Source organism: Dunckerocampus dactyliophorus, chromosome 8, assembly GCF_027744805.1.
Source record: "Dunckerocampus dactyliophorus isolate RoL2022-P2 chromosome 8, RoL_Ddac_1.1, whole genome shotgun sequence".
Taxonomy (NCBI): Eukaryota; Metazoa; Chordata; class Actinopteri; order Syngnathiformes; family Syngnathidae; genus Dunckerocampus; species Dunckerocampus dactyliophorus.
The window spans coordinates 10557260-10804053 of NC_072826.1; the positions used below are offsets into that span (position 1 = coordinate 10557260).

The window sequence follows — 246794 nt, forward strand, 5'->3', positions numbered from 1 at the left end:
ATGACATCCCCATCAGCAGTGTAGTGTATCAAGAGTGACTTACCTTCCACTTTGTTCCGTGAGCGAAGTTCTGGTCGGATTTCGGTGAGGAGGAATGTAGTTCCAGTTAGCGACTGGGGTCACTTAAGTAAAGAGTTTGGCTTCTCAAAACAATATCCATTAAGTCTCCATCCGCTGTGGAACACATACACAACAACGGCGAGGCGAGAGCGTGCAGTGATACGAACGGAGAGGAAATAACGGCGAGTGACTGAGAGCTCTGACTTTTTGGTTAGCAACGGTTTTGTGACGCAAATGTATTAATCTTTTGAATGCATATTGTTTTGAAAAGCCAAACTCTTTATTTAAGTGACCCCGGCAAGTAACGCCGCTCACGAAACAAAGCGGGGGGGGGTAAGTCGCCGCTGATACACTACACCGCCGATGGGGATGTCATACAACTTCATGTCAAAAACTCTGAACTATCCCTTTAAGCAAGAACAAAAACATTGAGCATATGTCTACATAATACAATACTATACATGCATAAAGACTTCCATGTGTTGCACTTAAAACAATACTCAGCAAAGAACAATCCAAAAGCCCTGGAGGCCGCAAGAACGTCATGTTGTGTGTTATTAAAGCGGATTTTCCATTAAACATTGTGGTGTCCTTGTCTGGCCAAACCGAAGAAATTCTTGGACCATATTTGCAGACTTCACCATAGCCTCTTCCCCAAACAATAAGTTGCAATAGCGACTTCGTCTGTGTGCGTCCACAATGCTCCTGTCTGGAGCATTCTATTTCCCAAATCAATGTGCTGAATCAGAATGTCCTCTTCGGCTAATTGCATGTGAAATTAAATACACTGGCACTTTTTTGGCTGTCTACATACCCTGCTGTCCTCCTGCGCCTCCCACTCAGGGGTGAAGCTGTGGACCTGAGTACCAGGCGTGCAGTTGGCAAACTGGAAAAGGCTGGCAAACATGCGATGGTTGTCTGGCGTGTCTGGGAAGATGGCGTCTTGGAAGTTCACTCCATGGGGGACAATATTGTAGTTTTCATCCATCCTGCGTGGCAGTAAGAAAAACATAATATCCATACTCTCTCTCACTACAACTCCATTTAAATGCAAACACACACACACACGCTGACGTCCAACCAAAACAGATTTACGAGTGTGATTAATGTACAGTGTGATGTGAAATGTGTGAGGGAGAACGTAGGGACATCTGGATTTCATCTCATATCCCTCAAGAGGCATCAAAAGTTTGGTTGTTTATATAAGACACTGAGTGGGTGTACAAGTGTGTCGAAAAGGTCAGAGGTCTGATGTGAATGAAAGGCATGTGTAAGAATAGACTTCACAGTAACGGTCACGCAACACAAATGCAGCACCCGAAATTGTCGCGTCAGCATTTTGTACGAGATAATGTATAGCAGTTCTCATTTGTTTGAGTTGAATGTTTGTATTCGGCTGACATCTTTAAGGGGTGACATATAAGCTAATGTTTTCACAGGGTACATGGGAACCAGACGGAACACTCACTCTGTCTCATTTAAGTTCCCAAGTGAGATTGCTGCTTTCATTTTTCTCCATACGAGGCTCAGATTCGTCCTGTCCTGGAAATATTTCCCCATGATTGATTGGAATGACTATTTTTATGTGTCCGAGATGTTGTTGGACAGGAAATGGTTGTCCACTGGAGACTGTGATAAGAACGAGAACTTCATCACTTGATCTTTGTTGTCTCATGCAAAATAGGAGAAGTACAGTATAGTATCTCACAAAAGTGAGTACACCCCTCATATTTCAGCAAGTATTTTTACAACATATATTCTCATTCTCAATGGACAATACTATAGAAATTGAACTTCAGAGTAGTCGGTGTACAGCTTGTGTAGCAGTACAGGGTTACTATCCGCTGAAACAACAACACACAGACATTATTGACAACGCAGTGAGTACCGTAGCAAGATAATTGCATCTTGCCTGGTGATAGTGGCATAATGGTCTGAGGCTGCATGAGTGCTGCCAGTCATTGAAGGAAACATGCATTCCAGCATGTACTGTGACATTGTGAAGTAGAGCATTTTCCAACATAACAATGAGCCAGAACACACCTCCAAGACAACACATGCCTTGCTGAGGAAGCTGAAGGTGAAGGATTGACCAAGTGTGTCTCCAGATTTGAACCCAATGGAGCACCTGTGGGGCATCCTCATGCGAAACGTGGAGGAGTGTAAGGTGTCTAACACCCACCAGGTCACTGATGTCATCATGGAGGAGTAAGAACATACCAGTACCAACCTGTGCAGCTCTAGCCAATTCCACGCCCAAAAGGATTAAGCCAGTGCTTGATAACAAGGACAAAGAAACTGGTTTCATCCTGGTTTCATTTCTATAGTACACACGACACATGATGAGAAATGCTTTAGATCATGAGCTGTTCCTTTCCTTCTCCGTATTGTTCTCTTCCCATCCTTCTGATCAAAGTTGGCCTTGGTTTCTCCTGTCCATCTGTTTGCAGAAGTTGCCGGGCTTTTTTTTCATGTTTTCTGGCAAAGTGTAGTTGTCCAAATAGAAAAAAAGGTAACACACTTCAAATATCAAAGCCTGAGAAGTTCTACAAAGAAAAATTATATCTTCCCTCCATTACGTACTCCTTCAAAATGGTGACAAAAGCCCGCTGCATGATTTATTGTATTTCTGGATTGTAGATGTAACAGATAAACGCATTGGTGTTTTGAGCAGGACAACAGAGGGAAGCAAAGTCTTGTCGAACGGTATGTTCGCACATGTCTGTCTGTATGCCGCATTACAGTATAAAAATACACTGTTGTTGTTGGATTGTGTTGCAGACCCTCGTGAGCGAACACACAGTACACACCAGGAAAGCTTTTCAGTGCTCCTTCTCAATATCCGACTTCTCATCTGTGTAAGTAAAAGAGCAGAATGCGAAGGAGAAATTGGTAACACCTGTTAGTTAGCGCAAGCTCCCTATCATCAAGCAATGGCTTTCATCAGCGATGGGCTTGCAAGCAGTGGCTGTGTGTGTGAAGTTTAAACATACGTATTGTACTCTTTTTAACGTCCTCATTAACTATACTCTAAATTGATGTGCCTTAGTCATTAGTTCCTCATTAGTTCTTCATCAGTTTTTCAGTAACTACTGTATTTTTGTGTACCTTACTGTCAAGTGAGACCCATGATATTTTGCTTATAGGTTGTGTTACAGAAATATTCATTAAACTATTTCTCTTACTGACACCCACTGGACCGATAGGAGTATTTTTTTGTGTGTTTGGACTGCAAACCACAACATTCTTTAGATATTCTCATCGACAGCGTTCCCTCTAGTTTCAGTATCTGACTGTGGAATTTTGTGAGTGTGTATTTTGTCCGAGAGGTCAGCCGTAGCCAAATTAGGCCAATAATGTTGCCTCGACTGTGCTGCACTGACCACAATTCTCGCCGTTTAAGAGATCATTATTTTATATAATCTAACAGCATAAACATGCAACTATTATTTTATTTGAATGATTTTCATCGATTGAGACAACTTTTCCTCATTGCAAAGTCTTCATCTTTTCCTTGTCTTTCAGAGTTTTCAGATTTCATTACATCCAGTTTGGATAAATAGCATAAGAGCAATAAATAATGTAATTTTATTAAATTATGTAAATTAAGGACCATATTTCTTTGTAGGAAAAAGGGTAAATACAGGCTATGTACACACCACATCAACGTATTTACCCTAATAGATGCCTGCAGTTGAGTTGTCCCTTTCTAAGGAAATATGGTCAATAAGAATAATATTTTCAATACCTCCATTTTTTAATAATTCACATCTTTTTTTATCATTCATGTATTCAGTTGATTAAACAAAGACTAACGTATTTTTAAGCACACCTGCACGACGTGGCGTTCATTCATTCAGTCATTCACAAAAAGTCCACTCATTAATCAGTGAAAGAGAGCAGAAAGGGGGCTCCTCACCTTACAAAGAAGTAGTAGTTGTTGTTGGGGGTCACACTGTAGGAGAAGCATGGGAAGTAGCCCATGCCAGTGACGTTAAACCTGGAGCCTGCTGGGACCTCCAGCATGCTTCCCCACGCCTGGTCGCACAACAGCTCTATTTCAGCGGAGTACAGCAGGTCTGTATTGAGCTGCCACGGCAGGTAATTGTAAGGCTCCTTGTGCAGAGCCAGAACCTTGGCGAACACGATGATCTCGGCCAGCTCAGCACGGCATGCCTCCGTCTGGGGTCTCCAGTCGTGGGGCAGCTGGCATCCCTTGCTCCAATCGGGACCGACCGTCGCCAGGAGAACAACCACGATAATCCACATGATTCCACACGGCGAGTAATGAGCTGCAGATGGATGGATGAATGGATGGAAGTTGAAAAGTTAAGAGCAGTGCTCTCACGCAGTGGACATAATCTCCTTCAGCGCATCATCCAGATGTTTTAAACACGAGATAACACCAGTTAGTTTCGTCTCCAGGCTGCAGAAGTGATACCTGTGATTTTGGAGGAGGAGGAAGATTATCCCCTTCTCTCCAGTAGCATCCCCTCTCACCTTCAAGCAAACTTGGGCGGAGCAAAGAAAACCACTGCATTCAACCAATCATGGAACCTTCCAAAACTCCGAGTATATGTCCTACAAGAAAAGCTAAATTTTAAAATGAGTACCCAAAACAAGGATTTACCTCTACAGTCCGAAGCGAAGATGAGGAAAATACGAACAGCGTCCTCTTGCGACAAAAAATATAATGTCAACTGTATAGGAAAGTGTCGCCATTAGGTGCTGACCAATCACAGGCGAGACGTAACGGCGCTGAGAAGTCCTAATGCTCAAGTAACCTTTACTACACAGCTACAAGGCAATACTGTATGTATATTAGTTCGTATGCTTTTACATTGAAACGACAAGTAAAATGCATTCCTTGGCATTCTGTGAAGTAACTAATTAAAAAATTATTACATATCGCTTTTGGATAGCTGGAGGAAGGGCGATCTTGGAAGAATACAGCTCAGTGATTAAAACTCCTACGCTTCGCTAGATTAAGATGATATAATAATTAGTTTAGTTTAAAGTGATAAAACTGTCATGCACTGTATTAGTCCACAACGGGCCAGTGGCGCAATGGATAACGCGTCTGACTACGGATCAGAAGATTCTAGGTTCGACTCCTGGCTGGCTCGATTTTTTTTTTTAAGTATGCTTACACAAACAATGAATTTGATTTGGGTTAAATTAGCTCTCATTGTGCATATACACAAAATAAATTAAATAAAAAGTAAGATTAAGATGTGCGAAAGGGATTATAATATAATACAATTCATGTAAGTGGGTGTGTGATTAAAAGACTGGGAAATAACAGCGCTTACATTAAATAAAAAAAACAACTATTACATTCAGGTGTTCATCAGAGTAACGGAAACTGTCTCTATGCTTAGTTATTTTGGCGTACAGTGCTCTGTAGCGACTACCTGAGGGAGGTGTTTGAACAGTTTGTGTCCAGGGTGTGAGGGGTCTTCAGTGATGTTACCTGGCGGCTTCCTGGATGGCAGCACTCCATTACAAATGCACGAATTGCATCAAAGTGCATGGTTATTTTCTTAATGTTAAAGGAAAACTGCACAGTTTTTGGAATTTTGCTCATCATCCACAATCTTTATGTGAGACAAGAACACAAGTCTTCCTGTTTTTTGTGCGTTCTAAAGATACACAAAAAACAGCTAAAAAGAGGCCGGTAATTAATGCATGTATTAGCGGACTATTCAGCCAAGAAAGCCCGCTATTAAAACACCTCCAAAAACCTCCCAATAATGTTTTATGGTTTTATATACATGCCGTGACCATGTAGTAACATGTATATTCATAATAACATGTGATTTTCGACATTTTAAGCATTACTTGAACATTTCTACCTTACCGGTGTGGCCTGAGGCATTGTGAGCAACTAGCTTCATCAGTGCGGGAGAGTGACTGGTGAAGCTAGTCGCTAGCCAACTACTAGCTAGCCGGTGTGGTGCGGCGAGGTGTCACTTCGCCAATAACGTAGTTCTTCAGCGTAACAATGTTAATAACAGTTATAACTATGTCGCTGTAGGTTGGTTAATATGCAGGTCACATTATGTAAGTGGAGCGTTGTTGGCGTTTTGTTTTAATTACATACTGTTGAACTCAAAATAATGCGTAAATCATATTTATTTGCAAAATGTACAACCGTATAGACCACTAATATTGCTCGTGTTAAGACATTTACATTGTAAACTTTGAGGTTGAATAGGGTTGAGGTTGAGTGCAGCTGCATATTTTGGTAAATATTCCACATTGGCATTAATCTTAATGTGTTCTATTCTTTTAAACTACTAATGCACAGAACAATCTCTGATAATAAAGGGCTGAAAATACACCTCACTATGCCTGTGTGAAAAATATACTTGTACTTAAGTCTCTGAAGTATTGGAATGTTTCTTGATAAGTTTTTTTTTTAACAAACATATATTTGACATATTTTGTGGGATGAAGTGCAGTGTATAATTTCGTTTTGTTCCACGTCACATGCTGATCACGGGGTTTGCCCACACGCGTCAATTTCACTTCCCCAAAAAAATTAATAAAATGTTTTATTGTGCCATAGTTTAAATTTAGGTAAAAGACCATTGCAATATGACACTTGTGTTATTTAATCTTTGAGTCTTTATTATTTTCTATGTTGCGGAAAGACGTCATCAAGTTTGTGTTGCATTCAGGTACTTTGTGTAAAATGAAAGTCCACGCGAACGCAATACAACGTTTTATGCATTCTGGAAACATACACGCTCATAAAAGAACACACTTGTCGTGTATGTCAAATGCACCAAATTGGTGTCAGCTTTGCTTACAGAAGATACAACGGTTAGCACAGCACAAAAATAAACTAGTTATGTCCATTTCATACATCTCCGACAATTCTGCTAGGAATAAATAGTTTATTTACCTTTTTTAAAATTCTCCACATGATATAGTTGCTGGTTAAATCACTGTATCCAGACTAACTAAGCGGGCTGTAGTTGCTTTTTTGTTAGTTTTTTTATGTCACTATTGGAAAGTTTGAAGCTCTAACTACCCAGTTGAACTGTAATGCAGCGTAACTGTTAAGGGTTGGAACTCTCCATAGACGAAGACACATCCGGTGTACGATAAAGAAACTTTCACTTCACAATGTAAGTTTGGAGTTATGTATGTACACACAGTATTAGTCTCAGTTGGTTTTGTGGGGTGAAACCTTTGTAGAACACCCCACTTGGTAGCTGGATGAAAAACTGAACAAAGCATACGCCCCAAACTTAGCTGTTAGCATGCAACAAGTGTTCGTACGTCAAACCCAGCTAGTTCCTCTAAGTTTGTGGCACGTTAGCTGTGTTGAGCCATTAACTTTATAATTCTCTAACTTATTGTTATTATTATATTATTAACCAACATGACTTCTATTAACTAACGATGTACTTTTCGTTCGTGTTTTAGTTAGCATCCACGAGGAGCTAACCTAGCTGTTAGCTTTCATCAACGTCTCTGATTTAATTTGTTGAGCCTTCATTTATTTATTGCGGTTGAAGTCATTGCTTTAATTGATTTCGAAGTTAGGCACATATAACTCCAAATTTTGCATGCCGGAAATACGGTACAATGGTCAGATGTTTACGCGTCAAAACAGGTCAAAAAGATGTTTACAAGTCGGCTGACATTTCTGTGAGAACTATTATTCCAAACCTCCATGGTGGGTTCAATGCTACATGTATTGTAAATATACAGCTAGTTAGACAGGTTAGCTATTGTATGCAATTGTTTCCCCCGCAGGCCTTCTCTTTTGATTTCCATCAGTTGCCTGAAAATGACCTTGTGTCGGTGTAATCGTACTTACTACAAAATGACTGTTGGAGATTAGGACAGGGTGTCCAAACTTTTTCCACCGAGAGCTGCATACTGAAAAATTAAAGGATGCGGGGGGCCACTTTTACATTTAGAAAATGTAAAAGCCAGGTAGAAATGCAAAGGCGTTTTTCATATTTAAAGAAAACAAAAAAAAGAAAAAAGAGCCTGCATCTCAGTTTTCTGTTATCAGTGTGACCTTTTTCTCCTTATGTTACAGTTTTTTGTTCCTTATTCTTTTTTTAAAACGATATTTAAAAATATTATGCCTTTATTCTCATATTAGTTTGACTTTATTATCATAAGATTATAACTTCTACCAATATAATTTTCCTAAAATTGCAACTTTATTCTTTGTTTTGTTTGTTTGTCATAATATTACAACTTGGAAAAAAAAATTACATAGGTTTACATATTTCAACTTTATGCTATTTTTTTCTCATAACATCATGACTTCACTCTCAATATTTCATCTTTATTCTTGGAAAACTACTGCTTTTTTCCATTTTTGCTTTTTTTCATTTCTTTGTTTAGTCATATTTTCAACAAAAAAAGCAGCTTCTGTAGGTAAATGGGCCCTGGGCCGCACTTTGGACACCCTTGCATTAGCATTATTTGTATTGTCACATGCAGGGTGCTGTCATGGTCTTTAATTTACAATAATGTGTAGTGTTGTTTATGTGCAAAAGGTAAGTTACTAAGCAGTGCGACTGTACTGACGTACACAAACACGTGCATGCACTGACGTGATAGTGGCTGCATCTTGTTACCAGTCGGTGCACATCAGAATGTTCATACAAAACCCTTTTCAAAAAAGTGCCCACGCTTTTCCAAAGCATGTCTGTTGGTTGATTTTGTTTTCTAGTTAGATTTGAAAAAAACAAAACATCACATTGGGTGAAATAATTTGTGCACCCATGCACACGGACATTGTAGCCAAGTCATCAAATGACTGCGTTGTGGCCTATTATTAGGAAAAGAATATTCAAAGACAAGCCATAGGTAGGATTCTACACTGGTCAGTAGGTGTCAGTAATGATGAGACATTACCTTTCATTACATTACCTTAACTTGCACTGCATGGAGTCAGCCATGGATGCAGAGTGAAAAAAAGTTGGGTGTGGAAGCGGTAAGTTTTTTTGCTTTTTGCTTTGTGCTTCCTCGCCTCGTTTCAAACCTTTTTTTATGTTGAGAATAAATAAACTGGAGGCTAACTAGTTAGCTCAGTAGCTTGCTGTGCTTAAAGCAGTGGCTGTCTCTTGCGCTCCTGCAGAGATCCCGTAGACTGCGCGTAATAGTTGCACAGTGTGGTGTAAAAGTGAGTGTGAAGGTGACAATGGGGTGTATTTCACATCAACAGGGCTCTAATAATGGTAAAAAAAAACACCAAACATATTTAGAATTATTATTATATTCAGAAACTTATTAGCTATGCTCGAGCTATGAAAATATTAAATTTATTCATATTGAATCTTACTTTGCAGCAGTTCACATATCACCGTCTGGCTAAATTATTACTTTTGTGATCTGGGAATATATGGAAAATCAAATTGAAAACAATTAAGTTAACTCGACCTTCTTGGTGGGGGCAGGGTGCCCCCCCTATTATTATGGTAGGGCGAACACTGCATATCCATTATAAATTCTCCCATGTGTTTCCAGGTCAGGCATAGTTCCAGAAGGTACTGGTGGAGCGTCTAGCAACAGGCGTTTGCAGCAGACCCAGGCCCAGGTTGATGAGGTACAATAACTCTTGCTTAATGGTCTAGCAGGCGGCAGGTGAAGCTTTTCCTTTCTTTCCTTCCCCTCAGGTATATTTCTAAGAATCTAAAAGCATTACATAATATAATTGTAAAATGCTGACTACATTTGATATACTCTAGCAATGAGTATTCAGAAGTGTTAGAAATTCATGTAATCAGAGCACAAAACAAATTTTTTAGGGTTGAGTGAGTACCATGTTTAATTCTTTGAATTAAAAGGATAGTTTGTTTTTTTTGACATGAAGTTTAAGATTTAAGAAGTTTACTTCCATAGTTATGTTTAAGAAGTATGACATCCCCTTCAGCGGTGTACTACAGCAACAGTGACTTACTTCCCCAACTGGTCCCGTGAGTGCAGTTCTGGTCAGAGATTCGTGACGAGGAACGTAGTTCCGCTTAGTTGCTGGGGCCATTTAAGAAAGAGTTTGGCTTCTCAAAATAAAAATGCGTTCAAAAGAGTAATACTTCGCATCACAAATATGCCTCCTCAAAAAAAATTAGGCCTCACAAAACGCTCGCCGTTATATTTGTCTTCCGCCATATCCCTGCGCACTGTCGTCTGTGCATTCATGTGTATGTGATGAAGACACTCGCGGTAATGCCACTCTTTTTCCGAGACAGAGTGCTAGCCATCTTGTTTATGTACAGTATGTGTTCCACAGCGGAAGAAGATACGAGCATCTTCTGCACATATTTTGAGGAGGTATTTTTGTGATGCAAAAGTATGACTCCTTTGAATGCATATTGTTTTGAGAACCAAACTCTTCACTTAAATGGCCCCGGCAACAAACAGGACTAACAGGATCCAGTCATGAGCTGAAAAAACTCACAACGAGCTTGTCAACCCATTGGAAATCGCAGGAGGTCATTACTCAATGTAACAGTCTGACTTCCGGTGTCATCTTACAAAGTACGCTAAACTCATCACACAGCAGCTTAACACTCAAATGGTAGCTAGGAAATATACAAGTACCAATGCAAGTTTAAAATAAAAAAAAAAAACAACTGTTTTAAAGTTTTTCCATGATGCATTTTGTCTGAGCAAAGCATTTTGTTGGAGGACAAGTGGCATAGAAGGTGGATGGATGGATGGCTGCAGATGTGCTGCAATGTTGCCTCTGTCCACCAGAGGGAGCCAAAAGAGCCCAGAGTCCAGAGGGAGGCTGACATGATTGCAGCGCCTGGCAGGCCCCAATGAAATGGCTGCCGGGCCAACAGAGGTTAGAAGAGGTAGAAGTTAAAATAGCTGTTTGTTATTTTAAACTCAGATTGACACTTTTGTTGTATATTTCCTAGCTACCTTTTGAGTGTTAAAATGCTGTGTGATGAGTTTAGCGTTCTTTGTAAGATGACACTGTGAGTCAGTCTGTTATATTTAGTAATAATGACCTTCTGTGATTTCCAGTGGGTCGACAAGCTCGTCGTGAGTTCACTTGTAGCTCGTGATTGTCTCCTGCCAAAGAAAGAGCTACTGTTTCCTCACTGACTCGCGAGCGCCACAGAATTTAAACAATTAGTAGTAGTTCTGAAGTATAGGAGATGTCACGAGTTTAGAACATGGTCATAAATTAGCACCACCATATAAGCCGCAGGGTTCAAAGTTTAAGAAAAAAGTAGCGGTTTATACACCGGAAATTACGGTATGATTATGTTTGGGGCAAAGGACGTCACTGCAAATCCTGTATTGATCATCTCTCTCTTTCTCGCTCACGCTAACTCTCACGCTCACCTCTCACTCTCACTCACTGTTCTAGCCACAGTATGAGTCATTGTTTCTTGATGTGTGTCTCAAACAGAGAATTGCATAACATTGCTGCTGTGAATCACCACTTTGAGAAAATAGTTGCTCTCAAACAAGCTTCACATGTCAGTACACATGCCTGACAATATTTGGGTGTCAGAATATGCCTGCAAAATGAGAACTTATATACGAAAGTGTGCTCTTTGTTCCATGTTCCACCTTGCATCAACAGAAGAGAGCAAATCTTTAATGTCTCCTTTTCTTGCTGATCTTAGCCCCTCCTACACAGAACCTCAACTCTAGCATGCCCACAGAGACGCCAATTGGTTACTGGAGGTTTATATAATCTCGCTCCCTGGTTATGTAACACTTGCACACCCCTCTGCACCCTCCTGCTCTGTCTGAGGGGAGTGGCTGTAGTACGGTTTGTGGATCAGTAGCACATGTGGGGCGGTTGTGTGTACTTTCTGATGATACTGTCTGGACATACACGGTTCTGTCATACTACAGTGTTATTATGACCAAGTCTGTGCTTGTTGTACATTTAAAAACATCTCATTTCCAAGAGCTTCAAATTAGCTGCAACTATTAATCGATGAGTCAATAATTTTTTGATTATCCAATTAATCGGCAGCTGTTTTGGTATTTAATTAATGATTTTTTTTTTTTAAGAATGTAAATATTCCCTGATTTCAGCCTCTCAAATATGATTTTTTTCTTTTTTTATTTCCTTCGTCCTCCATGAAAGCAAACCTCTACTAACTTTTGTGCTTTAGGCAAAACAAGATATTCACACATATTAGTAAAAATATAATCACCAAATACATGGGCAATTGTATAATAATGTCATGAAGTTATATTCATATTTATATTCATATATATTGCCATTTATAAGTGGCCCTCTGAGGGCAGCCATAATTGTTTGAATCCAAACTATATTTTTTTAACTAACCAAATATTGTGTTTTACGAGCAGGTGGTGGATATAATGCGTGTGAATGTGGACAAAGTGCTGGAGCGTGACCAGAAGTTGTCTGAACTGGACGACCGAGCAGACGCACTCCAGGCTGGTGCTTCCCAGTTTGAGACCAGTGCTGCCAAGCTCAAAAGGAAGTACTGGTGGAAGAACTGCAAGGTACCTGAACACACAATTTAAATGTTACATTGCCATGTCCGCTAGGCATAAGGATAAAATGTGCTTCACAATTGACCCAACTGTTTTTAAATGTATTGGGTAATGTTGCTGTAACTTTCTTTCCCTATCCGCCTTTCAGATGTGGGCCATCCTCATAGCTGTCCTACTCATCATCGTGGTCATCATTATCAGTAAGTAGCACGTGAACTAAAGTTGTTTGTAAGTGATGCGTGTTTGTGAAAGTGATCTTATTTTTCCATGAACCAAAGTGAAGAATGGTTTCTATGCTCTTTTAGTGCTTATAGCGCGGTCAGTCAGCATCTTGTTTTTGGCAGCATATCTTATAACTTCTCTTGTTGTTTGTTTATGTGATGCAGTTTAATAGTTGTGACTTTTTTATGGTAACCTCAAATCAAAGATGGGTTAAAAATTCAATCCCTGACAAATTGTATGGAAATGTCACATAATTTCCATCAAATCTTAGCCGACATAATGTTGTTCCGTAGTGAACCCATACTTAATAGATACAAAGGATAAGCTACCTTGTAGAACCTGTTTTTCATCCGATTTTCTCATTGTACATTTTGCATTGTATTTTATATTTACCTTTGTTTATTTTCAGTTTGGTCAAAATCATAAAACACCACCAAGAACAGGATGAAGGAAGTGGAGATTAGCAGCATGCGTCATTGATGTTTTGGAGGCAGCGGTCACATGATTGCTGTCTTCTTTGTTTCACATTTTCTCCTTGGAAAGGCAGGGGTCGGGGGCTGCTTCATTCCTTGTCATCTGTTTGTTCGCGCCGAAGTGCCTCATTAAAGGATAATGTTTAAGTACTGTTCTTACAGATATTACCGCACTATGTCAGATTTGGTGTGCCACCTACCAAAGACACATCCACAGCTAATTCATTGAATTGAAACTCAAGCAGTGTCAAATGATGGAGAAGAAAAACATAAGGTGCCTCTACTCCAGTTCATGTTGAATTGTAACTTTTACTATTTATAACATCCAACCATTGCCAATCCTAGGATAAGAAATATAACGTATAGTTGTGAACTCTTAGGTTTTGTTTTTATGTGTATTAGCCAACAAAGTGTTAGTGCCAAACGATGTGCCTTTAGAAATACTGAGTTTTCATTGAAACAGTTATGGTGGCTATCACATCTGAATTGTTCCAATTGATAAGGTTACACATACTGTATTTATATCTTTTTCCTAAAGTCAGAAGCACAGCTAAAGAGCTGTTGGATTCGATAATGCGACCTAATGCCTTAACTTATTTATACACGTGCCTGAGTGCTTATATACTAGTATTTTGCAGACATTAGATCAAGTTAGATAGAAATACATACTTTAGGTTTTCCTTTCGGGAAATTTAAGGTGGGCGGAAATTGTATTGTCAATGTGAGAAAGCATCTTTGTCTCAGGAAGATGTAGTGTGCAGGTGAAACAAGCGCCTGAAGTCTCGGGCCAACAGACTCATAGATTGGATTAAGCGAATGATGGTGCCGCAATTTTTGCCTCGATGAAGAATTTTGTCTACAAAAAAAAGTGTAATTTTAGTTAAATGCCACCATAGATGTTTGCACTTCATCGAATAGAAAGTGCCTTTATTCCTTCTGCAATGGGAAAATTTAGGATGCATCTACACAGTGATCTATGGAATACACAGCACCAGATGGGGAGAGTAGTGCTTTCTAAATCCACCCAAACATACTGTGCAGCTCTCTTGCTTACCTTCATTAATAGTGTATGTATCTCATCTCAGTCAAGTGCATTCATTCATATGTGATGCCATTTTATTAAGCCTTTAGCTATTTTTGAAACTAATTATGTAGAACTAATCTTAAAAGGTTTTTTGTGTCCACTTCTGCCTAGCATTGTACTGTAGCTGTTTGAATTTGTATTAAATTGTAGTTGGGAAATGACAGTGTGAGAATTACATAAACTGTGCCAACACTGGATAACTGCATACCCTGCTGTTGCTTCTGTCTAAATAAAATTAAAAAAAAGAAATCAATAAAAAACGGTTTGATTACTTTTATTTACAGTCCTGTTTTTTTTTTTTTTTAATTATTTAAACACACTACAAAGTATTGTGAATGTCATTGTATGCCAGCATTTTATTTGATGAGCTCAGCTGTCACACTTCACGCACTTTTGGAATGTATGCAATCAGCTGAAATGTAATACATTATATCCAGTATTCCTCTGCAAAATAACTTTAAAAATGTAATTTTAGACTACCTTCAAAAGTAAACAATTTCATTGTTTCCTCAGGTCCATTTCATGTAGTACATTGGGAAAAAATAATGTACTTTCTGAGCGTCACAGATGTAAAAACGGTGCCAGATGCTCTATTCCAAGTGCTCATTCCTTCTATGACGAAGAGGTTGATGCAGCCGCCTATGGTGTCTTGCGCACGCGCAGTTTACACTTTGTGCTTTGTGGTCCCTCTGTTGTGTAACATGGGGATCCACGTGAACCATCGCCTTCCCTTGACAGTGCGCATGCTGGACACGCCCACCGTGTAGCAACGGTCCATTCACAGAACATATGCAAATACGATGTGACCAATTACCGTGTAGTGGGTGTCGCCACACGGAACCGGACTCACGTTGCACAAATGTGTCAAGCGCCCCGGAATACTGGGAGACTCAGCTTCGTAACAGGGATTTAATTAAACATTGTTTCTTGACAACCAGACGATACATTCACATGAAAACTAACAGAAGAGGAGACGCGTCTGCTGTGTAAAAGGTAAATATTTCGCTTAAAGGCAATTATTGTACGTTTTTGACAATTGGGTTTAACTAGCTAAGCTAGCTAGCTACGCCGCCCAGTGTACCAACCACACATAACTATGGAAGTAAACAAATTTACCATTTTTATTGTGTTCCCTAGATCCTAATCCAAAGTCATATGTTCGTTATTGTGGAACAATTTCCATACAAGTCGAAGGTGTGCTTGTCACAGTTGGCTTTAGCGTGTAGCTGATAAGTAGCGAACGTTGAATAACATCATGTCTGCCATAACGCAGTGGACTCAAGCGAGTGGCGTTGTGCTACTATTAAACCATTGAAGCCGATAATCTATATTTAGCGTTGGCAACACGCAGAGAAATAATTTTAACTACCAGGCTTGCCAAGAAACTGTCACATAACGTTTCCTAGTGCACACTGTGTTTACATTTTACAACGCCTATGTCCTCTATTGTGCTTTTCTTTGGTGTGCTCTTCTCTGCATTTAAAATGTAATTATGGCGGATGCAGTTGTAAACACATCTATTAGTATTTACAAGTAATTATCTGGTGAATTGGAGCGAACCTGATGTTATGAGGCAGTGGGTTTCTCCAGGTCAGTGGGTTCATGCGGGGAAGGTGCAGTAAACCTTCGTGGGGCTCAAAGTTTGTTTTCAGTCAGCCTACAATTGTAGAGTGTTTTTCATTCTTAGAAACACTACATTTGTAGTATTTACAATCATGTAAACAAATGCCAGTTTTTCTATACTTAAACCTTCTGTTGCTTTTGTTGAGTTCATGCAACATAAAATGCATTATTTAAGTGCGTTTGTTGAGTCCACCCTACCTAGGGTCGTTTACAAACATATTATCCAATACTGGTGCCAAATCCGCTCATTTGAAACGTTGGCTGAACCTGTACTTAAAAAAAAAAAAAAAAACTCCCAAAACAGTGCCTTTTTATTTTTATGGAATTATGTGACATGCAAGTTGAACAGAATAGTAATTTAAATACTTAAATAATATAAATCTAATTCTAAGTTTATTATTATAAGTGATAAATTCACCAATATGAAATAAAATTCACAACAAATTGCAATTGTCGCAGCCAAACCAACTGTAATACAGAAAACCGCGAATGTGTAGAGAAAAACACATGAACAAGTTGGCCGCGGCGCTCCGTCGTGGAAGTAGATGCAAGCGTCACATACACAAGAATGGAGAGGCGACAGTGCGCAGGGATACGGCGAGAGACAAATATGACACAGAGCGATTTGTGAGGTCTGATTTTTTTCGAGTTGACATTTTTGTGAAGCAAATATATTACTCTTTTGAACGCATATTGTTTTGAGGAGTTAAACTCCTTACTTGTGAAACCCCAGCGACTACCTGGAACTACGTTCTTCATCACCTAAATCTGATCAGAACTGGATTTAGGAGACCAAGTGGGGGGTGAGCCGCTGTTGGTGGATTACACTGCTGATGTCATACAACTTCATGTCAAAAAATCCGAACTATCCCTATGAAGGTGCTGTCTGCCTTGGTTAGGTACTGTATGGGGCACTAACCCTTGAAAACTCAAAAAGCCCACTTCCTGCTCCGACACTGCAAGTCACACCCCATGCAACACCCACCATGCACATTGTCATATAACAATAGCAATTTGGCAAAGTTTTGCTACCAAGGTTAGGCTATACATTCAATGGTAGCTATCATAACCACATAATAACTCAAATTTGTCGGTCGCTTCTTTGAGACTGCTTTAGCTATGCACGGCATTCATCTTATTTGAGTAGAATCTACCGATACCTACCTATCGATATCTACTCGGTTTTTCGGTCGGGTTACTACCGTTTACATCTGCACCGGTGCCATTCGTAATCCTACCATCATCAATCAATCAAGGTGTAACGTGCCAGGTGCATAAATCTGTTCATAATGACTCATTAAATTAACACAGGCATTAATCTATTGTCCTCCAGAAATAATCTATTTATAGTGGATAATCCCTATAAAGACTGTCTGTTTTTACTCCATCGATAGTTGTTGACCATCAAATGTGGTCGACATGCTGCATTGCGCAATACCAGTCTTGAGAGACATTATATGTTTTACTTGTATGTTTAAATGTTATACATTGAGGGATTACGCATACATTCTGCTCGTTATTCACAGCACATGTATTTAATATTTGGCTTAGAAGGTTTTTGGTCCTCATCATGTCTGTTTGTGACGTCAAGAGCCGATCAGATTACACTTGCACCACACTTGCATCCATTACCCTTGCACCACAATTATAAAAGTGTGTCTTTATTTATTAAATGGAAGAGTTATATCTCAAGCAAGAGGAAACTAAGATCAGATGTCTTCCACACTTCCAAATTGATCTGATTATGTAATGCTGCGGCGACAGCGCAGGGTATTTTCATACTTTCACTGGCTTCTGTTTGAGCTTCTCAGTGTGTTATTCGTCACGCAGTTGTAAATGCTACAGTGAGTTTATTACACTGACAACCTTGATTAGACATTGTATATTATACGTCAACACTTACAAGCATGTAAGAGAGTGTATAGGTACTGTGTTTACACATCTGTTAAGCATGGCAGTAAGTACTGATCATGATGCAACTAATGTTAGTTTTACTTTGTATTGTTTTACTTACACATTTTACACTTGTTTGTCAGACATAAGGACAAATCCATTGGATTTGATGGCCACATATAGGCTCATTTGTACTGGACAGGAATAAATAAAGCATTATCAGTTCCATGGCCAGAAAGTATCTTGTCGCAATTGGTCATTGTTTATTCACACTCTGAAAGAAAAAACAGTTGCTGAAGTACAAAGTATTTAGCGCATATTTATCAGTTTATTTGCTCATTGCCACAAGAAGACATGCACTTTGTTTGTGTGTTGATGCTGTGACACAATGACTCACATTTCACAGAGCTGATCACTTTGTTTCACCACTTTGTTTCAAATTGAATAATACTTGTAAATAAAAGTTCCTGCCCGACTTTTCCTTGAAATAGAACCGCCAGCGTCAAATACTAATCTTGTTGAGATTGCATTTGCTGCCATCACACAGTGGGCCCATTTTCACATAAAGTGATTGTCCCCTCTATATACTGTAGTCACTTCTTTTACCTAATTGATTATGTCATTCATGCAGTTGGTGCCACAAATATTGCTTGAATATGTGAACTGTAATTTAGACGAATCTATACTTTGTAAAACGTTGGTAGTGCCAGAAGAAGAAGAAGGTGAGAAAGAATGGTTTAACGCATAACAGAGACACATAACAGAAAGTGAGCCTGGCCAGTGTGTGATGCTGCTGAAGTTTACAATAAAGTTCAAGAATACAGCTCTAACAGTCCACTCTTTAAAGTTTGTAACAGACGAGAGTGAAAGAGGCGGCAGCATCTGCGTGGCTCTTCCATCCCCTCCCTTTCAACTTCCACTCATCCCTGTGTTTGCAAGTCTTTCATAAAGGTAAAAGTATTGTAAATTTTCATTTATCCAATTAATTTGTCATGACTGTGTATTTTGATTTGTTTTCTGCATGTAATATTAAAAGTATAATAACTATAAGTATAGTATAACTAAGTATGACTATAAGTTTGATTATGGCTTACAGATAATGAAAATTAGAATACTGTACAGGTTTTGTGAAAACGTTGGCTATTGGAAAGCCTTGGTGTGTCACCTTAATCAGCTAATAACTTAAAACACCTGCAAAGGCTTCCTCAGCCTTAAAACGTTCTCTCAGTCTGGGTCAGTAGACCCCACAATCACAGAAGACTGCTGACTTTGTTGATGTCCAGAAGATATAAGTTGACACCCTCCACAAGGAGGGTAAGTCACAAAAGGTAATTGCTAAAGAATTTGGTTGTTCACAGAGTTCTGTATCCAAGCATATTCGTACAAAGTTGAGTGAAAGGAAAAAGTGTGGAAGGAAAATGTGCACCACAGCCTTGGGAGATTTGTCAAGCAAAATCCATTCAAGAATTTAGGGGAGCTTCACAAGGAGCGGACCCTACCTTTCAACATTTCCATTTATAAATAAGGCTTTTTTTTTCTGAAAATGAGGGAATATTATTACTCCCGACATAAGAAAACATAGCGGGGAGGGGCAGTGTGGAAACACTTGACTGTCTTGCCTACTGGGGTGCAACCGTATTCTTTGGGGCCTGATTTATCCGGCTGCAGGATGTGATATGCCGATGTTGCCACAGTGTTGCAGAGTGGACCGGGAGCTGTGCAGCGCCACCAGTAATGAAGAAGATAGAATATTTTTTTGTTTTTAAGTTAAAATACGAGAAACTATTAAATATAGTAATAATAAAGAAGAGCAAAATACAATAGTTTTATCAATGGACTAAGGGCACAAACGGCACGACGCATAGATAAATCCTAGACATGAGCTACAAATGTCGCATACCTCTTACCTGGAAGGTGGAGAAAAAACTGGGCTTTTGCTCGGTAGTCCAAAGTCCCCTTTTCAGATTAAAGTAAATGTTGCATGTCATTTGGAAATCAAGGTCCCACAGTCTGACGGAACTAGTCCTACTGTGGAAATTGAGAATTTTCACATCCCAACTTTATTTGTGGTTACAAAGGTGTTTTAGGCAATACCAAAAAGAAAAATTACAATTATGAGAGAAAACCTCATTAATGTCGAGAAAAACGCTTGACATGAGTTAGTAAAAACGACATATTGGTACAAGAATAAAATCCGATTTTTTTTTTTTACAAAGAAGTCATAATGTTACGTTATGTCATGTTACAAGAATAACGTTTTATTTGGATTGTATTTAGAAAAAATATATCAAGAGAATGAAGACAAAATTTTACCCTGTGAATGCCAAACTTCCTAAACAAATATAAACCTAACTGTGTTACACCAGTAACCACCTCTCAATAGAAAGCTGCCCCATATTCATCAGATAATATCATGCAAATATCAGGACTTCATTGTCATTAATTAAAATTGAGTTTATTACATGATTTTACGTTGATAATATTTACAATGCTCAACGTTTCAACTTTAATGTAATTGTATTTTGGCTTTATTTTCATATATATTTATTTTATCTAGTAATTATAGAAAGTATTTTTTTTTCCGTGACCCGAATACTGGCAAATAATATGTAAATGAATGGTTGAACTGTCTAATTTAAAATACAAAGAACAAGTTGTCTGGCATCATTGTCAAAAGCTTCAAAGCAAAAGCATGAAATGTAAAGTTGAACGGCAGAAATAAAATGGATGCACTTCTACAAAGGCAAATCAGCCATTTGGGACGTAAAATGTGATGTGATGACTTGAGATTAAAATTAATATTAATAATAATATAAATATTCTCTTAAATCTGCAGCCCTGCCTTTCTAGCATTCCGCACAGACTGAAGCACCTGTGTGAACAACCCCACATGGAACCCATTTTGATTGCTGAACATATGAAGACCTCTGCTGATCAACGTGACTGGATAAATTCCTACTGATGTGTGACCAAAACGAAGAGATGCCCGGTGGCGACAGCGGCCCAGATGGGGAGGAGCCTGCGTTAACAGGAGAAGAGAGGATGTCATCGGGGCTGCAGGACCGCAGCACTCAGTCCGAATGTGTCAGGGGGGAGGACAAGGAGGATGAGGAGATGACTAGTGGATCACATGACCTCTCCTCCTCAGACAATCACAGCCCTGGTAGCGCCACAGGATCCACATCCACCTCCACGAAGAGGTATTTGTCATTACTTTGACTGTGAACTATAGTGTTATTTTTGCTTGTCAGGTCAATTAATATTGTGTCCTCAACAAAGCTTCATCCATTTTGGGTAATTCCTTGATTGATAGTATGTCCATAGTATAAAAAGATATATAGGTAGGTAGCATATAAGGCTGCTAGGGGCTTCTAAATCTGTGTCTCTGACAATGTGTGCAGTAGTGTGAATGCAGACGAGGGCAAAGGTCAGACCCACAAAGAGTTGATGTACACAGTGGCTGAGATGAAGAAGAGGCTTCCATCCGACAAACGCAGCCGCAGCAAAGCCAGCACTGTAGAGGCCTTACATTATGCCCTCAAGTGTGTCAAGCAAGTCCAAGGTAACCTGCTGCTCGACGAATTCTGTAGTTGTGTCTGAAAGGGAAGTCTTAATAACGTATGTACTGTATGTTGTCATCTGCAGCCAATAGCGAGTATTACAAACTGCTGATGCAAAATGGCCAGGATGAGAGGAGAGATGCCACCGTTTGCACTCCTGAAGAGTTGGAGAGGGTCACATCTGAACACAACCTTAAAAACACGGTACACACGCCAACACTTGCCAGTCAACAATTAACGCACCACTGAAGACATGCTCTCTATGATAGATTGATAGATAATTGTTGTGAGCTGTGATATAATTGATCTTAATTTGAGGATTTCATCACAGTTTTAAATCTAGCGCAAACACGTTAGCACACATATGTATGTGTCACTTATTTTTGCCTCATGCCTGGGCGGGTGTGTGAGTGTTTGTGTGTTTACTGCTTTTGCGTGTGTCTGTGACTTGGCTTTCTTGTGTGCGTGTGTCTTTCTACCTGTGTGTGTGTGTGTATGTGTGTGCGTGTGCCTCTCTGTGCCTGTGTATAGGACTCTTTCGTGGTGGTGTTCTCCCTGTCGAGTGGCCGTGTCTTGCATGCATCCGAGCATGCTCCCAGCATCTTGTGCTGCAAGAGGAAGTTCCTTGAGTCTGCCAAGTTTGTGGAGCTGCTCTTCCACCAAGATGTGAATGTTTTCTACTCACACACGGCGCAGCCGCATCTACCGCCCTGGACAAACTCACACACAGGTGGGGTTGTGCAACAAACTACAAAAAAAATGTTTACAAAACGTAGCGGAGAGTTAGTACACACAGCAGTTATTTTACTTTTCCGTGTTTATGAATCACTGTAGGATTTTCCCATGCACCAGAATGAAATGGCTCTCTGTCATGGAACTGTTTTTAGAGGGAAAAATATTTTTACCAAAAACCCACAGTCAGCAACTAAGTGAGGCATTTAGCAGCAGTATCACATTGTAATGTTTTGTATTTACACTAGGAACAATTGGTGCAGACTGGTAAATTGTGAGGTTCACAGGATTGTGCAACTTGCCTCATTGTATGCCATATGAACAAGTTAGGTGTTCCTGTTTTGCACAGATTCCCCACTTTGTACTGTAACTTGGCTGTATTGGACTGCACATATACTGATTGATAACGTGAAAATCTTTGTATCTTTTTTGTCCATTTCCACAGCGGGGGTTCTATTTGACTGTGCCCAGGTCAAATCTTTCTTCTGCAGAATCAGGTCAGCATTTATGTATAAATCTGCAATTAAGCCAAAAATATTTAACATACTGCTGTTGAAAATCATAAAGCTTTAACCATAACGTAATAACAGAAGGCTCAACATACACTCAAAGTGCTTTACGTTCAGTATTTTTATGTGGCATTAAAATTTGTGTATGTTTTAGGGGTGGGAAGGACCGTGAGGGTGAAATGCGCTACAACCCCTTTCGAATCACACCCTACTTGCTGAAAGTGCAGGGAACAGGAAGCAGCGGGGAGGAGGAAGAGCCGTGCTGCTTGGCGCTGGCTGAACGCATCATTTCAGGATATGAGGGTATGGTAATTTCTACCACTTCCAACATGACTCCCATTATGCAGCTTTACCCCAACAAACTACTTCCTTGCACGTATATGACACATTCACCGAACCTGCAGAGATCATTTATAATGATCTTCTGTTTCAGGGATTCTCAACTGGTGAGTCGCGACCCAAAAATAGGTCGTGGAGCTGTTTTTCAGTGGGTCACCATACTTGCCAAAAAAATAAATAAACCCCAATGTCCCTAATGCACCACATGTCTGTGCTGTTTGGTTGCTATGCCACTACGAGTTGCGTGCCATGTTTATGGGCGACTTGGCCTAGCTCGAGCAGGAGGGGAAGGACATTGAGTGTGAACTTAACGTGTCGTCTGTCCGACACAGAGCTAGATCACCTTTATATCTGCTGGAGAAGAGCACGCTATACTGAGACGAGCGTCTCACAACTCCAGATCACGTTGTCTTGCTTGGGGAATTCTGCCCACCGTGCAGTCTTGCATGTACATGTTCATGCCCAGTTTGATATATTCATGCCCAGTTAGATCTATTGACCCAGGCAGAGGAGTGGTCAACAGAAGAAATGGACCTCCTATTATTATTAAACTTACCTGCTGTAAGTTAAAAAGTTAAATTTATGTATTTTGAATTGTACTTTTTGTTTATCTGAGGAGTTGAATCAGAGCAGCTGGACTAGTTTGAGTTGCTTAAAGATGCTAACCTGTCATTCAGGTCCAGGTCCAGGTGCTGTCATTCAACTCCACACCGCGTACTGAAAACCTTTACACACACTTTTTGTTGAAATAATTTTTTTATTTGTGGCTGAAAATGTCTTATTGTTCATGAGCAGGAAGACTGCAGGATATAATGCTTGCAGCAGGTTAGAAAGTAAGCGCCCTATAGGCAGCCGCGTAACTGTTGCAAACAAGCCCTTTTTAAATATAAGATATTTAAGTAGTGTTAGTTGAAAAAAATTCCCCTATTTGGGTCGCCTCTTGTCATTGAAGGGCAGCCATATCAGTTGATAACCACTGTACTATTCTATGTATATTTTGAAATTGTTAGTGGTAGGTGTTGATTGTAATTCTTATTTAGATAATTGTTAGCTATAGAGGTGTAGTGATGATAAAATTAATCTTGGATGACGTTTGTTTTTTTCTTGACTGATGATATAGTCCTGAAAATTGGGAAATAAGGACACAAAACCTGACAGGATTATAATGGTTTTATTGAGCGGCTCTGATATTAACTGTAACTGCATCCTGTAAAATGATTTGCAGTGGAAGTCATTATTGATGTACTGTTGGCAAAATACGTGCCCATCTCTGCTACACGCATAATATTGATGAAGTACAGGAAGTATCACATGAATACTATCATAATCGTTACCTTTCGTGTTTGCTACCGTCACGCTTGTTAATTAGTGTGGGAAGTAACTGGAACGCCTTCTGTTTTGCACACCCACACCAGCTCCAAAAAGTTATAGGACCGAATTACTCCATGTGAATAAAATATTATTTAGTTATGTATTTATGTCAAATAATCATGTGGTGTCTAATCATCATGATTGTTATCACTGACATATATTTGTTGTTTTCATGATGTGGCGGTGACTGAACACTGCAAAATTTTAGCAAATTTTGGCTGCACCTCAACTTTTAAATTTGGACTTGTGTTTGTGTTTAGACAGCAGGTTTGGTGAAGGTGTTTTGCATTCATATAGGCATTGTTTAATTTCATGTTTAAAGCCTTGAGGAAATTAGAATTTCTACTTTACTCAACTGGCATATTATTTTGCTCCCACAGCACCTCGAATCCCCATGGACAAGCGTATCTTCACCACCACCCACTCACCTGGCTGTGTGTTTCTAGAAGTGGACGACAGGTCATTATCCACTCAGATGTGCATGTTCAGCGTTCAGTTGATCTGTGAAATAGCATCAAGTTCATTAAGCTCACATGGTGACTTCCCACAGGGCCGTACCACTGCTAGGATACCTCCCTCAAGATTTGATTGGCACGTCTTTGCTAACCAGCATTCACCCAGAGGACCGTCCGCTCATGCTGTCGATGCACAGAAAGGGTAAGGTTTTACTTGCTTGCTGCTCTCTGACCAGTCGTAGAATACTACAATTTCAGTCTGCTTATTTTTGTTTTTTTGTTGTTGTTATTGATGTATTTTGCAGTTTTAAAGTATGCAGGACAGCCACCGTTTGAACACTCGCCGGTGCGTATGCGCTGCCAAAATGGTGACTACATCACGTTGGACACCAGCTGGTCCAGCTTCATCAACCCTTGGAGCCGCAAGGTGGCCTTCATCATAGGACGGCATAAAGTCCGAACGTAAGGAGCAACAGCAAAAAATGCGCAGTGAGCTCAGGTGGAGCAACAGGTGTTTGATACATCATTGCAATTACTGTGCCTGTCGTCCTTGTGTGTAGGAGCCCGCTAAATGAGGATGTGTTTGCTGCTCACAGTAAAGGGGATGTACCTGTCACCCATGAAGAAATAAAAGATTTACAAGCCAAGATTCATAAGCTCTTCTTGCAGGTAATTTAGATTCCTTGTTATGAAAAAACATGTAGTTCTTTGAATGTGATAATCACTAATATTTTAATGCCTTTCACCTTCACTGATATGTGCATATGTGTTCTGCCCTTTACAGCCTGTCCACAACAACGGTTCCAGCGGTTATGGCAGTTTAGGAAGTAACGGTTCCCATGAGCATTACATCAGCGTGGCTTCTTCAAGCGACAGCAATGGGAACTTGTGGGAGGACACACACCGGGAACCTGTAAGTAATCTGAGTCACTTGCTTGCCATGCACCCAGTGTTCCTCAACACTTAATCACTTTATGTGTTTATGTCCTTGCAGATGACTCTTCAGCAAATCTGTGCTGATGTGAACAGAGTCAAGAATTGGGGGAAGCAGGCATATTTTGATTCCAATCGCAAAATTGCTCTGCTTGGTAAACCAGCTCCAGGTAAGATGCACAAATAAATGCAAACATGCCTTCTATGAAGTTTATAAATTCGTATTTGAATGTTTGTTAAATGACTTTTTGTCCTGCAGCACACTTGCCTCCGGTTTTCTCCAGCCCTGATGTTAGAGAACGTGAGGAAAGCAGAAAGCAAACACACATTCCCTCCTACCAGCAGATCAACTGTGTGGACAACATTATTAGGTGTGTAGCTGGTCTTTGTGTCGTGTTAATTGAATGCCAAAATCCCAGTCACACTATTACCAGTGTGTATTGGTGTGTGATGTTTGGCTTGCTTTTGACAGGTATTTGGAGAGTTGTACAGGCCCAGCTCTTAAGCGGAAAAGTGAATCTCAATCCTTTGCCACCTCTTCTTCTTCATCCTCCACCTCCGAAGATGACAAGCCTGCTGGAGCCAATGATGCAGCTCAAGCTACTTCAGATGGTATAACCGCTTGCTCGCACAACGCTTATTAGTTGAGTCGTGTTAATATTTTTGTTATTTTGCTCTTTCTCTTTGTCCAGTAGTGGTGCTGGACAGTGAGGTGTCAGTTGGCCCAAGCACAGCAGCGGTCGTTGGAGCTCCTCTGACAGACATCACAATGTCCACTAAGGCAATGAGTGTGGTCTCTGTCACTAGTCAGTGTTCATACAGCAGCACCATTGTCCATGTGCCTCAGCCTGAATCAGGTAAAATACATACTCTGTACGCATCTTAAAGTGGCACATCTAGATTTTACATCTACATAGAGCTAATGTAGTTAATTCCAAACATGTTTGATACTTTGTGCACGTTTGTGCCATTATTTTACTAGAATTATTTATTTAAGAGGTGTCTCAAGACGGTGGTCCTTATGCATTAAGCGTACATAGAGTATATGTTGCAAGACAGTTAAATAAAATCCTTGTTGAACCCCCGCAGAGGTTACAGCACTGGAGGATGTACCAATGGGAAGTGATCCTACTGATCCTGCTCCAACACCTGTCCGCCCGGCTCCGAGCCCTGCCACTGAGGAGCGAAGGCTTGTTGGTCTCACCAAGGAGGTGCTGTCAGCTCACACGCAGAAGGAGGAGCAAGAGTATGTGGATCGATTCCGCAATCGCATTCTGCAGAGCCCCTACAGTTTTTATCTGCAGCTGGACAATAGCTCCATGGCTCACTCCCACCACAGAGGTTTGTATTGACAAACGTTGGAAAGTCGCAGACACATTTGGATGTATTTAAATGTTCTGTTAAACCTGCCACAGGTGAATACCCACGTCCAATTAGTGGTGGGTTGAACCGCTCTCGAAGAGGAAAGCCCAGACTTAAGCGCCCCAAACCTCAAGGCTCCTCAGACAGCTACACCTCCCCAGCTGGACCTCCTCGTCGTGTCCCAGAGTCCTCCTGGCCCTCCTCAGAATCCTCCCAGCCCCAGATGACAGCACCCTACAGTCAAGCATCCCCTCTTCAAGCACCATTCATTCCCATGATGGCGACCCAGCCAGCCCCAGAGCAACCACTTAGACCACAACAGCTGCCCGTACCCCCTCCAATTGCGGTGCAGCCCCCTGACCAGAACCAGCTCAGCTACAACTTCAGCTTCATGCAGCAAACCCAGAACATGCCAGGCATGCAACCTATGCAGATGGAATCCATCCAGAATCCGCAGAATATCTCTAATTTTCACTGCATGCAGCCCATGGCTCCAGCCCAGAGTATCAACCCTTTCATGACACCAGTCATGGCTGTCATCCTGCCCAACTACCCAACTTTCACTTCAGGTTACCCATCTATTTACCCACCGTCCACTGTCTCTATGCTGCCCCAGGCACCCATCGCCATGGCAGGATTCGCCCCTACGGCCCCCTTCCCACAACCTCAATTCCAAGCCCAGCCTGTCCCTCAACACCAGACCTCCCCTGTGCCCCTACTGGGTTCACCCAGAGCCTGCTCTTCTGGCGGTGAGGAGGAGGAAGCGGCTGACCCACGCGCTTTATTCTCCAGCTCTCGCTCAAGTTCTCCTCTTCAACTCAACTTGCTGCAGGAGGAGCTGCCCAAACCGAGCGAAGGACAGAGCAGCACTGGGCATAACCATGCTGAAAGCCTTCATGAGCATCGAAACAACAAGGTGATGTATATCACAAAAACATTGTGTATCCTTTTGTTACAAATTACATTTTTGTATTTCAGTCGATCAATTCATACCTTCCCTTTTGTGTATAGCTCTGTTGCAATCACATTGAACATTTTACTCATTAGGGTGACGCCCCGAGTGAGTCTGGGAACCATGATGCTCAGTCGACATCAAGTGAGCTGCTTGACCTGCTGCTGCAAGAAGATGCACGGTCAGGGACTGGCTCTAATGCCTCCGGGTCTGGTTCAGGGGAGTCTGGAGGCTCACTGGGATCAGGCTCTGGGTCTGGCTCCAATGGAACCTCTACCTCACACACTGGTAAGCATTTTTACTCCTAACACCTTCACAATGCTATTCCATCTCATAGAAGTAGCAATCTAACTTTATTTTGGAATTATTAGAGAAAGGAGTTGATTTGATGACCAACTAGGCAGAGACAAATAACAGCTTTACGACCACAAGCAGGTTGTGACTGCTGCTCTTGGGTTACAGGCAGTAGCAACAGCAGCAAGTACTTTGCCAGCAATGATTCATCAGACACATCACGCAAAGCCAGAAAAAGCCAGGAAGCACCAGCTGAGCACCAACGCAGCTTCGACACTCAGGTGGAGAACTCGCTATGGAGCATGATCCAGCACACGTCAGAACGTGTCATGATGACTTACCAGATCCACACAAGGTACACACAAATCTCTGCCATGTCATTCCAGTGCTCTGTTATGTTTTATGACATACATTGTAACTAAATTTTTCCAAAACTATGCTTGCTATTAGTTGGTATCGTATTTTTTTCTTTTATATTGACAATTTAACTGTTGAGACACATTTTTTTGGACATCACTTTAATAGTTGTTATTTTGACTGCTACCTGTAGGTAGTTTGCAGTAGGGGTGTCACAAGATCTCGTGAGATGAAAACAAGATTTCTCATGGGCACTAGGCCTGGAACAATAATAAATAAATCACAGAATAAATGAAAATGAAGTCGGTAATTTTGCCTGCCTTAATATATTGCCATGTGCATGCGTGTGTGATGTCATTGTCTCTCCCAGCCAAACAAACAGGAAGAGTGTTCACTCTGTGCATAGCTTTTAAGCACCTCGGCATGTTAGTTCCATAGAACAATGGCATGAAAGGAGTGAGCCCATTTGTCAAGTCATACAGTCTCTTTGTCTTGGTGGGTGGAGGCGGGGCCCGCTACATACACACAGAGTGCAGAAGAGTGTAACAGTAGAAATTAAATTAGTAGTTTGCAATATATCGTCATATTATTATTATTTTATTTTTTTTTCATAGTACTTTTCTTAAGACACAATCTTGTGTATCATCTCACCTCATAAACTGAGTGTCTCATGACACATGACCAAGTTTGTAGTAAAGGTCATGCGTTGTGCCCATCTGGTTGCACAGCTGTACTAATATGAATGCTGGATAAGTTTTATGCGCATGTAGATGTTCTTTTTGTGTCATCCCACATCTTAAAACTTGTTTCACATGATTCTCCATCTCTTCCAGGGACCAGAATGAGGTGTTGGCTGAGGACAGGGAGAAGCTACAGGTACTTCAGCCTCTCCAGCCTTGGTTCAGCCAGGAGCAGCGAGAGGAGCTTGCTGACGTCCATCCCTGGATCCAGCAGCACACCATCCCACAAGAAATAGACACACAGGTGGGAATTTGCATACACTCCCTGACAAACACATATTTCTCTGGTTACCCAAACGTATGTGTAACTTCCCTTTATGTTCTTCAGGGTTGTATGAGCTGCAACAGTGGCGCAGGGGTGGCCCACTCCCCTTCACCCCCAGACCCTGATAGCTCATCCCCTCTGGAGATCCTCGAGCCAGACTCCCTTGTGGACACTTGAGAGAGCTGCAACCCCCAAACAACCATCAACCTTCGACAGCTCCCTACCATGCATCTTGTCTGATCAGGCCAGAGGATTAGGGCTCTGTGCTTTAGTTTAACTTGATATGTAAAAAATATCCAGGGCTGGATGGACCCTGTGGTGTGTGGAGCAAGAGCGATGAGCACTTAATTTTATTTTACTGGTATTTACTCTCAAAGTCAGCCCTAACTGACATTGGACCATTGGACCGTGACTATTATACCTCTCTTCATGTTTCTCTTTTAAAGTATATCCTGTGGCACCAGTTCATGCATATTGCAAGAGGACCCCATGGCTGCCACCCCAGGAACATGAACACTGGGCACACTGTAGCTCAATTGTGACCAAGTGACAGGACAACACACCACACAGGCCCGGTTTGAAGGATCAGAACACACACTCGACGCTTCAGTAAGAACAGGTTGGACCACTTAATGTTGGAGCCCCCTGAGAACTGCACGCACACAGTCTTGGATGGAGACATTGCTGACCCAGTTTGTGTATCCAAACACAAACGTTTATGGACCTGTAGTACAGCTTGTACAGTATATGTACCACAAGAACTCCCTCGGTGGCACAGATACCATGGTTGACACATGGTAGATTGTTTTTAGAATGTCTGAGACAAAGACGCACATGCTGCTTTCTGTTAATAACGCTCTTAATATTTTTGGTTTGATTGCTACTGCAGTGTCATCTCTGTTCTCCATAGGTTGATTGTCTCCGGTCATGTACCTCTGTCATGTCTTTTGGGTACATAAACAGCAGATACAATATGTGGATTATTTCAAGAAGAATTTACAACAGCTTGCGTTTGCGCTCTCCAGATTCCAGCCTCATCCTGGTTTTACTTACTTACACATGAAATTCCTTTTACTGTCTGGCCCTGTGTGTGTGTGTGTGTGTGTGTGTGTGTGTGTGTGTGTGTGTGAGAGATGAATGGTCTAGTCTGAATATTGTGGATGGTTATCTAAAGCTGTGTGTATGTGTGTGATTGCTGCTTCCTTCCATGCAGATGTGGCCCATCTGTGCAAAACAGACATGGTTTTCTTACTGTTGTAGATGGAGATTATATACTGTATACTGAGTGTGTGTGTGTGTGTGTGTGTGTGCATATATATATATATATATATGTATATATATACACGTGTATGTGTATATATGTGTGTGTGTATATATATGTGTATATGTATGTATGTGTGCGTGTGTATATATATATACTGTATATATATATATATATATACTGTATATATACACATACATACATACATACATTTTTATATATAGAGACACACACACGCACACACAGTATGTTATGTTATTTTGTAGGAAAATATACACAAAACTTCACAAAAGTGTATAAAAGCCATTTGTCTTGAATTCAGGGACTGTTTGTGACACAAAAGAATGAATAAATGAAATATGATGTCTGATTTTATTTCATAATACTTACATAAAATACATAAAATCGAACACGATAACAGCCTAGGTATCTAAATGAGACAAATGCAATTACATTTTGCACTAAAAAAAGCCCTTCGGTGGTGCTTTAGTGCAGTCAGCTAAGATGCAGTCAGAGAGAAGTGTTATGTAGGTTTGACAGATAATTATCATTAGCAGAACATTCCATCACTTACTGACACCTGAGTCAGCATCATGTCAAATACAGTACAGTAGAGCACTTTCATGCAACATGGTCATTCAACCTCTGGGTGGCACTGTGGTGCCGTTTATATGGATTAAGTTGTCTTGGTTTGGTAGCCTGATGCAAAAAAAAAATTACTGTGTATGTACCATTGGAAAACACGAGGGTGTGCGTGCTGTGATGATGTCACAACACATAATTCTGCACACACACCTACACACATCCCTGTGGACTATCGCTTGCTGGAACTCCCAGCAGTCTGGATGTGTGGATCAGTCTCTGGACCAGCCAGTGACCTTATTCTTACTTGTCTCACTTGCAGCATTTCTGCATCTCTGCAAGAGTTAAAAACAATCTGAGGCCGAGTCTTTCAATCAGGGATGCCTTTGTGTTTGCGTTTGTTACCTTTGTCGAGATCAATGACTTTGCATGGAGTGTTGATGTTGACCTCTTTCAGCAGGTTGTTCTTAAAGTCTTAAAAGTCACATGGTTGACAGTTTAAATGTACATTCTGGTTTAAACTTATTGTGTTGGCCTTTGCTTACCAAATCGATCCTCTGGCTCCCTGATGGGCGGCGTTGCCCCAGAAACTTCCATCTCAAACTCATCTGAGCTGCTGCGACTCCTGTTGGACCTGGGCCACAGAGAGTGTGCATGTCTGCGTAAGGATTGTACAGTTATCATATACTGTATGTGTGTGTTGTGTGTCTTAACAGTACTCACCTCATGGATGCCACGGAATATAACTCTACAATCAAAAGAAAATTACTTTCAGGGACATTAGGTACATCTCATCAATCTAATGAGATCTAATACAACAGCTCAGCTTACTCATAGACATGATGTCGCCTGTGACACTCCCTATAGCTAGAAGAGTCCGCCCGGTGTATTGTTTTTTTACACAGGCTTCGCAACACATCTTAAAATAAAGCCTGGAGTTTTGCCAACTATTTTTCTGTCAGCTACAAATATGGGAGGTGTAAGTTTGTCATTTTATTTTTCTATAGCAAATAGGCTAACCTAGCATGATGTTGCCTATAAAATGAGTAATGTTAGCACTGTGGCTCAAGCGCTTATAAACTGCAGTCAAAGTTCCAGCATTAAGGCTACAGAATGAGCAAGGCACTATTGAGTATACACTATTGTGGGACCTCTCAGACTTATTGAAAGGAGTTGAAAAACAATATTACGTGACCTTTTGTATTTATAAATTAGGGCTGTCAAATGGATTAGTCATTTTAATCAAATTAATCACACTTCAAATTAATTGTAATAAAAAGTGACAATGAGGAAGTTCCGATGACAAATGGGCCAAAGACGTGTTTGTGAGTTGGAGATACATATATGGTGTTGGAATTGCACTGTTGTTGATGTGTTCAGCTCAGAAAAACATTATAAGAGTGTCAGACTCTGATTGTGTGAGGACGCTATTGTGCCTCGCCTGCAGTCACAACAAGACATGATGCGCATGCGTTAATTGCGCTAAAAATGTTAACGTAATTCATGAAAAAAAAATTGTTGACAGCCCTAATATAAACATTTCAACACCTCCGCTTCATTTATTAACATTATTATTACCAGCGTATTCAAATACAGACCCATCGTTCTTCTTCTGCGTGTGATAAGGATGATGAGGAGGACAATAAACGCCAGGAGGAGGAAGCTGGTGAGAACAAAGCCCAGTGGCATCAAGAAGTGATGTCTCTGGTCAGGCAGGACGACGTTGATGACTCGAGGTGGCTCCGCTTTGTTCACTTCATCTGAAAGGTGAGGAACAGTCGACCTTTAGCATCAGTCTTTCTACACACATAACAGCCAGTGTCATCACAAGCCTGAAATAACCTTAAACGTGCAAATCTCTGTGTAAGATGAATCTAATATATGCAGCAACTTCTAGTATTTAAATTGATGTATTGTTGGTTTCCAATCTAATATTTAAAAGAAAGAATATGAAGAGATACTTGAACTCTTCTCTGTAGAAGTCATGTATTGTGCAGATGGTCACAGTTAGAGAGTGACACGGAGGTATGAGTAAATTGATTATGGTTGTAGTTTGCGGTGGTGTACAACTGCACCGCGTCATACTGGTTAGTGACCACTTCTCCTTTGCCGAGACAGTCCGTCCACCTCACAGGTGTGGCATATCAAGACAGCATGATTATGATGATGTATCTGTAACTTTAAAAAAAAAAAAAAACAATGACAGAATGCATGCATGCATGCATGCATGTTTTCAACAAAGTTTCTCCCAAAACGAACAGTGTGCGCTCTGCATATTCAGCAGTTTGGGTTGGCATATTAGCTGTGGCAGGCAGACCACAGATGTAATTCTTGGAGACTAAATATGTTGTTACTGGCAGACCTTTTTCATCACTCCTTTTTATGTTAACTATTAACGGGACGATCACTGAAATGCTTGGAGATTCAATCACGTCACGCCTAGAAAGTTATTGAAGTTCAGTGCTGTGCAAAAGTCGTAGATCAGCATGAGATATGATGTTCTAACAACACTTTAATAACCGCATGTAACTAGAATGTCACTTAGTAGAGCACAGACCTCCACCAAGGCTGAATCGTTTGAACACCGGAAAAAAAATTGTGCTGGAGTGCATTTGTGTTTGTTTATCTTTTTGTTAGGTAGGCTACTTCATGATGTCCAGTGGATCAATCTTTTGATGCCACGGTGACTCAAAACTATAATAATAAATTCCTGTACCTGTATTATCTCATTTATCCAGATCCTCACCAAAAGTAAATTGTCAATGTATACAGTGTATAAATAGAAGGACAGATGCATTTAGCAGGATTACACTAAAAATACCAAACCATTTTTTCAAAATTTTGCAGAGAGATAGCACATGGACCTAGGTGAGGATCTGGATTCATACCAAACAGATTTCCTCAATAATATTAGTGTAATCCTGCTAATTGTGTCTGTCATTCTATTTACTGCTTTACTGTGTCAAAATGATTGCAGTGAAAAGGGTCATTAAAATAATAATACTAGTAAGACGTAGGCACAGTACTGTATATCAGTGATGCCCAACCCCCGGGCCACGGGTCATTTGGTACCGGGCCGCACAGAAAGAAAAAATAATTTCCATTATTTCATTTTTTTAAATGTTTTATTTTGAAAAGTGGCCGGATTCTCTCTGTTACATATGTCTCACTTGACGCATGTCCATTGTGCGTGTGCTAACTTTATCTCCTGCCGCACAGATAGACTACTACTGTATTTTTACCATTTTTCTTTCACCTCATATTTGGTGTCAAATGCTGATACTATGTTGGAATGCATAAAGGTAAGTTTTGATGACTTATTGAGTGCTAATGTGCACATTTGTCTCAAGTTAATTCATGCTAGCGCACTGCCTCTTACCACACACGTCAAACAGCGATGTAATAATCTCTCTGGAAAAACTTGGCTGGAACTTGAACTGGTGGATGGTGGGTCGGCATTCATTTTGTGCTTTTAATTTGATGTTATTCATGTCTTAGTTTTACACAATGCATAATAAATAAGATAAATTAGATCGCTATAATGTACGAACCCCACCCCAACCCCCCCAACACAAGCCGGTCCGTGGGTCAAAAAAGGTTGGGGACCACTGCTGTATATTATCAGTTTTTTTTCAGATTAAAAAAAAATGATGTTATCATTATTCGTAAAAATCATTACACTGTGTTTGTAATGTTTTCCCTCGCTGTACGACGGCCAGCAATTACAAAGCATTAACATATTTTGTGTTCATCTTAAGTAATACAGGTGGAAAATATGAAATGGTACAATCTGACTCTCAACAGCTGATTGGCTGGGAGGAGAGCACATGACTCTACTGCCTTATAGGTGGCTAGGTTACATCTTGAACACCCTCTAAGGTTACCAAATAAAGTGCCTGCTAAATAGCTACAAATTGCTTTACTTTACTTGAAACGTGTGTGTTGTAGTGCATGCAGTACATGTGTGCTGCCATGCCTGTCCAAGTCCTAACATAAGGTCTCCCGGCTGCACTAACATGTTGAGCACATTTCCAGGTGGACTCAGAAAGATGAGGTGATGTGTTTTGAGTGTATGACAAAAAGCAGCTGCTGGCCTAACACTCAAAACCAAAGAGTCACGCCATGAGACTTCTTGTTCTGTGAAGCAAGTACCAATGGTAGAAAGTTCTAGCAAAGAACTTCACATTCCATTCAATGATTTGCTGTTGTGTGCATTCCAAATCTGATCCTTTTGCTTATTAACTTGATCCCCGATAGCAACTATGTTTGTGTCTGCTGCTCCTTCCTCTTCCTCTTCTGCGTCTGATGGGAGGATGAACGGAGGGATGACCTACATCTTATGATTTTTCTCCCCAATTCAACTCCCTCTGCCTCTCTTTCTCTCTTTTTCACCAGCTGCTAGACACATGAAACACACTCCACATTTTCTTTTCCAACCAAAAATACTTTCCTCTTTAAAGAAGACAGGAAAATAAACCTGAACATGTGTGAGTCTCAGGGAAAAAGAGTTTAAAAGCAAGCCATCCAGGCTGTCAGATGGGAGCCAAAGTCAACAAGGCAGCAGACAGTTAAAGAAGGATAAAAAGGAAAAAGACATGATAAGATGATCAGCCTTTATATCACTAAACCGTGAGACGTCATGTTGCTGTGTTATCATATAATCAAACCTCAAAAGTTAAACCCCCTAAAGCAGGGGTGTCCAAACTTTTGTCGCCGAGGGATGTATGCTGAAAAATCTAAGATTGTTGGGAGCCACTTTGATATTTTTTATTTTGTAGAAACACTTCAAAAAAGTAATATATATATTTAAAGACAAACCTTTGTGTTAGTATTAGATATTAGTATCAGCATATTAAGCTTTTTATGTTTACATTGTGCCTTTTTGCTCTATTTTGCTGCTTTTAAAAAAAAAAAGATTTCTACACTTCACTTCACTTTGGACACCCCTGCCCTAAAGGTCATAAAGTCTGTTCTTCACTGCCTCTAAGGTTGCACGAAAACATGAAGTGAAACAAATATATAGTGATACTTCATCTTAGTGAACACCTAATGAATTACTGTAATTTCCGGTGTATAAGCTAAAAGCCACACCGGACTATAAGCCGCACATGTCCATGTCATAAAATGGCATATTGTGGCGTGCACCAGTCCGTGAGGACCAGGCAGCTATTTATTTGACAGGAGCCAATCATGAGCTCAGAAAAAAGTCACAATGAGCTTGTCAACCTATTGGAAATTGCAGGAAGTCATTACTCAGTATAACAGTCTCACTCACGGTGTCTTACAAATAACAATAAACTCATCACACAGCAACTTAACATTCAAAAGGTATACCTAAGAAATATACAAACATGTACCAATGTGAGTAAAAAAAAAAAAAACAATTTTAAAGTTTTCTTGTAATGCATTGCATCTGAGCAAAGCATTTAATTGGAGGACAAGCAGCATAGAAAATGGATGGATGGATGGATGGCGCTGCAATGCTGCCTTTGTTCACCAGAGGGAGCCAGAGAATCCCAAAACTCAGAGGGAGGCTGACATCATTGCAGTGCCACGGCAAGCACCAATGAATGCGTTGCTCAGACGCAATGCATTATGGGAAAACTTTAAAATTGTTGTTTTTTTATCTTAAAGTTGTATTGGTACATGTTTGTATATTTGTTAAGTACACCTTTTGAGTGTTAAGTTGCTGTGTGATGAGTTTCGTGTTCTTTGTAAGATGACACCGTGAGTAAGACTGTTGTATTGAGTGGGACGGTATTTAAACAATTAGTAGGAGTTTTGAAATAAAGGAGATGTTACGAAACTAGTACTTAGCCAAAAATTAGCTGCACCACTGTAAAAGCCGCAGGGTTCAAAGTATAAGAAAAAAGTAGGGGCTTTTACACTGGAAATTATGGTAACTCCACAAGGCACAAGGTCTCCCCAAACTCATGGTTTTGTCATGTGCACATGGTTTTATGCTTATTGTTCATCTGTCTTATTCCTGTTTTTTTTTAAATGATTTCTTCTCTTCTTTTATGTCAAATGTTATTGTTATTGTACCTAACATCAACCTGCACGAAAGACGGAAATTAGCCACTGGCTATAATCCTCCATACAGTATTTACATGAAAATGTTGATGAATATGCACTTTTTGTTTGGCTTTTTTTGTGAAATGTGATGAAGACCATAGAACTAGAAAGTCAGTTTTTGTCCTGGCTGCTCAGTACAACATTGCTAATATGTTTTTTTAAATGGCTAGTACTGTACATTCGAAAAATGAGCTGCATTTTGTCTTATCATTTATTGTTATGATTATCTTCTTGGAACTTTTGAGGACACACTCCTAGAAATGACAAAAATAACACACATGCTAACACTGTTGCTACACTGTTGCTACACTAAGCGGTACTGTTGCTTACAATGAACTCATCAGCAGGATTAATGTTAGCTGAGCAGTTTGCTCCTTACTGCGATAGCCTCCATCTTCTTCATTCTCCGGGCATCGTTTCCTGTTCCTGACATCAGCAACCAACGTGCTCTGCATGGACTCGATCACGCGCTGACAGAACATCGGTTCTGTTGTTGCTGTGTTGTGCAATATTGTTAATACATCACCATGTAGTCAAAGAGAGCTATGGTCCTTTCCACTTTCTCATGCACTCCCGATAATTATTAAAGTTACAAAATTAACCATCGCCTGCGTCCAATTAATGCCTCCTTCCTCTCTGTGGCTTCGGCTATAATTAGAGCATTTATTGTGATGCAAAAAATAAGAATGAAACCAACAGTACACCCCAAAGTCAGCTGTCTGTATGTGAGGACACCTCCTTCTGCCTACACATGGGTTAGTGCACATGTATTCTTATTTTTTAAACATTTAACTATTGGCTGTAAGGTTAATAAAGAGTTTACGTTGGTGACGTTTTGACACTGGAGCAGATCATTTCACTTGTAAGTGATTCTTAAAGGAAAATGGTTTTGAAAAGGATGTTAAATAGTCTACTTTAACTCTTGAGGGATGAGGATTCATTGGAAGGGCAGAGCTGGCTTTCAGCTACTGTGGATGAAATTCCACAGGAATTAGATCATATTGGCACACACACACACACACACACACGCATTCAACCACAGGAATTTGTCAGGTCCAAAACCTTCCCAATGATTTTGCCACATTGATATATCCACTATTAACGGCCTTGACTGAAAACAGACTCTTCTTTCCTTCTTATTAGGTGGCTTATAAGAAAGATACAGTATGTGATCCCAACTGAGGGAGCAGAAGATGCGCACATAAACAGAAGAATGTGGTTTACACCCATAAAAACATAAAAACAACCCCTTCCTGTAACACAAATACACAAGCAGACACAGCAAAGAAATTAAAAGTCCATCATGAGCAGGCTGCTGCTTTGGGGTATGCATGTTTCAGTACAAGGCCTACAGGACTGGGTGGTGCGTGTGTGTGGCTGCTGTGGTGGATGTGGCTCAGAAAAGCTGAGAGAGCAAGAAAAACACATTGAAACAAACAGAAAAAAGGGGGATTTCTCACAGTTTGGAGTGTGGGGAGTGCATGAAGCAGGATACAGCAACCATGGCACACACAGAAGAACAGATGTGAAGTGTTTCAGCGTTTTTTTTTCTTTCTTACTTTTTGGCCCTAATCGTTCTCGTGATAGTTTTCGGCCATATCTGCTAAAACACTCATACTGTCCCGACTGGTGTGTGTATGTGTGCGTTTGTGTGTGATTGTGAGGGGGAGTGAGTGGTGAGTAGTCACTCGTCAACAACTTCTCACACGGTCAGTTTGAGGGTAAAGACTTGGAAGAGTGACGTTTCGCTTAAGGCAAGGAACTTAAATGTGGATTTCAAAATGGAATATTGAGCCATGTGATCTGTCCCAGCCAATCCGGAAGGGGAAAAAAATCAATTATGCATAAGATTTATTATACTTGATTCTAAGTCATCACATATGCACTTTGTTGGTTAAACACATACCCACACACACAGAAATATAACGTTAGATACATTTTGGTGTTTATAAAGCAAAACTGGATCGGGTTGCTATAGAAATATTAATTTGTTTTAATAGTGTATCATTATTAGGTCAACTAGTTCCACATAATTGTACAGCATTTTGTAATTATCTATAGTATGTTATTCATCAGGTTATATTTCCCAAATCTAATGATGGCCTGTATGCATTGTACTATATCATTATGGTGAAATATACTTCAAGCAAGGGAACACATTGCAACGCATGCTTCATGTTTCAGATGATGTGTAGCGTGTGAGTTACCTTTGTCTGCACTGGGTAGTGCTTTTTCTGGTGTAGTGTGAATCACTGGTGCTTCTACTGTGACCTGAAACTGTCTCCTCTCGTGCAAACCACAGTAATGATGGTGAAGATGACACGAGTACATCCCCTGGTCTGTGGCCTAAACGTTCAACACAAACATAATGAAATCATTTATCTACTACATGCATTTTTCTTATAAACTCACTACACTCTTTTACTGTTTACCTTTCTGGCCATTCATTTATAAGTGTGGCTGCTGACCCCTTACATGCTGTATACTGTATATACAGTATATTTAACCCACATGCTCGAGCCTATGAGTACAATCTGAAAAGCATTCATTATTCCCTCAAAGTGGGACATTTTTGTCAGCTTGTTTTCCTTAAAAATGATGCAGAAGCACCTTTGGACGGATAACATATTGCTGCTATTGGTACTGCTGTTACACTTCATTAAAATGAAGGCAATACCAGGCTCAGCGGAGCAATAAAATTCAACTTGGCAAGAGCTGCATGAGTAAGAAAAATGTTCTGGAAACACGGTACTGTACGCATGTGCAAGTTCAATCAAGTGTCCTGTGAGTATATATTTTTTTGACACTAGAAATAAGCAAGTATGTTCATAGTTTGCTTGACATACACTACCAGTCAAAAGTTTTAAGAAAGAAATTGTCAAGGAAAGGCTAGAAATGGACCAGAAATTCCCTAGGTTTCCTTCATTTTGCAGAAACTTTTCCTTATTTTCAAATGTTACAGGTATGAAATTGAACCCCGGCTCCCCAGTGCTGGCAGCACTCATGCAGCCCCAGACCATGGTGCTGCTACCACCAAGCTGGGCTGTAGGCAAGATACTCTTACTGTATATTGCTACTCACAGGATTGTTTCTAGAGAAGATGTACTCATCTGGTGCAGTTTTGGAACCAGAACGCTGTCAATAAATTCTGATTTTGAACCAATTTCAATGGAACTCCCAGGGATTACACACAAACACATACCTGTAGATCGGATATGATTAGTGAGAAGTCTCCCTCTGCGAAGGCCTGATGGCTGATGTTCATCTTCCGCCGAAGGAACGAGGGTCCATAGCTTCGCTGCTCCCCTGAGGCGTACAAGTCCACAAGGCGGTCTGCACGATCGTGGTGGATTCCTGGGGACTGCCTGTCCCAGTGGACCACCTTTGGAAGGAAAGATACCTTTTTCGGTCAATCACCTGAACGCTCCTACTGAAATAAAAGTTCCTCATGATGAGATATACTGTAGGACGATGTCAGACCAACCTGCTGATCCTCCTCCTCATTGCTCCAGTCGGTCCACACGTTTCTCCTGTTGACGCAGGGCAGCACCACAGTGCTCCCCAGCAGAACCACATACACCGCTTTGTGGCCATCCCAGTAGCGCTGCTCTTTACGACCTGCAGGAGTGCCCCAAAAGGCCACTTTGACTTTCACTGATTATGCAGTAAACTTGTGGTGGTACCAGTGTGTTACGTACGAGATTTTGTGACATTAAGTTGCACTCGGACTGTCTCATATAGGTGGCAGTAGAGATGGTGGAGGTTGCAAGAGTACAGACCTCTGTCGTTCACTGTCACATCTAATAACAACACATACACACAAACGTTATTACAAACATATAAACATTCATTCAATAAGCAGCTACAAATATACTTGTTACTAAAAATTGCTAAATCTGATGAGATTCAAGAACTGCATCAAAAATTCTGCCTGTAAAAGACGTGCTTGGGAGGAGATGACCATATTGTATTCCACTGGGCATTGTTATAACACCGTACATGTACAGTACAGTATACTGTATTTGTATTTCTGCTTATTATGCTTGGGAATGCTTACAGTAATTCCGACACAAAATGCATGCAATTTGCTTAAATATGCATTTTTTATGCATCCGCCAATAATAGGCTGTAGTCAACTGCAAAAAGTTTGAAAAACTACTGATAAACACTGATACTTTTGCATTATTTATTTGTCACATTTTTGTTACAGCATTTGAATTTGACCAAGGAACCTTTTTTGGTCTTTAAAATCAAGTTGAAAATTGACGCAGTAAGGCAGTAGAACCATGTGATTTCTCCCCCAGCCAATCAGAGCAGAAACGTAACAATAATAATGTTATTCAATTAATTTGACTTGTTATATTTGTCATTATATTTAGTCATATATAGCAGTAGTATAGCAAAAGTATCAGTAAAAGGTAATAACAATGACATACAAATGTATGTCTGTACTAATGTACTCCAATAATCGTCAATGTTTGAATTATTAAGTATAAGTACTTCAAAGAGTGCCCTAAATAATACTTGAAAGCACCAAAATTCACAGATTGTGAGTGTGACCTTTGATGACCAGGGAGAAGTTTCCATCTTTGAAGGCTTTCCGGCTGAGGCCCACCCTATTCAGGTTGTAGGAGTTGTAGATCCTCTGTTCTCCTGCAGAGTACATGTCCAACACTCTCTCCATGCCGTAGTCCATATGAGCCCGGAACACATCCCAGTGTACCACCCTCTGTCTGTCCCTCAGCCTGTCTCTGGTCCACACCATGCGGCCACTGACACACTGCAATGTTACACTGGAGCCAGCGGGGGCGCTCACATTGTAGGCAGCCACCACAACACTGCTGCTGCTGTCTGACTGGCCCCACACTGAGGGCCACATCACACACAAGGACACATGAAGTGAGAAAAGCGTTGATATAAATGAGGATTTTCAAGATGTGTGTGCGCCCTCACAGAACCTAAAACAGTTCTGGCCTCCGTAACTCATTGTAAGTTCTTTATATCATTTAAAGTGCAAGCTTTTTACATAATATCACAATGTTGATACATATATTGAGGTAATAAATGAACAATCCATTGTGCCATTAATATAGCTGAATTTACTGTATCTCTTATTTATTGTTCTCAAGCTGCTTGAGGCGGACACACAATCTAATAGGGTCAAATTAGCACAAAAAAATTATCCAAAATGTCCACAAAAAAGAAAAATGTCCAACTAATAAAAATGAGAAGTCACAAGTTGTGCCACATTAAAGCAGAAACAGCACACAAAAGCACACACACACACACACACACACACTACAACACACCTGCAGTGAAGAAGCAGACGAAGGAGACTGAAAGACAAATACAGTTAAATAGTTAAATCAGTTCAACAGCATGATGGAAAAATGACACTTTCTGAAACAACATCTGACCTGACTTAATATTCATACATTGTAATTTCATGAAGAAACAAATACAGGAACTGTTCCAACTTTGCAGCAGAGCACTGATGTGGTCGACATAGATTGAAACTCAGAAACCAGGAATGTGTGAGTTGGCTGAAAAGGAATGAATGTGGTTTTTAACAGACTATGTTTTTTTAAAAAGCCTTAAGCTCTAAAGCAGCTTACTTCCTTACTTTTGGTTGCTTTGTTTTTCACTTTAATGTGCTATTTACACGACCGTATTTACCCAAATATAAGAAGAACAAGAGTCTACAGCAGGGGTGTCCAAACTTTTTCCACCGAGGGCCACACACTAAAAAATGAAAGGATGCATATTTTGTAAACCAACACATGTAAATATACTACGAAGTTATACAGTGGTGTGAAAAAATGTTTGCCACTTCCTGATTTCTTATTATTTTGCATATTTGTCACACTTAAATGTTTCCAGATCATCAAACAAATGTAAATATTAGTCAATGACAACACAACTGAACACAAAATGCAGTTTTTAAATGAAAGTTTTTATTATTAAGGGAGAAAAACCTACATGGCCCTGTGTGAAAAAGTTAAAACGTAACTTAACTGAGATTAATTGAGATCAATCAATATTATAAAGCCATTTCTAACGCTTTGGGACTCAGTGAGAGCCATTATCCACAAATAGAGAAAACATGGACAGTAGTGAACCTTCCCAGGAGTGGCCAGCCAACCAAAATGACCACAATAGCGCAGATATGACTCATCCAAGAGGTCACAAAAGGCCCCACAACAACATCCAAAGAACTGCAGGCCTCCCTTGCCTCAGTTAAGATCAGTATTCATGACTCCACCATAAGAAAGACACTGGGCACAAACGGCCTGCACGAGTTCCAAGACGAAAACCACTGCTGAACAAAAAGAACATTAAGGCTCGTCTCGATTTTGCCTACCAAAGAATCCCAAAGCAGAACATCCGGCCATCTGTTTGCGACATCAAGCTGAAACCAACATGGGTTCTGCAGCAGGACAATGATCCAAACCACACCAGCAAGTCCACCTCTGAATGGCTGAAGAAACACAAAATGAAGACTTTGCAGTGGCCTAGTCAAAGTCCTGACCTGAATCCTATTGAGATGTTGTGGCATGACCTTAAAAAGGCACTTCATGATCGTAAATCCTCCAATGTGGCTGAATTACAACAATCCTGCGACAAAATTCCTTCACAATGCTGTAAGAGACTCATTGCAAGTTATGGCAAATGCTTGATTGCAGTTGTTGCTGCTAAGGGTGGCCTAACCAGTTATTAGGTTTAATGGGCAATCACTTTTTCACACAGGGCCATGTAGGTTTGGATTTTTTTTCTCCCTTAATCATATAACATTTTGTGTACAGGTCAGCTGTCATTTACTAGTATTTAAATTTGTTTGATGATCTGAAACATTTAAGTGTGACAAGCATGCAAAAAAAAAAGAAATCAGTAAAGGGGCAAACACTACTCACACTACTGTATATATCTCAAGAAAAAACCTGCATTTCAGCTTTGTGATATAGGTGAAAAAGCATATTATTAGTGTGAAATTTTAGTCTTTGCCCTGCTTAGAATCTATTTTAGATCCAACAGTGCAAAATGTAAATTAACTTGTTACAAAACAACTTTTTCTCTTAATATTTTGATTTTATTCTCGTAAAATTCCAGCTGTTTTTTCCCATTTCTGTTGTTGTTGTTTTAATTATTTTCCAACAATTTCATGTTTCATTTTATGCCTTGAAAATGTTTTTCTCGTAATTATGACTTTATTCCCATAATATTTTGACTTTATTCTTGCAACAGTATAACTTTGTCCTCAGTCTATTTTTCCAAAAAATACAACTTTATTCATTGTTTTGTTTTGTTTGTTAAAATAATATCTGTTTTCTTTAATATATCAACTTTATGCTACTAAAATGACATTGTTTTTCCTCCTAATATTACGACATTATTTTCCTAAAATTAAGTTTTCTCCTAAAAAACTTTTTCTTCTCTTAATATTTTGACTTAATTCTTGTAAAATAAATGATGGGCTTTCCATTCCTGGCCAAAAATGGCCCACGGGCTGCACTTTGGACATCCCTGGTCGAACAAGTCCACACATGTACTGTATACAGGTACGTGCAAACCAAACCAACAAGTGGTGCCAAACAACTGCTCCGCAAGTGAGCTTTTCTTCCTGTCACTCACACACACCTGGATAAAAGGTATCGCAAAGGTTGGGCGAGTTAGCAAATGACAGCAGAAGAGTAGATTTTAGATAATGGTCATCAATGAGTCACCAAACAACTATCAAGCAAAAAAACATGATTCCTTTTGTCTTTTTGAGAAGGGATCGGCTTTGTAAATAAAGTACAATGAAATGTTTGCAGTCATACAAATAAACCTTCTCATTTTGTCTTTTCATTTGGTTAAAGTACCTCTAATAGTGATGAATGCCAGACACCCCTATTTTGTGGTTACTTCCTGCTTGACCCATGCCCATAGTGAGCCCACACTTGCTTTGTCACTTTTGCCACTCATAAATGGCAGCAGCGCTTGGTGAGGTTTACTGTAAAATGCTAGATTATTAGATGTTTAAGTCTGGAATGAGGTTACCACAGCACACACTTATTGTTGAAAACACACATGTAAACGTATGTACAGCAAATCATTGCTTATCAATTCGATTTATAAACCCTTTAGAAGAATATGTTAAGTAGAATCCTCATAAGTTACTTGTGCAACAAATCAACTTACTGTGGATGAAGAGCACGGCCTGAAAAATGATCTTCATGATGTTTCTTTGTATGCTTTTCAATTTGTACAACGTCCCTATGAAAGAAGAAACAAAAAATCAATCTTGTTTATCCAGCCGCAACACCAGCATGGCTTGTCCAATCTTTGTGTTTCAGGAGACCCAATTGCAGTGGGAGACGTATGCACAGAACAAAATGAAACCTGACACATACAGACCCCTCCTCTCAGTACCAGTTTTTTGTTGTTTTCCTTTTTTTATTTTAATTTCCAATCATTCCGATACTGTAGCATGGCCAGTGACTCAAGCCACCAAACTCATTAAAAGCTTCTTTTTTTTTTTAGAATTGTGGAATGCGAGCCATGTTCACTGTGGTATTGTTGTTTTGCTGCCATACTTGTAAAGAAGGAGCATTAAGACTATTGTTGGCGAAAAGATGAAAGTTGCCATTAATTAAAGGGGATCAACCTCATCAAAAAAGAAACCATGCTGCAACGTATTATAACCTCACACTGATGCAACTTCAAACACGGCATTTAGTTAGATTCAAGTGGAAATGTTTTGAGGACAAAGGCTTAAAAGTATTTTATTGTATTTGCACTGGTTTAAGTGGAACCAGGGACGCTGTAAACTTGCAGAGTTAAGTTTGAAGGAAATAGTGCCATCATGTGGAAGTGCCCCCACCCAAAATAAATCACATTACTCAAAAAGCAGATGCAATGATATGATAAACAAAAATATAAATTAAAAATAGTAAAATTGTTTACAATTTAAATAATAAAGTAAAGTTATAAAACAACCTTAAATAAATATTTTTTTGAGTGCACCGTTTTCTTTTGTATAACTATAACTACGCTTACAACTATGCTCCACTAATTACCATTTTCATTTTGTGTCATTTGTAAAATGATCTAGCTATTAAATATAAAATTACAAATTTATCTCAGATAAACTGTTATTATACTTGTATACAGTATATTTGAGTGGTGGAACTATACTTTATATTTTCACTTTGTAAACACACGGTACCCTTTCAGTGTTACACCCGCAACCATTCCCCGAAACTAGCAAACTCATTCAAGGGTTTGTACCACAAGGTAAGTAAGTAAACGCATTTGCTGATTTAGATGAATGTTTTGCGTTCGTTATATTGTACGTGTTTTAATAACGTTATACTGTTTTGGATAGTATTTTGTTTGGATTAAACACTGAAGTCATTGTAAGGATTGTTTTTTTGCGCTAGCTAGCATGCTCTGTTAATACCACCGCTGAACTGTAGCTAGCCGGGTGTCACAGCGAACTTCTCTGCCACTACTTAAATGGGATTTTGAAAAAGGTATTGATTGTTTTCTCATTGATTGTTCTGCATTCGTAGGTCCTGTGTTCAAGATTGAACGATGTTCTTGACGAGATCGGAATATGACAGGTTGGTGGAAACAACTCTGCAGCAGAAAGTGCTTTGTCATTTAATTAGTGCTTGTTTTGCTCGTGAATAAACTAAATGCAGCACAGTCATGGTTCTTGTATTAATCATATGTGCTGTCAATCGTGACTTTTAAACAAGTAAAGTCGTAGAATTAAGTCAAATTTTAGCTCCAGATAAGTGTTGCATCTTTTAGCTAACGTTAGCAGCTAACTATTATGTTATGGCACCGGTCCTCTTTCACTTTCGTCGTAGACATATTTGTTTTAGATGTACTGTAGCCGTTTTTGATCATTTAGACTGTTGTGGTCTGTTTGCATGCTTTTGCTAATAAAGACATTAAAATATTGCCCAGCATCTTATGAGAGATATTGCAACTGAACGGTATTTTCAGCACTAGTTGACAATTAAAAGTAATCACCATTCATGATGAATATCTTTCAGAGGTGTCAACACGTTCTCTCCTGAAGGAAGATTATTCCAAGTTGAATATGCTATTGAGGCTATCAAAGTAAGTGGTCTGCCTAATAATATTTCATGTAGTCATGCAAGATTTAAATTTGAAGTACCCACCAATATTGTTGTATGTTATATACTTAACTATTACAATCATTCCCTCTGTTTTCCTAGCTTGGGTCCACAGCCATTGGTATCCAGACATCAGAAGGAGTGTGTCTTGCTGTCGAGAAGAGGATCACATCCCCACTGATGGAGCCTAACAGCATTGAAAAGATTGTGGAGATTGACAGTCACATTGGTGAGTGGCGGCACAACCCTGAATTACTTTTGCTTGGCGAGTTTTTCAGTAAAGTGATTGATCACAATCCACTGTGGGATTCTGGTTAAAAAAAAAAAAAATAGTAGTAAAATGCTTTCATTGAAAATAATGGATGGTCAAATAATTAATTCCAAAACCTTACTCCAATTGACTTTACAGGAATTATTCAAAGCGACATTACACAAGTGCTAAAAGAAGTCAAGTTTTGTACAGTTGTCTCTTGCTACATCGCGGTTCGAACATAATCACTCCCTCACTCTTACAGATTTTCCATAATTAATGAATGATCACTGTTTCGCGGTTGACTATGGCTTATTATGAGTCAAAAATAATGAAAGACAAGTTATATGGAGTATTTTGGTCATCAGGCGTCAGTAATGTTTCACTGATGAGAAATGATATTACATTCGATTACCGTCACACTGCATGGAGTCAGCCATGGCATGTCTGACAGACTGAAAGAAAAGTTCTCACGTATCGTGTGTAAGTGGTAAGTTTTGGGCTTTACTTTGTCCTTCTCCCCACTCTGTCGGAAAAACTTTTTAAAGTTTAGAATAAGTAAATCGGAGAGGCTAACTAGTTAGCTTGGAAGCTTGCTATGCTAGCAGCGGCCGTCTCTTATGTCCCTGCAGTGATCCCGTAGCCTGCACTATGTGTTATAAACAAAGAATAATAGGCGTGTAAAGGTGACTATAGGGGTGTTATTTCATCTCTGCAGGGCTCTAATGTTAAAAACTGTATTTAGAAGGTCATAAGTAGGTTTTCTGTGCTCTAACTACGAAAATATTCTGTTTATTAATATTGAATCCGACTTTGCGGAAGTTCACTTATTGTGGCCTGGTCTGGAACTAATTACCCACAATAAACAAGGGACGACTGTATAATGTGTCGCGTATACTGAAGTGGAGAGAGGGAGGATTGTTGACGAGGAGTCAGGAATGTAGTGTGAAAATAACACAAAAAAAGTGTAAAAAGAAGTTAACCTGTATGATAAAACGTGCTGAGCCTGTACAGAAACAAGTGGTCCTCCCCAGTATTTTTTTGTATGCTTTATTGCTCGATGTCGACATATTGTTGCTTTTGTACTGAGCAGCCAGGACAGAGACGTGTGTACCACTTTCCTATGTCGCAATAAGTTCCATTACCTGTTTTATGGTCATCGTCCCCCTCAAAACTGCCCAAGAAAAGACATAAACATACAAGCTTACTGAGCTGAAGCCTATCCATCTTCTCTCAGAAGATGTTAGTAGAAAACCAAATTCTATCAATTTAATGCATTCCAGTTTAGAGATTCCACTATATGTTAGTAGTAAGGAATTCTGGAATACTGTTAAGCCTTTAAAAAAATGACTGTTTCCTCGATATCGTTCTTATTTTTTACCTTCACGTTAGCCCTGGGAGCAACAGCATGTTTGGGATCAGTATGGTTACTAGACATTTGAGAACTTGCATACCAATCACGATATTAGTCCCTGATAGGATAGTGGTTCACTCGACTGACTTCCACGCAGCCATTGTGGATTCAGTTCCCACTCAGTGATGTGGGGAATCAATGTGAGTGTGAATGGTTGTTGGATGGAAAATGTATGGGTGTTAAGCAATTATAAATGGGTGTCAACCAAGTTATTGTTGTTTTTATGTTAAAAAAAAGCTCATAAATTCACATAACAAATACAGAAAAATTCTTTGCAATACTATCTGTGTGATTTTTGTCTGTTTTCAAAGGTTGTGCAATGAGTGGCTTGATAGCTGATGCCAAGACTCTAATTGACAAAGCCAGAGTGGAAACACAGGTATGGATGTTACTTTGCTTATGAGCTGTGTTTCACCAGCATTGAACCCGCCTTTCTGTGCTTCTCCACAGAACCACTGGTTCACTTACAACGAGACCATGACGGTGGAGAGCGTGACCCAGGCTGTGTCCAACTTGGCGCTGCAGTTTGGAGAGGAGGACGCCGACCCCGGTGCGATGGTCAGTCGCTTTGCTCATCTCGTCATCTGCTCTAAAGGCAGAAACATACTTGTATATCCATCAACTTCTGCTTTCACTTCCACAGAGTCGACCATTCGGAGTCGCACTTCTTTTTGGAGGAGTGGATGAAAAAGGACCCCAGCTGTATGTCACTAGACATATTTGTACGCATTGCAGACTTCATCAGATGTGTCAGTTGCCTGTTTATTAAATGTTTGTTTTGTGGATTCAGGTACCACATGGACCCTTCAGGAACTTTTGTGCAGTGTGATGCCCGGGCAATCGGCTCAGCATCTGAGGGTGCACAGAGCTCCCTCCAAGAGGTCTACCACAAGGTTAGAGGTGTTAATCTGCATATCAGCTGTCTTCTTGCATTTGATCAACCCAATTTTGGGAGATGTTTATTATTCAAAAGTCAGCATTTTGTTTTTGTTTGTCTCTCCCTGGCAACTTGCAGTCCATGACGCTAAAAAATGCCATCAAGTCGTCCCTCACCATTCTGAAGCAGGTGATGGAGGAAAAACTCAACGCCACCAATATAGAGGTGTGTGCCGTGTTTCCAGTCTAATGGATGCTGTGCCCTTATTAATTGCCTGTAGCATCGTAACCTTGGACAAAAACAAAAGAATCCCACCTGCTTTTTACCCACATGAGGAAGGGTGCTCGGTCCATTTCTCGAAGTGGACGTCATCATTACAACACAGAGCAGATATATGCCGTTTGTAAAGCTGAAGTTTACAGTGGAGCTCAAAAAGCAAGTTCTGCTGTATGCATGGTGGAGAAAAATCCTTGAAACATTTCAACATAGTTTATCCATCCATCCATCATCGCGGGTGAGCAGAAGCCTATCCCAGCTGACTTTGAGCGAGAGGCGGAGTACACTCTGGGCTGGTCACCAGTCAATCACAGGGCACATATAGTCAAACAACCATTCACATTCACATTCACGTTCACACCTACAGTACTGTATATGCAATTTAGGGTGCGTTCTAGACTAGAGTCTGTTTGCTCTGCTAGTACGGTTCGTTTGGTGAAGTGTAAACGCAGTGCAGGACTGAGAGGGCTACATTAAATGGTGACTAAGACCGCCTGAGAGACTCTAGTCCCGAGTAAGGCAAGTGTTAACGCAGACCGCACCAACAGACCAAAACACTGAATATGACGTCACCAAATGTGACCGCAACCAGGCGATGCATAGCAACACCCAACAGAAAGCTGAGTGAAAATTCATTCAGTGAAAGGCCGGAAGTGTAAATAGAATTGAATCAAAGATAGTCTAATCGAATCTAATTTAATGGAATCAATTGTTGTCTTGACCTAGCTTTTTTCCAACCAAGGGTTCGTGTTTCTCATTACAGTTCGGTCAAGTCCTCTCCTTGTAGCGCATCTCTGGAAACCTTTTTGACCTCTTTATATCATTTACATATTCTTCATTACATCTCCGCTGATTTAAAAAGTCCTCCGAGTGTATGTGACTTGGAAGGTGTCATGTTATTTATGGTGCATGAGGTCGTCGGACAATGTAGACGTCCATTGTACAATCAAGGTGAGACTTTACTCATATGTTTAACTGAAAGCATTATTGGGTCCACTGAAAAAAATGCAAGTGTGAACGCACTGGACTACAAGTGTGAATGCACCCGTAGAGTCTACAGTTAACCTGCATGATGAAAGTTTTTGAGATGTGGGAGGAAGCCAGAGTACCAGGAGAAATCCCATGCAAGCGCAGGGAGAACATGCAAACTCAACACATATGTTGCAATGGAGATTTGAACCTCGATCTTCTGACTGAGGCAGATGTGCTAATCACTCTGCTGCCCTCAACATTATCTAATATTCTGAAAATTATTTATGCAAATAAAGGCTTCTTCTTACCACATTATGTCTAATAGATGACTGTTACTCCCTGCATTTGAATAAACGAAATCTCTGAGCTACTATTTAAGCGACTTTTCGTCATTAATCTGTTCCAAAAGGCTTTAACGTCAAGTTAACAGCCGGTTAAAGTTAACAAGAGTTTTGAACAACAAGATAACGGTGCCGTTAAAGCTAATGGTTGGTTAAGTCTAATTAACCAGTGGTTAAAAAAAAATAATCGCGTTTTGAACAACCCAGCCCAAGTGGGCCTTATTTAAGTATGAGACCAGCTCAAGTTGTACATGAATTTCTTTCTGAAAACCTGAGAAAAATGGGCTGTTCCTGACATTGTTCTGAAGGAAAGCGTACTTCGATTAAAACTTTTATTTTATTTTTTATTTTTTGCAGCCGTCCTAAATAAATTATAAATATATATAAAAAAAAGATTCCTCTAATACTCAAAACGCCTCATAAGCGTACAGCGCAAGAATGAATGAAAGAGACAGAGTTGTTTGTGTGTGTTCTATGAACAAATAATCACACACACACCCACACAATAAACGTGATTAAAGGATTCCCTAGCTGGAATTTGTCTTATATCCCAACTAAAAGAATCGCTATCCATTCTTCACAGAGACTGAGTCACGAATGCGTGGATGCTTTGTTTGGGCACCCGGCTATTTTATTAGGTGCACTTTTGGCCATACAATAACCGAGACATTTTTGTGGCAATAATTAAAAAAAAAAAAAAATTCAATGAAAACGAAGGTTCCACTGTACCAGGATTGATTCTAACATTTTGACAGTACTATACTGTATAATGAATGAATCCCGTTCTGTCTTTGTTGTGTTCTGTAGCTGGCAACAGTGGAGCCAGGGAAGACCTTCCACATGTACTCCAAAGAAGAGCTGGAGGATGTCATCAAGGATATTTAGATGATTCAGGTGCAGGCTCGAGAGGACAGGAAATACACCTGGCCTCAAGGCTGACAAAACGCAACTTTTCCATCAGCGCATACTGGTCACTGCACTCAGAAGTTTTTCTGTGATGTGCTCGTGGACTTCTTGCCTATTGCCTATCAGCATCTGTGCAGAGCAGCAGGAAGAAACGGGGGTGGGGTATTTTTTTTTGTAACATTCAGTACTTCAATTAAATTGTTGTATTCCATTACTGTGTGACTGGCTTTTTTGGGTTTCAGCCTAAACTTCAAATTCGCAACTCAACTATTTACATGCAAATTCTAGATCATGCAAAATCAGCATTTTATTTTATTTCTGCATGACCTCATTTTAGGTTTTATCTTTTATTATACACCAAAGAGCATTCTTCACTTCTATCTTCTGAAATGGAAAGTTTTTGTCTGTTCTCTGTTCAAGTTCTGCATTTGTGATCATCTATGACTCATGATCGAGTTTGGTGCCTTTGGGAATCCTTCAAGTAACATTCAGGGCCTTCAGTAACAACTGATTCCTTTGAAGTAAAATACACACAAGTAGAAAGGAACTCAATAAAATAAATGCTCCGGTTCTACTTCAGTTCTTTTAAATGCGGAAAAACTTGTCAAAAGCATTCATGTTCGATCCTTGCTCCTTCCACCCAGTGTTGTGTCCCTGAGTACCCACCTTGCCTCAAGTGCTGCCCACACTGGTGTATGAGTTTGAATGAGTGAATGGTGGTGGTCGGAGTTGCGAATTGGCAGCCATGTTTCGGCCAGTCTACCCCAGAACAGCTGTGGATGTAGATTACCACCACCAGTGTGAGTGAGGAGTGAATGAATAATTGGGGGCTCACTTCACTGCGAAGTGCTTTGAGTACTTTCAAAAGTGCTGACAACAAAATCACACAAAAATGATCAGTAGAAATGACATTTTTCATTATTGTGGGTGTCTTGATGTCCACCTATTTAATTTGCACAACAGCATGTGAAATTAATTGTCAATCTGTGTTGCTTCCTAAGTGGACTGTTTGATTTTTTTTTTTCATTTTAAGCATGAGATATATATACACTTTAAGAGCATATGCACAAAATAATGTATGGGTGTTAGACTTTATTTATGCTTTGGATTATTCTTTGTTGATTTTACATGGAATTTACTTTTCCAGAAATTGAAAAATGCCAGCGCTTTTTAAGGTTGCATTTTTCATTCACTACAGGGCATCCAATTTGAGTGCTGTACTCAAGGACAAAAAAGAGCCATGCTGCTTGTGACCACTAGAGGCTGCTATAACCTCAATAAAGTTTTAACAAACTGGCAGTCGAGGAAGAGTCCTCTCGTCCAATGAAAATACAGGTTATTCTCGTCCAGACCAATCACATGTCGCCGTGGATGGGCCGTTAATGAAGATGCGTTGGTGGGGTGGGGGAGATGAGGTGGGTTAAGCCAAGGCAGTGTTGTAGATTAATGAGACACAGAGCGCAAAACTGACCAGCCGCCTTTTAAACATGGTTTCCGTGTCTTACATTTTACCATGGGCTTTATTTACATGCGCCCTGGCGAGGTATTTCCACGCTGGGGAAAAGTCGTTTGTGAGGAGGCCGCCGAGGGAGTTGAGCGGTGATGAGGAGCGACAGAAGTTGGCACTCAATGGACACACATGCCCAACTTTTCCTGGAGTTGAGTCAGCGCTGCTAAACAACACCCACACTGTAAGTGACAATTTTTTAACATCCATAATTATCCGCTATTATATGGACATTATATGGACTAGTCTTGTTAACTATTTCACGTCATCTTGTTTGGATTGTGACCTCTGGGAGAAGGCTACAGTGTGTTCTGTTAAGCAAAGACAAGTGGGAATTGTTAGAGCGAAAGATGACAACCATGCTTCACAAATGTGGCTCATGGAACACCCACAATAAAGACAATTAAAAAATTTTAGACACTTGGAATATTGTGATACATTTCAGGTAGTAATCCTTAAGTGGCGCCATTTCGTGCCAATTTGCTGGAGGACATACATTTTTAAACATTTGAGTCAAATTGTCCAAAATTGTCAAACACTACACACAAACCTACCCATTTATTCTAATTCCGCATTTATCTTAACATGAACTAATGCAATCCTTAATGTTAAGATTTCCATTTGGACCACTGGCCTTCAATTTTTAATTATTATATTCGTCCACCAGTCGGCGCTGCTTTTTCCCATTCAAAGCATGCATCTCAAGTTGTCACCCCTATACTGTTATTACTACTGAATTGACAATAAGTGTGTAAATAGAGCTTCAAAATGCAAAAAGAAGAAATGAAGTGAGACAAAACATTTTTTGACTAAGCAATTCATTGCAAACAACAAAGTGAAATAGGTTGTTCATCAGCTGATCAAAAACTTAAGACCACATCCTTTAAAAGCCAAAATAAATCTTTTCAAAAATGTGTATTCAATGCCATTTTTGCCAGGTAATCACACTGTCATGATTTCTTGATGGCAAACGCAAAAAAAGCATCCTCTCTTTGAACGCGGTCAGATTGTTGAGCTGCATAAGTAAGGCCTCTCGCAGCGCGCCATTGCTGCTGAGGTTGGACGCAGTAAGACAGACATTTTAAACGTATTAAAAGATCCTGACGGTTATGAATCAAAAAAGTCAAGTGGGAGACCCAAACAAATGTCACCCATACGGAGCCGGAGGATCCGATTGGCTGTCCATCAAGACAGGGGACCATCCTTGGTCCAAATTAAAGTTGTTACTGGTGCAGAGTGCAGTCCAATACTAACGGCATCTGCGAGAGAAGGGTTTTAAGAACAAAAAAGCGTCTTCAAAGGCCTCGCCTCCTTCAATGCTGCTAAATTGCCCGCTTGGAATTTGCAGGAGAGCACCAAACATGGGACATTGAAAGGTGGAACAAAGTTGTATTCTCTGATGAGAGCAAATGTAACCTGGACTGGCATCACAAGGAGATCCCACCTGAGATGTTTTCCACACGGCACAGTGGAGGAGGTGCCATCATAATCTGGAACGCTTTCTCCTTCAGTGGAACAAGGGAGCCCCAGGTTGTGCAGGGGCGTCAAACGACAAATTTTGCAGGGGGAATACCTCATGACTGAAGGTCTGTGTGGTAATGACTGGGTTTTTCAATAGAATAATGCTGCAGTTCACATTGCCCGCCAGACTTCTTCTCTAGGATTAATGCCGCTCTTTTGGACTGTCCTGAGTGTTCACCTGATCTAAATCTCATTGAGAACATTTGGGGATGGTTGGCTAGGGAAGTTTAGAAAAAAAGGACACCAGTCCCAGATAGTGCATGTCCTCCATGAAGCCAACTTCACCACCTGGAGCAACATCCCCACGAGCCTCCTGGAAACACTGGCATCAAGCACGCCCAAACCTATTTTTGAGCTGAAGAATGGCACAGCTTCTCATTACTGACTGCTTTTTCGACTGACTGCTTTTTAAAAATGTATATTTTGGGGCGAAGGTGTTAAACTATTGATCAGTAGATAAACACTCAGTTTAATGGTTGTTTGCAATAACTTGCTTAATCACTTTTTTTTTGGTCTCACTCTCATTACTTCTTTTTGCATTTTGAATCTCTCACTAGAACCTCGTTAAGATCCAACAGTGCAAAATGTTAATTCTTAAAATTTTGATCAGGAGTGTAAACATACTGGACTTTATAAATATATCAAAAATATATAATTCATGTTTGACCTATATTTCAGACTGAAGTAATTAAAATGACTGACCCTTTGAAAGTGTGAATAAACATTCATATACATTTGTAGCAGCTTCAAGCGATTTTGGAGTGACTTTTAACGACCACTTAAGGGTTAATACTCATTTGCCATATAATTATGTGTAACCAAAGCAGTTTTATGACTTTTTGTTATGTTATACCACTTTATTAGGCATGCCTGCACAGGCTGATGATGATCTTGTCATTTCATTTTGCCTTTAAAAAGATAATAATGCTCACATTTGATTGACACAGTGAGACAAGTGTGTCTGTAATGAGGTGCCCAGTGTGTGTATGTAGGCCATCAGTCTGGGTTATTTTCATTAGAACCCTATAAGGATGGTGTCGGGAGTTTGAACAACACAAAAGTTCTGCCGGCCTGGTAATTGGAGGCTTTTGGAATGAGTGATTGAGACAACACAGCGGTATTCATTGCACTTCCAAAACCAACTCAAGCCTTCATTATTACGTCCAGTGAGCCAAACACATCATCTGTGTTTCAAAAGAAGGCACAACATGAATGACCTTGAGGTGCAGAGGAATGTTCGGTCCAAAACAACTCGTCTCTGTTGGATTGTCTTCCTGTTTGTGTGTGGTGTTCTGCTCTCAACCACCTGGAGCACATGTTGACCATGAAAAGGATTGGACTCCCTCTTCACATAAGCGCTCCTATATGTCCACTGCTGAATGTTGTACTATCAGAGATGCACGTATTCATCAGAAAAGGTCATGTGAGTGTGTGCTTTGTGGGAGCTTCATTTAAAAGACTTTACTGCTTTACCAACTGGATTTTTTTTAAATTCCTCTCTCCTCTTCTCACAAGCCTGTTGTCTATCCCCTCTGGCTGAAAAATGTTGAGGGGAAAAAAAAACAGTTGAGAGGTGAAGCTGGTCTGTGGCCAGCTGTTGGAGCACCAAAATAAATAGCAGAGTTGAGCAGGAGAGAAGGCAGAAATCACAACTCATTCGTTTTGAAATGAACAATTAAATCATGTTATGAAAAACATGCCAATGCACACAGGACTGCAATCTATTTGTGGCGGGTTGGTGGTTGGGTTGGGGTTTGTCAGAATTTAGGCAGGTGGGCCATCTCAGTTTTTTCCCAAAATATTTTTGTTGAGGCATTCTCTTTTTAGACTCCTGCAGTGATGAAATGCTGGCATGGCCCTTTAAATCAAACGTCAACCGGGGATCCAGACCCAGGTAGATTTCTTGATGCACGTATGGTAGTCCTGTTTTAACCAGCGCAGATTTTTGGTAACCTTTGTAGTTCATTAGGGTAGTAAAAGTATGTACACAGGAAATACATAAATAGACTAATTATAATTCCTCCCACGTGATACACTCAGCCAATCAAAAAATGTACTCAGAGTGAGTTAAAAGAAGCAAGTTGTAAACACATAATGTTGCTTTAAGCCAGGGGTCTCCAAACTATTTTCCACTGAGGGCCACATACAGACAAATCAAAGGATTTGGGGTCCGCTTTAAAACCAACCCAAACAAAATATTTAATATAATGTATATACAGTATATATTTACACATATAGAATATATTTATTCATTTTATCAGTGACAAAGTGTATTATTATTATTATTATTATTATTAACTGTTTTCCTTACATTGCTTTTTGGCTTTTATTTTTATAAATATTTCAACGCTCTTCTTGTACATTTCTTTCTCATGCTAGTATGACTTATCCTCATAATATTTAGATATTATTATCGTAACATTATCGCATTCACCCAACCTAATTTTCCTCAAATTTGAACTTAATTATTTGCTTGTTTTTTTCTTATATTACAACTTTTCTGTTAATATAATGACTTTACTCCCTTAATATTGTGTCTTTATACTGCTTTTTTCCATTTTTGCTGTTGTTTTTTAAATTTTCTTTAATTGTTTAATCGTATTTTTAGAATGTGCTGAAGGCCAAAAAAAAGTAGTCGCGGGCCGGACACTCCTGCTAAAACAAGAAAGCAGCCATGTAAAAGGAGGTTAAAGTTGTTTGCACTGCAAAAAATGAAATCTTGGCAAGCTCAAATACCTGACAGTGAGGTGAAGATATTTTTTCTTAACGGGTACTATGTGATACTAATTTGCTTATCTGAGGTTTACTAATTCTTTCAAGCATTGGGGAAAGTCAATTTTTCTTCTTCTGTTGGCAGATTATTGTTTATTTAAAGTATAGTATTATATTTCAGATTTCAGTACATATTAATGAAGATAAGCCAATCCGGAGTACAAAAAAATACACTGTTGTCAAAAGAAGTGTTTTTTTAAATTTTTATTTATTTTATTTATTTTTTTGTTATTAAAAAAAAATAAAAATAAAAAATAAGAATAAAAAATAAAAATTAAAAAAAAATTTAAAAAGAAGTGTTTTTTTTTTTTTTTAAGCCTTTAGTCTTGCTTTGATTTCAGTTTTTGTGGCGTTATTTGCTAAAGGGATAGTTTGGATTTTTTGACATGAAGTTGTATGACGTCCCCATCAGCAGTGTAGTGCATCAACGGTGACTTACCCCGCACTTGGTCCCATGAGCCGAGTTCTGGTCGGATTTCGGTGATGAGGACTGTAGTTCTGGTTAGTCGGTGGGGCCACTTAAGTAACGAGTTTGGCTTCTGAAAATAATATGCGTTCAAATAAGTAATATATTTGAATCACAAAAATGCCTCCTCGAAAAATCCGACCTCACAATCACTTGGCGTTACTTTCTCTCCTGTAGTATCACTGCGCGTTGTCGCCTGTCCATTGTTGTGTGTTTGTTTTACAGCAGATGAAGACCGCAGCAGTCATAACGTCTTCATCCGTGCATGTCAACACTGTGGAACACAGTGCAGTGATACGACGGGAGAGAAAGTAACGCCGGGAGATTGTGAGATCTGATTTTTTTTTTAGGAGGCATTTCTGTGATGCAAATGTATAACTCTTTTGAACGCATATTGTTTTGAGAAGCCAAACTCTTTACTTAAGTGGCCCCACCAACTAACCGGAACTACGTTCCTCATCAGCGAAATCCGACCAGAACTCGACTCACGGAATGAAGTGGGGGGTAAGTCACGCTTGATGCACTAGACTGCTGATGGGGATGTCATACAACGTCATGTCAAAAAATCCAAACTATCCCTTTAATATGAATTCAGACTGTTTATACCTGAAATATTGAATGTAATAAATACAATACAATATTTAAGAAAGAATGCAGTAACCTAAAGTGCTCAGAACTCAAAACTTTGTATTTAGTGGATGTTATGTATTAATTTTATTTAATTTAATTTTATTTTTAGTTTGTAGGCACTTTGTGATGCCCTGTTTAAAAGCTGTTACCAATGATTTCAACGAAGAAGGCCTTCCAGCTGTGAAAAAAAAAATATACTGGGAATCGAATAGTAGTGTAATTACTAGTCAATATATATTTTTAGTATTTTTATCTGAACTTTAGAAGGACACTATAATGCTGTCCTTTATCATGTTCCAGACTTCTATCATTTAAATGGTGGCTGAATGTAGATTGATCATATGCAATCATGCTTGAGGTTAAAATAAATCAAATAAAAACGGTTTAGTCATGCAGGCAGTCTGTGTGATGTGACACAAGTGCACGCTGGCCTCTCTCCCTGTGATGTGGTCCAGCGTAAGAGGGCCGATGTGTTGGATCTGAGGCTAGCGTTTGACCTCCTCTTCTGATGTTTTATATGTGTAAACATTGGCCGGGTGCAAAGGTCAAAGCTCGGAGCATAGTGAACAAGCAGCTCATTGTGTCCATGTCCGACCTGTGACGGACGTCTTCATTGGACTTCGTCCCAACACTGCCGAGTGGAGTGAGTGTGCATTTTTGTGCATGTGCAGCAGCCCTTATTTTCTTTGCTTACGAGTCAAGCTGGTTGGATTCAAGGCTCAAGACTAGAGACAACCACAACTCTTGTTAATCTCTACCGTGTTGTGGTTTCAGTGAAGTGTAGTTGGTCAAGTCAGCATTTGTCCTGCAAGGCTTTCAGCTGAGCAAACGTCTAAAGGTGACTGCTGGCTTAATTTAAAACAAGTGTAAACGCAGCTGGCAGTAATATTTGTAAAGGACTGACGAGATACAGTGAGAGACCTGTTGTTCTGCACTGACTCTAACTATATACAATCATTGAAAATTGGACTTTAGGATGTCATGGTGTCTGGGAATTGAACTGTGATGTATTCCATTGTAACTTGTATGCATGTTCAAATAAAATTAAACCACTACCATTACCATTATACAATAGTTCTACACATAACCTCATGTCAGTCAAAATAGCTGCATAGCATTCATTAGACACGCATGTATTACATCCAGTTAGCATTTGCTCTCAAACATTACAAATATACAAGAAATGAAAATGATTATGCAAACGACAATGCAGCAGAAGTCCATGCAACATATTCAAAAGGGTTCAGCAATGGGCACATTTTCCAGTTAACACTAGTGATAATGATAATAATAGTATTGTCATCCCTTGTTTATCGCGGTTAATTGGTCCCAGACCCAAACCCGATAAGTACATTTTTGCAAAGTAGGATTCAGTATAATAAATGGAATATATACATAGTTATGGTACCTGTTTACAATCTTCTAAATACGGTTTTTAACATTGTACTCAAGACATGAAATACCCTATAGTCACCTTTACATTTGTCTTACACAATCTAGTAGATGTCGTGTCATATGACATCTACAAAGTGTCATTTATGATGTGGGTGACAGGTGCGATCGACCCACATGACCTTCTTTGACGTAATGTGCACCCCTGCCTCATACTGTATTTGTATGTTAGTTCATTTAAACATTTTTATGATAGAAAATGATTCATTTAGGCAAAAAATGCATAACACTTGCTTAAATATGCATGTTACGACTCATAGTAGGCCCTATTCAACCACGAAACAACATTATTTATTCTTGTATTATTATATATATTTGGAAAAACTGTGATAGATTCAACCTGCGAAATTGTAACCACAAAGTGGCGAGGGACTATTTTATAAACTTTTTAATACTTAAAATATATATATTTATTTGATTTTATTTGTCTGTTATTCTTATTTGTCTTATTTGTAATTGGTGATGACGCTATCTTTTCTTTGGCTTGCCTTTCCTCCTACATACAAATCTGATACTATTTAACCCCTCCAAAAGAACTAAACTGGACACGATAAAATATACAACTAGGCTGTAAAAATATAACTATGTTAATATTAATACAAGAATTGTTAAATGACAAAGAAAACAAGGTGCGTTAGCTAGCACCTTAGTTATCCTTTATCTATATGCTAATTAGCATATAAAGTGTTAGCATGTGGGACACTTTTTTTAAAATAGGCTAATTTTTATTATTTTCAGTTTTATTTATAGTTGGTACATTTCTCCTGTAAATGACAAAGAAAAATTTTGCTATTTTGACACTTTTGGTGCATGGCCCTGCATTAATCTGTGTGTTTGTCATCAGTCTGTTTTGTATCATTTACATTAAAAATGAGTTAAGGTAAAAGTGTAGAAGTATAGACATGTGATGCTCTTTGTAGGCGCTTCCCAGCAGACAGACCTGATCATCTCCTGTAGCTTTACAGCGCCTGTCTACCTTGTAAACCTTGTTGCCTCTCCAGCAAAGGAGAGAAGCGGGAGGTTAACCTCCTAGTGCTGAACGGCAGTCAGGTTTCTTGGCCACGAACATCACTTCGCATGATTAGACTGGAATGTTGTTGGGCACCAGGATCCTCATTTGCCTGAATGTGATGCAACAAGGTAGTTTGAATATACAGCGAGCTATAAATCCTCCTTAACTAAATGTTGGAACTGTAAACGTTTAAATTCAGTCGTAATAGCGTAACGGTAATTGCTGCAGGCTGCTGCTCAGTGCGTTCCTGCTGTGTTCAGGACATAAGCAATTGTCTCGTTGTCTGGCTGCAGCTTTGTCAACGAGGCTGAATTTAGGTCACACACACAAACACACGCAGAGAGCTACATTACACAGCCAGTACAATTCTTTCTGGGTTGTTGTGGCGAATGTGCAGTGGGATACAGGCATAGAAAAATGTCTGAAATTCTTTAGTTTGAAGTGTTGCTGATTTATTTCATCCCTTGTGTTCTCCCCTGCAGTTCAACTTTAAAGTGAGGACCATGGGCTCCCTGTCACTTGCCTGGGTGGGAGATGAATCAGGGGTGAGTCTGCTTATAGGCAATATGTAACTGAATGGACAACAGGTGAGCATATTGTGCATGTTTCAAAGTGGAAGCTCAGAGGTCCAGCACAATCCATTGCAGGATGTTGCTCAAACTTTTCCTTAGGAGACTGTGGAACTAGAAATGAATCTGTTCCAGGGTCAGACCATTGCCCTCATAAAACACTTCACAGTAATATTTTAACATTATTAACAGTCATACACCCTCACACTTGGCTGACAGAAGCTTAGCGTTTAAGGAAGAGTGGTCTGAAGGCAAGTTAACTTGACGCATCACACTTTTTTTACATTCGTCAAATGTGATACAAGTGTGTAAAGGAGTCCTAAAAGTAATAAATTATAATAACTCGCATGATGAACCATCCATGAACATTAGAGAATACCGCCTTCCCCCGGAGGAGAGTCTCTTCACATCATGGCAAAATGGATTTTTGATGTTTAGCCATATTGTACCAAGCAGCCAGGACCGAGTTGCCTGTACCACTTTTGTAAGTGACACTGCCGCTACAGTTCTATTTCCAGTTCCATGGTCATCATCACACTTTTCACTTTGCTAAAGATAAAGCAAAGCACTTGTGGAATTAATCCTTTCGATTTAAGTTTCCGCCGTACATGGATGATGTCATACTCCTTCTTTGCCAGGTGTTGCTGGTGTTGACCACATTCCAGGTGCCTTTGTTCATGATGCGATTCGGACAGTCCAACCTCTACAGGAGGTAAGCAGTGCTGAGCAAGCAAGTTTTTTTTTTTTGTGTTTTTTTTGTGTAACCCAACACTTGCGGTCTAAATGCAACTGTGTGTGTGTGTGTGTCAGTGAAGACTTTGGGAAGACGTTCACTGATGTGACCCACCTGATCAATCACACCTTCATCCAGACAGAGTTTGGCATCGCTGTCAGCCCAGACCACTCTGGCAAGGTGAGTTCCTGAAAGAAAGTGTTGTATTCTGTCTACCATCAGAGATGTGTTCATTTGACAGTAAGTCCATTATTGTGGTTGATGTTTGCAGCGGTGTAGCTGTTGTATCACAACTTATAATATTTTTGCCTCTTTAAATTTTTCTCAATAATGTTATTTTGCTCTTGTAGATTATTTCTCTCACATTGCAGTGCAGGTGTACCTAATATTGTTGAGTTGTAATTGCATGATGCCAACAAGGAACACCTCTAGCTGTAGCCTCTAAATGAAACACTAAATTGGGTTCTTATTGTCAGTAAATTTAATAAGGTAACAACCACTAAAAAACACAATTAAGAATTAAGTCAGTCCTACAGTCTCTTTGTCTCGGTGAGTGGAGGCGGGGCCGGTAGCATACACACAGTTTAACATAGCAGAAATCCAAAAAAATCAAATCAGTAGATTGCAATATATTGTTATATATTTTTACCTCCGCCAAGCGCAGCGCAAACGCAGCGCGGAGGTTATGTTTTGGCTGCCGTTTATCTGTTTGTTTGTTTGTTTGTTTGTGTTCAAAATAACTTGAGTTCTGAATGGATTTGGATGACATTTTCAAGAATTGTTGGAAATGGGATATGGAAGAAGTGATTACATTTCGAGGGTGATCTGGATCACCAGATCCAGATTCGGATCCAGGAATTTTTTTAAGGTTTCTTTAACATTGTGAGATAGGACCTTTTTTTTGGCATTTGTGCGTATAATGCCACAAAAAAATGGTCAGAGTACTTGGAAAAACAATACAGGACAAGTTTCCAACAAAGGATAAGCGGCATAGGAGATGGATGGATGGAAGTTTCCAACAGGTTCTACAAAATATCAAAGACTGATCTAAAAAAATGTAGGATTATTATTGTGGTGTGAATCACAATATGGGGGGAACTCTGTGCTCTTGGCGGAGGTCAGCGCTCTCCGAGTGCTTCTCTAGTTTTATATTTTTTCATTGTACTTTTCTTAAAAGTAATCACGTCTCGTTCCCGTAGACCCAATCTCATTTAACGCTTCATCTCGTGAGCTAATTGTCTTGTGACACCCCTACTCTTAAGTCTTCATTTGCTGCGCTGATATAAATGAAAATACCCAACTCTGCATTTTCATTTTCAGGTGATCCTGACAGGTGATGTGTCAGATATTGGGGGATTTCGACTGTTTCGCTCACAGGACTTTGGCCGGACATTCACATCATCTGAATTGCCGTTTGAGCCCTTAATTCAGATGCTGTACAACCCAGGAGACTCCAACATACTTCTGACGCTCAGCATCACGGTAGAAACAGCCACCAGATTTAGTCAGTAAATTGGTGTTAGCGGTCAACTGGGTCAATACATTTATTTCCAACCTTAATTCTAATTACTAAACTCTTGATCAGATAAAGCTGAGGTGTCAGATGATGACGCTTTTTTAATTGCTTATGGATTAATTTCATTGTCTAGTTGAACTTGTGGCTGTCGGAGGATTTTGGCGCCACCTGGCGAAAGATCCATGACAGTGTTTGCCTCGTCAGATGGTAAGTCTTGTCCTCTTCCTTTGTCATTCTCGCACACAAATAACAACAGTAATGAGAAACAGACATTTTGTCATTTCGGAGCTATGTCAGCATGATGCAGTTAAGTTGACAGTTGCATTGACTAGATGTGTATAAACAAAAAATGTTTCTAGAATAATGTCAATGTATATCAGTGTTATTATGAGAAATGAAACCAGTATATACTGTAAAAAAAACAACTACCCATCTATCCACCCTGAGGTTGGTTTTCTCAACACATTCTTGCATCTTGCGTTTGTGTGTTTCTGGTTGTGTGTTGTTATTTCAGCTGCACACAATTTGGACCACTTGCCCAACTATGGTTTTGTCTGGACACCCAGGTTAATGCGAGGTTTCAGTGTCAACCTGTGGTTGTTTTCACTGCATTGTGGGAGCCCTGCGTGACCATGGATGTCACACCGCCAAAGGAGGGAGCAGAGGTTTCTGTCACTGTGAATCATGAGTCAGCAACAGTTTTTATTATGATCTACTGTATCCCACTCTCCCTGAAAACATTTGTCCCCTTTCCTTGCTTACACTTGGACTGCAGCCTGGAATTGGAACATTTGGCCATGCAGGAAACCACAAATCTTGTCTTTCTGATTTGCATTTTAACTAAGGCGACATTCAATGGTTGCAAAATGTGGCCACAAGACTTTTACTAAAGTTCACTCTGCCACTGCTTCTTTTTCTCATACGTAGGGGTGCGAAGAATAGCATCTACTTTACAACAAACTACAACGGCTCATGCAGTAAGTGATGTAGCAAATAGTAACACGCACAGTGACACATATGCACGCACACACATTCATTAGTAACATTGTAAGCCCACGTCGTCACTTCCAGATCACAAAGGAATGTTGGAGTTAAGGAAAACAACAGACTACGGTAGAAGCTTCCAGACCATCGCAACAAGAGTTTACTCTTTCGTACTTGGGGGGAGATTTGTTTTTGCTTCCATCATGACCGGAGAGGTGAGAATCTTTTTCACTAGTGATTTTAAATGCAGGAATTTCACCTGATAATTAACCGATTTGCATTACTGTTTCAGAAGTATCTGTTTGTATGTGTAGAGTAAATTGCATTTCATACGTTTTAATTCCAGTTATGGATTAGCATTTGACTAAATTTCCTTGAACAACTTTTCCTGTTTCTGTACTGGCGTCATATTGATCATAACAATAATACTGTTTGAAAGAGATGCCATAGCGTGGATGTAGCTCGGCTTCCCAAAGCTGACTTCATGCTGTTCTTCAGCAAACTACTTGAGACTGAATTAACAACGCATCTGGTGGTTGCAGCCAAGTTGCTCACACCATTTTTTTTTTCCATTTCCTTCAACACACCATTAACCACAATAACTTGCCCGTCCGTAGTAGACATACTACTATTAGATTATTATGTATGTGTGGATATGCTAAATGTTTTTCTAAGGGCACAGAGCGTATGATCCACGTGTCAGTAGACGGAGGACAAGTATGGAATATTGCTCAGCTTCCTGCTGTCAACCACGATCAGTTCTATTCTATCCTGGCAACCAATGAAGACATGGTATTCATGCACGTGGACGACCCTGAAGGTCAGAACCAGTGATAATGCTAAGAATGAGGATGAAAGTGGAAGCTGATCCTTTTCACATTGATAATGATAATGATGATTATTTATGAAGAAATAGGGCAAAGAATAATAGTACAGTAATGCAATATAATCTATTATCCAAACGTTGTATATGTATGTGTGTTGTGTGTGTCGCCCAGACTCTGGGATTGGAACAATCTATGTGTCTGATGACAGAGGAGCCGTGTTCTCCAAGTCTCTGGAGCGCCACCTCTTCACCACCACAGGAAGTGACACCGACTTCACCGCCATTACTTCACTTAGGGGCGTTTACATGACCAGCGTACTCACAGAGGGTAAGCCAACACATTTTATTACACTGTGGGAGTACGGGGGAGTGTTTGGGAACAGCCTTGTGCAGGGTCCATAAAACATATGAGCAAACATTCAAAGCACGGTTAGCCAGTTTGTGAGCGCTTTTTGGCCTCACCAAAAAGAACAAATTCAAAAGAAATTCCTATTCAATGAGGATAATGTTTTTAATTCCATCATTTATTATATTGGCTTAATGGTCATGTTTTGGTTTTATGTTTTAAATAGGCTTTGTCACGTTTTGTTTTACAAAACAAAGAGTCATATGCAACTTGTACAGACTTTACAGGAAAGATTGACATTATGTCCAAACTTAAGGGGGCATTTTTTAAATAAATAAAAAAAAATTCCACTTCCTCAAAAAAGGATCCCTGCCCTCACCATTTTTGTTGAAATCTGTTGTGATAAAACACCCTCTTTTCCACAATTACAATACTGAATAAAGTCATTTCCCAGAAAGTCACAAAAACAACAAACAGCACACAGTCCAGAGCAGACCTCAGACCTCACACCACAATCCTATGTCCAGCTGAGTTATTTAACTGAAAAATGATGGCATGTCAGGCTTATACCACACACTTACGAAGAGAGTGCCAGCTGCCACACACAACACCTTTTTTCACGGCAGCCTCATTTGCTGGATCTGTTGTCACTGCCACACTTGGCAACAATAAAAAGTGCCTTCATTGAGCCACAGCTTTATCCTGATCTGCACCAGAATTAACAGATTCTTCCTTGCCTAATGCGTCTCCCACTAGAGAAAATTAAATGGTTTTGTAGTTTTTTGGTGTTTTAATTGTGCAATCCTGCTAACCAAATAACAAACTAACCATCCAACAAACGGCAATTATAACATAAACCAACTTTGTAACCTAAAGTGACTTGAGGTTTCATTGTGTACGTGTGTAGACGGAGCTGTGGAGACAGTGATCACATTCGACCAAGGAGCGCGATGGCAAACACTGCGCCGACCACAAAACAGCCAATGTGACACAGAGACTAACAGGCCAAACAGAGTGAGACACACAGACTGTAACTAAATGATACAAACATAGCCGTTAAACACATAGCCAGTGCCCACTTAGAATTGTGTCTTTACAGTGCAGACTTCACATCCACGCCACGTACAGCACGGCCATGAAGATGAATGTCCCCATGCTGCCGCTCTCACAGCCCAGTGCAGTAGGCCTCGTTCTTGCTCATGGTATCAAACACACACACACACACACACACTAAAACCTGCTGAATAATTTGGCTTAATGTTTTGTCTTGTAAAAACAAAACACGTTTCTCTTTTCAGGCAGCGTCGGGGATGCTGAGTCGGCTGTTATGCCTGACGTATATGTGTCTGACGATGGCGGTTACTCGTGGTTGCTGTCTCTCAGAGGCCCTCATCACTATGCTATATTGGACTCAGGGGCCCTGCTTGTGGCAGTGGAGCACAGCAACATGGCTGTCAATCAAATCAAGTGAGGATAAGTGGATTGCATTGAATTTGTGTCATTTGCAGCATGCGTCACTAATCGTCTGTCCCCATTCAATGCAGGTTTTCCACTGATGAAGGCCGGTGTTGGCACACTTACAACTTCACCAGTGACCGTTTCCACTTCAGCGGTATGGACAGTGAGCCGGGCTCCCGATCCATGAATGTCAGCCTTTGGGGCTACAGGAATGACTTCACCAAATGGGTCGTAATCACCATCGACTTCAGGAAGCTCCTCGCCCGAGATTGTGAGTGATAAGTGAGAAGATGACAAAGAAGGAAGTCATTTTTGAGCAAGTGTGTTTATACAATAGGCAGCGACGAAGACTACGTGCCCTGGTTGGCTCACTCTGCTGACCCTGGCAGATCTGATGACGGCTGCGTGTTGGGCTTCAAGGAGACCCTCTTACGTTTAAGGAAAGATTCGGCCTGCTGGAATGGGAGGGACTATGCTGTCGGCAAGCAGCTGTCACCTTGTCCTTGTACACTGGATGATTATCACTGGTACTGTATGTCGTGTTGATGTTGTTCCCGTTGGATCTTCTAAGTAGATTCAGAGGTTCTAAGTATAGCTTCAAAATTCAAAAGGGAGAAAAGGGAGTGTGTCGTTGACAGCCTATGTCAGTTTAATGGTTGTTGGCAATAAATTACTTTGTCCATTTTTTTGTGTGTCACTCCCACTTCTTCCTTTTGCATTTTGAAGCTCTACTTAGAACCTCCTTGATCTGAATGTAATAATACTTTACGATCGTAAGATCAGCAAATGGCAAGGGTGTACACTTAGCCTTTTATCAGTGTTTTACACATCTTTTACTTTAGAGCTGTGGCGTCCAAAGTCTGGCCCGGGGGCCATTTGTGGCATGTTTTTTATTGGCACATGACATTTTTCAACATGTCTTGAACTACTAATCAACAGAATGGCATTCTTCCATTTTTCTGTCAGCGGCTCTCGATGACAAAAGTTTGGTACTCCTACTTTGTCCCACAGTGACTTTGGATACTACCGACCTGAGAACAGCTCAGAGTGCGTGGAACAGGAGGAGATGAAGGGCCGTCCTCTGGAGTTCTGTCTGAATGGCACCACTGAAGAGCTACAGACCAGTGGGTGAGAATGTGTCTCACTACAGGTCTTTGCAAACTCTTTATTGTTCTCTCACCACAGTCATGTTCTGTGAGCCCACGGCTTGTTTAGTTTGAGATAAATAACCACTTTTTGGCATTACATGCTGTTTTGGTGCCCCCTGAATGTGATAAGCTATGGAATGGTTTTGGTTTTCTGTCTTTCATTTCAGTTACCGGAAGATTCCAGGAGACCAATGTGAATTTGGTTTCCAACCCGTCAGAAAAGAGACAGATCTGAGAAGGAGATGCACCAGCAATGTCCTACATCCGGTTTCTCTGGTTGGTGCCACCCATTTTAATTATTTATGCACATGCACCATATAATGTCTTATCTTTACTTAGCTTTACTGCGACTGGCAACCAGTCCAGGGTGTACCCCGCCTCTCGCCCGAAGTCAGCTGGGATAGGCTCCAGTATACGCCCGTGACCCCAATGAGGATTAAGCGCCATAGAAAATCTTTATTACTTATCTTTAACATGGTCTTGCACTTGTCTTGTGACACTGTTGCATAGTGGCCTCTCAAATGTCGTAGGGTCCCACTTCAATAGATAAACACCTGGTAGCGATGCTAAATCTTCAATGTCCTGTCTTTCTGCCAGACTGAAAGTGCCTCACCAAACGCTGCAATCATAGCCATGGTTGTCATAGCGATGCTGCTGATGAGTGCCGTCATGGGCGTTTGGATGGTTAAGAAATACGTCTGTGGAGGACGGTCAGTTAGCCATATTTTTGCCACATGCAAGTAATCAATATTTATTTTTGTCTCTAATGTCCGATGATATTATTGTCAGGTTCCTTGTGCACCGCTACTCTGTCATGAGGGAACACGTTGAAGCTAACAAAATAGAAGGAGTGGACGACGTGGATGCCCAGTACATGGAAACAGGAGCAGCGCAGTACGAGGATTCAGATCAGGTGTCTCATGCGGTGTGAAATGCCTCATTTTTTATATCACCTATTTTGTTGCTAACATTTGTTTTTTCACAGGACCTCTTGGAATAGGTTGGACATTTTGACCCCCTCTAGCGTTTTCTCAATGCCTGAGCACTCTCCCTTGTCCCACATGCTGAATAACATCTGCTCTCAAGTCTCGATGACCCCCTGGTGGCTGAAGGAGGCAACAGCAGCAGGCTGAGTTATCGCTGGTTGAGGCTCCCACAGAGACAAACTAATGGAACTGGGTGGGGTAGGGGCCCTTAACCCAGTACAGAACACAAGAAAGGACTTTTAGGTCCCTGCAGAGCTTTTATTGTGTCTGTCAAAAAGATTTCTGTAAGGACATCTGGATCTGAAATTGTGCTCTGTGTGATTCCTTTCAAGATGTTCCACAATGCACAGTAGAGGAATTTGTTTTTTATCTTACAGTGTTAGGGGATAACAAAGTAGTAGAATACTAGAATAAATGCTCAGTATTTTAGTCAAAGTCAAAAAATATATTTTTTTTACTCTGTAAGATTGAAACCTCCTAATTATTTGTTGTTGATACGGGCCGTTTAAACATTCATTTTTATAGTTTCACCGATCATCTCAATTGAGCGATGGTGTTCTTTAAAGCACTTTTGATTCTATTAACGTCTGTGAGCAATAGCAGGCTCATTTAAATGTCTCCGCCACTCCCACAGAATCATTTTTCATTTTTGACTGTAGGTAGTTTCACTTTTAAAAAAGTGTGACTTTCATTCGAGGATGCACTTTAGATGTCAGATGTCAAACAGTCAGTGCACACTGTTACTTATTTACACTACATATTGTCTTACAACAAATCACCCTAAAATTAGGAACGGTAGAGTATTAGAGTATGGTAGAGTATTCCAATATATTTTTAGTGTCATTTAACATTGATTTAAATAACATATAGTCAGGATTAGAACAGAAAGACAAGGAATTAAAACAACCTGATGTGCCAAAAAACAGATGTGTTGCAGTGAGGCTTTTCATTTGACCTGAAATTAAAGTACCTTGATAAAAATGCGGATGAAAATAAAACTAGAATGCGCTTTACATTCGCCGGATGCCGTCTTCTAAGTACAGAAGTGATCATAAATTATGTTTGAAAAAGAACCGGGGTTGCGCTCAGGTCAATTAATCAATGAAGGCACCAAAAATAGAAATACTATTCTTAATGTGCAACATCATATAAACGATATTTTTCACTCCCCACTTTGTGAGGTCAAAACAAAAGACTTGAATTATTGCCAAAGCACTTTTACTGTCCCGTTTTCTAACGTTGGAGCTGAATCCACCATAGCCCGGCAATTAACAATTATATAGGTAATGGTAACTCGAAAACTTTACTTGAATTTTCTGATACATCTGCTTAGCAACATTCACCAGTTTATTGTTCTGTATTTTTGTTTGTTTTAAATCATGTTTCCCCACTCCAGGCAACATATACGTGAAGATCATGACATGAATGTCGTTGCAGGTACAACAAATGAGCAACTGTTTGAACTGATTTGTTACTACACACACAGCTGAAATTTTACATACAGGCAGGTAATTACTACCCAGCAAATAAGCTATATACTGTAGAGCTGGCCTACTATAGTGGCATATTCTCAAGGACTGTTGGGTGTTTGAGAGCAGCTTCACATGCTTGACATCTCTTGATATATACAACTGTAAATACCCAACTATTTACTGGCGTTTGTGATTTATTTTTGCACTACGTCCACATCTGTGAAGAAACAATCTGCATTCTTGCCATGTACATGTACCATACTCCTCTTGCTGCCGTATATTTCACTTGAGACTCATGCCTTCATGTTTTGTTGACTTTGCTGTGATAAGACCAGGCAGGAAGTGCATTTGAATGACAATATCTTCTTGCACAGTTTGCTCTGTATTATAGAATGTTATGAAGGTAGTGACGCGTTTTCACAATTCTTCATCGTGCATATTTAATTCCAACAATTATATATGGTCATATTCATTTTCTGCGATAATAAAAGTTTTTTTTTAAATGACTTTGCTCTCAATGTGTAGTTAATTTTTTAATACTTAGTATTAATGGGCTATTTTAACCTACTGTATTTATGCCATTATCTCCATCCATCAATTGTACCTACTGAACAACAGGGGGCGCTACTTCGTCACATTGTAACATCCTTTCCGGAAGTTTCGTTTTGAACGCAGTGTCAGTTAGGCTAACTGATTAGCTTGTATTTAGCTGGTGTAAAACCGCTTCAGTTTAACCTCTGATATGTTCGAAAAATGCCCTCAAAGCAACAATGCGTATGGGCCAAGTTAATGGCTACAAAGTAACGCCAGATTATTCCGGTGAGACCCGTTTTAATGTACCTATTGTTCAGGAATTGGTTCGTAAGCACCATGCTAACTAGCGTTTAGCCTACACTACGTTATTTTTACATATTAGACAGGGTTTAAACACGCCTTAGTCATTCGGTTATGTTACTTTACTCACCAGTAGCTAGCTTTGATTTTTCTTGTATTCCGTGCAGTCTATCGTGTTTTGGTTTATATTTGTGCTTTTCAGAAAAGAGTTGTGCAATGGTTTAGCATAGCGCATCTATCTCTGCAGCTGCGAGGAGCTTCGGATACCATCGTGAATGCATTTTAGCGTCAATAATGCCTTTTGTTATTACGTGGCTTGCTATCTATCGAATTTTACAAGAAAAGTATGAAGTCGAACAATAGGTTTACTACATTTGTAGAGTACATTTGACCTCGTGCTATGACGTCAAGCGGCACGCTCTCCCACTGATGTATATGATGATTATTTTAGCATCTCAGCGTTTACTATGAGCTCCTTATCAGCCGAGACTTCTGCCTCAAGCTCATCATGCAGGGCTGGAGGGCCTGGAGATGGGAATCAGGTATGTGGGAACTTAATAAATAAAAATGGATATTAATTTATCCCCATTCATTATTTTCTTATGGAAGTGTTTATCAATTCATTTCAGGTCCAACCCAAAGCCCCACTCTTACAGCTATTGCGTATTGCTGGAGCCCAGGAGGATGTCTTCACACTCAAAGAGGTTAGTTGTCAAGTGTAATACTCACTGTGTTGGGAGTTAAAACCTTTTTTCTTCCACACCGAACATATCCAAGCGTCAGACGGACAGTTCCAGTTGAATTTTCCAAAATGTCAAAGTAATGTGAGTCTAGCCACTGATTAATCTTTAGGAAGTCCTTAAAGTTCACATGACAAAAAATATCTTATTATAATCAGGACCTGAGATTGGCAGCAACGTAGATTTTCATGTAAGGTTATTTTTTCTACAAAACCACTTCAGCATAAAATAGTCAGATTAATTACGAATTGGATGTTTGGGGAAAATACCATGTTTATAATGACCCCTGGCATATTTTACATATATTCACTCAATGTATACTCATTAAACACACACTCACGATTAATGCCCCCCTCTTGGGGTTTAATTGATTTGTAGTGGTATCCTAATACTGCCTTTATGGTATATGTATCTGCATGTGTATTTGAGTCTAATATTCAGTGTTCTGTGCAGGTGATGCACTACCTGGGTGAATACATCAATGGGAAGCAGCTCTATGACAAACAGAGGCAGCACATCGTCCACTGCCAGGATGACCCCTTAGGAGAGCTGCTGGAAGTGGACAGCTTCTCTGTGAAAAACCCAAGGTACACACCACATCATTTTTAAAAAAAATAATGCTTTTGTTTGAATATTTGTTTTTGTTTAACAGCCCAGTGTATGAGATGCTCAAGAAATACGTCATAGTACTCGGTAGTGCTGGTAAGCAACTAAGTTTCATTACTTGTTGTACCTTATAGATGATGTCATTTCCTCTGCTCTTGGTTATGATGGACTCAGCATTTTATTGTTTCAAACAGAAAGCGGAATATGGTGAATATATTCCATCTTATAGTCCAAAAGTGTGTGTTTGCGATGAATGTGTGTCTCATGAGGGTCAGGGCACTGTCAGAAAAACGGCCTTTCCTGCAAATCTACCAAAGAAGGCCTTAGTCAGAGTGTGTGGTGGTGTTCTTGTTTCTGTTACTGTGTCTTATCTGAAATGCAGACGCTGCAGAGAATCTTTCTGTGGGCCATGAATGTGTAGAGGGCGGAGTGGAGGATCGTGGTCAGGTAAAACTGAAACATGGTGCTGAGAAGAAACGGAGCCCCCCCAGCCTTTCTCGCCTCACTACACACAATGGGGAAACCAACTGAAAGGGCCTACTTGTAAGATGTAGTGACATCCAGTGGTGCACACGCACATTACAACTTCATTGATTGTGGGTTGCAAAACAAAAACGCGTCAGATTGTGTGCATTGAGATGAGGAGGGTAGGGGCTGCTGTCTTCGTCGGTGTCCTTCTGTACAGAGTGGCACCGTCTCTGTACAGCCCCATCCTCGGTATTGTTTGGTGGGAGGTCCTGCATCTTATGTGCACCCCACCAGCTCCACTATGGATGGGGGACAGAGTCACTGTCTCTGTCTGTCTCAGAGTTCTCTTCTCTGCTTCGCTATGGGGGGGTCGCAGCTCCTGATCAGACACTGGCCTAAAGAGAACCCGGGACCTCTTCACCTTTCCTTGTCTTCCTACTTGCACTTTTGGAAGTTCACTGCTATTAGGCTGTGCTTAATTTAATTACTACAAGCCTTTGCCTTCAGCCATTTTAACATGGCACCTAGTTGAACGTAGGAATTACTGTGTTACAGTGTACAGCAGTCTTAACAGTCTGCTTAGAAGCTTGGTCACTAACAGCAGTGCTGTCCTGTTTAGGCTGGTTCCTTTGTTGTGCGTATACCTCGTCTCAGGATGAATCTGATCCTAAAATGACCGCTTAACCGATATATTGATGATTTATCAGTAGTCAAGTCCTGTGTTGGCTACTAGTCCTTGTGAATGCACTCCCAAAGTCAACTCATTTTCAGTCAAATCACCAAACTGATCATGTAAAAAAGACACTTAGTTGTATGATGATGGATTTTTGGTAGCAGTCTCATTAGCTTTTAATAAAGCTAAGTGCATTTTGCTTACAGTGGCCCTGTAAACCATCAAGTGAAGCTACACAAGGATAAATTACTGTCAGTCATACACATTTCAATATTGACCAGATTATAACACGTTTTGCCTGTTGTGCTTCCACCTGCTTATTTTGAATTTGTCTTCATTTCCAGTATTTGTTCCCCTCCCAGCTACACAGGTAGTACCCGAATTGTCACCACACGCCCCATAGCCCCACCCCCCACCCCACCCCACCCCCCACCCATGTAGGCCATCTTGACATGGAGCTGCGAATCCTCCCAGTAACCAGTTACGGTTCATTTTTCTAATGTGTTTTATTTCCACCTTCCCTCCCCATGTAGATGTGCGGGGGTGTGATCAAAGCAGGACTAGAGGCTACCAGTGACGGGCCTCCCCTGCAGACTTCTTCCCAAAGAAGACCTCGGGAGCCTGATGAAGGTAATTGCATAGAGTTAAGGACTCATGTAAAAAAAAAAAAAAAACTAAACAAGCCTTTTCAAAACCTCTGCAGACTCACTTGAAGGTTTGCCACGTTCAGCCTGCAAACGACCCAAATTAGAGGTCACTCTTGATGAGTGGGACCTGTCTGGATTGCCCTGGTGGTTTCTGGGTAACCTCCGCAGTAACTACAACCGCAGGAGCAATGGCTCTACTGATATTCACACCAACCAAGTAAGAACACCCGTGTGTTGCTCGTTATTTCAGTTTCCCACAGGACTGCAATCTATTTGTGGAAGTGGGTTGCGTGGGAGGTGAGGCTAGATGATGTCATCGTCTAATTTGCGTACCTGGCCACGACACTTGTGCATGTCATTTTTATGGATGCTGTGGAAAGTCAGCAATATTCATGAAAAGCAAAGCAAATATGTTTAGCAAAACAAATGAACTTTCTTCTGTCGCTTCTTTTTGTGTGTGTGTGTTTTTTTAATGCTGCAAGCAAGGTGGAGCCACCCGTGAATGCTTTTAGACAGGGCGGCCCACTGGCTGCTCACTGAGAAGAGTGATATGTGCTTTCACGTTAGTCTCCAAAAGTGTGTCTTAGGACCAGAAAAAGTCGCTAGATTTTTTGCTTGTCTCGTTTTTAAAAAACAGAATGCAGAGGTATCCGAGTATTTGCTAAATATAGCGACAAAGTTGGCAACAGTGATCCCTCTGTCTTCTTATTCTCAGGCAGACCAGGTGTGTATGAGGTGTGTTAAGCACCAGAGTTATGATGCTATCTAATGTACAGAGTTGGAATGGCAAGCTATAATTCCAGAGTCCCATTATAATGTGTTTATGTTGGTCCAATTTTATTTGTGGTGGGCCATGACGTGAAAAATCACTGACTTTGTTGGTGCGTTTTTGTTAACTTTCCCATCAAAAAGGTGATTGTTGTCAAGCAAGAGAAATTAGAGCGTGACAATGGTGGTCTGACTGATGTGTCAGATGTCTCCTGCACAGGAGGAGGACACGGCTATTGTGTCGGACACCACAGACGACCTGTGGTTCCTGACAGAGGGTGGGAGTGAGCAAGTGAGTGTGGAGATGAAGGAAGCTGCGCTGGAGGAGGGAAGCGCAGGAGAAGGAGAGGCTCTGCCTGAGGAGGAGGATGGAGGTGGAAAGGAGGAGAAGTCAGATCTAGAGGTAGGAGCCAAGTTTTGTTCACTTTTAGTATATTAAGTGGGTGTTTATTAATATGCGAGTACATATACGGGGAAGTCAATTTGCATTTTCAACTGTGATAGCAGTGTAAAGTGAGCGTGTGTATATATATATATATATATATATATATATATATATGTATATGTGTGTGTGTATATGTGTATATATATATATATATTTATTCCGGTAATTTTTTAAGCAAAGTGAGTTTAGATCAAGATGTACATAAAAAATTTCATCTAAAAATAGCCTCTGAAATAAAGTAGGCCATTCACTTTGTAAAATAAATACGAGAAAAAGCCAAATATAATATTTTTTATCACAGATCTTTAGCTATGCTCAAATCCTTAGCTAATAAAAAAAAAAAAAATATGAAGGAGTGCCCGGTCAAAAATACTTTCAATTGAACAGTAGTATGTTTAGTAGTATGAACAGTAGATGAACATTTTTAGAAGACACAAGCATGTGCTTTTATTTTGTGCCAGCAGGCTTAGCAACTGTCTGTCAGTCTTCCTTGTACATTTGTGGTAGAGCTTGTCGTGCTAAATAGTTGTGACTGCAAAGCTCGCTGGACATCGTGAGTCCATCGTTTTCAGCAGGTTTTTAAAGCCGTTTTTTTTCCACCGTTGCAACGGGGACCATCTCTTAGCAATGTGATAGGACACCTCCTTATAATAGCACACCACTTTGCCTTTCCTTTTCACGAGGAGCATGGCAGACTCCACACTCCTCATATTGGAGTTTTAAGGTAGTGAACAATATTTTTTTATTTTCTGAATTCAAAGTACCTCCACATTACCGAGGTGTCGCTTATTCCTTCCTTGCTTTTGATATCATGTCAATATCGATAACGCCCAGCCCTGGGTGACATGATAAAATGTTGAAGCCCAACTGTCTGTTTTAAATGTGTGTGGAGTGCCCATTGATGTCATTGTGTTTATTCAGATGCAGGAGGAGCCTGATGAAGACTCCCAGTGCCTCAGTGATGACACAGATACTGAGATCTCCACACAGGTTTGTATTGTGTCTCTTTTCTTTTGTTCTTCTTGTCAGTCGTTAGTGTCAGCTTAGTGTGACTTTTCCCGTCAGGATGCATGGCAGTGCAGCGAATGCAGGAAGTACAACTCTCCTCTCCAGAGGTACTGTGTTCGCTGCTGGGCCCTCCGCAGGAACTGGTACAAAGATGTGCCCCGACTGGCCCATTCCCTTTCTGTTCCTGACATCCCAGCATGCAGCGCTCTCACCCGCCACGACGAGGAAGATGACAGCGACACCGGCATCGATATCCCAGACTGCATCAGGACGGTTTCGGATCCCGTCATCTTGCCCTCCCACTCCACACCAGATCGGCCGCTGCCCACCATGATTACGTGCAAAGGGAAGGGACCTCGGCGCCCCGTCGGCTACAAGGACGAGCTGCTCTCAGGCGGGGAGGGTCAGGAGAGTCTGGGCATGGAGGTGGAAGTTAGACCAGAGGCACTGCTGGAGCCGTGCAAGCTCTGCAGAGTTCGACCGCGTAATGGAAATATTATCCACGGACGTACAGCTCACCTACTGACCTGCTTCCCATGTGCCAGGAGGCTCCATAAATTCCAGGCTCCTTGCCCAGGATGTGGGAAAATAATCCAGAAAGTTATAAAGATATTCGTCCTCTAACCTAACATAAAAATAACATGCACACCCATCAGCGCATTCATTTGCATGCTGTGTGTGTGTATGTGCACACCACCTCACCATGTCACCTCAGCACTTTGCTCTTGGTTGCACGCTTCAGCATCAGTCTCTGAAGGACTTCTGGAGACACTTTTGTCTTTGTGCCACATTCACATAATGGATCAGTAGGAGCAGAGCGATATATTTATTTATGAGTGCAGGTGCTTGTAAAAGCATGAGATGTCATGAAGGCTTCTTGGTTGGTGCCATCTGTAAAGGAGTGTTGTTTGTCTTTAGGGATTACTGAAGTACATTTTGCTTGTACTACAAAGAATTTGAATTTATTTTTTATTTTTTTGTGGCTCTTGGATACAATTTGAAGACCCAATTGAAGAGAAAGCACAATGCTCTTATTTCCTGTGATATCTTGTGGAAGTCAGTGTGCTCATGAGTTGACTTACTCATTGATTTCAGCCTCTGCAGTATTTGATGTTTTTGTGCGTAGAATAGTCTCAAAATGACGGTGCAACACACATTGCCATACTCTGAACTTTTTAATGTTTTCTCTCAGGAGGGCTTATTTTACCAGCCCTTTTGAACCAGATTAATTAACAATACCCGAGGATGTTGTATTTAATTTATTTATGAGTTGAAATTGGTAGGGCCACCACTAATGAATGAGATTCCTGCACTTTGCTCTGTTGAAGAGCTGTCAGTCAAATTAGTCCAATGAAAAAAAAAAAAACTAGTCTTAATGAATTGAATTGTAGCCTGTAAAATGGTTTTAGTACTTCGAGGGAGGGTGGTGGGGGTTGGTTTGACTGTTTTCACTGCCATGTTAGGATTTTTTTATTGCTGCATTTTTTTTTCGATGCTTGTGTTATTTTGAACATTGTAGTATCTAAACTTTCATTACCTTTTGAGTGATGATGTTTTGAGCCTTCTCCATAAGCTGTATAGGTGTCACCAGGCTTCTGTGAAGTTGTCATTGAATTTTTGGGCTCTTTAGTTGCGCTTAATTTCACTGCCACCAGGGGGCGAGAAATCCCACTGTGATGTGTTGTGTTGACAAGCTGTACATTAGCACTCAAGGCGGCATGCATGCAATCTGTAAGGACTGTACGGCCAGCAATGACCTGACGGGGGAGCGACATTGGCTGTATAGATGTCGTCTGTAAAAGATCAGTGTGGCTTGTTTGTGTTTATGGCTCTTGAGAAATAAATCTATTGCATAAACACAATGATAGCACTATGGTGTAATGTGCTTTATCTTGGCTTCAAAGCTGCACAACCCAATGTGAGAATAGAATACACACACACACACACACACACACCTCCTACTGTAGAACAACTGGGTGTTCTGAAAAAAAAATCGTACTCAAAAGTCAATGAGAAACCATAGCAATGCAAGACAGCTCAAGTCTGCTGCAAGTGCGTTTAGCTTTTTCTTAGGCTTTGCTTGTGTGAGGCCCCACACACGTGATGGCACAGTGTGATGGTAACCATAGAACCAGAAAATGGAACTTTTGACAGCTTGACTGCTTTGTACTACTGCATATTATCAACAACATTGATTAAATATCATAAGGCTTTTATTGATTCAAGTAATACTTAAAACAGTTTCCCTCTGCAACACCTTCCTCTTCCTCCTCCACCTTTATGTGCTTATCAAAGTAGACCTATAATACAGCAGTTCACTACTTTTACAAGGTAATCTTCCTGGAATTGTTACTTCGTTGCTTGTTCAGATAAAAAAAAGTGAAAGTTTGAGCCTGAAAAAAATGAATTCGATGCACATTATTACCCACAAGTGTTACAGATTGTGTTCAATTTTGGAGGTTCTGCTCCTCATTGAAGGGATATGGAACGTTTTGCTGTTCAGGTGGTTGCATTTAGGTTTTCCAACCTGCTATTTTAACACGAATGCATCCATTTATCTGATGGACCTTCCAACTACATGGATGGTAGACATACATTTGTCTGGGTGGAGGCCAAAGAATAAGTCATTGCATGACAGCCCAGCTGTCATGTGTGCTCCTTTTTTTTTGACTGGTGTGCAGCACCTGTGTCTCTCCTTTCTTTGCTTACTCACACGTCTGTCTGCCTTATTTGACTTGTGCGGGTGTGTTGTCCTCTCCAAACCAACCCATGAGAACTGGAAAAGAACCAAATAAACAAAATACAGCATGGTCTTACAGCCGTGGCGCAAGTGCAAACTCGAAGAGACGCCTTTAACTGCACTCCTTCAGTGATAGCAACCAATAATACAATGACGTGCTATTGTGAGCCTTTCCTTCTTATTGTAACATGGAAGAATCAGTGGTTCTTATTTGGGTCCTCACAGATGAAGTACAGTATTCTGATACGTCACAATGTTTATGTGCAAGGGGAACCAAGCAACACCTAGCAGCCCCCCGACATGACTCACTCCTCAGACATCACACGCCCCCCCTTCCCCCAAATCGCAGTGTCATTCCGACTGCATTGCCTCGCCCGTGGTGTCGCACACGTCGTCACGGGCCGCCCGACGACAATGGCACGCCGCTGATGGTGACATGGCAACTCCCCAGCATGGCTTGGCAATCTCGAGAATGGGACTGGAGTGCTTCTAAAGGGTGGGGTGGGGTTGAGGGAGGATCTGGATATTTCCATGGTGACACTACCTCCTTTGCAACATCCCAGAATAACATGACACATTCTGCATAGACGACACTTTCCGGAGGGAAAGCGCTCATGGTAGAGTCTCTAGGTGGAATTACTGGACTTGTTTTGTCTCTAAATGGATATACTGAACATACAGTTCTGTTTAGCTGCAGTTACGAACCCTAACGCCAAAATGTGGCAATTCTATGTTTGAGTCACAATAGCTTCACCTTTTAAAAAAGAAAAAAACCCTACTAAATTCACTGGACACCACATTAGGTACACCTGCCTTTAGAAAGACAGAATTGCTTGTATGTAGAACTGCACATTACACGTTAAAGGTAATCATTATTTCCTTAAAATTATTATTATCATTCTAAAATGTATTGCAATAATATAATAAATCATAAATATTGAATTATTATTATTTGTTAAATTATTATCAGGTGCTACTGCTTTTCCTGTTTAGGGTCATGGGTGAGCTGGAGCCTATCCCAGCGGTACGGCATGAGAACTTTATTATTATTATTATTTAAATGTGTTATACTATTGATAACTTTTATTTATTCTTTTTCTACCGCTTATGGGGTTACGCAAATCGTTGCAAGCACTTCGTTTGGCCAACTCAATGCTATTTCCCAAAACTTCCACGGGCTGGATTAAATTGCAGAACGGCCCAGAGAGTTTGACACTGAACATTAAACCGTTTAGGTCACAAGCGAGCTGGAGCCTATCCCAGCTAACGTTGGGTGAGCATGTTAATATTATTATCATCAAAATTACTTGTTATACTTGCCCTAACTGGAATTAACTCATTCGTTTTCTATCCTGTTAAAGATCACAGGTGAGCTGGAGCCTATCCCAGGTGACTTTGAATGAGACAATGGGCGTTATTATTACTATTATTATTAATATTACTTGTTATACTTGCCATAACTTGAATTAACTCATTCCATTTCTATCCTTTTAAAGATCACAGGTGAGCTGGAGCCTATCCCAGCTGAGATTGGGCGTCATTATTACTATTATTATGAATATTACTTGTTGTTCTAGTTCACAGCATTCATACACAGCTCTAATTAGATTGTGCAGGTTGCTGTAGCCAGTGAGTATATACAGTATACAGTACATACTTGTGTATTTGGTTTTACACACAAACACACACACACACACACACACACACACACAAATATCCCCTCTGTTGTGTGCTACTATTTGGTCGCTCCAGAAACCAGGCCGCTAAATTTGTCCTGGCGCCGACACAGGAGAAGGTCAATGAAATCAAGAAAAAAAAAACAAGGATAGGAATGTGGAGAAAGAGTAAAGAGAGAAAGGCTTTTCAAAATAAGTTGCAAAGTAGTTTTGATGAAACGGTCCGTGGACTCTCCTACACGTTGTATCTCACAGCATCAAGTATGTAAACATCTACCTTTCAAAATAATGGCGGTCTGGGAAAGCTGGATTGATACTGAGAAAGGAATGGAGTCGAGGTGGAGAAAAAAATGTGAACTACAAAGTGGTAATATTGAAATGTTTGAGGACAGGATTAAGGAAACGTTCAGAGAACTTGACTGAAGGGTAATTGTCAAAAATGTTGAGACACTTTCTCATACAATAACGTGATAAAGTGTCTCCAAACCTGTGACTGTTAGCGTATGTGGTGATTTCAACATACAGTGGAACCGTGGTGAGCGTCATTGATTCGCTAACAGAAAGAGATGCTAACCAAATCAATTTTTCCCATAAGAAATAATGCAAATCCAATTAATCCGTTCCAGAAACCCAAAAATGTTAACACAGAACATGTTTTTGTAGCTTTACAATTAGTTTAGCAACGAACTAAACTTTTCATTTGCATTTGGGATAAATTAACATTTCAGGTTACTTTTACGTTCAATGAAGACGTGATTATTGACGACTGTCCTCAAAGACAATATGTGGCAGCGAGATCAACAACCGCCAACTTCCTGTTTTGACACGAGTTGTTTCTTGAATTCCATAGTTTTTCTCACCTCAGTATTGTAACCCAAGATGGAGCCAAAGAAAGTTGCAAGTGCCGGCATTTTGATACAGAAGATGAGAAACGCTATTGAATTCAAGAAGTAGGTCATGACACAACAGGAAGATGGTGTCCGTGTGGTGTCTCTCGGAGCGGCGGACTTCAATGAATGGTCATTTATATGCGTTTAGAATTGTTTTCTGCATTTAAAACTATACTTAGAAAGCTATAAAAACGTGTTTTGTGTGAACATTTTTGAGAGTCAACCCCAATGACTGGTGACGTAACATCCGGTTCCGTCTGCTATTTTGTTCGCTAGCTAATAGGATGCTGACAAGCGTGCATGATAATATTGTTAATAATAACACTAATAATATTACTATTATATTACTACACTTACTGTGTCTGGATATAGCTAAATATAATAACAATCATAGTATTATTAATAATTGTTATTGTTATTATTAAAGGGGTGCAACATACAATTATTTTATAATTCTTATTACATTTATGATAATAAAAATATTGTATTGTTATTATTAAATTATTATTATTTTATAAACAATTATTCCCTTATATATTCAATTTAGAGCAAAGAGTAGTAGAGCCAAATGTGGGTTTATTGAGTATTAACAATGTAATTAATAACAAATTTTGAACCATTTATAAATACATTTCATATATGGACACCTGTATCCTGTTCTGCTTGTATAATTTAATTTAATGCTTATTCACAAAAGCATGTACAGTAGGTCCAATTCAATAAAATAATTTTGAAACTGTTTTTTGATATAAATAAAATAATTTTGTGTCCTTTTAAAAATATGAAACATGACGGAAAGACATCTTTGTTCGTTTTTGCATTCAAGCACATACAGGAGATTTTTCTTATTTAAATGTTTTAAATATAAAGTAGAATTAGTTCCAAGGAAGGCTATTTTTGGTGTTTGAAGAAATAACGTGATACTTTTCTGATGTTTTATCTGTTACTGTTTCCAAGTTTCAACACAGTTTCAACACAAACATTTATAATTTAACATAATAAATTATACTTGAAACATAGATTTAATATTTTAGAATGTGATTATATACAATTGAGCTAGTTATCATGTATTGTTTATATGGGTCATGATGATAAATGATAAATAACTGATTATTCTGATTATTATAGTGAAGTTATTTTAATGATAGGCTGTTGATATAAACTTTATGGCTATGCATGAACTTCAAAGTATGTTTGTGGGAAGTGGGTTATGAATGTTGCCGTGTGTGTGTTTTCTTTCCTATACGCAGCGAGTGGCATGCCAGTGAAGGGAAGGGCAGTGGACGGTCCGGTCGTCCATTCCTGTGATTTAACCCGACACCACTTGCACTAAGACGGCGACAGCTGTGCATGCACATGCCGCCCATTCTGTTTGTTGTAGGGGATTACTGTGCGATAAAAGCCCTAGTGAGCAGCGGCACGGGCCGGGCGACACAACTACTGTTTCCTCCCTGACTTAGAAAGCTTTCTCGGGGCCTTCAGAGCCCTGTGAAAACACAGGTGGGTCACTTCATTCTAAAAAGGAATGAATGGGAGTATTCTCTGTCCGTGGTAGCGTCGCATCTCCTTTAGACATTAGTCAAATTGGACAGCGCCGCGGCTTATGTAAGGGCCATTACCCACCGCAAATACTGGGTTGGGTTTCTCATTTGCTTGGTTCTATTGTGTCATTGTGACCTGAAAGGGACGCATTTGCATGGGGCGATTTGAAGACAAGTTGTCGTCTGAGTGGATTATGTTATATTGACAAGACAAATGATGTGTGAGGCATCTGTTGCCGTCTCCCAGTGGTACCCCATAACATTACATCTTCATTCTTCGTCTTAAATCACATATTGGACAACCCTGTCTGTTGATTGTGCTCCAGCGCATCAAGCAAGGTCTACAAGGGTGCGCTTGGATGAAAGAACATGGGTGATCAATGAACTCTGACCTCTCAAATGTGTTTTTTTGCAGCTCTTAAAACTTGATGCATTATTACCAGGAATGACAGTACGCTGTATGTAATTAGCTATACATTTTGTCTTTGGGATAACGGAAGTTAGCTTGGCAGGTTTGCTTTTCTTTATTTTCGCAAGCCGCTGTGCCTCCCCTGAAGTCTGTTGCCACCTCCCAGGGGATACTTTGAAAACCCCTGTCTTAAAATGACTCGTCAGTCACACAAAAACATCAGCCATACATGAAGTACTCGGCAATGCCTACACCAGGGGTGTCCAAAGTGCCATTTATGGCCCGTTTATTTATTTATTTATTTTTTCTATTTTTTTTATCAGCCCTCAGCACACTCTAAAATACAACTAAACGAGAAAATAAAATAAAAAACAGCAAAAATGGAAAAAAGCAGTAGTAATTGTATGAGAAAAAGGATGAAACAGTAGTAGCATGAAGTCATCCTGTTAAGAGAACGAAACAATTGCATCAAGTTGAAATAATAAAGACTAAAATATGTAATAAAAAAGTTGGAATACAAAGAATAATTTGCAATTTTAGGAAAATTAGGTTGAGTAGAAGTTATAATATTAGGATAATAAATAATAAAGGCATAATATTACAAGATAAAACATGCAAGTGCAACGGAGTGAAGAAGCGTAATGTAAAAAGATAAGGTTCATCCCAACAATACCCTTTGTCATCAACAACACAAAGCTGCGACGCAGGCTCTTTTTTTCCTGAATGCACGTCTCGGCATAGAGTTGGTTTCAAAAATGTAAAAGTGGCCCCCGCATCCTTTGATTTTTCAGTGCTAAGTTTGGACACCCCGGCCTATGCCACGATGGGCACATGATGTGGTATGCGTTGGATCGCGAGCTGTTCGCTTCTTTCTCCAGAATTTCTGACACAAACTGACCCAAATCTGTCTAAAGAATCTGATTCCAGAATACAATTTTTTTTTTTAGACATTTCCTGCCAAAGTGTTGTAATCTAGTGATTCCATTACTGTAAGGTCCTGCTTTATCCACCTTTAATCAGCAACCCCTTCCCTGTTGTTATCTTACTCTCATCTTACATGTATGAGATTTCCCGACTGTGCTCACATGACAGGTCTGCCGGTCAGAGATGATCTTGCAGGCTAACCTAAGAGTGGAGGTTGTGCGGTGGGGTCTGATGGGGGTCTAATGCTCAGCTGTCCTGCAATGTGCTGCTCCTTGTCACTGAGGAGAAGTGGAACAGTGTTACCAATGACAGGGCAATCCCTGGTCCACACACACACACACACACACACACACATGCACCAACACACACAGTCTAATGTGGTGAAATGACCTCATCTTAGAAATGTATGTGTATGGGCCAGGCAAAATGTCCACACAATGAAAATGTCCTTATAAAGGTGTGTTTGCAGAAAACATAGAACATAGAAAGACACGACAAGAGTCTTTCTTACTGGCTGTCGTGCTCCTTTATAAATGGGGATTATGGTGTGGGCAAATGAGTAGGAATTGAGCAGTTCAACCGCATGAAGGTCACCTATGTTAACCGCTACGCTACCAACGACTGTCCGTTTAAATGACACATGCGCCACAGACGCCACGAACAAAGGTGATGTGGGGGGCGGCATGGCTCAGGCGGGAGAGTGGTCGTCTCCCAAGCTGAGGGTTGCAGGGTCGATCCTCCGTGCTGATTTCGAAGTATCCTTGGGCAAGATAATGAACCCCCCCCGGTTGGTCCTGGTGCTGTGTCATCAGTAGGTAAATGTGCCTCGGAGGCGGAAAAGCGCCATACAAGTGAATGACCATTTATTTAATTACATTATGATAACTTTGTCTTGCCAAACACAAGCAGGGCCAAACACAAACTACGACGGCCCTAAAGCAGGGGTGTCCCAACTTTTCCCCCACAGGGCCACATGGTGAAAAATGAAAGGATGCAAGCACCACTTTGATATTTTGTAAACCAAGACAAGCAGATATGCTACAAAGTTATATATGTATACATACATATGTATACATATACATATTATAACGCATAAAGCATTTTATAGTAGAAACTTTGCTCTTTGCTCTTTTTTTTCCCCATTTTTGCTTTAATTTTCTAAATATTTCAACTTTCTTCTTAAATATTCTTCATAAATTATCTTTTCGTAATATTCAAACTTTATTCCCATAATATTTTGACTTTATTCCCATCATATTCCAACTTTTCCTCAACCAAATTTTCCAAAAATTACTTTGTTTTGTTTGTTGTTGACTTTTACAAAAATAAATATATATATATTTTTCCCTCAAAATATGTAACATTATCTTAAATATGCATATGTGTTGACTAATAATCGTCAGTATTCAAGCACAAAACCACAAAAAGTTATTAATGAATATATTTTTGAAAAACCGTGATAGAGAATTCAAACCACAAAGTGACGAGGGATGACCGTCTGTATGCCAATCTACCAAATTCTCAGTTACAGTACCACACTTTATAGTCCAGTATAGGCACACACGCTTTAGCTTAGTGAATACAGTATAGTGAACATACTGTCCATCTCCATGTTGGGTTCATTTATGGCGTACAAAACATAAACAGCAAGTAAACACCCCCAGCACACCCCCCGCCACCATTTATTGCATGTCAAGTGTTCACTTCAAAAATGCTGAGGGGGGGAATTATCCCTGCAGAAGGCACAAGTGTGCCCACCCGACATGTACGACAACACACACACACGTCTCTAGTTGTGCTGACAATGGGTTAAGATGTGAGACCCTTATGAGTGACTGGGACTCCTGCCGTAGCCCAGACCAACACAGGCGTCTTTGTGCTCCCTGCACCATCAGTGACCATCCATCACAGATTAACCTGACAGGCCACTGCAGCCCTGCGCCAGCCCGCTCTACACATGAACAAGCCTGAACCAGACCGGACCAAGACCCGATATACTACATACGGACATCGTTCTAGTCACTACTAGGGGTGACATACCTACTTACACAGCTGATAGTTTTACTTTTATGTCATAATATTGATTCAATAACAAGTTTCAGAATGGTTCTGAGCAACATGACAAGCTCTTATCAGATCAATATAAATGCTCACGTCTTCAGTTGTTAGTCATTTGTTGCTAGGCAGATTGTGCCCAATAGGCTTTCTTTGGAATAGGAAATAGCCAAATGTTGTATTACAGAGATTTCCAAAGTTTGGCATGGTTTGGGCCTCTCCTTCTCCCCCCCCAAAAACAATTATCCGGAGCATATTTGCTTATTTGTGTAGTTTTCCAAAATAGTGGGGTGGGTGAAGTATCGGGGGAGTGTGAGAGGCGGGGAGGGCTTCCATTATTAATGCAAACCTGCCAACATGTATGAATTGGTGGTAGTCAGCATGCGATTGGCTCTTTAATATGTTTGTATGCTTCACTGCTCACTATTTTGTTGCATTACGCTGGTTTCAGTTTCGAGTTCGGTATGTTCAGTACGGATAATTAAATATTATATTAATTAAATATTATTAGTTTCTCAATAGTATTTCCAAAAAAATTCTGTCCCCCAGTGGGAGCATGACGGAAAACAATTGAGAACCACTGCCCTAGAATGTGTTTACATTTTAGGGACAAAAAAATCTCTTCCTTCTGTCTTTTACATAACTGAAATCAGATTAGCAGGTTCGAAAAATATGCTTTTCTTTATTTTTCTCAAGCTACCGTGCCTCACGCTTTGAAAACGTCTCTTCTATGGGAGCATGTGACAGGTCAAAGGACGTCTTGTACTAAACAATCAAATTTGATCTTCGTGAAAGGAAATGAAGGTGTGAGTGTTTCCCATGAAAGCGTGACTTGTGTATGGATCAAAACAATGGAATCTTAATTTGCATAACTGGCGACAAGCTACATTCACAGACAGTCCCAATGTAAGGCGTTTACGAGTGAGGGCAAACAGGTAGTGCCAAATCTATTTGGGGCGGTCCAAATTTATTCGAGGCGGGCTGACACAGTTCAATTAATGTACAGGAAACACTGTGGCGAATCTGACTTCATGGAAACCAAATGCAAGTGAAACTGATCAAGAACCTGCGGAGCGATACAACATTGAAGCGGTATCGGGCGCCAACTAGGGAAGCTAAACTACAATATTCACACTTTCTTACACAGACAACAAAACCATGTGTGAATTATTACAAAACGTCTCGAAAAGAAACATCATCTTAAGCGTTTAACCCAACACAACAGAATTGCTCGCGCTCTTTTTTGGTTTTTTGCTTAGTCATTTGTTGCTAGGCAGACTGTGCCACGAGGCGACGATAACAAGTCCAGTGATACAAATGAAAAGGCACCAGTCCCACTTCCCCACTGTGTGAAAGGCAAACTAGGGGCCAGACACACAAAAAGGGGATTAACAACATTACGATGGGGATTATGAGAAACTACACAAAATGTACTCTGCATTAAATGTAAAAGACATATTAGTTACTCTGGCCTTGATGCACTACTGTCCCCCTCATGTGTGTTTCAATTGTGTGTCCATGCCTGCGGAAGCTCGTCTGAATTAGAGCCATCCTGGAAGGATTAACACTGAGAGCTTTGGCAGAAGAACATTTCCACCTCTGCATGTTTACTTTCAATACTCTACTCAAATCTCACGGAGTATGAGCAGCATGGCGACAACTTGGTGTTGAGCTCTGCCCGTTCTTGCGCGGGCTTGTCTGCTTCCGAGTCCAGTGTGAATCAGAAAGCTCCCCGACAGCATCACACTGTGAGCTTTTTGGACGTGCGCAAGCATAACCGAGCTCAGCTTTAATGCGGTTGAACATGTTTGTGTGTTTCCATGCCAACCCGGCTGATCAATCGGGCGTCAAACAATGAAGTATTAATTTGTGACCTAGTTTTAGATAAACAACAAACAATCCTCGGCCTCATTTCCTTTCTATAAACAACTACGAGCCAAACAACTGAATTGTCATTGCATATCATTGGTAGAAGTGACAGCTGCTTCCAGGCTGTCTGTCCTTAACTTCATGTATAGCGTCATAGATGGAGACGCGAGGCTGGGATTAGCTCATTAAGACAGACATCTTTGATGCACGGTTATCTTTCTCATTTCCACAGCAACCCGATCATATGCTAGGCTCTTGAGACACACGCAAGCACAAAGACCCCACTCACACACGCACGCACACGGACGGGCCGTGAAAGCTCCAGAGATCAGGGCCCAACTGAGATATGAAGTGTAGATGTGCAGCAACAGCTAAACGTCGTGTCAGGTTTCCGGGGGCTCGTGCTAAATTTAACCCAGTGATCCTGCAGCAGGCAGAGGGGTTTAAATGCCAGCCTACAGTTGCTCCACACCAGTTGTCACCACACGTCTTCCACTCATCACAAACGCAGGCCAAGGACGAAGGCAAGGCACACACGCGTACACTCTGACACACACGTACAGGCGCGGGACTTGAAGAGCGTGTATGATATAGCGGTTCCAAAGGGGAGGCAAGGGATTTTTGTACCCTCACACACACACCACAACATTGTCCAAGATGGAGCTTTTTGAGACCAACCCTTACTTCTTCCCAGACCAACGCTTTTATGAAGGAGGGGATAACTACTTCCCCTCTCGCCTGCCCGGGGCGTATGACCAAGTTGGCTTCCAGGACAGGAACTCCATGATGGGTTTGTGCGCAAGTCTGTCTGGAGGTGTTGGGGTGACGCCACCTGAGGATAAACCCTCACCGTCCAGCCTGTCGCCTCAATCTGAGCCTCATTGCCCGGGTCAGTGCCTGCCGTGGGCCTGCAAGCTGTGCAAACGGAAGACGGTGACCATGGACCGTCGGAGGGCGGCCACACTGAGGGAAAAGAGGCGCCTGAAGAAGGTCAATGAGGCTTTTGATGCCCTGAAGAGGAGCACCCTGATGAACCCTAACCAGAGGCTGCCCAAAGTGGAGATCTTGAGGAGCGCCATTCAGTACATTGAAAGGCTTCAGGCTTTGGTGTCCTCCTTCAACCAGCAGGACACAGAGATGGGGCAGCAGGGACTGCACTACCGAGCTGGACAGAACCAACCCAGAGTGAGTAGCAGGAAGAGGGAATGGCATGTTTGAATGATCCAAACAGGGTGATGGAGTGAGAGATTGAATGTGTTTGCAGCAGTCTTTTGTTTTGCTTTTGGGCTACTGTTATTGTTGCAAAGTCTATGACAGTAGTTCATCTAAATGATAGTGGAAGTAAAATGAGGTTTCTAAACGTGCAAATGTGTTAGATTTGCCTCACTGTGGGGGGTCTTGTGTGTGTGTGTGTGGTAGGTTACGCCACAGTGTTTCTGTAATGGTGTGCCATGTCATAACGCTGTGACTGACAGCAACTTCTGCTTGTGTGCATCTCCATGGCAACAGGTGTCGTCGTCCAGCGAGCCCAGTTCGGGCAGCACCTGCTGCAGTAGCCCGGAGTGGAGCAGCACCCCGGAGCAGTGCACGCAAAGCTACAGCAGCGAGGGTGAGTTCGGTTCAAGCAATGCTAAAAAAAATCTTTCAGAACAGATCCTGCATTCATATGTTTGTCTACTTTGGAGACTTTTGTCCCCGTTAAAGCCGAATACCAGAGCACACACACAAGTGCAGCATCACTCACATATTGTGTGACTCTCTGCAGAGCTTCTGAGTGCCTCCGAATCTCCAGAGCATGCCACCATCCAGACCCTGAGCTCCATTGTGGACAGCATGGCAGCAGCAGATGGATCTCTGCCCTTTCCTGTGGACATTCCCAAATAAAAACCTCCCCAGAGTGGACCCAAGGAAGCACACAGTGCCCCAAACATATTCAATATCAACTCAATATCAATATTTAAACTATAGATCATTTTGACAGTAACTAATGAATTCCACCTTTGGCCTTATTTCCTTTATTCCCTGCCTTAAAGCCACAGTCCAAACATTTGGAAGCTTACAGTTGAAAAAAACGTTGCATGAACAAGGGCCTTGTTTCTCTCCTTACTTAATTTAAGCTTTCCTCTTTTTCGAAACCTTTCCCTGATCTTTCACTCTTGTGTGTGTTTTTAATGCAAAAAACTAAAGAACCATGAGTTTATTTGTGGGGCCAACCTGTATCATGGCAGTTTTGACCAAGATCTGCTTAAATGTTTAACTGGTTACAGATGCTAGTGATGTAAATACGTTCCCTTTTTCTACAGAGTGGTTTTGCCAGTTTATTTTGTATTGTTTTGTCTTTTTTTTTTGCTAACTTATTGTTGACTTTTATAACTAAGATTGTTGTGTATTTGTAGATGTTTGGAAATGTGATATTTCCTGACCAGTCCTTGTAATAAAGACCATTTTCAATACAATGTCTACGCTATTAGTAAATGCAGACAAAAAAGATCTTAGTGTAATTCACGAAAATTGAATTAATCAGTACCACTGCCAAGCTGTCCCCATCACAAACCCTTTATAAATTTTACATACAATATTTTAAGTATATTTTACCATTTTTTACTGCCATTCCATTGTATTCAGTATTTTGCCAATCATCCACAATCCTGATGTGGAACATGAACACAAATTTCTTTCCCTTTTCTGTGTGTTCTAACGAGAGAAAACGAGCTAGCATGAGCCAGCTAGCATTGCACCTATCACGACTATAAAGTCCTCTCAAAGAACCTCCTGCTGCATTAAATAAATGATTTAAAACATTACTGGAACTTCTTTCCTAGGTACGCTGGTTTCACATAGCCTCTGGGAGCTAACGCTACTCCCGTCAACAACAGCAGCATAGAAACAGCGACGACACTTACACTGTCCGCTCTCGTTGGGATGGCTGTGTCTTCCAGCAAGAGACTTGTGCTCCAGTCCTCAGGTAAATAAATGCTGATAGCAAACGAGCATCTTGTTGAGTCTTCGTAGCGAAATGGAGAGCCAGTAGTATCCACTTGAGGCACTGTGAGTGACGCTGAGACGAGCGAGGCGTTGTGTTGCTCCGCCAGATAAATATATTTCCGGCTCTATGGTCATCATCACATTTTTCCTCTTTGGCATCTGCTGTGGCATCACGCAACAAACAAAAGAAAAACCCAAACAGGCACACACACTGAATTGTTTCGATGCTCACTGACCTGAAGTCTCACCAGACATTCTGAAATTTCTGATGACATCAGGCCTCTGAAATTTACAGGTGTATTTTTCTGTCTCTCCAAATTGTATGACTTCGAGGAAGTTCCACTGTAAAAGCAGCACCCCAAGTGAAATACACCACATCCACATCTTTAAAAAACAGCTTTACTCATGTCTATATAGTGTCATAGATACAGTACACTTTTTAAATAGCCAAATCATAAAATCTTGATATGTCAGCATTGTTTCACACCTGGAATAAAGACACAGTACTCATAGCTGCCACATAGCATGTTACACTTTTAGACACCTTTGAAAACAGTAAAAAAAAAAAAAAAAAAAAAGAAAAGATTGTACACCCATTCAGCAGTTCACTGGATCGTACGCTATGTTTTCACTAAACGAGGGCAGCTAAAAGTACTGACTCCTCACTGGCACGTCGCCATGGCGACTAAATGGGAGGCGGATGGACGGGAATCGTCAGGAGCAGTTTCACATCATCACATGACATGATGCAGCAGCAGCAGCAGAGAGGCGCTACAGTGTTCACACCAAACATCCGCATCGTAAAAGTCAGACAACCATATCATTCGCTCTCACACTCACTGTTTGTCTAGGCCAGGGGTCGGCAACCTTTAGCATGAAAAGAGCCATTTCGCCTCCTCTTCCAGTCAAAAAACCCCCAAAAAACCACAGCTTATAAACTTGTAATGTTGGCTTCCCATCCTTCCCATCTCATGTGCAGCCCAGTGTTGCCAGCTTGGCCATTTTCCCAATAAATCTGACAACTTTCCAAACCCTCTTGGTGACTTATTTTCCCAAAAGCGATGAGCGACAAATGTAGGGACCGGTAGTTGGAGACTTGCACTGGTGTTTGGCGCACTAAAGTGAAAGCACGTATTGTTCTGCGGTTGCTGCCGAGAGGTCCGCCCTGCCTCACAGCAGTCACAAGCGGTCAATGCACAGTCAGCTGCAGCAGCACACTATCTGCCTCTCCCGGAGTCACCACCTTGGCGATTAGTGTGTGACAGGTTCCAAACACATAGCTACAGTGCGCTTCTCCTTGTAAAACATATTGCTATACGCTCGTTAATTACATCATTTTATTTTACTGCGCAGCAGCTTGCTTCACACTCAAATCAAAACTCCCTCACCTTTTTTCTCTCCGGTGAGACACACTGCATACAGTAGCCTCCCTCCCCTTCCCAGTCTAGATGCATTCACGGACTTGCGGTGAGTCGGATATTACGGATTCTTTTCGAAAATGCACGTTTCCCCTACTTCAGTGTTAAAAAAAATCACAGCACTCGGCAAGGAGGCTGAAGAGCCGCGTGCGGCTCCGGCGCCCTGGGTTCCCGACCCCTGGTCTAGGCTACATAGTGTCATACAGAAGGGGGGAGGGGGCGGGAGAGAGCTACGTGGTGTCAAAAAGAGGAGAGAAAAAGAAGGAACGGCAAAGAAGAGGCAAAGAGAGAAATTGGACCCATGAACCTGTGAGGAGAACTGTTGCGACACTTCTGAGCGAGCTCCTCCCACTAACAACTCACACTTACATCATACAGCAAAAGACACACGAAGGTCCGACAGAAAAAGAAAGAGTGAGAGAACAGTCACTATTGAATACAGGGCGATAGGTTTCATACAGCCATTATATCATTTTCCATATATATTTCCAATATATATATACTTTATAAAAAACACACCTCATCCATTTTATATACAGACACCATAATTGCGTAATACCTTGCATAACCGATAATGTGTAGTGGTGGTCCATGTTGACACTTTAGGAACGAGGACGACGACCCACAGCTGAGATCAGGGGGAGCACGAAAACCACAACGACAAGGCTACTGGGAGCACTGGGTTCAACTGGGAGAGACCGGAGTGAGTCTCCTTTACAGCAGCGAGAGCAGCCTGTGTGAGCGCTCTCAAGAGTTCACAGGTCAGACTTGGCCTTGGTATTGCACGTGTCCGAAGGAGAGGTGAAAGGTGTGAGGCGAGCCGGGGCCTCATCTGGACAGAAGCCCCTTCCCCACTGGCACCCTGATCCCACTCTCTCCAAATTTGGCATATCACTCTCAAAAGGCCGCAAGCATGTGTCCATATAGGTAATGAGAATGCACTGGGGGACAGAAAAGAGGAAAGAATGTCAAACTCATGGGATGATGCATGTTATATATCATGTACACCGTATTGTCCTCTGTTTGAATAACACTTGATCAAGCATTTCCTAACATTCCACATTACAAAATAAATAATACAAGTATGTATGATTCGTGCTGATATCGGATTGATATCGGTATTGCTCGATATACAAGGCTGTAATATCGGTATCGAATCGTAAGTCAAAAAGTTGTATCGGGACACACCCCTAGACACTGTAGAGACTTTTGTCATTTACGGCTGTCTTTGAACGTGACATGAGTCCTGACTGCGTGTGTGTGTGTGGGTGCAAGAGGAGGAGGGCGGCTGCGTGCAGAGGGGTCAGTTTAATTTGCTGATGTTTTGTTTGATGATATAATATTATTTAATATGAACATTATAATACATTTCTACAATTAAAGGGCTCCCTCCCCATAATAAACATGTTAGCCTTAATAGACGGCTGGTACTGCAGTTGATGAAGTAATGATTGCCAGACACGATAAAAGGATAAATGGTCAAGTATATGGTCAAAGATTGAAAGTCTTTGCACACATACAGTATGGACAAATAAAAGCCTACATGAGCTACTTTCACAGGAGACAATCAATTGAGTGGGTGACACCAAAACAGAACACACCATAAATGCCAGTAGATGATATTGCAGTGAATTAGTGTTGTTTTATTCATGTAATGTATTTTCTATAAATGCAACATCATCCTTTCGGTGCATAAATCCACCATGCACCTTTACACCTTACACTTTACCTGTGTATATACAGTATATGCTTTTTGAAAGGGTTCCTGCACCATGTTTTCTAGTTTATGTTGGCTTTTTGTTAGCTTACCTGTTAACATTAGGGCTCCTGTTAGTAAGCCAAAAGGAGTTAGCATGAGTACGTCCGCACCGTAGAGGGGTCGAGCCTTGGTGACGCTGGGGGAGGAGCTTGGGACAGAGCCGGCGAGCAAGAGAAAACACAGCATGCGGTTAGTAGAGACAAAGTTTAGAGACAAGCACACACTAAAGCACACTCGTGTCCGAAGTTTGGGAGATGTGGTGAGTCCACACCTTCAGGCTGGAGCTGCTTCTTGGGCAAGAGATTCATCGAGGGTGGCATGGACATGGAGGGCATGCGGAAGCCAGCAGGCAGTGTTTCCATGGAGCCCGCCATCATCCCCAGCCCCGCCCCACCCTCTCTGGCCCGAAACCTCTTTCGCCACGATGGAGAGCGTCGAAAGGACTTGTCATCTCCACTCTGCGAGGTCAAGGAGAAGAGTGAGGCTATTTGTTGTAAACAACAATTGAATCACACCGGCAGCATGAGATGTCACCTCCTCGAGACGCCGGTCGGTCCCCAAGGCTAACAGATTGTTGAACTCCCTGTCTAGAACCTGCCGGGCCTGAAAAACAAACACACATGACCTCAGTGCGCAGCAGAAAAGACTTATGGATCGATTTCTTTAACCTTTTTCTTCCTGTAATTGTAATGGCAAGCTGTCCCGATACTTATTGTCCCTATAGTGTACAAAAGCTGTTAAATAAAAATCATCCTTAAATGACAGCGTGTCCTTGAACAGCTTTTTTGGTGTGATGATGACCACTACTCCTGTGAGTCATTCATAGTAAACTTTATGATTGGGGAATCATTTCTGTGAGCCCATGAGGATCAGCGAATAACTAGAGCAGAAGTAAATGCAGAATGAAGCCAGCAGAAAGAAACGCTGGTTTCAAACATATTGCTGCATCATCTAGGCTAATTTAACATAATCACCAGAGAGGAGCTTTCCTGCTACATGTACTGTTCCAAAGTGTGCTTTCCTCTGCCAGCACCTGTGTGTTCTGCATAGGAATCTGCAGGATGAGGGCCAGGCTGCTGTAGTCGAAGGTCTCGTCCAGAGCGACGAGCGCCCCGTGAACACCGCTCTCCAACAGGTTGCCGCTGTACTCCCTCAGACCGATGGACTGGACCCAGTGGATCACTTGCTCATTGGTCCACACCAACACATCTAGAGTGAACAACAGCGGCTCCAGTGTACTTATGTACTAGAACAAGGATCATTCAGCGTAGCCAGTGAAGCATTGATAAAGAGCAAAGGGTCTTAAAAGGAGAAACAGACAGAGACAGAGATAAAGAGATAACGTGCATGTCCACATAGTGTCAAGTGCCTGGCACACTCGCTTTGTTGCTTTGCAGGCCAGCTGTCAGTAAACTTTCCACGCTGGAACAGGCGGCGTGTGTGTGTGTGTGTGTGTGTGTGTGTGTCTAAACTGGCCAGGGGCCTGATTTGAACAACAGCTGAATCAAGTTCATGTACACAGTTTAAGGTCAAAAGGGTGAGAGGGCAGGCTACAATGAATATCAGTGTGTATTGTGGACACAGAAAGCTCACAGAACATTGTAGGGGTTATGTTTTTTATGTGGTAATTGGAGATAGCATCCTGATTGTAAATACACACTTTTTCATTGTAAAATCTCAAATCCAAGGAAGATAGTGGGCATTATCACCCCTTACGAGTGCTTGGTGTTGGCGGAGGTCGGAGGTCTGAGTGTTCATGTTGTATGTGTGTTGTAGCCCTTTGTCCACATTTAAACGTGTTTTTATTATCATTATTATTACATATCCAAACATATTCACATTCCATACACTTTCAGAATTGACATTTTGGACTGGTGTCTTTTTGCATAATATGAAAGTGTGTACCATTATTTTCTATGAGTTCCCTTTTCTTGAACCCTCTTTGCTGACATTATGCCTTGTCCAGAAATGACTTTTTTCATGTTTCTAATAAATGGCTTTAAGGTAAGGGGTTATAGTGCCATCTGTTGCTTTGACATGTGAGTATAAATAGAATTGCATAGTGAGAATACATTAGATACTTTACTGAAGAGTGTATCTGCGGACATAGCCTCAATTTTTACAGCATCACATTTGAGGGAGAAGACTTAATGGTAGCCTTCCGGAGAATAATGCAAGTGTTCTGGCATCACAATTGTGCGTGTGAGTGTGGCGATTGTTGCCCTTTTTTGGCTTGACTATTTGACAAATGAAAGTGCAGCTGTCGCCATGCGTTGGTCACTCTCTGCCACTAGGCGGTACACTGGCCCTGTAGGGCTGTTGATGTGTGCAAAAGTGAACATGGCTGCTTTATTGCCTTCTTTATTGCTATCTTAAACACTGATATACCTCTCATGTCATGTTGGCTGTCGTCTCTGCGACGCTCCAATTCTTTCCTGTCATAGTTGAGTCTTTTCAAGCACATGATCCCATACTGCAGACTCGCCCTTGTGAACATAAACAAGCAGAGGGATGCCAATAATAAGAATCATAACTTGATCATTCTTCTAATCTTCTACTGTTCACAATCTAAAGCTTCACGCTGCAGACCTGTGGAAGCTGTCCACCATCTTGAGGTGGCTCCTCAGGTCCTTCTTAGTCAGGTGGTCCAGCATGCGCGCATCGACCAGACACTCCATGAAATAGGATCGGTACTGAGGAAGACCGAGACTTGGCAACCACTCGTTCCCTATCCATTCATGATTCATGTCTCCATATGCCAGCGTCTGCAAGGAGAGGAGTGTTATTGATGTGTACAATGAAAGACTGTGAATGAACAGACGGTGATTAATAAATAACAACCTATGTGGTTGACATCAGCTGCTTGAGGTGAAATGGCCTCAAAATGTGCACACAGAATAATCTCTGGGTTATATCACACCTGTGTGGTCTTTTGAAAAATTGTAGCACGCCAGCAGAGGTAATGCGAGCGTAGCAAATAACATTAATCCTGCCTTCAATTCATTTTGCTATAAAAGATTCAAGGTGCAGATAGTGTGTAAGATGGCTTGCTGTTTGGGGCACTATTCACTTTGGGCTAAATATCTATTGTTAAAAGTTCCGTTTATTACATACCAGATTCGATACATCTGCACAATATAACAATATGCTTTTAGTGACCTTATTTAATTACATGAAACGTTCAAATAAACACCTCCCAGTATGATTTAGAGAAGTTCTGCAAAATGCAAACAATAACCACACTACTAAAACTAAATAAGTAACAATAAAAAAATATGGAATCTGTAGTTTGCCACTAAAACTTAGTTACAACATTACATCATGCAAGGCATCATATTGCACAAGATCTTGGTTTTTGGCATCATAGCTTTTTTTGCAACTCAAAAACAGGGGTGTCATTATTTTCTGATTAACAGTGGTTAACTTCTTTTTACACTTGCATGACACATAAGTAGTAAAAAGTTAGCAATTGCGACGCAACTAATTTTCGCAGTGCATCGTTATCAATAAAGTGTGGAGTTTTTTATTGTTTTTATGTTATTCTATTTACAGAACAGTAATTTGTATGACCGTGTCAAAATGTCACCTGTTACACTTTAGACAGGTTTTATGATGGGAATCCGGAAATAATTATTTTTATGCCCATTTCCTATGTGGAAAAATGTTTTAAAAATCTACCAAAGCGGATGTGGACCAGTGCCCCAGAAGTGTTTGACCTTCAAGGTTGAACTGTATTTAGATACAAAGTACAGTACACCAGAGGGCACTGGCAACTATAACTCGGTGAGTACGTGTTTGGCTGACAGGTGGTGTCAAATAGTTTGTTTTGGGGCTGTGACTTCATGTGAAGATGTTTGATTGGAGAAATTTTGTCAAAGCAGCAACCTCACCTGTGCCCAGCTGCCCTCCTCATTCGCCTGAGCGGCAGCATGACGGAAACAATACACAAATTCAAAACACATGCTGATTAAACACACGCCCATTGTAGAAACGGCGTCAGGTACTTCACCTTGAAGTACCTTAAATGAGACATCTGCGTATGATTTGGCACAACCATGACACAAAAGCACAGGTTACACACCACAACAACACACAAGTACCAGCACAAGCACAGAGAGACGTTAGTGTTAGTATGGGCATTGTGTGTTTTTTGAGAGGCGGAGTCCGGGAGTGGACGTATGTGTGTCGTGGCAGAGACAAGTGGGGTGTGTGTGCGAGTGTTTGGTGGGAAGAAGGTCGGGGGAGGCGAGGGGAGCACCCAGATGGTACTGACCGCTTTGGTGGATGAAGCCAGGTTCTCCATCTCTTCATGAGTCACCCACACATTTCCGGAGGACTGCTCAGAGGACGAGAACACACCCGAGTGCATACACACACGCACACACAAACAAACAAACATACACCCAGTGTGTATTTTCACACATGATGACCCCCATCCCGCCCACATGCACACGCATACAAACACACACCCACACAGACAAACATTTATTGTGTTGAGTGATGCCAAGGGAGGGAGTGTATTTCAGGCTATATTTGTGCAACCACGTGTGTGTTGTTTTCCTACAGAGCTCCATGCAATCCATGTTAGCAGAAAATGAGTCAACACTGCTGAGGGCATATGATCAGGATAACAAAAAGAGTGAGGACTCATCAACTAAAGGTGCTGGTGAAACCTAAAGCAAGGTTTTCTGTGTACTTAATCTTAAGAAATACAAGTTTTGTGTAGGTTGGTGTGCACATTTACCAATCACTATAATCCGCATGCTAACACTATGTTGTAGTTACCGTTCTGGAGGTCAGAGGTGCAGAGGGGCTGGTGAGGGAGACCATCTCCTGGATGGCTAAACGGAGTTTGAGTCGATGCAGCGGGTTGCTGATGCCGATCTCCCTCTGGATCTCCGTGTCGGACAGCGCAGACATGATGGCTCCACTCTTCACGTTGGCACGACACGCAGCCACATACCATGCTGGCATGCCCACCCACAGCTGAGAGAAAGAGAGAGAGGGGCCAACGGCGGTGGAAGGTCAGTGTGGTGGCAAAACAGTGTTCGGTATAACTGAAATGTCGCGTTACTACAGAAGATCAGAAGGTAGGAAAGCAGAACCTCAAGCCAGGAGACAACAGTGGGGCCGTCCCACTGGGCAAACGGTAACCCTCTTTTTCTAGCGTCTTCCAGAAGCTCATGTCTAAAGGTGGAATTTAGAATAGCAGGAAAAAAATAAGCGCATTTAAAAAGTAATACGAGATAAAACAAGAAATGAGGGAAGACTTTACTTTTTCTTCATCCTGCGATCCCTCTCTGCTTGGGTCCCCAGTTTACCTAGCGTCATAGTGTCTCCAATGCTCATGTCAAAGTCTGAAATGAAAACATACGGTAAACACATATTGTTACTGTAAAGTCTGCATCATTGTGGTGACTGCAGTGAGTGCAAGTTGCACTATTGTCGAACACTATATGTCTCGTTTTTGGGACACTTTAACTATAGGAAGCAAAAACAAAATAAAACATAGAGTTGGTCCCCCTTTCGGCGATAACAGCTTCTCCTCTTCTGGTAAGACTTTCTACAATATTCTGGAGAGTGTCTGTGTTTGTCCATTCATCCAGAACAATATCCACAAGATTCAGTCATAACTTTAAGGACCTTGCTCGTGCTGTAGAAATATCTTGGCAAGATGAGCCGTTAATACCCTACCTTGTCTCAATACTTTTGTCCATATGGTGAACTTGCCTGTTAACGCTGGTAGCGGCTGCCCATCCCGGCAAATAGTCTGCTCCATTCGACCCTTTTCCTTTTTCCCGAACAACCGCCCAATAGATGACTTGATACCTTTCTTCTGCTTGCTGCAACCAGAAGTGAGACATAATTATTGTCAACTCTGAGTTATAGTATCTCAAAAAAGTACAACCACCCACATTTAGCCAAAAATTGGTTTGTTGAGTTATTTTCAGAAGTTTCATTTCTATATTATCCTTGGCAAAGATATGATAAAATGGGTGCCAAAATGTGAGGGACGTACTCACTTCTGTGAGATACTTTAGGTCGCTGTTTTTGTATGTAGGAAGTAACAGGATTTATAATCCCTTTACGTTAGTAAAAAAAAAAGAACATTATGTTGTGGGTTGTAAATTACTGGCTAATTGTCATCACTTCTTGTTGTGTGAGAGTGTCTGTACCCTCGTCCATCCTCCAGACTGCCTGTAAACTGAGCAAAATTGGTCTCCAGCCGTAAGCTGCGCGGCGAGGAAGGAGGTGACGTCTCACACTTGATTGTAGCTTTGTCCACCTCCACTGGCGACTGCAGGAGTCACAAATGTCAGCAAAGGAAAGCCCGAAATATACAATAGGCCTCGTGTATGTAAACTTACGGCAACTTTTCTACGGTGTTTTCTCAAGTCGCTTGGCTATCAGAAACAAATCATATCGTTAACAAAAAAAGGAGCCAAATGCTTCATAATGTAATTAATCTACTGCGATGTGAGTCTGACCAAAGTCATGATGCCGAGATGGTGGCTGGTATTGCGTGCATGGTGTTTAGGCGTTGAGTGGCCACTAGTGGGCGGCGAGGAGGATGATGCCAAAGACTGAGCCGTGGCTGATGTGGGTAGCGCCCGAGGTCGAAGGGTTACGTTAAGCCCGTCCATGCTGCCGCTGTTCACGCGTGACTCAATCTCGTCGGAGCGCAGATCAGCCGACTCCCTCTCCACCTGGATCATCCTGAGACATAGCACACGCTAAAGTCATTAATTTTCTATGCCGCTTAATCCTCATTAGGGTCGCAGGCATATGCTGGAGCCTATCCCAGCTGACTCTGGGCGGGAGGCGGTGCACAGCCTGGACTGGCTCCAGGCAATCGCAGACACACATTAAATGTTACACGCTATCGTTGAAGGAAGTTGTGCCTTCGTGACTGTTTGTAGCCGACAAAAGTGACCACACCTCACATTTCAGCAGCCACATTTATTACAGTATATCTTCTCACGGCACAATACTACGAAAATGATATATGGATATATTTTAAAGCTTGTATAACAAGGTTTATTATTCACTGCAAATTACTCAAAACACAGCAATGTTTAATTTCTATCGTGCTGTCCTTTGAGCAGATATCATAGCATGAGTTGCTGAAATGTGAGGGTTGTACTCACTTTTGTAAGACACTATATGTCATTTCTATGAAGGTTTGTTGGTTGGGGAACATATAATTTAGTGCCAATCTGGTTAAATTGGATTATCGCTTGTGTGGACTATCAATGAAATTAAACTATTTCATTCAGGACATGTGAAAATTAAGAGAGAGAGAGGCAGGGTACACCCTAGACTGGTCGCCAGCCAATCCCAGGGCCAAATAGATTCTAATGAATTAAAAATTAAACTCAATCTAATTGACATGGCCAACAGGTGTTGTTCAAATGATGTATCATTTTTATCATGGGGATCATGAACTTGTTACATGCGCTACAAAATTTCACCTTATCTCTTCGTTGATGGCGTCTAACTGCTCCTGGAGCATCAGAGCCAGAGTCTGAGCATCCGACTGGCCACTGGGGGAGAGCATGGCCGAGCTAGCGTCATCATCCAGGTCTGACTCTGCCTCAATGTCGCTGCCGAGGAGGTGGCTGACGCTCCCTCGCAGCGACGGGTAATCCTGCTCGAAAACCTGGACACAACAGACACACATGAGCTACCTCACAATAAACACACAATATGGAGAATGATACATACTTGAATTTAGTTATGAGAAGATGCGACTCAACGAGAGACTTACATTATTAGACAGCATGTCCATGCCAGCAGGTGAGAGACAGACAGATAAAGAGAGCTTAGTTCAGAATGAAGCATGTGATCTTTAAGTTAGCCTCCGCCCTCCAAGTACCCTTTGGTTTGCATCATGACGATACGGCTGGATAATAATGACATTAGCACCTTGTTTGGATCATCTCGAAGTGATGAGAGTCTGCCCTTTTGTGCCCGCCTGATCACAGTTGTGCTGTAGTGGCCATCTTGGCCCTCCACCACAGAAAAGCGCAGGTCGCTTGCACTACCCAGATGGGACCTGAGGTGAAAAACCCCCCCAAAAAACATAGACAATGCTGTAGTGAAGAGTCAGGGGTTAACATTCTACAGCATTCATTGGACACCTCATTAGGTACGTTGTCAAACAGGTACTAATGCAACAAGGCACTAATTATGATGGCATGGTTTTTAATTTGCAGTGGTATAGACTACACTGCACTGCATCATATTTAGAGGTGTCGTTTTTAGGCAAGGATACCAAAAGATTAAAAACCAATCGATTCTACACCACAGCAAACTACAACCACAATAATAATAATCATTTTGAATTTTTGTATCCAGCTCTTGTATCAGACTTCATTAGATTGTGCACGCACGTATAAAGGTTTACGTACCGAGGGTGACTTCCATCTCCAAACACTCCACTGCGACGTTTCAAATGGTCAATCTCATTCCTCAGTTTCTCAATCTCGCCAATTAACCGTTCCTGCAGAAAAAAATGACATACACCAATGCAAAAGTCTTAGGCCGACATTATCCATAACGATAATGTTATCTTTCCAAAGTCAAACAGGTAGTCCTCGGGTTATGAAAGAGGTCCGTTCCTAGATTGTGATGTTAAGTCGAGTTTTAGTGTAAGTCGGAACTTTTACCTAAATTACATGTAACACGCCTGGTTCAGCCAGCCTACATTCCACTTTGGGCTCAAACCAAGGTCCGATGAGTGGGAGTTGAGAGCGCTAGCCGTCGAGCTAAAGTTATTCTTATTATCGCTTACCATGTCTACGAGGTAATACGAGTGGAGAGAGAGGTGACTATATGGGTGTTATTTCATGTCTACAGGTCTCTAATAATGGTAAAAAAAATATTTTTAGAAGGTCACAAACAGGTTTTCTACGCTCCAATTCCGAAAATATTCAATTTATTAATATTCAATCCTATTTTGCGGAAATTCATATACGAAATCACAGAACAAAAAGAGAAACTATTCAGTCTTCATTTCATTTTATGGTGCAGTTTTCTTTTCGGGTGTAGATCTCTTTGCTAGCCGCCACCTTCTTTGACTTGCGAATGACTACTGCATACTAGTGTACTTGCAATTTTGTTTTACTAGGATTTCTTTTATTCAGGATGTCACATCATAGATAAATAAAATAATGTCAATGTCAAGCATCCTTTTACATTAGTTCTGGATTACCGTAATTTAAAGTTTACTGACCCTGGTGTGGTGGAATTCTTCCAGCTGCTTCTGGCAGTTCTCAAGATCTTGAATAAGAGAGTTCTATACACAAAGACATTGAAACGATGTCAAAACAAATCCGTGATGTGACCATATGCAGATCGTATATTAATTAGTTAGTGAGGCCACAATGAGGTGTGTATAGGCCTTGCCTTGTCCTCCAGTGCAGCCATGCGCTCTTTCAAATGTAGTTGCAGCCTTTCATTGGACTCAGTAAGGAGACGGTCCACAGTGTCTGATAAACGCTTGTTGTGCTCTTCATTCATCTTCTCTCGCTGTCGAGCCTGAAGAACGCAGACAAGACCAGGCGTCACATTTTCTTTTAATTGTTTATGCTGCTTAATTGAGCAATTTCTGCATGGATTAAAGCACGCCAGATATAGGTCAATTTGGCAAACAATGACTCTCGTCTAATTCCATCGTCGTCAATTTTGTGCCAGTGAAAATAAATGTATTGTGCGGCCATTTTATTGAAGTAAATTAATGGAGACACACAAACACACATTCTCAGAGAGCGTCTTCCACTAGGTATAGACATGGAATAGCACAGAGAGGAAGAAATAAGCCTAGCGTGAATTATTCCGAATCTAAAGATAGCAGCAAATCACTCTTATGAACGTGAACGTGTCACAGGGACGATATGTGGTTTTGGTTCAAATTCATGCAACAATGAACCAGGAAAATGATGTGTGTTGGTGTATGCATGACTGAGCACAGAGGCGAGGCGTCCAACTAATGTGAAGCATCAGTCCACATGTACACACATCACATTTAGAGGTCAGAGAGACCCTGCAGGGCACACACACACACACACACACACCCTTCCTAGCTCTTGGTTCTTCTCCTCAAGTTGTGACTCCAGCTGTCTGAGCCGCTCTTCCACATTGCCATGGCGCTCCTCAGCCTAAAGGGGGAGACACTTACTCATGAGTGTACCAGCATACATTTAGCTCTATAACTGTGTTTTAGGGTTTTGCAACTTGCTGACTCTTCTGTTACTTCACTTGTAATATAATTTCATTGAACGTGCATTGATGTGTGTGTGTGTGTGTGTGTGTGACCTTGGACAGTGCTGCCACTCGCTGTGCCAGTTCAGCTTCCACCTCTGGCAGCGTCTCAGCCTTCCTCATGGTCTGAGCCAACCTCTGCTCAGCCATCTCAAGCATCTCCTGCAGCTGGCGCACCTTCTCCTCGCTCTGACTCGCAAAAACACACAAACATAACGCGGCTAAGTGACATCCGTGTACGCAAGACAGCAGCATGTTTCCTGTATTCCCGATGGGAACCTGAACTCAGATTCACCCTGCACTCCACATGAACCTTCTACATCTCACTAAGGAAACCCTAACAATATCTGCCTTATGCAATACAATGCCTTTTACTGTACACAAAAACCAAACATGTACTACCCTTGTACTGGTTGACATAGCACGGTTGTAAAATATTTCACAGTTGAGAAAGCATTATTATTATATCTCATATTATTTCACATTGCTTGGGCCATTTTATAACACATTGGGACACAATAGAGGCACCTTACTCAAAATATGTAATTGTATATGCCAGGGGTCAGCAACCCACCGCTCCAGATCCATTTTAACACCAAAGTAGGGGAAATGTGCATTCTCAAAAAGAATGTGAAATATCCGAGTCACTGCAAGCCCGTGAATGCATGTAGATTGCGTTCTGACTGCTGATTGGATGAGCAAGGGAAGGGGAGGTAGGCCTGTGTATCATTCACACTAGAGAGAAAAAAAGGTGAGGGAGTTTTGAGTTGAGTCTGAAGCAAGTTACTGCACTGTAAAATAAAACAATGTAATTACCGAGTGCATAGCAATATGTTTTATAACGAGAAGCACAATGTAGCTGTGTGTTTGGAGCCCATGGCAGATAGTGTGCCGCTGGAGCTGACTGTGCATTGACCGCTTGTGATTGCTGTGAGGCGGGGCGGACCTCTCGGCAGCAACCACAGAACAATACGTGCTTTCACTTTAGCCTACCAAAAAATTCTCCACTAATTCTCCAACTACCAGTCCCTACATTTGTCGCTGGTATGCTGGTAGCTGGTTTATGCTGGTTTCTCCAGCAGTGTTGTGCTGTGTGCATGTTACTTGTCTGTGCAGAGAGTCCTTTGTAGCAAGTTCATTCTCCAGCTTGTCATTGAGGTCGTGAATGTGTGTGGTTTCTCTCTGGGCAGCAAGGTAACGTTTCTCCAAAGTCGTGATCCTTTCCTCCATGTCTTCTCTCTGCGAACACAAAGAAACAGCATTAACCACAAAACCAAAAGGGCTTTTACTGTAATGTCATGCCACAAAGCATAAATACGAGTATGGTTGAAATTATGATCATTTCAGAAGCACAATATATGGATGGGCATTTGATAAAATGTATTTATTGTTGTTTTTTCATTATTGGGCCATTATTGTTGTCTGTTTTATTATTAAAAAAATATATTTTTCCTTTTTCAATGCTAGTATTGTATTCATAAGAATAATGACACGCGGAGGAGTTGTGCCAGACAATCATGTTGTTCGTCTTTAGACTGCAAACTTGTTGAGACTGAATCAACAGCGCCTTTGCCGGTCGCTGCCAAGTAGTGCATGCCATGTTGCCTCAATTTCTTCAAAACATACAATCAGCACCATTTTTAATGGTCATGAAATGATAAATGTACCCATCGATACAGTACAGGAAAGTATTTTGACGCAATTTATCCCAATTCGATGTATAATAAATGCATTTTAAAATGTAAATGACCATTATTTATACAGTCGTCTCTCTCCACTTTGCAATTCCAATTTCTGGCTTCACTCGATCACAGTTTAAAAAAAATATCATAATTAATACATCATGCTGTTTTGTGGTTGAATATGGCCTATTATTAGCCAAAACATATGCATGCATCGGAAATTCACTTATTCCAATCAGACTCTGGAACCAATTAACCGCAATAAACAAGGGATTACCGTGATACCGTGGACCTAAAAAAAATGTTGACTGTAATAGCTCGTGTTCATCGATAGGTCAGAAAGTAAAGGTTCAGTCATTGTAATACTCATTAAAACAAGATTAACAACATTAGTGGAATTAATTGCGATTAGTCTCCTCTCATCCATAACAAATGATCTTATTAGCATTTGTTACGTCGTTGGTTTTACCTAACATTGTTTCCAATAAAATTAAATAAAAACTTTGATTTATTCTTCTCACCTCCCGCTGCTCTCTCTGCTGTTTGATTGATAGCTCTTCACTGCGACTCAGTTCACGGCGTGCGCTCGCAAGCTCGGCCTCCAGCTCAGCCACGCGGCCATTAAGAGATGCAGAGTGGTCGCGGGTCTGGGCCAGCTCTTTATTGGTCCTATCCAGCAGATCCTGAAGCTCAGACACACGGCTGCCATCATCATGAACATCTATGGAGCCATTGGGTAGCCGCTGCAAAGTAGATGTACAAAATTAATGAACATGCACACATTTTTAGGCAGTGAAAATGTGTACTAGTCTGAGTTGTGTAAGTTTTATACATGCAAATGTTCAACAACTTGGATAGCTTGTAAAGACTGATGACCTAGATAACACTGGCGTGGTGTGTTTATGCAAACAGGGATTTTTGAGGTTACGCCGCCATGTTGTTGTTTTGATGTTTCTCCTCTCTTCATGGCTCAAAGTGAAGTGAAAGCCGGGACATTAATTAAACAAACCTTAAGAGACCCATGTTCAGACGGGCAACACAGTGGGCAGCCCAAGTTATTTGGATAACTTTGCCTTACTGTGAACACAGATCCCAAAAACACAATGTGTACTACCAGCAAACTGTTTGAAGCCGTGCAATGAAACACACCAGGTGATTCTCTCCCTATCTTGTCTTTGGAAAAAGCCTCAGACACTCGAAACTGATAAAAAATCTTTTGTTTTGATTGATTTCTGATGAAAAATGTCTCCTATTGTTGCAGTTTTATCTCACTTTCGTTCCGAAATTGTAGCCAAAAGTACAAAACAATCCCCAACGGAGTCTGCGTTAGTATCACAGAGCAGAAGACATAAGTGGGTGGTGGGAGGTAATTAGAAGTCAAGCCAGACGACAGGCAATGGCTGTAGGCTGACAAAAAATAAAAGCACAGAGCAGAAAAACAATCACACAGTCAGGAAGACCTTCCATGGAGGTTTGGATCCATCTGTCCGCTCCACTGAGTCTCCGTCCTTCCTTTGTCTCACAATGTTCAGCTGTAATGAAGAATAAAAGAAAAGAAGACCACAAAACTTACAGTGCTTTCCGAAACACAACTCTTTTAGGCCGCCAGGCTTTAAATCTTAAAATAAAACATATAGAATTTGATTTGACTGAAGCTGCTATCACTATTATAGCAAGTTTGTAGTATCAAAATGGGATGCCCTATAACAAAGATCATCCAGCCATCCAATCAGAACCCGTGGTGACATCATGATGGATACATCCTGCCTCCTAAGTTGCACCACAGCCACCTAGCATGATTGGGATAGGACATGGGTATATGTGTGCTGACGGGGTTGAACAGATGTTTTAGTTCCCACATTCAATCAAACACACTTTCAGAAACCGCCTTACCTCTTGCGTGGTAGCTGAAAGCTGTCCCTCCAGGGTGGAGACCCTCTCCAGAGCCACGCGAAGCCTCTCACGCACCTGTTTAGCCCGCACACGCACACACAGTACAAAAGTACAAAAACATGACCTGCAAGATCATTGTCTTTTGTGTTTGTGTGGCTTCACTATAAAAAGGATTGCACTGCTTTGCTTCTTTATTGTCAGAGTACGCACTGCAAATTGCAGAAACCGCTGCAGAAAGGTTGCTGGAGAGGGGTTTGCTGAGTGCTAGTATAGTTTGTTTCTAGAGGGTCTGTATTATCCGAGCTCTTCCATCATGTTGAAGGTGATCACCTTTTCATCCAGAGCCTTGTGATGTTCAAACAGTGACTTGAGGGCTTTGAGAACCTCCACCTCACTGGAGACTCCAGATGGTGGGGGGGCCTGCCTCTTCACAACTGTCATCCTGAGACTGCGTTCGTGACGAGACACCAAACACTCCAGGTGCTCCAGCAGCAGCTACACACACACACACACACACACACACACACACACACACACACACACACACACACACACACACATGCACGCAGCAAACATAATATACTGTATTGTGTAGAGGAAAACACATCCACAGTAACATCAAAGATTCAAAGAAAATGTCTTTGTCAGTGGCATATGCACCAGAGCGTATGCACGGACACACACGTGCGCACACACATACCCTGGTGTTGTTCCTTTCAGCTTTCAGCTCCGATATTTCTTCCTCTTTCTCCAGCAGCTGCTCTCGACATATGTTCAGCTCCTTGGTAAGGGTGGCAAACTCCTACACAACACACACACACACACACACACACACACATATATACAGAGGTTAATATTGTATCACCCATCAACATGCTAAGCTTTCATCTTGTGAAGTTGGCAGCATCTGGGTACAAGCAAGTGGACATGGATGCCACCGAGGGACTCTGCGGCATCGATAGAATTGCAGCACACGTTCGTGACAGTCTAGTCCACATGTGTCAAACTCAGGCCTGTGGGCCACATCTGTCCCGTGCTGCAAGTTCATTTGGCCCGCAGAACTGCTTGGAAAACAGAATTGAGTTGAACCAAAAATGCTTGCAGAGATCTGCATAATTAAGCAATTCTTCTGGTATCAACTACTCCCCCCAACAATGACTTTACTGAAACGAACACCCACGCCAAAATAACCATACACATATACCAGCTGTCTCCCCTTCCCTTTTCCTGGCTCATCCAATCAGTAGTCAGTATACATTCACAGCCTCAGAGGCTCAGAAAGTAGAAATTTCAAGCAGGAATGAGGAGGCATGAACACAGATATTTTCAAAAATGCACATTCCCCCCACTCCGATGTAAGAGTGTAGTTTAAAAAAAAAAAAGTCCCTCCTCATAAGAGCACATTCAGCATCTGTCATGTGCATTTTGTCCCAGCCTGAAAACGCTGCCACAGTGCATTAAACTGGTATGTGCCAACACCGATACTGAACCGGGATACAAGGTATGTACGCTACTTACGTACTGTATGTAGTTGTCAGTGCTAATGTGATATTTTCTCCAAATCTGACCATACTAAATAAAGTTTTTTGAGCGTGGACTATTGGGGCATGTCCTGTTATGTTGGCAACATCAAACAATCATCTGCGTGTGTGCACTGATGATACAGTACAAGCCAAAAGTTTGGACACACACAGCACAACAGATGGTCCCAACATCATTAATAAGGCAAGAAATTCCACTAAGTAACCCTGACAAGGCACACCTGTGAAGTGAAAACCATTACAGGTGACTACCTCATGAAGCTCATTGAGAGAACACCAAAGGTTTGCAGCGCTATCAAAAAAGCAAAGAGTGGCTACTTTGAAGGATCATTATTTCACACTTTTTTGTTAAGTACATAATTAATGTACATGTGTACATATTTTCATTCATAGTTATGAGAAATAACAATGTAAAAATCAAATGCATTGAATGAGAAGGTGTGTCCACAATTTTGGCCTGCACTGTGAGTGTGCTGCATTCACCAATTATGTTGGTTAAAAAGACAAGGTTTTAAGAAGGTTTTTACTTTCAATTTTAAAGACAGGGCAACACAACAACAGTACAAAAACAAACGGATCCTGTATTTTTTTTCCTTTACCAAACATATCTTCTAAGAACTCACTGGCCAGTTTGAATGCTTCGGCATCTCATTCGACTAATCAGACAAAACAATGTCCACGTTTGGTAGTGCTGCTGTATCAAGGAAACACTACGAGCATTTAGCAGTAGGCCTGTCACGATAACACATTTTGCTGGTCAATAATTGTGCTACAAATTATCGTCGATAATCGATTTTATCGACATTTTTTGAGACCATTTTTTTCATTAATTGTCATGAGAGGTGTAATTCACATTTGAACCACTAGAAGGTACTCAAGTATAGTGTACGGTGTACTTGTGTGAGACATTAGCTTGACACAGAATTTGCCTTTATGTATGTTTTTGCAATGTAGCCAGCGACACCGTCTGTGAGCGGGCGCTGTTGGCTGTGGCATTCGCCTCAGAAACAATCGCTTCTGCACCTTCATTTATGGAAGCGTATGCTGCCTCACAAAGCTAACGGCAAAACCGTCTGTATCCACTCACTGGTAGTAAGAGGCTGAATGAGATGATTAATTGGCCCACTCTCTCCGTTCATTCCACTATAGAACCAATGCACACCGACAGATGCAGAGTGAACCCTCTTGTCATCCAGCCTGTGTGCCACAGAGAGATGAGCAGATGAAACACATCTGAAAGTCATCTCTTAGTTATCGTAGATGGTGAGCTGAAGCCTATCCCAGCTGACTCTGGGCAAAAGGTGGATCACACACACCTTAATCATTCAGCCATTCATCCATTTTCTGTACCGCTTGTCCTCACGAAGGTCGCAAGTGTGCTGGAGCCTATCACAGCTGTTTTCAGGCAAGAGTTGGGTACACCCTGGACTGGTCGCCTTAATCAATGAATTTAAACTAAATTACCAGTTATCTTGCTGTATTTTCTCCCTTTTTACCACATACCTGACTTTCACAGGATGCAGTTTCAATTTTAGGCGAACGCTTTTATTATTTCCGTTGTTTGCCTCCTGTGTTTGCTTCTCTCTGTGCTTTTGTGGCTTTAGTCCAAATCAATACTCAGAGGTTTATACTTTCCTTCCTTGTTTCTGGCATGCAGTAGACAAAAACACAGCAATAGTGTTTCGCTTCAGAGAACATATACACACATTTGTTTCCTGGAGTCTAGCCAAACATTATATGAACTCATTATAGTAACTGTAACCTTACACAGATCTTCACCATACACTGGAATGATTTACTACAATGTGATCTGTCTTCCTCCTCCGAATACGAGTCATTCAATCTAATGTAACGGTCTACAATGTGCAGCCTGGGGTCATATGTAGGCCACAGTTGGAATTTTATTGGCCCACAGCAAAATCCACAAAAATCTAATTAAAAACAGACGTCATCAGAACATTACGGAGATGCGGCAGATTGACACTGAAAGGAAAAAAAAAAAAACACCAGAAAGTGTTTAGAAAAAAAAAAAAAAAAGACAAGTAAGCAAACAGCTTCTCCGCAGGGGAAGCTGTTTGCATTATAACTCCTCCTCAAGCGAGGAGTTATAATGCTAATTTTAAGACGATGCAGTACGTAGAAAACCTGATTAAAAAATGTATACTTTTTTGTGTTGTTAATGGTAATTCGATAAAGTGGCAGTAGTAGGATGTATTTTGTGGGGTCAGTATGGTCAAATTGTGCTAATTAATCTGTCAAAAGCCTTGCTGACATGTATACACACGTCTAATCCTCATGTAATAAGTCCATCTCTCGCTCTATAAAGGTCATCCTGAAATGTTTCTAGATTTCTGACCCGACACATCAGACTGCAGCCAAGAACAGACAGCTGAGTTGGGGTGACAGCGGGGATGCAAGAGAAAACAGGTCAGCTTGATTGACTTTGCCTTATTCCACAGGGGTGCACACATAGACAAGCAGCTCAGCCCAAATCCACCAACAGATGTTGGCGCTCACCGTCTCTTTCAATCACGGCAAAAAGACTCAACGGGCCACTGACTCTCGAGTTCATCCACTCATCCTTCTGCCTTTTGGGAGCAGTCCACTTTACATGAACTCTCCGAAAACACAAATAGGGGCAACATGAACCGACAAATAAGAACAGAAAGGTTTTGAATGCATTCATTTGGTTGGGAGTCTTATATAACACAATGCAAGGGATATATCGTACATAACAAAATGATGCATCACTGTCTAGACAAATAAACATTTCCATTTAATTTCTCAGGAGGGTCTTCCCTCTGGCACAAAGGCATGCAAACAGGCATGACTGTGGGCACTATGCCCCTCCCCCCGCCCCAAAACCATGTCAGCTTTGAAGAATCCCGAGATATTTCTTCGACTTCACAACAAGTGTAGCCGGCTGACAAGGCGACGTCGACGTCTGTCAGAGGGTATATCACACAGAGCAGAGAGAAGGTTCTGGGCGTCTGGAGGAAGCAGCTCCTCTGCCTCCAACCACATTGTGAGATAGCAAGCCGTGAGCGAACACTGCTGAGCCCAGACATTGTAAAGGGATTGCTCCCTTTCGCTTCCTTAAGCAGTTTGGGATTAAAGGATGAAAAATATGCTGTGTGTGTGTGTGTGTGTGTGTGTGCTAAGAGAGGGAGAGAGATTGGAGTGCAGCGAGATAAAAAAAAACGAGCTTCAATCACACACGCAATATAAAAAAATATATTTTTCATAAAAGTGTCTATCCCTGTGTGTGTGTGTGTGTGTGTGTTTGGTAAGCATTGAATGTGTGTGTGTTTCTCATTTGAATCGACTGAACTTAAGTCTTAGCAATATTTGGTATTAAAATGACCTCCTCCCACATAAAATTGTTCAATTAAAATTGTATGTTTATGTGGCTAAGCAAACCCCATTCAATCAGCGGCTGTCAACTTGTTACTTCACATGCTTCTCTTTTTTTCTCGTTTTAGTGTCTTACTGATTTGTGTTTATAGACCTCAGAACCTCAGAAGTTGAAGGCCTAGATGTTGTGAAATTCAGGAAATTCCACCACAGTGGAAAAGCAAGCAACTGAGTTACATTGTGGGTGTGTGTTTTGCTTTTTCTTTGTTTTTTGGCAACACTGATGCAAAACAAGACCTTAGCGTACCTGATCAGAATTCAGCACAAGAAGCGGAAGAAAAGATTAGAATACACACGCTTTAACATATGTAAAATCAAACTTTGAAAGCAGTAACACACATTGAATCTGTATTACATATTGTTTTTATGCCTTAATTTTGAACAATAATATCTTCTTTTTACACTGAGACAGTTACAAATGCTAAGTTTATGAACATTAGTTCAAAAGCGTTTTTGTTTCCATCATGTCTTATAGGATAAAAACAGTCTTGTGATGGATTGTGTTCAACCTTGCAGGTTCCCCTGTATTCGTACCATAGTAAAAAAACATGGTTGGGCATGTGAACTATCTTATCAGTAGATGCTAATTTGACAAGGAATGTCCCACCAAACATGAATGAATGGTCCAGAGAAAGAACTTGACAATGATCGGGGCCCGGAGATGATTCAAGCATCACACATCCATAAATGAGAGCGGTGAGAAATCAGTAGAAAAACAAGGTCTTCTCTCCCATTACAGCTCTGAACTAGCACGGCACTCATGACGCAAATTGCCAACCTAACACTTTTCCTGCGTGTGAGTAATTTGCCGCTATGATGCTGCTCTGCGCACCATCGCTATGGCAACAGGGCATCAAGAAAGTGAAGTGTTTCAGTAGGATGCCAACTGCAAGTTTTATCAAATGACTACAGATGTCCCTAAATGCAAACACACATGTGCAAGGCCACTCAGACATACACTCTGCGGAGAGAAGCAACTAGATGCAGCAATTCAAGTACTCCGGCTTCCAGTCCAATTTATTGTTTTCACTTATTATTAACAGCGGTTAACTTATTTTTAGACTTATATATCAGTTAAGAATGTTAAATTGTTACGTAAAAATGGCCTGATAGTATTTTGCTTGATCATGTCCGCACTTTATTCCAGGCAAAAAAAACTTTGGCGATTTTATTGAAAAAGTGCTTCCGTCAGATTTCAGAAAACTATTTTTTCAGTGAATGAAATGGAGTGTATGCTTAGGTAAACTGGATGCATTTGGGGTTTCACTCAGTCACGGTTTTTCATAAATATATTAAGAAACCATGGTTGATGGTTCATGGTTCATGGTTGATTACGGCCTGTTATTAGTAAAACATATACTTATTCAAGCAAATGTTACATATTTTTAGCCTAAATTAGAATAAGAATAAGAATAAGAATTTTCAAGTATAAAAACGACTAAATGAACTAAAATACAAATATAAGGCATTCAAAGACGTTGATGAAATGTACTATTCTGCACTGGTCACTAGGTGTCAGTAGCGGTACTGTAATGTTCAGTGAGACACACAGCAATCAGACTTAATCGCCGGAACAACAGGCTTTTATTATTATCACACAACAGGAGCAATAATACCTAGAATAAAAATCCCTAATAATAACACGGACTACCAGGCAAAGCTGAACTACAACTATGAACCACTGACGTCACTTCCTGTTCGCCTCTCTTTCAGGTGCCCTAGGGAACACATTTATAGTAACACACATGAGCATGAGTCTTATTTATACTATATTGGCTATGACGAGTGCACAGGTGACTATGGGGGTGTTATTTCATGTCTAGAGGTCTCTAATAATGTCAAAAACCATATTCCCAGGTCGTAAACACGTTTTCTATGCTCGAACTATGAAAATATTCCATTTATAAATAAGGAACCCTACTTTGCGGAAATTTACTTACCACAGTCGGGTCTGGAACCAATTAGCCACACTAAACGAGGGATTACTGAGTGGAACCTCTAAGGTTCTATTGGGAAGTAAAATAATCAAGCTGGAAATTTTTTTACAACAATTACTTGTTGCAAACCTTAAGTCAATTCATCTCATAAAGATATTCTAGTGTGTTTGCTTTGTCTTCAACCATATTAAAAGAATGCTTTCCTTAAATCAGAACATGCGCAGGAGTTTTCTGAGTGTCTCGGTCTCTCCTCTGTGCCCATTGAAGGCCTGAGACCAGAATAGCATCCATTTGTGTGTCCCAGTGTTCTTCATTAAACAAAACCTGCAGCGAAAAGAAGGACATGGGAAGAGAGGGAAGGATGAGAGAGGAAGTGTTTCTCCCCTTGGCCGAGAGGAGAAACACAAAGGGTTTTTTGTTGTGTGCGACAAACACGCGGCCAGACAAGCACATGGTACAGCTGAAGAGAGAATCCCGCTCGTTGCATGACACATGGAGTTTGCCGCCTTGTAAAAGTGGAATACGACAAGATCCAAAATCCCACATCAACTAGAGAGAAAGCCTTAGTGGAGCATCTCTTTGAACCATCAATCATTCCATGGCAGCCTGACTGAAGCATGCAGAAAAAAGTAGGATAGGGAGAAAGAAGGAAAGGAGGCCATGTCTCACTTAAAAAAAAAAAAGTCATCAGCAGCGAAATCAATACTCAGCCAAGGATCTGTGAGTTATTTCCACTGGAGACCATCCTTCACTGCTAATATCCACACTCCGCCATACCGTGCCGTACCTGGTACATGTAGGTATTAAAGTGGGTCCCATTCTGAAGGTGGATCTTCACCGTTGAATTCATGGTGGAGGCTACACATAGCAGATCCCACAAACAGAACCCCCATGAACAGAGAGATAGAAAGTAGATAGAAGAAGGAAGCGAGGATGCAAGAAAGGATGGTGAAAAGTGGATTCACGAGTTGTTCCCTAATGCTGTTCCCTCTGCCCTCCGACACAACACTCTGCTTGCTGGCCTGAGAAAGAGAGAGGGAGGAAGGGAGGGAGAGTCGAGAGAGGGAAACAAGGGCAGGCAGAGTCAAGGGGATTGAGGTACATTTGGGTTTTTGATCAGAGAGAAAGACCACATTTAGAGAAGAGAGGGAGGAGGAGGTGAGCGGGCAGCTTGTTGCAGTGATCAGCTGATAGAGGAAGTGACGGGAGAGGTTCATAGGAGGACGGGCCACCTGTTCCCAATTGCTGTCACACACGATCCTAATAAATGTGAATGAAACTAATGCCAAGAATTAGTATGGGGGGGGAAAAAAAACGCCTCGCAAAAAAATGTCCAATCACAGCTCAGTCAATTTCAAGAGCCCTATTTTCATCCACCGTGACACTGCTGTGCCGACTGATTCATTCTATTTATAAACGTTCCTTCGCTCTCAGTAGGGTTTCATAGTGCATGACTGCAGTCTGAAAGCGCTTCCGGCGATTTTATACTCATGGACCTCATCAGCTAATGTCTGCAAACAATGCATGTCAATTTGAGCCTATAGTTTGAGGACATTGGCTAGCTGTGTGGGGCATACTTCCTCTATGACACAGTCAAAAATACTTATACTGCAACCAAATGCATTCTGCAGTAATACAGGCAAATTAAAAGCAAGCGGCTTTAGTAATCCCTTCACATGCCATCTGGAATGACCAGAAGGTTGACATTTTTGATATTTGATATATTTAAGGCCTAATTCAATGTTCACTGAATGACTACAATGACATTTATACAGATGAGTCACGCCATTATCTCCACGGCCACAATATGAGATACAGCTGCATTCTCTAATGCCCCCTTTACAAAGCTAATCATGCTCAACTTTATTTAACGCCGCCAGGGAGGTATTATTTGGATAATATTATTGAACACATGTTTTGGTATATAAGTTACATCGAGGAGCATCACGTTTACACTTACGCACTTGTTTGGCCCTTGCCTTTTGCATTTTGGCCTACAGTTCGTGATCCCAAGACTAGAATAGCGTGTTGACATCTCCAACTTGAACTCGGACTGGCGAGAGGTACGGATTCGTTGAAATAAAGTTATAAGTGCCAACTGCTGCTAGCAAGTTAGCTAACCGGCTACAATGCCACACCAAAAGCAATATGATTCTGTCGCATAATTTTGGCTGCAGATGAACTCCGAGAAAGAAGGCCACATTCAACAGAGCCAAGCATGCCGTTGGAGGGCAGGGAGTTTGCATTATATAGCATCTTGCACTGCTCTCAAGGTACTACAGGTACTATAGGATGATAACGCTGCCTTGCTGGGACACTGGGAAAGAAACAAAGGAAAAAAATCATTGAGCAAATGAAGGACAAAATTGACGAGATGGATCAGCATGCACAAATGAATGATGTAATCCTGACTGGGCTCTGAATTACACACAGGTCACATGCCAGGGCAGTCAAGAACAGACTAGAACCAGATGACATTGATGTTGCTTTCAGGAAGCAACAAATTGCCAACTTTATACAATCAAAGGAGTTGGAGGTAGATAACGACACGTCAATCCATGCATTCCACTGCATGACAGAAATAACGCCACGCCCGTCATCATCGTTATGTTCAACAAGAGAAAATGCATGCTGTAACAGGGAAAGAAGCTGAAAGGTACACACGTCGACATGAATGAGCATCTGACCAGGCGCAAAGCTGCCATCTCCAAGAAAGCACGCGACTTGAGGAAGCAGGAAGAAATTCAAGGCACTTGTAGCACCAATTGCAAAATCTACAGCAGGGGTCACCAACACAGTGCCCACGGGCACCAGGTAGCCCCCCACGACCACATGAGGTGCGCACAGGCCTGCTTTTCATTCAGGTTTTCAGTTAATAATGTGAGAACACTAGAAAGAAAAGTATTCTGAAACATAAAATGTGAGTTGTGGATACCAGTATTTTGTGAATGTTTTGGTAAAACAAGCATATTTGATTTGTTTGGGTTGAAATAAGGTACGTTCTACAAAAATGAGTAGCTCGTGGCCATTTTCATTTTCTAAAAGTAGCTCTCGCAAGGAAAAACGTTGGTGACCCCTGATCTACAGTATGTCAAGCTAAACGGAGGACCAGAAGAGGTCACAGCGCTTATTGTGAAAGACATCAAGGATCTCGATAAATACTAAAGATCACATCACCACAAGAAATGTGGAAGTTACATCTCACAAACGAAGAACGATGCAGTTGGAAGGATTACATTCATTAACATTTCACAACATGTATTGTTATATGTGATGCATTCCAATGTAGCATTTCAAAACAAATGAAACCATTACCATTACCATTACCATTGCCATATTTTCCACACAAAAAGAACAGTGGCTAAGATGACCCAACGGAAGTCAATTAAAGTGGAGGATACATTTTTATTGTTACTGAACTGCGTTTGAAAATGATCTGACTGTAAATATGTGTAACTCCAGTTTATAGCCTGGTTCAGAGGAATTACAGAGAGACACTGAAAACAAATTACCTTATGGTGCGTAGCACGTTCAAATTTGCTTAAAATGTTCAGTTCATTTGGAGCTGTTAATAAATGCATTATGTTAAATATATATAATACTGTCCTGTCATTTATCTTTCAGTTCATACAATACAGTCAAAATGGGCATATTTCAGACATTGTTGCAAATGTGATTAATCATGACTAATTTATAAACTGCAATTAAAATGATACAAAAAAATAGACAGTCACTAGACAGTCCTAATTTTAATTTTATAATTTTAACTAAATAAGCCTGGATGTGTGCTTTAAGAGAGCACCATATCTGAGTGAATACAGCAACTGCACTAGTAGAGGTAAGAAAATATTCAACATGAGCACTGATAAATAGATAAGTAATGATCCAACATATTCCAGTCTAACGCTGGCATACTTCTGTTTGAAAGGGTTGAATTTAAGCATTGCTTTTTTGCCCACTCACGATGGCTATAGTTTAAGTCTGCAGATTAACTTAATAGCAAATTGAAGGGGAAAGTTTACCAATCACAACATAGCAGTATCCAAAGTACAAAAATACATGCAACCAACGATAAAGCCTCATTTTTGGGGTGTGAGGTTTTTGCCGCTGCACCGTGGGGGGCTTGGGACACCAATATAAATGAAATCTTCAAGATGAACCAATCTTAATGCACAAAACAATCATCAAACGTTCTTATTTGTTCATGTGATGCACACAGAGCAATGAACAACTTCATGCTTTGTCACCATTCTGCTCTGTTCTCCTTGCTCCGAGAGGCGTTTGGGCCCACTCGTAATTGTGAGTGTTGGCAATAATTGTTTTTCATTTTTATTCACTGACCCCCTATTACAATTGGCGTACTGCTGGGGGTACGCGTACCCCACTTTGGGAGCATACGGTTTAAACAAAAGTCACAAGTGTCAGTGCAAAAGAATCAGAGCCTGAGGCTCACGGATAATCCTCATTTAAATGCACAAGCCAACTGTAACAAAATAAGTATATTTATACATAATGATGTAAATAAATGTTGAGAAATGTTAGGAATGCAACAATCAGTTAATCAGCAATCAATAACTCATGCCCAATTTGTCAATCTAAAGATGTACCACATTAGCATTTGCTTCACAACTTTGAGTTGTTTTAATTTGAATCACAGCTATTTCAATTCCACTTTATCATGAGTTTTTAAGAAGGGCGTTTTGTCACAACTAAGCTTGCAGTGAGGGACTTAATCTTTCAAGAAACCACTTTACGTGGATGCGCCTTAGACTGAGTGCATAAGTTGCATTAAGCAAAATGAAATCATGAAATAAGATGCAAGAGGTGTGTCGCACGTATTGGTTTCTGTTTCTGTGATGAAGACATGACCAATTTGTTACAACTGGCATGTCTTGTTTTCATTACTGAACTGTATCCAGTTATTGGCTTGTTCATGCTTCATCACTCATCGTGTTCACCCACTCAATGACATATTCACACCTCCGTGTTTAATCTTTAAAATTGTAATTAAATGCTCATCACAATATAGCTCTCATCAGCACCTCCGCTGATGACAAAAATGCAGAAAAGAAGCAAAAACAGTTTCTGACAACAGGCCGACTTGCTGCACCTGGTTGTCACGGAAACAAGGCTTCGGCGGAGAGAAAGTGTGTGCTTGTGCGAGAAAGAAGATGAATTACTGAGACAGACAAGTCGCCACAAATCATAACGTCCTTTAGTGATTGTGGTGACTTCCACCATTAACTGACATCTCAGTGCACCCTGGAGCCTCCGTGTGGGTCCACTGAGCAGCCAAATGGACCACTCCTGTACAGGCTTGTGGTGAGACAGTGACACCTACTGGAAGTGCAGCTCTCACAACCCACATGTAGGAAATCACATACAAATAGTCATTTAGGCCCATGTTAACTGGGGAAAGATGGCTGGAACTTAACGATAAATGTTAATGATAAACACTTTGGTGTGTTTGTTTGGCAGTATGGTCAGAGGTAAAACGATTCTCTGAAATAAAACGGAAATCCCACAAGGAGCTCATGCACATCAATTCCTGACAAAAAAAAAACAGCAACTCATGTCAAGTTGCTGTTTTTCACACAACAATACACCAAAATGGGAGATTTTTTCTTTCTGTTCAGTCAACCAATTTTTCCCTTATTCCATCTCTCTCTCTTGCTGCTACACGTAAATCATTCTTTTACACTCAATTCAGCTCAGCTCCTCCATGCTCACTCCTGTTTTTCCTCCATTCCTTTGCGCTCCCTTATCTCAGTTTTTTTCAAGCATTGCTAATCGCAGCTGGATCTTCTCTTGATGGAAAGCAGCCATTATTCATCAGAACATAGGATGAGGCAGAGGGCACCGCCCCTAAAACCCATCCCCCATCATTATCATCCACATGGTATAATAACCAAGACAGTGGCATGTGGTTGTAGCTTTATAATAGGCTTATTATCACTTTTTATTCACATAATGAAATGGTATCGTGCAAATCATTTAATTCACTTAATTTTATACCATAATAATTGATAATTTGTCATTATTTAATATCCCAATGACATTTTTCATTTGTAGCCTTAACCACCTAAACAATATTACAAGGAAACACAGTTTGATAAATGATAACACACCGCTGGCATATTTGTTTGAAATATCTGTCAAGGCTGTAAGCCAACTGGGCAGCAAGGTGGGATAGTGATTAGCATGTCTGCCTCACAGTCCGGAGATATTCTCCGGGTATTCCAGCTTTCTCCCGCATCCCCAAAACATGCATGTTAGGTTAATTATAATTATAATAAGCATCTACTTTACAATTACTTAAAATGTGTATATGTTTTGTTGGGACACCCTGTATGTGCAGGTGGCATGGTGAAACATCTCTGCCTGAATGTAAGGAGGTTGTAGGTTCAACTCTTTGATCTCAGAGCACTGCGTGTGCTTGCGTGGTTTTTTTCCGCGCACTCCCACAGTCCAAAAAAATGCATGTTAATTGTAGAATCTAAATTGTCCATAGGTGTGAATGTGGGTGTGGATGGTTGCTTGTCTCTATGTGTCCTGTGATTGACTGGGGACCGTTCCAGGGTGTACCCTCCGTCTCACCCAAAGTCAGCTGGGATAGGCCCCAGCTCAGACTTGAGTATGAACAGGATAAGTGGTAGAAAAGTATGACAGTATGTATGTATGACAGTTAAACCTGTTCTGAAATCTTTAAAAAAAAACAGCGTGATGGAATACATGTGTTTGACATTCACGGTTGCATTGTGGATAATAAGCACACAAAATGTAAATATGTTCCAAAAGAAACAACCCTGCGTTCTCTAGGGAGATCTACCTGTTCGGAAAAGTAGGACCCAAGGATCATGTCCTTGTGTGTGATAGTAAACAAATGAGTGTGACCTGAATGAGGCTGTCTGCATTTTTATCAGTTTGGAGCTAATCCGGATAATGACTGCTGATCAAGCATGTAAGTGTAATTAAATCTATTAAAATCCTATAAATAGTACAAAGAAAACTGAAAGGTAATATTGTTCCTTACTCCTGTTGGCCTTCTTCCTCCTGCCAAGCAGATTTTTTTTTTCACAGCCCTCCTGCCTGTTTAAAGCAGCTACATCAGCTTTGTTTCCCTCCCCTGTCACCCTAATCGCTCAGTCTCTCCTTCGCCGCGTCCTGGTCGATCCCAGTGTGGTGTTGCGACTGCCATTGCATCAGATGCTCTTACGATCACTGTGTGTGCCAAGATGTTCACAAAGTAGTCTGTCCCAGAAATGTTTCTATTTATAACCGTCTTTTATTGTCCCGCATCTAAATAAAACTACATAATTCAGGCTCTGTTAACTTACAAACATCCCATTCCTGATAGACACCCAGTTACACACAAGTCTGGCTGATTACTTGAACATACAGCACTGCACATAAGGAACAGACACATCCTATCCACAAAGTAACACATACGTACTCCTGAGACCCCACAAACCCACTCAGTGTGCCTTGTAGATCAAAGTGGATCATGCTAGACAGCTGCATTAATATTAATGGTCGTTATATTGAATCAAAGTGTAAATAAGGGACACTACTCAAAGTGCGTCTCCAGCATCATTCCCAATCTGTCCCACACTGCGGTGATACACTGGAGGAGGTGTATTTGTGGAGGTCAGGCATGCTGCCCTTGACCTTCACTGTGCAAAACTGCAACGACAGGACGTAACTCAACACCACGGCATGTGTGTGTTAGTGTGTGTGTCCGCAATAGGGCTTCAGTGGCGGACTGTGGTGACAACGGCATGGCAGGTACATGCTCAATATGCACAAGCTATACAACAAAACATCTCTTCATGGAATTGGGATAGTTCCCCCTAAAACTGAATTCTTCATCTTAAATCGTATGTTTCTAACTTTGTGGGAAACTTTTGTGTTCCACCATGATCGCGCCTCTGTAGTGCACAAAACAAAGTCCATAAAGGCATACCTGGATGAGTTTGGTGTGGACGGACCTGACAGCTCTGACCTCAAGCCCACCAAAAATTTGGGATGAATTACAGCCGAAATTGTGTGCCGACATTAGTGACCTCTGACCCACACAGTAGTATTATAAATTTTCTTACAATCCCACTTCTTTTAACTGTAAAAGCCAGCTATCACAATACCATGATGTCCATGTCCATGATGTGTACCTCTTCTGATGCCTGAAATTGACCGACTACACTCCTATCCTTCTTCTTATACCTGGGTGAAACGCTATGCCATTAGCCACAGAGCACATAAACGTTAAAAAGTGCTGCTTTTCCAGAGCCTCACCTGTTATCATGAAACAAAAAAGCATGAATAACATCAAATATTAATATTTGTCCACTGATCAGTGTTATAAATGTATTTTCGCCATGATTGGGGGTGTATGTGTAAATTTGACTCCAAAAAGAATCAGCACCTCACCAGCCATCAGTGGAACACACTTTCCCTATCTGCCTAATTTTGTTCAGCTGCAAGTGCCCCCTCCTTGTCTAAAAATATGTGGCGTGCCAGTGGAAACTCATAAATGTGCACATTCAACATCGTAGCCTTTAGGGAGTGTCAGCATGTGAGAGAGGTGAGCGCGCCACAGACGTGTGTGTGACACAATCTTTCCTATCACACACAGGTTCCTAAAATACTTTTGCGCTTCTCTGCATTGCTTAGGAAACACACACACAAGCAGATGCACTGGGACATCTGACAAACATATTACAGCCAAAAGCAGGTATGAATATTAAACTGGGACGCTCACATTGCACACTGCATCACTCCCCACAACATGACACCCATCTTATAGGTCCCCTATTATGCAAAATTACTTTTTAATTACTGCGCTGTTAGCACTGTAGCTCGTATTGCTATGGTAGTGTTGTTTTTGTTCTCCCCCAAAGCTTAATGTTACGTTGTTGTCTGTGATATATAGCATTTTCTACACTGGACAAGTGTAGAGTTATTATTGTGCATAGTTTTATTGATATAAAACCATAATTATTCTCTCTACAATACACTTTCTATTCCTTTGGAGATGGAAGACAAGGAAAACAGACACGCATACACACGGCAATATATTTAGGCTGGCAAAATGATCCAGTTCATTTTAATTTATTGTGCGATTAATTCAGTTTGAATTATTGTCCCAGGCTTTGTGCCCACACGTTTTTTTTCTGAAGAAAACATGTTTTAATCTTGTGAGATCTTGTGACGCGGGATCTTGTGACAACCCTCATAACAACACAGTGCAATGTTATTTTGGTCAGTATACTTTATGCAGATATAGTGGTTTTACTAATATAGTGGAATTTACACTATTTACTAAGCAGCAGAGGCAGGCATTTATTAGAGATAATATATTAATTGAATATATACACTACTGGTCAAAAGTTTTACAACACCCCAATTTTTCCATTTATTTATTGAAATTTAAGTCGTTCAAGTCCAATGAATAGCTTGAAATGGTACAAAGGTAATGGTACAGAGGGTAAAAAAAGGTAAGGTTACCCAAAACTGAATAATAATGTGTATTTCAGAATTATACAAAAAGGCCTGTTTCGAGGACCACAAAATGCGTCAACAATTTAAAGCTCTTCTGCAGAAATGGAGGTTGATCAAGCCTTGGCAGTTGCTGCAACTAATTCCGACAGGTTTTTTCAAGTTCTGGAGTACTTACTACCTCCTCTGTCTTCATAAAAGCAGTGTTCGGAACACACTGTGGTACTACACCCTCGTGAACATCAGTTGAACAACATTGTGCTGGAGACAGTAATTTGTTGATACAAAAATGGCAAGAAAAGAGAGACAGACCATCTTAACACTTAAAAATGTAGGTTTTTCCTCCAGAGAAATTGGAGTGTTCTAAAACTTTTGACCGGTAGTGTACATATATATTATTAGAGATTATATAATTATTATATATTAAATATTCTATTATGGCTTCTGTCACTCACTGAAAGGTGAACAGCTTGCTTGTATTTTCTGGAAACTACCTGCTGTGTTTATCCCGCACTGAATAAATCCACTCTAAAAGCTTTTTGTTCAACTCAACGCTAACTTTCTCCCCCCCCCCCTTCAGCGAGGCACGCTCTCATCTTCTTCTTTTTTTCTAACTACTTTCAGGTCAATGTTAATTTGTATTGCTCCTGCAGTACTTTCTCTTCAAACCTGACCATAAAAGTTGAGCTTTACAGATGCCACGTCTGATATGCATGCAGCGTTTGGTGTGGTAGCAACGCCTACCCAGGCACGTCGTATCTTAATAAAGGTAATTACAACCGCCTCGTAGCACCACTGAGGGGGAAAAGGGGAGGTGTCTATTACAGGTGTAGTGTTTATTTTTCAAGTGAACAACACACCCTGTGATAAATCGGGGCACAGTACCTATCGAAGTACAGGCCACTACGTGTCTATGTAGACATCCGCTTGTAGACAAGGCTTTGGAGCACAACCGCACACATACACACACATACACACACATACACACACCATGGCCATCATACTATGAACCAGATTAAAGGCGAATCATTTTTAAGAGCTGTGTGCAGACTATGATGGCCACGGTGTGTGTTTGTGAGAGTGTGTGTTTGTGAGTGTGCATGGGAGTGAATGAGCATGAGTTATAGGGCAAGGGAGCACCAGAAGAAAAATCACATTTCATAAATAAATCATCTGGGTCCTTGTGATCTCGTGATGGATGCACACAGACACACACATGCACACACACACACACACACTCTCTCCCTAGAGATGATTTTGTTTATTTTGAGAAATGAGGATTTAAAGCCTGTGTATGTGACATGCACATGTTTAGGGGGGAACGAGGTCATTCTGGTGTGCATTTGTTTGCATAAATGTGTGGATGTGTGTGTGTGCAGTAACTGTAGCGGTCCCTTATTTTCCTGCATGGTTTAATCCCTCGCTAAGAACCAGTCCTTCTCCTTATGACTCATACAGTGGCAACTCATTTTCCCTGGGTATATAAATGCTTTAAAAACACCCTATTTGTGTGTGTTGCCTCCTATTTTCTCCAATCTTCACTAAGTGTAGCTCAATCATCACTGTCTTTAATGGCATGCATGATTTTAAGCGAGACCAGTGGAGGGAATGATACAAAGGGTGGTATATTTGGACGTGGCATGGTTTGCGTGAGTGTGCCACTTTTGTGCTCGTTGTGGGTGTGCCAAGCATAGCCAGTCACACTGAGTGACGGAGTGAGCTCATCTGTATGGGGGGGGGGGGTGTCTATAAATATTGTAGATGCCTGCAGTCGACCCTCTCAGCAAGCTACTGTATGATGTCATCCAGGAACACCACTCACCAGGACACACACAGTGATGTGCTGCTGCCAAGGCACAATAACCATGGCAACCGTGGGTGTGGTACGTAGAGATGCAGAGGCTCAAACTTCCTGCTTTTTGCAGTTGTCACTGTCTTCGGTTCATTTCCTGCTCTCTTTTATTTAACTCCTGAATTGTATTCAACTTTTCCATTTTCCTCTGTCGCCACGTCCCAACTCCTTGACATTCACATCGGAAGCAGAGAGGTGAGAAGAGCAGGGGTGACTTCAGCACTTAGTAATGTATCCTTAAATCCATATAATGATTTGCTACATTTACCACAGTCACAATACACCAGAGACACACGTGATTTTCTCCTCACATTGAGGATTAAGAACCTTTTTCTAAAGGAGCCAACTAACCAACCAATAGTTTTTTCATTAAGAACCATTCAACTGTTCATTACTTCCATCCATCCATTTTCTATGCCACTTATCCTCATTAGAGTTGCAGTGTCATGCTGGAGCCTATCCCAGCTGACTTCAGACAAGAGGTGGGGTACACCCTGTACTGCACCGCTGGGCACATATAGACAAACAATCATTCATGCTCACAGTCATACAATTTAGAGTCGCCAATTAACCTAACATGCATGTGTTTGGAATGTGGGAGGAAACCTGGGTACCAGGAGAAAACCCACGCACGCACGGGGAGAACACGCAAACTCCACACACAGATCCGTTTATTACTTAAACTACTAAAGGAAAACGTATAATCTTTCATATACTGTATTTGTGTGTCTTATCTAATTTCTGCTCTGCGCTTCTAAAGGTGAACAAGCTATGCTCTGTGTGATTTTAGAGACAATTTTCTTGATTCACAAATTGTGCGTACTTGAGGCCAGGGTTCCCCAGTTCGTTTTCACTGAGAGACATATTTTTCCAAGCATGCTAGGAATCCATCCATCTATTTTCTATGCCACTTATCCTCATTAGGGTGTCGGGGGTATGGTGGAGCCTATCCCAGCTGACTTATGGCCGAGAGGCGGGGTACAGCCTGGACTTGTTCGCCAGACGATCGCAGGGCACATACAGACAAACAACCATTCACACTCACATTCATACCTATTGACAATTTAGGGTCGCCAATTAATCAATAAACATGCATGTTGTTGGAATGTAGGAGGAAACCAAAATACCCGGAGAAAACCCACGCACGCACGGGGAGAACATGTAAACCCCACACAGAGATGCCCAACAGAGATTCGAACCGATCTTCCCGATCTCCTGACTGTGTGGCCAACATGCTAACCACTCGGCCACCCGTAACAATGTACATAAATAATCAAATTTATAAATATACTAAATATATATATATATATACTGTATATATTCTCTGTTTATAGTAGGAGGTAAATCTTTGGGACTTGGTTAATTTAAAAGTAGCACGTGGGCTGAAAAAGTGTGAGTACCCCTGTTCTGTATACTGTAGATCAGGGGTCACCAACGTGGTGCCCGCGGGCACCAGGTAGCCCCCCACAACCACATGAGTTGCCCGCAAGCCTGCTTTTCATTCAGGTTTTCAGTTAATAATGTGAGAACACTAGAAAGAAATGTATTCTGAAACATAAAATGTGAGTTGTGGATACCAGCATTTTGTGAATGTTTTGGTAAAACAAGCATATTTGATCTGTTTGAGTTGAAATAAGGTATGAAAATCATTTCTACAAAAATTAGTAGCTCGTGGCCATTTTCATTTTCTAAAAGTAGCTCTCGCAAGAAAAAACGTTGGTGACCCCTGCTGTAGATACATGTATAGCCTATTATTCACGCACAAGTTGACCACAATTAGTTTGAATTAAACTTTCACATATCATAAATTATTTTTACTACGCTTTACTGTTTTACTACACAAAATCGCCTGTATGCCCTGTTGGCACGTGGCAGATGAGGAGAGGATGAAAACACCAGAGAGAAAGGTATTCAAAGTTAATTACCGCATTTCTTGTTCAAGCCACTGAAAACGACCCCAATGTTGACATTGTTTCCGACAATAAATTTAAATATAAAAAAAAAAATTGCTGCCATAGTAATGCACAGCGGCAGCAGACCGCCTCCCATGCATCCAACCACCACATCTTTAAAAAATCCTAGGGGAAATCCAGGTTTCAATCCTATTTTGTTGAAAAACACTGAACAATACACATGAAACAATAGAATCTTGTTGCACAACAGGTTACACTGCAGACCTGATTTGAGCCTCTTACCAAAAATAAAGTGTTCAGCGACTGAAAATGTCATCCAATGCCATGAACTCCATCATTTTCTTCATAGTACCTCTGCTCATAAGTGCTAACAGCGGGTCACTGCCTGGCTCTTTGCTCCGGCTAGCTTTAGCTTTAGCCTTAGCTTGACTGCTGCTGGCAGAGCAAAAGGGGACAATGGCTGAATTTCACACCTTAGATAAGATTGGCAGTATATGCTTACATTCAACAGTTAATTGTTGTGTTCTCTCATAAGTGCGAGTGCCATTACAACCACAAGCAGCGATGCTACAGCATGATTCTAAAATGGGTGAAAAACAGGTAAATATACTGTTAAAATGCATGGAACGTTGATCTTTTTGTTAGCTGACATAATCCATTTAAACGAACCCACTCACCAGCCTTTTTTAAAATCATTCTTTCCTTTGGTTAATCACTGCTTTTATCCTCGCCACCGTAATGAACAGGGAATTCCTTCACACTGTTCTCCAGCCAGACCCACTAACACACTCAGCGGCTCAGCTTTGGCAGCCGATCAGAACCAACTAACAAGGTTGAAGCGGCATGTGCCAAATAAACACACGCCAACACATGCCCGCACACCAAAATCAGTAAGACAGCCAACAAGTGCCTTTATAATGGAAAAAACCCCTTAATGGTTATGCTCTCCTCTGTATTACCAGCATCTTAAATAACAATACAGTTGCACACACATACACACGGTGTAGCTGACAGTGGGTGTCCCATAGGGCAGTAGGTGTCAGAAAGTCAACATACCCCCCTTCTGTTTCCATGGAGACCAAATTTGCAGAGCTTTGAGAGGTGAGGTGGTAAGAGAATGGTCTGAGCCTGCTCATGGATACACACAAGCTGAGACGGAGTGTGATTGACTTGACAGTCTGATGTTGCAGGCGGTGAGAGGACAGACAGCATGAGTGCTGCATAATTTGATGTGTATTATGTGTGCTTAATGTGTGGGATTCTGGGACCTTGCTACACTGTGCCCTTGGGGTGAGAGAGGGACATGTATCCCTTTGAGTCAACATTAAACATTCTCCATTGGGATGTTGTGTGTAAGATAACAACGTAATTCTGTGTAATTTGAGGCCAGAGAGGAAAGAACAGTTGATCATGACAAATGACAGGATTTAAAATAACCTGACAACGATGACAGATGACGGAATATACTGTATGCGCTGACTGGGCACACACACTTGCGAAAATAATAACAAATGACCATTATTTGACACTGTGAGCAAGGTCGGCAGCTCTTACCCTTCCTGATCACATGCTAATGTTTCATGCTGTAGCATAGAAAAAGCAGGTTTTAATTAATAGAACAAAAGGGAATTGACTCATGCATGCAGAGCTGTGGTGTCCTCCCAAGGGTTTGTCACCTTAAATCACATGTGTCAATGGAGGGTCGAGACACTGCAGGTTTTCTCTCCAACCAGTTTCTCCAGCTGATGATTTGATCATTAAAATCACCTGCTTTAGTGACCGACTGAAACGAAAACTTGCAGTGTCTTGGCCCTCCCGGGAATGAGTTTGACACCCCTGCTTTAAATGCTCTAAATCAGCCAGACTGGATAGACTTAAGCAGCTGTTAATAGGAGGTTTGGAGCAAGCGCAGCATTCACTGTTAATGTGAAACTCAGTCATGGCTCAGGTGGATGGCTTATTTAAACAGAAAGAATCCGCTCCAACAGATGATATCAATTAGAAAATGGTTAGACACATGTAAATGTTATGTTTACAGACAAATGTCACATTTAATGCCAGCATCCAATCAGAAACAATTAAGGACAATATTTCTGGGGGACTGATTGAATGTGTGGGCCCCCTCGTGGGTGCCAGCCCCCCATTACTCTTCTCATGCAGGCAACAAAAAGAAGAGTGCATGTTAGTTGTGTGACACAAGATGCAGAATTGTCAGTACAAGCAGACCAAGAGCTGAGAAGAGTAGAAACTGTAGATAAGACTTAGAGAGGAGGGTGCAAAGCGAAACCGGATATGGATGGAGAGGAAGAGTGGAGGACAGCAGTGGATGTGTGTGTGTGGAGAGTGATGGGAGATGCCAGGGTGGGATGCAAGCAGCAGAGCTTCAAATGACCTTTATGCAATGCAACTGCAGGCCCCTTCTCTCCAGCGCTCATTCACATTTGTCTTTAGCCTGGCGCTCATTTGCAAGTGAACACAAGCTCGAAGGAGTCAAAATCTTCATGCTCAAGCTGAGATGAGTGCACAAAACCCCTCTTTGAATTGAGTGGCTGCAATTAGCATTTTAATTCCATCTTTATGCTGCCCATGTGAATACTCAGTAAATGTGTTTGCTTGGAGCAAAAAGACAACTTCTTTGACAATCAAGCACATAAATCATCTAGTCTAGGGACAGAGTCAGTCTGGCAAATGCAAACAGACAGATTCTGATATGGTAACTTGGCTAGCCTGGGTAAACTCACCATATTCACTTTCCATCAGTCTAGTTCAAGGGTTGACAAGCTTTACGAGCAAAAAAGCTATTTTGCCCCCTCTTCCACTAAAATAAAAATAGCGTGGAGCCGAAAAAAACACAACACAGCTTACAAACTCTGAAGCGTTTTGATATTCTTAAAAGTTTGCCTATTGTAATGGCAGAATACAACCAACAGAAGCGCAGTAGTAAAACCTCACCTTATTTCAGCTTTTGCAACTTTAATTTTTCTCTTCCACTGGCTTCGTCTTCTTCGCTTGTGAATTGAACACCGTTAGCAGTGGAGCCATGACACTCCACCAACAACCAAAACATGGTAACTTTGGATTTTACGTGTGTCACTGCCCGTTAATACCGACAGAATTCGGTCGGTGCCTAGAAAGGTACTGTTACCGGTACCCACCCCTAATTGAACTGCATTGTAAATTTATTTTCAGTAGGATTCTAGTATTTTTTTTACATTTTCTTAGGGTGAAAACCGCTAAAATAGCAATTTCTTGATCAAATACAGGGCAGAAACCTAAGATCTACGCTAAGTTGGATCATGGCGTGTGCCTGTTTCTCTTTGTCAGCATGTCGCCAATGTCACAGGAACTATTACTATACACCATGACTTTCTACAGCCTGTATAATGTATTTAACGTAAGTGTGATATCATTCTTGCAAACCGGAATCATAAAATACCTAGAAATGTCACACGCGGAGGTGGTGCAGTACTCTTCTCATCCTGAAGAGGTTGAATTCGTGGTCGCAGAAGGGACCTAATCTCAAGTCAACAGGAGCACAATTTTCTTTTCTGAAGACTAAAGTGAAGGCAGCTACACCCACAAAAAAGTGAAGGTGGCTGTAGAGAAGGCCTGGCAAAGCATTGCCAGGGATGAAACTCAGGAGAATTTTCATTCAAGTACTAGAAATTCACATTTACAATTATGTCACGCTGTCCAATACTTTTGACCCTCTGAAATGTGATACTAAAGTGTCTGTACCGGTAATTCCTACACAGTAAATGCTGCAGTTTTGTGAAACCTCTCAAGTGAAAGCTGAAAGTCTCTCCTTCAATCACATTCTGATTGTTTTATTCAAAATCCATACGTGTGGTGTGTAAAGGCAAAATCAGAACTTCTCTGTCATTTTCCAAATACCTTTGAACATTTGAGTACTGTGTGGACAATTGTTAAAATGTGTCTGCTGTTGTGATGTGTCAAGGTTTATGTTTTTGGGGTAGAACCAGAGTAAAGCCAAGAAAACGAAAGGACGACTGGAGCGTGGAATTGAGGACAGGAAGAGACAGCGTCAGCCAAGGAAGGAGCGCAGCTCAGCGTGTGCTGAGGCACACCACGTCAGAACCCCCATTATTCTTATGGGGCACCACAACGCTTACTGACCTTCATCATCATCATCAGTGAGTGAGCAGCAGTTTTTCATACAATCAGAATTTTAGACTATAATTGCATAAGAATGAACATATGTTACCTTTTTCCAATGAAAGAAAGTGTGTGGCTTCAACACACAACACACATAAAAATCATGCTCTCAGGCTATGATGGAGTCATGTTGCTTCGTTTAATGAGCTGATTTGGGTCATTTCGATGCACACATGCAATCGCTAAAGGACATATTTGCGCACAAACACTGCCCACCTTAAGGAGTCGGAGCAAAGCTCTCTGAGTGACCAAAGAGATATGAAGCATTATCTGACAGACCGATAGCTAACTAATAGACCTCTCAACACATACGCTTACAAGTAACGCCGCTGATAAGACAGAGCGCGAGCAAGTGAGTGGCGAGATGCCGAGACATAAGAATGGATGTGAGGAGAGCAGAGCTTGCACAGGGAGAGGACATATCGCATTTGATCATTTCTTAAGCAAAATCCGGGGTCAGCACGTGTCTGTGGTCATAGTGGGAAATAACTTGGAAATTACACTGTGCTATCACAGTGGGAAATGAACCGTTAACAGATTGCAGATGAGAAGTGAGCCATGTTGTCGGCAGTCCTAAACCTTTTAATACTAAGACTAGGCCAGAGGTCTGTAACCCGCGACTCTTTTATCCTTCTGCTGTGAGCATTTGCCATGCAATTCTCCACTGAAGTGCTAGGAGCTTCGGAACTAATCGACTTATTGCGAATGTTGAGCTGAAATCAGTGAAGAAGGCTTCAGAAACATGACTAATTGCCAGGTGGCAACAGTTGTGGCTTGTCACGCCGCCAGGAGGATCATGAAGACAGAAAAATAACGTGACAATACTTTTAAGTAAACTATATACAGTATGTTGCATTATTGTACGTTATGTTAGCGTTACGTTTAGTGGTTTTGTGACTCCAAGTGGGTTTTAATGTGGTGGAAACGGGCCCAATGGCTCTTTTGTTGGTCAAGGTTTGTGACCCCTGCACTAGGCCATCTTAGTGCCTTTCTGCAAATAGCCATCGCCTAAAATATCGTATTAGCTTCTCAGATGCATTTAGTTTTTTAAATCAAAGCAGCGTGTGGCCTCTATGCAGCAGTGCAAAGTCGGTGTACGTCACCTTGTGTTTATCACAGATGACCCTCGCAACATGGTTTCATTTGGTGTGTGACCGGCCGTGACACAGCTCTCAAATGGCTAACATCGCATTTACATCAGCAGAGACACTTTGAGTGTGCAAGCAAGCGTTGTGAGTTTGTGCCCGTGCAGCTGTGTGTGAATGATGTAGCATGTCTATTGCGCACACTAGGCCAGGGGTGTGCAACCCGCGACTCTGGAGCTGCATGCCGCTCTTTTATCCTTCTGCTGTGGCTCCAGCTGGGTCATGCTTTTGTGTAGTCACTACACCGTCTCTTCTGATGCGTCATGAGCCTTTCAAAGTTCTTCGTGGCAGTTGAACGTGTGCTGTGCAATTCTCCACCAAAATGCTAGAGCGCAGTGTTTTCTAGTCAGCCAACTCAGTGAGAAACCATGAAGCTGGTCAACTGTTTCATTTGTTAGCTTCCTTTGTCACAAATAAACAATGGCAAAGAAAGCAACACGCAGAGTGGAACTGGAACTAATCAATGTTCAAATGTTCATCTGAGATCAGTGGAGATGGCTTAAGAAAAGGTTGAAGAAACATGACCAATTGCCAGGTGGCAACAGGTGTGGCTCGCTACCCTGCCAGAAGGAACAGGTAGACAGAAAAGAAATTTGGCAATACACTTATGGAAACTGTATATCAAAGGTTACCTTCAATTTAGTGGTCAAATAAGTTTTGTGGCTCCAAGTGGATTTTAATTTGGTGGAAATGAGGCCAAATAATCAAGGTTGATGCTAAAGGTTGCCGACCCATGCTCTAGGCACAGCTTTCTTACATAGAATTTCAACGCATATTGTCACATTTCGAGCCTATCCCAGCTGACTTTGGCAAGAGCCAGGGACTAGACCTTGGACCCTGGACTGGATGCCAGTCAATCACAGGACACATATAGGCAAACAACCATTCGCATTCGCACATATGGACAATTTAGAATCTGCGATTGACCTAACATGCGGTGCTCCACCCCAGAAACTCCTTGCTGTGAGGCACACAAGTTAACCATATTATTTGTGATGCTTGCTTACATTCTTTACATTATTTAGTTGACGAATTGCCAAAAACCAGTCATTCACAGTGGAGCCTCAAAAGTCGAACATACCTGAGGTCATACAGTTCATAATCTAACCAGATTTCGGGGAAAAAAAGTCTCTCATGCAACAAAGAATAGATAATAATAGAGAATAGAGAATAATAATAAAAGAACAGAATGTGTCAGTCGTAATGTGAAACTAGTACAAGTTGTATTAACAGCAGTTAACTTACTTTTACACAGGAAGGCATGGTAGACTGTTACTTACAACGTTGCATGTGCAGTTAATAAAGGTTTTATGACAGATTTTCAGGGATCGACATATGTGTACCTCAAATACTAAGTTTCACTGCATAGTGCAACTGCAACAACGGAAACCATTGAATAATAGTGGATAAATCGCAGACATTGGACAGACTAGCTATACTGCATGTGTCCTAACGGTGTCCTTCCCCTCTATAAATCCTCTATTTAACTTGCATCGTCACGCTCTCACAGATTTGTGTGTGTGTGTGTGTGTGTGTCACAGCAGAATAAGGGTTGATGGGGGGTGCTTCGTCGCTGACAAACTGTATTTCATGGAGCATTTTGAACTCCTCTGAATCCCTTTAAGGGTTCAGCGATGGACTTTAGCCTCTGATACTGCCACGTAATTCTCTTGCTGGTAAAAAAAAAAGGCTCTTGAAGATGCTGTGTTCTATACTGTATGTTTCAAAGCACCAGTATGTTGTCCCACCCGTACACAACACGGCAGTTGTTGTGTTACGATATGTCCCACACATGGATGGAAATTGCTTTCTTTCATTCCAACGTAGAATCCTACTGCTCCTCCTTTGTAAATCTAATACTGTATAGCTTTCTGTCTTTACTACTCTACTCTTTCCTCTCCTCACTTCTTCCTCCATCTCCCGTGATGCTGTGGGTTCAACTTGGCACCTAGCTGAGTTAAATTTGCCTGGTGCTGAGAACCCGATGACACTGACACGGGGACGGAGGGAGCGAAGGATGAATGCTACTAAGAGATGGCGTGCCGAAGCTATGGTGTGGCGGGGAAAGCATGGAGGTGATAGCGCTGCACAATTATAATCCATTAGTACTCAGGGGAGCTAAAAGCTGTTCGACCTGGTCAAGACAGAGTTTCGCGGTGGGCTTGTATCAAGACTGAATTTCAAAGCGGTGTGAGGATTGCGACTGCTGAGAAGAAGAAAAAAGAATGACACATTATGTAAAGCTGTCAAGATGCAGGAAGAGAGAGAGGGGATGGAGGCACGAGAGAGAGGAAAAGTGTGATGTCAGGCTGCTGCTGGGTGGTAGATACTGTATGTTTCAGTCACACTCTTGATGTCACTTGAATATATCTCATTCAGGTAAAATTAGGGCTCAGATCAGACAACAACTAGAAGCTTTTAACGATAATTCCGGTTTATGACAACGGGATTGTATGTTCTGTATAGTTTGGGCCATTGGAAAGTAATAATATCTCATAAGTGAGTACACCCCTCAAACCATTTTATTGTTATACTCTATCTTCTCAAAGGACAATCCTAAAGAAATGAAACTTGCATATCATTTACACCAATGGTTCTCAACTGGTTTGGCTGTGGGAACCACCATCCACCTTCAATGACAAGCAGTGGCCAAATTTTTGAACGGAAACCTCTCAATTATTTTATTTACTTAATAGATAACATTTATTTGTTTAAATTTTAAAAGGATTACATTTTAAAAAGACTGTTTGCAACACTTACTTGGATGCCTAAAGGGCGCTAACTTCTGAACGTGTTGCAAGCATTATATCCCGCCCTCTTCCTGCTCCCCAGGTAACACACCCATGCGCAGGAGCCTTTGCTAAGCGCCGGTCAGTGGCGGTACTACGCGGTGGAGGAAAGAGTAAAAATATTGACAGCGGCTCAGTTTCCACGGAGCCCATGAGAACATTTTCATGTCCTTTTTGTCTTTCCGTCTCATGTTCTGTCCTGTCTGTCTTTCTCACTGGCTCCCTCTCTTCCTGTCTCGCTAACAGTGGTTCTTGGTGGCATTCAGCTGCTCACTTTACGCTCCACTTTGCTCTACATCAACCCAAATTCCCCTCTTTGGTGCTTACATAACACAGGGAAAGATTGGGCATCGGCAGCAGACCAATGAGAATGGGCACTTTTTTAAGTGACTTCACCCGGCCTCACCAATATTCTCCTATCAGGCTGCCTCTGCCATTCATGTGTAAACAACACTTGCTGTGGGCACGCTCCCTTACACACAAACTCTGATATATTAATATCACATAGTCACATTTGGATAGACATGGTTTCTGTGACATTAGTTTGTCAATGGACCATGATGCTGACTTTTTATAGCATTTTTTCCCCGCCCAGTGTAAGCCGGCTTCTTTTCACAGGACAGGGCTCTACTAAATTTGAGGCATTTTGTGTACATTTATCATCTTTTCGCGCAAATGCGGCCAGATAAAAGTATGTGTCCCGCACCGAGTTGACAGGGGACGCACTTTGTCTCTTATTACTGTGAGATTGAAAAATAGTCTGTAAAATTTGGAGTCAGTTGACGACAGCTTGTCACATGCTAAGACTATAGATTCCTGCGCGTGTGATCGCTCACCTTTCAATCTCAACAATGTCGCTGTAGCTTGGTTGATATGCACGACACATTATATGCAAATGCTGCATTTTTGGCGCTTTTTGGAGTTGTTTTCAGAAGGCTTAATAGGTGAATTAAGTGTTTCCCATTACGTGCATTCTTAGCTCCGTCTTTTCAGCTGTGTTTATATCTTTAAAATGCACAGAAAAGATACTGATACTCTATGTGTTCATGTCTCACATAAGGATTGTGGATATAAGGGTAAAATTATAAAAATCTTTTAAATCTTTCAATCTTTTAGATGTTATGAAACATAAATAGCTCACCTCTCCTTTCTTTTTGTCAAAATAGCTTTAATAGTGCTGGAAATACATCTGCACTCATAAACCTGGACACTGAATTTTATAAGCAGGACATTTACATTTATTTTTTATTATTGCTTCTGAAAGTTCTCCACAGCCCCGTGGTTGGGGACCCCTGTTTTAAATCAAACTATTTTAAGCCGTTGGGTGTGATGATAGGTTAGTGGTTTCTGGTCTTAAGTAACCAGTAGATAGATATTTAGATAGATAGATAGCGGTAGATACTTTATTCATCTACGAGATAAATTCACATTTCCAGCAGCTCTGCAAAAATGTCATCATAAACTTAAACACTTAAAAAAATCAAACAAAGCAAGATAGGAGAGATAAGAAAAATAAAAAAATAGCATAAGAATAAATAAATAAATATGGAACAGTTCACTTCAAATTCAAGTGCAAAATAATACATAATAAAGTAATAAGTTAATAATTGTGCACATTATGACTGTTGCAATGACATTTGATAAAATGTAAAGGTGCGTATGATGCCACCAAAGAGGCCTTCCAGAAACTGGGGACAGAAACAGGGTGGTTAGAGAAGACAGTTGCCATTTACTGTTCAAGTATTTACCAGTAATACAGTGAAAATGAGAGGATATGTGAATACGGTATTTACTTTGCAAGTCCATTTCGGTGCGCACTCCTTATTTTCTGCTTGCACTCTTAACATTTTAAGTTAGGGGCCACTGTGCTCCTAGTAAAAAAAAGTTAGCCTGGAGCCCTGCAGGACATGACAAGTGCTGATATAAAGCCTGCTAACTGTATTTACTCCAAATATACACTACACACCTTGAATGGTTAATCTTGAACTTAATTTAACATTAGAGATCCAAACAGTTAACCTGTTAGACATATGGATTGTGTGAATGACGCATCAATGAGCCTCTTGTCTCATGTCAGCATAACCAGGGTCTAATGTGTGCCTCCTGTCTGACAGCTCAAAATGCCATCAGCAAGTGGAAAATCAGGGGTAAAATGCTGTAATTTGCATTAGCCTTGACTCAATGCACTCTGAGCACAGTTAAGGTAGAAAATTAATACACCACATTTACCAACCCATAAACATTTTAAAAATAGTTTGCCACACAGGGGCGTCAGTTTTCTGTTTGCATCATCACAGCAACAACAATACACGTAACCTGCTGTTCCTCTTGGTGTGATAAGTTATTGTTCCGATCCTTCCATTTTATATACCGCTTGCCTTCATTACGGTTAAACTGGAGTTTATCCCAGCTGACTTTGGGCGAGATGTGGGGTACATCCCGGATTGGTCACCACATATAGACAAACAACCATTCACACCTATGGACACCTATGGAATTTAAAGTCTCCAGTTAAGCTAACATGCATATTTTTGGAATGTGGGAGGAAGCCGGAGAGCCCGGAGAAAACCTACGCACGCATGGGGAGAACAAGCAAACTCCACACGGAGATCTCCTGGTCTCCTGATGCAACATGCTAACCACTAGGTCTCCAAGCGGCCATTGTTTAATCCTTGTATTTTCAATTCATATGCAAAGTTTTAATAAACAGAAGAACACCCTTTCTTTATGTAATAGTAACACAAGGCTCCAGACTGCGAGTAAACGGTCGCATTTTGCGTTTGAAATATGAGAAATTTACGTGAAAGCTTTTCATCCACTGGCACATGTGCAACCAGATAAAAGTATGTGTCCCATATTGAGTTGACAAGGGACGCACTTTGTCTTTTATTGAGTATAAGGAAATAGTATTTAAAATGTGGCGTCAATTGACAACGGCTTGTAAACCCTAAGCCTATCGATGCCAGCGTGTGATCGCTCACGTTTCAACCTTATTGCAGTTCGACTTTTCTGTCATCTTTGTTTACACATTTTGCCTGGCTCTCACTCTCTCTCTGGCAGCAGCTAGCTATGACAGTTATCCACCTAGCCTCTGATCCATGAACTCCAAATGTGACTTTTTTTTTTCACCGCAGTGACATTTTGTCTTTAAAAGAAACAAGCAATGCGGCTACAATGGCTGTCATGTTCCTGGGTTATGTGCTAACTAACTTTTTTAAAGTTTTTAAAGTGTCACTTAAAACCTTTATAATAATTATGACAGTTATTTCATGTCTTCAGAACACTAGCTGTGTGTCTGAGTTGTTTGAAATAAACATGTAGTGTATCCAGCTTTAAAATAGTGACGCTGTCACAGGGATATCCTTGTAAGCCAGCAGTAGCTTGCCAGCTGATGCTGAGTCGCTCACCAAAGAACAGCTGCTTCAACTCTTATTATTTATATAACTGTTCAATTTAAAAATGATGCTTGCATTTAATGACAAATGAGCACAAAATAGCATAAATACAATTAGTACACGGTTTGAGTGGAGATGTGCTTTGTAAATAAAGTACAATGTAAATGCCAGTCGCATAAAACACAACTACACAGCAACAAACAATATTCAATAATAATAAAATAAAAGTGGCAAATTAACTTGTAGGGTTTAATTGTGTAAAACAAATGTTGTACTATTTGACACAAACCAGAATTTAATTTGATGCCATTAATGAGGCCCTCCAGAAGCTAAGGACAGAAACAGAGTGGTTAGAGTGGACAGTTACCATTTTAAGTATTTATCAGTAATACAGTGAAAATGAGAGGATATGTGAATATTTACTTTGCAGGTCGATTTCGGTGTGCACCCCTATATTTTCTGCTTGCGCTCCGAAAATTTTAATTTAGGGGCCACTGTGCTTCTCGTAAAAGTACTTCTCTGCAGCCCTGTAATGGTTATGGTTTATTTTATTAGCAGTACATCACATGTTCACACTTGCACAATTGTAAATGTCCAATAAGGAGTAGGAAGAAGCAGAGCTGATGTTCTGATGAGTCCAATTCTGTTGGCCTAATGTAATTTGGCATTTCAAATCCACCGCAAAACCCTGAGTCATATGAACAACCAACTAGGATTAACAAAGTGAATAATAAAAAAAAAAAAATATGCCCACTCCACTGCATGAGACGTACTCAGTTCAACACGAATCTACTTCCTGTTGATGCATCTCCACGGGCTAAACCAGGTACTATGGGGTACCTTTCTAGATTTCTCAAACCTGGGCAGTGTAACCGGATACCATACAGTATATGGGTGACGTAAAAAGTTATTGGTCACCCACTGGTCGAGCAGATTTGCCATTCTCATAATATTTTTAATATTTAACACAAATAAGTGCTGCATTATTATACCCCACAGTGTCCACATTGCTGCACTGCCCCTTTTTCTTCCTCAGTCTCCTCTTGAATAAAAGCTGTTGTGATAAACAGCCACTTGCTTAGAAGTAAATACAGGAGCTCTTTTTTCTCCTCCATTCTTATTGTTTCACAGTGGGTTCTCTGATTGCTGATGCATTCAGTGTGGTGTGGGTTTCACAGTCTTCTGCTGTACTTTTTTTAAATTTTTTATCAAAGAGCAACTTCCACAAACTGAGTTGGTAGAGACAGTAGCATTGCAGTCATTGCCAAAAAGATAACAAAATAACATCCATACCCTGCTATTGTACCTTTACATTGGGGAACCACCTACAGAGGTACAATACCTAAATGATGGATACCTAAACAGAAAGGACAAAGGACAAAGGACATCTTTTATCACTAGATGAATTGGCACTACATAGAGTCATGGATAAAAATATTAGACCACCCTTGTTTCTTCAGTTTATTGATCCATTTTAATGCCTGGTACAACTAAAGGCACATTTGTTTGTACAAATATAATGATGATAACAAAAATAGCTCATAAGAGTTTAATTTAAGAGCTGATCTAGCAACTTCCATTGTTTTCTTGGTAATAACCAAAATCACTTAAGTTCTTACATGAATAGCAATAGCATTGTACTGCCAAAAAAATTCACTCTTATGAGCTATTTTTATTGTCATTGTTATATTTGTCCAAACGAAGGTACCTTTAGTTGTATAAGGCATTAAAATTAACAAGAAACATGACTGTAAATAAAAATAAACTGAACTAAAAAATATGCAGTGTGCATGTGTATGTTTGAGGGTGAGGTACCAATTGAAAATATGAAGGGTCAAAGCAGTAGTCTGCAGGATATAAGGTCAAATTAATAAAAAATACGGTACACACATAAAAAAAGACTATGCACAACTGCATGCGGCCAATGTATAGCTATTAGAATTCAGAACAAGAGATGAGTTGCTGTTTAAGAAGGGCAGTGATGTGTGCGTCCTTCGGTTTGTGTATTTGTGTACTGGCAAAAAATAGCCAGTGTTGCATCTGACTGGAACAGGTGTCCGAACATCACAACACACACAGCTGAACTTTTTATAACCCAATAAGACCTCATACGGGGGTGTGATCAGCCTTTCTTGGAATAAAGGTGAAAATAAGATAGGACGGCTTCTGTGATCAGTTTTACTTGTACATCCATAAAACATGTTTGCATAGTAAAAGTAGTGGCACTGAGTGTGAATTATGAGCCACATGCCATCATGTCAACACTCTGAGGTTGCTAGGCAAAATAACTATTGTTTGCTAAGAACTACAGATGGCTGACAAATGCAAGGAAAAAACTACCTAGACGTTTAAAATGACCATGCCACTATATGTTGTTAAAAACAGTAGAAAAAGGATATAATTGCATCCCATACCAAACTTAACCAAACTGTACTACTTGGTGAAAACAGGGGTTAAGACTCTAAAAATTAACTTGAGGGTTTTGAGAGTTGGAAAAAACATTCTTTACTGTCTCCTGCTGAGTCCTGTCTCGATGCTATACACTGAGATCCACACATGAAAACCAGCTAATGCCTGATAATCTTACACTCCAAACTACTGTGGAGAATCACATTCCTACAAGAGGCGGGGTACACCCTGGACTGGACGCCAGCCAATCGCAGGGCACATATAGACAATCATTCACACTCACATTCATACCCAAGGGCAATTTAGAGTCTCCAATTAACTTAAAATGGTGGGGAGGAAGTTGTATCAGGATCTCGGCCTTGATTGACTGTGGGGCAGATAACAGCTTTTTGGATTCTGCATCAGCATTACGACTGCACCATCAAGTTACTTCCGGATGCTCTGTTACCCAATGCCAAGCTCTATAACGTGTCTAGCCCGGAACAAGAAGCACTTTTGGATTATATCTCGTCTTCTCTGGTCGCTGGCCTCATTCAACCCTCTTCTTCGGCGCTGGGGGCAGGGTTCTTTTTTGTTGAGAAGGATAAGTCGTTACGCCCATGCATTGACTATCGTGGCCTCAACGAAATTATCATTCAGAACCGATATCCGCTTCCCCTTATGGACTCTGCGTTCTCCTTCTACATTGGCTAAAGTTTTCTCCAAATTGGATCTCTGCAACGCATACCATTTCATGAGAATTTAGGAGGGGGATGAGTGGAGGACCGTGTTTAACACTCCATTAGGTCATTTTCAGTACCTGGTCATGCCATTTGGTCTCACCAACGCTCTAGCTGTATTTCAGAGTATCATTAACGATGTGCTTAGGGATATGATCAACCGCTTTTGCTTTGCTCCAGAAACCCCTCATGAACATGTCCGCCACGTCCGCCTGGTACTCCAGCATCTCCTGGAGAACCCCCTCTATGTGAAAGCCAAAAAGTGTGAAATCCATTCTTCCTCCGCTTCATTTCTGGGGTACATCGTGGAGAAGGGCAAGATAAGAGCCGACCACGTCAAGATCCAGGCGGTGGTCGAGTGGCCCACATCAAGGAAGCACTTGCAGACGTTCTTGGGGTTTGCTCATTTTTGCAGACGGTTTATTTGCAACTTTAGTAGTAGAGCAGAACCTCTTACAGGGCTTACATCCACTAAAGTGCCGTTTGTTTAGATCCCAGAAGCTGAGATGGCCTTTGCCATACTTAAAGTATTTACCAGTGCTCCCGTGCTTTCTCACCCTAATCCCGCTTTGCAATTTTTCGTTGAGGAGTGGGAGCGGTCCTGTCCAAGCCCTCCCCAGTTGATCAGAAGCTCCACCCATGTGCATTCTTCTCGCGTCGCCTCACCACTGCCAAGGGGATCTGTGACGTGGGGAATTGGGAGCTGTTGGCCATCATTCTTGCGTTGCGGGAGTGGAGCCATTGGCTGGACTGCACGGCTCTTCCATTTCTGGTGGTAATTGATCACAAAAACATTGCATACATCAATTCCCACCAGGCACGTTGGTCTCTTTTTTCGGAACCATTTTGACTTCTCCAGCTACAGACCCGGCTCACGACTCCCCAGAGACCATAGTACCTGTAGCCCGGGTGGTGGGGGTGCTCCAGTGGGAGGTGGCGAAAAGGGTGTCTTATAGGGCAGCTAGAGTGGAGGTTCCTGAGGGGTGTTCCTCAGACAGGGTGTTCGTGCCTGCGGAGATGAGGTCTGAGGTTCTGCAGTTGGGACCCTTCCAAAGTGGCCTGTTGCCTAGGAGTCAGGCACACCCAGTTCGCGGTTTTGCTGGCCTTGAATGACCTCCGACGTCAAGGAGTTTGTCACGTCCTGCTGCGTCTGTGCCAGGAACAACAACGCCTTCATCGTCCGCCTCCTGGGCTCCTGCAGCCATTGCCCATCTCCCCTCGCCCTTGGTCACACATCGCAGTGGGCTTCCACTCACTCACTGGCTTCCCACCTTCTTGTGACAACACGTGATTCTGAAGGTGGTCGATCGGCTCTCGAAAATGGCACACTTCATCGCTCTGCCCAAGCTGCCATTGTCCCTGGAGATGGCCGAACTGCTGGTGAGACACATCTTCCACATTCATGGCATATTTCTGGACTTGGTTTCTGACAGGGGCCCCAATTTATTTCCCGAATGTGAAGGTCCTTCTGTGAAGCGTTGGACGCGTCAGTCAGCTTGTCCTCATGATACCATCTTCAGACCAACGGCCAGACGCAACGGGCCAATCAAGACTAGCAAGCGGCGCTTCGAAGCATTTGCCACCGACATCCTTCTTCCTGGTCCTGGCCCACAACTGACTGGGGTGAGCAGAAAAAATTATCCAGAAAATAATTTTTGGGGGGGGACTAGAGGAGGCCTCAAACAAATTATGTTCTTTGAGGGGGGGCTTACTGTGCCACACTTTCAAAACCAGTATTTTGCTGTAATAATCGGCGACTCAATACAAACTGACCCAAAACCCATTTTGGGTCCGGACAATTAGTTTGGAAAACCCTTAATCGGGTCGTACTCACCAGAGGTGAAATCTGGGATCCAAGCTGTATAAAAAATGCTGTATTACAGCTGAAAGATGTACTGATTTTAACAATATGTTTAGTATGGTGGTTGCATCCTGCTGATCCTACTGATATTTTGGTTGCAATGTTTAGCTGCATGAGTGTTCTCATTTTATCACATTACATTGTATATGTGTGAGTGTATGTTCCTGTGTCTGTGTGTGTTGTTCTGACTCTTTGGGAGCACACTGGCCCAGAACTGTCAGATCACACGCACGCACACACACAGAAAAACACATAGGTGCAGTAGGTGTGGATGATGCATGTAAGATGACAAATGTTTGTTTGGCAAAATCAGCAGAGGAAAGAGCATTTGGTTTGAGGGGTAACAAAGTTGTCCTGCCATGCTAATACTCATGCATGAGCTACGCCACCTTGAGAGCAGAGGGAACTGAATACAGAATTGGAAAAACACATTGAGACATTTCCGACTGGAGGGCTACACAGTGTACGTACGTAATTGGCTGTTGTGCAAAGAGCACAACGCTGCTGTAACACATTAGTCCCCATTTTTACACCATACTATTTCAGTATGTTCATGCAACCCGGTCGCCATTCTTTATCATCTCTCTGCACAGTTTCTGGAGTGTAGTGGGTTAAATGTGTGCGCACTTTACAGGATATACAGCAAGAGCTGCCAGCTTCTAACCACGCACGCCAGTCATAATGTGTGTATAATGTCCCCGAGGTCTCTGACAGAAAAACTAATATGTGCATTATTGTGACAATTATACATTACACTGAAGCAATATTAGAAAACAGGCATGACAGTCTCTTCCCACCCTCTCTCTCTGACACACACATATACGTGCATGTGTGGAAGCAAGCAGCCCAGGGCCATGTACACTAGCAAGCAGCCATGTTTCTCCCACAAGCGGCTGCAGTGATGCTGTCATCGCCAGCATGGTTCTCTCTCTCTCTCTCACACCGAACACAGCATCATACTCGGTGTGACATCATGCCACACATTTAGACCTGAGGGTCAGAAGGTATAACACAGTTTTCACCACTGAGGCCTCATTGTCGCAATGCTAGGTGGCTTATACAGCTCTCTTCGGCTCAAACACACATTTAAAAGCATTGTAAGATATTCCAGGTCAGCATCAGCACATGAACAGCCCCTGAGGAGCAGGCAGGTCATCACATAAGGCTGTTTCAATCACATTAATAATCAGGCGTGCCACATGTCTGAACAGCTTTCAAGCAAAATGTGCGCCAGACTTTAATAGTCACAGCCCACTTTACTTGTTTTGTCAAAGATGGTCTGTTGTATGTGCAGGGAAATGTGATCAAGAGCTGAAAAACAGCAAACCATTAACGAGGCAACATGATGCCAGTCATGACTTACATCTGCAACATCAAAAGAAATAACTTCCAGGCAGAGAAACTGCTTTTCCCGGCTTCCTTAATTACTGCTTTCAAATGCTTTATCAGGCATACAGTATTAGACGTATTTGGCCTGATATGTAGACATTATTGTGATCTGAAACACTCCTATTTGTCAAATTTACTGCTCTGTAAGTACAGTACATCTAAAAGGCAGTCTCTAAAGTATCCCAGATGCCAGGCAGGATTTCCCAAAATCTGGGAAAACTTGCATTGTATTGCTACAACATCATCATGCCGCATACAGGTACAGTATCACACAAAAGTGAGAATGTGTCACATTGAGAACGTGAAACTGGGTCTCAAAGTGCACATTATTGCACATGCGTGTTCAGTCTCACAGCAGTGTAGTAGCATTTATGCTTATAACAATCCTAGAGGAACGTGTACAAGTACTACAATGTTACTGTTTCCAGTAGCGTTACATTACTTAATACGTCTTCACTGACATACCACATTTACCCCAATCAAGGGTTTTACAATGACAGTTTCTTCTGGGTGGACAGTTTGTGCTCATGCAAATTGTGTGTCTTTACAAAGCACCGTCGCTAACTACTGGTCTGGCATGCACATTACAGCGTTTTTGCAGGTTTGGGTGACAGCCATAATAATATGTCATCTGTATATGATCCCAAATAAATACAATAATTGTCTTTGCTTTGAAAACAACCCATATCCTGATGAAAATAGGGAAATTGGGAGTGACTGAGGGAGAGAACACACTGGATCCACAGCTGCTCTTTGGCAAGGATGCAGGCAACTCATTTTGACCCATTTCCATAGAATTTCCCCTTAAAAATGCACAATCATGCACTTGCTATGTCTGTTGGAAGAGTTCTCCAACGTCCTTCAATGACCACAGGTCTGTAGATATATTGCAAATAAAGATCACCCAGTTTGACTGTAGACAAATACCTAGTTGAACAGGCTACCAGGGTGTGCCAACTAACTAGTGCAACGTAAACGTATGGCGCCTAGGACCCGCCAGAGGCCGGTTGCTCCTCACCTGAGGCAGGGCTGCATTGATCTGACGCTGCAGCACGTCCCTCTCGTGTAGCGCCCCCTGCAGTTTGGTCTGGGACTGGATAAGAGTCTCCTGGGTCTCCCTGAGGGACTCGAGCAGCTTGTCTCTCTCGTCCAGCATGTTGACCATCAGCTGCTCGAAGTTGGCCTCTTGCTCGGAGCCATTCGGGACGCCGCCGGTTCCTCTCGGGGGACCGGCCGAGTCCCCCTCGCTGATGGTCGGCATCACCTCGCACATCATCCTGCTGCGAGGGTTGTGTGGGCGACGCTAACTGTCGGTGCAAGGACGTGGATGTAGGTTACATATAAAATACATGTATGTATTCAAACTGATTGGAGGGCCTATTAACGCGTTAAGCAAAAAAAGGACAACCATGCATTTGTGGATTCGCGCCTTCTTTTCATGCACTGTGTAATCTTTCTTTTGTGCACCCTCTTACCTATTTAGAATGATCGAATTGATGCGATAGTTGGCGACCTCTCATCCTCATTAACCGGCGTCGTTTCTCCCCGTGTGCAGATCCGCCCTGGCCGGCGCGCCATGCACTCCCTCACTCACATGTACCAACCTCGGCGTGACGTGATTGACAGCTCAGAGAGGCGCGCGGCCGTTTGGAGGGGCGGTGCCCGCGAGCACGGAGGTGCTCATAGTACAGAACAAGTCCAAATACGAGAATAGATCGCGGAGCGGACGTCTGATGTAGTGTTGAAGTCGGTGTGTGTGCGTATATGTGTCTGTGAGAGAGAGGAGAGAATCTTATCTGCATCCGCCTTCTCTGCTTCCATCTCCTCCCACCACACACACACACACACACACAAACAGTGAGCTGACACTCCTGCTCCCTCACACACATTCACACATTAGGGAATCTGCACTTGTCACCACTCGTCTACAAGAAGGGTCCAGCTATCTGAAATTAGAATACACATTGACAAGGTCATTTGTGTCATCTCATGCTTTATGGTTGACCTTGCATGTGTGCAGCACTATTTGCATGATCCTAACCGTGTAGCTCCATCATCATCATCATCATCATAACACACACTCACTAATAAGCACCAAAGCGGTGCATGATTGCACAATTGGATGCACAGCGCTCTCTGCAGGATATGCAATGAACATGTAATCACGGAAGTCACAACAAGATGAAAAAGTCTTCTTGAGGAGTAACTTTCTAACCTGACCTACAGGGGACAGTGTCGGCCCAAAGGTCTTAGGCCACCATAATGCTGTTTGTTTTTGCAATGTTTTAATGAACAATAAGAAAACAACAATAATATACTAATTTAAAATAGCAGAGTGAGTGGTGGCCTAAAACTTTTGCAAAGTAATGTACAACAATTTTGTTGGTGAACATGAAAGACTATGTCTGACCATACAAACGTGCACTGAAAATCATACAGCTTTTATTAGACATTAACTTCATGCAGAAAAGACATAGTTGGGTGAATGTGAATCAGCTGATTCTGAAGAATGTTAGAGTTGCAACATTATACTAACTAACTACTGCATGGATTCTGGGCCTGCTTAGAACACCGGATATTGTTTTATACTACCTAAAGGTTCTTGATCATGAGCCATATTCACAATGTTTTATTGTTTATGTCCCATATTTTCCATTTAAAGGAAAACTGCCCTTTTAACAAATTTTGCCCATCATTCACAATCCTTATGTGAGACATGAAGACACATGTCTTTCTCTTTTCTGTGCATTCTAAAGATATAAAAACAGATAAAGAGGCAGGTGAAGAATGCACCTAGTCCATCCTGTAAAGCCTTCAGAAAAAACCTCCAAAAACCACCAGCAGCGCTCCATTTACATAATGTGACCTGCATATTAACTAAGCTACAACGACATTTTTCTTATTGTTATTAACATTGTTATGCCGAAGAACTACATTACTGGCGTAGTGACACCTCGCCACCACCTAGCTACTAGCCTGCTAGCAACTAGCTTCACCACACACTCACTCGCAGTCAGCACCGCACTCACAACGCCTCAGGCCACTACTGAAAGGTAATGCTACATATTGGCGCTGCCGCCACTGCTGCTACGTTTTTGTTTTTGAGTTTGGAAAAGTTAACTCTAGGTGTAGCATTCCTTTCTCAGATGCTATGTGAAATGCGCCCAGGAAGGAAGTTCAGGTAATGCTTAAAATTACCAAAATATTGCAAAATACTGTACGTATTACATGATATCATGAATGTCCTGTTACTGCATGGTCACCGCATGTATATAAAACCATAAAACGGTGTTGGAGGTTTTTGGAGGTGTTTTAAAAAAGGGCTCTGTCGGCGGAATAGGTGTGTCCCATTTCGTACATTATTTACCTGTCTGTTTTTATCTGTTTATATATAAAGAATGTACAGAAAAGGGACAGAGGTGTGTTCATCTCTAACATAAGGATGATTCGCAAAATTCCAAAAAAGTGCAGTTTTCCTTTAAGTTGAGGCTCATCTCATGTCTGTTATGTAAAAAATCCAACTGCAAAAATCACAATAAATGGGAATTTTTCTTTACATTATTGGCCACAATGTCGAATACAGATTACTCAAATTAAACATTTTTTTTCACAGCTTTAGCGACTTGGTTTATGTTTTTACACAATAAATACTGTAACTGTTTCAAGACCAATATTTTTAAATTATTTCAATTTTTTTTAATGTTTCTAAAATACATTGACAGGTTGTAATAAACACAAACAAAATAAATGTATTTCAGGTAGACTATATAGGATGTTATTAAGTTTAAATGTACTGTAGTCCATGTTAACATACTGTAGTAATTTAGCAGAACTATATTGTAAGTGTACTATTTGCCGACAGGTGGCAGTAAAGCAGCACCACAGCCTGAAGTGACGCAAAAGAAGACTGACAACAATACTCTCGCGATAATTCCAACATTGCGTCATTCCATGATGGCTGAAGATCCTGGCGGGACTATTTTCAGTATCTCTCTCATTCTTTTTTCTTTTTCTCTATTCCGGCTTGCCAAAGAGCCATGGCTGGATTTACGGCGGCGTTAAGCGTCCACAGAACACTAGTGTCGACATGCCCAAGAAAGGGAACCGAAAACGGCTGAAATTTAGGGCCGGGGACGTTTGCTCGGAATCAGGTAGGTTATGTTTGGCCCGCATTCATATTAGCCAACAAGCTAGCTGTTTCAATATTTCAGCTATGGTTTATTCATAAGGCTTCACACAGTTGTTATAAAAAATGTCATTGTGATGGTTTCGTTTTTTGCTCAAAACCTACAATAAGCAATATTTTCAATGCATACATTTACAATGTTTCGATGTAAAATAAAATAATATATTGTGTTGGGAAAGTTAGCCGAAAGGGCGGCGCCCAAGATCATTGAGGGGCTTGGTGGATGTCATATTATTACAAATGAACATATCTGTCTAATGTCTTCAGTGTGGTTGCAGTTGTTTTCATTTAAACAGTGCCGTGCTAAGGGGTGTTGCACCTCCATTAAATGTTATGCTTAGTGCTTGCCGAAAGACATATTCAGCATGACTACACACTTTTCTTCAGTGACCGTTGCTGATTATGCTGATGCCGATCCAGCCGTTGTCAAGTCTGGTAGAGTGAAAAAGGCTGTTGCAAATGCAGTTGAAAAAGAAGGTAACCCTCCTGGATCTTGTATACAATTTTGTCTAATTTTGTCGCTGAACTGAAAGCTGAGCAACCCTTTACATGTTTGCAGTCAAATTACTCTGCGGCCTGGAAGCATCACTGGGTGCTGTAGAAGAGGTCCTCTCATCTGCGGAAACCATCAAAATAGATGGTTTGGAGAGCAGTGATGACTTGGACCATGAGGAAGATGGTGATAGTGAAACTAAAGTGGTCCACAAGAAGAAGAACAAGAGGAGAAAGGGTAGGATTATCACAGTGTGGGTGTGGAAAACAGAGTTTACAAGAGAGAACCTAACAGTACCACTTCATATGTCCTCACAGAGAGCAATGAGAGCAGCGATGGGAAAGAATATCCAGTGGACATTTGGCTTGTGCTTTCTTCTTATATTCGGCCAGAAGATGTGTGCAGATTCTCACTAATCTGTAGGAATGCCTGGATGGTCACATGCACTGCAGTATTTTGGACAAGGCTATACAGAAGGTATGAGTATACATGTGTTTCATATGATGGCTGTTATTTACATCTATATGTAGTTTTTCAGCACTGCCTGCACTGAAGTTCAAATGTGACTGCCTGATGTATTTTTTACCTCCCTTTCTACCATCCAAAGACACTACAGAATCGATGTTGACCTGCCCTTTCGTCTCCAGCCTGACTGCATTGACAGAATGTGCTGTCTCAGGGCCCGTGTGATTCGCTCCCTCTTTCATTTGTATGAGCCTTTCAGCTCGCGTGTCTCCAAAATTCCTGCCCTGCCTGAATCTACACCAACAACCTTGCTCAATTCCAAGGTAAATTGAACCTGTCAGCTTGCTGTCAGTCACTGTTACTTGTTAATTTTTACATTTCCGCTTCTGGATTGTGAAATTATATTTGACCTTTTTGGTAATATTACAAGGTTAAGCTTGCATGTTGACAACACTCTGTAGTGTGCTGTATAGGTAGGCCTGTCACGATAATCAATTAACCGCACGATAAATTAAAACAAACTTGATCATTTTGCCGGACTCGATAAATGTGCATGTGTGTTAGTTGGCGTTGGCGAGGCGCTAATTAAGTTACACACAGAGTGCTGCAAGTGAATGTCGTGAGGAGTAACAAGTAAGCAAATGCAAATGGGCGAGAAGGAAGGGAGGTGGGTTACAAACTTCATTGGGGTCATCTGGTGGCACCCTCCTTCATTGGTGTTTTGACGATAGGCCCACAACACCTCCAAAGTACTCATCTGTAACATCTGCCGTCCCAGGTGTGCCCCCCTCTGCTTTGAGCCCAGCAAGGGTCCTTGCGCTTGATCCATAGCCACTGGCTGCTGCTTTCGGCCGCTTCAGAGACTGATCTTATGGTCTTTCGCATAGCCTGTCCATGAATGCCAAGGTCTTTCATGAGCCTGTTGGTAGAGGAAGCCACAAAACCTCTGCATCCTACTTCAGCTGGATAGACCTTGGCCTTCCATCCTTGTTGTTGTGCATCTGCTGCCACGTCTATGTAGCGTAGTTTCTTTTGTTCGTAGGCCTCGTCTGTGGAATCCTCCCATGGGACTGTGAGCTCTATGACCTAGGTTTCCAAAGCGGGGTACACGTATGCCATTTGTGATGGGGGTACGTAAATAAAAATTAGCGCGCAACACTCACAATTACGAGTGTACCAGAACGCCTAACGGCGTGAGGAGAACGGAGCAGGAAGGAGACAGCGTGAAGTTGTTCATTGTTCTGTGTGCATTATATGAACAAATAAGTAAGTTTGATTATTTTGTCCATTAAGAGTGTTTAATCTTGAAGATTTTGTTTTATATTGGTGTTCCAATCCCCGCACAGCGCAGCGGTGAAACCTGTCACTGTGAGTGGGGATCCTCCAAAATGAGGCATTATTGTTGCTTGTATGTATTTTTGTATTTCGGATATTGCTTTATCATGATTGTTAAACTTTCCCCTTCAATTTGATGTTAAATTAGTGAAGCTGAAGCTTTGCGTCAAGTTGGTTTATTCGCTGCAACGCCAAATCGTCCTCTGCTCTGGACATTTCCCACAATGTCGTTGTGCTTCAGGCTTGACGTAGCGTGCTGTACTGCGTCGGATGGTGTCCCATTTCCGTTAACAGGCGTGGTGCAGCATTGCCAATGGTCTGGTCTCTGGAGTTCTTTAATGTCATCCACTTTAGAGCATTTGTGGTTCGTGATAGGCAATTCAGGGACTCCTTTGCAGTAGATGCTGATGTTGGTCAGACAGCGTGGGACCCCAAGCCACTTCTTCATATACAAAGTTATCGTTCGCTCCATCTTCTCCACTTTTGTTATTGGGACCTCATAGATCGTGAGTGGCCACAATACCCGATGGAAAAGTCCAAATTGCAGGCACCAGAGTTTGAGCTTCCCTGGCAGCAGTGTCTTGTTGATAGTGTGCAGACTGTTGGTGATGTCCTGCCTTAGGACCTGCACCTGGTCATTGTCCCTGAGGCTGATAGGGATGTCCTACAACTTTTACGTCAAAAAAATTTAACTCATTAAGGAGCAGTGCAAGCCCACGTCAAACATCACCTGACCCAGTTTTTCCATCTGGAAAAAAACTACACATTGAGATACAGAGCCTACTTTTCGACAGTCAACACTCACTGAGACGTTTGGTCGACAAAGTAAATACAAACGGGATAGCGCAAAATGGTGTGCGCTCACAGATTAATTTGCTCTCAAAAGAATGCTGCTCTTTAATACAGTTGAAAAGCCAGAATTTCAAGAAATCAAGCAAACGCTTGAAAGGCAGTATAAATTGCCTGTGAGAAAATACAGTACATGTCACAAATGCCAAGTCTAAAACTTTACAAAGTGAAAGGTAACACATTGCATTTTTGTGAAATATTATTATATATTCTAACATTAATAAATAGTGGTTTATTTGCATAAACATTTCAAAACACGCCTACATTGTTTTGTGACTCGAGTAAATAAAAAAAGTACATTTGTCCAGTCCTATATTTTTCATTGTACGTTAAAATTAAATCTTAAAATTAATGTTAAATCTCGTCTCGTCTTGTTCTTGTGGGCCCAGTCTCGTGTATCATCTCATCTCATGAGCTGGGTGTCTTGTCAATCATACATTACATTGCAATTTATATTGATTTAGAAATTAGGGCTGCAACTAACGATTATTTTAATCGTTGACGAGTCAGCGATTTAAAAAAATATATATGTGTGTGTGTGTGTTGACATGAGAAACGGTACTATCGGTTGTAAAAACAATAACGTTGTATGAATGCTACAAAAATAATAATTTTATTGAGGCTTTAACGTTAACTAAAGCTTACCGCGGTGATGGTGAGGAACATGACATGACACTGGGGTGTTTGCTTTTAAGGATATTCGTGCATAGCCGTCATGTGCCGTGAAACATGAGTTCGGCTTTGCCAAGTGTACATATTATTGACTTTGCTTATTTATTTTCATGAAAATTTTGCCACACTTTAGAGCAGGGGTCACCAACCCGTCGGTCGCGAGCTACTGTTCGATCTCTGGGACTTTGCCAGTCGATTGCGAGAACGTTAGTGCCCTCCCCTCCTTGAGAGTTACCAACAGGTTCGCATTTTGAACACAACACGCCTGTAGGCCTCGCCGCCCTCCAGGCAACAAGCTGCAAGCTCCAGCCAAAAGCCCAGTCCCCAAAAGCCCCCCGGAGATACTAGTAAACCGGCTCCCCTCGCTGCACCGCGCCGAGTGAGACACGTGCAGAAGGGTTGAGAGAGGGAGTGACAGTGCATCGACGTGATTGAGCACAGTAGTTGTTTCACGTTAATGACTCAAAAGATGCGTTTGCTACCTCAATATTAAGGCACAAGTATAACTCCATAGATGTGCACCTCCAAAAAAATCTTCGAGCTGCAGCTCGTTAGGGCTGACTGTTGTAACGCACTGACCAGTCTCTCTCTCCTCACCACCACTCGCCCAAAACACTGAGCCAACAAGCCGAGTTGTAATTTGCTCATAGAGCCCACGCCACAAGTCCGACCCACAGGGGTGACCAAAATGCGGGTCGGGAGCCATCCATGACCCGTGGCTCATACTATATGTCATTGCATCGCTGCAGAAACTAAATATTTAAGAAACAAAAAAAATGGTAAAAGTACAGCAAAAGGCACAATGAGAAAAAGCTGAAATGTTGAATAACACAAACCTTTGTATTTAAAGGAAAAGCTTTAAATATCTATCACTTTTTTTTCTTTACTGTCTACAAAATAAATACATTTTTATTTAAAATATATTGTATATATTTTTTCTAGGCATGCACACACACACACACACAATATATGGGGTGGGGGTAGATCTTGCGCTGGTTCACGGCCAAGACCAGGGATCTTGGCCTCAAAAACGTTGGTGACTACTGCTTTAACTCCCCATTTTTTTTATTTGTACTTTTTGCCCTCATTCATCTTCTTATAAATAAATGACTGTGGTGTTGACTGTAATGCATTGACAGTAGCAAATCTCCATCCATTAATTTTTAGAATTGTTTGATAAACTACTTTTAGATGTAAAAAAATAAAACAATTAACAGTCCTACACTACTACTCACAGATAAAAAAGGATAAGACTTTCAGGAGGACATTTTGTGTGTATTAAGAAAAGAAAAAGCTTTATTAAAGGCCACGGTTATGCCATTGCTCATCTGCTTGAGGTTCGGCTTGAATTGGTTGTGTGGTCTAAAATGGTGGATGACCTCTACTCTAGGACACTAATACCAATAGTCTATCTAATGTCACATCTGATTCTTTAGGCGTTTTTTTTGTTTCTTTCTGCAGTGTGTATTGTTCTGGGTAAAAAAGGTGACTGGGACTCGACCAGAAGGATTGTGGGAGTTCAACTTCAAGTTTGTAAAACAGGTAACCGTCTTTGTCTTTAAGTTGCTACACAGCAGATAGTTAACAGTAACAAATGGTAAAACTAATACAGTTGTTATTTCTTTATAAACTCCATCCCGGCAGGTAAATACTAAAAATGGTCGTGCAAAGTCCTTGCGTATGCCAAAACAGTACGAAGATGTCCACACAAATCCAGACTCGGATTGTTACTTGCTTCAAGTGTCCACATTAAATTTCATCTTTATTCCTGTGGTCATGGGGATGACTCTTTCTCAGGTTGGTGTGATAATATGTTAATAGCAGAATCTTTTTTTTTTTTTTTTTTTTACACAATGTTTAAGTGATGCTATGAAGTACCATTTAATCTGTCCATTAGGCCTGTCATGATAATCAATAAATAGATTAATGGAATGATAAATAAAAATGAAGTCGATAAATTGACATGTGCATGCATGTTTGTCTTCCTCTCACTTTCTCTCTCTTTATGACACAGGCTGGATGACAAGAGGGTTCACTCTGCATCTTTCTGGGCACGTTGGTTCTATATTGGAATGAACGAAGAGAGTTAACTCTCTTCTCAACCATTCTTCCTCTTTGTCCCAGTAGGTGTAGGCGGGGCGGCTAGTGAGTTGATATACAGAGAAGTCTGCCATCTTATCGTTAGTACAAGTTAGCGTCGTGAGCTAACTTGAATATGGATGAAGGCACAAAAGCGATGGTTTCTAAGCCAAATGCCACAGCCCCAGTGTACCGAATATTTCACTTTTAAACAGAATGAACAGGGTGAGCGCATGAACACCGCCGAACTGATATCGCTGCCACTGGAGGTGCAGCAGCAGCAGCAGTCTTCGTCCCAACTGTCAGTGCTTACTGGGAAACGTAAATTTAAAAAAAAAGAAACAGCACAAAATGGTGTATGCTCACAGACAGTGTCGTTGATTACATGTTTAAGCCTTCTTGTTAAGGAATAATACACAATCTTCATTTTTTATTGAAGTGCAATTTTCTTTACTGAGAGTTAATACTCCATTTTATTTGTTTTTATTGTTGTGTGTGCTTTTTATTGAAGTGCTTTTTTTTCTTAATAGAGACAGAGATGGTCTATTTTTTTTTGTTTTTGGTTATGATTGTTATTTTTATTTAAGTGCGATTTTTGCTAAAAGAGACCGTCCATTTTATTTTCATTGTTTTTTTTTGGTTGTCTTTTTTTGTTTATTATATTTATTTTGTTTAAAAGCTCTTGACATTCCAATTACAATGTTAATTGCTCTTGAGAAATTAAAGTTTATTGCTTTTAATGATGTACTTGCATTATTATGCCATATAATTAATTAAAAATAGTCTAAAAATGTCAATAATATCGATTATCGACAATAATTTGTAGGACAATTATCGTACAGCAAAATGTGTTATTGTGACAGGCCTACTGTTCATTTAAGATGCACTGTGGAAAAAATGCCTACTAAGACGTGATGTTACACAAACATTTTTTTTCACCTCTACTGCTCTGTCTGCTTTTTTCGTAGTTCACAATCAATGTCAGCCCAGACATGCGCCACCACCGAGTTCGTCTGATGTTCCAGGACTCTCCGGTCCAGAGAGGCAAGAAAAGAGTGGATCATGGCGGGATGCAGGTGGTGCTGGACCCTGTACACAGTGTGAGACTTATGGATTGGTGGCATCCGCAGTACCCCTTGTCGCAGTAAACTATTACACAGCAGCACATTGCACAAACAATCTTGACCATTATCTCACTGCTTGCCCAAGAGAAATTAGATTTGATTTGACCCCTGATTATGTGTAAATTTGAAACGCCCCCACAGTCATAGGACATGCAACCAGCTGTTTGCTTATCAATAATTCTGCATGCACCACCACTTAAGACAGTAGAGGGTAAATCTGTTAACTTGTATAACCAGTTGAATAAACACACAATGTTTAGAGTGACTATATTCAATGTTGAATGACTCATAAAAATCACATACTTGATCTTAAAGGGATAGTTTGGATTTTTTGACATGAAGATGTATGACATCCCCATCAGCAGTGTAGTCCCTCAACGGTGACTTACCCCACACTTGGTCCCGTAAGACCAGTTCTGGTCGGAATTTGGTGATGAGAAATGTAGTTTCGGTTAGTTATTGGGGTTTCTTAAGTAAAGAGTTTGGCTTCTCAAAACAATGTGCGTTAGAAAGAGTAATTAATGTGCGCTATCGGCTGTATGTTGTTGTGTATGTTGTTGTGTATGTGATCAAAATGGCTACGACCCTCTTCATCGGCTGTGGAACACATATGTAAACAAGATGGCTGCGATGTTGTGGCGGGTGCATCTTCGTCACACACACAACAATGGACAGCGCGAATTAATGCGACGTCAGAGAAAGTAAAACTGAGCGATTTGTGACGTCTGATGTTTTTGGGGGGGGAGATTTTGTCATGCAAATGTATTACTCTTTCAAATGCATATTGTTTTGAGAATACAAACTCTTTACTTAAGTAACCCCAATAACTAACCAGAACTATGTTTCTCATCACCGAAATCCAACCAGAAGTGGGCACACAGGATGAAGTGCGGGGTAAGTCACTGTTGATGGACAACACTGCTGATGGGGATGTTACACAACTTCTTATTTTAAAAAATCAGAAATATCCCTTTAATGTACACTGGAGGGAATGAGCTACTTCAGACATTGATAAATTGTCTTTCAACTTACAGTATAACATGACATCCTCTGATAAATAATGATCATTGTAGACTTGTAGAGATTGGTAGATGACATGATTCCATAGCAGATGGCAATTGATTGTTTAGTTGGGGGTCAACTATTTCCTCTTTCATTGATGACTTGCTGAACTAAAATAAAAAGCCCCTTTGAACACCCACCCGAACTTGTCACCTAATTTTTATTGCATTTTTTTAATTTCACATTTGCTTTTCTCTTGTGGTAACACACGGAGCTGTGAGGAGATCGCATGATGTTCTCAGTTTTATTAAAGGTACAAATGTATTATAAATATGCACTGTCACAATATTAGATACAACTAGGTCAAGCTCATGGCAACACACCGCCAATTCTGTTCATCCATACATGTTCTACAGTATACTGCTTGTCCTCATTAGGGTCACGGGTGAGCTGGAGCCTATGCCAGTTGACTGTCAGTGAGAGGTGGGAACTGGTCACCTGTCAATCACAGGGCATATGAAGACAAACTGTACAGGCAATGTCTTAAATGACTGTTCAACATTGGTAACACATACAAGTGTAAAAATAAATAAACCACTGCTATTAATGAAATATAAAGAGTAAAACAACTTCCTTAACTTCGGTAACAAGTGCTGAGTCATTTTTTAAGAGGAATGGAAAATATTAGGAATATTTATATTATGGTATAAATGTATACCTCAAATCAACCGATTAAATTACAAGATAAAGTGAAATCATCTTTCTAAGACCGTATTGTCTACAGACCACTCTACATCAGTTGGTATTTTACTCATCAAATTTTGCACATTTGAGGCTTATTTTTCACAAAAGCTTTTTATTTGTTCAAGATAAACCGGTGTTTTTTCAGAAGTTTCCATTTGTCACCCATCTATTTTTAATAACAGGGGAATACCAGGCCTTAGTGAACTCCCATCTTTCCCAACAGTCTTGATAATAACATTGGCTGGACATCAAACGAAAGTTATAATTAAGTTGCCACCGCGTTTTGGTCTAAAGTTGGATGTCCTGTCGACTTGTTCTGTTGACAAAAATGCTCACGTCATTGTCTAAAAATAGTTCATTCCGGCTGTAAGTGCGTAAGAACTCCATTACCCACAAGCCCCTCGCGGCGATTCTATTGGTGGTGGTACAGGTGATCGCAGACGCTCGGAGCGGTGACAACAACTCGACGGTAAAAAAAAAAAAGCACGCTGCGTAGCAACATGTGGAAGTATCGAGAGAAATAATCTTTTTGGGGGGGCGTTCATTTGATCAAAAACAGCACTTTTTTGGTAGTTTGTCGCTGATGGCTGCCTAAGGAGTGCACAAGAGAAGTGTTTGCGCGTTCTTTTCCCGAAGCTACTTTTGACTGCCTGTCTGACCTTCACAGCTGGTAAGTTGACATTTCAGCAACACTTAACATTTAAAACAACACAAACACCGGAAAACATCAGCTTCAACCCCCTTTAACGTAATAGATTTTAGTTGTGTGTGTTCTCATCAAAAGCAGAGCACTTAATCTGTACGTTATTTATATACATAGAAAGCAGTATTTACTAACACAATCAAATACATTTGTACAGTAATCTATGTATAATGAAGAATTTTTCAAGAACCCAACTATGTCAGGCAGTTTCAACTATTTCATTAAAAAAAAAAAGTTTCAAAACTTATAATAGCACGGCCAGTTTGTCCTATTGAGATAGCTCGATCTGAAAGTTAGAATTTAGTCTTGTTCTTCACTTCACAGTTCATTTTAGTACACTTGTTGCTTCCCACCCCTTATTGAGAAGTCACCCTCTTGCCTTTTCTGAGCAGTAGCCAGGCCCAGTATCAGTAACAACACCTCAGCCCCAGGCTCTGTTGCTATGTATAAAGCTGTGAGAATATAAACTATATTGCCTGTTCAAGTGCTTTGACTGAAAGGCGCCAACACAAAGAGGTGACGGTACCACACTGTATTTATGTCCCGTTTATGTCTGTCCCGAGTAGGCTTTAATCACATGCCATGTGTTTATTATTAGTGTGGATATAATTTGTCATGTTGGTTGCTATCAATGGTCTACTGTATGAATATGTGACATGTTGTTTTTTGAGTAGGAATTGTGGGCTTAATATTCATAATAATAGATAATTCATCAGTTAGTGTAACTTTATCCTTTTCTGGATACGTTTATCCAGCTCATGTGTGATGAGGCCCCCTATCCATCCCGAACATCTCCTCAGAACATGAGCACCCCATGACATTACACCAACATTGCCTTTCACATTAGACCAAGCTCCCTGAACCTTAACCCCTCTGCTTGGCCTCCGTGGTCTGCCTGTTTGTTTCCTACAATTCAGAGTTTTTAGTTTCTGTTTTCCTTTCCTTTCCGACACTTGCCAGGAAACATCCTCATTAGCATAACCTCTCAAATTACTTCCAGTTGATTAGGGCTGGTATCACATGATAGTGGAGGTCAGTAGACCACTGTGAGATGATATGTTTTCGGTGAATCATGCGCTGTCTGTATTGCTTTGTGGCAAAAAACAAAAATGTGAAACTCTCAAGATGTTCAGACTTCGACTTTGGTGCAACTCCACTGTTTACTGGAAGCCTGCAGGCATGGGCAAGTTGGCATGCATTTGCACAAGAGCTGGAAGTAGAACCTTCATGCTGCAGGGCACATGTAAACTACATTCAAGATATTTACACAAGTACCTGTGTACACACACTGACATGAAGTGCTGGTATTGTGGTAATTGTGTTGTGCTGTTTTTAAGGTACATAATCCAGTCGTTTCAAAATACCACATGCCTGAAAAGATTCATAATTCCTCAAATGCCTCTGCTCCAATAGATGCCATGCTCCAGTTAATTTCAGGGTGCAGTAACCAGTTAAGAGATACTTGAGGGAAATTCAAAAATCCATCATAAATGCCTCACCTGAAATAGATTATTCCCCTCAGGGACAAGACAACAGGCGATGACTAAGGATCTCCTAAAGGGACAGTACGATAGAAAGTAAATTTGGATATACTTTAGAGTAGTCAGTGTACAGCTTGTATAGCAGTATAGATTTATGACTCAACACGCAGCCATTATTGTGTAAAAAAACCAGCAATACAAGTGAGTACACCTCGCAGTGAACATGTCCACATTGTGTCTAAAGTGTCAAGATTTAGTGTGAGCACCATTATTATCTAGCACTGCCTTAATCCTCTTGGGCATGGAATTCACCAGAGCTGCACAGGTTATTACTGAAATCCTTTTCCACTCCTCCAAGCTGACGTCACAGAGCTTGTGGATTCATCTTCCTCTCAATGAACCGCAGTTCCCCACCATCGGCAGCACTCATGCAGTCCCAGATCATGACACTACAACCACCATGCAAGATACAGTTATCTTGCTACTTGTGTTGCCTGCTATTCAGATGTGGTTGTATTTTGAGTTATTTTCAAAGGATAGTACAGCTATACTACACTGACTACTCTAAAGTATATCCAAGTTTACTTTCTGTAGTGTTGTCTCTTTAGAAGATATCCTGTAATAAAAATGATGAAATGTGAGGGTTGTACTCACTTTTGTGAGATACTCTAGCTGCAAAATTACCCTTACTATATCCATGTTGGGGGGCCACACGGTGGCCTAGTGGTTAGCGTGTTGGCCACACACGTGTGCCTAGCTAGTGAATTCAACAAAAATGACATGTAAAATAATAAAAATCTAATACAAATATGTGTACACATGTGAACCTGTCATAACTCGCTGCACTTTTGTGGGTAGGGTCTCTAGGTAAACAAAATACACATCAGCATTGACTTACAGCCATGTAGCAAGCATCAACTTAATAGACATAAAAACAATAAAAACAAACAAAACCTGCACAACAGATTACACTGTAGACCTGATTTAAGCCTCTTACCAAAAATAAAGTGCACAGCAGTTGGTGCAAGCCTTGTTTGTTGCCTTGTCACCATCGACAGGCGATGGCCCTTTTCCGTTGTAGCTAATGACTTCCTGTCATCCCGTAGGAGTTTCCTGTGTGATGCTGCTTCAAATGCGAGATGAAGTTGGTCGTATTAAACTTCCCCGATTCTGTGCCACCGCGGAAAACTTGTGTATGACAGCAGTCAACTTCTTTTTTTAACTTAAAAGAAAAATACAGCAACACGGCCAATGTCACTCCTACCACTTGCTTCTTTGTTAGCACGTTAGCACACGCTGTTGTTGTGATCACGTGGGCTGTATCCGGACGCTGCTGGCTAGAAGCGCTGGAGCGTAGTCTGGAATCGACTGCTTGTATCGGAGTGCCTATATGGTAGATTTTAAATGCAGGCCGATATAATCCGATACTTGTTTTTTTGCTGATATCGGCCCGATATCAATATCGGATGGAGACACCCTTATTAGTCAGTGTATATGTGATGTGCTCATGTGAGTGTATCTCGCCTATCAATGCCAAAACAAATGAAAGAATGCATAACTAGATTTCAGGTTTATAAAGTTGCATTTCTAGTACACAAGAAGTGTTTCCGCAGTTTCTTGCTGGCAAGTGCACCTGATGGTCACCTTTCTTTTTTTTTAATGTGCATGCTGCTTGCCAAATGTCATTTAATGTTATTAGAAGGGCGTATGACTCAAACCCTTAGCGGCCACATACAATTTTGACGAAATAATCCCAATTAGAAAATTGTATCTGTATCTGTAGTTGCATTGCACTCACACGTTTCTCATTTTCAAAACAAGTGCAGCTGAGAATGGGACAGATGTACGTAGACTGTGAGGTTGCAAAGTGTGCACAGTGGGCGACGTCAGAGGTCGGTAAAAACACTCAACAGTCAGCAAGGTGAGAGGTTGCTGGCCACTAAAGAGAGCAACAAGTGCAGCAAGAAAAACCTTATTCAGTAGACTATATATTGTGTCCTTGCAGCATTGCGCTTTTTGGCTTATTCTTTATGTGAGTCAATGTGTACAAAGTAGGGCGAACGTGTCAGCTATGCATATGGAAAAGTGTGCAATGGTGAGTGGTCATATTTCAGCCTCATTGAGCTCATGTCCGTTGCTAAGTGTCAGTGATGGGGCTAATTTTCATCATGTAAACAGAAGCATTCACACACACACACACACGCAGAGGCTGGGTTGGCTGGATGTACGCTAGTGTGAAAGCGCATCGTGTGTGTAAATACAGCTTGATCCGCCATATGGCCAGGGACTGTTTTCTTTGGCATCGTGACTAGACAAGGCAGGGTCTGCGTGATTAACTGGATTTCCCTTAAAAAAAACCCCAAAACAAAACACAACAAAAATCACTTTGTCACAAAAGGTTCCGCTGCTTCTTAGAAACCAGAGGAATGACAGTTTGGCATGTGATATTTGACAAAATGACCCATGATCAAGCAGAGTTGAGTGTGGGTGGGATATTTTGGGGCATGTGCTGAATGTGTGACTACACTTCCCCATCTTAGCTCGTTTCTACTCTCTCATATCCTCTTTTGACTCACCGACTAAAACCTGTCTTATACAACCTGTTGTTTTTTTGTGAGAAATATGGCATTTGCATTGCATCTGTGGAGCACACACACACACACACACACACACACACACACAATGCAGCTGGCTTGTTGTTTGTATGAACTGCAGGGGTCTTTCTGTGATTTATGCTCATTTAAAGGTCCATGGCAATTACAAGTACAATGTTTTCTTGATCATTTACTTATTTACAAGACACACTTGCTGTGCTCTACATTAGTGGAATAAAACTATTCTATCTCTGATAGAATAGTGACAAATCACCATTTGTCACTATTTGGCTGGACATTCAAAGAAAGTCTTTTCTTTACAGCATACAGCTGAATCAGCTCTTTTTAAATGACCTACCGATGAGTCACGGCTGGTGTGCCGCTAGTTCTGGATTTACTTGGTTTTGACATGTTATCATATCACGTGGTACAGACTAACTCAAATAGCTTCTACTGAACCGACTGAGATGACATTTTATAATTTTAATATTCAATTGACTATTACTGCAAACCATGCGTGTTTTTTCATGTTGTGATGCATTATGAAAGGGTTGAAAACGTCTATTTAAGTTGACATTTAAAAATGCCTCCTTTTAATTGGTTTTGCCATAGCCCATTGCAGAAAATATATACTATAAAAGGCTATGTGTCACTTTGTTTTTACATACATATTCTTAAATGCTCCTTTTGTCTTTTCAAAGTTTGAAGGGCTTAACCCTTTCTTTGCACATACAGTAACAGCAATTAGTTTCCAAGCACTCTACGCATTGAGAAAGAAAGCAGCAGAGAGTGACGAACATTAATTTTGTGTGACCCTTATCTGCCACCTGATCTCCCAAATACCTCCCATTCCATTTTGCTGTGCATGGTGACTCTTAGCCATGCAGAGAGAAATGCTGCAGGGTGGGTTGGCAGGCTCTCTTTTTGACACGAGCTCACTTATAGTTTTCCATTTGTTTACACAGTGTTAATGATGAACAATTAATATTTTTTAGATGGAAAATAAAGCTAAGAATGTACATCATGTGGTTTAGACTACCATGATAGGAACGTCCATCCATAACTGTGCATCTAAAATTCACCAAACTGTGCCATTTGCGCCCCAAGGAAATAAAATGTATGTACAATAATATTAACTGTAAAATAATGGAAACACTGGAAATATACAAAACATGCCCAGAGTTGATTCTTTGAGCATTGCATTGTGTGCTGCTATTTTTGCTGAAAGATTTGATCTACCGGAAAGTTTTGTACTACCTCAGGGGCATTTGACTGTGGATGTTCCAGTGTATTGTTTTCAGTTTTACGCAATAGGTGATGCAATGCATTGCAGTTGAAGGGCAATAACATAGCCCATGCCCATCAACAGGAAATGTTTTTTTTCCAAATACCAAATGTTTTAAGCCTGTGTCAAAACCGGAATTATGATTTTTTTGGCTGTGTGATTTTTGCCGTTCCCCATATTGTTGGGTTTCTTAACACAACGTAGTTGTGTTGAACATGAAGGAGTAAGCTCTCGACACGTATAGAGGTCGTACGAAGTATCTCAACTTGCGTAGGTGTGGTGCACATGTGGCACACGACACAAATAGGAGTCCACAGGTGCGACATACGAAAAAAATGTACATTTTGCCCAAACCTGATACCAGCAAAACGTACAAAAGACACACGTTGACTGTACAGACGACGCACAAAGTGCGTAAATCTGTCTTGCAACCTGAAAAAAACATAAGCGCCCGTAGAGTTTGTTTGACATGACAAAGAACCTCTGCTGCTGGTCTGCGGCCTACGGCTCGAAAATCAGCACATCACACGCGCGCCGTCCGTGCGTTTCTTGTGTTTTTTTGCACATAGACCGGCCATAGGAGCCCGTACGACCGGTTGTGACCTTGGCTTTAAACCAATGCAGAAGGTAAGACGTCAGGCCACACTTTATTTGATAAATAAAATGCATTTAATACACTGCACACAACATTTTGGAAGGGTAAACTTTTCTTTGTATTTGCTTCTACTGGTTCCTTTTCAAGTAGATAAGATTCCTGGTCAGCATAGCATCACCACATGTCAGCACAATCATTTGACACCTTCAATGGGGCTAAAATCTAGGCCTATACATGTGTCATTTGTTTTCCTCCACTTTGCATCCATGGTGATTGTGAGCCTGAATGGAAACCTACCCTCCCCCCGCACCCCATTCACAGAAATAGGCTTGGTTGATATCCTCATACACTACCTGGCCAAAAAAAGGTCACACACGCTAATATTTCGTTGGACTGCCTTTGGCTTTGATTACGGCATACATTTGCTGTGGGGTATTTTCCACAAGTTTCTGCATATTGATGACTTCGAACCACTGTGCAAAGTCTTCTCCGGCACATCCCAAAGATTCTCAATGGGTTTCAGGTCTGGACTCTGTGGTGGCCAATCCATGCATGAAAATCTTTTCTCGTCCTCCCTGAACCACTCTTTCACAATGTGAGCCCAGTAAATCCTGGCATTGTCATCTTGGGATATGCCTGTGCCATCAGCGAAGAGAAAAATCCATTGATGGAATAACCTGAATAACATTCAGTACATTCAGGTAGTCAGCTGACATCATTCTTTGTGCACGTAACATTGCTGAACCTAGATGTGACCAACTGCAACAACCCCACCCTATTTGCTTAGTTAAATCCATGCGGTGTCCTTTTTTTGGTCAGGCAGTGCATGTACAGTATATATACTGTATATACATGTGTGCGTTATAAATTAATAAATACATAAACAAATATACAGAATATACATTCACACAGTATATACATATATACCTGTATATACAGTATGTGCCAATATATATATTCTGTGTGTGAGAGCCATTGTAAAAAGAGTACAAGGCTGCCTTGGTCAATAATGATTTCTCCGCCTTCACATTCACCTTAGGATTGGCCAGTCTTGACAGGAATGCGGCTTTCCCAACCAATAGGCTGAGGGCCTGAAGGGGTCCTGCCCCTGGACCGAAATAGCCCTGTAAATACACTGCTGGCACTATGAGAACTGGAGCTGGCCCAGCTGATGAATGCTTTGTGTACAAACAAGGAATGTTTGTCAGCCGGGTACTGCTGAAGCATGCAGACCAATGTTGGTCTTTGTTGGGATAGGCACCAACTGCTAGTGGAGTGACACTAATGTTTGTGTGCGTTCAGGGAAGTGAGGAAGGTATATGCAATGTTCTAAACAGTTGTACATCCTATACAGATGTTCACTGATAGTCTGTTGTCAGAAATGGACATACTAGTTTTAAAATATGACTTTTAAATTTAACTGAGAGTATATTATATTTATATTGTAGTGTTTATCTATATTTTTTGCATCCAGTTGTTGAATATCACTCTGTCATGCTCAAAATTACCACTAGGAGGCTCCCTTATTGGCACACTATACTGTACTTTATGGTCACGTGTTCATGCAGTATTTCCTTATCAGATACTCACTTGACACTTTTCTGCAGTATGTATGAGTGGACATGCCTGGAAAGAAGCTGGAGGAGGAGGGATGGTTTGAATGACATCTACTTGGAATTTCATTCATCTATTAAAAATGTATTAGCCATGACTTTTGGCTCACCAACAAAACACATCCTGATGGAATGCAACATACTGACGCAACATTATAGATGTTCATATCATGGTCTTGTCAAAATGTGTTAGTAGTAGTACAACTATTTCAACATTTTCTCAGGTTTCCAGTATTCCCCTCAAGGGAAATCACAGTATTATCGTATATTATTAGTTTTGTATAACTTTTAATGTTCTTGGGACATATATTAAGCAAGTACAAAAGTAAGATTGCCAGTTACTGTCTTGTCCTGCCTATTTTCTTAATTTTGGATGCTCGGCGATCGGCCGATCCATATATATGAAACCAATCCTATGTACCTCCACAAAGGACTGAAAGTCAGCCACTGTCCCCTTTTGCTCTGCCAGACTGATAGCTAGCAATCAAGCTAAGGCTAAAGCTAAGCTCGCTGGAGCAAAGTGCCAGGCAGCAGCCCGCTGTTTGTCCTTCATGGCACTGGCATTTTTGGTCGCTGTGCACTTTATTTTTGGTTCGAGGCTCAAATCAGATCTGCAGTGTAACCTGTTGTGCAAGTTTTGCTTGTTCTTAAAATGTGAAAAAAAACAAAAAACGAAAGGAACTGATATAATTTAGTAGTGTGGACAGCAATTTTCTAAAGTTTTCATTTAGATTTGAGAGAAGCACCTCATGTGCAGTTAAAACAACAAGTTTGTATTGTTTCGCAGGTATTGTTCAATGTTTTTCAACAAACTAAGATTGGAACATTGACGGTATATGATGTCAGTTATTTAAAAAAATTGGTATCGGCCAAAATCAAAATCTTTTTAAAGATCTGTGATTGTCCAGAAATCGGTGTCATCGGTGCACCCGTAGTACTAACCATGATGCTGCAGCAACCCTGTGTGTCTGGGATGAGAGTCTCTAACCCTGCTAAGCTAACCCTGCAGTGTACTAGTTTTATTTTGTTATTGATGTTGACTTATTTTTGTGTTAGCCATATTGTTGTGACTTGCCAGGACAGAGCACCACTTTTCTATAAATCACAATACATTCCATTCTCTTACTATGGCCGTCATCACATTTTTTGGGGGGCATATTTCCCGGGATTTGTGTGTTGAACTCTAAAATGCACCACCTTTCGGGGCATGTGACTTTGGAGTTTCCAGCTCATTTGCTTGTAAGGAAGTTTAACTAAAGAACTAGGCTTTAAAAAACTCCTTGGCAATATGAGCACTTGTGGGGGTTTTTATTACAGTATGTGAGTACATTTCATTTAGTTTCACGTAGTAGAAAGAATACTTTTGAGATGAATGTTGTGGCTGTAGACTCCAGCTATCAGACTAATTTAGAGGAATGGGAGGAGTGGGAGGAGTAGGAGAAGGAAGCTGAGCCTGCTTTTAGAGAGAGCGAGGAAGATGACGAATGGTGACTGTAACTCCGCCAGTTGAAGGAGGGGTGGCGTCACAACCATTGAACTTGCTTTTGTTAGCAGTAGTTTGTTAGGCTCAGCAAGCAAGCGCGTCTGTAGGCACGTGGAGGAGCAGCTTTCACATGGATGTGTTGATTTTGGAATAGTTGGCGATTGTTGGTAAGGATTTGTGCTCACACATACACATGCAGCATTTATTGCAGTCTGGCAGGTGACGACAATGCTGTGTGTCTACTTACTTGTACTGATTTGATCGGAAATGACATTTAGAAGATGAAGTTGATTTTGTGCTTCTCGTGACATGAAGTTAAAAGAAACAGCAATTCGCACTTTTAAAAACATTACGTTATTTAACATTATCCAGTACTGATTGGCTGCCATGAAAATGATATCAGTCAGTCTGTATTGTTGAAAACAACTGTTTGCTAATGTTTGGATCTACCTTTTCTTGTTCTAATAGTTGGTTGCATCCAAGTGTTTGTAGTCATAGGCTGCGTATCTCATGATCTGAGCGTGAATACCTGTGCACTCTGTTCTGTAAATGATTTTTGTCCAACCAGTTTGGTTAGACTTGAGGAATGGTAATTTTCATTTTTTGAATTCAGATTGACTGCTTTTCTGATTTTTTTCAACATTGTCTAGAGCGTGTCTCAAACTCAAGGCCCCGGGGCCAGATGTGGCCTGCCACATCGATTTATGTGGCCCACGAAAGCCTAGGAATAATGTGTGTCAACCATGCACTTCACCTTGTTCCTTCTAAATGTATTTATTCTTTCATTTTGACAGAAAAAACGTACTGCGTGTAGTTCTTCTAAACTTTTAATATTATCTGAACACGCAACTAGATATCCCAAGCATTGATTGTTATAAAACATAAATACTTCAATGTCTGCTTGGCACATTGACAGTCTCACAAGCAAGTTATCCATCAATGTGTTAGTAAAAATATAATAATCAAATGCATGGGCAATTGTGTAATCATATCCTGAGGTTATATTCATATATTTTGACAGGTACTAGCGGCCCTCTGAGGGCAGCCATTGCTGTGATGTGGCCCTCAATGAAAACGAGTTTGACCCCCCCCTGCTGTAGAGTTAACTAATTTTATCTGTTTTAAGCTTTATATTCAGAGTTTGTAAGAAAAATAACATGCAAACTTTGGTCCTTTTTCTGTGTTGTCTGTAGAGGAAGTTGCTTCACCTCTGACAAAAGTAGGAGTTGTGATAACTGAAGGAAGAAAAGGGAAGTGATGCACTGTATTTTGATTATGATGCTTATCTATTGTCTTTCCTGTGCCTTAATGGGCTTTTTATTTTGCTTTTTATGGCCGGTTAAGGCAGACGAATTCTGATGGCCTTCAGAAAGTTGGCAACTTGGCAGAAATGTTCATCTTTATGATGGCAATTTATATGAAGATGCACTTTTTGCACTCTTTCACCAACCTATAACATACACATTAAAAATGTACATTAGGCCTCATTAACACTCTATTATAAGAAATCTCCTTTTAAACCCATATTTCATATTTAAAATATATATACATATACAGTATATACATATACTGTATATACATATTTCCTTTCACATAATTCTGTGCTGCTACTCAGTATCTCACCATGGTCTGTTGCTTCCTTGCTTTCACTGCCTACACTCTTCAAAAGTTGTTCTGTGGCTTGTGTGCACCTGTCGTGTTCCCCATTCAAACATGGAAGGCGGGGGGCACCAGAGTACTTTGCGTTGGAGATTGAAAAAATAAAGAAAAATTATTATCTGCTAGGGCTGTCAAAAATAACGCATTGGCGGCAGTAACTAATTTATTCCATGAATTACGTTACATATTTTAGTGTAATTAGCGCATGCGCACCAGAGCAAGCACACCTCTCTGTTGTGACGGCAGACGGAGCACAGTCTCACAGAGTCTGACGCTCTTTTATAACTTCAGTCTGACCTGAACACATCAACAGCAGTACAATTCCATCACCCTGTATTGTATCTCCAACTAACACATGTCTCGAGTCTGTTCATCCTGGGCACGACACTTCCTCGTTCTCATTACAAGAATGAGAGATGCATTCAAGGACACTCCGAACATCACAGAAATGGCTTTATAATGTGTGTGTGTGTGTGTGTGTAAATAAACAGGAAGCTAAAGAAAAACATGAAGTATATATTCTTACTACTGAAAACAAGTAAATTTAACTTAAATTACGCGATGAGCGCAACCCCTCATTGGTCATAACATTGCTACTATTAAAAAGACTAGTGTTAGACAAATAGATTTTTAGACTTGTGTAGTTGTAGCTTGATTGACATATTGTGCTCATTTGGAGCTGTTAATACATACAAATATAGATATACTGTACTATATAATCCTGTCCTGTCATTTATCTTTCTGTTAATTAAATACAGTACAAATGGGCATATTTCAGACATAGTAGATAATGGTGAGTCATCATGATTAATTAATTATAAACTGTGTTTAATCGGATTTAAAAATGTTATCATTTGACAGCCCTATTATCTACATGTTAAGGATACTGTCGCTCTTTAGCTCCAAACTACACTTCTTTTTAAAAACAAAAAATACAAGAACACCACCCGGCTAGCAGATATTGCAAATAGTTGTTAAAAGAACAGATCGATCAAGCACATGTCTATGTTTGTCACCATTTGAAGTTACAACTGTCCCTAATGAAATAATTGCCGTTCATGGCTTTCACTCACTGCTGTGTCATATACGTGCACATGTTCGTTGCGTGCACACACGCAAAAGCAGTCCCTTAAAGGAATGACCATGTGGTTATAAAAGGCATACATTCAATGATAGCTAATGTTAGTAGCTAAACTTTGCCATATCACTATTGAGAGCTGACAACAAACATAACAAATACGTGTGCGTGTGTGTCACGTGGGTCGTGGTTTACAGCGTCGGAGCAGGAAGAGGGCGGAATATACAGTACACATTTGAAAGTTAGCGCCCTCTCATCCAATACCTAACCAAGGCAGACAGCACCTTTTTAAAGGCAAAATTGTCTCTGATTTGCCATTAAGACTTTACATGGTTGTGAAAAGGAAATTATTTTAATAGGGAAATGATAAGAGGTTATGAGTAGCCTTCAATTTAAATGTGATCATCGAAAATGTCTTCAGACTTTAAAAAAACCCCAAAACAAATCTAACAATGTTTGGGAAACAAACACAATAGTAAAACAACAACAGCAATAGCTATAATATATTCAAAATGTCTCCTCTTAGTGGAGGAGGCTCAACATCCCACACTTTCAAAACCGCTGATTATACAGTACAATTTGCATTTTGTAACCAAGCTTCTTTTCTGTCCTTTCTGTCCTGTTTGTGTTTTTTTTTCGTCTCCTCCATCTTCACTGTCATCATGCTTCAGCATCCAGACATGTAGTCAGCAGCAGAGGCAGAGCGAATTCCTGTTTGCAAACTATTTTCCCTCTCAAACAAGGTAATTATTCATTTATCAAAATCTGTTATTGCTATGGGGTGAAAATGATTGTATTATTAATTATTTGTAGAATGCATCCTTGTAGTCATCCATCCTATCCCCTACGTGTTCTCAATCACAACAATCCCTGATCTATGTGGTACAGTACATTTACTCCAAATAATGGGTGTAAATGGAGATGGTTTTGTAGCTAAAGCCCAGAATACTGGGCCTGGGTGTCCATTGTAAACATGAGCTGCCTGCCTGTGTGTCTAGCTGTCTGCATCCACTGTGTCTGGTGTGCTCTTGTCGTCAAGGGCTATATCTGTTTGTGTTTGTGTGATCATATTTGCAGTGCCAGCCAAGTCACATAATCTTACCAAACATAGTGTGAGCGGTACTTTTGTTCATGCACTCTAGCTACACACAAACACATGTGCATAACAGTATGACAAAAAACATGTATGCTTAAAAGGATTATGTTCCTGAAAAGCAGAACAGAGACAGAGGATGTCATCTTAGTCATTAGTAAAAGTGTGTGTATGCTTGTGCAGTGAGGCTGTCATACTTCAATTTTATGGTTGTGTTTTTAAGGGGAATTTGAAACTTTGAAAATGTGATGAAACTACTTGTGCGACTACAAATGCATACTTTGCATGGTTTAGCCATAGAAAGGGCACCTTTAAGGTCCTTGTTTGTGTCCATGCACTTTCTATTTGTTACCACTGTTTTTGGTTGCTAAAAGCCCTTCCTTGGCATTGGTATGTCTAAAAATACATACACACACAAATTAACACCATATCTGTAAATCCAGGTGCCGTGGCCCCACACTGCCCCCAAGTGTGTGTGTGTATGCGCACTTTCCAGTGTATGCACGTTGCTGTGTACAGGTATGTGTATTAGGAACGTGTATATACAAACAGGAAGTGAAAGCTGACCTCCTTGACACAAGATGTGAGCAGTTTAATGGCTTCCATGGTGTGCACACCTCTGTTGACATACGTACATCTTAGTGACTAATCTGTGACCTCTGACCCCTGCTTCCTCCGCTCTGTGTCCTCCCACTGGCACTCAGTGTTTGAAGTGCAGGGCTTGTGACATCACAGCATCAAGACACACAATGGCCGCGCTGTCCCAGCACTGCGTCACAGATGCCTGCTTCCCCCAGTGGATGCTTGGCAATGGGAAGGCCAGTGTGGGAGGTTATACTGCCTGGTAGCAGTGTGTCACCATGAGAGATCAGGAAGTGATATCCCGCTACCGTGTATGCATATGTAGCGCATAAATGTTATATATATCATGGCTTAGTCATTGTTGGAAAGCTACCCACTAGTTATATAATACTGTATGTACAGTACTTGACCAGAGGGAGGCGATTCTCAACAGACCACTTCAGAAAGAGAACAGGCCGAACTAAATTATGCTTAATATAAATTCTATCTATTTATAAAAGCAGAAAAAATTCATTATTCTGACCAAAAATGCAACTGGAGACAGGAATCGAGGATAAGTGGTATAAACCGTTTACTCTCCACTGAGCAACAAGCAACACCCACTTAACCACTTGGGTCTGTATTCATTATGTCTTAAAAAAGTCTTTAAAAGTCTTAAATTTGACTTGGTCAAACCTGCAGAGACCCTGCTTAGTCCACACCAAGCCTTACTTCCATAAAGATACACCGACCACTGCTGCACACTTTCATCATTTGCGATATTTTCACATATTTATATATTATTATTATTATTATATTTTCACGCTACCTAATAAACTCTGAACCTTTTTGATTGGCACCTCACTCAACAGTACAGTACAATAAGATAATAATCAACTTTTGTGCCAAGCTTATGAAAAATGTTTTTTTCCAGACTTCAAACAAATCACTACATTATGGATTCCACGATCACTCCACCATTTCTGAGTGCACTCGCTGATTTAATTTAGTGTTTGATCAAGTAAGCATCTTGAGGACAGCAACTATTACAGAGCTCTTGCAAAATGTAAGAGCATCAAACTCCCAATTTGAGTGCACGTTCATGGTTGAATGTCAGTGTTTCAATTTGTCGTTCTGATGGGTGTGTGTTTTTCATGTGGGCTATCCAACGGGCACAAAGCGGGCAGTGTATGCCCCCTCGGGTGCTGAAATGTACACTTTGGACAACAGGCAGCTTCAGCCTTTCTCAATAGGAGCTGCCCTTCTTATTGTACCTCACGCACAATGACCTTTTCTCTCTCTCTTTGTCTTTTTTCCCCTCCGTCTTTCTCCTCTTCGTGACCATGAACATCCAGTGTCTGAGTTTGGCTCTGATTGGTCGTTAAACCCTGACGTGACTGTTTCTGTGTCTGTCAAAACAACACTTAGGCAAGGAAAATGAAGTAGACCATCAGTCACTTCCCATCACACCTTTTGTTGACTCCAGCCCAGCTTAGTCATGCAGACATGCAATGAACACATGTCATTGCAGAAAGGGGAACTGTATCAGTCTTGGGACTCCCCACTGAGTTTGTGTAAGACTTAGCTAAGACTGTGTGTGAGAGAAAACAGAAGGAGGCGCTGTAAAGATTAAGGGGTGTTCACCATTATCCCTTTGCTCACATGACTATAGAAGAAAAGCACATGAGTGCCATGTGACCTCTTCATTATTATTGAAATAACTCAATAACTCATGGAAACTCATGGAAAAACAGAACGATGGATGGTGTTGGTTGATCTCACTGCCACATTGTGTCTTTGGGAACAGTAATTTCAAAAATCACGTCTTCAGTGAAGGTAAAAGCAAAAATAAGACATTTGTCACGCCTTGGCATGTTGGTATTGTGGCGCGACCCCATGATGCAGAGAGACAGGACCAGATTGCAGGTAAATGTTGATTGATTAAAGATAGCTTCCGTGCAGCAGCAGGGATCCAACGCTGAGCAGTAACATTTACAATGCTCCGATGGCGACTCAAAGCTACCGTCTGAACCAAATAATCCCAAAACACAAATTAGCAGTAGGTGTGAGAGAACAGAAAGGCAAAGCAGGCAAAACAAAAGGACGGAGCAAAAATGGAAGTAATACCAAAATAAGGGCATGAAACAGGAACTAAGGTGTAAAAGAGAACATAAACCAAACTGTCACGCAGGCTAACTCACAGAGCGTGACAACATTGGGAGAGTCAAAACAAATGCAGACTTGCCCTCACGTCTTCTATAATCTAGCAACAATTTTACATTCAATGAGGCTCCTGTACAAACACTACCGTATTTCCTACCGTTTTTTTTTCCTTTTTGGCTTGTCTTGGAATCGCTACAAAAACCCAGATTGTAATCAATACTGTTATGTCTTATGGTTGCATTTTCTTCATGCTTATGCATGCATGTTCTCAGATGTCACAAAAAAAATGTTTTTTTTTTGACTGTGCATTTTATCACAGTTTACACTACCTCTCGGACTGGACTGCAGTACACTGACTTCGTCTCGCCCTCCCCTGCCCCCTCGCCCTCCAGCAATGGCCTCACGCATTGGTCTGCGGATGCAGGTAAGGGACACAAGCGTAAAAGAGAAGATATTCTTTACTGTGTCACTTCATCAAACAGATCGGCAAAACTATATTCTCCAGCCAAACTCAGACCAAACTGTAATCATTGTCTGTGGCCCACAGAAACAAAGAGAAAGTGTTATCAGTCACCTTGAGACTCTCTCTCTAAAACCTAATCATCAGGTTAGGAATCTAGCGGTAATAATGGACTCAGACCTGAACTTTTAACAGCCACATTAAATCAATAACATCAGCAGCTTTTTACCACCTAAAAAATATTGCCAAATTCAAGGGAATAGTGTCTAAACCAGATTTAGAGAGACTAATCCATGCCTTTGTTTCCAGCAGGCTAAACTACTGTAACGGCCTTCTCACCGGGCTCTCTAAATGAATTGTAAAACAGCTGCAGTACATCCATAATGCTGCTGCTCGAGTCCTGACTAGAACCAGGAAATATGACCATGTGAGTCCAGTGCTCAGGTGTCTGCACTGGCTTCCTGTCGTTCAGAGAATAGACTTTATGACAGCTCTGCTTGTGTACAAGTCTTTTCATGGCCTTGCACCAAAGTACATCTCTGACATGTTAGTACCACATAAGCCATCTCGGGGCTCTGAAAAGCTCAGGGGGTGGTCTCCTGCGGGTGCCCAGAGTCAGAACTAAACACTGTGAGGCTGTGTTTCAGTTTTATGCTGCCAAAATCTGGAACAGTTTTGCAGAAGATGTGCGACAATCCCCAACTTGTTCAACATGTTCAAATCCAGGCTGATGACATTTGTATTCAACTGTGTATATGACAAGTGAAAGTATTTTATCTGCACTCTTCACTTTGAATTAATTTTTACTTTTATGTTTTATGGAATTATGTTTATCTTTTTTGTGTAAAGCACCTTGAATTACCTTCTGTATGAATTGTGCTCTATAAATAAACTTGCCTTACCTTGCCATTCAGCAGCAACTATTTAAGCAGGTATTACTGTTATATTTCAATAGGATGGTCTGATAAATATAGTCAGCATTTATTATTGTTCATTATTCCCCATAGTTGTATGCATGCATGCTAATTGTGTACATTTGTTTCCTCAGCTGATGCGAGACCAGCTGCAGCAGGAGGAGCAGCGTGAGCGGCAACAGCAGCAAAATGCAGCCCTACAATACATGCAGCATCGAATGGCTGCACCACCTGCGCCCAGCGCAGCAATTAGCGCCCCGCAGAACTACCAAAGCATGCAGGTCCCCGTGGAGGTTCTTAAGGTCAGTTGGACTATAGAAAATCATCACTGTAGATTACAGGTGTCTAACTCAAGGCCCGGGGGCCAGATGCGGCCCGCCACATCATTTTATGTGGTCCGCGAAAGCCTGGGAATAATGTGTGTCAATCATGCACTTCACCATTTTCCTTCGAAATGTATTTATTCTTTCATTGTGACAGAAAAAGCGTGCAGTTTTTCTAAACTTTAATATTATCTGATCATGCAACAACATATTCCAGGCATTTTTTGTTATCAAAAAGAAATACTTGAATGTTTGCTTGACACCTTTCACTTAGCTTCTCATTTCCAAGCAAGTTATCCATCAGTTTGTTAGTAAAAATATAATAATCAAATGCATGGGCAATTGTATGATAATATCATGAGGTTATATTCATATTTATATTCATATACCTGTATATGGACAGTTACAAGTGGCCCTGTGAGGGCAGCCATAACTGCAATGTGGTCCTCAATGAAAACAAGTTTGCCACCCCTGCTGTTAGATGATACATGGCGTTTTGGTAGGATTAAATATCATATATCACTCTGCAGTTTATGTGATATTAGACTAATTAACTAATTGACTATTATTTACTGATGGGAGTATGGGAGTATTTGGACATTTCAGAAAAATTTATAAGGCTTAGTTTTTCTTGGTAGCTGTGGAATAACATAATAGGCCATGGGAGAGCCTAAGGAAACAGTAGGAACTTTGGGGGATGCATTAAGCTGTAAATCCACTCATGTTTCACGTAATGAGGCGTGGGCACCAAGCTGCAGTGGAGGTGTCAGCTTCCATTGTCTCAGAGAGTTGCTCAGGAAGGACATATTTGAAATAAGGTATGGAAATGCACTATCTGGTCGAACAGTGAGCAGGCAAGAAGACATGTACAGAAGATAAGAGTGGTTGAACATGTTTAGAGATAGGACAGACAGTAGTGATGTAGATAAGCTGAGTCAGACTGTCACTGATAAGACACGAGTGACATTTCGCCTGATTCCAAAGATGCTTCTGTGCCTTCTGAGGGTGTGTTTGTACACAGTATGCATTTCAAGGTGTTTGTAACTTCGACATGTGTATCCATATGTGCCTGTTTACTATATATTTCCAGGAAGACTTTCTACAAGATGTTGAAGTGTATCTGTGGAAATGTTGTCTATTTTATCCATAAAATTGTGAGGGCCTCACAAAACACAGTCATGAAAACGTGCAATTTGCTCTCATTCGTTAGTTTTAAGTAAACCATTGCCAAGTGGCTAATGGCAAGCAAGTTTAAAATACTCAAAAATGTATTGTTATGATGAAGAATTAAGAGGAGAGTCACTGGCCTCATTGAATGATAAACTTATTTACAAAGTGAGTCAGAAATGTTGTTCATATACTGTAGTTTAATTTAACATGTTCAACTGCACTGAATGAAAATTCAATTTTGATATAACCCCATGTTAATTTCACTGTACAACTACATAAATAAGAATAACCAACTTTACCAATTTTACAAGAGGGCTGCAGTTGGGCCAGGCAAGCAACTGTACCTTCTTCCTCCATAGCCATGACTTTAGCTTTTCTTTCTAATGCAGGTACAGACCCACCTTGAGAATCCTACAGACTACCACATCCGTCAATCTCGGAGGCAGCAGGTGAAAGAGTACCTCTCCACCACCTTTGCCACCAAACAGGTATCTTTCCATCATTCGTTCCTTCGTTTATTTTATTTAGAACACAACAGTAATAATATAAAATAAAAGAGTTTCTGTCAAGATGATTTCAAACGAAATAGCTGTACTAAAAATGAAAGTCATCTGGAAAATAAAAAAAAAACAACAAAAGAATGCACCTGAAAGCAGGAAGAGCAAAAGTTGGTGGTGTCCTGCAAACATATTAAAAAGATATTTACATTATGCTTAATACAGATTCATAATAACATACAAAACACAATTACACAATACATAATCACATGATACACAACAATATACAATGCAAAACTAAAGAATACATAATATAACACATACTAACATCCTCACATGATCATCAGGAGATGTGTAATTAATAAATTACGCCATTTTTTTATTAGGGACGTCCCAATCCGATCTTCAGGATTGGGATCAGCTGCCGATTCGCTGTATTTTGAATTTTTTGATCAGCTAATATGGGCTTCCGCCACGAGATCGGGACGATCTGGTTGCCGTATAACGTTGGTTGCTGTATAACGTTCGTAACCCTGGGCCACACTCCAATATGGCAGGTGTGGTAATATGCCTCAAAGCTAGTTGCCACTTGACTCCCGCCACCAAGAAGAAAACGCAACATCACCATGCAGACATGTCTGTGGTGTCCAGTGGTGAAGTTAGTTTTGGATGTTGGATATTTGGCTCCATAGCTACAGCGGTACAGTAGTTCCTTCCCATTGGGCTCGGACTGCTGTGTCATTGTGCGGGGAGCTCGCACGGGGAGTGCTGCTGGATCCCCTGCACTTTGCTTACCAGCCAAACAGGTGTGTCGGGGATGCAATGAACATGGCGCTGCACCCCATCCTGAAACACCTCGACTCTGCAGGGACATACTGTATGCCAGGATCCTGTTTGTGAACTTTCATTCTGCCTTCAACACTATAGTCCCAGACATCCTCCTTCAGAAGCTCACCCAACTCACTGTGCCCCCCTCCACCTGTCAATCGATCAACAGCTTCCTGACTCACAGGAGGCAGCAAGTCAGGCTGGGGAGCACCATATCCAGCTCTCGGACCATCAGCATTTGCGCCCCCCAAGGGTGTGTGCTCTCCCCTCTGCTCTTTTCACCCTATACAAATAGCTGCACCTCAGGTGATCCAGTTGTGAAACTGCTGAAATTTGTAAATGACACCATTGTCATTGGCCTCATCAGTGATGGTGACGAATCTCCTTATAGACGCGAGGTGGATCAGCTGGTCTCCTGGTGTGGTCACAACAACCTGGAACTGAATCCGCTTAACTGTGGAGATGACAGTGGACTTTAGGCAATCACATTAGGCTGTTTTAAATTAAGTTTACCCTTCAAATTATATTTTCCATCTCTTTCTTTCTGAATTTTTTGGATTTTTACTAGCAGTAAATATCACTTGTGCCATTTTAAATGTCACCAGATCTAAACAGTTAATAATTTTGGACTTTAAAAACAGTGCATTTGTTTTCTTCCCGACACTCAACAGTCCATCAGTGCTCTTTTTGTAGTGTGCATAACTTGAATGCACACTCGAATCATCATAAGTTCATCAGTGGAATTACTGTTATTTCTGTGTTATCTATCACTTGTTTCTAGATGGTTCACGCTGTAGCCGGGCCGATGCCACCATCTCCTCCTGCAGCCATTGGGCCCACGGGGGGCTCAGCATCTCTACCCCCTCCACTCCAGTCTCCACACAGGCGCGCTGAGCAGCTCATGAGTGGCAACAGTGCACCCAACAGCCCTATGGCCATGCTCAACATTAGCTCCAGCCACGAGAAAGAGGTGGGATGTTTGAGAACCTGTAAACATTCACTCCAGGTCATGTCATATACTGTAGTTTGAAGAAATATCCCTGAAACATGACCTTATTGCACACATATATAACATTATGAGGTTTGAATATTATCCCCATTATCTTCACATTTTATGAAGCATCATAATGACTTCACTGGCCTATGGTAAGCTGAAGCGGCAGTATAAACTGCATTTGTGTCGTGCACACAGTAGTTGCCTAAATGAATGTGTTGACTAACTGACACTAACTGAGAATGGCTTTCATTGAAGTTTAAATGCTCCATTATGGCCTTGTGGCAGCAATTACGACTTAACAAGTGACAGAGAAAAAGCACTCTGCCAAGGCCCTTTGAACCTGACAGACTTTGACCAAGACTTCTCTTCTTGTAACTCTCAGCCTCTGGTCAGTTTCACTGAGAGAGAATAGTCTAAGCAGTTAGGCTCCATGGGGCAGAAGTCACCTTTTAAATCTTTTCTCGAATGAAACATGCCCCTGCAGGTGAGTTCACCTGAAGACCTTGATATCTTAACAGGAGACTGTGTACAAATGTTGTTCCTCTGTGCTCTTTGTCATGAGAATAATTATAGATCATGATAATAATCACATAACAATGTATTTTTGCAGATGGATGATGTCATCGATGACATAATCAGCATGCAGTCTAGTTACGATGATATCCAGGCCTACATAGACCCCATCCAGATGCCCAACACGGTAAGTGGAGCCAGTAAGAACTAATGAATTAAGGTTCTGAAATATGCTTTATGGAAAAAATTGTGTGACACACCTCTAAATCGATGCATCAATTTCCTCGGAATCCTAATGTGTCATCTGTTTTATTATAAATTCTGCGGTTCCTCTGGTTTTCCCTTGTGGAAAATTTTGGGGAGAAACCTGAGAGCCCAAACTGTGGGATGAACTAGAACAGAAATTGTGAGTCAACATCACTGACCTCTGACCTCATAAAGGTTTTTCTGAATGAATGGAGCAAAATTTCCTCCACTTTATCTTGCAGAAAGTCTTCACACAAGAGCTGTTACAACTGTTATTGCTTCCATCTCCACGTCTTATGAATGTAATAGAGTTTTTTTAATAATAATTCTTCTTATCAAAACATTACTGAAATAAATACACAGTCATGTGGTGCAGTGTTTGTCATGGTTTGATGTTTCACTGTATTCCTGACTGACCTCGCAGTTATTTTCACACCTACTGGAGATGAATTGCAAATTTAGTGTTACAGTTGTCCAATGTGCTGCCATTGATTTATTGACATTTTTGCAGCATTAAAAAAGATTGGTAAAAATAGGTTGGTTTGCAAATCTTTTAATTTTTTTTTTATTTCACATCCATTATTTTGGTTTGTTAACCTTTTTTGGTTTGCAAAGATTTTTAAAAACATTTCAAATTCATACAATTTTTTGGGCTTTTTATGCAGTCAAAAAAAAACATTTAAATATAACACAAATTTATTTGCAAGCAAAAAAACATTAACAAAAATAAATAACGGATTGAAATGGAACAAAAAAGATTTGCAAACAAAACCAAAATTTAGAACAAAAACTGCTTTTGTTTACAAATTTAAAAAAAGTCTCATAAAACTGTACATTTTCTTTTCGTTTTCTGAAATTCATAAAGTTTTCAACTTTTGATTTGTGAACAAATACAGCATTTTAAAAAAATCAGAAAAATAGTTTTTTTTTTTAAATTCCAAATCCATTATTTTTGTTTGCTAATCTTTTTTTGTTTGCCAACACTTAAAAAACAAAAAAATCCATTTTTGTTTGATTGCATAAAAAGACACAAATGTCTCTTCATACATTCCCAGCATTTGTATCACTTTACGAATAATAATAATAATTAGATAATGTTTCAAAGGGTGTATTATAACCCTTGGTTTTGATAAAAATGTGATCACAAGCCGTACAAATTTGACAAAAGCATATTTACCAAGAAGCTGTAATGTCTTGGCAAAAAAGCACACACTCTTACATAAACCCAGTGGTTTTATTGATTTGGACATGCTGGACAGAGTTATGCACTGTAGCAAAAAAATTGTCAATTGAAGACGGGAGGGAAGAGCCCAACTAGGAATTAACAATTAAACTGCCAGCAGTTAGAGTTCAACTTGTTTACAAGATGTTTGGAAAGAAGGAGGTGGAGGGGAGCAGGGAGGAGGGAAGGGGGATGAGGGCAATTTGTGCAAAAGGAAAACAGGCTGAAAGTCCAGTTAGGGGAAAGTTCACTCTTGTTTGGTGGTGGAGAGAGGAGGGTCGAGAAGAAAGATTGGATCAGTGCTGCTGAGGTCAGTGTCCCAGCACAGCTTGCCTTTCGGTGCGAGGACGAAGAAGCCCCCCGACCTTGCTCGGGGAGTAGAGGATGAAGGAGATGAATAAGACGTATGCCATTGTGGAAGTTTTTGAAGGAGAACAAATTAAGCTGGTAAGATGCTGACGCGTTGTCATTGTAAAACTCCATGTTTCGGTCAGTGTTGTTGGTTATCTTGGTCGAAGACTGTGAATTGGGACCGACTCGGTGCCATCTCTTAACGCTCAGCCTCGGGTCGCTGATTAAAAGAGGACGCACATGAGTGGGGGCAGGGATGGCTTTTTAAACTTGTCTCTTTTTGGGATACTTTGACATAAATGTTGCAACATTTGATTTAATTTCACAAGTAAATATTGTGAAAGGTTGATGTAATGCCTTCTGATGATGATTGGTTTAATCAGGGTGCATTTGTCTGCATACCATTGTGTGACAACATGTAATTCAACATCCCGGTGATTGATTGATTACATTAGAATATTGATCAACACTGAGAGGCATGTGTGGGTGTGAAGCCTGCGCACTAAATGACCTGCCAAAAAGAGATTAAAGACTCTTTTTAGCCCTGAGATCAGGGAGTTTCCATGTGAAGTGTATTATATGGGAGTGTAAATAATAAATATGCTTTAAAATCCACTGGGGAAAAAAAGCTTTATTCCCAACTGACAAACCAGTGAGAGAAACTCACCTGCTAATCCTGATGGGGATTAAAGAGGCATAGTCTTGGAATTCTTGGAATCTCAAAGTTTAGTAAGAGCCGGGAACACTGCTGAATACCAGGCACAGCCGTGTTAGTGAAATGGGTGGACATTGAAGCCATACAGCCCCATTAAATTATGTTTTTTGGGGGCGGAATATAGTAAGGAAAATACTGTATGTAGGTCAGAAAGGGGTAACTGAAAAGCATATTGCACATGACCGTGATGCTGCATTGCAACATGGCACAAATCTTTCTTGCGACCCTAGAATTATTATTCATTACAACCAAATGAAACACATGGTAATTATTGTCATGTGATTGGTGTAGTCTACCTCTCCCCCAACGACAGTTGAGTTGGCTCCTGAATGAATGAAATGTAATTATTAGAATACCATCAGGTTCATTTGATAGTTTTATATTGAATTTACCTTTCAGAACATGCAATTTACACACAGAGGTGGATCTGTGGAGATGCGTGTGTGTCCAAGCTTGCACAGTAGCCAGCAGATAAGCTATCTTTTCCTTTTGGCTTCTTTATCTTTCAGGCCTCATTAGCGGTTTGCCCTCACGTCAGGGAGTCAAACGCGATTGGTAACAAGGAATTAAAAAGTCAATCAATAAATGACACAATTAAAAGGAAATTAGGGCTTTTAGGGGACTTCGCGATGCTAAATCACAGCTTTCAGCTTTGGTGTTGAAGTGCAAGACTTTACGAGCGCGTTTGTGGGGGCTGCACACGGCCGAGGAGAGAATAAAGCCATAAAGAGAGATAAGATACTGTCAAGAGGATGACAGTCAATCATTACTGTATATTAGTCAGGGTGTTCATTGGTGTGATGTTATTGCATTATCTTCAGCTATCTGTACTTTACAGCACACTAAACATGAACACAGAGGTACTTAAGCAGGAATGTGAGGCTTTAAATGATGCGTCTAGGAAGCATAGAGAATCTGAAGTTAATGCCCATTTGACCAGTGTTTGACTTTCGGTGTTTATGACTAACTCTGTTTGACATTACATTTAGGAGGAAGGCATCCCATGATGTGGACATTAGGCTTTCATTTGCTCGGTGCTAACATTTCACATTTCAGTTATTCATCATTCCTCCACCTGTGTCAAGACTGCACTCTGGGTTTAGATGACATGTCTTCTAATTGTGTTTGTTTGTATGTGGGTCCTCCCCAGCTCCCCTTGTCCAGCAGCCACCTGGATGTGTACACAGGTCCTGGGATGAAGGGGCCAGCCATTGCAATGACAAGCAACTCCTGTCCTGCCAACTTGACCATCAAACGGGAACTTTCAGGTGCGACCCTTTTGCGTACTTGGTCAACATGATGACAGGCGATGATCGTAAATGACTCTCGTCTGTACAGCTCAGAAGATAAAACAATCTGAAGCCAAATTAATAGCAGTCATACAGTGGAACCTCCAAGGTTGAACACGGTCCACTCCGAGACGTTGGTAGTCACATAAAAATAAGTTAACTACAATCAAATATCAAGCTGTAAAAACAATAAAATATTCAGTCTTGATGAATAACAAGGACTTTTTCTTTTTTTAATAAAAAAAAAAAGTTTAACCACTGTTAAAACAACAAAACTTTATCTTATATTTGATAACAAGTGGTGACTGCTAGGGTCTGTTTCTTTTACTTCCGCTTCTTCTCCCTTTTTTCTTCTCTTGACAGACTTTGTTAAGACTTACCCTTTTTTTTGTTGCAAAAAAGCCAAACAAAAGCAGCCCCACAGTTAATTATCTAATGTTGACTCAACTGAGGTCTTTTAATGCATGACAACGGTCTAAGCTGTGAGGTTTTGTGTGACTTTAGGGGCATATTTTTCCCCCCAAATTTTGCTCCGTGCCCACTGTACTTACCAGTGATGGTGATTTATATGTACGACCCCTCCAGGTGCAGCAGAGTACTCTCTGCCTCACCTAGTCACCTTTCTCTGCAGTTTATTGTCCAGTGATGGCGCATTACACAGGCTGGAGAAAGTTGTAATGTATAATAAATCTTTCTTCAAACATTATATTGGCGACATCTTGACAGTACCGAGACAGAAACAGGCACGGGCCACAGAACCCAGATTGTGAGGTGTAGGTCAGCTCGTCACTGCCACATCTGTGATTTCTGCCCCGTGTTTGATCATGAAATGCGCAAATTCAGCGATTTTTACTTAAGAAAATGCTAAAAATGACTGGATCAGTCAGATCAGCGGACAAATATTAATATGTATTTTATGTTATCGTTATTTTTTATTTCCCTGTCCCCCCTGACCACACATGATGGGTACTTACAGAAAGTCCACATGAGTAGCTACAGCTCCTTTACATGCTACAGTGAACTTTCCATGACTTTTGAGGAATGAAGATGCAGAACAGGCTGCCACTAGCTTAATTTAGCCAAATGAACTCTCACCCAAGTTGTACCTGAATGTACTGTCTTGTAACACTTGTTTTCTCAGTCATTAGTTGATCACTTTTTGTTATTGCAAAGATGCAGAAGCCCGTGCCCTGGCCAAGGAGAGACAAAAGAAAGATAACCACAATCTAAGTAAGCATGCAATTTTTCTTGAAATCGAATTATTCCCTGCGTTGCATGCGTTGACACAGGCACAGTGCATACACACACAACCTGTGATTGTGCTCCTGGCAAGAACAGTTGCTTTCACCCTTTTGCTGAATGAGCAGACGTGGAACAACGAGTGGGTGGATAACCTGCTGCTCTGGCACACTGAAGTTCACTTAATTGCTTGTGACTGTGCGTGCATGCGTGTGTGTGTGTGTGTGTGTGTGTGTGTGTGTGTGAGAGTGCTGGCAAATATGTCTTTTTGCCGCCATTGCTTCTTTTTATTCATCTCCCATTTGTACTTCACCAACAGTTGAAAGAAGACGGAGGTTCAACATCAACGATCGTATTAAAGAGCTTGGTACAATGATTCCCAAAACCAATGACCTGTAAGTACTTTTATACTATACTGTGTTCTTAGTGCAGGCTTGCTACGTGTTAATGTGTAATTTTCTCTCCAGGTAAACACACTAATATAAGTTAAATATCTTCATATGAGCAATCAGACGTGTGCCTACGTCACTGTTAATATAGGCAGTGTTTCCCATAAATTCATTAGTATGTGGAAACCACCACAAATAGATTTGGCGCTAAATGTTCATCCATGTTCATAAACACATTATACCGCACCTGGTCTGCTTTAAAAAGAAGCCGGAGCAGGAGGGACCAGTGTAACATTAGCAAGTAAGGGTAAGGGAATAGTGACAAATAGTGACAGTCCTGTGGGCAACACTGAAGGGCATTAACCACTTCAAAATGTCTCTTTAAGGTACATTGTAATCAGATAAAATGTGTGATTAATCATAGACAGTCTTGCAGTTAACTCAATTAAATATTTTAATCACTTACAGCCATTTTGTAGAGATATCACTTACATATTTCAATTGTTCCCATAGTGATGTGCGCTGGAACAAGGGCACCATACTGAGAGCGTCTGTGGACTACATCAAACGTATGCAGAAGGATGTACAGAGGACCAGAGAGGTGGAAAATAACTTTAAAAGGATGGAAATGGCCAACAAGCAGTTGATGCTCCGCATTCAGGTAATTTTACCCCCCCAAAAAAGTGAAAAGATTCATACCTGATCCATATTTGAAATTAATGTGAGCTGCTTTGTTCTGGAAATGACTCTGGAAAGTCTTAAAAAAAAGTAAACCAAAAAAAACCTGCTACAGTACTTGTGTTTATTCACAATTTTAATAATTTTTAAACACTTTTGTTTTTATCTTATATTTTATTATTTTATGTTATCATTGTATAGTGTTTTATATTTATTTTGAATTGCATTTAATACAAAAAATATACAAATTATTATTATTATAATTCATGATTTTTTAAAAATTGTTATACATATACTGTAATACAGTTATATGAATTCAGTATATATTTATAATGTCAATATGTTATGTTATGTTATGTTATGTTATGTTATGTTATGAACTAGTATGCTAGAATGGTGGAATGCTAGAATAGAATGGTCTGATAAAGTAAGGTAAGATTTTTCACAATGTAAAAAAAATTGTGAAAATGGCAAATAGTTGCTTAATGTTTATTCAAGTTTTGGTTTTCTTTGAAGCCAGAACACAACCATTCAACTAATAAAAGCAAAACAACACGACTGCCATCATTTGTGTGTCAAGCTCGGTCTGGGAGTGCACACTAATGTTTTGTATGTTTATGCAGTGACAGTAAAGAACCTTTCATTTTGAATGTTCATTATTGGCACCCGGCACGTGGTAGAAATAAAATACGGCAAAAAGGTACAACGTAAAGAAAAAAAGCTAAAATATTGATACTACTAATTCATCATACAAATATTTGGCTTTAAATGTCTGAAAATATAATTTGGAAACCTTTTTATACATTCAAAAATATATAAAGATTCTTGATTTTTCTGTATGTGGCCCTCTGTGGAAAAGGTTTTGACACCCCTGGTGTAAGTGTATGGAGAGGCTCGGTCGAATACTGTGATAAACTGAAAGTGATGTTGTTCACAGGAGTTGGAGATGCAAGCTCATCTGCATGGACTACCGAGCACCTCTCCGTCTGGCATCAACCCAGGTGACGTGATGGCCCCATATATAAAACAAGAGACCAGCCCAGAGGAGAACCTATCCCACTCCCAGGCACAAGCTCCACACCAGCACCTACCCCAAAACCAACCTCCACCCCATCCTCAGCAGCACCACTTCCTCCTGCAACCCCACCTCCACCCACAGGGCCAGGCTCAGCCTCAGCCTCCCAGGCAGATGACCATGCTCCCCCAGCACCTCCAGACACCCATCCAGTACCCAGCTGTAGGCAGCTCCCAGCCCTTTGACTTTGCCCAGTCGCTGGACTTGTGCGACGGGATGCAGGCGTTCTCAGACGGCATGTCAGGGCTGGGCGACCTGGGAGGACTGGACATGCAGGGCCGCAGAGGAGACATGGGTTTCCTGATGATGGATGAGCCCTTGTCCCCCATGGGCGGGGACCCTCTGCTCTCTACCATGTCCCCAGAGGCCTCCGTCGACTCCAGTCGCAGATCCAGCTTCAGCATAGAGGATGGAGACATATTGTAGACACATGTATGCGCACACAGACACACACACACACACACCTGCAAGCACACATATTTTACCACTATGGCATCTTCACAAAGAACACGTGCCCCCCAAACAGGTACAGAAGCCCGCATTGCATCCTACATACACACACATGCTTGTTCTACAGTGAGAACACTTTACATGATCCAAGGAACTTTTTTCAAGGTCAGAAAGTTGTACGGTAGGTTGTTCCCATGAAGGTGGTCAAAGGCCTGAACCAGAAATAAGAAGATATGTTGAAAATCTTGTGCCAGATGTTATTCTCACCTTCACCATACATATTAATGAATGATCCGGAATCAAACAGAAGTAGCTTCACGGTCCTGCACGTATAATTTAGTGTAAAGTGATGCTGCTCCGTCTCATTTGTGTGTCGGTCTGTGTGTAATTGCACAGTTTGTTGTCACTGTGAGCACGATTTGGGTGGTGTTTGTTGCTTTAAGCATGCTATACTTAGGGTGTTCTCGTAGTGGCCACATTTTGGGAGACGTCGAAATGCACATCGTGGGGCATTACTGGAACTCGTCTAACCTTTTTACTTTTTGTCAACTCACACATCCACCCGTATGCCACTTTCTGCACCTCTTGTTTCTGTTAGTGCGCTGACTGCCATTTAAAACCATGTCATCCACATCGATCATACTCAGGTACTGTAACAGAATTCACAAGCAGGGTCATTTGAAATATGTATGACAATAGTTTATATACTGTAAATGTTTTTTCCCCACATTTTGTCAATGGTGGAAGCCAAGACAGAGTGGCTTTTAATACTGTGGAGATGATTTACAGTAAGATACACTCACATTCGCTTCCTACACACACACGCAGCACCTTGTTCATTGAGGTTGTTTTCAAATCAACACACAACCAACTGTGCTTTACTTGACTCCCTCTTTTCTGAGCAGAGTGACGTTCACACGCTCATCCAAAGCGCATCTTTTTGTCCGCTTGCATCAGATTGTCATGGCAGTTTGGGGCTCGTTGATTATGAAGATAGGAAACCAAATTGTTGGTGGTCTTCTTCCTTGTAAGTAGGGATGGGCATGACTGCATTTCCTCGATTGACTACGAGAGGGATTAATGATCAATTCATCGATTCATACACATCTTTTAAAGATGATTCCTTTCTGAATGTTCTGAACTCCCTTTTTTCACGCCGGTGTTCATATCGACAGAGTATTGCGTCTAGCAGGAGTTGCGCCACTGCAGAGGTGTACAGTACCTCCTCATTTCTTAGTACAGCAAACTAGTTGAGTCTGAATCAACAGTGCGTCTGCTGGTTGCAGCCAAGTACTGCGTGCCATTTTGCTTCCATTCAAGATCAATTTCACACAGTTGGCCGAATTGGCAATGATCAATAAATCGATAAATTGATTATTGAAATTATGCCTATCCCTAATTATGAGACGTGTTTATTGTAGTTTGTTGTTTATTTAATCTCCCAAAGCACTGGAAACTATATTATTCTTTAGACTTTGTACAAATATGGACTATTATTATTATTTTTTAGCTGTTTCATGCCACAAAGCAGCCTAAAAGTATTTTTTTGTATTTGTTGTTTGAGTTAATTTACTGTTTTGAAACGACCCCCTTTTTCCAATTTAAGCCCCCAATGTGTCTCCTGGGACATTTGTGAATTTAACGGACTTACTATAATGAGGATCATGTACATTTTTGATGCCATTTTTTTTTTATACACAATTGGGCTTTTGTCGTCTTCATTGTTATCATTCGAAGCCAAACAATAGATGGCAAGTGATTTTTTTGGCATCTGATTGAAGTCAAGTTTCTCATATATAAAGTTTACCAGTGTGTCTGGTCAGTGAAGTCAGTTTTGCTGTGCCTCCCCCCTCCCTGCTCTTTTCCTATCTGTGGTTTCCATGGAAACAGGAAGAGGACTGACTTCATGTCAGCTCTGTCACATATCACTGACTGTGCTTCTGTTTGTACGCCACACTTGTGCCTTTTTGCCATTTCAACCACGGTTAGACTGTTGTTGACAAGCCTGCCAACACTCCAAAGAACAGCTCTCCACCCCTCTTCTCTTCCACTAGAGGGCGCCCTGGAGAGCAGCCTGCACAGGAAAATGTCCTGATTTTGATTAAGTTATAAAGTGTTTTACCAGAATCCATTAAGTTGCTTCAAGTGTTTTATTTGTATGATGAGTGTGTGCATATGTTTGTGTGTGTGTGTGTGTGTGTGTGTGTGTGTGACAACTAAATTAGTTTAGACCTTTCCAACTGTTTGGGCGTAGGGTGAGGCATGGATGGACTCAAGTCTACAAGTAAATGATAATGTGTGCCTGTTTGCACGTACGACCAGTCAAATGTTTGGACGCACTTCCCCCTGCTATTGAATAAGAAAGTGTGTCCAAACTTTTAAGTGGTACTGTATGTTACTGCTAATTACCGTGGAACTTCTCAAGTCAAAATGGCCTACAAAAAGGTGCTGCTTTACATTCAGGTAATGTGCCAAAAAAAAATCCACATTTAGTCGAAACCTACTAGGGTTCTGTAGCAGGACAATGATCCAAAACACACCAGCAAGTGCACCTCTGAATGAAACCAAGTGAAGACTTTGGAGTGGCCTGACCTGACCTGAATCCTATTGAGATGCTGTGGCATGACCTTAAAAAGGCGCTTCATGCTGGAAAACCCTCCAATTTAGCTGAATTACAACAATTCTGCAAAGATGAGTGGGCCATAATTCCTCCACAGCGCTGTCAGAGACTCATTGCAATTTACCGCAAACGCTTGATTGTAGTTGTTGCTGCTGAGGGTGGCGCAACCAGTTATTAGGTTTAGGGGGCAATCACTTTTCCACACAGGGCCAAGTAGGTTTTTATTTTTTTTCTCCCTTAATAATAAAATGTTTCATTGAAAAACTGCATTTTGTGTTGAGCTGTGTTGTCATTGACTAATATTTCAATTTTTTTTGATGATCTGAAACGTTTAAGTGTGCCAAACATGCAAAAGAATAAGAAATCAGGAGGGGGGGAAACACTTTTTCTCACCAGTGTGTTTATACCGTATGTACGCCTGCATATTCATGCATCATGATCAAGCTAAGGGTGAGTACACAATTCACTTTAAGTTTTATTGTGACTACAGTCAACCTCAGTTGGGAATGTTTAAATGTCAATTAACATTGCCGTAATTAGTAAAGGTTTTATGATGGCGACAGTTTGACTATGGAGTGCATCAGTTCTTCTTACGTTATTAAGCATTTGCTGTACTTGTGAAGTCCCTTGGCGAGATCATGGGTCCAAATTGGAGCCTCCATTATAAGATAATGTCTTTTAGGGCAGCAGTCCCCAATCACCGGTTCGGCCCCACCCACGGGCCCTACAGGGCCGCAGGAAGCTTTCAGGTGCAATGATTAAAAAAAACAACACAAAAATACTTTTGGAAATAGCTATATCGAATTTTATGTATATGAATATACATTTTGGAAATATGGGCCAAGCTTTTATTTAAAAAATATTGCGATTGTTATTGTTATTAACATTGTTATGCCGAAGCACTACATTACTGGCGTAGTGACACGTCGCCACACCACACACAGGCTAGCTACTAGCCGGCTAGCGACTAGCTTCACCGCACACTTGTTCGCAGCGCGTCAGCACCACGCTTACAACGCCTCAGGCCACTACTGAAAAGTAACGCTACATATTGGAGCTGCCGCCACTGCTGCTGTGTTTTTGTTTTTGAGTTTGGTAAAGTGAACGCTAGGTGTTGCGTTCGTTCCTATGTTGCTATGTGAAATCAATACGACCAGGAAGGACGTTCCAGTAATGCTTGAAATGACCAAAATACGTCAAAACACTACAGTATTACATGTTATCATGAACATGCCTGTTACACTTATTCCTTGTAGGCTCAGTAAGTGTGTCCCATTAAGTGCGTTAATTACCTGCCGTTTTTTATCTGGTGTTGCATCTTTAGAACGCACAGAAAAGAAAAAGACGTGTGTGTTCGTGTCTCACATAAGGATTGTGGATGATGTGCAAAATGTCAAAAAAAGCGCAGTTTTCCTTTATGTTGCAGTTAGCCTACTCATTTATCTACTGCATGTCACTACGCCTGCTGTCCACGAGAGGGCGGCAGAGATCTATGATTATTATATACATTACTAGTGAGCCATTTCTAGTACATGAATAAACTGCAGTACAATATACGCTATAGTAGTAATCAGTAAGTATCGTAGTAACCAACTTTGATGCATATTTTTTTTTATTACAGGCAATTGAAATCTTAAAAAATATTAGGTTTATCTGCACAGCAATCCATGTGTACATTTAACATGAACTAAAAATGTAATTTCCTGCAGTGTCCTTCACATTTCACCTGCCTCCTTATGTCCCTTTTGTGCGGGTCCTTCCATCTTCTTGAGATGAATTAGTCCAAGGCACCTTCAGGATGAACCATAAACCATTTAATAGTCCTTCTTAACTTAAATAGAGGTAATCTTACTTCTAATCCACACACACACATCGCGATGCACTGAGAGCATGTTAAAGTGTAGTGGTGCTGTGTGTAGCCCATCTACCGGCCCATTCTCCAGGGTCTTTATGATGCTAATGTACTCCCTCGGTCTAATAAATCCCTGTAGAGCTGCATAGAGTAGATCTTATGGCTCACTCCGATCACCACCTCCGATCTCTACCCCCAGCACACACACGCAGACACACTCACACGTGCGCTGCTATTACCGTAGCAGAAGTGCCTGCCTTGCACTTCCACGGATACTTGGGAGGCTGTTTAGGAAGAGGAGGCGAGGGGGGAAGGTTGAGACAAATCAAACATGAAGGCGCACCTGATACGTAGACGTGTGCGTGTGCGCGCGCGTATGCGTGTACTTGCAACGAACACGCGCTTCATCTCTTTTATCCGATGCCCGGCCATCTTCTAAAGAAGCATCACAAAATTAAAACTAACTCTTCGTCCCATCTCCACCTTCCCACCTCCCCCTGTCCCCACCCCCCCTGCTATCTTCTCAGGGGAGCAGTGTGTCACTTTGCTAGAAGCCCATGGAAGAGAGGTGAAAGGGGGCTGATTGAGCTAATTTAGCCCCTGGATGTGAGAGCAGCAAGGCCTCACCTCGGACTAATAGACAGACATCAAAATGGAGATGAGGAAGGGATGAAAGGATGGCAAGAAGAGCGTAAGAGAGAGGGGGACGATGGACTATAAAAACCAGGGAGATGTTTTTTCGGATGGATTTATTTCTTTTTGTCCACGGGGATGAGAAGCAAACTTTTATGGACAGTGAATGACATTGTGAAGTTGGTAAAGGTTTATGCGTGTTACTCATTGATCCATCCTCCTCCATTAAGTTGCCGTCAATCACGGCCTGCTTTACGATCTCCTCTGCATGGGGCCGCTCCCCATACATCCAAAAAAATAATGGAGCTTACCACAAGATGAAGATTGGAGACACAATTTATAGCTTCCGCCGCCCAAAGAATATTACGCCGCATTGATTTGAGGACGATCATTCATCAGCGCTGCAGATTGAAGTTTCGAAGTTAGATCGTTACAGTGCAACCTCTGATTCAGCCTCAATTCAACTAAGTGTGATTAATCAGGCTTTTTCTTTCACTCACTCGCCGGGACCCTTTGTTGGTGGTGCCACAAAACAAACAAACAAATTGTGATGAAGACCATACGACCAGAAGTCGAACTCACCGCAATGCTGGGAAGTTTTACACCTCTCTGGCTGCTCAGTACTTCCGTTTGTGGCTCTTCATCCACAGAAAAAGAACAAAATGCCAGAAGTCTTTATGTGAAGAGACTGACCTCCCAGGCACACTCGGCAATACTCCTCTGCAACTGTGTCACCGCATCGTAAGACAATGAACTTCTTTTTCACTTGTGTGGCAGTTCAAAATGTGATCAAGCGCGGCGCGGACCTTTCTTTACCATGCTTAACACGCTACATATAGCGGTTTTACACGTGAATCACAGTCAAAAGTGCTAAAAAGCAGAGTACATTAAGTTCACACTCCTCCAGCAAGCCTCCCTCGTACCGTCGTCCCTCGCTTCGAACATCATTCCCTCGCTCTATCGCGTTTTTTCAAAAAATGATTGTCATCATTATTACCGGTCAAAACTATTCGTCATTGTCAGTCAAAACTAGGGACACTCCGATCAGGGTTTCATGCTGCCGACCATCCAGGACTGAAATCGGCCAATACCGATACCGATCACATGGATTAATTATAAACTGCAATTTATTTATGATGAGCGCTATTGGCCAGGGGTGCCGTATAAAGGGGAAAAGTCAGGACAATTCCAAGGTTCCTTGACTGCCAGGTGGGCCAAAACATAGGTAATTACTAATAAAATTAGTAATTCATTAATGGGGCAATGTGAAGCCAGAAGCCAGAATTCCTGGCTGCACCCCTGCTACTGGCCATATGATGCGGAACAAAAGAACTTACTTACTTTTTCAAGAGAACCACAACCAGAATCACTCATGAATTTACAGAGGATGAAACAACTTCTTCAAGGAGACGTTGGATGTGAGAGTACATTGGTGGTACTCTAGGACTTCCGGGTACGTGAGAGAGTGTCTTCCACCCCTGAGAAAGGCTGCTCTCGACCAATGAATTCAATTCTTTCTCAGATTATTTGCTTAGCCTTCTGACTGTAGCGCACATACGGGCGAGTGTTGTCCACATGGCTCCCTTAGCTGCTGTTTGAGCCTTGAAAACTCACCATACTCCGTCAAGTGTTTGTTCTGCAAATGCCGTATTAAATTCAAGCTTTTTAACATGCTACCCCAGCCAGTTTTTGTGGCATATGTAAGTTAAGTTGTACATGGCAGACATGATTGTTTTTGTTTTGGCACGTGTGCTACGTGTGAAGGAAGGAGGAGGACACAAGTCATGTGTAGCATTCTTCATTAGTCGCCAGCAATGTTACATTGATGAGATATTTTTACCTTAGCTTGCAGCCATGGATCCTTGGAGTCGGACATGCCATAGTGAAAAAAAGTCCTCCTCTTATTCTGTGTGGAAGTGGTACGTTTTTGGTTTCTTACTTTGTCCTTCTTCCCCACTCAGTTTCAAACCTATTCTTAAGTTTGTGATAAATAAATTGGAGGCTAACTCGTAAGCCTGGTAGACTGCTCTTGTTAAAGCGGCGGCCGTCTCTTGTGCCACTTAAGAGATGCCTTTGCCTGCGCATAAGCGGTGCGCAATGTGGTGTAAACAAAGCAAGCGGTATTGTCTCAGTGTACAGTACGTCTATGTACGTATGGCAGATTCATGTTAGACAGTGACAAACACTGTAGTGAGGATGGATGATGGACTAAATTTTTTTTAATGCCATGCGATAACAATGCTAACAATGCTAACGGTGAGTTATTATGTCTTATTATTTCTTATCATGTCTACTATATTAGGTAATATGAGTATAAAGGTGACTATAGGGGTGTTATTTAATGTCTGCAGGGCTCTAATGTTCTTAGAATGTCATAAACAGGCTTTCTACTCTCTAAATACAAAACTGTTCCATTTATTAATATTAAATCCTAACTTAATCCGGAACTTTAGCTATTGCCAATTAACCAATTAACCGCTCTGTATTTCCTTAAATGCTATGTCTCCATCACCTTATGAAGTGGTTAACTTCTTTTTACCCTTGAAAGAATTGAGAAAACACATGAATTTGACTTGCTCTCAGCAGGCCTCTCTTTCTGAAACCCTGTGTCTCCAAACCACATCATCATAGAGTGAGTAGCTGATGTTTTCCTTCTTTTTACACTTAAAAGAAAGTTAAGAATGCTAAAAAGCTGTTAAAAACAAAATGCCACACCTACCACACTTTTCGTATTCAGTGGTTAACGTCTTTTTGCACCCGTGTGACAGTTAAGAGTGTTCAAATGTTACCGTTACCAACGGTTTTAGGAGGGCACCGCAAGAGAATATTCGTATTTTCGTGATTGTCGATGTGAACGTTTTCTTTCCTAGATTCTTACAGATTGAGGTTCTATTGTGTTCTTTTTATCAGACTATGACAGCAGCAATATTAGATGTTGGCAGTTTTGAGCTGTCCTCATTTGAGGTGCTCACAATTCAAATGAGGGAGAAAAAGAAGTGGCCTTTTTTTTTGTTGAAAGGTCACAACTGAGAGCTCATAGCCACCCGTCAGCAAAGCGAGGCGCCTTCTCTTTTCTTTCTCTGGTCTTCACATTCTCTCGCTACCTCAACATCACTGCCGCACCCCTCCCGCCCTTCTTCATTCCCACCTTTGCTGCCCCTCTTTATTCTGACGCCCCTTTTGTCCATCTTCTTCTACATATTTAATACTCTTCACTGACTCCCCTCAACCTCCTGTGCTTCCATTCCTTAAAGAAAAGGAGCTCAAATTGGCTGGAGAGATGAATAATGTCCCTGCCATTAACAGCAGTAAAGGAAAAGGTTTTGTCTTTTCATGTGTGTGGAGGTGATGAGATGAGGTGATGTGATGTCATCAGTGGTCGGAGGATCTGTCTGTCCCATCCACCTCGCTCAGGCAGCTGCAGAGAATTAGGAGAAATGACATTCAAAGAGGTTGAGATGGCTAGAGACATCAAAATACATGCTGCATTTAAGTACAAACATTTATTCCCACTATAGACAACTTAGAGTGCACTGCTAATGGTTTTGGCCGAAGTACGAAGTGAACATGCAAGCTAAAAATGAATGAAGTTGGCATTGTAATTCATTTTTGCACCGAAATAAAATCAATACATGCTGATTCCTACCTATTCTCACCTTTTTGGCAGGGTGCGCTACTCCTAGTCGCCAGTAGGCGGAGGTAGTGGTCCACAATATAAAGCAACTCCGTTGAGGAGCGGTAAAACAAGGCCTGCATGATTGACATCGTTTAGCATTAACAGCGGTGGACAAATCGGGAGACCCAACTCTTAATCAGTTAATTAATCAATCAGTTACACCTTCAAGCTCCCCCCGAATCGTAATTCTTCATCTTACCAGTGATACGTTTTGGACGATCGTATGGGAAGGCCCAGCACAGAAGGTCATACTGGGATGATTTTGTTGCAGAAGTATATCGTCACACAACTTTGGGATGAACCAGAGCAGAGACTGATCTGACCTTTGACATCAAGTCCCACAGATGTACTCCAACGTATTGCAGAAAGGAGCAGCAATGGTGGGAACGCCCGTCCGTCCATCCGTTTTCTATGCCGCTTCTCCTCATTAGGGTCGCGGGGGTATGGTGGAGCCTATCCCAGCTGACTTCGGGCGACAGGAGGGGTACACCCTGGGCTGGTCGCCAGCCAATCGCAGGGCACATATAGACAAACAACCATTCACGCTCACATTCACACCTATGGACAATTTAGAGTCGCCAATGAACCTAACATGCATGTTTTTGGAATGTGGGAGGAAACCCTTCTTCCTTATTTAAGGAAGTGGAGCCATGTGTCCCAATACTTTTGTCCACATAGTGTGTTATTGGTAAGACAAGTGTAAAAAAAAGAAGACTCTCTGTCATGAACATATTAGGCAAACTCTCGTGCGGCTGTTAGAATGATCAATGAGGGAACACAGTGATTTAGTTTTGCTAATTTAAGCTCGTCATTATTAAGATAAATAATGCAGCTGCCAGAATTTGTCTCATTTTGAAGGTTACACAGAGGGAGAGTGGCACCTTTTCCTCGCCGCAGCCTTTCTCGGGGCCATAAATTTGTGTTTGGGACAAAGACTGTCTAAATGATGGTTGATTTCGTCGTCCTTGACGGACGAGTGCAAGCCACACACAGCTTGTATTTGTTCCGTTGCGTGCTTTGGTTGTTTCCCTCTGCCAATGCACTCATCCATTCATCCATCCATCTTGCAAATCCCTTGCACTGTTGGGAGTGAGAGTGTGTTTCACTGAACTTGTGATCTGAAGGTCGCAAAGATTAGATTTTTTTTTTTTTCCATGAGAAGTAGCTTATACAGCCTACAGCTGTTATCACATTTACGCCCTTCTTCAAGCTTCTTTTTTAGTCTCATCCCGCCGTCTCCCTGAAGATAGCGACACGCCGCATGACGCCATTGTCCCCCCCCCCCCCCACCCCCACATCCTCTCTCCCTCCCTCGTAGGTGGAGATTTAAAGTTGTGTTTTAAAACTGCCACTGTTCCAATCCTACTTAACCCCCCTCCTTCCGCCTCCTCCCTTTTGTCTCCCCCCCTCCTGAGTATACCACCTAACCCCTCTGAACTTCAGTCAGAGTTAGTGAAGACTGAGAGTACACTGGGGAGTCGAGATAGACGCAGACTTAGCTGCCTGCTATTCCCCCACTTTCTCCACTAATAAGAAAACTTTTTCCTCTTGTGTGTGCACAGAGATCGCACACGCTTTTACAAAGGTTCACATAAACACCGCATGGACTAAAGTGTTGGGACACATGACTACTACGCCTACAGCAAAGGAGCATGGAAGACAATGGAGTTGGTCCCCCTTTGCAGATCTTCTGGGAAGACAACATCTCGGGTCTCTGAATGTGTCATCCAGAAGAACATCAGGGGTCACTGATGTTGGACCTGAGAGAGGCCTCGCACATCTCCATGCATGCACCCTTGGGTTGCACATTCACGACCATTGGGTTCGGCACCAACAAGTTTTGAGGAGTGCAGAAACTGCAAAACGCGAGCTACATTTGATGGCAAAAAATCCAGACTTCTTTGATTTTTATGCCGACATCACTTCTCATCACAGGTTTATTTGATTTTAGTAGCAGCTTTACATGTCCTTTTTTTGTCAGTGATGCAGTCAGGGCAGGGCCAGCAAAGCCTTCTCTGCTGGCCCGAACACTATCAGAAACACTGTGCTTCATTTACAACTTAATTTCTAGTATTATTCTATGAATTGTACAGTAATCCCTTGTTTATTACAGTTAATTTACGGGATAAGCGAATTTCCGCAAAGTAGGATTCCTTCTTTATAAATGGAATATGTTCATAGTTATGGCACAGAAATCTGTTTATGATCTTCTAAATATATATATATATATATATATATATATTTAACATTATTAGAGCCATCTAGACATGAAATAACACCTATAGTCACCTTGACATACCCAATATAGCAGATATAATCAGAGAACATAAGCCCTTTAAAGGAAAACTTCACTTTTTAAAAAAAATGTTGCCCATCATCCACAATCCCTATGTGAGACATGAATACACGTCTTTCCTAATAGCTAAATAAAAGACGGCTCAGAATACATGTAATGGGACGCACATATTCCGCTTATAAAGCCTTCTGAAAAAGCCTCGAAAAAGCGGCAACAACGCTCCAGTTACATAGCGTGACCTGCATATTAACCAAGCTGCAGCGACATAGTTATTACCTCCGCCAAGCGTAGTGCGAAGTGCAAGCGCAGCGCGGAGGGAGGCTATGTTGTTGCCGGTGTTTATCTGTTTCTTTGTTTGTTTGTGTTCAAAATAGTTTGAAAAAGTTCTGAATGCATCACAATCACAATATGGGGGGAACTATGACACTTCTCTAGTTATTACTGTTATTAACATTGTTACGCTATGTTAGTGGCGCAGTGACACCTCGCCACACCACATCGGCAAGCTGCTAGCCGGCTAGCGACTCCACACACTTGCTCGCAGTGCGTCATCGCCGCGCTCGCAATGTAAGAGCTGCCACCACTGCTGCTGTGGTTTTGTTTTCGGGAAAGTTAACGCTTGGTGTAGCGCTCATTTGTATGTTGCTATGTGAAATCAATGTGCCCGGGAAAGACGTTCTGGTAATGCTTAAAATACAACAAAATACTGCAAGTATTACATGTCATGTTTTAGGTTTTTGGATGTGTTTTAATAGAAAGACTGTCTCTGGTGTCGGCCTCTCAGAATGTAGCAAATGTAAATCAAACGGAGACTGAGGGCAGCAAGAAAACGGAGCGCTGCAGCAAAGTAAATGAATAATAAATAATGAAATACTAAACTAAACAATGATCAATAAAGATAACAGGATACAAAAGCATTGAGTGTGTATAGAACGTGCGGTGCGGAAGAGGTTTGACATTACGTTGCTTCTTACATACACTTTGCATGGGAAGGGAAAAGTAAAAGAAACAAGTAAACGTGATTTGAGTTAGAGGCTTTTCCACAAAGGTCAATGTATTCAACACACTATCCTGGGAGGCACGAAATTTAATACCCCCTTTTTTGGCTTGAATTAATTAATTATAATATTAGGCTCGCTCTAGGGGCCCCATTCTCTTCAGTGATTAAGCGAGCACATATTTTTAAAGGAGTGTGTTGGTCTCTGGGGCTGCTGGGGGGCTTGTGAACCTTAGAGAGATGTTTAATACATGAGAGGACAGAGAAGAAACGCAGTCCACTCTAGCGCTCACCTGCACACATCATGTTCTGTCTTTAGGCCCACAGTAACTTGTGTTTCTCTGCAGAGGAGGGGGGCATTCTGTCTGCCATCGGAGCCCGCCCCTGCACGTCCCAACTGAGACTCTGGTCCAAATGTCGACGCATACAGGTTAGTCCTTTTATGTGTGCTTAGTGTATTGGTACACCGCATAGCTGTAGTTGCCTACATCACAGCGAATGACACAAATACGTGTTAACGCAAAGCATGTGTGTGAAGGTAGTGAAGTGAAAACACACATTATGCAGACAGCTCCTAATTCCCACGGCGTCTTACATTATGGATGTGACACCATTTTAATGTTTCAGGTCATCCATGTGGGGCCAAACGTTAGCATAATACTGTAGTGGCTTTTTACACATTTTCATATCTTTTGATATACAGTCAAACTTGTATATAGCAGCCACTAGAGGGAGTCTGCAAAAGTGGCCGCTATAGACAGGTAGCCTCTATAGACAGGTTGGCGTCCAGTTTGAAGGTTGACCAGTAGAGGAAAAAAAAGAAAAAAAAGGGGAATTTTTTTTTTTTAATAATAATGTTTACCAGTAGAGGGCACTGCGGACTGCGGATAAAAGTTGTACAGCACTACTAGGCTTGTTATTATCATGGTTCATGGTTTTAATCCTGAACATGCATGAGTCAAACAGTAGCACATCACATAGTACAATTCACAATTTTGCATGTCCAAAAAGGAGTAGAAAGATGCAAAGCTTATTTAATCCCACCCCTCATCAGTTTCACATCAGTTGCAATACATTTATTCACCTCTTGTTCTTCCAAGTGTACTTTTTAGGTCTACATGACAATGTAGTGCAATCATAGCCAAGGTTTTTACTTACTAAAAGGAAGCTAGAGGCTTAATAATAACTGATAAAATACTTCAGTTAAGTACAACCGAACTCAGTTTTGCTCCCGCTGCCGCATGCATGCTAGCATATGTTTTTTTTTTATTGTAGCGTTGCTTGGAGCACATCCTGTTCCCAGCCTTATTTGCGGTAATGTTTTGGTGCAAATGCTCTTAAAGTTACACGTTTGACCAGGAAATAGCAAGCTCAAAAGAAAACGGCTTTTTTATGTGGAACAACTGACAGTTTGTGTGGATCTTGTGAATGATTGTGACTGAGCTAGGACTCAGTAATTAAAGTCTACACACGACGGCTTCATTGATTGAAAAAACAAAACTTTTTCGTGCATGAAGCTTCTACTTGAGTTGGTAATTTGGCCGCTATATGCGGTCAGATATTGACCAAGGGATACAAAATGGGTGGCCGCTGGCCGCGTTGGACAGGTGACTGCTATACACAGGGTCTATAACATGTAAATTTGCTGGGGGGGATTTTTCAGTGGCTGCTATAGGCAGGTGGCCGTTCTATAAAGGTGGCCGCTAAGACAGGTTTGACTGTATTTTTTATTCTTGTGTTCCCACTCAAAAGAAACATTTCCTTTTTTTTTTTTTACCTTTTGCAAGATGTGGCACTTTGCATATTGAAGATTTGTATGCCAGCCAGTTCCACATGAGTGCAAACTTGTTTAAGAAATGTTGCGCAAACACTGAAAAACGACAAGTAAATTGATGAAATCAAACTAAAAAGTTGGGGAACCCGGCTACACCAAATATTTTATAAAATGTGTTCATTTACAGTATAATTCTATGCCAACCAGTCACGCACAAGTGCAAAAATATAAAATTAATGTTGCTTAAAGTCAGAAATTTCAATTTATTTACTTTTTTTCTTTGAAGTTTGGGGACTGGTGTGCGTACAAAATGTGGTAAAATGTTTTATGTTTTCATTTACTTCATATTGTTAGATTAGATGGATACTTTATTCATCTCCAAGAGAAATTCACATTCTCAGCAGCTCTGCAAAAATGTCATACAAAACTTAAACTTGCATTAACACTGAAATCTTATAAGTAGATTGAGTTGTTTAAAAGTTGTGGGACTGGTAACAAATATGATAAAATAATATATATATAATACGAATAATACATAAATATATATATAATAAAATATTTTATTGTATTGCATATTTTTACGTCAACCACGTCAGCACAAGCATAAGACATTAAATGAATGTTGCTCGGACACAGAAATTGTTAGGGAAAAAAAATTTAAAATGATTTTATTTGACTCATTGCTAAGCCAACCAGTTCCACACAAGCAGACAATGTTACACTAATTAGGTAATGGGGGTGTCCCGAGACACGAGACGAGACAATACACAAGATTGGGTCTACAAGAACGAGACGAGAGGCAATTTTAACATTACTTTTAAGAAAAGTACAATGAAAAATGTGACAATATATTCCATCCGTCCGCCTTTCTCCTACCGCTTATCCGAGGTCGGCTTGCGGGGGCAGCAGCCTAAGCAGGGAAGCCCAGACTTCCCTCTCCCCGGCCACTTTGTCCAGCTCCTCCGGATACTGAGGCGTTCCCAGGCCGATTGAGAGACACAGTCTCTCCAACGTGTCCTGGGTCTTCCCTGAGGCCATGATAAGAAATTGCAATCTACTAATGTAATTTCTACTCAGTTTTCTTACACTCTTCAGCACCTCCACCGACCAAGACAAAGAGACTGTATGACTCACAAAAGGACTCATTCCGTTCATGCTGTTGTTCTATGGAACAAACGTGGCAAGGTGCTGAAAGCAACGCACCGAGTGAACTCTCTTCCTGCCTGTTTGGCGGCGAGAGACGAGGGAAACAGACGGGCATGCGCATGGCACTATATTAAAGCAACGTTATTAATTTCGTTTTTGTTTATTTTGTGATTAATTAATTAATTTTGTATCGTTCCAGTCTTAGTGCCCAACAGACACTTTTTTTCTGAACGAGAAATTTTATTTAATCTTAATCTCAATATCAATCTCAATCTCAGTCTTAATCTTAATCTCAATCTTAATCTTAATCTCAATCTTAATATTAATCTTAATCTTAAATTTAATCTTAATCTTAATCTTAATCTCAATCTTAATCTTAATCTTAAATTTAATCTTAATCTTAATCTTAATCTTAATTTTAATCTTAATCTTAATCTTAAATTTACTTTCGCTATATTTTGGTACACGAGATCTTTTGACACCCCTACCACATATAAGTTGTCTTTTAATATTTTTTTGCTATTAATAGGCCATAGTCACCCACAAAACACGCTCATTTATTCATTAATGAACTTTTGAAAATCCGCAATAGAGCGAGGGAGAGACGTTCGAACCGCAATGTAACTAGGGACGACTGTACTGTATTTCATTGTAGTTCATTTATCCTTTTTTACGTTTGAAAATGCTTAATTTGGGCAAAAAATCCATACAATTTGCTTAAAAATGCATATTTTCTGACTAATAATAGGCCGTAGTCAACCACAAAACAGCTCGGATTTTATTAATTAATGTTTGAAAACCCGAGATAAAGTGAGGGAGTGATGTGCGAACCACACTGTAGCGAAGGACGACTGAAATATGTTTTTGAAAAACCTTGATAGACTGAAGCTGCGAATTTGGAACTGCGATGTGGCGGGGGATGACTCTATACTAATAAAAAAATATATGAGTATACTCACGTGAGAATGCATCATAATTCTCCATCTTTGAGCAGCCTGTCAAGGGTGTGTGCGTGTGTGCGTGTGCGTGAGCGTGTGTGTGTGTGTTCGAATGAGTGACAGGTCCCGGACATGTCGTCTCAATCGTGATGACTTAATGATTCTTTCTGTCTCCCACAAAGGTGGAAGATGGAGACAAAGAAGAAGGGCAGTGATGACAAGAAGGTGATGACAAATTATGACTTGCCGTACGAGTGTGTGCGTGCGTGTGTGCGCGCGCGTGTGCGTGCACCTCACTTAACCTACACACACACCAGAGGAGTTACCTGACCCCACTAAATATCCAGGTACAATTAAGAATTCATTCCTGATCTAAGGAACACAGAGCACTGATTGGACACCCTGAGGCTAACGGGGGCACGATTCTATTCACTTTCAACTCATGAATTTTAATCACTTCAAATATATGGATAAATTATTAATTAAGTGACTTTAAGTGATGCTTGGTGCTTTAAGTGATGGTTTTGGGGAATGCCTCTAATTTGATGTTAAAGTGTGGACTGAGCAGGCCTTGTTTAGCTTGGCAGCTTCAACAAGAGTTGTCCTAAATAGTGTATACCGCATATGCAAATACACACGTGTGTTGTACACAAATAGCTTTTCATAATTATTATTAGTAGTAATTATATTGTGATCACGGATTCAATCATAAAAAATCGATTGTTTCATTTTTTTGTTCTTAAATTTGATAGATTTTTCAGCAAAAGCAAAAAATACTGATTAAGCCGACTGCAGTTGGTAATACAAATATTTTTCAATGGTGATTAAGGTGTGTATTAATGGTCATCAAGTGTTCGTAATAATGCTTCCGCAACTGAAACTGAACTGTTCAAGACAACACCGTATGTTGCGGTGTGTGTGTGTGCCCGTTGGTGTGTGAAAATGTTCTATAGGTTAACCTCCCGAACAAGACCCGAGCGGGAACAGCACAAATTACAAATTACCTTCCTTATTAGGCCCGACCCCAAATTTCCTTTCATGAATATTCATTATGCCGGGCCCGCTCTGCGCTGCCAATGAAATGAATTTGCCCTCTACTCGGAGTGGACTGCGAAAAAGGAATGATTAATGGAATTCTGCGTGCTATGAATCCATCATTCCTCGATGGAGGCTGGCCTGGTAATAAGGATCCAATTAGAGACACAGTGGGTGGGACACGGCAGGAGACACCGCAAGAGGAACCTTATAACACCTACACACACACACGCACACACACACCCTTTTATCATTTTTATGTTCTATCTAAAAATGTCATTAAAGATGAACCAGAGAGTTTGAATGTACACACACACACCTAGTAGAGCTAACTTCTCTAATCTTCAACACCTCCCTTCTTGGGCTGGTTTTGGCTCCTCATTTCTCTCATTTAACTTAGCTGGCTCCGCCCCCTTTTTTCCTGCTTAATTCCATGTTCTGGTGCATTCAGACACCTCATCCTGTTGCCAAATATTTGTGTTGAGGGGGTTGGCAGCTAATCTGGAGGTGGTCGCATGCACGTATCAGTGTTCTGCAGGTTGTGTTTACAGTCGGAAATGTGGACGGCAGATTTCTTAGCTGCTCGACAGGTTGATGACTCTGCTTCATTGATCACCTTTATCTTCAAATTACCATCAGAACTCGTCCTCTGTTGTTTGCTAACTCGCCCAACCTTTCAGACATTTTTTTTCCCCCAAAGTGTCTGTGTGTCATGGAGCAGCTCTCCAGGTCACTGGTGTGGGAGCGACAGGAAGAAAAGCTCTATGTGTAAATCTCCAGACCCCAAATATAAGACGACCCGTCTTTTTCAACTAGTTGCAATCTGTTCCTTTAATGGGCTGTCCACACGGGAATGTTTTCAGGTCAAAAGGGCAAAGTATTGTATTGTTTCAGTCTTTCATCCACACGACAACGGCGTTCTGGGTGCCCTGAAACGGTATTGGGAAAATCTGATAACTCTGGCTTGCCATTGCGGAGTAGACAAACATACTTTCTGAAAACTTTCTGACCAGATGTGAGCTGCGGACATACCAACATAATCTGAACATTTCGAATGGCATGACTCACCCCAGTGGACATTCTCCTGATATTTTTTTGTCTTGTCCTTCAAAATGACGCACAGAAGCAATTCCACTTTGTTGTCAGTCTAAAAGATAATTAATTAATTAATTAATCACAAAATAAATGAAAATTAACTCGATCATTTTGCCAGTCTCAATACATTGCCATGTGCGATATTGGCCGATATCACATTTTTATGCCAATATCGGACTGATAATATCAGTGGGCCGATATTATCTGACATCACTAGTTGTTACAATGTTGTATTCTTGTGTTTAACGATGCCAGATAATGAGGTTTGCGCATTTGGAAGTAAGCCCTGAAAGCAGTTTTGGATGGCTCTGCACGCTGTTTTTTTTTTTTTTAACACAGAGTTCCACGGACGACAATACAAGCCGGACTTCCTTACATTGGCATACCCAGCCTGCTCTGTTCACGGTGTTAGCACGTCGAGCAGTAGCTCCCAGGAAATGTTTGTTCGGGTGTGCCTCAAGAGGCAAGCACCAGGCATAAGAGGTTGGAGTTGCTGATTCCCAGCCAGCATAAGAAAAATATGCTCATCTGTCAACGGCACTTCACACGGGACTGTTTTATGATCATGGGCCAATACGCAGCTGTCGCTGAAGTCCGACGCCTTTCCAGCGTTACTTGGTCGTGTTGAAGAGTCAGAAGAGCAAGCTGTAAGCAACAATTTATCAGCGTCCTAACTGTGTTTATTTTGTGTAAGTAATCAGACAAAAGGGGTTCAGCAGCTGTCCGTAAGTCCTCGGGATCGCTTGGAGTGGGCTTGGCGGGAGGTGTACTTGGAGGAGGGACGGGGGCGGAGTAAATTACACAGACCATGTGGGCAGGACGCAGGAAACACAGCAGGAAGAGGTGCAGAGTCTGGAAGATCTAGAAAGCTTTCTGTGGGGGTCCAGAACTCAACACAAAGGCCCAAAAATTAGTACAATAGGTCCCTTTTAAAAGTAAAGGTAAAATCTCGTCTCGTTCTCGTAGACCCAGTCCCGTGTATCGTCTCGTCTCGTGAACCAGGTGTCTCGTGACAACTCTAGTGAACGCTAGCCTAACCGCACTCAAGTGCAAACCACTTTTTGACAAGAGTAATGGACTACAAGTATGAACACACCCCAATAAATAAGAGGTGAAAAACATCAAACTCCTTCGAGTATGAAAACAGTTTGGACACCCTTGTTGTCAATCGATGAAGGCAAACTGTGGTGCAATAAACCCGCGGGAAGAGCTGTTGATTCAATCGTAACCAATTTGCTGGCTAAAGAAGTGGATGGGATGAAAGAATGCAGCATTATGCTATGGAATTGCGCCTGGAGGAGCATTACTCCGCTTAACAATGGCATCGAAATAGAATATAACTTTCCATGATTCAGTTGCCACCTTAAAGTCCTCATATGGACATGAATCTACATTTTTCTGTTGACCTACCAATAGGTGGTAGTTCGGTTGACATGAAAATGTTCAGTAAAGTCAGTCTTTAAAATGCTCTCCCATTAGTTCATGTCGTCAAATGCTCATGTTCATGTTCATATATTCACTGCCAATGAAGTGTATTATTCCGCCGAGCCATCCCAGTCTAAAAGATGTCCATGTCTCACCTGTGGCCAAAAGTAACTTGACAGGAGTGTCTTTCTTATTGCTTCATCTATTTCCTTGCGTCCTCTGCCCGACTTTAATGAGCTTCTCTGTTTCTCTCCCTCATCAACTAAAACCTTTTAGATGAATTAAATCTTTCAGATTTATCTCCTGCGCCGTTGCTTCATCCGCCGTTTGCCGTTATGATTGTATTTAATCCACATCACATCTTTATTCGGAAACAAACCTCCGTATGACACCTCGGCAAGCACGACGGGCCTCTGAAGAGGGATGTTGGCATAGAAAGGGGAGAGACGTGCCAGCCTGCTCTCTGATGATATCCTGGATAAGACTTTGAACTAATTAGCCGCTTGCTTGCCTGTGAATGCAGCACAGATGAAGACAAAGGCAATGAACCTGCAGAAAAAAGGCTGTTGAAAGAGAGACAGATTAACATTTGTTCTTTTACATGCCTCCCTCTCACACTCACACAATAACTTTGCTTATACTAATTAACAATTAGCAAAGACTAGTTGGCTAATTGTGTTATTGCTCCTAATCAAGGGGCTAATTACCAGAATGTCAATTTAGATTTAATTACTCAGTGCTTTGTTAATTCCCACTGAGCATAAGTTACACTCCCTCCCTCTGCATATCTCTCCCCTTCTTATTCGGTGTTGAACCTGCTCGGAGGTCCTCTATTGGGATTTTTTTGAAGGGGTGGAGCGGATAAATATATAAATAAATAGAGAGCTAAATGAGGGAAGGTATTTGAGCAGGGGAGGACCAAGAGGCAGAGGCATTAATGAACAGCTTTTTACCACCGGGCCTCCAATTAGTCGTCTCTCTCCTGCCAACATCACAGAGAGGAGAGATCCTCCAAGATCCACTCAGGCATGGCAGCCCCAGGCCCACCTCCACCACTGCCACCACAACCTCCCTGTACCAGCCTCACAGTCACATAGAACCGTGAATACAGTATGTGCAAAATATTCTTACTAGTGCATTGAGTAACACAAGTACACTTATGTGTTTGCTGGGATGCAGTATTTTATGGGATAATTAGTCCTTACATTTCAGTTACAATGTCCTAGTGGCGATGAGGGAAGGGATGTGTGTGAGTGTCCTTGGATGCATGTGTGAGTAGGCCTGAAGAGGTTTGCTCCGACTTAGTGGCCAGTCTTGGAGCTTCAGGCCGCAGGGTGTCATCGCGATAACACAGCGGTTGCTGTGGCGACGTCCGTGAGCGAGCCCCAGACAGAGACAACAAACTGCTGGTCTCCTCAACACTTAGTAGAATGTTGAACACAAAAAAAATTCAGTGCACGTGCACGACAGCATGCCGAGCGTGGGCTTACGCTGCACTACAGATAATACATTTTTTCACAAAACCAATGTATTTTGGCTATTTCCACGAGGTTCATTCATGAGTTGAATACATTGTATTTATTTATTATTAACCACATAATTACTATTAGTATTACATTTTCTAATTACTATGGACAGCAATGATTAAATGTGTTTTTTGTGTTGTGTGTTTGTAGTGTACTTTTATATACAGCGATATAATAATAATAATATGATATAAATAATAATAAAGTTTCTGTCAATTTTACTTTTGCCCTTCTTTCTGGGTTCACATGAGAACTGGTTGGACAAGTTGATGAACAAGCACATGACATACTGTGTATACTCTGTATGCTGTGGACAACTTCTATAGTAAGTGTTAACAGATACTATGTTTTACCACAACAATGCTGCATCTGTTTGTCGGGCAAATCATTTTCACAGCTTCATCACAGCTTTGTTGATATTATGAGGTGAACTGATAATGCTATCTACAATCAAAGTCCCGTTTGTCATCAGATTTTTACTTTTTTTAAAACATTTTTGATATTTCAGGTTAGTCATTTCCATGTCTGGTCTCCTCATACGCCACCGCATCTAAAATGCTGGTTTAATGGTCGTCGCTTGTCTCACGGACATAACCAAAGCACGATACATCATCCACGTGTTCTTACCTAATTGCTTTCCCAATAAGTGCAACATTTGTTCTGTCGAAGTCAACCATCCATCTTTTTCTCTGCCCCATTTGTCCTCACACACAGTACTGTGTGACTGTGAATGTCACACTAAACAACCGCGTGTGTGGATGTATATGCTCTTCTTTTTAAATGCTACCATTTTGTTCAGCCACAGTTTGGTGCTGTTGTCCCACATTTACAGTATTAGTCATTACCTGTAGTGGCAGCGGAGATGACGCCACACGTGCACATATGCAAACACACGCTTGCATATCTCAAAGAGCAAGTTCTTTCACTCTTCTTCTCTAACTGGCTGGCTCCTCATACTCCTGCCAAAATACCACAAGACAGGGTATAATATATATAATTATCCCCACTTACATTAGCCATTATGCCAGTGGAGCATTGCCTGCAGAATGACACACGACCTGTCAAGACTTCATTCATGCCATTAATAAGCGCCATTAGTGTCTGCTTTGAATACCCCTCTTGCTCACTGCAGTCATTTCAACATGTCATAGATTTTAATTTGAGGGTAAAAATAGCTGTGAGGATATTATGCACTCTCCTAGCCAGTCTTTGTGGTCTTCTGATGGGTAGGAAGTTCACGGTGTGACCTTGGATTTTCTCTTTATTGGAATTAGAACCATTACTGTGCTTTAGTGCTGTGGGGCCAGCGACGAGCACTACAGTGTGGCGTTTCTGCTTTGTGGTGTCCATCAACGGCCTTCCAATTTAGACTTTTCAGCCATTACTTTGTCAGAGGGGACATTTATGCAATCGATCTGCATCTTGTGCCAAAATGGTTCAAGTATCCTCAATTACCACTCATATAGAATGCACTTTTTGCTCATTTGGTTGTAATTTTTTTTAATATATATGACTAACGGCATTTTTTAAAAGCTGGGAATGCTGCAAAAAAAATCGTCTGGTTTTGGGGGAACTGCTGAACGACTCAGGGTGCACAACAACCCCTCCCATCTCTGCCTATACTATATGCTGGCCTGCACTCACACTGCTCTACAGCATTTGGGCTCTTTTTTGCTGCTATTGGCTTACTTATGTTGTCAAGGTTGCGGTTAATAACTGCGGGGAGGAGAATTTGCCTGAACTAAATGATAAGTCTCTGTTATTGCTGCATATGCTTGTGCATTAAGAATCGTGCCAGGCCTAGGCCCAAGTTAAATAGCACAGTACTTAAGTGTCAATGTGCCCTCAGTGGCAGCTATCCACTATACAGTAGACACGCACTTTTCAAAGGGGGTTACTTACCAAGACCACCAGCCCATAAAAATGCTATGTCAAAAATGTTTGACACACGACTCGCTCCTCTCCCTCCAAACCCTCCTGCTAGCGTGAGGTTGACGTTCTCCCCTGATTTTGGAAACATTTTTAATAAATGTGACAGTTGTATTAGATTAGAGTCAGTTCTACAACGAGGGTTGGGCGATGTGGCATCATGGCATCATGTCTTAATACACAATATGACACTGCATCAGCCAGTTCATGCCATTGTTTACTTTTCTTGTCGTAAGGAAGGCCATGAACAAAAGCGTTTTGTATTTTTGACTGGGTTAGTGCAGACATGCTTGCTGACTCTGTCTCACGCTTCATGACACACTCGTTGTAGTGAACACTGTTTACTCTTCAGATGGTAGAACAAATTTGCTGTGTTCCCACCTTTTGCCGTCACTGTTGCTTTGCAAACTTTGTATATTATGGTCTCTTGCTCCACATCTGCTCTATCCACTTCCATATTACAAAGGTACCTCCTTGTTTAGGAACAATTTCTTTGTCTATAGTCTCTGCTTCTCCTCTGCTTTAAACCACGCTAATTTTCTCTCTTTTGTTGTCTCTGCTCTGGACCGCTGTGGTAAACGTGAGGCGCCAATGTGTCAATACAGTGCAGGCAAGAGCCACAGTATTTTTGATCCACACCAAAACATCACAACCCGGATGAGTTTGCAGCTGTAGAATGGGCGGATTACACGTTTCCCAGCATGCTTCACTGTAGTTAAAATGATCACATTTGACTGTCTTATGCCTCTTTGAGACGCTATTTTGTACAGCACAGTGTAATAGTTAAAGTGGTATTGGTTCTAGTCGTGTGTAATTAAATTATTATTACTTTTGGTCTGAATGTGGCACCCTTAGTAGGTGGGGGTGTGCAATTCATGCTATATACAGGTATAAGACCAGGTATAAGGACACTTTCAGCTTTGTTATGCCTTTTTTGTACCTTTTGTTGGTGTCAGGTTTGGGCAAAATGTACATTTTTTTGCGGACTCATATGGTTGTTGCCACTCCACATATGTAATTAATGAAAATTTGGTGGGGGGTCAAAGAAGAAACCACTGCATTTTTGTGAGTCTCCATTCAACCTTTGCAGAGATCCATGCAAGATGACGCACATTACCACCCCCTACAGGACACCCATATATGGCCTTGGTGGAAGCCATGGAACGTTCCCTACTTTACATACACTGCACACTTTATTCCTATGAAACACACTCCTTGTTGTGTTTTGGATGTCCCCCTTCTATGTGTTGATGTATGTGCATGTATGCATGTGTGCGCTCGTCCCAACACAACCTTTCAGCTTGTGAGTGTGTCTAAGTGTGTCACCCTGTGTGTGACACCTCAGGAGCGAGCACAGGGGAATCTCCCACAGGTAACAATACGTGATGAGGGTGTGTGTGTGTGTGTGTGTGTGTGTGTGTGTGACAGAGAGACTGTCCCACCGGTACCACTGTGTGTGTGTGTCCCACAGGTGCAGCTCGTGTTGGAGCCTCCTGACAGCTTGCTGTGTCTTTGATCGCTTGGTGAGTCGGTGCTTGTTTGCCTTGCTGTAGGGGCTAATTAACCAATGAAAGGACTTAATCACTAGAGCCTGCTGTCAATGCTGCACCTTGCTTTGCTCTTCAGGGGTCTTTCAAAAGAAGGTTTAAAGGAGGCTGGAGAAAGTGACGATGGATTTTTGTGTTTAGTTTTTTTAGAAAGAGTTCTGCATTCATGCAAATCAAAGGATGTGGTTTTTTTTTCCATTTGATTTTCCTAAAGAGTGTAGAGTATAAATGTATGCTTTTAAAAAGATAGTTTTTATGTAGACATCTTTATTGTGGCCCTTCTTTCCTCACCCGCCACTTCACTTCCAGTACCTCTTATCAGCACCGTGACTTTTGATGCCTCACAGTCAGGTGCTTCTGGGTTACTCCAGTTTCTCCCACATCCCAAAATCATACATGTTAGTCTAATTGGAAACTAAATTGTCCATATTGTGAATGTGTGTCGATGTGTGACCAGTCTAGGGCGTACCCTGCTTCTCACCCAAATCAGCGGAATAAAATAAGCTGTAGAAAATGAACCAATTGTAGGCACCCCCAATTCTGTTCACCATTTTATCTACACTGTCATCAGTCATTCAAAACTTTTGCAACCTGAAAGTGGACTGCTTTCCTGGTGGATTGTGGACAGCAAGTAAAAATTTAAAATGAAAAAAAGGTTCAATGCAGCGCCGCACGGTGGCCGAGTGGTTAGCATGTTGGCCACACAGTCAGGAGGTCAGGAGATCGGGAAGACCTGTTTTCAAATCTCCGCTCGGGCATCTCTGTGTGGAGTTTGCATGTTCTCCCTGTGCGTGCGTGGGTTTCCTCCCACATTCTAAAAACATCCATGTTAGGTTAACTGGCAACTCTAAATTGTGTGTGAATGCTTGTCTGTCTATATGTGCCCTGTGATTGTCCAGGGTGTGCCCCGCCTCTCCCCCAAAGTCAGCTGGGATAGGCTACTTCCTGGTTCACGAAGGCTCAAACTAGAATACATTTACAAATGTATTTGCAAAAGAAAACTCCCCCCCCCACACCCACAGGGAGAACATGCAAACTCCACACAGAAAACCCCAATGGAGATTCAAACCCAGATCTTCCAGATCTCCTGACTGTGTGGCCAACATGCTAACCGTTCATAGAAATAAATAGAAATAATATAGCAATAGAAATAATATCGAAATAGACTCGCATGTTAGTATTAGGAGAGTTCTTTGTTGTCGTTTTTTATACTTCCTGTTCTTTAAAGCACTTCCTGCGGTGGCTATTGTCTCATCAATGTAGCATTACTGACACCTAGTGACCAGTGTAGAATGCTACATATGAGAACGTCTTGGAATGCATCCTCTGAATGCTTTATATTTGTATTTTAGTTCATTTAGTCATTTTTATGCTTGAAAATGCTTAATTTAAGCAAAACAAAATACAATTTGCTAAGAGGTTGTATTCAATCATGAAACAGTGATGATTTATTAATTCCTGGTAATATATTTATTTGTGAAAAACCATGACAGAGTGAAGCCGTGAAATTCGAAGTGCAAAGTGGCGAAGGATCGCTGTACCAGTATTTTAATTCAGGGGGGGGGGCCGTGAAAAAAATGGTGTCTCCCAGGGGTGGCAGGCAAACCAATACAAATACACGCAACAATTGTTGACAAGCGACAATGTTGTGAACAATTCATCCCTGGTGGAGGTCTGTGCTCTCCGAAGTGGCGTTCTGGTTATATGCGGCCATTAAACAACGTGTCTAATGATGGCCTAAGACTTTTGCACTGAGTATTTGAAGATAAAAAATGAATAAGTGAAGAAAGTGCTTCAAAGCCTGAGAGCAGAGACGAAGAGAGGCAGTGAGGTGCTCATGCCGACAGAGTGGAGAACTAATAGTTAGTGCGTTAGAGTGATGAGATATTAGTTGCAGGCTAAATAGCTTCCATTTCGCCCTCGTTCTCTCCTTCAGCTCTCCTCTGACTACGTGTGAATGACAGCGATGTTAAGTGGCGTTTGACACCAAAGACGGAGGTGACTGTGTGAAGGTAGCTATCTGAGAGGTTTTCCACCATGTGTGTGTGTGTGTGTGTGCGTGTGTGTCAGGACGAGGGTTGTGTAATGAATTAGAGACGTAGGTCCGATTAAAATGACTGGTAATTTCTCCGGGGAGATGAGAGCCTGGAGCTGCATGAATCAAATGAGTGGCGGGATGACTCACCAGCAGCACACTTTTAGGCTGAAGGGAAGACGGTGACACGAGAAGAAACACATGAGATGAATGCAGGACGTGTGACATCCAAAACGACAGAAAAAAGGAGCATTATTAGCCTGACCAAATATAGAAATGTGAGACAAGACAAGAAGAAGGTGTGCAGGAGAGGATGGAAGGAAAGGTGTCACTAGTTTCAATATATGCTCATAATTTCTGTGGCCTCATTGCAGGTGAGAGCGCCACAACTAAATTACCTCCTGCTGCTAGTCAAATTAAAGCGGCCATATAGGAGACATATAGAATGTGTGTGTGTGCTTATGACAAGAGTGTCCGTGGTCACATTAATGCAATTTCTTTTCCGATCCCTCCGTTCCTCAGCCCAGCCCTGGATAATGAGCTCGTGAACACCCTCCACCTCCCCCGCAGTGGGCCTATACCTGCTACGCACAAAAGGCTCGCAGTGCTATTTTTGGAGCCCCTCTTCTCATTTATCTGCCTGATTTGGTGATGATAATAATCATTGTGGCTCGGGGTTCCATATTCAAATGAACTGCCATTCCTCTGCCTGCTATCGGCCCCCAGCATCGCGTCCGCCGCCACCGCCAGCCCCCTACGTCCCCTCACCTCTGCTGGAAGCAATGCAAAGTCAAGTGAAGCAGCACCAGCTGATATTTTTCCTTGTTGAGCGTATTCAAATCAGCCGTTTGAAAACTAACCTTGTTTGCATTGTAATGTGGCGTGCATTGAGAGCCCCCCATACAGGCCTCCTGTGAATATGAAATAGTTGTTCACATGCGAGTGGAACATGATAGCTTACACCGGGGGCTCTCAATGGATGTCTAACTAAATCAATTGGATTTGAAGAGGGGGTGTTTGGCAGATTGTGACATTCACCAGGTGCTTTTGCAGATAAAGCACATACGCACGCACGCACGTGCACACGCACTCACCCACACACACCCACACCCACACAGTTTATTGTGCATGATAGGATGCAAGAGGCTTTGTATATACTGTATAATGCAATTGTTATTCATTTGGAGTTCAACCAAAAATTACTGGAAAATTCTCACAATTTAGCATTCAAATGTTGTCATGTGATACATCAGCAAATTTTATTCGACTCAGCGAGTGCTGTGCTTTTTCTTTGGCTTTTTGTGACATAATGAATTGTCAATTACTGACACAAATTTTTAATTTTACGAAGCAGATGGCATGCTGAATATACAATTACTTACAGTACATCAGTACATCATACGTTTACTGTATTCATTCCAGCAATACCTATACAACGCCACTAGGTGACAGGATCATTCTGCAAATACACTCCTGGTTTCTTTCCATTACGTGTCTGGCAGGCGTCTTTGAATGAGGAGTAGTTTTACTTTATTTATTCTTTATTTCATTTTATTTCAGAGCTTTAAGAAATGCTAAAATGTGATTTAATGCTGGTTGAGTTTCAAGGTGCTTCTAATTTCAAAACAAACTGTCACCATCATAAAACCTTTATTTACTGTACAGATGTTTTTAAAGTAACATTTTAGCATTCTTAACCGTCATACTAGTGTAAAGTTTATGTCTGCATAATAAAACATGAAGTAAAACTACTTGGGGTGTAACAATACGTGTATCTGTATCGAACCGTTCAATACACATGCGTGCCGAACCGTGACCCCTGTATGGAATAATACGCAGTTTCATAATTATTTGATCAACTTCTGATGGCGCTCTGCGCTGAAAGCTCGGCGTGTTTGCGATCAACTACTCTGGCTTAGGTTGCATTGTCAAGCACACAGCCACTGAGCTCCGCCTCCCACATTCACGTTCAAATGTTGAAAAATGAGAAGAATGTTGACAATTTCAATAAAATTCCAATGAAAAAAGGCAAGGTGATTTGTTTTTTCTTTCGAAAAAAATATCAAACCGTAAAACAAACGTATCGAACTGAACCGAACCGTGGATTTTGTGTATCGTTGCGCCCCTAAAAACTACCCACCTGTTGAAGATGCCTGACAGCATATAATACTGAGCATACGTACTGAGCTTTGTGGTTGTACTCTCAGTAATTACATTGTTCACATTAGCCCCTTTTGCACCAAAAAAAAAGTCCAGCAAGCAACTTTGAGTTCCCTATCCAATTCTGTGGTTATAATTACACTTCCTCTTTGTCATCACAAAATACACACGTACACACATGTAGCACCGCATTATGTAATAATTGCGCGCTGTGTAACAATGTTAAATATTCACCTCGTCACGTAATAACATTGCATTTTAATAACATCTGTCATATTTCGTAATAAAATTCTTGAATGCATTTTGTAATAAACTTTGCTGCATTTTGTAATAACTTTTGCAATACGTAAGCAGTTATTACAAAATGCAGCAAAGTTTATGAAGAAATGCGTTCAAGATTTGTATTACAAAATGCAGCAGATACAAATTGAGGTTTTATTACATACAGTACTGAGGCGAAAACTGATTACATTTGACATAATGCGCATTATTACATAATGTGGCGATACAACATGCAATAAAGAAAAACACAATTGTAGAGCTTCATTTTTAAATGCTGTGGTCTCGTGATATTTGCTGTGGTTATGCATGGTGAATGTTCAATAGGCGTGCCACAAGATCTCATGTCACAAGATCTTGCAAGATTAAAACTGATTCAGAAAAAAATGTGGAGCTAGGATGATAATAAATAAATGAATTAATCATAATAATAAATGAAATTGAACTTGATAGTTTTGCCGGCCTCAATATATTGCCATGCGTGTCAGTTTTCCTCATCTCTCGCCTCCAAACAGGCATGAAGGGAGTTCACTCTGTGCATTGGTTTCAGTACCTTGCCACGTTTGTTCCATAGAACGACAGCATGAACAGAGTGAGCCTTTTTGCCAGTCGTACAGTCTCTTTGTCCCGGTGGGGAGAGGCGGGGCCCGTAAAAAAGCGCAGAACAGTGTAGCAAGGAGGAGCAATGCAAGGTAACGTAGTAGAAATTAAATTAGTAGATTGCAATATACTGTATTGTCAAGTTGTTGTTTTTTCACTGCACTTGTTTTTTTAAATCTCGTCTTGTGAACCGAGTGTCTCGTGACACCCCTGATGTTCAACCTTCAGGCATTTTTTTATAATTTTCCAGAAAATCTTGGTCGAACTCCAAATGCTACAACTTTTCATGTATTCGACATTAGATGTTCTACTTTTAGGCACAAAACGGCGGCGCTGATTCACTGAAGAGGTGAGAGAGCCTGTATATCATATCACGTAGATCTGTAGAAAAATAAAAGTGTCACTCTCATACTTTCATACTTTAATTTTTAGAAACAAAAACGCCAAGGAGAGTCTGGTCACTGTCAATAACATTCAACTTCTGAATGGAACTTTTTATTATTTTGTTCAGTGGAGAGTTAAGGTTTATACGTATATAAAAAAAATGTGTCATTTCTCCATTCTGTGACAGATGTGTGTGTGTGTGTGTGTGTGTGTGTGTGCTTAGCAGCTGCTCTGGGTAATCTTGGCTGGTTGTGGCTAATGGCTGACTTGTTTTCTGGTCCAGCTGAGCTCTTAATTACATGATTGAGCTCGCTATGGCCTAATTAAAATGGTGAAACGCAGGGCACAGACAGACAGAGAGAGAGAGAGAGAGAGAGAGAGACGGAGAGAGAGAGGATGAATAAGAAAAGAAAGTGAGAGGGAGGTGCGGCAATCCTCCTCTTATTAAGGTCCCTCCGTGTCCCGCCTGTTGCCCCCCAGCTGTTTAGCAGGGCCCAACATCACCACCTTCTTAATCATTTAACGTCCAGTTACAGCCATCAAGGTTGGCAGCGCATGTTGCATTTGAGGAACCGCCGGGGTGTCGATAAGAAAGTCAAACACGAAAACAAAATGATTACAACAGCCTGAGGAGGGAAGAAAAAAAAGTTGTAAGACACAAGAGAAGAGACAATGTTTTTGTTGTTGCGTTTTTTATCATTATGACGAGTATACTTTTGGGTCAATTAACAATAAAGATCAATTGATATCGGCTCAGCCTTTCTTCTGTGATTTTTGGCCCGCAGTAATGAGATAAATATTTATGAGGGCTGAAAGTCCCCTGCCTCTCCTGCTTGTGTCAAATGCTGAGCTTGATCAAAGGCTGAGCCAAAAAACACATCGAAAGCATTCAGGCTGTGTTGGCATTGTTTTGCCGCTGTCCCACAGCTCCAAAACGGAGCAACACTCCCACACTAAACACCCCATCACCACCTCCCTCCCCTCATACCATGCATGATGAAAAAATAAATTCCACATAGGTTTGGGACCAGCGCACCGTCGCTTTTAGTTAAAATATTCTATCTTCTACATCATAATTATCTCCTTAAGGTAGAAATATTAGCATATCCACCAATCTTATTATCTGAGAAATTGTCTCATTAAGTCAGCGGCCTCCCCTTGCGCCCACCTTGCTCACCATTGTCCACACTCCATCAGGAAGGGAGGCAGCTGAGGGGCATTCTGACTGACAGGAGTGCTCCTCTGTGGGGACCGTCTAATGCGACGAGGCCCTCTGTGTTCTCCTTGTTACAAGAGGAGAAGTAGGAGGATCCTCCTGGTGACAAACAGTGTCTCCCTGAAAACACATGACAAATTTGTCAATCGTTGTATGTTATTTTATCTTCTATTCTAGGCAAAGGGCTTTTGTGTTCATTTAATCCATCCATCCATCCATTTTCTATACCGCTTCTCCTCTTTAGGGATGCGGGGGCATGCTGGAGCCTATCCCAGCTGACTTCAGGCGACAGGCGGGGTACACCCTGGACTGGTCGCCAGCCAATCGCAGGGCACATATAGACAAACAACCATTCACACTCACATTCATCTATGGACAATTTAGAGTCGCCAATTAACCTAACATGCATGTTTTTGGAAAGTGGGAGGAAACCGGAGTACCCGGAGAAAACCCACGCACGCACGGGGAGAACATGCAAACTCCACACAGAAATGCCCAGGGGAGAATCGAACCCAGGTCTTCTTGATCTCCAGGCTGTTACTGTGTTGGCCAACATGCTAACCACCAGACCACCGTGCGGCCCACATTTGCTCTATAATACTGTTTAATATGACGTATCAAGCCCCCCCCTTGGTTGCCTGGCTAACTTTCATTTTTTTCAACGTACTTGCAGTATTTCATGTCGTGCACGTGTTTTGGGTGTTTGTGTGTGTTTCTCTTTTGCATTTGTTTTTGATCCTGCAGTGTTTATGTGATTGCAGCGTTATTTATTTGTAGCATTTTCCCTTTTGCAAGTGTTTTATGGTGTTTGCATGTTTTTGGTTTTGGATCATTTCCGTGTTTGGAGCTTTTGGACGTTGCTGCCCCTGTCGGCAACAAAGTTGCAGATGACAATTTTCAGCATTTAGAAGAAAACGGTGAGAATATTTTGAAGCTCCAAAATACCGTTTTGATGTCAATAAATGGCCATCATAATTGATATCAATTTTCACATAGAAATATGAATAAGAACGGTGGGCCGCACGGTGCTCTGGTGGTTAGCATGTTGGCCACACAGTCACAGTCAGGAGATCGGGAAGACCTGGGTTCCAATCATTTCTGTGTGGAGTTTGCATGTTCCCCCCGTGTGTGCGTGGGTTTTCTCCAGGTACTCCGGTCTCCTCCCACATTCCAAAAACTTTGCATGTTAGGTTCATTGGCGACTCCAAATTGTCCATAGGTATGAATGTGAGTGTGAATGGTTGTTTGTCTACATGTGCCCTGCGATTGGCTGGCGACCAGTGCAGAGTGTACCCCGCCTGTCGCCCGAAGTCAGCTGGGATAGGCTCCAGCATACCCCCGCGGCCCTAATGAGGAGAAGCAGTATAGGAAATGGATGGATGGATGGAATAAGAATGGTTTGCCTAGACCAGTGGTTCGTAAATATTTACCCCCAAACATAGGGTATAGTACACACAGTAGCATAAAGTATAGTGTCCCCCTCCTCTTACATCCTACCATCCCCCCCGACACCTCACCACACCCCACCAGAGGGGCCCATCCCACCATTTGAGAAGCACTGGCTTAGACTTTAGGCTCTCACAGCGGCGTCGTAAGGGGTACATGAATAAAATGAAAAACAGCGTGACTACATTGACGCCGAACACTCAGTTACGTAGTGTGCTTGAACACCTCTTGTGAACAGAGCCTGCACAGTGCAGTGAAAGGACACAGAACACAAAGTAGTTCATTGTTCTGGATGCACTATATGAACAAAGAAGTAGGTTGTGCATTGAGAGTGTTTCTATCCATCCATCAATCCATCCATCCAACCATCCATCTATTTTCGATGCTGCTTGTCCTCACGAGGGTCGTGGGGGTATGCTGGTGCCTATCCAAGCTGACTTACACTGGACTAGTTGCCAGCACTGGTTGCAGCCGGTGTTTTATTGTGTGCTTATTATGCTTTAGGTTTTTTAAGTGCGCAGGAGTAGGGGGTTCAGGTCAAATATCAGAGGGGCTACGGGACTATTAAAAGTTTGGCAACCACTGTCTTAGTCAAAAGTTGTTGCACATACTTTACAGAGTTTGGGGATCCTGGGGATCGGACACACTGTTCTCAACCCAATTTATGCTCTTAAATGGCAAAGCATACATTTGCTTAGTAATCATAAAAACGGGCTTCCCAAATTACATCTCCTATGCTGTTAGATATTAATGAGATGCTGAAGAATAGCCTCGGCCTCTAATCTGCAGAATTTAATCCCTAGACTGAAACCTGACACCAGAGGAGGCTAATGAAATCATCTTTTTAATCCGGGGAAATGTCCCTGGTAAGCCCACAGCTTTAGAGAGCGGCGGGACACTGCGGGCGGACAACACGGGGCCAGGAGAAGTTCCGGGAGAGAGAAGAGAGGCACAAACACACAAAGAATAGTCGGATCTGAAAGGGGGGGGAGAAGGAGCTGGAAATTGCAGTAGTATAGTATTGCCACGCTCTGTGATTAAAGATGAATCTGACCAATCTTTCTGACATTTCTCCAGCGCGGAACGATGAATGCACACTATGCCGTGTCTCTCCCTATGTGGCATTGACTTGTTAATTAGAAAATGGTGGCCGGGCCAAATGAATTTAGACCTTCTTCCTTGTGTAATGGTGCTGCAGACACCAAGCTGAGGGCGTTTAATTCTCCTCTCATCAGTCTGATGGAAAAATCACCTCGCTGCCATTCAGCTCTGGCCCTCATTAAAAGCAAGCCTACAAAAGGTGCTGGGCACAATGGACAATTATGTTATATGCTTTTTTCACTTTTCCTTTCTCGCCCTTTTTTTAAGACAAGACTGCGTGTGCATCTGTCTGTCACCAAAATCTTTTCAGCTTACACTCAGTGGCTTCGTGTACAATCTACAGTAACACCACATGTAATCTACCTTTACAAACATGATCAATCTCAGTCGTCAGCATATGTGTTGGCAATCATGATTTTCCAACTATAGCTAAATATATACTAGAACCCCCTCCCAGAATGACACGTACACTCTGTGTGTGTGTTTCAAAGTGCCTAAATACTTCTGAGTCCAGTGTGTATTAATAGGCTATGTGTGTGAGACTCCAGGGTCGAGCTGCGATATGCTTAACAGGCAATTTACAAAGGTCAGGTGAGCAGGATCAAACGGGTGGGAAGATCACGCCTTACACTCCTAAATGAGAAACAATCATCCCTGCAAAGGTCACTGAGACACAACCAAGGATTAGAATAATAGAGTGGGCAGAGCTACGATCTGCATTGTCCTTTTTACAACAGGGGGTGCCCTGAGAGCGGAGTGAGGCCCCCTACCCTTTCCAGGTGTTAGCCCCTCACCCTCATTATGCTTCGTATGCCATAGATACGTCAAATAAAAACTTTATTGGATAGGGAACCATATTTTGTAACTTTGGTGAGCGGACTTTTGTGTGTGTACAGTATATAGGCTCCTTGTGTATGAGTATGTAGGACCACATACTCCCCCCCCCGGCAATCAGTGCAGAAAAATTGGTTTAGGTATTCTGATATATTACCTTAGTGATTATCGTTGGAAAAAATAATAATATTTTTTTTTTTGTAGAGTACCTCCCACCCACCCAAAGTCATCTGGGATAGGCTCCAGCATACCCCTGTGATTCTAATGAGAATAAGCGGCATATAGAAAATGGATTGATTGATTTTTTTGTAGAAAGTGTTAAAAATGAACACAATTACCGTATAGAAACCCTAGTTTCTCAATAGTCAACATACTGTATGTCACCATAATTCACCTGAAACTCAATTTAAGTACCTTAAATTATATATACTGTATGTATATACAGTATATCTAGAAATAATGTATCATTTTTAATGATCCATCCATCTTCTATGCCGCTTATCCTCATTAAGGTCACGGGCATGCTGGAGCTTATCCTAGCTATCCCAGCTGAGAGGCGGGGTACACCCTGGACTGGTCGCCAGCCAATCGCAGGGCACATTTAGACAAACAACCATTCACGCTCACATTCATACCTATGGACAATTTAGAGTCACCAATTAACCTAACATCTTTTTGGAATGTGGGAGGAAACCGGAGTACCCGAAGAAAACCCACACACGCACGGGGAGAACATGCAAACTCCACACAGAGATTCAAACCCAGATCTTCTGTGTGGCCAACATGCTAACCACTGGTCCACCGTGCGTCCCTCATTTTATGCAAAAAAATACTAATTCTTCAATTCTTAAAAAAAAAAAATCTCTAAAATAACTCTCATGTGCCACTTTAATTTTAATAATTTTCTGGGGAGATTTATATTTTATTATATTATTTAATACGGTATTACGTTATCTATTTTATTATATCTTTTAGTTAACAAAACCTTGAAGTACATTAGGGCCTACATGCAACCACTTGGGAGTAACAACAACAACAAAATGAAGTGTGTGAATTTTGCTGTTTCCTAATATGATATACAGCTCAGGAGAAATCTAAGACACCGCCTCAAATTTGGACTTGTAGAAGGCACACCAAGATGCATGAAAGATGTGATTAAAATCACCAAAATACCAAGTATGGATTTCTGAACTCTTTCAGTACTGTGTTGTGTAACAATGAAAAATGCAAAGAAAAACATTTACAATTTGTTTTTTGTTGTGTTTTTCATTTTATGCAAATAAATGACAATATTTTGGTTTGAAATGTGGGAGTACTGTCAGTCGTAGAATAAAACAAATCTTCACTACTTCTCAAACACACCGTAAAATCAGAGAAAATAAAACATTTGCAGTTGTCTCGTAGATTTTTCCAGAGCTGTATATAGATTTTACCCACATTCAATATCAAAAAGCAATTAACATCAAAAATCGTATAAGACCGAGTGTGGAGTCGTACTAATGGGGGCCTGCGGGACGATAGCATGGTCCTGCAGAGAGGAGCTGAGGTGCAGCATGCAGTAAAGCATCAACAGGGGGCAGTATTGGGTCACACTGAGCAAGACACTGTCCACTTCTGCTCCACTCTCTCTCATGGGCCACAGTCCAGTGTTGCCACCTCTCAGGATTAATTACTCTTTTTCAATTAATGTTCTAATGAGAGCCGCTGGTGCAGAAGTCTGATAAAGCAGTTAGGGAGAGAATAACACACACACACACACACACACTCCAGCGAGAGAGTGTTGAGTGTTGCAAAGGAGTAAAGTGCACTAAGGGATGTACCACCTAAAAATGTCTACACTTTAAATAGTGAGATGTTGATTGGTACACAATTGGAATTAAAAACACGCCCGTAGCATGTTCTGGTGAGGCCCCCGTGACACCCACACCCACACAACCGCAAACTGGGTTTCCATGGTAATGAGCTCAACTGTTGCAACACACACGCACACACACACACTGACAGCACGCACCAGGGGAGCTGTCAAGTATAAATTAGTGCAGCTGATGTGTCACAAGATGCCCCCGAAGGTCATTAATTGGTCAGCGATTGGAAGCTGGCATGCCATTTATTTAAAGATAATTTGCATGTACTGTACCCTGCAAAAGCATTTTAAAGAAACTATAGGGTGAAGCCGACATTAACGAGGACCTCTTCTTCTTCTAAACAGTCGCAGCGCTTCAAGGAATGTGCACACTATTGATAAATAGTCACGTTATCGTGTGAAGCACTTGACAACAATGTCAAATACGCACAAAATACTGAGCGGCCTCCATAATTAACACGTTGAATGTGTTTTATTCCCCCAAGTAGGACACGTTCATATCGTCATTGTAGGATAAGTCACATTTTGAACAGATGAAAATGAACATCAATGGAGATCTGATGAGTCTTAAAGGCGGCCATTGTGGCTCAACCAAACCAGACTGAAGGTCAAGGAATTAAATGGAAAATCACAGATTTTTTTGATGACATCCTTTTGAGAATGTGGAGGCTTACTGTTCTTGGAGGACAAAGGAGAAGGCGTGTGTGTGTGGTGAAATATCGTTTTTTATAATAATGAAATCCAAAATGCTGAATGTGACTCTTGCTAATCAGAGCAAAGCATTACATCACACTTACACTTTTAAAGATAATAAGAATTAATAATGTCTGCTCGCTGTATGCATTTGATGGTTAAATTAGAATACCATTTCCTCTCATGTACTTACAATAGACTGCAGCAAAAGGGGAGTGTGACACACACACACACACACACACACACTCAGTCACTTCCTTTCTCCCGTTCTTTTCTTTTTTCCGTCTCACTTTGGCTCTCTCGCTCTCATTGGCCCATAACCACAGCGAGATGAGTTCAAGCCACCGTTAAAGCGTTAAAAATTTAAATATATATATAAAAAAATCTTAACGCTCTTTTTAATTAAAAAGGATCCTAATAATCCACATCATATTATACGTCGCAGATTCATCGGTCAATTTAATAACAGTGAGGCTTTTGGATCTTAATATCTCTGCTAGCAGGTTTCCTTCATAACTGAGAGCCTGTGTTAATTACAGCAGCGCCTAATGGTGGGGAATATTCCGGGCCTCTCCATGTTTTGATAAATGGCTTTCCACTAAGATTTATTCCTAATTATCTCATTTGTCTTTCTCCATTACTTTTTATAGCTTAAATTTATGAAGTCATTAAGACGTTAGTGGGCCTGATAATGATTAGGAGAAGGAATTGTATGAAAGTGAATTATATGAAAATGATTATGGCTAAAGGAGTGTTTAAAATGAGGGCTGCCGAAGCCTAGACTTGTGTGTGTGTGTGTGTGTGTGCGTGTGCGTGTACTTCTTGGTTCAAGTTGCCATCCTTCCTCGCCACTTCCTGTCCTGCATAGATGATGATGGTGCCACCTCACACCAGCCAAACTGACCAATGGCAACTTTGCGCTAAGAGCAAACCAGATGGTGCTGTTTTTCTTAGTCATGCTTGTATTTCATACAGAGCAGTGATTCAATTTTGAAATTCATGTCTGGCGAAAAATGACGCGAGCAATTGATATGCACATAAAAATTTGGACAAAATACACCCCCCGTCCTAACCCTCCAGCAAGGATGACGTTGATGTTCTCTCCGATCAACACTTGCAGCCAAAGTGACTGTTGTAGTTATTATATTAGATTAAGCTATTGAACCCTCCCCTTCTCTCTTCAATTTCCATGCCTTCCATGCGGAGTCACGTTAGTCACAGCGCACAAACAGTGGTGTGTTCAAGGGCCACAGAAGAAAGTGCGGAATCTCAACGCTAGATGGAAAAACATCAGTGAAGGATAAAGACATGAACGTGTACAGATTGTAGTCGTTGTGACAGTGGTACATGCATGCTGTACATGTCACCAGTATCATCACGTATTTGTACATTAATACTGACTTTTGGTGATTGAGAAAAATATAACAATACAAATATTTTTATTGGAGCTAAAATTTGCTAATTTGCCAGGCCGTGAATGCTGAGTTGCGGCTGTGCGGGGTCCACTGTAATTTCCTGCCTGACTGGCAGCAGCCCCAGGTGCAAAATTTTAGGGAGTGTGTTTGTGTATATATAGTAGTGGAAGTAATGGTGGTCAGAATTTGCTTTTTTAAAAAAAAATCATGATTTCAGAGCTGCAGTGGGTAACCGACTGCCTCACTCCACCCTCTCTTATAAGTCTTTCTTGTCCGTCAGCAACTTTTTTTCTTCTCAAACTGACATTTGCGTGTGTGTATATGGGAGTGGTCGATGTGATGTGGTTTGTTCGACATGCAAACGGCCACTTATTTGGCTCGCTTCTGCGTTGACAAACAATGGTTCAATAAAGCTTGTTGTCCCGCTGAGAGGCATGGCACCGTGACCCTTTGCTATTTAGCCTAACCCGAACCCCCTCACTCTGACCTCAAAACTTAGAACCCTATAGGCCTGACGCCATAGTTTGCCATTTGATCAAACATAACATGCCATAATCTTAATCTAACTGGAACCCTATCTAAACCAACGCTAACCCACGCTAACCTTAAACACCCAATTCCTAGTTTGCCATTCAAATATCTTAACCCCTAAAATGGTAGTAAACCATCCACTACCTAACCTTACCCAAAGACAGTGATTCTCAGTTTTTTTCTGACACGCCCTCCTTTCCCAACAATAAGATAAAACATAATGAATCAAGTTGAATTTTTATTGACTAATTCCTTTTGTCAACAAAGAAAAAGCTACTTTTTCTTCGTCTATGTAAGTCAGTTTTGGGGCATATGGCACTCAGTTGTTCAATAAGGCTGTTTTTTTTTTTTATAAGCCTAATCACACGTTGCCAGACTTGAGTACAACATACTCAGGTTTAGGTTTCTGTATTAGTACCCGGAGGTAAACTACAGCGCAGTGAAAGAGAGGCATCGCCATAACAACACACATTCAACAATTACAATAAATACATAAATCAAAAGATGGAAATTCACGGCCCTTAGAGACATGTTGTTCAGAATGTTCTTAATAGCTGCAGCGATAAAACTGTCCTTGTATCTCTTGGTTCTACATTTTGGAACCACCAGTCTCTGTCCGGATGGCAGGTACTGGAGCAGGTGGTTCAAGGGGTGCTGAGGGTCCTGCAAAATACTAGAGCTCCGTCTCTGCAGCTGCTTGGTGTGCAGTGGCTCCAAGCTCATCTGCGACTGTCCGATCCACTTGCCAGACACATTTCACAGTCTGATTGAGAGCGGTCTTACTTTTTGCAGACAAAATTCCAAACCAAGACAGTACAAAAAAAAAGATAAAATGGATTCAATAAGAGTGTATTAAAACATAGTCATAACACTCTTGTCGACATTCAATTTTCCTCAGACAGCGCAGGCACCGACTCGTGCATACGTGCGCATACTGCGTGCTTGGACTTGTTGTGCTTTTGAGTCTTTCTATGAATTTCTATCACGAAAGGCGACGGCTATCGTAAATATCTAGAAAGAAGCAATGATACACCTTTCATACTGTTATGTGTTATTCAATTGCCAAGATATTATCATACAAACAAATGAACCGTGATGACTTCATTCCATGTGGGGGAATTTCTTGCTGAATTCCCCAAACTATATCATGTATAATAATAGTCTTTTGCTAAACAGGTCTGTGTTGCGCAGGTACACGTGCATGCGCATGACCAATCATGCCGTGTGTGTTCTGACCCACCTCTTCCAGGTGCGCTGAACTAGAGTATGGATCAAAGCACGCGAGCCAAACGAACCAAACTTTCGGTGACAGGTGTGCCTAAACATGACACAGATTGTCTATTTTGACATGAGTGACTTGTTGTGTCACACCAAAATGAGTCGAGGGTTATCCAACGTCAAAACACAAGTCCCCTAACCCTCCCCCAACAGTGGGCGCTTGTGCCATATTTTTTTTTTAATTAATGACCTATGAACTGCAAATGATTGTGCTCCGTGACGTCTGCCTAGCAACAAGTGGTCACGACCTGACCGGGAAGAAGCATTCTGAGCAATTCTGTTGATCTGTACTGCTGTTATTGTTATTCTAGTTAAGTCATGTTTTTTTTTCTTCCTGAAATCAGCTTACCTAAACGGCTGACTATTTCTTCATTTTCTTCCCCAATCACCGGGTGCTCCTCCCATCTGTCTGGCCTTTCTCTTAAAGCGATGATCTGCTTCAAACACAGCCCCATAAGTTTTCTTTCTGCTGCATTTTTAATTCCATTTGCCCTCTCAGATAATGAAACATATAAATACACCAGGCTACTATTGGGCTTTTGGAGTTATGATCATTTTATAGTGTGAGAGCTCCCTGGTTTAATCTGTTAGATGAAGCTATTTGAGCCCCAGGACAATGGAAATGATGGATACAACGTCCATGAGTGTCCTGTGTGATGCTAAGTATCAGCAGTCTGTTCTAATGCCCTCGTCCTCCTCCCTCGCCCCCCCCACAACTCCACACTGACAGGCTGTGTGCGGCACAGATCATAAGAGACGGTGCAAGCCCTCCGCTTAATGAATTAATTATTTGATTATTTAATCACCTAGATGAGACTCGTGTTAATTAGCTAAACATCTGGGCCAGTCAGCAGGCCAGCCACACACACAACCCCAGTGATGAATGCGCACATACACCATTCTGTCACTTGATATCTCCATTAGAAACAAAGCTGATCTCAGAAGGACGTTTTAACATTTAATTTCAACTCAATAAATAACTACTGCCGTGTGTAGATGCGACGCGTCATTCCGCCCCCTTACTTTTACTTGGTGCAATACTACATTTGACCGTTGGGAGGAGCAATGTCTTTTCTTATAACGTTCAAGCACACGCCATAGATGCCCACAATATGCTTCCTAATAATGCATGGCACACTTAAACTATCTTCACGCAACAACAAGGACATCACCACCTGTCTCGTGTGCTAATGCAATGATAAGCATACAATAAATTGCCACAAAGTTTATGGGATTCTTACGGTAGCAGGTCTGAAGGTCATGTGTGCGTCCTTGCCTTAACTCATACATCTTTTCACTCATCTGTGTGTTTGAAAAGCAGAATAGTGGAGGAAGAAATATATATTTTTGGCTATCTGCTCTGATTAAGACCACTCCAGTGTACTTCTTCCTCTAACCCGAGTGGACAAAAGGAGAGGACTGAAGAGGTCCAAGTGCATGTAAAGGGGGATTAATTGCAATCATTCTGGCAGCTTTGCAGGGATTTACATTTGATTTATTGGACTGAAGAGTGGAGGCAGCCTTTGACCTGTACATGCATGCAGAGCCGGCTGGCCCATTAGGCAATACAGTACAGGCAAATGCTAAGGGCGATTTCACCACAAAATCTGGGGAAAAAAAATTAACCTTCAATGTAATCAAATTAAAACTAGTTCTTACTATCATCTCTTAAAATTGAAAAGCTCACACTGATTCAAATGTAAAGCGATGCCCCCAAAAGTCTGTCCTTTTGTTTGAGTTTTGCATACAGTGGAAAAGTATGTACACCACCTTCATGTTTTGCTATGAGTTACCGTACTTCTTACAGTGGAAACTTTGTTAGCATCATTAATCTATTCCAGAGGGTCCGACTCTAACCAAAACACCCTAACCGAATCAATTTTTCCCATAAGAAATCATGTAAATCCAATTAATGCCTCCCAGACATCCAAAACGAACCCATTTTTTAAAAATAGTTTTACAATTATAGTTTTACATGCAGAAAACACTTTGAAATGCAGATCAATGTATATAAATAATGAATGAAAGGGATAAATGAACATTTTACTTTACTTTTACCATGACTGAAGACGTGATTGAAAGACACGATGTGGCAGCAATATCCACTCAGACACCACCTTCGTGTTTTGCTATGAGTTATTTCTTGAATTCGGTAGTATTTCTCACCTTCTTTTTCAAAATGCTGCCTCTGTTGTGAGTTATTTTGCAGCTGTGATACAAGGAAAAGGAAAGACTTGGGGCGTAACTGTGTTAGTAAGCAAAGAACTACAAAGTCACCCGCTGATGACATCACAGTTTGTTTCCATGTATTCGAAACATAATAGACCGCTAACAAGGACATTTTGTGATAAAAATACATTAAGAACACAGTTGGACTTACACAGTGTGGAAAATGTATGCAAACCGAGGCAAAGTTTGGCGTAAATTTTTGATATTAGCCAAAAAACACACTTTAGATGTATATTGGTATTTTATGCAGCTTTTGTATATAGTAGTTATTTAATGTAGTTTATGTGTATAGTTATTGCATAGTGTAAATGTATTGTTATTGTGTTCAAACTGTGTGGTTATTTAAATGGTTTGATGTTGAATGCTGTATTTAGAATGTATTACTATTATCGTTATTTGTTTATTTACAGGATTTTTATTTTGATGTCAGGGTATTTATTTGTAATATGTTAAGCATGTAAATTTAGTGGCATGTTATCTTATGAATTTAAGACAATGGTCAAAAAACGGGCCACACGATGACCAAGTGGTTAGCATGTTGGCCACACAGTCGGGAGATCTGGAAGATTTGGATTTGAATCTCTCTGTGGAGTTCGCATGTTCTTCCCTTGCGTGAGTGTGTTTTCTCCAACATGCATGTTAGGTTAACTTGGCGACTCTAATTTGACCATGAATGTGAGTGTGAATGGTTATTTGTCTATATGTGCCCTGCGATTGGCTGGCGACCAGTCCGGGTTGTACCAAGCCTCTCGCCCAAAGTCAGCTGGGATAGGCTCCAGCATACCCCCGCGACCCGAGGGGTGAGGATTAAGCGGCATACAAATTAAATCAATGAATGGTAAAAACAGCGCTATTTGATTTCTTTTATAAGGGTATATAAATTGCTGAGGGGGGGGGGCTCATTTAAAACCTCGCCTGGTGTGCCACTTCGTTTACGGGCCGGCTCTGCATGCATGTGATTGTTTCGACTTTAGTTGAAAGTAAATCACTGATAGTAAGGCTTACAAAAAACATTCAACTAAACAAGCACACACACACACACACACACACACACACACACACAGTTGCACTTTTTGTGTTCTCACTTTATTTACTTCATGGAAACTTTTCACTCATCCCCATCAGGATCTCTGATTTGATTGGATCTCCTCTTGCTGTACATCAGCACTGTGCATGTGCAGCATCTTGATGTGTGTGTGTGTGTGTGTGTGTGTGTGTGTGTGTGTGTGTGTGTGTGTGTTTGTAAGTATATGCTTTGCGTGTTTTGCCAAGGTTAATTGAGACACAAAGCTCATCTCTGCCCTGATGAGGGTCAGAGCACAGAGGCAGATCTGCATTGCATTAATCTAACCCCAATTTATGCCGCCACACACTGTCAGCCGCTGCCCTGCCCCCGCAATCACACGCACACACATTTGCACACATAGTCATTAATTTAGCCCAATTTGTGTTGTCTTCACCAACTCTGATGAATGGCACGTAACACACACACACACACACACACAGTCTCACAACTAACTCAGTTTGTGCAGATTTGACGTCGTTTCCCTGAAATGTCAGCGTTGTATCCTCTCATCTAGCAGGTAAAACTTATGAAATTAGCCAACAACTGCAAAAGAAAGCGCTGCAAAAAAGCTCTCTCGCAAACACACTAATTCTCAACACACACACACACGACTCACATCCATGTGGCCTCTATTATTCATGCATAAGTTTCTTGTGGAATGTTGGCCTGACAAAAGCTACAGGCTTGCAGCAGCCTGAGAAAGGGAGGCAAATTAAGCAGCCTCACTCCAACACTGAGGGACCATTAAAGTCGAAACGCCTGATCTCCCCAGTCGCCTTTCCTCTCCATCCTCTCCCTTGTTGCTCTCACTCGTTTGCTCACTCTCCAACTGGAAAGGTTAACCGTGAGAGGCTCTCAGAGACACTCCAGCAGACACACAAGTGATCTTTCTTATAATTGGCCTTACCCACTCCCTCTCTCCTCTCTCTTCTCCTGAGCAGGTCAGCACTGTCCACTGTAGGGCAAGGCGGAGGAAGCACACACATGCACATGAAGATGCACACATCACGACAAAGAGGCAGACAGGTTGAACTGAAGTCTTGATGTGCAAAGGCAAAGTGCACGTGTGTCTGAAGACGTTTAAAGCTCTCCGTCTGACCAGTCAATCTGTGGTTAGTCGTACAGCAGGCGAGGAGGTGTGTAATTGAGCTATGTGCCTGCATAATGTCCTCATGCATGAAGCGGCTGACACTGCAGCTCTGTGCACGCATACTGTAAGAACAACGACAGGTGTGGAGCCATTATGACCCACTGCACTTTTATAGAAGCTATACAAACTGTAGATTTCTGATGATTTCACAAAATGTAAAAGTGTAATTCATAAGCATTAAAGTTGTCTTTACAAGATATGCATGTATTCTGGGAACATGCCGTTTTGTGTGCCTGTAGCTTTCACGCCAGTGAACGTACTTTTATCCACTCTTTACATATGCAGTCATCACTCGCCACATCGCGGTTCAAATTTCGCAGCTTCACACTAGCACAGTTTTTCAAACATATGCTCTATTAATTAATAAATCATATTGTTTTGTGGTTGAATACGCCCTATTAGTAAAAAAATGCATAAGATACATAAAATTGTAGCCATTTGTATGCATTATTTTGCACAAACAATTGCATAAATAATGCATAAAAATGCATTATTTTGCCTACATTAAGCATTTTACAGGTTTACATTATCTCCCAACAGGAGCAATAATAATAACAACATAATAATAATGATAATAATAACACTGGCGACTGATGTGGCCGTAATTCAGCTAAAACCCCAAACGTCATTCCCTGTCCACACGTCCGGAACACATTTACTGCGACACACACAAGAACGAGTCTTATTGATGTCTAAGATGGCTTATTTTCTCTGATTATATCTGTGTGACTACATGGGTTTTATTTCATGTCTACAGGGCTCCAATGTTGAAAAAATGTGTTTACAAGGTTGGAAACGGTTATGGTCTATGAAAATATAAAATTGATAAAGAAGGAATCCTACTTTGTGGATATCCACTTGTCACGGTTGGATCTGGAACCTTCAGTGCTTTCTGTCCTCATCTTGTAGCCTTTTTGTAGAAGACGCCTTTTGGTCAAATAATCGTCATTCTGTCTTTCTTCAACATGGCCTAGTGGTTAGCATGCTGGCCACACAGGAGATCTGGAAGATCTGGGTTAAAATCTCCACTGAACATCTCTGTGTGGCGTTTGCATGTTTTCCTTGTGTGTTTGTGCGTTACACCGGCTTCCTCCCATCCATCCATCCATCCATCCATCTTCTATGCCGCTTATCCTCACTAGGGTCGCGGGTATGCTGGAGCCTATCCCAGCTGACTTCGGGCGAGAGGCGGGGCACACCCTGGACTGGTCACCTGTCAATCGCAGGGCAACCGACTTCCTCCCACATTCCAAAAACCGGCATATTACGTCAGGTTAATTGGCGACTCTAAATTGTCCATACAGTAGGTATGAATGTGAGTGTGAATGGTCTATATTATATGTATAATATTATATATATAATATATATCTATATTTATTTAATTGCGTGATACATTACACAGGTAAACTGGTGTGGAGCGCAATCCCAGTTGCGGCATGTAATGATTGACATGTAGACTAACCAATGGTGAGTGAGTGATGCAGCCAATAATTAGTGGTGTGTGCAAGAACTGGCCGATGACAGTGTATTTAAAATTCAGAGACCATTCAAGATAGTCGGACCTGGAGAGAAGCGAAAGTCGCCATCTAAGAATACATGCGGATGAGGTAATGATGCTTTTTTAGGTAACAAACAGAAGACATGTCCGGTGATGAAAAGACATGTGGTCACCTTAGTTCTGGCTCCAAGATTACTATTGTTTGAGGTTTGAGTCAAAGCCGAACTGACGCCACTGCAAACAGCCCAGACAAAGACATCCAATCCTACAACTTCTCATCACATCTGGAAAAAATATTTAATCCTGTTCTTTTCAACTCAATCTGGCAGCTAGCAGCTCTGGATAGGGGAGAAAGAATCACAGTGTGAAATGAGCTATTCGCTACAGTGACTTGAGAGTGCGAGCCAAGAATCAGAAAGAGATGACCAGACAAGGCAGAGTCCGAGTTACGCCAATTATTCTGCTTCACCTCGCTGTACGCGGCGGCCTTATCTGCGAGGTGCGGTGCGTGAGAGAGGACATCATTACCAGTTGTCCACGGGGGACGTCGGCCGCACCAATCTCTGCTGACACTCCTCCATCTAAGGGACGAGTCTAAGGAGAGACGGCGCAGGCTACCATGGAGAAAGAGTCTCATTCCCACCTGCCCTGACACAGATAGGACACACAGATAGCTGTGGCCTGCATTCTGGCCTCCATCAGCCTGATAATGGAGTGAGGCTTCTCACTTATCAAGTCACAAGTTCAAATCTTAGTTAACTTAGATGTTTTTGAAGAGAGTTTGTTGAGAATCTTGCACCAACTTTGCATTATATTGTTACTTTATTACACACAACATCAGTTGTAGGCAGTAGTGACAATAAGACAAGAAGAAGAATCAGATGACAAATTTTAGAAAAATTTGCTAAAATTACTAGTTTTCGGTCTTGATCCAGCGGGACGTCAGTGTTTACATTGTTTAAGTTTGTCACTCTATTTTAGTGAAATATTTTTTCCCACTGGTTGTTAGAACCACGAGAGATGGTCCTCAGTTTGCAGTGTTCCAAGTTTCGCCGTTTCATGGTTACTTAGGCACTGGCGTTAATTATTCATTTTGTACAAAAAGAAAAATAGAACCTGTTACATGTCCACAGCGGCGTATAACGTTGGCGTATGAATACATTGGCAGACTGGCGGAGTCTTTTTAGTTAATTATTTAAGTTTAATCTCCAGTGGCAAAAATAAAATTAGACATCGTAAGACATTCAGTGGAGAAATCAACATTGGCTGCAAGCCCAGTCCGGGCTACTGAAATATGGCGACCGTCATGACGGATAAAGATGGTATTCTTAAACATATGAAAGGATCTTCTACTACGAAATGGACAGTGATAGCAGCATAAGCGGTAGGTCTGTCACGATAACCAATAAATCAGTTAACTGCACGATAAACAAAGACAAGCTCGATAATTTTGGCTGCCTCGATATATTGACATGTGCATGCCTGTTTATTTTCCTCCTCTCTCTACTTACTACCTACTCTAAACTGGCTGGATGACAAGAGGATTCACTCTCTGCATCTGTCTCAACACCTGGGCGTGTTGGGTCAATAGCAAAATGAACGGAGTGAGTGAACCCTCCTGTCAATCATTCAGTCTCTTTGTCCCAGGCGGGGCCGCTAGCGAGTGCACACATGCTGGAAGTGAGTGTCTTGAGGAGTAACAAGCAAGCAAATGCAAATATAAATGAAGGTACGAAAGTGATGTTTTAGAAGCCCAATGCCACAACCCATCCATCCATCCATCCATCCATCCATCTTCTTCCACTTATCTGAGGTCGGTGAAGCCCAGACTTCCCTCGCCCTGGCTACTCCGTCCATCAGAGGGAGCTCATGCGCTCCCTCCGGGCACCAATGATGGCTGTTGTCCAATGAACTGCTCCGCTGGGAATACTGCATTACGGGAAGGCGTTAAAATTGCTGTTGTTTTTTATTTTCAACTTGTATTGGTACTTCTCTTGTATAGTTCCTAGCTACCTTTTGAGTGTTAAGCCGCTGTGTGATGATTTTAGCCTTCTATGCAAGATGACACAGTGAGTCAGACTGTAGAGTAATGGGTAATGACCTCCTGTGATTTCCAATGGGTTGTTAAGCTTGTTCTGAATTTTCTCATCGCTCATCATAGCTCCTGTCAAATAAAGAGCTGCCTGGTCCTCACTAGTGTGTGCCACAATAGCTTATAGTCCGGTGCGGCTTATATGTGTACAATATATACAATATATGTATGTCTTATGCACTGAAAATTACGGTAAATGTAAATCTTACAGAAGCCAACAAACAGATCAAAACTGGTTGGAAAAGGCCAGACGTTATGTTTGTCATGGGTGAAAACATTTTTAGAATGTGTATGTTACAAAATCCTGAATGCTATGTCAACACTTTTTCTGTGATGTCTGTAGTCTTGTCACACTGGTGTTATTATATTTAAAAAATAAAACAATTCAAAATGCATTCATTGTTATTTGTCAAATATAATAGATTGTTGCATTGTTACATGCATTTTATTTGGGAGACACTAACGGATTTGAAAATGTCACGCCTATGACTTCAGACATGACTCGACCTGTCTTGTTTTGACTTGACTTGGACTTGCACGTCTTTACTTCAGGTTTGACTCGAGACTTGAAATGAAAGACTTGAGGCTCACTTGAGACTTGCAAAACACCGACTTGCCCCCACCTGTGGAATATGGCGTATACATTGTGTCATGCCTTCGATTCCCCTCACGTGACTGTGTCACACACATGTGGTGTTACCGATGTACTGCAATGGGACTGTGTTTTCCTCTGAGGTGAAACATGCTAAAGCACACCAGGGTGAAACGCACTGACAGGAAATGGCTTTGGAGGTTACCATAGTAATAAGGCAGCAAACAGTGTTGGAGCCCATTAGTCCAAGCCATGCTGCTGCTGGCCGTCCACTCCCAGACTGAGGTGTAGGTCATGCATTTAGGTCACTTGGCGAAGGTTTTTGAAGTGTGGCCGCCATGCTGCTCTGTGCTTCCTCTCAGACACACACAACACACATACACACATATACAATGGTCTCAGGCTCTCTGTCGGACATGGGACAGGAAGTAAGTATTTATGTGGACTAGACGCCCCTTTCTTTGCCTTCCCTGAGGACCACTGCCGCCCCCCCCACCCCCCACCACGTTCTGTGTCTGTTTTCAGGATTCCATCTTCTCGTAAATGCCATCACTCGTTCTGTTTCTCAATCCCTCCCTTCTACTCTTACTGGAAGTGGAGAAACAAAGGAGTTTTGTTAAATGATTTTACCATAATAGGCACTATTTCTCACACATTATGTTATTAGGCTATTCAACTTGTAGAGGGTCTCCAGTTTTGCAGTAGGTCAGTGGTGAATCAGACACAAGTGTGTGTATCAAAGCCAATTTGAGATGCAGGAGAAATGTCTGTGTGTGTGTGTGTGTGTGTGTGTGTGTGTGTGAGGACAAGGCTCCGGTCTGTGAGCCCTGTTTGCTCAAGGTGGCATGAGTCAGCTCGACTCAAAAACAGGAGCTCTGTTTTTATGTGTGGCCTGCCAGCAGCCTGTCTGACATACACAACACACACACACGCACCACAAGTTAACACTCTCTAGCGGGGAGCTACACTGCCCCTTGATTCCCCTGATGATTACATTTTTGCTTTACTGTCATTCTCACATCTCATATTTCCCGCCAAAGTAAACACATTCCATTTAAATTCATACTTTACATGGAACTAGGCTTTCCAAGTACTGTACTGACTGAAAGAACAAGGTGGGATGACAGTACAACAGATCGGCCTGTTGGTTGTTGTGTATGTCTAAGAAGCTGCTGATAAAATTATTCAGCTATATGTGTGCTGTGTATGTGCGTAAATGATATGTAAGACTTTATTTAATTCTTTTTTAATGATCTGTGTGAAGTTGGTGATTCATGCAAACATCCAGTGATGGCAAACAGGGAACTAGTCTGTCAGCCTTCTTCACTGTAGTTTTCTTAAAAGCACCGCTTTCAGTACTACGAGTTTTCCAACTGACTTTTTATCACCCGCCAAGCAGACGAAAAAAAAAAAATCAGTTGTTTTGTATGGAACAAAACAAGTTTACCAAATAACTTTAGATACGAGCTGAGCTGAGGAAAACCTAAAAAAAAAAACCCTGTCCGGAGTGGAGGCAGCGACCAACACGACACGAGACGTTTTCAACTCAGTCTTGTCAAATGCACCGCGTACTCCTCTCTCTGGCTGTAGGGAGTCTGTCTAGGGAGGGGCAGTCAGTGTGTGTGAATGGCCAATCACAGAGCGTGAAGAGTGAATGCATAAGTAGTTACCCGATGAGGATTTTCCTTCATCACGATTACGGATAATGACAAGCTGTACTTGTTTTATGCTCATACTCGGCAAAAATGCATTATCCGCTACGGATACTCGTTTTAAAAAAATTATCCGGCTCATGCCTGTTCATCGTTAGCGAGTGAGCAGCTTGGACGGGAACAGAAAGTGGAAAAGTGGCTTGATTGATACATTTATACAAATGCAATTAGAGTTGCACAATTTATGCCCTGGTACCTGTTTTCCTTTTTAATTTAGCTAGCGCCAGCAGGCGAGAGAAGAATACCCACGACTCGACCATCTCTAGTGCACCTGTCCCCCCGTTAAAGTCATCACATAACATATTGACATATACTAAACAAAACTACAAATGTTCCTTTTATTTGATATGCAGGCTTGCAAACATTTTTATTGAGTTTATTTCAAATATGCACACATTAGAGTACATCTCATTTTTGGCACTTTCCCAATTCAACATGCCCTTAAAGAACTAGAAAGCAGGACGGACGTTAATCTGAATGTCAGCCTTCCAGCAACAAGTTAGGTGAAAGTGAAAACAAGCCATTAAACTGATTGATTGTCCGTAATTAGAACAACTAACAGCAGTAGTATCTGTAGGAGTAGTCGTAGATTTACAAGTCCTAGTGTGAGTCAGGAGGCCAAAAATACCACCAGCCAAATAAGTGGAATACTTCACAGAGAGTGAAGATTTTGGGTAGCGCTTTGGCATCCCCCACCCGCACAGATGAAAGTCAACTCTTAAGTGGCAGTGTCTGCTTTGCGTGCACCTCCCATGTCTTGACACGTGTGTGTTTGCGAACACAGCGCTCATTATAGGTTTGTTTAAAAGTTATATCTCTCAATTTCTCCTTTTGGTTTGCGTTGACGAGAAGCTGCTATGGCTACAGCCTTCCAAGAATCCTGTGCTGATTTCTGCATTTGCTTTAAATTTGCCATTAAAAGTCGCATGTGATACAGTTTTTCAAATATTTTAAATAAGTTTCAGATGCCCCGCAATCGGGTACTGGTAATTTTGTTTCCCAAAATCTTGCCTTAATGCTGTAATTTAGACAGTTTAAAAGCTTTTTTTTATAGCAAATTCTACTGGGAACATGCAGTTATGTAGCTTTAAGGGTTGTCAACTCCGTGAAAAATAAATAGGGCACAACTGGTTGGCAGGGCCGGCCAACTGGGGAGGAATACCATCATTACTAAAACAACCAGTTAACCATTTATCTTCCAATAAATCGTGTCTACAAAAAAACCCAAATTCCAAGCCTCACCAATACAACAAGATCATCTGGAGCAATTAAGAGTCAATATTTATCCAACGACATGACAAAAACATAAAAACTCACCAAAATCTGCTCGTTACAGAATGTAAGCTAGTTGTACCACTGTTGTAACGACAAGCACTGGTCTGGAAGTGGTGAACAAACCTTTTCCCGCGATGAGACAAGCTAGCTAGCTTTGGAGTTGCTCCACCTCTCCTTACAATATCTAGCTTATCTGGAAAAGAGCTCTTTGAAAATGGATTTTTAAGAATTGCATTACCACCTTCTGCTTGTCAAATGTTTGCTTTGTTTTGCTCTGATCAACCAATCAGAGGAGAGAAAAATGCTGAGAGTACTGTAAACCTGTACACTAGCTGGCCATGTGAGGTGAATCCCAAATCAGCCCCATTGCTAGTAGTTTAGGGGGCATCGGGCCAGCACTCATAACTCTGAAGGGCCTGGGCAGATTACATTGACAAGGCGACACAATGAAATCTGAGTGGACAAAAAAAATCAAACATACACATGCTGGAAGAACTGCAGCCAAGAGACACGCTACGAAATGAAGGTAACACACTGTCTTCAATTTGATGGAACAAATACTAGAATTTAAGTTTTAAATGTAGGTCAGTGCTTACGACTGTGACTGCACGCTACTGCTTTTCACATATACGCTAACTCCGCACTTGTCCAATGTCATACATGCCGTACATCACATAAAACAACATAAAATTAAGGAGTGGGACAGGGTGACACAAACGTTAGCGACGCTAGCGTAGCTATGTTGGCTACAGTGCTAACATTAAAGTCACGTTTTTTAACAGCAACATCATGCTAGGTTAGCTTATTGCTGAATAGAAACAAAATGATCAAACTTACAGCTCCAAAATCTAGCCCATCACTGAGACGGATAGAGCTAAAGGCTTTATTTTAAGATGTGCAGCGAAGCCTGCTTTTCAATGAAGTGCAAGCATATACGGCGAGAGGAGGGTGAGAGGTGGCATCACGTCCACCCTAACCCAGAACTTCAGACCCACCATTTGAACGCCTATTTTCTCGTAAGTAGAGCGAACAAGCACGGGAGATTTTGTCGTGTTTTCGGTGGTCATGAACAGTCTATAGTGACATAATACTGTCACAGCATAATTAAAATGTGCATTTTGCATAATAAATGACCTTTAAGTCGAGTAATGTTACGCAGCCGTTTGCATTTTTCATTCTGGGCCGCCGGAGTGGGGAGGATTTTTACACAAATAATCCACTTTGCTGACGTTTATCTTCACTGCATCGCGACTCTGAAGGCCCTTTCGGTTTCCCACATTTCCCTAATCCAACTAATACCGATAACTGTCATCCGTTACGGTCACAGATACAGAAGGTTTTTTTCCCGGTAATGTAAGATAGCGCTAAAGAAACACCTGTAGGGAAATGACCAAGCTGACCCTAGATCAGCGTCTTAGATTGTTCTGCTACATTTTTCCAGGTTATGCATGGATATTAAAATGACTGTCTTAGATATTTCATCAGTGATTCATTATCTAACGGATGCTCTCACAGCATAGGGATCGAGCTCACTAGATTAATCTATCTGTCACTGTCTTGTAAGGAAGATGTATGGGCCTTGTTCAGGCTAGCAGGGATTGGATATTTGTAATGAGAACATCACTCCCAGCACATATTGGGAGGGAGGTGCGCCTATAAAGACAAAATACACAAGCTCTCTCCACCGGAGCCAGCAGAACTTAAGCAGCTGTAGAAAGCTGATCCCCGTCTTCAGCCTTTTACGTCAAACACACATCAGACGGTATTTGATACTTTTTTTTTTAAAGGCTAACACACGCAAATGGTCATCCGGCGTGCTCCGCCCAGGCGGTGCTCCGCCCGCTCTCAGGCCGGCTGCTGCCTCTGTGTCTGTGCACTTTGTGTATGTGTTTGCATTTCACGAAAAGCCACTGGGCTGCGGTCGCCTCAGTAGCTCTGCAGCAGCAGTAACTCGATACAGTAAACACACATTTTTGTCTCGGATCCAAGCTTGTCCGCTAGAAGTGATTTAGGTTTGCTTTAGCTCGTAAAAAAGCTGCCGTGCATCATCAAAAGGCAAATGTTAACACAGTGCGACCCACATCCTGCATAGTTTAATAGGACATGTATGTTGTTGTTCCTGTTTTTTTACTTACACATTCGATGCATAATGCCAAAGTCATGGTGCACCCTATTTTTAAACCACAATCTCCAACATTTCCTCTATGTGACATGTACGCATGCAAGAGGAAGAAATGCTTCTTTGTAAGGACTGACTCACCATCTGGCCTGCTTCCCTCTCATGTAGAGCTCGCAGTGCAATCAAACCTTTTTAGTTCTAAGCAACATAATTACTGACACTATTTGAATTTGACCTCACATTGACTTCATGCAATTAGCAAATACAGTGGAGCCTTTAAGATCCAACACAGTCTGCGTGTGTGTAGTGTGAACGTCTTAAAATAAGATGAACGCTGTTAATTAAGACCAAAAGAATGTGTTCTCTGAGTAAAATTACCTGATCGAGCCTTTTTTTTTTAACATTCCACGCTGCTGAACAAGTAATACAAGATTCAAGAGAGTTTTATTGTCATGTGCATGGTAAAACAGCAGTTATACCATGCAATGAAAATCTTATTCTGTTCATTCTCCCAAGAAAAGAAAGAAAACACAAGAAATAAGAACATAAGAAACATAAACACATAAACATATATACCAATAAATTAAGCAACAACAACAGAAGACACATTAATACAAATAAATGAATAAATAAATAAAGTGCTATGAGTGTGTGCTTGTGTTGCGTGTGGCGCGTGTGAGTGCTTCGTTGAGAAGCCTGATGGCCTGTGGGTAAAAGCTGTTTACCCACAGGCCTTGTGGTCCTGGACTTCAAACTCCTGATAAAATAGCAAAAAATAGAAAAACACGGGAGAGTGTCACAGAGACATCTGCCACGGAGGGCGCCATCTTTGAAAATATAGAGAAATACAATACAAGTGTGTATACAAAAATACAATTGTGTATGTGTATGGTTTGTGCTGATGTCGCATGGGTGTCCTAACCTTTTCCTCCAAGGGCTGCATAGTGAAAAATCAAAGAATGCGGGGGCCGCTTTTGCATTTTTTAAAACCAACCCACGTAGATATGCGAACACGTTTTTTATGTTTAAAGAGAACACAGCCTGCATCTCAGCTTTTGTGTTATCGATGACAAGTCGTACTATTTAGTATGAACTTTTTCTCCTTACCTTACGCTTTTTAATTTTTGCAAATATTAAAACTTTCTTCTTGCATGTTTTTTCTTGTAATAGTATATACTTATTCTTATAATATTTCAACTTTGTTATTGTAATTATATACCTTTTATCCAACCTAATTTTCCTAAAATTCCCTTTATTCTTTGTTTTGTTTGTTTCTCATAATATTACGACTTTTAAAATAAATAGCATATTTTAGTTTTTTTTTTTTAATTAGGACTTTATTTTCCTAATATTTTGTCTTTGTTTTTGTAACATTTTTAGAATTTTTTATTCGATTTTGTATTATAAAAAATTATATATAATATAATGTAATTATATATAATAATTATATATAATATAATATAAATTATATTATATTTATATTTTATTGTATTTTTACAATGTGCGCCGAGGGTCAATAAAATAACAGCTGCAGGCCGTAAATGGCCCCCAGGCAGCACTTTGGATACTTCTGTGATGTTGGATCGATATCAGTCGATAATCAAGGCTGCAATACGGAGGG

The 246794-nt window shown here is 41.2% G+C and overlaps 11 protein-coding genes and 1 non-coding gene across 30 annotated transcripts in view; 9 read left to right on the forward strand and 3 right to left on the reverse strand.

Annotated features, from left to right (window-relative positions):
• Positions 1–4704, reverse strand: part of ccdc3b (coiled-coil domain containing 3b) — a 10302-nt gene extending 5598 nt beyond the window's left edge. Inside the window, exons 1-3 of one of the 2 annotated variants that reach the window (XM_054784758.1) lie at positions 4502–4704; positions 3980–4352; positions 875–1049 (exon numbers count right to left, since the gene is read on the reverse strand). In XM_054784758.1, the coding sequence (XP_054640733.1) occupies positions 875–1049; positions 3980–4329 (525 nt within the window). In that variant the 5' untranslated portion in view covers positions 4330–4352; positions 4502–4704. The remainder of the gene's footprint in view (positions 1–874; positions 1050–3979; positions 4353–4501) is intronic. The other variant, XM_054784757.1, reaches the window with a different exon arrangement.
• Positions 4705–5113: 409 nt separating this feature from the next.
• On the forward strand, positions 5114–5186 carry trnar-acg (transfer RNA arginine (anticodon ACG)). The gene has a single exon. It is a non-coding gene; the product is annotated as a tRNA-Arg (tRNA).
• A 1915-nt stretch (positions 5187–7101) lies between these two features.
• vamp3 (vesicle-associated membrane protein 3 (cellubrevin)) lies at positions 7102–14587 on the forward strand. The gene is made up of 5 exons (XM_054785817.1): positions 7102–7196; positions 9565–9643; positions 12382–12540; positions 12680–12731; positions 13163–14587. Coding segments are annotated over exons 1-5 (309 nt in total). The 5' UTR covers positions 7102–7194; the 3' UTR covers positions 13180–14587.
• A 557-nt stretch (positions 14588–15144) lies between these two features.
• On the forward strand, positions 15145–30896 carry per3 (period circadian clock 3). 3 transcript variants are annotated; one of them, XM_054784664.1, is made up of 23 exons: positions 15145–15303; positions 18674–18777; positions 20663–21026; positions 21228–21388; positions 21472–21590; positions 21918–22116; positions 22564–22615; positions 22782–22930; positions 24718–24796; positions 24888–24994; positions 25098–25254; positions 25353–25461; positions 25577–25705; positions 25787–25895; positions 25985–26096; positions 26198–26337; positions 26418–26582; positions 26815–27066; positions 27141–28003; positions 28135–28327; positions 28502–28688; positions 29524–29674; positions 29759–30896. In XM_054784664.1, exons 3-23 carry the CDS (start codon positions 20788–20790, stop codon positions 29870–29872), a joined length of 3786 nt encoding a protein of 1261 aa, XP_054640639.1. In that variant the 5' UTR covers positions 15145–15303; positions 18674–18777; positions 20663–20787; the 3' UTR covers positions 29873–30896. The 3 variants fall into 3 exon arrangements, with proteins under 3 accessions (XP_054640639.1, XP_054640641.1, XP_054640640.1); XM_054784666.1 differs by having other exon boundaries at positions 26421–26582; XM_054784665.1 differs by lacking the exon at positions 18674–18777.
• A 431-nt stretch (positions 30897–31327) lies between these two features.
• Positions 31328–45957, reverse strand: LOC129186410 (matrix remodeling-associated protein 8-like). Of its 2 annotated transcripts, XM_054784667.1 has the most exons (12): positions 45792–45957; positions 42923–42949; positions 42174–42479; positions 41312–41413; positions 41098–41231; positions 40816–40995; positions 39821–39959; positions 33137–33298; positions 32262–32286; positions 32084–32172; positions 31944–32012; positions 31329–31873 (listed from the first exon to the last, which is right to left on the reverse strand). In XM_054784667.1, the coding sequence occupies exons 1-12, from the start codon at positions 45826–45828 to the stop codon at positions 31851–31853; spliced, it is 1293 nt and encodes a 430-aa protein (XP_054640642.1). In that variant the 5' UTR covers positions 45829–45957; the 3' UTR covers positions 31329–31850. The 2 variants fall into 2 exon arrangements, with proteins under 2 accessions (XP_054640643.1, XP_054640642.1); XM_054784668.1 differs by lacking the exon at positions 42923–42949 and having other exon boundaries at positions 31328–31873.
• Positions 45958–46815: 858 nt separating this feature from the next.
• Positions 46816–52987, forward strand: psma5 (proteasome 20S subunit alpha 5). The gene is made up of 10 exons (XM_054784570.1): positions 46816–46886; positions 47165–47215; positions 47657–47723; positions 47843–47969; positions 49716–49783; positions 49855–49962; positions 50048–50106; positions 50195–50297; positions 50420–50506; positions 52678–52987. The coding sequence occupies exons 2-10, from the start codon at positions 47187–47189 to the stop codon at positions 52753–52755; spliced, it is 726 nt and encodes a 241-aa protein (XP_054640545.1). The 5' UTR covers positions 46816–46886; positions 47165–47186; the 3' UTR covers positions 52756–52987.
• Positions 52988–54182: 1195 nt separating this feature from the next.
• Positions 54183–72680, forward strand: LOC129186518 (sortilin-like). Its single transcript, XM_054784854.1, has 20 exons — positions 54183–54467; positions 62619–62681; positions 63344–63417; positions 63516–63618; positions 64759–64920; positions 65088–65161; positions 65882–65931; positions 66026–66153; positions 66614–66758; positions 66937–67092; positions 68018–68124; positions 68210–68312; positions 68409–68577; positions 68655–68839; positions 68906–69095; positions 69580–69696; positions 69884–69992; positions 70314–70426; positions 70506–70629; positions 70702–72680. Exons 1-20 carry the CDS (start codon positions 54264–54266, stop codon positions 70714–70716), a joined length of 2391 nt encoding a protein of 796 aa, XP_054640829.1. The 5' UTR covers positions 54183–54263; the 3' UTR covers positions 70717–72680.
• Positions 72681–72798: 118 nt separating this feature from the next.
• Positions 72799–80537, forward strand: mdm4 (MDM4 regulator of p53). 2 transcript variants are annotated; one of them, XM_054784856.1, is made up of 11 exons: positions 72799–72993; positions 73460–73550; positions 73638–73712; positions 74202–74335; positions 74401–74450; positions 74737–74801; positions 76029–76125; positions 76199–76359; positions 77131–77313; positions 78277–78345; positions 78421–80537. In XM_054784856.1, exons 2-11 carry the CDS (start codon positions 73476–73478, stop codon positions 78985–78987), a joined length of 1476 nt encoding a protein of 491 aa, XP_054640831.1. In that variant the 5' UTR covers positions 72799–72993; positions 73460–73475; the 3' UTR covers positions 78988–80537. The 2 variants fall into 2 exon arrangements, with proteins under 2 accessions (XP_054640831.1, XP_054640830.1); XM_054784855.1 differs by having other exon boundaries at positions 72801–72993; positions 77116–77313; positions 78421–80527.
• A 10417-nt stretch (positions 80538–90954) lies between these two features.
• myog (myogenin) lies at positions 90955–93094 on the forward strand. Its single transcript, XM_054784584.1, has 3 exons — positions 90955–91652; positions 91977–92076; positions 92233–93094. The coding sequence occupies exons 1-3, from the start codon at positions 91125–91127 to the stop codon at positions 92349–92351; spliced, it is 747 nt and encodes a 248-aa protein (XP_054640559.1). The 5' UTR covers positions 90955–91124; the 3' UTR covers positions 92352–93094.
• A 743-nt stretch (positions 93095–93837) lies between these two features.
• Positions 93838–150326, reverse strand: ppfia4 (PTPRF interacting protein alpha 4). Of its 5 annotated transcripts, XM_054784522.1 has the most exons (31): positions 149978–150326; positions 149521–149809; positions 111168–111269; positions 110798–110962; positions 110468–110542; positions 110035–110106; positions 109096–109317; positions 107997–108131; positions 106947–107081; positions 106706–106789; positions 106038–106169; positions 105865–105927; positions 105041–105132; positions 104556–104685; positions 104102–104277; positions 103118–103346; positions 102998–103033; positions 102806–102927; positions 102360–102472; positions 101905–101986; positions 101735–101816; positions 101415–101615; positions 100903–100965; positions 100520–100546; positions 99219–99394; positions 99018–99115; positions 97663–97838; positions 97164–97232; positions 96901–97087; positions 96680–96777; positions 93838–95811 (listed from the first exon to the last, which is right to left on the reverse strand). In XM_054784522.1, exons 2-30 carry the CDS (start codon positions 149776–149778, stop codon positions 96719–96721), a joined length of 3561 nt encoding a protein of 1186 aa, XP_054640497.1. In that variant the 5' UTR covers positions 149779–149809; positions 149978–150326; the 3' UTR covers positions 93838–95811; positions 96680–96718. The 5 variants fall into 5 exon arrangements, with proteins under 5 accessions (XP_054640497.1, XP_054640499.1, XP_054640498.1 ...); XM_054784524.1 differs by lacking the exon at positions 110035–110106; XM_054784523.1 differs by lacking the exon at positions 100903–100965.
• Positions 150327–152460: 2134 nt separating this feature from the next.
• tmem183a (transmembrane protein 183A) lies at positions 152461–160906 on the forward strand. 2 transcript variants are annotated; one of them, XM_054785798.1, is made up of 8 exons: positions 152461–152653; positions 153076–153165; positions 153248–153418; positions 153499–153658; positions 153789–153969; positions 157964–158044; positions 158147–158299; positions 159550–160906. In XM_054785798.1, the coding sequence occupies exons 1-8, from the start codon at positions 152590–152592 to the stop codon at positions 159727–159729; spliced, it is 1080 nt and encodes a 359-aa protein (XP_054641773.1). In that variant the 5' UTR covers positions 152461–152589; the 3' UTR covers positions 159730–160906. The 2 variants fall into 2 exon arrangements, with proteins under 2 accessions (XP_054641773.1, XP_054641774.1); XM_054785799.1 differs by lacking the exon at positions 159550–160906 and adding an exon at positions 158517–158625.
• An 869-nt stretch (positions 160907–161775) lies between these two features.
• Positions 161776–193942, forward strand: tfeb (transcription factor EB). Of its 9 annotated transcripts, none has more exons than XM_054785262.1 (13): positions 171198–171372; positions 172227–172306; positions 172399–174685; positions 178079–178183; positions 179268–179435; positions 181016–181114; positions 182733–182921; positions 183559–183648; positions 187146–187263; positions 188458–188514; positions 188843–188918; positions 189426–189573; positions 190528–193942. In XM_054785262.1, the coding sequence occupies exons 4-13, from the start codon at positions 178154–178156 to the stop codon at positions 191089–191091; spliced, it is 1539 nt and encodes a 512-aa protein (XP_054641237.1). In that variant the 5' UTR covers positions 171198–171372; positions 172227–172306; positions 172399–174685; positions 178079–178153; the 3' UTR covers positions 191092–193942. The 9 variants fall into 9 exon arrangements, with proteins under 9 accessions (XP_054641239.1, XP_054641235.1, XP_054641241.1 ...); XM_054785269.1 differs by lacking the exon at positions 172227–172306 and adding an exon at positions 175479–175554 and having other exon boundaries at positions 171249–171372; positions 174614–174685; XM_054785264.1 differs by lacking the exons at positions 171198–171372; positions 172227–172306 and adding an exon at positions 161776–162121.
• The last annotated feature ends 52852 nt before the right edge of the window (positions 193943–246794 follow it).

What these genes read in the sequence shown, in the direction of transcription:
- vamp3 (XM_054785817.1), top strand. An exon ending in CCCAGGCCCAGGTTGATGAG is followed by an intron (nt 9,644 to 12,381) that starts GTACAATAACTC and finishes TTTTACGAGCAG; the next exon opens with GTGGTGGATATAATGCGTGT. An exon ending in ACTGGTGGAAGAACTGCAAG is followed by an intron (nt 12,541 to 12,679) that starts GTACCTGAACAC and finishes TCCGCCTTTCAG; the next exon opens with ATGTGGGCCATCCTCATAGC.
- LOC129186410 (XM_054784667.1), bottom strand. Translation starts at nt 45,828, where the DNA reads ATGAAGATCATTTTTCAGGCCGTGCTCTTCATCCACA. An exon ending in GGCCGTGCTCTTCATCCACA is followed by an intron (nt 42,950 to 45,791) that starts GTAAGTTGATTT and finishes TTTGTCTTTCAG; the next exon opens with TCTCCTTCGTCTGCTTCTTC. An exon ending in ACTTAATGTCACAAAATCTC is followed by an intron (nt 41,232 to 41,311) that starts GTACGTAACACA and finishes GCACTCCTGCAG; the next exon opens with GTCGTAAAGAGCAGCGCTAC.
- tfeb (XM_054785264.1), top strand. Translation starts at nt 178,154, where the DNA reads ATGGCCTCACGCATTGGTCTGCGGATGCAG. An exon ending in TCCCCGTGGAGGTTCTTAAG is followed by an intron (nt 179,436 to 181,015) that starts GTCAGTTGGACT and finishes TTTCTAATGCAG; the next exon opens with GTACAGACCCACCTTGAGAA. An exon ending in AGTTGATGCTCCGCATTCAG is followed by an intron (nt 189,574 to 190,527) that starts GTAATTTTACCC and finishes TGTTGTTCACAG; the next exon opens with GAGTTGGAGATGCAAGCTCA.
- LOC129186518 (XM_054784854.1), top strand. Translation starts at nt 54,264, where the DNA reads ATGGTTTCCGTGTCTTACATTTTACCATGGGCTTTATTTACATGCGCC. An exon ending in TGCTAAACAACACCCACACT is followed by an intron (nt 54,468 to 62,618) that starts GTAAGTGACAAT and finishes TCTCCCCTGCAG; the next exon opens with TTCAACTTTAAAGTGAGGAC. An exon ending in GAAGCTCCTCGCCCGAGATT is followed by an intron (nt 68,840 to 68,905) that starts GTGAGTGATAAG and finishes TTTATACAATAG; the next exon opens with GCAGCGACGAAGACTACGTG.
- per3 (XM_054784664.1), top strand. Translation starts at nt 20,788, where the DNA reads ATGTGTGACCAAAACGAAGAGATGCCCGGTGGCGACAGCGGCCCAGAT. An exon ending in GTGTGTCAAGCAAGTCCAAG is followed by an intron (nt 21,389 to 21,471) that starts GTAACCTGCTGC and finishes TGTCATCTGCAG; the next exon opens with CCAATAGCGAGTATTACAAA. An exon ending in GGACGGCATAAAGTCCGAAC is followed by an intron (nt 25,255 to 25,352) that starts GTAAGGAGCAAC and finishes CCTTGTGTGTAG; the next exon opens with GAGCCCGCTAAATGAGGATG.
- psma5 (XM_054784570.1), top strand. Translation starts at nt 47,187, where the DNA reads ATGTTCTTGACGAGATCGGAATATGACAG. An exon ending in GATGAAAAAGGACCCCAGCT is followed by an intron (nt 50,107 to 50,194) that starts GTATGTCACTAG and finishes TTGTGGATTCAG; the next exon opens with GTACCACATGGACCCTTCAG. An exon ending in TCAACGCCACCAATATAGAG is followed by an intron (nt 50,507 to 52,677) that starts GTGTGTGCCGTG and finishes TGTGTTCTGTAG; the next exon opens with CTGGCAACAGTGGAGCCAGG.
- tmem183a (XM_054785798.1), top strand. Translation starts at nt 152,590, where the DNA reads ATGCCCAAGAAAGGGAACCGAAAACGGCTGAAATTTAGGGCCGGGGAC. An exon ending in GAAGAACAAGAGGAGAAAGG is followed by an intron (nt 153,419 to 153,498) that starts GTAGGATTATCA and finishes ATGTCCTCACAG; the next exon opens with AGAGCAATGAGAGCAGCGAT. An exon ending in CAACCTTGCTCAATTCCAAG is followed by an intron (nt 153,970 to 157,963) that starts GTAAATTGAACC and finishes TTCTTTCTGCAG; the next exon opens with TGTGTATTGTTCTGGGTAAA.
- ppfia4 (XM_054784522.1), bottom strand. Translation starts at nt 149,778, where the DNA reads ATGATGTGCGAGGTGATGCCGACCATCAGCGAGGGGGACTCGGCCGGT. An exon ending in AGGACTCTCTGCACAGACAA is followed by an intron (nt 107,082 to 107,996) that starts GTAACATGCACA and finishes TTTGCGAGTCAG; the next exon opens with AGCGAGGAGAAGGTGCGCCA. An exon ending in CACCTCTGACCTCCAGAACG is followed by an intron (nt 100,966 to 101,414) that starts GTAACTACAACA and finishes TCCTCTGAGCAG; the next exon opens with TCCTCCGGAAATGTGTGGGT.
- myog (XM_054784584.1), top strand. Translation starts at nt 91,125, where the DNA reads ATGGAGCTTTTTGAGACCAACCCTTACTTCTTCCCAGACCAACGCTTT. An exon ending in CTGGACAGAACCAACCCAGA is followed by an intron (nt 91,653 to 91,976) that starts GTGAGTAGCAGG and finishes CCATGGCAACAG; the next exon opens with GTGTCGTCGTCCAGCGAGCC. An exon ending in GCAAAGCTACAGCAGCGAGG is followed by an intron (nt 92,077 to 92,232) that starts GTGAGTTCGGTT and finishes GACTCTCTGCAG; the next exon opens with AGCTTCTGAGTGCCTCCGAA.
- mdm4 (XM_054784855.1), top strand. Translation starts at nt 73,476, where the DNA reads ATGAGCTCCTTATCAGCCGAGACTTCTGCCTCAAGCTCATCATGCAGG. An exon ending in TTCTCTGTGAAAAACCCAAG is followed by an intron (nt 74,336 to 74,400) that starts GTACACACCACA and finishes TTTGTTTAACAG; the next exon opens with CCCAGTGTATGAGATGCTCA. An exon ending in CATAGTACTCGGTAGTGCTG is followed by an intron (nt 74,451 to 74,736) that starts GTAAGCAACTAA and finishes TCTGAAATGCAG; the next exon opens with ACGCTGCAGAGAATCTTTCT.